This window comes from Dryobates pubescens, chromosome 7, assembly GCF_014839835.1.
Source record: "Dryobates pubescens isolate bDryPub1 chromosome 7, bDryPub1.pri, whole genome shotgun sequence".
NCBI lineage: Eukaryota > Metazoa > Chordata > Aves > Piciformes > Picidae > Dryobates > Dryobates pubescens.
The window spans coordinates 41,627,142-41,910,004 of NC_071618.1; the positions used below are offsets into that span (position 1 = coordinate 41,627,142).

Genomic DNA, 282,863 nt, shown 5'->3' on the forward strand with positions numbered 1-282,863 from the left:
GAGAAAACCCAGGTGGTGCTTCGTAGGGCTTAGCAGAAAATCCCTCTTCTCTGAGAGCAAATACAATGTGTAAAATCAGACTAAAATCAGGCTTGTGTTGTCAGCTAATCTGCAGTGCAGAGCAGCTCCTTGCTATCCCAAAGGCAGTGAGTCTGACGTTTTCAAACACCTACATCCATGCTGAGAGGTCTTCAGCTCTTCTCTGTGTGTACAAAGCAGCTGAAGGCAAAGTTGGGTTACTTCAAATTAGACTTGTGCTTTCAGCCTCTTACTCTTGAGCCATTTTTCCTCTCCCAAAACAGACTTCGTGCCTCAGATTCTTTTTTGTTCAACAAGGAAGGCTTAAAGCAGCACAGCAGAGGGTGCAGAAGTTCTGCTGCTGTCCTTTTGGACCTGGTGGACTTCTGCTGTCTTGAATTCACATCCTCCCCTCAAGGATGAGGGGGGGATAGAATAGGATAGGATAGGATAGGATAGGATAGGATAGGATAGGATAGGATAGGATAGGATAGGATAGGATAGAATAGAATAGAGTAGGATAGGATAGCATAGCATAGAATAGAATAGGATAGGATAGAATAGAATAGAATAGAATAAGATAGCATAGGATAGGATAGAATAGAGTAGGATAGGATAGCATAGCATAGAATAGAATAGCATAGAATAGAATAGAATAGAATAGAATAGGATAGGATAGGATAGGATAGGATAGGATAGGATAGGATAGGATAGGATAGGATAGGATAGGATAGGATAGAATTAACCAGGTTAGAAAAGACCTTTGAGATCATCAAGTCCAACCTATCACCCAACACCATCTAATCAACTAAACCATGGCACCAAGTGCCTCATCCAGTCTCTTCCTAAACACCTCCAGTGATGGTGACTCCACCACCTCCCTGGGCAGCACATTCCAATGGCCAATCTCTCTTTCTGGGAAGAACTTCTTCCTAACATCCAGCCTAAACCTCCCCTGGTACAGCTTGAGACTGTGTCCTCTTGTTCTGGTGCTGGTTGCCTGGGAGAAGAGACCAACCCCCACCTGGCTACAACCACCTTTGAGGTAGTTGTAGAGGGCAATTAGGTCACCCCTGAGCCTCCTCTTCTCCAGGCTAAGCAACCCCAGCTCCCTCAGCCTCTCCTCACAGGGCTGTGCTCCAGACCTCTCCCCAGCCTCATTACCCTTCTCTGGACACATTCAAGTGTCTCAATGTCCTTCTTAAACTGAGGGGCCCAGAACTGGACACAGGACTCAAGGTGTGGCCTAACCAGTGCTGAGTCCAGGGGCATAATGACTTCCCTGCTCCTGCTGGCCACATTGTTCTTGGTGCAGGCCAGGATGCCATTGGCCTTCTTGGCCACCTGGGCACACTGCAGGCTCATCTTCAGCCTACTGTCAACCAGCACCCCCAGGTCCCTTTCTGCCTGGCTGCTCTCCAGCCACTCTGACCCCAGCCTGTCGCTCTTCATGGGGTTGTTGTGACCAAAGTGCAGCACTCAGCACTTGGACTTGTTGAATGCCATCCTGTTGAACTCTGCCCATCTGTCCAGCCTGCCAAGGTCCCTCTGTGGCAGGCCTGTAGCAGGTACCAGGACTTTGTTCTGTGCTTTGTTTTTGTTGCTGTTCTTTGGTTCCTCCTCCTCCAAAATGAGGACCAGCCATCAGCTGCCCATTTTCTGCCACACAGCTGTATCCCTGCTGTCTGCTCCCTGTTCTCCCTGGCCCCATCACAGCCTCCTGCCCTCTCTGAGGATGTGTTGAGCATGGGAATTGCTCAAGAGGGAAGTCCTTGTCAGAGGAGCACAGGCAGCTGCTCGGCGGTCATGCGGTACGTTACACCTCCGTACGTGGGATGTGTGGTTCTGATTAGGGAAGCCTTGATGTGAGCTGGAAGCTGCTTTCCTCTCCTCTGCTTCATCTCTTGGGTTTTTGTTTCCTTTTTTTTTTCCCTCCTTTTTTTTCCTCCTTTTTTTTTTCCTACTCTGAAGCAGCTTCTCAAGGACTCAGTGAAATCCATGCTACAAACTTGAGACAGGGGGCAAGTGGAACTGCTGAGAGTTCCAATTAAGCTTTCCAGTTCAGTGAACCTCTGACTTGCATTGATACACAAACTGAGCTCCTTTTACTGATGCCAAACCATTCCCTCAAACAGTCATTGGAGCCACAACAACCCCATGCAGTGCTACAGGCTGGGGTCAGAGTGGCTGGAGAGCAGCCAGGAGGCAAGGGATCCGGGGGACACAGTCTAAAGCACAGAATCAATAAGCTTGGAAAAGACCTCAGAGATCATCAAGTCCAACCTGTCACCAAACACCTCAGGACTAACTAAACCATGGCTTCAAGTGCCACATCCAATCCCCTCTTGAACACCTCCAAGGACAGTGACTCCACCACCTCCCTGGGCAGCACATTCCAATGGTTAACAACTCTCTCTGTGAAGAACTTTCTCCTCACCTCCAGCCTAAATTTCCCCTGGCACAGCTTGAGACTGTGTCCTCTTGTTCTGGTGCTGGTTGCCTGGGAGAAGAGACCAACTCCCTTCAGGTAGTTATAGAGGGCAAGAAGGTCTCCCCTGAGCCTCCTCTTCTCCAGGCTAAGCAACCCCAGCTCCCTCAGCCTCTCCTCACAGGGCTGTGCTCCAGACCTCTCCCCAGCCTCGTTGCCCTGTCCTGGACATGTTCAAGAGTCTCAATGTCCTTCTTAAACTGAGGGGCCCAAGCTGCACCAGGGGAGGTTTAGGCTGGATGTTAGGAAGAAGTTCTTCCCAGAAAGAGAGATTGGCCATTGGAATGTGCTGCCCAGGGAGGTGGATCAGGAACAGTGTGGCCAGCAGGAGCATGGAAATCATTGTGCCCCTGGACTCAGCACTGGTTAGGCCACACCTTGAGTCCTGTGTCCAGTTCTGGGCCCCTCAGTTAGGAAAGATGTTGAGTTGCTGGAAGGTGTCCAGAGACTGGGGAGGGGTTTGGAGCACAGCCCTGTGAGGAGAGGCTGAGGGAGCTGGGGTTGCTTATCCTGGAGATGAGGAGGCTCAGGGGAGACCTTCTTGATCTCTACAACTCCCTGAAGGGAGGTTGTAGCCAGGTGGGGGTTGGTCTCTTCTCCCAGGCAACCAGCACCAGAACAAGAGGACACAGTCTCAAGCTGTGCCAGGGCAGGTTTAGGCTGGAGGTTAGGAAGAAATGCTTCCCAGAAAGAGAGATTGACCATTGGAATGTGCTGCCCAGGGAGGTGGAGTCACCATCACTGGAGGTGTTTAGGAAGGGACTGGATGATGCACTTGGTGCCATGGTTGAGTTGATTAGATGTTGGGTGATAGGTTGGACTTGATGGTCTCAAAGGTCTCTTCCAAACTGGTCTATTCCATGCCATTCCATTCTATTCCATTCCATTCTATTCCACTCCACTCCACTCCACTCCACTCCACTCCACTCCACTCCACTCCACTCCACTCCACTCCATTCCATTCCATTCTATTCCACTCCACTCCACTCCACTCCACTCCACTCCACTCCACTCCACTCCACTCCACTCCACTCTAAAACCTTCCTTAGGTAAATCTGGGAACTGTCTCTGATCACTTTTCTCAATAGTAATATTTGGGAGCACATCACCAGCCTCCTCTTTTCACCATCCCTACTACTCATCTCTTAGTGCTTCACATTGTGCTACTCCCATTCTACAAATTACCTGCCTCCCTTTTCCCCTGAGGAGAAAACCAGCAGCATGCTTTTTAATCCTCCCCAGGGGCTGTCAGCTGCCTAGCTCAGACACAGGGCTAATTAAACCCAGAACAATTATTCCCTGTGTGCAGTTAGGTTTGAAATTCACTGCTGCTTTTCCTGAGGAGTGTGCATGCCCAAACCCTTATCTGCTTTCCACAGGTATCTCAGCTGGCTGCAGAGAAGCTGTCACACCTCCCTGAAAATCTCTGTGTGTAAACCTTTGGCTCCCACATTGCTGCCACCCCGAGATGCTGCAGATGGGGGAGACAGGAGGGGCAGTGTGCAGCTGGGGCTGGTTTGTAAGCAGCAGAGGTGCAGCACTACCACCTGCTTCACAGAAGATCTTAAATCCTGCTTTGCCAGGCAAGTGGGGGCTGAGCACTGGTTTAAAATCAGTGTTCATCCTTGACTAGCAGCAGTGATCCATGGCTTCAAGTCCTGATGTAGCTCAGCCCCTGCTTCACCTCTTCAGCCCCTGCCTAAGAGGAAACATCTGGCTGACAGCTGGCTGAACATGAGCCAGCAGTGTGCCCAGGGGGCCAAGAAGGCCAATGGCATCCTGGCCTGCATCAGGAACACTGTGGCCAGCAGGAGCAGGGAAGTCATTGTGCCCCTGGACTCAGCACTGGTTAGGCCACAACTTGAGTCCTGTGTCCAGTTCTGGGCCACTCAGTTTAAGAAGGACATTGAGACACTTGAACGTGTCCAGAGAAGGGCAACGAGGCTGGGGAGAGGCCCTGAGCACAGCCCTGTGAGGAGAGGCTGAGGGAGCTGGGGTTGCTTAGCCTGGAGAAGAAGAGGCTCAGGGGAGACCTTCTTGCTGTCTACAACTACCTGAAGGGGGATTGTAGCCAGGAGGGAGTTGGTCTCTTCTCTCTAGCAACCAGCACCAGAACAAGAAGACACAGTCTCAAGCTGCACCAGGGGAGGTTTAGGCTGGATGTTAGGAAGAAGTTCTTCCCAGCAAGAGAGATTGGCCATTGGAATGTGCTGCCCAGGGAGGTGGTGGAGTCACCATCACTGGAGGTGGTTAGGAAGAGACTGGATGGGGTGCTTGGTGCCATGGCTTAGTTGATTAGATGGTGTTGGGGGATAGGTTGGACTTGATGATCTGGAAGGTCTTTTCCAACCTGGTTAATTCTATTCTATTCTACTCCTATTCCTATTCTATTCTATTCCATTCCATTCCATCCCATCCCATCCACATCTTTGTCCCCATGCTGCAGGTGATGGGAAGCCCAGGAGCCTGCTTCTCCAGCCTCGAGCTTGATGGCACTGCTGGTGTGCAGAGCATGACTCACTCAAGCAGGGGCTGTGTGATCTGCCCCTGCTTGTGGAGCTGTTTTCTTCATAGCAAATATTAGCTGCTCAAACAGCCCTCATGTTTCTATTTTGGGTCACTGTTTACCAGTCCAGACTAACAACAGTGAAAGAATGGGAATCTGCCACCAGTCAGCACTCTCCTGGCACTCTGAACAGCAGCTGACAGAAGCCACATTTTGTGAGAGGGTCAGAATGGGCAATTGCTGTAAATATGTGAAACAGATGTCACTAACTGCTGAAGATTTAATGTTTTCTAAGAGGAAGGTTGATCTCTGGCACTTTCTCTAGCAGATGAGAGGAGAAATTACCCAGCCAACATGGATTTAGTAAGGGCAGGTCCTGCTTCACCAACCTGATCTCCTTCTATGAGCAGGTGACTGCCTGGTGGACAGCTTGCACTTGATGATCTTTGAGGTCTTTTCCAACCTTGTTGATTCTATGATTCTATGTGGGGCAGGCTGTGGATGTAGTCTGCCTGGACTCCAGCAAGGCCTTTGACACTGTCCCCCACAGCAAACTCCTGGCCAAGCTGTCAGCCCCTGGCTTGGACAGCAGCTCTCTGAGCTGGGTTAGGACCTGGCTGGAGGCTGAGCCCAGAGAGTGGTGGTGAATGGTGCCACAGCCAGCTGGCAGCCAGGCACTAGTGGTGTCCCCCAGGGATCAGTGCTGGGCCCCATCCTGTTCAAGATCTTTGTCAATGATCTGGGTGAGGGGATTGAGTCCATCATCAGTGAATTTGCAGACAACACCAAGCTGGGGGCAGGAGTTGATCTGTTAGAGGGTAGGAGAGCTCTGCAGAGGGACCTCGACAGGCTGGACAGATGGGCAGAGTCCAAGGGCAGGAGATTGAACACATCTAAGTGCCAGGTTCTGCACATTGGCCACAGCAACCCCATGCAGTGCTACAGGCTGGGGTCAGAGTGGCTGGAGAACAGCCAGGCAGAAAGGGACCTGGGGGTGCTGGTTGAGAGTAGGCTGAAGATGAGCCAGCAGTGTGCCCAGGTGGCCAAGAAGGCCTACATCCTGGCCTACATCAGGAACAGTGTGGCCAGCAGGAGCAGGACAGACATTGTGCCCCTGGACTCAGCACTGGTTAGGCCACACCTTGAGTCCTGTGTCCAGTTCTGGGCCCCTCAGTTTAGGAAAGCTGTTGAGTTGCTGGAAGGTGTCCAGAGAAGGGCAACAAAGCTGGGGAGGGGTTTGGAGCACAGCCCTGTGAGGAGAGGCTGAGGGAGCTGGGGTTGCTTAGCCTGGAGAAGAGGAGGCTCAGGGGAGACCTTCTTGCTGTCTACAACTCCCTGAAGGGAGGTTGTAGCCAGGTGGGGGTTGGTCTCTTCTCCCAGGCAACCAGCACCAGAACAAGAGGACACAGTCTCCAGCTGTGCCAGGGGAGGTTTAGGCTGGAGGTTAGGAGGAAGTTCTACACAGAGAGAGTGATTGGCCATTGGAATGTGCTGCCCAGGGAGGTGGTGGAGTCACCATCATTGGAGGTGTTCAGGAAGAGACTTGATAGGGTGCTTGGTGCCATGGTTTAGTTGATTAGGTGGTATTGGATGATAGGTTGGACTTGATGATCTTGAAGGTCTCTTCCAACCTGGTCTATTCTATTCCATTCCATTCCATTCCACTCTACTCTACTCCACTCTACTCTGGCAGTGAAATACAGGAACAAGTTGCCTAGAGATATGTGTGTGGAGTCATTCAAAGTCAAAGTTGACTGGGCCCTGAGCAACCTGCTCTAGTTAAAGATGTCCCTGCTTAGTGCAGGGAAGATGAGGGTGGACAAGATGACCTCTGAGGGTCCCTACTGACCCAATGCACTCTGATTCTGTGATTCTACAACTGCCCATTAGGCTGTTAGGGAGCTGTTCCTGCCTAGCATAACATACCAGGGGAAAATGAGGGTAAAGCCTATAGCCAGCTTCAAATTATTCCTCTTTCAAGTCCTTCTCAAAAGTGTTAGGATCTTCAGCAGCAGCCAGGAGCCACCAGAGGTGCAGCTGATGCACAGCAGGAGCAGTGAGAGGAGTTAGAAGCTCGGCTGGGGCCAGTGCTGTTCTGTGGGCTTTATCTGAGAGATGGCTGAGTCAGAGTCAGCAATGACAGCAAATCTTTAACAGCAGATTAGTAACACAGAAACAGAGATTTTAAGGTAGGACACACACTGTGGCTCATTTCAGGGTGTTCCTAAAAGGATGATGTTTCATTTGTTCTCCAAGAACTAAGTCAGTCATGTGCCATGCAGGCACAAACCAGATCCACAGGGCAGGGCGAGGCAGGCAGAGGGGGAATACTCTTCCTCAAAGAACAGGGTAGAAAGGCAAGACACTGATCAGTTGCTGAGGGGCTCTGAGCACCAGGCTGAGGAAGAACAGGCTAGGCAAATGCTCTTCTAACAAGAATACTGAAAGGCTCATGTTTTGGGTGATTGGTGTAGCACTGTGCTGTGGGAGAGATGGGAGGGAGTGGGATGTGTGGTTTGGGGGCCTCTGTGTGTGGTGTTTAAGAAGGTGTATGCAAAAGAATATAACATGATAGAACAGAACAGAGTAGAGTAGGATAGGATAGGATAGGATAGGATAGACCAGACCAGGTTGGAAGAGACCTGCAAGATCATCGTGTCCAACCTATCAACCAATCCAACACCACCTAAACAACTAACCCATGGCACCAAGCACCCCATCAAGTCTCCTCCTGAACACCTCCAATGATGGCAACTCCACCACCTCCCTGGGCAGCCCATTCCAATGGGCAATCTCTCTCTCTGAATAGAACTTCTTCCTAACCTCCAGCCTAAACCTCCCCTAGCACAGCCTGAGAGTATGTCCTCTTGTTCTGGTGCTGGTTGCCTGGGAGAAGAGACCAACCCCCACCTGGCTACAACCTCCCTTCCTCCAGGTAGTTGTAGAGAGCAAGAAGGTCTCCCCTGAGCCTCCTCTTCTCCAGGCTAAGCAACCCCAGCTCCCTCAGCCTCTCCTCAGAGGCTGTGCTCCAAACCCCTCTGATGATGAATAACCTCAGAATCATTGCATTTCTTTCTCCCAGCCCTATGTGCTGCTTGCCAGAAGATAAAATGAAACCACCTGAGACTGTCAGGGGTTGGCTGTGGTTCCTGCCCTCCTCACCACCCTCCAGCAACCATGCTCTCATTGTATCTCCTTGTTCACAGTAGATTGATTTGCTTTCCCTCTGTTTGTCTTCTGCTTATTTTCCTCTCACTGACTGAAAACATGTTTGTGTTCTTTCATGTGTAGCACACAATACTCAAATAGAAGGCAAAATGTCTAGCCCTTATTTAACCTCAGCCATCAACAGAAATGGAGTAAAGGGTGATGCAGTTGTAGGTCTGTAACACTTTCCACTCATTCTGGTGGATGTGGGGCAGGCTGTGGATGTAGCCTACCTGGACTCCAGCAAGGCTTTTGACACCATCCCCCACAGCCAACTCCTGGCCAAGCTGGCAGCCCCTGGCTTGGACAGCAGCTCTCTGAGCTGGGTTAGGAACTGGCTGGAGGGCTGAGCCCAGAGAGTGGTGGTGAATGGTGCCACAGCCAGCTGGCAGCCAGGCACTAGTGGTGTGCCCCAGGGATCAGTGCTGGGCCCCAGCCTGTTTAGTATCTTTATTGATGATCTGAAGGAGGGCATTGAGTCCATCATCAGTAGATTTGCAGATGTACAGGGTTCTACATATTGCCCACAAGAACCCCATGCAGTGCTACAAACTGAGGTCAATGTGGCTGGAGAGCAGCCAGGCAGAAAGGGACCTGGGAGCACTGGTTGACAGCTGGCTGAACACGAGCCAGCAGTGTGCCCAGGTGGCCAAGAAGGCCAATGGCATCCTGGCCTACATCAGGAATAGTGTGGCCAGCAGGAGCAGGACAGACATTGTGCCCCTGTACTCAGCACTGGTTAGGCCACACCTTGAGTCCTGTGTCCAGTTCTGGGCCCCTCAGTTTAGGAAAGATGTTGAGTTGCTGGAAGGTGTCCAGAGAAGGGCAACAAAGCTGGGGAGGGGTTTGGAGCACAGCCCTGTGAGGAGAGGCTGAGGGAGCTGGGGTTGCTAAGGCTGGAGAAGAAGAGGCTCAGGGGAGACCTTCTTGCTGTCTGCAACTACCTGCAGGGAGGTTGTAGCCAGGTGGGGGTTGGTCTCTTCTCCCATGCAACCAGCACCAGAACAAGAGGACACAGTCTCAAGCTGCACCAGGGGAGGTTTAGGCTGGAGGTTAGGAAGAAATTCTACAGAGAGTGATTGGCCATTGGAATGTGCTGCCCAGGGAGGTGGTGGAGTCACCATCACTGGAGGTGTTTAAGAAGAGTCTGGATGGGGCACTTGGTGCCATGGGTTAGTTGATTAGATGGTGTTGGGTGATAGGTTGGACTCAATGATCTCGAAGGTCTCTTCCAACCTGGTCTGGTCTGGTCTGGTCTATGCTATGCTATTCTATTCTATGCTATGCTATTCTATTCTATGCTATGCTATTCATTACAGTTTATTCATTTCTGTTTAGCAGGAAAGCTTTTCTTTGTGGTAAAAAGAACATGTTTAGCTTTGGTCCATGGCAGTACTGTCAGCTCATGCAGTGAGGAGACAAACCACTCTTTCATAATCATATTTATGTGATCATTAGCACTGTTTCAGAGAAGTGCCAGCAATTGGCACTTAAGGGGGGAAAAAAGAGAGCTGGCAGTGAAGACCATTAGGTACAAAGGTTTTGGAGGGAACCTGCAGGCAGCTGGCAGCAATAATGAAGCAGACACATCTATGTCTCCAGTTAATTATCTCACTGAGAGCTTGTTGGGAGGCACTGCAGTGGCTGAGCTGTGACCAGATGCAAAGGTGGGATGCAAATACATGTGGTTTGTTTCCTTTCACACAAGCACTTAAATGTGTGGCATTGCAGGGCACCAGAGTCAGTGCTTATGAAGCAGTGGCACCCACAAACTAGATACCTGCATGGTATTCATATACACACGTGGTCTCAACATTGCATTGACCTGCCTATGTTTTCAACCATGGGCAAGTACAGGATGTTGTCAGCCAGTTCTACACATGGACAGAGTGACCCCTATACAACAGGCTGGCTGGCTTCCCAACAAGGGCATCTTGCTTTTCAATAGCATAGAATAGCATAGCATAGAAAGGGAGAGGGGAGAAGGGTGAGGGGAGAGAGGGGAGAGGGGGGAGAGAGGGGAGAGGGGGAGAGGGGAGAGGGGAGAGGGGAGAGGGGAGAGGGGAGAGGGGAGAGGGGAGAGGGGAGAGGGGAGAGGGGAGAGGGGAGAGGGGAGAGGGGAGAGGGGAGAGGGGAGAGGGGAGAGGGGAGAGGGGAGAGGGGAGAGGGGAGAGGGGAGAGGGGAGAGGGGAGAGGGGAGAGGGGAGAGGGGAGAGGGGAGAGGGGAGAGGGGAGAGGGGAGAGGGGAGAGGGGAGAGGGGAGAGGGGAGAGGGGAGAGGGGAGAGGGGAGAGGGGACCTGGTTGAAAAAGACCTTTGAGATCATCAAGTCCAACCTATCACTCAACTCCATCTAATCAACTACACCATGGCACCAAGCACCCCATCCAGTCTCTTCCTAAACACCTCCAGTATGGTGACTCCACCACCTCCCTGGGCAGCACATTCCAATGGCTAACAACTCTCTCTGTGAAGAATTTTCTCCTCACCTCCAGCCTTAACCTCCCCTGGTGCAGCTTGAGACTGTGTCCTCTTGTTCTGGTGCTGGGTGCCTGGGAGAAGAGACCAACCCCCACCTGGCTACAGCCTCCCTTCAGGGAGTTGTAGAGAGCAAGAAGGTCTCCTCTGAGCCTCCTCTAGGCTAAGCAACCCCAGCTCCCTCAGCCTCTCCTCACAGGGCTGTGCTCCAAACCCCTCCCCAGCTTTGTTACCCTTCTCTGGACACCTTCCAGCAACTCAACATCTTTCCTAAACTGAGGGGCCCAGAACTGGACACAGGACTCAAGCTGTGGCCTAACCAGTGCAGAGTCCAGGGGCACAATGACCTCCCTGCTCCTGCTGGCCACACTCTTCCTGATTTAGTTGCCTTCTAGGGTTGTTCTGCTGGTCACTAATATTGTTTTAGCTCAGCTTAGTCACAAAGCCTTCTCCTGGGGTCATTGGAGAGCTCCCTCTGCAAAACAACAGCCCATAATTTATATATCAATTACATACCTTGGCAACTGTGCATTGCTTATGCCTACATAATCATGACAATTTCATTGGCATAAGATCACATTTGCTTAATTAGAACATGAGGGAAATAAATCCCTTGAAAACATTATGATGTTTTTTAGCTTAAGAGAAGGTGCCTTGCTCTTCACCAACTCACAGCCCCACAGAAACATTCAGGTTGGAAAAGACCCTCAGGATCACCAAGCCCAACCAATAACCCTGCTCTACAAAGCTCACCCCTAAACCATGTCCCCAAGCACCACATCCAAACGGCCTTTAAACACATCCAGGCTCAGCCACCTCCCTGGGCAGCACATCCCAATGCCTGCCCACTCTGTCTGTGAAAAACTGCTTCCTAATGGCCAGTCTGAACCTCCCCACCTGTAGCTTGAGGCTGAAAGTCCAGGAGATGAGTGACTGTAGGTACTGCTGAACTTCCAGTACATCACCAGAGACAACTCAAGGGTCAGACAAAAGGTAAAGGAGGGGAGGACTGGAGAGTGAGTACCACTCAGTTTGATGTAACATCTTAGAATCATAGAATCAATAAGGTTGGAAAAGACCTCAGAGATCATCAAGTCCAACCTAGCACCCAACACCTCAGGACTAACTAAACCATGGCTCCAAGTGCCACATCCAATCCTCTCTTGAACACCTCCAGGGATGGGGACTCCACCACCTCCCTGGGCAGCACATTCCAATGGCCAATCACTCTTGATGGGAAGAATTTCTTCCTAGCATCCAGCCTAAACCTCCACTGTCACAGCTTGAGACTGTGTCCTCTTGTTCTGGTGCTGGCTGCCTGGGAGAAGAGACCAACCCCCACCTGGCTACAACCTCCCTTCCTTCAGGTGGTTGTAGAGAGCAAGAAGGTCTCCCCTGAGCCTCCTCTTCTCCAGGCTAAGCAACCCCAGCTCCCTCAGCCTCTCCTCACAGGGCTGTGCTCCAGACCTCTCCCCAGCCTCGTTGCCCTTCTCTGGCCACATTCAAGCGTCTCAGTGCCCTTCTTAAATTGATGGGCCCAGAACTGGTCCCAGGACTCAAGTCCTCTTCTCCTTGTCTACAAGGAAAAGACACTTCAGAAGGCTCAGAGCTCACATTGCCTTTGCAATATGAGTGGGTCAAAAATGTTGCATGCTTAAAAGCCTTTCTTGAGGGATGCTGGTGAAAACAAAAAGATAGCCAATAATTTTTTTTGTGCCAGAGGGACCTTGAGTTAGAGAGATAATGACACTTTTATTGTCACTTTTAATGAAATGGCCTTAAATTGGGTTCAGATCTGGTATCTCTGAGATTCTCTGAGAAGTGTCACCTTCCTTTAATGAAAAGAAGATGTTGAACCTGCATCTTGCAATTCTCTTCCCTTTTATTCCTTCCTTCCTTGATTACCAATTTCTACATTTTTCCTGGTCTGATTCTGTATAAAAAGCAAAAGAAAAAGAGCAAAAAGTAATCTTTGAGCAAACTGAATATTTTGCCCAACTGGTGACTGCCTTCTCTTTGAGTCTTTATTTCATGCTTTAGGACCCTGAGAGGCTAGAGAAGTGGGGGCCAGTGCCAGCTGCCTGAGGTCCAACAAGCACTTGAAGCCATGGATTAGTTATCATGAGGGGTTAGGTATGAGGTAATAGGTGGGAATTGAGGTAATAGGTTGGACTTGATGGTCTCTGAGGTCTTTTCCAACCTGGCTGATTCTATGACATGGTGGAAATCCAAACAAGAGGCCAAGCTGCCTGCAGTCAAACTCGCTGCATGTTATTAATGTGCTGGAAGACATAGTATGGGTGACTCTCTATAGCATCCACAAAAATGTGTGGGTGTAAGCATATAGAGAGTGGGGAGCAGGTGGTGAGCTGTTAGAGGGTAGAAGGGCTCCACAGAGGGACCTTGGCAGGCTGGACAGATGGGCAGAGTCCAACAGGATGGCATTCGACAAGTCCAAGTGCTGGGTGCTGCACTTTTGGCACAACAACCCCATGCAGTGCTACAGGCTGGGGTCAGAGTGGATGGAGAGCTGCCAGGCAGAAAGGGACCTGGGGGGACTGGTTGATAGTAGGCTGAACATGAGCCAGCAGTGTGCCCAGGGGGCCAAGAAGGCCAATGGCATCCTGGCCTGCATCAGAAACAGTGTGGCCAGCAGGAGCAGGGAGGTCATTGTGCCCCTGGACTCTGCACTGGTTAGGCCACACCTTGAGTCCTGTGGCCAGTTCTGGGCCCCTCAGTTTAAGAAAGACATTGAGACACTTGAAGGTGTCCAGAGAAGGGCAACAAAGCTGGGGAGGGGTTTGGAGCACAGCCCTGTGAGGAGAGGCTGAGGGAGCTGGCATTGCTTAGCCTGGAGAAGAGGAGGCTCAGGGGAGACCTTCTTGCTGTCTACAACTCCCTGAAGGAAGGGAGGTTGTAGCCAGGTGGGGGTTGGTCTCTTCTCCCAGGCAACCAGCACCAGAACAAGAGGACACAGTCTCCAGCTGTGCCAGGGGAGGCTGAGGCTGGAGATGAGGAGAAAGTTCTTCACAGAGAGAGTTGTTAGCCATTGGAATGTGCTGCTCAGGGAGGTGGTGGAGTCCCCATCCCTGGAGGTGTTCAAGAGGGGATTGAACATGGCACTTGGTGCCATGGTTTAGTCATGAGGTGTTGGACTTGATGATCTCTGAGGTCTTTCCCAACTTCATTGATTCCATGATCTGCAGCATGATTCCCAGAGTAATAAACTGCTGCAGCAGTTCAGACAGGAAAGGGCTTTCATGGGCTTAATGTGATTGCACAAGATCATAGCCAGGAGCTTCAGTCCTTCTCCTCCTCAGCTGTACCAGATACACACCACTTGAATTGAATTGAATTGAATTAACCAGGTTGGAGAAGACCTCAGAGATCATCGAGTCCAACCTATCATCCAACACCATCTAATCAACTAAACCATGGCACCAAGCACCCCAACCAGTCTCTTCTTAAACACTTCCAGTGATGGTGACTCCACCACCTCCCAGGGCAGCACAATCCAATGGCCAATCTCTCTTTCTAGGAAGAATTTCTTCCTAACCTCCAGCCTAAACCTCCCCTGGCACAGCTTGAGACTGTGTCCTCATGTTCTGATGCTGATTGCCTGGGAAAAGAGACCAACCCCCACCTGGCTACAACCTCCCTTCAGGGAGTTGTAGAGAGCAAGAAGGTCTGCCCTGAGCCTCCTCTTCTGCAGGCTAAGCAACTCCAGCTCCCTCAGCCTCTCCTCACAGGGCTGTGCTCAAGGCCTCTCCCCAGCCTCATTGCCCTTCTCTGGACTTCTCATCACCCACCCCCTGGAAATCAATAAAAGCAGTAGGGTCTGGAAACTCCTTGCTAGCAGAGCAGTGAAATGGAGAAAGAGATGGCTGAGACTCTGTTTCTCTGCCACTCAAAGCAATGATCTTCTCTGCTGTCATGAAACGTTGTTCTTCCTGTGAACATTCCGTGCACACACCATGCCTTGCTTAGAGACTGAGACACAAGCTGGGATCCACCTTCTTCATAGAATTCAGTGCTCACAGTTCAGTGTGATGAGAGCTGATTTGTTTGATCCAGTGCATGAAAACTGTTTGTCATCTGCTGCTTTGCCTGATGTGGAGAGGGAGAAATAGAGCTGTCTAGGTTGTGTTAGCTCATAATACACTAATTATCAAGTGCTCAATTTCATTTCATTTCCACACAGCCAGCTTCACTTCCCCAGGGGGGTTCTCTGCACCAGGAAAATACAGAAAATTACCTTATTCTCATCAAGACCTCCAGTACTGCAAAACCAATATTAGCTTAAGACTTCTTCCTGCCAGGCAGGAAATAAGAAATAGAATAGAATAGAATTAACCAGGTTGGAAAAGACCTTCCAGATCATCAAGTCCAACCTATCACCCAACACCATCTAATCAACTAAACCATGGCACCAAGCACCCCATCCAGTCTCCTCCTAAACACCTCCAGTGATGGTGACTCCACCACCTCCCTGGGCAGCACATTCCCATGGCCAATCTCTCTTTCTAGGAAAAACTTCTTCCTAACATCCAGCCTAAACCTCCCCTGGCACAGCTTGAGACTGTGTCCTCTTGTTCTGGTGCTGGTTGCCCAGGAAAAGAGACCAACCCCCACCTGGCTACAACCTCCCTTCAGTTGGTTGTAGAGAGCAATGAGGTCTCCCCTGAGCCTCCTCTTCTCCAGGCTAAGCAACCCCAGCTCCCTCAGCCTCTCCTCACAGGGCTGTGCTCCAAACCCCTCCCCAGCTTTGTTGACCTTCTCTGGACACCTTCCAGCAACTCAACATCTTTCCTAAACTGAGGGGCCCAGAACTGGACACAGCACTCAAGGTGTGGCCTAACCAGTGCTGAGTCCAGGGCACAATGATCTCCCTGCTCCTGATCCGATGCCATTGGCCTTCTTGACCACCTGAGCACACTGCTGCCTCAAGTTCAGCCCTACTACCAACCAGCACCCCCAGGTCCCTCTCTGCCTGGCTGCTCTCCTGCCACTCTGACCCCAGCCTGTAGCTCTGCATGGGGTTGCTCTGGCCAATGTGCAGAACCTGTCACTTAGATGTGTTCAATCTCCTGCCCTTGGACTCTGCCCACCTGTCCAGCCTGTCAAGGTCCCTCTGCAGAGTTGTTCTACCCTCTAACAAACAAAACCAGTGAGGCTGGGGCAAGGGACTCCTGACATCTTCGAGTTGTTTCATATGTGTTTCTCTATTTGATTTCATCACAAGGGCTCAGGAAAAGAAAGCATGTGGCCTCCAGGCTCCCTGACCAGATCTGCCTGCCCAGGTCTCCTTCCCTTCAGTGGGAACCAGTGAGTCATGAAGCAGTGACCATGTACAGCTTTGAGTGCTGTCAGGTTTCCCCTGCAGAGGATGCAGCTGAGTGGTTGGAGCACTGTCAGACACACTTCACCTTGTCAGCTGGGCCTTTCCTCATAACAACTCCACCTGATTTCTGGGAAGTGTTTTCAGGGACACTTGTCCAATAGTGTCCATCATTGACACCTTGAGTGGGACCACTGCCAGCTTCCAGGAACACACATGCAGCAGGACCTTGCCAGGCTGGACAGATGAGCAGAGTCCAAGGGCATGAGATTGAATACATCCAAGTGCTGGGTTCTGCACATTGGCCACAACAACCCCATGCAGAGCTACAGGCTGGGGTCAGAGTGGCTGGAGAGCAGCCAGGCAGAGAGGGACCTAGGGGTGCTGGTTGATAGTAGGCTGAACATGAGCCAGCAGTGTGCTCAGGTGCCCAAGGAGGTCAATGGCATCCTGGCTTGCATCAGGAATAGTGTGGCCAGCAGGAGCAGGGAAGTCATTGTGCCCCTGGACTCAGCACTGGTTAGGCCACACCTTGAGTCCTGTGTCCAGTTTTGGGCCCCTCAATTTAAGAAGGACATTGAGACACTTGAACGTGTCCAGAGAAGGGCAACAGAGCTGGGGAGGGGTTTGGAGCACAGCCCTGTGAGGAGAGGCTGAGGGAGCTGGGGTTGCTTAGCCTGGAGAAGAGGAGGCTCAGGGCAGACCTCCTTGCTGTCTACAACTAACCTGAAGGAAGGGAGGTTGTAGCCAGGTGGGGGTTGGTCTCTTCTCCCAGGCAACCAGCACCAGAACAAGAGGACACAGTCTCAAGCTGTGCCAGGGGAGGTTGAGGCTGGAGGTGAGGAGAAAGTTCTTCCCAGAAAGAGAGATTGGCCACTGGAATGTGCTGCCCAGGGAGGCGGTGGAGTCCCCATCACTGGAGGTGTTTAAGAAGAGACTGGATGGGGTGCTTGGTGCCATGGTTTAGTTGATTAGATGGTGTTGGGTGATAGGTTGGACTCTATGATCTCAAAGGTCTTTTCAAACCTGGTTAATTCTACTCATCTCCCCTCATCCTTCAGGTGGGAAGTCCATCAGGTCCAAATGGACAGCAGCAGGCCTTCAGCATCTTCTGCTGCGCTGCTTTTCAACCAGCACTGCCAGGCTGCAGTGTTTAAGCCCATTCCTAAAACCAATGAAGAGAAACTGTGTGTGGCTGTTGACAACTGTGGCAGTTTTAGGCTGTGCCTCTGAAATATAGCTGCAGGCTGGCTAAAGTTAATGCTGGGGGAAACTTCAACCCACCACCACAACACTGCAGGCTCTGGATTTAGTTACCTGGAGAGGGGACTGGGTGGGGGAGGAGAGAAAAAGAAACAGAAAGAGGTTTGCAAGTCTGAATGTGACCACCTGTCTCCTCAGACACAACATCTGTTTCCTTGCAAGCGAGAAGAAAATGGGTGACTAACACACGGCTCGGCAGCTGGCCCCCAGATCCTCCTCCGTGGTGCTAAATGTGTCCCTGGCAAAGAGAAAGTTGAGGTTTTAAATGAGGAATTAATGAAAATGTGCTCTTTTCCTGCTTGTTGCCCCTTTAAATTCAGTTTCCATGGGAACAGGTCTGGAGAGGCTGCCTGGAGGGAGCCGGGAGAGATCTCTGCCTGGCTGCCTTCCCCTCCGGGTTGCCAGCTGAGCCACCCGAAATGCCAGGCTTCTGCTGAGGCCTCTTTGCTGTTGCCACTCATGCCTGGAACAGGAGCAGGGGCTCCTTGTGGCTTCTTTCTCTAAGGATTCCCAAAGCACTCAGCTGTGCTGATGCTACCTGTAGCTGAGCTGCTTGCAAGCAGATCTCCCCTCCTAAATTTGCAGATGACAGCAAGCTGGGGGCAGGAGTTGATCTGCTGGAGGGTGGAGAGGCTCTGCAGAGGGACCTCGACAGGCTGGACAGATGGGCAGAGTCCAAGGGCATGAGACTGAACACATCCAAGTGCCAGGTTCTGCACATTGGCCACAGCAACCCCATGCAGTGCTACAGGCTGGGGTCAGAGTGGCTGGAGAGCAGCCAGGTGGAAAGGGACCTGGGGGTACTGTTCGATAGTAGGCTGAAGATGAGCCTGCAGTGTGCCCAGGCAGCCAAGAGGGCCAATGGCATCCTGGCCTACATCAGGAACAGTACGGCCAGCAGGAGCAGGGAGGTCATTCTGCCCCTGTATACTGCACTGGTTAGGCTACACCTTGAGTCCTGTGTCCAGCTCTGGGCCCCTCAGTTTAGGAAAGATGTTGAGTTGCTGGAAGGTGTCCAGAGAAGGGCAACAAAGCTGGGGAGGGGTTTGGAGCACAGCCCTGTGAGGAGAGGCTGAGGGAGCTGGGGTTGCTTAGCCTGGAGAAGAGGAGGCTCAGGGGAGACCTTCTTGCTCTCTACAACTCCCTGAAGGGAGGGTGCAGACAGGCAGAGGTTGGTATCTTCCCCCAGGCAAGCAGCACCAGAACGAGAGGACACAGTCTCAGGCTGTGCCAGGGGAGGTTTAGGCTGGATGTTAGGAAGAAGTTCTACACAGAGAGAGTGATTGCCCATTGGAAAGTGCTGCCCAGGGAGGTGGTGGAGTCACCATCACTGGAGGTGTTTAGGAGGAGACTTGACAGGGTACTTGGTTGCATGGTTTAGTTGATTAGGTGGTGTTGGATGATGGGTTGGACTCGATGATCTTGAATGTCTCTTCCAACCTGGTCTATTCTATCGCTCATCCAGTGGAGCACAGCTTCATCTGAACCCACCGCAATGCCACCTCACTGAAAATGTCCCCCCTGTTAGAAATGTTCATTCCACTGTGATGTGAGCATACAGACTGAGCTGAGAGATGTGGCAGAAGGACAATTTTGTTGTTATGTCAACATTTGTACTAGGGGAAAATCTGGTAGGCCACCTGGAGTACTGCATCTGGCTTTGGGGTCCCTGGCACAAGACAGGTGTGGACCCATTGGAGTAGGTCTAAGGAGAGGGCCACAAAGCTGATCAGAGGGCTGGAATATCTCTGCAGTAAAGAAAGGCTGAGAGAGCTGGGGTTGTTCAGCCTGGAGAAGAGTAAGGAGAGAATCTATTGTACTCTTTCAAAGCTTAGAATCATAGAATCAATAAGGTTGGAAAAGACCTCAGAGATCATCAAGTCCAACCTAGCACCCAGCACCTCAGGACTAACTAAACCATGGCACCAAGCGCCACATCCAGTCCCCTCTTGAACACCTCCAGGGATGGAGACTCCACCACCTCCCTGGGCAGCGCATTCCAATGGCTAACAACTCTCTCTGGGAAGAACTTTCTCCTCACCTCCAGCCTAAACCTCCCCTGGCACAGCTTGAGACTGTGTCCTCTTGTTCTTGTGCTGGTTGCCTGGGAGAAGAGACCAACCCCCACCCGGCTACAATCTCCCTTCAGGGAGTTGTAGACAGCAAGAAGGTCTCTCCTCAGTCTCCTCTTCACCAGGCTAAGCAACCCCAGCTCCCTCAGCCTCTCCTCACAGGGCTGTGCTCAAGGCCTCTCCCCAGCCTTGTTGCCCTTCTCTGGACACCTTCAAGTGTCTCAATGTCCTTCTTAGATTGAGGGGCCCAGAACCGGACACAGGACTCAAGGTGTGGCCTAACCAGTGCAGTGTATAGGGGCAGAATGACCTCCCTGTTCCTGCTGGCCACACTATTCCTAATGCAGGCCAGGATGCCGTTGGCCTTCTTGGCCACCTGGGCACACTGCTGGCTCATGTTCAGCCAGCTGTCAATCAGCACCCCCAGGTCCCTCTCTGTTTGGCAGCTCTGCAGCCTGCTGGGGCTGCTGTCACCATCTCTGCCCACAGCTCCCAACGCTGAGGCCCTGCAACAGACTCGGCTCTCTTTGTGGGAAGGAACAGGACACACAGCACAGCCTCCACCTGTTTCTCTGCCTCCAAGCCATTTATTCACGTGCCCAGGGGGATGACATTTTCTGATTTAGTTGTCAGCAAGGCATACTTTCTATTCTGTTCCTGTCTTTCAGCTTTCTCAGCCAGCAAGGGTACAGTGACCAAGGGTTGTTATGTGTTAGTTTTAAATTGGGTTTTTTTGTACAGTTGAGCTGTTTTCCATAAAGTCAGACCTATTTGTTACCCTCACTAGCCAAGATACCACCCAGAGGAGCTCAGCCCCAGCCAGCACCTGTGGATGATATTGGAGCAGTCATCAATCCTGGCCCTAACAGCCGGGGGGCCAGCAGGCCCCCCGGCCTTTGGAGTCACCACCACCAACACCCAGTGTGCACCAGGGGCACTCACCAGTGAGGAGAGGAGGATCCTCAGCCCAGATGGGCTCAGCTTAGGGCTGCTGCCCTTCCTGACTGGGATTAAATAGGGGAGTGGGTGGGGAGGGCAAAGTGTCCACACCTGGGGTGGGAGGAGACTCCAACAGAGCCCAGGTGCTGTGGGGTTTGAGGGGAAAAGGGTGGGAAATGGGGCAGGTGAGGGACTTCAGGGTGTCAGGTAGTGATAGGACTAGGGGGATTGGAAAGAAAATAGAAATGGGTAGGTTCAGATTGGATGTTAGGAAGAAATTCTTCCCCATTGAGGGTGGTGAGACACTGGCACAGGCTGCCCAGGGAGGTGGTGGAAGCCTCATCCCTGGTGGTTCTTAAGGCCAGGCTGGATGTGGCTCTGAGCAGCCTGATCTAATGTGAGGGGTCCCTGCCCCATGGCAGGGGGGGTTGGAACTGGATGGTCCTTGAGAATAGAATAGAATAGAATAGAATTGAATAGAATAGAATAGAATAGAATAAACCAGGTTGGAAGAGACCTTCAAGATCATCGCGTCCAACCCATCAACCAATCCAACACCACCTAAACAACTAACCCATGGCACCAAGCACCCCATCAAGTCTCCTCCTGAAAACCACCAATGAGGTCCCCTCCAGCCCCAACAATTCTGTGATTCTAAAACAATTTTGCAGTTTAGGCTGGATGATAGGAAGAAATTCTTCCCAGAAAGAGAGATTGGCCATTGGAATGTGCTGCCCAGGGAGGTGGTGGAGTCACCATCCCTGGAGGTGTTCAAGAGGGGATTGGACGTGGTACTTGGTGCCATGGTCTAGTTAGTCCTGAGGTCTGTGGAGACAGGTTGGACTTGATGACCTTTGAGGTCTCTTCCAACCTTATTGATTCTATGACTCTCTGGTTCTGTGACTCGGTGAGAGCCCACAGTCCCGCCTCTCTCCCGCCTCACTCCGCGTTGGCAGGAGGTTTGTCCGCGCTGAGCCACCGTCTGCCAGGGTGCGCTGCCGAGCGGCTCCAGCGGCCGCCGGAGCAGGAAGAGCTGCGGCGTGCTCCGCCTGCTCGCTCCGTGTTCCGCCTCGGCTCCGTCACCGGCCCCATCATGACCGAAAAGGGCGAGCTGGATCTCACCGGGGCCAAGCAGAACACGGGCATGTGGCTGGTGAAGGTGAGGGCCCGGCGGCGCGCACCCAGGCCCGGCCTGGCCCGGCGTGACCTGCGGCGGCCAGGCCTCTCTTTCCCTCCCGGCTCCGCCGTGTCCGGCGTGACGGCGCCTGGCAGGTCCCGCGGAAGAGATGGGGCGGCAGCGCCGAGCGGGGGCCGTGCCGGGGGCGCTGGGGGAGCTGTTTCTCGGCGTGGGGCCGGGGCTGCCCCGAGCAGCCGTTGCCTCGGTTTCCCTTCTCCGGGGCTCGGGGTCTGGGCGAGCAGCGACGCGCGGAGCCCGCCCGCCTAGCTGCGGGGGTAAGCGAAGCAGCACCGGGAGCGCTGGGGTTCCTGGGAGCCGTGCTTGGCTCACGCTGTGTAACAAACGCGGTAGCCCTAACTTGTTTTCCTGAAACTGAGTCGGAAAGTTTGGAGTGCTCCCGAATTCACGCTTTGGTTAAAGAAAACTAGGAAAATAAGCACCTGTGTCTTGCCGCTGCAGCTCGCCTATACAGCTGTGCTGAAGGTGCTGTGGAGAGATAAAGAGACTGTAGTAATCCCATCCAAACACCTGTCCACAGGGTCACGGCTCACGTCTGCAGCTGCTACCTAGGCCACTGCTGCATACTTAGCAGCTCAGTGCTGTGGAGGTTCTTTCTGTCAAGATGGTTTGGCTGCCTTTGCTGGCAAGAGCAAGCATTGGCTCGGGAAAGGGGAGACTCACAGTCTGTGCGGGAATATGAGCCCTAGCCCCCTTCGGTGGATGTGTCCAGAGTTTGCTAGAATTGTATTTGTTCAGACTTGGAAGAAGTGGAAGCCTCCTTTTCTTCCTTCTCTGGAGAGAGAGAGAACAGGCTCAAACCCTATGAGGAGAGGCTGAGGGAGCTGGGGTTGCTTAGCCTGGAGAAGAGGAGGCTCAGGGGAGACCTTCTTGCTCTCTACAACTACCTGCAGGGAGGTTGTAGCCAGGTGGGGGTTGGTCTCTTCTCCCAGGCAACCAGCAGCAGAACAAGAGGACACAGTCTCAAGCTGTGCCAGGGGAGGTTTAGGTTGGATGTTAGGAAGAAGTTCTATACAGAGAGTGTGATTGGCCATTGGAATGTGCTGCCCAGGGAGGTGGTGGAGTCACCATCATTGGAGGTGTTCAGCAGGAGACTTAATGGGGTGCTTGGTGCCATGGTTTAGTTGTTTAGGTGGTGTTGGATTAATTGATAGGTTGGACATGATGATCTTGAAGGTCTCTTCCAGCCTGGTTTATTCTATGTACTCTATGTATTCTAACATCCAGCCTAAACCTCTCCTGGCACAGCTTGAGACTGTGTCCTCTTGTTCTGGTGCTGGTTGCCTGGGAGAAGAGACCAACCCCCACCTGGCTACAACCTCCCTTCAGGAAGCTGCAGACAGCAAGAAGGTCTCCCCTGAGCCTCCTCTTCTCCAGGCTAAGCAACCCCAGCTCCCTCAGCCTCTCCTCACAGGGCTGTGCTCCAAACCCCTCCCCAGCTTTGTTGCCTTTCTCTGGACACCTTCCAGCAACTCAACATCTTTCCTAAACTGAGGGGCCCAGAAGTGGACACAGGACTCAAGGTGTGGCCTAACCAGTGCTGAGTCCAGGGGCACAATGACTTCCCTGCTCCTGCTGGCCACACTCTTCCTGATCCAGGCCAGGATGGCACTGGCCCTCTTGGCTGCCTGGGCACACTGCAGGCTTATGTTCAGTCCACTCTCAACCAGCACCCCCAGGTCCCTCTCTGCCTGGCTGCTCTCCAGCCACTCTGACCCCAGCCTGTAGCACTGCATGGGGTTCTTGTGGCCGATGTGTGGAACCGGCACTTGGATGTGTTCAATCTCCTGCTTTGGACTCTGCCTGTCTGTCCTTGTGTTCAAAAAGGGACTGGACATGGCACTTGAAGCCATGGTTTAGTTAGTCCTGAGGTGTTGGGTGACAGCTTGGACTTGGATTTCTGAGTTCTTTTCCAACCTTATTGATTGTATGGTCTGGTTTTAACTGAAGTGCCTGTCTATAGCTAGCAGTAATCCTTTGGCCATAGTCCTTCAGAAACCTTTTGCTTTCTCTGCATAGCCCTGGACTGCAGTTAGGCCAGCAGCAAGATGATTAATTGCACTCTTCCAGCCTGTTTCCTGTGCAACTGAAAGAAGAGTGATCTGCAACCTCTCAACCTGAATAAATTCCCTCTCTGATTATACTGTGTAGCAAGTCAGTGATTTTAACAGCATGAGAGTCCTTCACTTCTTGTCCACTTGTGCTAAAAGTGCCTCTGCCTTCTTACCTGGCAATATAAATTACACATGGATTAGGTCCAAGCACATAATAATGTTTCTGCTAAGTCAACTGAGGCACATGTAGCATTTAGCCTGGCTTTAGAGAGAAAGCTGTATCTCATCTGGCATGAAATCTGCTGTAGAAAATTACCACTTTGAAAACTGGGGGGGAAAAAACATAGGTATCAGTAGATTGTGCCAATTGAAGGCTTTCTGCTGTGTGTTTGTGCCATTTCTGACCTAGTGTTAGGGTTGAATGGGCTGGCTGAGCAGCTGGAAGACACCTGGATTGTCTAGCTCTTCCACAGTGCTTCATGGGGTGCTGTGGGACTAAAGGAAAGTGCTAAGGACCAGTACTCAGATGCTTTTTTTGGAAGAGCCATGAGAGTGGTGAAGGCCTGGAATGGGCTGTCCAGGGAGGTGGTTGAGGCCCCATCCCTGGAGGTGTTTAAGCCCAGGCTGGATGAGGCTCTGGCCAGGCTGATGTAGTGTGGGGTGTCCCTGCCCATGGCAGAGGGGTTGGAACTAGATGATCCTTGTGCTCCCTTCCAACCCTGACTGATACTATGATAAATACAAATTTAGTGCTGAGTTTGTTTGAGCTTTTAGGAAGTTAGCAGGTTGCTGTTTGTCAGCAAGTTCATGGAACAGCCTCATCTCCTTCTCAGCTGTGCAGGGAAACTTGGTTTAGTTTTCTTCTGTGCAAGACAAAAATGAGACTACCAAGTACCTCTTTGCTGCCTGGAACAACAAAGATGATCTGGATGAGGGCATTGAGTCAGGCATCAGCAAATTTGCAGTTGACACCAAGCTGGGAGCAGGTGTTGATCTGTTAGAGGGCAGAAGGGCTCTGCAGAGGGACCTTGACAGGCTGGACAGATGGGCAGAGTCCAACAGGATGGCGTTCAACAAATCCAAGTGCCAGGTGCTGCACTTTGGCCACAACAACCCCATGCAGAGCTACAGGCTGGGCTCAGAGTGGCTGGAGAGCTGCCAGAGAGGGACCTGGGGGTGCTGATTGACAGTAGGCTGAAGATGAGCCTGCAGTGTGCCCAGGTGGCCAAGAAGGCCAGTGGCATCCTGGCCTGCATTAGGAATAGTGTGGCCAGCAGGAGCAGGGAGGTCATTGTGCCCCTGGACTCAGCACTGGTTAGGCCACACCTTGAGTCCTGTGTCCAGTTCTGGGCCCCTCAATCTAAGAAGGACATTGAGACACTTGAAGGTGTCCAGAGAAGGGCAACAAGGCTGGGGAGAGGCCTTGAGCACAGCCCTGTGAGGAGAGGCTGAGGGAGCTGGGGTTGCTTAGCCTGGAGAAGAGGAGGCTCAGGGGAGACCTTATTGCTCTCTACAACTACCTGAAGGGGGACTGTAGCCAGGTGGAGGTTGGTCTCTTCTCCTGAGCAAGCAGCCTCAGAACAAGAGGACACAGTCTCAAGCTGTGCCAGGGGAGGTTTAGGCTGGAGGTGAGGAGAAAGTTCTTCACTGAGAGAATCATTCGTCACTGGAATGTGCTGCTCAGGAAGGTGGTGGAGTCCCCATCCCTGGAGCTGTTCAAGAGGGGATTGGATGTGGCACCTGGTGCCGTGGTTTAGTCCTGAGGTCTGTGGAGACAGGTTGGACTTGATGATCTTTGAGGTGTCTTCCAACCTTGGTGATGCTGTGATACTGTGGAATGCCACAGGCATAGGTTGGTACATTTCTCTTTCTCACTGGCTGCCTCTCACAGTGTTTCTCTGTGTGGGCACAGATGTTGTCAGTAGCTGTGGACTGTGTGAGCCAGAATAAACTTTACTCTACCCATAAACAACATTGCTGCACAGCTAAAGAATGCAGATTTGTGCTGGTGGATCATGAGCATATTCTCCTGTATGAGAATAGTTTGTTTTCCTGAGTTGGCTCTGGAACAGTAAAAGGTTTTTCCTTTAGCAAGTTATTGTTTCTGTAGACACTGAGACTACTGTAGATCTTTAAGATGATGGTCTCTGAGTGGCTGTTGCACCCTTACTGGAAAGAAAGGGGTTTACAGGAAGTAGTAACTTCTCTTGGATTATTTCCATATCCCTTGAACATCATACAGTTAGTTTTCACAGTATCACAGTAACTAAGGTTGGAAGAGACCCCAAGGATCATCAAGTCCAACCTGTTCCAACAGACCTCACAACTAGACCATGGCACCAAGTGCCACGTCCAATCTCCCCTTGAACACCTCCAGGGACGACGACTCCACCACCTCCCTGGGCAGCACATTCCCATGACAAATGACTCGCTCAGTGAAGAACCTTTTCCTCACTTTGAGTCTAAACCTCCCCTGGCACAGCTTGAGACTGTGTCCCCTTGTTCTGGTGCTGGTTGCCTGGGAGAAGAGACCAACCCCCTCCTGTCTACAACCACCTTTCAGGTAGTTGTAGAGGGCAATGAGGTCACCTCTGATCCTTCTCTTCTCCAGGCTAAGCAACCCCAGCTCCCTCAGCCTCTCCTCACAGGGCTGTGCTCAAGGCCTCTCCCCAGCCTTGTTGCCCTTCTCTGGACACCTTCAAGTGTCTCGATGTCCTTCCTAAACTGAGGGGCCCAGAACTGGACACAGGACTCAAGGTGTGGCCTAACCAATGCAGAGTCCAGGGGCACAATGACCTCCCTGCTCCTGCTGGCCACACTATTCCTAATACAGGTCAGGATGCCATTGGCCTTCTTGGCCACCTGGGCACACTGCTGGCTCATGTTTAGGCGGGTGTCAATCAGCACCCCCAGGTCCCTCTCCATTTGGCAGCTCTCCAGCCACTCTGACCCCAGCCTGTAGCTCTGCATGGGGTTGCCGTGGCCAAAGTGCAGCACCCGGCACTTGGACTTATTAAATGCCATCCCATTGGACTCTGCCCGTCTGTCCAGTCAGTAAAGTTTTAAGGACTCAGATGTGAGATTGTCTTAATTGCCTTGGGTCTGTGTTCCATCTTTTACCATCATAGAATCAATAAGGTTGGAAAAGACCTCAGAGATCATCAAGTCCAACCTGTCACCCAACACCTCAGGGCTGACTAACCATGGCACGAAGTGCCACATCCAATCCCTTTTTGAACACCTTCAGGGACGGCGACTCCAGCACCTCCCTGGGCAGCACATTCCGATGACGAATGACTCTCTCAGTGAAGAACTTTCTCCTCACCTCCAACCTAAACCTCCCCTGGAGCAGCTTGAGACTGTGTCCCCTTGTTCTGGTGCTGGTTGCCTGGGAGAAGAGACCAACCCCCTCCTGTCTACAACCACCTTTCAGGTAGTTGTAGAGAGCAATGAGGTCACTTACCCCTGAGCCTCCTCTTCTCCAGGCTAAGCAACCCCAGCTCCCTCAGCCTCTCCTCACAGGGCTGTGCTCAAGGCCTCTCCCCAGCCTCGTTGCCCTTCTCTGGACATGTTCAAGAGTCTCAATGTCCTTCTTAAACTGAGGGGCCCAGAACTGGACACAGGACTCAAGGTGTGTCCTAACCTTCAAGATCATCGCATCCAACCTATCATCCAACACCATCTAATCAACTAACCCATGGCACCAAGCACCCCATCAAGTCTCCTCCTGAACACCTCCAGTGATGGTGACTCCACCACCTCCCCGGGCAGCCCATTCCAATGGCTAATCTCTCTGTAGAATTTTTTCCTGGCCTCCAGCCTATACCTCCCCTAGCACAGCTTGAGACTGTGTCCTCTTGTTCTGGTGCTGGTTGCCTGGGAGAAGAGACCAACCCCCACCTGGCTGCAACCTCCCTTCAGCTAGTTGTAGAGAGCAAGAAGATCTCCTCTAAGCTTCCTCTTCTCCAGGCTAAGCAACCCCAGCTCCCTCAGCCTCTCCTCTTGACATGGCACAGTAGGTCTAATAGCTTGTGCATAGGGGGGAAATTGCTGCCATCTCACATTTGTTGTACTACTGTGTCATGTTCAGTCTTTATGAAAAAACAGCATAGAAAAGACAGTTGCAGTTGCTGAGCAGAGGGGGGAACCCCTGTCACCTGTAAATCTGCATGATCTGCAAAGCATTGCAGTCTGCAGTGCCTGCCTTTCCCTGCAAGGAGCCCTGAAGAGCTGATTCCATGCAGTCATAGAATCATAGAACCAATAATCATAGAATCAATAAGGTTGGAAGAGACCTCAGAGATCATCAAGCCCAAGCGGAATGGGATGGGATGGAAGGGAAGGGAAGGGAAGGGAATGGAATAGAGTAGAATGGAATGGAATGGAATAGAATTAACCAGGTTGGAAAAGACCTTTGAGATCATGGAGTCCAACCTATCATCCAACACCATCTAATCAACTAAGTTGCTTAGCCTGGAGAAGAGGAAGCTCAGAGGAGACCTTCTTGCTCTCTACAACTAGCTAAAGGGAGGTTGTAGCCAGGTGGGAGTTGGTCTCTTCTCCTGGGTGACCAGCACCAGAACAAGAGGACACAGTCTCAAGCTGTGCCAGGGGAGGTTTAGGCTGGTTGTTAGGAAGAAATTCTTCTTAGAAAGAGTGATTTGCCATTGGAATGTGCTGCCCAGGGAGGTGGTGGAGTCACCATCACTGGAGGTGTTTAGGAAGAGACTGGATGAAGCACTTGGTGCCATGGTTTAGTTGATTAGATGGTGTTGGATAATAGGTTGGACTTGATGATCTCAAAGGTGTTTTCCAACCTGGTTAATTCTGTGTTCTGTAAGGGGGCCCTGCCCATGGCAAAGGGGTTTGAGCTAGATAGTCTTTAAGGTTACTTCCAACCCAAACCTTTCTGTGATTTTCAGCTGCCTACTATATTTAGCTCATTCTGTGTTCAGAAGTGGTCAGGGTGAAAGCATTTCAAGTATACAGAGATAGACAACTTCTGTGTCCTTTAGAACTCTAATTGTCTTGAAATCTCTCTTCTTTCTTCAGGTCCCAAAATACTTGTCACAGCAGTGGAGTAAAGCTTCAGGAAGAGGCGAAGTGGGAAAACTAAGGATTGCTAAGTAAGCCTTTACACTATCAATTCTTAGAAGTCACACACAGTAAAAGAGAATCATAGAATCCAGAAGGTTGGAAAAGACCTGAGAGATCATCAAGTCCAACCTAGCACCCAACACCTCATCACTAACTAAACCATGGCTTCATGCTGGAAGGTGTCCAGAGAAGGGCCACGAGGATGAGCAGAGGGCTGGAGCACCTCTCCTGTGAGGACAGACTGAAGGAGTTGGGGCTGTTCAGTCTGGAGAAGAGAAGGCTCCCAGGTGACCTCATTGTGGCCTTCCAGTATCTGAAGGGGCCTCCAAGAAGGCTGGGGAGGGACTGCTCAGGCTCTCAGGTAGTGATAGGACTAGGGGGAATGGAATGAAGCTGGAGGTGGGGATATTCAGGCTGGAGGTGAGGAGGAAGTTCTTCCCCATGAGTGGTGAAGCCCTGGAATGGGTTGTCCAGGGAGGTGGTTGAGGCCCCATCCCTGGAGGTGTTTAAGCCCAGGCTGGATGAGGCTCTGTCCAGGCTGATGTAGTGTGGGGTGTCCCTGCTCATGGCAGGGGGGTTGGAACGAGATGATCCTTGTGGTCCCTTCCAACCCTGACTGATACTATGATACTAAGTGCCCTGTCCCTCTTGAACATCTCCAGGGATGGTGACTCCACCACCTCCCTGGGCAGCACATTCCAATGGCCAATCTCTCTTTCTGTAAAGAACTTTCTCCTCACCTCCAGCCTAAACCTCCCCGGCACAGCTTGAGACTGTGTCCTCTTGTTCTGGTGCTGGTTGCCTGGGAGAAGAGACCAACCCCCACCTGGCTACAACCTCCCTTCAGGTAGTTGTAGTCAGCAAGAAGGTCTCCCCTGAGCCTCCTCCTCTCCAGGCTAAGCAACCCCAGCTCCCTCAGCCTCTCCTCACAGGGCTGTGCTCCAAACCCCTCCCCAGCTTTGATGCACTGCACATACTGCTGTGATCACTGCTGTGATCCTGGAGTGGTGCTTGCTTGTATAGTAACTGTGAAGCCAAATGACATGAAATGATAGTGGGGAGTGGCTGCATCAAATTACATGATGTTTGATTTCTTAAACCCAAGAAATGTGCCCATCAAGCAGGAGAATGTTCTTTAACTCACATGTGCTGCTTTGCTGCTTCTGTTCTGACCTGCTGACACTTCCCAGTTATTCTTGGGCATCAGCATAACAACAAAAAGCAACAGAATTGAGCAGCCCTGGAGTCAAGATGAGTAACAAAACTGGAATGTGAATTTGCCTTTTTATCAGGGAAGCTAAGCTTGTGCAATTAGATTGTGGAAACTAAAACCTGAAATGTTTTCTTTTGCAGAAATCAAGGAAGAACAGAAGTAAGTAATTACTAAACCCAAGGGCTGTCACATGTGTTCTGCTTTGAATCCTAAACACTCTCTGGGCTGTGCTGGTTTCTAATGCCACATTTTTTGTTACACCTGTCATGAAGCATTAAAGCACAGGCTCAGGAGGGAATTTTGCCTGAAGCTCTGTCCATAGATTTGCTGTGGGGCTTTCATGAGGCCTTTTTGTTCCCCAAGTTCTTTTACCCATCTGTAAGCAGCAGCCTTCTCTTTAAACATTCTGAGATACTACAGGGTAATAAAGCAGAAGAGGTTGCAGAGGCAGCAAGCATAGGAGCAACCTTCTCTTTACACATTTTGAGATACTAAAGGATAATAAAGCAGAAGAGGTTGCAGAAGCAGCAAGCATAGGAGCAATCTTCTCTTTACACATTTTGAGATACTAAAGGGTAATAAAGCAGAAGAGGTTGCAGAGGCAGCAAGCATAGGAGCAACCTTCTCTAGACATTCTGAGATACTAAAGGATAATAAAGCAGAAGAGGTTGCAGAAGCAGCAAGCATAGGAGCACCCTTCTCTTTAGACAGTCTGAGATACTACAGGGTAATAAAACAGAAGAGGTTGCAGAGGCAGCAAGCATAGCAGCAACCTTCTCTTTAGACAGTCTGAGATACTAAAGGATAATAAAGCAGAAGAGGTTGCAGAGGCAGCAAGCATAGGAGCAACCTTCTCTTTAGACAGTCTGAGATACTAAAGGATGATAAAGCAGAAGAGGTTGCAGAGGCAGCAAGCATAGGAGCAACCTCTTTAGACATTCTGAGATACTAAAGGATGATAAAGCAGAAGAGGTTGCAGAAGCAGCAAGCGTAGGAGCAACCTTCTCTTTAGACTTTCTGAGATACTAAAGTGTAATAAAGCAGAAGAGGTTGCAGAGGCAGCAAGCATAGGAGCAACCTCTTTAGACATTCTGAGATACTAAAGGATGATAAAGCAGAAGAGGTTGCAGAGGCAGCAAGCATAGGAGCAACCTTCTCTAGACATTCTGAGATACTAAAGGATCATAAAGCAGAAGAGGTTGCAGAGGCAGCAAGCATAGGAGCAACCTTCTCTAGACATTCTGAGATACTAAAGGATCATAAAGCAGAAGAGGTTGCAGTGTTACAAGTTCAGAAAACACTCTGTCTCCTCTTTGGAATTTCCCCTTGCTAAATATAAAGCAGCTTGAATGTTTGTCTGCATACACAGGTAACTGCTTGTATTAGGAGCCTCAGTGAATGGTAGCAACTTCCTGTCTCTTGTACTGGAGATAAGGGAAGTTGCATTAGATAGAGTCACTTCAGACATCACATAGGTCTGTCACTGAACTGGAAGGTACTGGCAGGGAAGCAAGGTGCATTTATCACTTGATAACATGGCCAAACTCCTTTTAGAATAAGTGGAGAGAGTTCTTCTGGAGGTTTGGATGTTTGGTTGAACTCTGCTAGGCTGGAATGTGAGTCAGCCTATCTGAGTTTGTGAGCCTCACATCAGAATCTTGGTGTTTGTGAGAGCCACATAGCTCATTTTGCAGTCTGTAGATCCAAGCAGGGAGGACCTCCATGAAAATGGATGGCTTGCCCCTGTTGCTGCATGGCAGAATGAGGCCAAGCAGGAAAAGGGTGCAGGGCCAACCTGAAATACCCCTCTCCATATTTCTTACTGTATCCTATGGCTAGGGATTCTCATCACCTAGTCCCCCTAGTACCACCTCAGCTCCTGTATTGAGCATACAGTGTCAACACAGCCATATTTGAACATCTCCTGGGTGGCCTCAATTCAGCAGTCCCTGGGCTCATAGCACATCATGGTGGATTGCCACTTTTTCCTGGATCTCAGCTGGCTGTGTGGAACATTTTCAGCAGTATCTGAAAACCTGCTGTGCCTTAGCTTTTAATAAGCTAAATGAAATTGTTCCCTGATTTCAGCAGGAAGTCATTTAATTTGGTGTTCCTTAAAGATGGTTAAGTTTTATTCAGCCCATGGAAGCTTTGAATTCTGTATTCCAGCAAGAGATCAGTGTAGTAAGGCTCTTACCCCACTCTAATGGTTTGGAGATGGAAAAGTGATACAGTGCTTGTGTGTTCCAGCAAGAGATCAGTGTAGTAAGGCTCTTACCCCACTCTAATGGTTTGGAGATGGAAATGTGATACAGTGCTTGTGTGTTCTCTCTTTTTCTTTCCCCCTGACTCCTGAAGCTGTGTAGCAGTCTGTTTGGTAACACTGTGGTAATTGTGACTATTAGGTGTCATTTACTTTGAATGAAGAGCTTGCCAGCATCAATGATATTGGAGGAAAACCTGCTTCAGTCAGTGCACCAAGGGAACATCCCTTTCTCTTGCAAAGTGTGGGAGGACAGACCTTAACTGTGTTCACAGAAAGTTCAGTAGGTAAGTTCTCTCTTACAGTTCCAGTGTGTCAATGAACTGAATGCTGTGAAGGCCAGAAGACTCACATTTTGGCTCCATTTGGTTGTTACCTGCATACACACAATAGCCAGTTGTGGTTGGTTGTGGCTATCTCTTCATAGTATCATAGTATCAGTCAGGGTTGGAAGGGACTACAAGGATCATCTAGTTCCAACCCCCCTGCCATGGGCAGGGACACCCCACACTAGATCAGGCTGGCCACAGCCTCATCCAGCCTGCTCTTAAACACCTCCAGGGATGGGGCCTCAACCACCTCCCTGGACAACCCATTCCAAGGCTTCACCACTCTCATGGGGAAGAACTTCCTCCTCACCTCCAGCCTCAATCTCCTCACCTCCAGCTTCATTCCATTCCCCCTAGTCCTATCACTGCCTGAGAGCCTGAGAAGTCCCTCCCCAGCCTTCTTGTAGGTCCCCTTCAGATGCTGGAAGGCCACAATGAGGTCACCTGGGAGCCTTCTCTTCTCCAGACTGAACAGCCCCAACTCCTTCAGTCTGTCCTCACAGGAGAGGTGCTCCAGCCCTCTGCTCATCCTCGTGGCCCTTCTCTGGACACTTTCCAGCACCTCCAGATCCCTCTTGGAATAGGGGCTGCAGAACTGGAGGCAGTACTCCAGGTGGGGTCTCCCCAGAGCTGAGCAAAGGGGGAGAATCCCCTCCCTGGCCCTGCTGGCCACACTTCTCTTGCTGCAGCCCAGGCTCTGGTTGGCTTTCCGGGCTGCAAGTGCACACTGAGAGCTCCTGGTGAGCTTCTCCTCCACCAGCACCCCCAAGGCTCTCTTCTCAGGGCTGCTTTCCAGCCACTCACTGCCCAGCCTGGATTTGTGCCTGGGATTGCCTCCACCCAGCTGCAGGACCCTGCCCTTGGTCTTGTTGAACCTCCTGAGGCTGGCTTGTGCCCACCTCTCCAGCCTGTCCAGGTCCCTCTGGATGGCCTCCCTTCCCTCCAGCCTGTCTGCTGCACCACACAGCTTGGTGTCCTCAGCAAACTTGCTGAGGCTGCACTCAATGCCACTGTCCATGGCACCCACAAAGATGTTGAATCATGTTCATATGAAGGAGCAAGTAATTTAACACACAGGGTTATCATGTACCTTTCAGATGTGGGTCTGCTGAAGAGTACAGGGAGCATGGAGTGGAGTGCTGTGCATTGTGTGTTCCCCTTTAGGGTTTCCCCTGCAAAAACTCTGTTCCCAGGTGCTTTTTCACATCAACTAAACATTTTTTTTTGCCTCCTTGAATTGAGGTCTGCTGATTCTTCTCCTGTCCATTTGAACAGGTCCATTTTAGCAATAAACATACCCGCTCATATTTGCTTCAAGTATATGTACAGTTTAAGTGTATTCAAATTCAATAAGATCCTAGTGAAACAGTACAACAGTAAGGACATGAATCATTTTTCTCACTGGATTTCAAATGTTTGGTCTGCCTTAGCTTCAGTTCAATAGCTGTATGAGTGATTAGAATATTCAAGAGAATGGAATGGAATGGAATGGAATGGAATAGAATAGAATAGAATAGAATTAACCAGGTTGGAAGAGACCTTCCTAACTTCACTCAGTTTTGGTGGTGCAGCCCAGGCAACCTAGATGTTGTGAACGAAGCCACGAATAGGATAGAATAGAATAGAATAGAATAGAATAGAATAGAATAGAATAGAATAGAATAGAATAGAAAAGAAATAGACTAGACTAGAATAGAATAGAATTAACCAGGTTGGAAAAGACCTTTGAGATCATCAAGTCCAACCTATCACCCAACACCATCTAATCAACTAAACCATGGCACTAAGTGCCTCATCCAGTCTCTTCCTAAACAATTCCAGTGATGGTGACTCCACCACCTCCCTGGGCAGCACATTCCAATGGCCAATCTCTCTTGCTGGGAAGAACTTCTTCCTAACATCCAGCCTAAAGCTCCCCTGGTGCAGCTTGAGACTGTGTCCTCTTGTTCTGGTGCTGGTTGCCTGGGAGAAGAGACCAATCCTCACCTGGCTACAACCTCCCTTCAGGGAGTTGGAGAGAGCAAGAAGATCTTCCCTGAGCCTCCTCTTCTCCAGGCTGAGCAGCCCCAGCTCCCTCAGCCTCTCCTCACAGGGCTGTGCTCCAGACCTCTCCCCAGCTTTGTTGCCCTTCTCTGGACACTTTCAAGTGTCTCAATATCCTTCTTAAACTGAGGGGTCCAGAACTGGACACAGGACTCAAGGTGTGGCCTAACCAGTGCTGAGTCCAGGGGCAGAATAATTTCCCTCCTCCTGCTGGCTAAACTACTCCTGATGCAGGCCAGGATGCCATTGGCCTTCTTGGCCCCCTGGGCACACTGCTGGCTTGTGTTCAGCCTCCAACACTCATGTAAACACAACAGTGTGGCTGGGAGAACACGGTGTCTGTAACAGATTTGCCTGGAAACTGCAATGTTTGTGTCACATTCATCTCTACAACCAGATAAATTCATGCAAGAGAAAAAATACTCAGGTTTATTTCTTTGTTATGGTGCCAACACCAGCTTTAACACCACAGCAACACATTTTAGCCATTTGCCAATTGAAGTGAGCTTCAGGAAAACTCCCTGACTGCACCTTACCCTTGCTAATCTCAAGCAAACCCAATTTTCTCAGGGTCTGGGCTTGCTTAGTGTTTCATTGCAAACACTTCTCAGTTCACTGACTACCCTTTGCTCCTGATTAATGTAGTGACTTCTACTCAATAGACCCAGGCTCCTTGAAGAGCATTTTCTAGTTGCCAAGAAATACAAAGTGTTTAATTGATTAAATAAAAATGGGACAGCCTCTGAGCACCTAAAGGTTATGAAGCACTGGTGTTACAGATGGCAACATAGAAATTGTAATGATTTTCCTGCTGATGACAAATACTCCACATACAAGCTGAGAAACTGCACTCACTGCACTGTTCCCTATAGCAAACTGCTGGCCAAGCTGTCAGCCCCTGGCTTGGATGGCAGCACACTGCGATGGGTTAGGAACTGGCTGGAGGCTGAGCCCAGAGAGTGGTGGTGAATGGTGCCACAGCCAGCTGGCAGCCAGGCACTAGTGGTGTGCCCCAGGGATCAGTACTGGGCCCCATGCTCTTTAACCTCTTTATTGATGATCTGGACGAGGGCATTGAGTCCATCATCAGTAAGTTTGCTGACGACACCAAGCTGGGGGCAGGAGTTGATCTGCTGGAGAGTAGAGAGGCTCTGCAGAGGGACCTCGACAGGCTGGGCAGATGGGCAGAGTCCAAGGGCATGAGATTTAACACATCCAAGTGCCGGGTTCTGCACATTGGCCACAGCAACCCCTTGCAGAGCTACAGGCTGGGGTCAGAGTGGCTGAGAGCAGCCAGGCAGAGAGGGACCTGGGGGTGCTGGTCGACGGTAGACTGAACATGAGCCTGCAGTGTGCCCAGGCAGCTAAGAGGGCCAATGGCTTCCTGGCCTGCATCAGAAACAGTGTGGCCAGCAGGAGCAGGGAGGTCATTGTGCCCCTGTACACTGCACTGGTTAGGCCACACCTTGAGTCCTGTGTCCAGTTCTGGGCCCCTCAGTTTAGGAAGGAGGTTGACTTGCTGGAGCATGTTCAGAGAAGAGCAACAAAGCTAGTGAGGGGTTTGGAGCACAGCCCTGTGAGGAGAGGCTGAGGGAGCTGGGGTTGCTTAGCCTGGAGAAGAGGAGACTCAGGGGTGACCTTATTACTCTCTACAACTACCTGAAGGGAGGTTGTAGACAGACGGATGTTGGTCTCTTCTCCCAGGCGGCCAGCACCAGAACAAGAGGACACAGTCTCAGGCTGCGCCAGGGGAGGTTCAGGCTGGATGTTAGGAAAAAGTTCTATACAGAGAGAGTGATTGCACATTGGAATGGGCTGCCTGGGGAGGTGGTGGAGTCACCATCACTGGAGGTGTTCAGGAGGAGACTTGATGGGGTGCTTGGTGCCGTGGGTTAGTTGTTTGGGTGGTGTTGGATTGGTTGATGGGTTGGACACAATGATCTTGAAGGTCTCTTCCAACCTGGTTTATTCTATGTATTCTATGTATTAAGTTAACATGAGAGGTTTTTGAAGCACTCTTTTGTCTCCAAAGGTGTCTTGGGAAGCAAAATACCCTGGAATTTGCAGCAAACATGCAAAAGCCACTAAATCTGTAGTCTAAATACATCTTCACACCTGAAGTCTCTCCATTGTGTCCAACATTGAGGTTGAGGCACAAAGCTTTCAACATTTTTAAACACTTGCTCCCAACCTCTTTGACATTTGGCATCTATGAATTCTGGACAGATGGGCAGAGTCCAACAGGGTGGCACTCAACAAGTCCCAGTGCCAGGGGCTGCACTTCAGTCACAACAACCCTATGCAGTGTTACAGGCCGGGGTCAGAGTGGCTGGAGAGTAGACAGGCAGAAAGTGACCTGGGGATACTGGTTGATAGTAGGCTGAACATGAGCCAGCAGTGTGCCCAGGCAGCCAAGAGGGCCAATGGCATCCTGGCCTGCATCAGGAACAGTGTGGCCAGCAGGAGCAGGGAAGTCATTGTGCCCCTGGACTCAGCACTGGTTAGGCCACACCTTGAGTCCTGTGTCCAGTTCTGGGCCCCTCAGGTTAGGAAAGATGTTGAGTTGCTGGAAGGTGTTCAGAGAAGGGCAACGAAGCTGGGGAGGGGTTTGGAGCACAGCCCTGTGAGGAGAGGCTGAGGGAGCTGGGGTTGCTTAGCCTGGAGGAGACTCAGGGGAGACCTTCTTGCTGTCTCCAACTCCCTGAAGGGAGGTTGTAGCCAGGTGGGGATTGGTTTCTTCTCCCAGGCAACCAGCACCAGAACAAGAGGACACAGTCTCAAGCTGCCCCAGGGGAGGTTTAGGTTGGATGTTAGAAAGAAGTTCTACATTTTGTCACCTTGGAAGATGCTACAGGGAGTTTACATATTCTGGATGGTTTGTTGCTTCACACTGACTTGTCAGGTCACCTGGAGCAGCAGAAGACATCAGATAGAATAGAATAGAATAGAATAGAATAGAATAGAATAGAATAGAATAGAATAGAATAGAGTAGAGTAGAGTAGAGTAGAGTAGAATAGAATACAGTAGAATGGAATTGGAATAGCAATAGGTATAGGGATAGGATAGGATAGAATAGAATAGTAGAATAGAATAGAATAGGAATGGAATGGAATAGGATAGCATAGAATAGAATAGAGTAGAATCGAATAGAATGGAATGGAATAGGAATAACAATAGTAATTAGGATAGAATAGAATGGAATAGAATAGTAGAATAGAATAGAATAGGAATAGAATGGAATGGAATAGGAATAACAATAGTAATTAGGATAGAATAGAATGGAATAGAATAGTAGAATAGAATAGAATAGAATAGGAATAGAATGGAATGGAATAGGAATAACAATAGTAATTAGGATAGAATAGAATGGAATAGAATAGTAGAATAGAATAGAATAGGAATAGAATGGAATGGAATAGAATAGAGTAGAATAGAATAGAGTAGAATGGAATAGGAATAGAACAGAATAGAATAGCATAGAATTGAATAGAATAGAATAGAATTGAATTGAATTAAATTGAATTGAATTAACCAGGTTGGAAGAGACCTTTGAGCTCATAAAGTCCAACCTATCATATTTAGCAAATAATTTAATATTTTCAGCTGTGATGTTTAGACTTCTGAATGGATTCAATGTGTGCTTTGTTTTGTCCTGACTGAAGTTGCTTTTTACACCTATTGAAGTTGGAGGAAGCCCTTTAGTTCTGACATTGCTTTTACGAGGTGCCTTTCACTATGTCCATAGTGTAAGGAATTGCAATCTCTTCATCATCTGCAGTGTATATGCTGGATCTGAGCTAATACAAAGCTGGATGCAAATGGATCTCATCCCAGAAACTGTTAAAAGTCTGTCTGTGCTGCCTTTCACACATGATCTGCTTTCTGTTTAGACTGTCTCTGGTGTTTCTCCTCTGAATTTTCTTTTCCTATTCCTGTGGCTTGAAATAGCTCTAATGAATAATACAGAATAGTACAATGCACTTCAAAAGTAGCAGTTGCAAAATATCTCCCTATTTCCTTTGCAAGGTTGCAGGACACATCCCTAAGACCTGCAGTGGCATTGCTGAACATCAGTTTAGGGCAGCTGGAGTTTAGGGAAGTGTGGAACGTGTCCAGAGAAGGGCAACAAAGCTGGGGAGGGGTTTGGAGCACAGCCCTGTGAGGAGAGGCTGAGGGAGCTGGGGTTGCTTAGCCTGGAGCAGAGGAGGCTCAGGGGAGACATCATTGCTCTCTACAACTCCCTGAAGGGAGGTTGTAGCCAGGTGGGGGTTGGTCTCTTCTCCTGGGCAGCCAGCACCATAACAAGAGGACACAGTCTCAAGCTGTGCCAGGGGAAATTTAGGCTAGATGTTAGGAAGAAGTTCTTCCCAGCAAGAGAGATTGGCCATTGGAATGTGCTGCCCAGGGAGGTGGTGGAGTCACCATCACTGGAGGTGTTTAAAATAAGACTGGATGTGGCACTTGGTGCCATGGTTGAGTTGCTTAGATGGTGTTGGGTGATAGGTTGGACCTGGTGATCTCGAAGGTCTTTTCCAACTTGGTCTATTCAATTCATTTCAATTCAATTCAGTTCAGTTCAGTTCTATTCTATTCTATTCTATTCTATTCTATTCTATTCTATTCTATTCTATTCTATTCTATTCTATTCTATTCTATTCTATTCTATTCCATTCCACTCTATTCTATTATATTATATTCTTCTATTTTATTCTATTCTATTCTAATTCTATGATGGCTGCAGATTGCTCTAAGCACAGTCATCTCTTGCTGTCTAGGCCTTTGCTGTCTAGGCTGGTTTCAGTATTATTTCTGCATTAAATATGAACTACATTCTGTTCCATAAACATCACCATATGTACATCAACAGTTGCTATGCAACAATGCTATTTGTGCTTCCAGTCATTTCATCTTATCTTTGTCATCAGCTATCATGGCTGTAATTTTTTGGGGGCAGGAGGAGAAGAGAGAGTTTTGCATACATTTCAATGTGTTGTGTTTAACTAAATTGATCTTTCTTATATGTGAATAGCTAAGAACTATCTTGGGGCAAGCCATGTGTTTGATACCAGGGTTTGGCTAAAACTGGTTGTTTTTTGAGCTTCCTAGTAGCAGACACCCTGGCATAAGGAAGTGCTGTCATTTAGAATAGAATAGAATGGAGTCGAATAGAATGAAGTAGAATAGAATAAAGTAGGATAGGATAGAATAGAATAGAATAGAATAGAATAGAACAGGTTGGAAGAGACCTCCAAGATCATCGCGTCCAACCTATCACCCAACACCATCTAATAAACTAACCCATGGCACCAAGCACCCCATCAAGTCTCCTCCTGAACACCTCTAGTGATGGTGACTCCACCACCTCCCTGGGCAGCACAGTCCAATGGCCAATCACTCTCTCTGTATAGAACTTCTTCCTAACATCCAGCCTAAACCTCCCCTGGTGCAGCTTGAGACTGTGTCCTCTTGTTCTGGTGCTGGTTGCTAGAGAGAAGAGACCAACTCCCACCTGGCTACAACCTCCTTTCAGGGAGTTGGAGAGGGCAAGAAGGTCTCCCCTGAGTCTCCTCCAGGCTAAGCAACCCCAGCTCCCTCAGCCTCTCCTCACAGGGCTGTGCTCCAAACCCCTCCCCAGCTTTGTTGCCCTTCTCTGGACACCTTCCAGCAACTCAACATCTTTCCTAAACTGAGGGGCCCAGAACTGGACACAGGACTCAAGGTGTGGCCTAACCAGTGCTGAGTCCAGGGGCAGAATGACTTCCCTGCTCCTGCTGGCCACACTGTTCCTGATGCAGGCCAGGATGCCATTGGCCTTCTTGGCTGCCTGGGCACACTGCAGGCTCATGTTCAGCCTACTATCCATCAGTACCCCCAGCACTGCCTGGCTGCTCTCCAGCCACTCTGAGCCCCATTTGAGAGTTGCTGTCTTGGTTGAAGGAATGGGAGCCTGCTTTTCATGAGCATTTGAGAGCAAACTTTGCTGATTGTGATTACAAATGAATTCCCTGCCTGCTTTGTTTGCCTGTTGCTTCATTTCTTGTCTGCCAGCGGGACGCTCAGGATTGCTGGCCCTGAATCTGAACAAAAATTGCAGCTCTGTTCCAGATCATGAGAAAAATTTTCCTCCCTGAGCTATTTTTTGGAGAACTGTGCTATTAGTGTGACTTGGGGAAAACACAGACCGTGGCAGACAGTTGCATCTGTAGCTGCAAAGGATGGATGGGTGAAGAGGAAGGTTTTACACTGCAGGCACGAATGAAGTTTAAGATATTTCTGCAGAGGTGGGTGAGATGACTCATTGAAATTTTGAATATGTCTTCAGACCTCCCCCTTCATAAGTGGGATTGCCTTCATGCCTGTTTTGGTGACTTTAAGCTCCTTCATGCTTGCTCCACCTTGCTAAGAGCATGTTGACTTGCTGGAGTGTGTCCAGAGAAGGACCACGAGGCTGGGGAGAGGCCTTGAGCACAAGCCCTGTGAGGAGAGGCTGAGGGAGCTGGGGTTGCTTAGCCTGGAGAAGAGGAGGCTCAGGGGAGACCTTCTTGCTGTCTACAACTACCTTAAGGGAGGTTGTAGCCAGGTGGGGGTTGGTCTCTTCTCCCAGGCAACCAGCAGCAGAACAAGAGGCTGAGGGAGCTGGGATTGTTTAGCCTGGAGAAGAGAAGGCTCAGGGCACAGTCTCAAGCTCTGCCAGGGGAGGTTCAGGCTGGAGGTTAGGAGGAGGTTCTACACAGAGAGAGTGATTGGCCATTGGAATGTGCTGCCCAGGGAGGTGGTGGAGTCACCATCATTGGAGGTGTTCAGGAAGAGACTTGATAGGGTGCTTGGTGCCATGGGTTTAGTTGATTAGATGGTGTTGGGTGCTAGGTTGGACGCGATGATCTTGAAGGTCTCTTCCAACTTGGTTTATTCCATTCCATTCCATTCCATTCCATTCCATTCCATTCCATTCCATTCCATTCCATTCCATTCCATTCCATTCCATTCCATAAGTGAAAAGTGTCTGGAGAATTCCATGGACAGACTGACTATCAGACCTTTGTTTGTGAGCATCATTCATGCATGGATTGTTTCACTGTTTCATGCCTCAACAGGCTGCTGGCTCTTAGCATTGCATTCCTCAGTCCTCTGAGTCTTCTCTTCCTTCAGAATCTCAGTTCATGAAAGCCACTATTCTTGTTTAATTCCTGTTCAGTAATACCCATAGCTGTGCCAATGTGCCTTAGAACAACTCCTTTACTCCCACACCCCTTGAATATTTTCCCCTTGTTTTGGGTTGCATTTTTTCCTCCTTTCTACAGCTTCTCATACATGAAGAGACCTTTGCTGAGTTTGGACATGAATCATGCCTACTAGAGCACTGGCAGCACTGGCAATGCATGATTGTATCCCTATGAAAATGAATATTTTGAGGCTTGTATTCTGGATTTTATGTATTTGTGGTTTGAAATACAAGTTACACCCAGCCATTTAATAAAGGTGAAGGGAAGAAACACTAAGAATTAGAATGGAATGGAATGGAATGGAATGGAATGGAATAGAATAGAATAGAATAGAATAGAATAGAATAGAATAGAATAGAATAGAATAGAATAGAATAGAATAGCATAGCATAGCATAGCATAGCATAGAATGGAATGGAATGGAATAGAATAGACTAGACTAGACTAGACTAGAATAGAATGGAATAGAATAGAACTAACCAGGGTGGAAGAGACCTTTGAGTCCAACCTATCACCCAGCACCACCTAATCAACTAAACCAAGGCACCAAGCACCCCATCCAGTCTCTTCCTAAATACCTCCAGTGATGGTGACTCCACCACCTCCCTGGGCAGCACATTCCAATGGCCAATCTCTCTTTCTGGGAGGAACTTCTTCCTAGCATCCAGCCTAACCCTCCCCTGCTGCAGCTTGAGACTGTGTCCTCTTGTTCTGGTGCTAGTTGCTAGAGAGAACAGACCCACCCCTTCCTGGCTACAACCTCCCTTCAGGTAGTTGTAGACAGCAAGAAGGTCTCCCCTGAGCCTCCTCTTCTCCAGGCTAAGCAACCCCAGCTCCCTCAGCCTCTTCTCACAGGGCTGTGCTCTAAACCCCTCCCCAGCTTTGTTGCCCTTCTCTGGACACCTTCCAGCAACTCAACATCTTTCCTAACCTGAGGGGCCCAGAAGTGGACACAGGACTCAAGGTGTGGCCTAACCAGTGCTGAGTCCAGGGGCACAATGACTTCCCTGCTCCTGCTGGCCACACTGTTCCTGATACAGACCAGGATGCCATTGGCCTTCTTGGCCACCTGGGCACTCTGCTGGCTCATGTTCAGCTGCTGTCAATCAATACCCCCAAGGTCCCTTTCTGCCTGGCTGCTCTCCAGCCACCCTGACCCCAGCCTGTAGCACTGCATGGGGTTGTTATGACCAATGTGTAGAGCCCTGCACTTGGTCTTGTTGAATTCCATCATGTTGCCCATCTGTGTAGCCTGTCAAGGTCCCTCTAGAGAGCCCTTCTACCCTCTAACAGATCAACACCTGTTCCCAACTTAGTGTTGCCTGCCAACTTACTAATGGTGGGCTCAATCCCCTCATCTAGATCATCAGTACAGATACTGAATAGGATTTGGCCCAGCACATGCTCATTCCTTTGGTATAAACCTACTGCTGGTTTGCTGTAAATGTGTAACTTCATTATTGCAGAGATCAATCAGCTGTAATGGAATTCTCTCATGAAAATGTTCAGTTTGGACAGTAAAAGTGATTTTTTCCCCCCCAGATTATTCTTCAGCGAGTAAATACATAAACATTAATCAAGCATCTTTAATAAAACATTAATAATAACATAATAACATCTTCAATAAAAACATTAATAATAACATCTTTATTGATGATCTGGATGAGGGCATTGAGTCCATCATCAGTAGATTTGCTGAAGACACCAAGCTGGGGGCAGGAGTTGATCTGCTGGAGGGTAGAGAGGCTCTGCAGAGGGACCTCGACAGGCTGGACAGATGGGCAGAGTCCAAGGGCAGGAGATTGAACACATCCAAGTGCCATGTTCTGCACATTGGCCACAGCAACCCCATGCAGAGCTACAGGCTGGGGTCAGAGTGGCTGGAGAGCAGCCAGGCAGAGAGGGACCTGGGGGTGCTGATGGATGGTAGGCTGAACATGAGCCTGCAGTGTGCCCAGGCAGCCAAGAGGGCCAATGGCATCCTGGCCTGCATCAGGAACAGTGTGGCCAGCAGGAGTAGTGAGATCATTCTGCCCCTGGACTCATCACTGGTTAGGCCACACCTTGAGTACTGTGTCCAGTTCTGGGCCCCTCAGTTAAGGAAGGAAGTTGACTTGCTGAAATGTGTCCAGAGTTAGCCATTGGAATGTGCTGCCCAGGGAGGTGGTGGAGTCACCATCCCTGGAGGTGTTCAAGAGGGAATTGGATGTGGCACTTGGTGCCATGGTCTAGCCATGAAGTCTGCAGTGACAGGATGGACTTGATGATCTTTGGTGTCTCTTCCAACCTTATTGCTTCTATGATTCTATAATTGTATGAAATTAAACTTCTGCATAGCTTTGCTAATCAGGAATCTGAGTATTTCCCCTACATTTCTCCTTTTTCCACACATTCTAGGGTAGAGACTAACCCCAACATTCTCCCTTACCTGAAACACAATTTAAAATGCTAAAACATATTTGTCCTTGGCTTTCAACCCAGAGATGTCACAGCTATCATTATGCTCTTTACTTACAGGCAAGAGTGAATTACTGCTCTGAGTCAGAGAATGATTTCTGAGTCCAGCTCGTGCGATCATCTCTGCAATTTACAGCCTGAGTATTAACAGAGCTGAAAACATGAAATAGTTTTGCAAACCCTTATTCTTCCCACTGACTCTTCCTGGCTTCCATGGCTGATGGCCTTCTTTCCTCATTCAGAGAGCTGATGCTAACACAAATGGGAAAGGCAGCATCTCACAGATCCTCCTTGCTCTACCAGTGGCTGTCAGTGTTAACAGCTGAAGACATGCGAGGTTCTCAGAGAGAACACATCATCATTAGAATGGAATAGAATAGAATGGAATTAACCAGGCTGGAAAAGACCTTTGAGATCATCAAATCATGATGATCATCATCACCTAGTCATGAGGACTGTGGTGACAGGTTGGACTCGATGATTTTTGAGGTCTCTTCCAGCCTTGGTGATACTGTGTGATACTGTGATAATGTGATACTGTGAAATCCAACCTATCACCCAACACCATCTCATCAACTAAACCATGGCACCAAGTGCCTCATCCAGTCTCTTCTTAAACACCTCCAGTGATGGTGACTCCACCACGTCCCTGGGCAGCACATTCCAATGGCCAATCACTCTTGCTGGGAAAAATTTCTTCCTAACATCCAGCCTAAACCTCCCCTGGCACAGCTTGAGACTGTGTCCTCTTATTCTGGTGCTGGTTGCCTGGGAGAAGAGACCAACCCCCACCTGGCTACAACCTCCCTTCAGGTAGCTGTAGACAGCAAGAAGGTCACCCCTGAGCCTCCTCTTCTCCAGGCTAAACAATCCCAGTTTGCTTTAGAACATAGTTTTTAGAGCTAATTTGAAATAATGATCACAGAAGCATTGCACTTCCGTATTTTCTTTATTCTTCATTTGTGGTTTTTTTTTGTTCCAGAAAGCCAATCAGAAGAAAAATCTGAAAGCAGATTCTGAGCACTACATATTTCACTGGAAATAATTAAACTGCTTTAATGAAAGGAAGATGCTTATTTTCAGGATATCAATGGCATCCTGGCCTGTATCAGTGTGGCCAGCAGGAGCAGGGAGGTCATTGTGCCCCTGGACTCAGCACTGGTTAGGCCACACCTTGAGTCCTGTGTCCAGTTCTGGGCCCCTCTAGTTTAGGAAAGATGTTGAGTTGCTGGAAGGTGTCCAGAGAAGGGCAACGAAGCTGGGGAGGGGTCTGGAGCACAGCCCTGTGAGGAGAGGCTGAGGGAGCTGGGGTTGCTTAGCCTGGAGAAGAGGAGGCTCAGGGGAGACCTTCTTGCTGTTGACAGCTCCCTGAAGGGAGGTTGTAGCCAGGTGGGATTGGTCTCTTCTCCCAGGCAGCCAGCACCAGAACAAGAGGACACAGTCTCAAGCTGTGCCAGGGGAGGTTTAGGCTGGAGGTTAGGAAGAAGTTCTTCCCAGCAAGAGAGATTGGCCATTGGGATGTGCTGCCCAGGGAGGTGGTGGAGTCAGCATCCCTGGAGGTGTCCAGGAGGAGACTTGATGGGGTGCTTGGTTGCATGGTTTAGTTGATTAGATGGTGTTGGGTGATAGGTTGAACTTGATGATCTATGAGGTCTCTTCCAACCTGGTTTATTCCATTCCATTCCATTCCATTCCATTCCATTCCATTCCATTCCATTCCATTCCATTCCATTCCATTCCATTCCATTCCATTCCATTCCATTCCATTCCTTTCCTTTCCTTTCCTTTCCATTCTATTCTAAAATAGTGACTGAGATTATATAATAAATTGCCATTATTTGCTTTTGAACCTACTTTTCAGAGGTGATTTCAACTAACAATCACAGACACATTACACTTCCTTATTTTCTTTCTTCCTCACTTGTGTTTTTTTTTTTTGTTCCAGAAAGCCAAGCAGAAGACAAATCTGAAAGCAGCAGCAGCACTGGTGAGTGTGGACACTTTCTTTGACACACTTAGGAAACTATGACTGCACCTTTTCAGTTCTCCTTTTCAAGAAGTCCATAGATTAAACCCATTGTTTATTATTTTCTATGCCTCTATATATATATTTCAAGGGTAGAATATCATAACATTTAAAAATGGCTTCAGAAACTGATTGCTGTGACTGAAAGTTTAAAGTATTAATATGTTTTAGTTAAATCAAGAGGGAAAATGGTGAGGGAGAGCCTTAGAAAGGTAATGCTCTGTTGGATGTTATTTTAATTGTTTTTAATTAATTTTAATATTATCTTTTCCAAGGTTCATTGTATGTTTAAGTTTGACTGAATAGCATAGCATAGCATAGCATAGCATAGCATAGCATAGCATAGCATAGCATAGCATAGAATTAACCAGGTTGGAAAAGACCTTTGAGATCATCAAGTCCAACCTAGCACCCAACACCATCTAATCAACTAAACCATGGCACCAAGCACCCCATCCAGTCTCTTCTTAAACACCTCCAGTGATGGTGACTCTACCACCTCCCTGGGCAAGGACATTCCAATGGCCAATCTCTCTTTCTGTGAAGAACTTTCTCCTAACATCCAGCCTAAACCTCCCCTGGCACAGCTTGAGACTGTGTCCTCTTGTTCTGGTGCTGGTTGCCTGAGAGAAGAAACCAACCCCCACCTGGCTACAACCTCCTTTCAGATAGTTGCAGAGAGCAACAAGGTCTCCCCTCAGCCTTCTCTTCTCCAGGCTAAGCAACCCCAGCTGGCCACCTGGGCACACTGCTGGCTTATGTTCAGCTTACTATCAACCAGGACTGGCCACAGGACACAAGGTGTGGCCTAACCAGTGCTGAGTCCCGGGGGAGAATGACCTCCCTGCTCCTGCTGGCCACACTGTTTCTGATGCAGGCCAGGATGACCTTCTTGACCACCTGGGCACACTGCAGGCTCATGTTCAGCTTACTATCAACCTGCACCCCCTGGTGCCTCTCTGCCTGGCTGCTCTCCAACCACTCTGACCCCAGCCTGTAGCTCTGCATGGGGTTGTTGTGACCAGTTTGCAGAACCTGGCACTTGGATGTGTTCAAGCTCATGCCCTTGGACTCTGCCCATCTGTCCAGCCTGCCAAGGTCCCTCTGCAGAGCTCTCCTACCCTCTCAGAGATCAACTCCTGCCCCCAGCTTGGTGTCATCTGCAAATTTACTGATGATGGGCTCAGTCCCCTCGTCCAGGTCATCACAGTCTCAAGCTGTGGCAGGGGAAGTTTAGGCTCGAGGTAAAGAGAAAGTACTTCCCAGAGAGAGTTGTTAGGCATTGGAATGTGCTGCCTAGGGAGGTGGTGGAAGCACCATCCCTGGAGTTGTTCAAGAGGGGAATGGATGTGGCACTTGAAGCCATGGTTTAGTTAGTCCTGAGGTATTGGGTGATAGGTTGGACTCTATGATCCCTGAGATCTTTTCCAACCTTATGGATTCTAAGAGTAGGCAGCTGTAAGCTTCACTTACACAGCTCAGAGTAGTGAATAAAATCATTGCCCTTTCCTTTTTTTTCCCCCAAATGGGCAATGTGGTTATATGAAATAGATCCCTATGGATATCTGATATCTTAGAGGTTTAATTCCAGGTCAGAGCTCTTCTCTGTAGGTTGCCTTTGCAGTCACTGAGAGAGGGAGTTGCAGGAAGTCTAACAGGTGTGTGCAAGTGCAATTCCCTTGCAGCTTGAGCAAAGCTCTCCTGAGCCTGTGTGTTCTAGCTTGCTCTCTTCCCTTTTGTCAGAGCCTTGGGGCTTATAGTGCTAAAATTGCCAGGCAGGTACATGGCAGCATGAGAATCTTCAGTGTGAAGATGTATTTTAATGAACATCTCCTTTCCTGCTTTTATTAAAGAGATATTTCAAAAGTGTCCTTAAGAGCTGAGTGCAAGGAAGTGCTGATGGTAGCATGAGCCCCTGCACGTGGAAACGAGGCACAGCTAATGGAAACTATAGGCAGACATCTCACTTTTGTTAGTAGAAGGATTACCTCTGATGCATAACAAAGCTGGGGAGGGGTTTGGAGCACAGCCCTCTGAGGAGAGGCTGAGGCAGCTGGGGTTGCTTAGCCTGGAGATGAGGAGGCTCAGGGGAGACCTTCTTGCTCTCTACAGCTACCTGAAGGGAGGTTGTAGCCAGCTAGGGGTTCGTCTCTTCTCCCAGGCAACCAGCACCAGAACAAGAGGACACAGTCTCAAGCTGTGGGAGATTTAGGCTTAAGGTGAGGAGAAAGTTCTTCTCAGAGTGATTGGCTGTTGGAATGTGCTGCCCAGGGAGGTGGTGGAGTCACCATCACTGGAGGTGTTTAGGAAGAGACTGGATTGATTGTTGAGCTGGCTCAGAATAGAATAGAATAGACCAGGTTGGAAGAGACCTTCGAGATCGAGTCCAACCTATCATCCAACACCACCCAACCAACTAACCCATGGCACCAAGCACCCCATCAAGTCTCCTCCTCAACACCTCCAATGATGGTGACTCCACCACCTCCCTGGGCAGCACATTCCAATGGCAAATCACTCTGTCTGTGGAGAACTTCCTCCTAACCTCCAGCCTGAACCTCCCCTGGCACAGCTTGAGACTGTGTCCTCTTGTTCTGGTGCTGGTTGCCTGGGAGAAGAGACCAACCCCCGCCTGGCTACAGCCTCCCTTCAATTAAACAGAATTTTGCCCCTTAGATTGCATTTCTCTGATGTTCTTGAGTTGTAGGGATGTACCTTTGTTTTTGGCCTGGCTTTTGAATGCCTTTTTCTGTTTGAGTTAGCAATATCAATGATTGAATTGTCTGCTCTTGATGCCTTCTTGTTCTGCCACTCTTGTGCCAACTGGCCACGTGTTTAGTTGCTTGTGTTTTTGTTTTGGCCAGAAGAATGGCTTGCTGTGTGCTGTGGGCTGCTTAAGTATGCTGACAAGATGAGTGCTAAACCCATTTGACAGAATCAAGCTGGTGGTGGATTCAGTTTCTGAGTAATGGTAGTTGGTTACAGTGCAGAATTTAAAGGGACACTGTCAGCCATCGATTGTGCTTGTTGCCTTTTTCACTCTTCTGCTCAAAATTGTCATTTCCAAGCTACCTCTCAAGCATTTCCAGCTCCTGAGTGCTCCATTTTGCTCTTAATCTACTTTATCTTGGCCTACCATAAGTACTTCAGAGGCAAAGATGATGTCCTCTGTGTATTTGTGTAGCATTTTAGCATAACAAGAACCTAATGACTGCAGTGAAAATATGTACATTTCATTTGTAGTCAGAATAAGGAAAGCATGAGACAGATAAGATTAGATAAGATGAGATGAGATTAGAATGAGCTAGATAACAGTCAGAAATCCTTTGTTTTACATCCTTATAAAGTTCCCCCCTCCCATTTTGTGTCCAGTTCTGGGTCCCTCATAGTGTGGCCAGCAGGAGCAGGGAGGTTATTCTGCCCCTGGACTCAGCACTGGTTAGGCCACACCTTGAGTCCTGTGTCCAGTTCTGGGCCTCTCAATTTAAGAAGGATATTGAGACTCTTGAACGTGTCCAGAGAAGGGCAATGAGGCTGGGGAGAGGTCTGGAGCACAGCTCTGTGAGTACCCCATCCAGTCTCTTCCTAAACACCTCCAGGGATGGTGACTCCACCACCTCCCTGGGCAGCACATTCCAATGGCCAATCTCTCTTTCTGGGAAGAATTTCTTCCTAACATCCAGCCTAAACCTCCTCTAGAACAGCTTGAGACTGTGTCCTCTTGTTCTGGTGCTGGTTGCCTGGGAGAAGAGACGAACCCCTAGCTGGCTACAACCTCCCTTCAGGTAGTTGTAGACAGCAAGGTCACCCTTGGGTCTCCTCCAGGCTAAGCAACCCCAGCTCCCTCAGCCTCTCCTCACAGGGCTGTGCTCCAAACCCCTCCCCAGCTTTGTTGCCCTTCTCTGGACACCTTCCAGCAACTCAACCTCTTTCCTAACCTGAGGGGCCCAGAGCTGGACACAGGACTCAAGGTGTGGCCTAACCAGAAGGCAGGTTTGTGTTAAATATGAATGAACACAGCAAACTACACAGCTACAGGAAATGAGAAGGGGCCTAGCTTGTTCCTATATGATGATGAGCAAGTGGTTTAAAGCCTGATATGTGTCTGTAGATCCTGCTTGCTTATGGCGTTGCTTGCACCTACCTGTAAGTGCTGTCAGTGGTGACAGAAGCTGTGTAAACAAAAGCATTTGTGCCAGTTGAAGTGTAACCTGCTCCCCACCCACCCCCAGTCCCCAAGTGAAACACCCAGAAGCTGCTGCCCTGAGCCTGTGGAGTCTGCTGAGAATGACATGGTAAAGAAACAGCATTCTCATGTAAGAGCAAATGAAACTGGCTGCTGTCCTTGTGGAAGTGCCTGATAATGCAAGTCAGATACATAGAATACATAGAATAGAATACATTGAATAAACCAGGTTGGAAGAGACCTTCAAGATCATTGTGTCCAACCCATCAACCAATCCAACACCACCTAAACAACTAACCCACAGCACCAAGCACCCCATCAAGTCTTCTCCTGAAAAGCTCCAGGGTTGGTGACTCCACCACCTCCCCAGGCAGCACATTCCAATGGGCAATCACTCTCTCTGTATAGAACTTTTTCCTAACATCCAGCCTGAACCTCCCCTGGCGCAGCCTGAGACTGTGTCCTCTTGTTCTGGTACTGGCTGCCTGGGAGAAGAGACCAACATCCGTCTGTCTGCAACCTCCCTTCAGGTAGTTGTAGAGAGTAATAAGGTCACCCCTGAGCCTCCTCTGCTCCAGGCTAAGCAACCCCAGCTCCCTCAGCCTCTCCTCACAGGGCTGTGTTCCAAGCCCCTCCCCAGCTTTGTTGCTCTTCTCTGGACTCGCTCCAGCAAGTCAACCTCCTTCCTAAACTGAGGGGCCCAGAACTGGACACAGGACTCAAGGTGTGGCCTAACCAGTGCAGTGTACAGGGGCAGAATGACCTCCCTGCTCCTGCTGGCCACACTGTTTCTGATGCAGGCCAGGATGCCATTGGCCCTCTTAGCTGCCTGGGCACACTGCAGGCTCATGTTCAGTCTACCATCAACCAGCACCCCCAGGTCCCTCTCTGCCTGGCTGCTCTCAGCCACTCTGACCCCAGCCTGTAGCTCTGCATGGGGTTGTTGTGGCCAATGTGCAGAACCCAGCACTTGGATGTGTTCAATCTCCTGCCCTTGGACTCTGCCCATCTGTCCAGCCTGTCGAGGTCCCTCTGCAGAGCCTCTCCACCCTCCAGCAGATCAACTCCTGCCCCCAGCTTGGTGTCGTCAGCAAATTTACTGATGATGGAGTGCCTGAAATGCAAGTCAGATAGGGCTGCAGCTGGTTGCAGTGCAGGTTAAGCTTTGAGACTGTAATTTTGAGAGCAGGGTAGGGGGATGGTGGGGTGGTGGTGGTGCCAGCTCTGCACACAAAACTACAGATGAACCTTTTATTCTTTCAGAATTCATGACCCTTCTTCAGGCCAGTCGAATTCCTCTTGCATCAAAGTTTAATCTCTTAAAGTCTTTGTAGGTTTGGAGCAAATAGCAGCCTCCAGTACTTCACATGCTTCAGGCCAAGGTGTTAGTCATCTCTTTTCCTCAAACCTGTCAATACAAATGCCTTCCAGTGAAGAGAGGGGTACCACTGGGACCATTTCTGATTTGCCTTTTGGTCAAAGGAATAAATTGTCTGAGCTGCTGCAGTCAGTATATTGTGAAGTTGCTATGAAAAGTTTTCCAGTGATGAATGTGCAGGTTTGACTGCAGCCACAAGTGACTGCCCCTGGACTCAGCACTGCTTTGGCCACTGTGTCCAGTTCTGGGCCCTTCAATTTAAGAAGGATATTGAGACACTTCAATGTGTCCAGAGAAGGGCAAGGAGGCTGGGGAGAGGTCTCAGGCACAAGCCCTCTGAGGAGAGGCTGAGGGAGCTGGGGTTGCTTAGCCTGGAGAAGAGGAGGCTCAGGGGAGACCTTCTTGCTGTCTACAGCTCCATGAAGGGAGGTTGCAGCCAGGTGGGGGTTGGTCTCTTCTCCCAGGCAAGCAGCACCAGAACAAGAGGACACAGTCTCAAGTGGTGCCAGGGGAGGTTCAGGCTGGGTGTTAGGAAGAAATTCTTCACAGAAATAGAGACTGGCCATTGGAATGTGCTGCCCAGGGAGGTGGTGGAGTCACCATCCCTGGAGGTGTTCAAGAGGGGACTGGATGTGGCACTTGGTGCCATGGTTTAGTCCTGAGGTCTGTGGTGACAGGTTGGACTTGATGATCTTTGAGGTCTCTTCCAGCCTTGGTGATTCTGTGATTCTGTGGATGAGGCACTTGGTGCCATGGTTTAGTTGATTGGATGGTGCTGGGTGATAGTTTGGACTCGATCTCAAAGGTCTTTTGCAGCCTGGCTCATTCTGTATTCTGTATACTGTATTCTTTATTCTGTATTCCATGTCCAGCTTATCAAAGTATTGCAGTAAGCAGAAGCATAGTTTTGGCTTCTATTGCAGTTCTTGTTCTGACTCTTGAGAAATCTCAGGCATTTCATCTGTGCCTGGCATCACAAATCACAGCTCCACAAATTGTGTTTGTCCTCTGAGAGGGATTTTGCTGATCATTGCAGTTCACTCACCTACCAGTGTGATCACACTTGATGGGTTCAGACCTTTGCAGTATTGCAAATTAGAGCCTTGAGTGATGGATCAAAGGGGCAGGAAGAGATCAAATGCTTACTGCCTTGGCCAGTACAAGATTGGTGTGTAGCAGCTGTAAAGCTAGCAGGAGGCAGTTTCAAAGTAAATAAAAAGAGATGGTTCTGTACTCAGAGTGTAATTGAGCTGTTGAATTCCTTGCCAGAACCTGTGAATGTGAAGATGGTATTTGCTAAAGGCTTACATGACCTTAGAGGAGACCACAGAGATATGTGAAAGAAAATCCATCAAAAGGTACCAAGATTGAGAGGACATCTGATTTAGAACTTAACATGAGCCAGCAGTGTGCCCAGGTGGCCAAGAAGGCCAGTGGCATCCTGGCCTGCATCAGGAACAGTGTGGCCAGCAGGAGCAGGGAAGTCATTGTGCCCCTGGACTCAGCACTGGTTAGGCCACACCTTGAGTCCTGTGTCCAGTTCTGGGCCCCTCAGTTTAAGGATATTGAGACACTTGAATGTGTGCAGAGAAGGGCAACAAGGCTGGGGAGAGGTCTGGAGCACAGCCCTGTGAGGAGAGGCTGAGGGAGCTGGGGTTGCTTAGCCTGGAGGAGGCTCAGGGGAGACCTTCTTGCTGTCTACAACTCACTGAAGGGAGGTTGTAGCCAGGAAGGGGTTTGTCTCTTCTCTCTAGCAACCAGCACCAGAACAAGAGGACACAGTCTCAAGCTGTGCCAGGGGAGGTTTAAGCTCAAGGTGAGGAGAAAGTCCTTCACAGAAAGTGATTGGCCATTGGAATGTGCTGCCCAAGGAGGTGGTGGAGTCACCGTCACTGGAGGTGTTCAAGAGGGGATTGGACATGGCACTTGAAGCCATGGTTTAGTTAGTCCTGAGGTGCTGGGTGATAAGTTGGACTTGATGATCTCTGAGGTCTTTTCCAACCTTATTGATTCCATGGTTCTATGATTTAAGAGACCCCATGCCACAAAAGCCTGGTGGACACTGGGGTGCATACCCAGTAGGAGAAGCACACATGGCTCCTCTGTCTTTAGGCTCCTTAGTAAATGTGCTTTTGGCCCCCTTGCTGGAGTCACAACCCTGGGCAAAGCAGACCTTTAGAATGGAATAGAATAGAATTAACCAGGTTGGAAAAGACCTTTGAGATCATCCAGTCCAACCTATCACCCAACAGCATCTAATCAACTAAACCATGGCACCAAGTGCCTCATACAGTCCCCTCTTGAATACCTCCAGGGGCAGTGACTCCACCACCTCCCTGGGCAGCACATTCCAATGGCCAATCTCTCTTTCTATGAAGAATTTCTTCCTAACCTCCAGCCTAAACCTCCCCTGGTGCAACTTGAGACTGTAGTCTGGTCCTGTACTATTGCTCTCAGGCTCTGGTTTCCAGCCCATTACATCCTTGTGTTCCACCACACCTCCACTCCCCCAGTTAATACAGCTTGCATCAGGGCTAATTGAAGGTTTTTCTTTCTAACCATGGAAGTAACTTTTGAGGGGAAAGGCAATGAAAGCAAAGGCAAGAGCAGCTCTACTAAGGTTTCATGTAGGCATTCACCTCTGCTTTTGCTAACTGTGAGAACGCTGGAGGCTGCAGCACAGACCTTTCTGTGTGGTTGAGTCTGGAAACAGTCTAGCAGAGCTCATTAGATGCTCTTTCTGAGCTATAAGGCTCTTCCAGCTCCCACATCTTGCCAACAGCTGTGGTGATACAGGCTCAGGAACACCATGTAACTGTGCTGCAGCATATTGTCTTACTCATGCAGGTTGTCTTTGGGATCTCTGCACTGTACTCCAGGGAGCAAACCCTGAAATCCTCATCTGTGCATGGCAGAAAAGTCTTGCAGGGTTGGGCTGCTATCATCACATGTGAAGGCATAAACCAGCCTGCATGTTAGATTCCTGCTCTGCTGGAAAAGAGCACTATTTGCTGTTCATTTTAGGAAACAAGTTGGACATATCACCAGACCTGGCAATGGTGCAGACCTCAGACACAGTTAGTATTGATCAGACCCCTAATCTAGCAGTGCCTTTTCCCCTGTTTAGCTGATTCTTGGCAGCCTGGTTTGCAGGACCTTTAATTTGTCCCCCCCCCGAGACTACCAGTTTCAGCAGTGAGAAAATACACTGCTTCATGCCTACCACTTGCCAAAGGCTTTATTTCAGTAGTAGAGAGGCAATAACTGACTGGGTTTGGTGCTCCAGTTGCTTGTTCTGTTTGTGTTTTTTGATGCTTAGCCTGTTGGGTGCGAGTTTGTTTGCTTAATTCTTTCTCCCTAATTGAGAGAGTCTGTACCCACCTCTGACCTGCTCTTTCTCTTCATCTCTTCACTGCAGTACCACATCAAGAGCTTCTGTTTGAGATAACAAGCAGCTTGCCTTGGAGCTGCAGCAGCAGATTTGTAGGTCAAGGTTTTCTGTTAACAAACTCTTGGAAAAAACTGAATCCTTTCCTCTGACCTGCTGCTGCAAAACAAGAAAATTGTCCCTCTGAAACCCTGACAGCTGAAAAGCCAAAATTGCTTTCATTTGGTAATTTCAGGATAATTAGGCATTACTTGCACTGTACAGCCTTGGTGTTGCACTGTGTCGGCGTCTGTGCCTTCTCCATAACTGCAGAGTCCGCAGGGCATGGTCCCTGGCAAAGACCTTCAGCACTCCTCTTCACCTCCTAGTGCTCAGGTGTTGCAGATGGTGCTGGATGATGGCTTGGTCTTGATGATTTCAAAGGTCTCTTCCAACCTGGTTAATTCTATTCTATTCTATTCTATTCTATTCTATTCTATTCTATTCTATTCTATGCTATGCTATGCTATGCTATGCTATGCTATGCTATGCTATGCTATTCTATGCTATTCTATGCTATTCTATCCCATCCCATCCCATCCCATCCCATCCCATCCCATCCCATCCCATCCCATCCCATCCCATCCCATCCCATCCCATCCTATCCTACCCTATCCTAGTCTACGCTATTCCATTCTATGCTATTCCTCTCCTCTCCTCTCCTCTCCTCTCCTCTCCTCTTCTCTCCTCTTCTCTCCTCTCCTCTTCTCTCCTCTTCTCTTCTCTTCTCTTCTCTTCTCTTCTCTTCTCTTCTCTTCTCTTCTCTTCTCTTCTCTTCTCTTCTCTTCTCTTCTCTTCTCTTCTCTTCTCTTCTCTTCTCTTCTCTTCTCTTCTCTTCTCTTCTCTTCTCTTCTCTTCTCTTCTCTTCTCTTCTCTTCTCTTCTCTTCTCTTCTCTTCTCTTCTTTCTCTTCTCTTCTTTCTCTTCTCTTCCTATTCTATTCTATGATTAAGGCAGTAAAATAGGAATAGGAATAGGAATAGGGATAGGAATAGGAATAGGGATAGGATAGAATAGAATAGAATAGAATAGAATAGAATAGAATAGAATAGAATAGAATAGACCAGGTTGGAAAAGAGCTTTGAGATCATCGAGTCCAACTTATCACCCAACACCATCTAATCAACTAGACCATGGCACCAAGTGCCTCATCCAGGCTCTTCCTAAACACCTCCAGGGATGGTGACTCCACCACCTCCCTGGGCAGCACATTCCAATGGCCAGTGTTTCTTTCTGGGAAGAACTTTCTCCTCACCTCCATCCTAAACCTTCCCTGGTGCAGCTTGAGACTGTGTCCTCTTGTTCTGGTGCTGGTTGCCTGGGAGAAGAGACCAACCCCCACCTGGCTACAACCTCCCTTCAGGGAGTTGGAGAGAGCAAGAAGGTCTCCCCTGAGCCTCCTCTTCTCCAGGCTAAGCAACCCCAGCTCCCTCAGCCTCTCCTCACAGGGCTGTGCTCCAAACCCCTCCCCAGCTTTGTTGCCCTTCTCTGGACACCTTTCAGCAACTCAACATCTTCCCTAAACTGAGGGGCCCAGAACTGGACACAGGACTCAAGGTGAACATCTTTACTCCTAAAGCCACAGAACTCTATCATTTTCTCAAGCTGAAGGAGCTCAAACACAGTGTTAAATGATAATGCCCATGCTGTTAAACTGTTCCCAGCAGAGACAGAAAGAGCTTTTTGGGAGGCTGTAGCTTTAGCTGTGTGTGGTACTCCTACAGCAGACATTTTTAGGAGAAGGAGTCAACTGTCTAGTCCTGCAGGAGATTGTGTGACTGCTTTCAGATAGAAAGGCAACTGAGCTTTCTTTTTCTGAGTGCTTGCTCATCCATGTTCCTCAGGTGTCATCATGCATCTCCCTCCTACCTTCCCCAGCCCTTGCCATGCTGCTTCTTTTCTGACATTTTGTTGTGAGCGATGGTGATGATTTGTGTCGGCAGTGTTTGGAGACACCGTTCTGTGTGATGTAGTGCTACATGGGACTTACAGAATGCCAATTTCAGAGGCAATTAAATCCCCTGATGTTAATTTTCTGGTCATGAAATGCCTCCTGCCTTATGGATTGCTTTTCTTTAAGCCTGGGAAATTATGCAAGCTTACCTCTCTAAATGGAAGTACCTTCAGGGGTTTTTCAAGGGGCAGTTGTTTTCCTGTCAGGCTAAGGATTTCTGCCTTGTGTTGCAGGACAGAAGACAGAATTAGGGGTAGGCAATGGTGATCTAGCAAGGATGAAATAATCCTAGCCTAAGAAAATGGTATTTGTTTTGTCATAGACCTAAGTTGCCTTGTCCCCTTCATCCTCGATCCTCATTCATGAGTCAAGAGAATTAGGGCAACACAACACTTTTATGCAGACAAATTTATGGATGAGGCACTGCCATTATTACATTGTAGTGTTTGCTTGCCTCTCCTTCTTCTGCTTGGTCCTTCTTTTGCAGATGACACCCAGCTGGGGGCAGGTGTTGATCTGTTAGAGGGTAGGAGAGCTCTGCAGAGGGACCTTGACAGGCTGGACAGATGGGCACAGTCCAAGTGCCAGGTTCTACACATTGGCCTCAACAAGCCCAAGCAGTGCTACAGGCTGGGGTCAGAGTGGCTGGAGAGCAGCCAGGCAGAAAGGGACCTGGGGGTGCTGGTTGATAGTAGGCTTAGCATGAGCCAGCAGTGTGCCCAGGTGGCCAAGAAGGCCAATGGTATCCTGGCCTGCATCAGGAACAGTGTGGCCAGCAGGAGCAGGGAAGTCATTGTGCCCCTGGACTTAGCACTGGTTAGGCCACACCTTGAGTCCTGTGTCCACTTCTGGGCCCCTCAGTTTAGGGAAGATGTTGAGTTGCTAGAAGGTGTCCAGAGAAGGGCAACAAAGCTGGGGAGGGGTTTGGAGCACAGCCCTGTGAGGAGAGGCTGAGGGGAGACCTTCTTGCTCTCTACAACTGCCTGGAGGAAGGGAGGTTGCAGCGAGGTGGGGGGTTGGTCTCTTCTCCCAGGCAGCCAGCACCAGAACAAGAGGTCACAGTCTCAGGCCATACCAAGGGAGGTCTAGGCTGGGTGTTAGGAAGAAATTCTTCCCAGAGGGAGTGATTGGCCACTGGAATGTGCTGCCCAGGGAGGTGGTGGAGTCACCAGCACTGGAGCTGTTTAGGAAGAGACTTGGTGGGGTGCTTGGTGCCATGGTTTAGTTGATTAGGTGGTGTTGGGAGGGAGGTTGGACTCAATGATCTCAAAGGTCTTTTCCAACTTGGTCTATTCTATTCTATTCTATTCTATTCTATTCTATTCTATTCTATTCTATTCTATTCTATTCTATTCTATTCTATTCTATTCCATTCCATTCCATTCCATTCCATTCCATTCCATTCCATTCCATTCCAATTCTATTCTATTCTATTCTATTCTATTCTATTCTATTCTATTCTATTCTATTCTATTCTATTCCATTCCATTCCATTCCATTCCATTCCATTCCATTCCATTCCATTCCAATTCTATTCTATTCTATTCTATTCTATTCTATTCTATTCTATTCTATTCTATTCTATTCTATTCCATTCCATTCCATTCCATTCCATTCCATTCCATTCCATTCCATTCCAATTCTATTCTATTCTATTCTAATCTTGATAGTAGATGATGCAGTGGATTTGTTCAGTGGAACAGGGAAGAGAATGGTTTTGTCATCCTCCTCTTCCTTCTGTTGCTGCTGTGTGAATCAAGCAGCTGAGTGACATGCCCTTGATCAGGGATGGCATGGAAAGATGTCAAGCCCTGCCACTTACAGGAATGCATGAGTACTCTTGAACATGGCAAAAGATGACCAGACTGAAGTTAGTGTTGCAGTGGATGACTTTTCATGTCTGCCATGGTTGTCAGTGTTATGTACACACAAGTAAAAAATAAATACAGTGGAAAGTGCTTAACCTACCTTGAGTCTGAATTCTTTTTTAAACCCCAAACCACTACTTTAATTTTACTAATGATTAGAGATGTAAATTTTTCACTCTAAAACAGAGTTTCAAATGCTCTTTCTTCAATATAGGTTTACTCTTTCCTAAGAGGGAAGTAGCCAATTTGAAGAGGAGGGTCATGGAAAACCTTACTGCTGTCTACAATGACCTGAAGGGAGGTTGTAGCCAGGTGGGGGTTGGTCTCTTCTCCCAGGCAGCCAGCACCAGAACAAGAGGACACAGTCTCAAGCTGCACCAGGGGAAGTTTAGGCTAGAAGTGAGGAGAAAGTTCTTCACAGAGAGAGTTGTTAGCCACTGGAATGTGCTGCTCAGGTGGAGTCACCATCCCTGGAGGTGTCCAAGAGGGGATTGGATGTGGCACTTGGTGCCATGGTTTAGTTAGTCCTGAGGTGTTGGGTGCTAGGTTGGACTTGATGATCTCTGAGGTCTTTTCCAACCTTATTGCTTCTATGATTCTATGAACCAAAGGCCTGGCAAATAAAAGCTTTCCAGTAAATCTTTAAAGAATAGGTATATTCATATATATATATATATATATATATATATACACACATTCATAGAATAGTTTGGTTTGACTTTTACCTGTGATTATCAGCTTGTGAATAGTTTGTGTTCCAAAAGTATATTCTGTAATAGATGCAAACCCATCAAATTTAAGAAGGACATTGAGACACTTGAATGTGTCCAGAGAAGGGCAACAAGGCTGGGGAGAGTTCTGGAGCACAGCCCTGTGAGGAGAGGCTGAGGGAGCTGGGGTTGCTTAGCCTGGAGAAGAGGAGGCTCAGGGGAGACCTTCTTGCTGTCTGCAACTCCCTGAAGGGAGGTTGTAGGCAGGTGGGGGTTGGTCTCTTCTCCCAGGCAACTAGCACCAGAACAAGAGGACACAGTCTCAAGCTGTGCCAGGGGAGGTTTAGGCTGGATGTTAGGAAGAAATTCTTCAGAGAAAGAGAGATTGGCCATTGGGATGTGCTGCCCAGGGAGGTGGTGGAGTCACCATCACTGGAAGTGTTTAGGAAGAGACTGGATGGGGTGCTTGGTGCCATGGTTTAGTTGATGAGATGGTGTTGGGTGATAGGTTGGACTTGATGATCTCAAAGGTCTTTTCCAACCTGGTTTATTCTATTCTATTCTATTCTATTCTATTCTATTCTATTCTATTCTATTCTATTCTATTCTATTCTATTCTATTCTATTCTATTCTATTCTATTCTATTCCATTCCATTCCATTCCATTCCATTCCATTCCACTCTATTCTGTTCTATTCTACTCCATTCTATATACTGTTTTGTGGTTGTTATGTTTCTTTTAGGCTGCAGTGCCATTTTAAATGTCAGTCCAACTTCTATTACCTGTGGAGTCTTTAAGAGTGTTTCAGTGCAAATGGATGCTTTGACATCCTAGGAGCAACAGCTTGTTCCAGGCTTTGTGCTTCTGCAGGCTGTGGATATGACAGCACCTAGAGCATGCTTCTTCAAAACATGTGGATTTGTTGTGGAGCTTTCTCAGACTGGGTTGTCACTTGCACATTGGGAGATTTGTGGCCACAGAGGGTTTTGCATGGAAGGGTTCTGTGTGATGGTGTTTGCTTGTTCATGTCCTAGAGGATGAGCAGGATTTTGGGGTTCTGTTAGGGGAGGTTTCATGGCTACTTTTCAGAGCAGTCTTACACATGCAAACTCTGAGGAGTTTGTGGAAGGTGCCCATTTGATAATACCTTGTGAAGGAAAGGAGGGAGATTGACCCATATGTAAAGAACTGCATTTTACTATGAGTCCAACCTTGGTGATTCTGTGATTCTGAGTCTTTTGTCTGTAGATAGTTAATGCAATTGGACAAACTCAGAGTGAGTTTTGGGGATATGTGACCAGTTCATCCCCTGCTATGCCTAAAATGTAGAGTGGTCTGATCTCCTGACAGTTCAGTTTGGAAAAGGTCCACTTGGAACCACATAGTATCATAGTATCAGTCAGGGTTGGAAGGCACCACAAGGATCATCTAGTTCCAACCCCCCTGCCATGGGCAGGGACACCCCACACTATATCAGCCTGGCCAGAGCCTCATCCAGCCTGGGCTTAAACACCTCCAGGGACAGGGCCTCAACCACCTCCCTGGACAACCCATTCCAGGGCTCCACCACTCTCATGGGGAAGAACTTCCTCCTCACCTCCAGCCTGAATCTCCCCACCTCCAGCTTTATTCCATTCCCCCTAGTCCTATCACTGCCTGAGAGCCTGAGCAGTCCCTCCCCAGCCTTCTTGTAGGTCCCCTTCAGATTCTGGAAGGCCACAATGAGGTCACCTGGGAGCCTTCTCTTCTCCAGACTGAACAGCCCCAACTCCTTCAGTCTGTCCTCATAGCACATCCTTTATGATCCTAGCTTTTAGAGAGTAGGTTCATTCTGTAGTGCATCTCTGATGCTTCAGTTACTGCTGCCTGCTCTGGACATGCAAAGTCCCTCTCTCAGTGCATCTCTGAGGCTCCTGTTACTGCTGCCTGCTCTGGGGATGCAGAGTCCCTCTCTCAGTGCATCTCTGAGGCTTCTGTTACTGCTGCCTGCTCTGGGGATGCAGAGTCCCTCTCTCAGTGCATCTCTGGTGCTTCAGTTACTGCTGCCTGCTCTGGACATGCAAAGTCCCTCTCTCAGTGCATCTCTGAGGCTTCTGTTACTGCTGCCTGCTCTGGGGATGCAGAGTCCCTCTCTCAGTGCATCTCTGGTGCTTCAGTTACTGCTGCCTGCTCTGGGGATGCAGAGTCCCTCTCTCAGTGCATCTCTGGTGCTTCAGTCACTGCTGCCTGCTCTGGGGATGCAGAGTCCCTCTCTCAGTGCATCTCTGATGCTTCAGTTACTGCTGCCTGCTCTGGGGATGCAGAGTCCCTCTCTCAGTGCATCTCTGAGGCTTCTGTTACTGCTGCCTGCTCTGGGGATGCAGAGTCCCTCTCTCAATGCATGTCTGGTGAGGCACCTGCTTAACACCTATTGTAAGTCACCAGCGAAATAGAAGGGTAAGTGTACCTTGCATTTGCATTCCAAGTGACTATGCATGAGATGGATTTCTTCCTTCTAAAATCCAGGGAAAAAACCTGTTCTCAGCTTGTCTTGTGTTAGCTCTTTTCCTCACTTCTGGTATGGATTGTACTGCATTTTGCTGACACTCCTGTCACTTACATTGTTTTTTCTCTGCAATATGGATGTTTTTGGAGAGTTGAGAAACTACTTGATTGGTTTCTTGTTAGTGGGGTTTGGGATTTATTCCTCCTTGCTAGCATTTTGCTTGAATTTTGGGTATATATGAGCTAAATATATGGTGGTTGGGTTCAATCACAGTATCACAGTATCACCAAGGTTGGAAAAGACCTCAGAAGATCAAGTCCAACCTGTCACCACAGACCTCATGACTAAACCATGGCACCAAGTGCCACATCCAATCCCCTCTTCAACACCTCCAGGGATGGTGACTCCACCACCTCCCTGGGCAGCACATTCCAGTGGTTAACAACTCTCTCAGTGAAGAACTTTCTCCTCACCTCCAGCCTAAACTTCCCCTGGTGCAGCTTGAGACTGTGTCCTCTTGTTCTGGTGCTGGTTGCCTGGGAGAAGAGACCAACCCCCACCTGGCTACAACCACCTTTCAGGTAGTTGTAGAGAGCAATGAGGTCTCCCCTGAGCCTCCTCTTCTCCAGGCTACACAACCCCAGCTCCCTCAGCCTCTCCTCACAGGGCTGTGCTCAAGGCCTCTCCCCAGCCTTGTTGCCCTTCTCTGGACACGTTCAAGTGTCTCAATGTCCTTCTCAAACTGAGGGTCCCAGAAATGGACACAGGACTCAAGGTGTGGCCTAACCAGTGCTGAGTCCAGGAGCACAATGACTTCCCTGCTCCTGCTGGCCACACTATTCCTAATGCAGGCCAGGATGCCATTGGCCTTCTTGGCCACCTGGGCACACCGCTGGCTCATGTTTAGGCAGCTGTCAATCAGCACCCCCAGGTCCCTCTCTGTTTGGCAGCTCTCCAGCCACTCTGACCCCAGCCTGTAGCTCTGCATGGGGTTGCTGTGGCCATGATGGACAAGGCTTAAACTTAAGAGTTAGTACAGTTTCTCTTTGCATTTGATGATGATTTTTCAGTGTGCTTTTGTGAAGTGACTGATCTGCAGTGCTCATGGTTACATTAGTTTCTGTTGTTCCTTGAAGCAATTAAAGGTGTTCAAGAGGGGACTGGACGTGGCACTTGGTGCCATGGTCTAGTAGGCATGAGGTCTTGGATGACAGGTTGGACTTGGTGATCTTTGAGGTCTTTTCCAACCTTGTTGATTCTATGGTTCTATATGATTCTAAAGCTTTAACACATAAATGTGCTGGATGTGAGGAAGAAGTTCTTCCCCATGAGAGTGGTGAAGCCCTGGAACGGGTTGTCCAGGGAGGTGGTTGAGGCCCCGTCCCTTGAGGTGTTTAAGCCCAGGCTGGATGAGGCTGTGGCCAGGCTGATCTAGTGTGGGGTGTCCCTGCCCATGGCAGGGGGGTTGGAACTGGCTGATCCTTGTGGTCCCTTCCAACCCTGGCTGCTACTATGATCCTATGATACTAAGATTTGATAACTAGTGAAGGTGAGGGGGAAGAGGGTATTAGAGTGATGCACCTTAAGTGCCAGCAGGTGTTCTGTTCCAAACCGCTAGTACAAGTTGCTTTTAGTAAGCCACTGTGCATAGTAAAGGCTCTGTTAATTCCCTGTCCTTGCAAGCACAAATGATGAGTAGGAAGTAGTGGCTTTGCCGCTGTGGGATGTCATTACTGGATGCCCTCTTACCCAAAACTCTGTGAAACATTTTTATTAAGCCTTTGCTATGTATCTGCAATTAGAAAATCCAACATTCTGTGCAGAATCAACTCGTTTCCCATAACAAAAGTAACCCCCCCCTCCCCACCCCCCCACCCTTCCCCAGCATTACTGGCTTGGTTTACACATTTTTTGGCAATTGCCATTAATGTAGTAACACAGTTACAGGTTGGGTGTGTGAAGTCAGTTGAGGCATCATTTCGAATCGAGCCGATGTGCCGGGTTTGCCTCCTCCAAATTCAACACAATAGATTGGCATAAACACCGTCACACCGTTCACAGTCATTTATTCCAGGTAAAATCCAGTCTGGAGCTTTTTGTGAGCAAAACACAAAATTCTAAGCTTGCCTGTGAGGAGGAAGTACTCTCCCTGCTGCTCCTCAGAGCAGCGTGGTGTGTGTGTGTGTGTGTGCGCGCACGTTAGTCATACAAGGACGCGACAAAAAAATTCAGCCAGCACGGAGAAAACATCTATCACAAATAGCATCAAAACATTCAACCTGTGGCCTCACAATGCTGAGCAGATCATTTTGGGTTTTTTTGTGATTCAATTCAGGCAATAGAATTTTGTTCCTATTCAGCTTAAGGTAAGCCAGAGCTGGATGTGATGATGAGATTTACATACCATTAGCTCACATCAGTCGGTTGGCAGCCGGGCTCGGTGGTACAAGGCTAGTTTAGGTAACGTGGTGCCAGGAGGCTGCAGGTCAAGGCTTACTGGCTGCATGCTCATTTCCTCTGCCTTCCTGTGATTACTTGATAAAATGCAGCGCATCACTGTGAACAATCGACCCCTTTGAGCAATCCAGGCTGGTCAGCAGCCTAAACCCACACTTTAGAGCCGTCATGATAGCCTCAAACTTCAGAGTTTCCAGGGTGCAGACAAAGGTGTTGTCCTCCTTCAGGACCAGCCGGGTGCCGTTTTCAGACTTTATGAAGTACTTGAACTGGATAATATTTGAGGACACAGAAAACTCCTCTGGAAATCCATCCAGCCTGCTTTTGGACACCAGCACAATCCTGGCTTTTATTTTGGCGATGAAATCGGGCGCGTTACAAAAGATTCTAAGTCCTTGGGAGCGGTCGTGGCTGTCGGTTATCTCCAGGAAAGTGGTCTCTCGAGACGCCAGCTGCTCCTTCTCCCACCTTGATTTCACTGCATCTGAGAGCACCTTGAGCTGGAAAAAATCTGCTTCTTGGGCCAGAAGTTGATTTTCTCGAAACCCTTCTGGTAGAAGAAGTTCTCCATTTCGCAGGAAGTTGAGAATGTGTCTGAACAGGAGTCCGTCTCTGTCTATGAAGTAATGACCGTCTGCATCACATGGGCACATTATTTTGCCATTTATGATCCCTTCCAGAAAGGAATCTGGGTACTTGGTGAGTGTCTGTTTCTGTGTGATGTACAGGTAGCCACCAACGTTCAGAGTAACCAGGGTTGTTTTGTAGTCCTTGTCTTGCTCGGGGCCGTCGGAGTTGCTCTGTTTTTCGTCGCATTCGTTTTCCCTTCTGCTTATTTTTTTCTCCATCATCAAAGCCTAGAAGGAGAGGCCAGCTAGCTTGCTTTGTGCTTGTCAGCTGGCGGAGAGGTCGATTCTGGCTTGGTGGCTGGTTGGTTGGTTGGTTTTAATTTGGGAAAAAGCCCCTCTCTAGAGCTCCAGCGCGGTGCTGGAATGGAAACGCTGCGAGCATTGCTCCGACTGTCGGCTCGGGTTTGCAGTAGGTGGCGTGTCAGCTGTGCATGCAGGGCGATAGCAGGAGTATGACTGTGAAGCAGGATTTGCATTTAACTGTATCAGGGAAGAAGGGCAGAGCAGCTGTTGGTCTTTTTCTTGCGGTGTGAGAAGTTGGCATAGTTCTTGGGGGCTGCTCACAGAAATGCGCCCTGTGACTCCAAGTAGGAGCCTGGTTTTAATGCTTTGGGGCGCGTTTTGTAGCGTCGGCTGGCCAAAGCACGTTCAGTGCTCACGGTGTTAAGCGGGCAGCTTCATCTGTGTTTCAAGAATCTCAATCTTCACAAAGCATCTTTGCACGGGTTTTTTTTGGGGGGGGGTGGGGGTGTCAGTTACAAGCCCCTGATGCATGCAGCAGGACAACACTGAAAGGAAAGGCTCTCCCTGTCTTTGTCTGCGGCGCGTGTGCACGTACCGATGCCTCATCTATCGAACACGTGTGCAGTGGTGAGATGTTTGCACAGAAGATACTCTGGAAGTGATACTGAGGGACTTGTTGATTTGGCTGCCTTTGAGTTTGTGGGGAAAGCTTCCATTTGCAGTCAACGGGAGTATCCACACCGACAGAACGGCTGCAGCCTGATTAGGTTTCACTTTTTTTTTGGCACAGGAAAGAAACTGTTTGAGAGAGAAGATTACTGCTCAAATTGGTGATGCTAAGGCTATCTGGCAGCAGTTTGTTCTTTTCTCTACAGAAACGACTCAGCTGCCCTGCAGAACAAAGGGTTAGTGTGCCTACAGATAGCTTTGAACATCACATAACGTTATAGCTTAGCAACACTTGGATATGGGGAGGGGGGAAACATCGGCAGAGCACACTTGATTCAAATGGCCGTCTTCTCTCCGTGAACCTGTGCTTTCAGGCTTGCTTTCTGTCGCCTCTTAAGAAAAGGTTTCCCCCTCTAAACATTTGCAGCTTGGAGCAGGAAAGGGAAAGCTCTCCACACATCTCTGCGTGTGCTTCCTCGGGGAGCGGGTGGGAGCCGCAGCATGCATTCCCCGGCACTGGCGAGAGCGATTGCTTACCTTGGGCTGGACCTGGAGAGGGAGTCCCATCTTTTCCAAGATGCATTTTGCACTTTCCAGTGAAAAATCTCGCTAGGCATCTCCTGCTTTGCCTGGTTAGCAGTGAAAAGTCAGCTTATTCCTCTGTTGGTTCTTCCACTGCGTGTCTCAGGCTTTTATTCCTACCACTCCCACAGTCTCTGAGGCTGTTTATCGATACTGTAGAGTCATCACTGCAATATTCTTCAACTCAGTCTGCTAGAAAGAAATGCACCCTTATTTTTTTCCACTGGCTGTTCTCCTTGCCAGGGTATACCTAGCAATGACACACTGAGTTTTTCTGCTGCTGGATGTGATATGTTAAGCAGATATTATTCATTAGGTTTGATTTATCAGGAGTTAGTCATGGGTTTAATTTTAACTCTTTGATGCCATGGGTATGTTTAGCACAGAATAGAATAGAACAGAATAAACCAGGTTGGAAGAGAGCTTCACGATCATCAGGTCCAACCTGTCATCCAACACCACCTAATCAACTAAACCATGCAATGAAGCATCCTGGCAAGTCTCCTCCTGAACACCTCCAGTAATGGTGACTCCACCACCATTCCAGTGGGCAATCACTCTCTCTGTAGAGAACTTCTTCCTAACCTCCAGCCTAAACCTCCCCTGGCACAGCTTGAGACTGTGTCCTCTTGTTCTGGTACTGGTTGCCTGGGAGAAGAGACCAACCTCCAGCTGTCTACAGCCTCCCTTCAGGTAGTTGTAGACAGCAAGAAGGTCTCCCCTCAGCCTCCTCCTCTCCAGGCTAAGCAACCCCAGCTCCCTCAGCCTCTCCTCACAGGGCTGTGTTCCAAACCCCTCACCAACTTTGTTGCCCTTCTCTGGACACCTTCCAGGAACTCAACCTCCTTCCTAAACTGAGGGGCCCAGAACTGGACACAGCACTCCAGGTGTGACCTAACCAGTGCAGTGTACAGGGGCAGAATGACCTCCCTGCTCCTGCTGGCCACACTATTTCTGATGCAGGCCAGGATGCCATTGGCCACCTGGGTACATGGCAGACTCATGTTCAGTCTACCATCGACCAGTACCCCCAGGTCCCTCTCTGCCTGGCTGTTCTCCAGCTACTCTGACCCCAGCCTGTAGCACTGCCTGGGGTTGCTGTGGCCAATGTGCAGAACCTGGCACTTGGATGTGTTCAATCTCATGCCGTTGGACTCTGCCCATCTGTCCAGCCTGGCAAGGTCCCTCTGCAGAGCCTCTCCAGCAGATCAACTCCTGCCCCCAGCTTGGTGTTGTCAGCAAATTTACTGCTGATGGACTCGATGCCCTCATCCAGATCATCAATAAAGATGTTAAAGAGCATGGGGCCCAGCACTGATCCTTGGGCTCCAGTCACAAAGATCTCAACCAGTTTCTAATATCTCAACATTTGGACTTCTGTCAAATTTAACTCCTTTCACAATTGTTGAGTGGAGAATTCAGAGAATTTAGGAGGCAATTAGTTTTGAGTATCATTTAGCTTACTGAATGAAAAATTCAGTGAGCATAGCTACAATGCTGAACTAAGTGGCTGTTTAACCCTAAGGAAAAATGATTTCTATGATACTTTCATCTTACACAGTGATCTTGAAGTACTTTGAAGCTGAACGAGCCATGTCCTGGCACAGATCCCTAGGGATTTCCAAGGAGAGCTGAGATATGGCCAGCTAAGGTGTCTACACTTCCAGAGACAGCAGTTACAGAACAGTATCTGCTCACTTAGTCTTTGGTGTTTGTCATCTTTGGTCACAAAAACCCCCATGCAATGCTACAGGCTGGGGACAGAGTGGTTGAAAGGCAGCCAGGCAGAAAGGGACCTGAGGGTACTGGTTGACAGCTGGCTCAACGTGAGCCAGCAGGGTGCCCAGGTGGCCAAGAAGGCCAATGGCATCCTGGCCTGCATCAGGAATAGTGTGGCCAGCAGGAGCAGGGAAGTCATTGTGCCCCTGGACTCAGCACTGGTTAGGCCACACCTTGAGTCCTGTGTCCAGTCTGGGCCCCTCAGTTTAGGAAGGACATTGAGACACTTCAGTGTGTCCAGAAAAGGGCAACAAGGCTGGGGATGGGTTTGGAGCACAGCCCTGTGAGGAGAGGCTGAGGGAGCTGGGGTTGCTTAGCCTGGAGAAGAGGAGGCTCAGGGGAGACCTTCTTGCTGTCTACAACTACCTGAAGGGAGGTTGTAGCCAGGAGGGGGTTGGGCTCTTCTCCCAGGCAATTGGCACCAGAACAAGAGGACACAGTCTCAAGCTGTGCCAGGGGAGGTTTAGGCTGGAGGTGAGGAGAAAGTTCTTCCCAGCAAGAGAGATTGGCCATTGAAATGTGCTGCCCAGGGAGGTGGTGGAGTCATTGTCGCTGGAGGTATTCAAAAAGGGATTGGATGTGGCACTTGGTGCCATGGTTTAGTTAGTCCTGAGGTGCTGGGTGCTAGGTTGGACTTGATGATCTCTGAGGTCTTTTCCAACCTTATTGATTCTATGATTCTGTGCTCAGTGTTCTAGCACTGGCAGTTGAAATTTTCCACTTCTGGTTGAAGCAGTAAGTATTCTCTGAAAGATCATTCACAATTATTTTAGTGGTTTGGATGATAAAATATTCAAGATCAATTTGATGTGGAAAATAGACTCTGTGGAGATCATGAATATTTACATTTAGACCTTTGAAACTTGAAACTTGTAGAAACTACTTTAAAATATTCATCCCCACAAACCCATGCAGCTTTACTTTGCACAGCTGGCAGGCTGTAACACAAGCTTCCAGCCTGGCATGTTGCTGTGAGATTTTCACAGTATCACAGTGTCACCAAGGTTGGAAGAGAGCATAGAATAGAATGGAATGGAATGGAATGGAATGGAATGGAATGGAATGGAATGGAATGGAATGGAATAGAATAGAATAGAATAGAATAGAATAGAATAGAATAGAATAGAATAGAATAGAATAGAATAGAATAGAATAGAATAGAATAGAATTAACCAGGTTGGAAAAGATCTTCAACACCATCCAACACCATCTAATCAACTAAACCATGGCACCAAGTGCCCCATCCAGTCTCCTCCTAAACACCTCTAGGGATGGTGACTCCACCACCTCCCTGGGCAGCACATTCCAATGGCCAATCATTCCGTCTGTGAAGAATTTCTTCCTAACATCCAGCTTCAGGCTCTAGTTCCTGGCCCCTCAGTTTAGGCAAGATGTTGAGTTGCTGGAAGGTGTCCAGAGAAGGGCAACAAAGCTGGGGAGGGGTTTGGAGCACAGCCCTGTGAGGAGAGGCTGAGGGAGCTGGGGTTGCTTAGCCTGGAGAAGAGGAGGCTCAGGGGAGACCTTCTTGCTCTCTACAACTCCCTGAAGGGAGGTTGTAGCCAGGTGGGGGTTGGTCTCTTCTCCCAGGCAGCCAGCACCAGAATAAGAGGACACAGTCTTAAGCTGCACCAGGGGAGGTTTAGGCTGGATGTCAGGAAGAAATTCTTCCCATAAAGAGAGATTGGCCATTGGAATGTGCTGCCCAGGGAGATGGTGGAGTCACCATCACTGGAGGTGTTTAGGAAGAGACTGGATGGGGCTCTTAGTGCCATGGTTTAGTTGATTAGATGGTGTTGGGTGATAGGTTGGACTCGATGATCTCAAAGGTCTTTTCCAACCTGGTCTCTTCTATTCTATTCTATTCTATTCTATTCTATTCTATTCTACTCTACTCTACTCTACTCTACTCTACTCTCTTCTCTACTCTACTCTATTCTGTTCTATTCTATTCTTATTGCATTCTATTCTTATTGTATTCTATTCTAATAATTTTCTTAATTTCCCCTGATCTGGGTTTGGCTTTTAAAGTTCCAGTCACACAAGGCAGTCTGCAGTCTCCAACAATACCACCTTGCAGCTCAGCTACCTTGCTGTCAAAGCTCATCAGTGGTCCAAAATTCAAGGTTTGTGTCCCACTTTTCCTGGACCCTCTAGGGGATTTGAACACATCCAGAGATTCTGGCAGAATACATCTGCAGAGATGCACTCAAATCTCTGGCTGCAAGACTGTAGTAGGGGAACACAGTTTTTACCCCCTTTGCAGCCTAATTAGCCTTCATTCCTCACAGTCAAGTTGAGAGACTTGGGTCTGTTTTCACTTGTTGCAGGACCACAGCTGCAGTATAAACAACCTTCAAGTGCTATATTTCTGCCTTGACATTTCCATAGTCACCAAGGTTGGAAGAGAGCTCAAAGATCATCAAGTCCAACCTGTCACCACAGACCTCATCACATCAGCTTAAGAGGCAAAGGAGGAATAAGGCTTGAATGTGGTAATTCCCTGTTAAAAGTGCCTGCTCAAAATAAAGCAAGCTTAGCCAAGACCAGAGATCAGAAGGGAAAGCAGGCATTATTCCAAGCATCTCACACTCTCAGTTGCCCTCTCTGGGGTGGCAGGTAGAAGCACACTGTGAGTGCAGCTCCACACAGGCTGGTCTGCATAACCCATAGTTTCACCATGAGCTGCCAAATGCATGCTCATGTCAGCCTCCCTGCCTGAATATTCCAGTGCCAGTTTATGAAGGGATTTCAATCACTGACTTCTCAGTGAGATGACAGGGAGATATGCTGGGGAGATACCGATTCCAGCTTCCAGTCCTGCTGACAGTCCCCACCAGATGAACAGAATGGAGTTAAAGTGCTTAAGGCAATGTTAATAAACAGACACTGGGGCAATTTACTGGAATTGTGCAGAAGGTGGTCTGACAGAGGTTAATTGTTGGGGTTTGGGGTTTGGTTTTTCTTGTGAGAGGGAGAGGGATTTGCCTGGGGATTTCAGTGTGTTAAAGTCTGACTGAACCCAGCTCCAATTTCCAGCCACTGAGTCTTGTTAGACCGCTGACTGTGAAGCTGGAGAACCTGCTAGGGAAGCATTGCTGCCCATCCAAGCATTCATGCATGCTCCACCTTTAACAAGTCTAATAGAAATAAATCATGTTTTCTTGACTCTCCCATTAGGTGCATGTTTCAGCTTCTGAATAATTCTTACTGGCCTGAGAAAGTGCAATTCAGGAATGTCTCTCCCGAGACACTGTTTCTCACAGCCAGACCTGACAGCATGTGGGGACAGGGCCCAGAGTTTGCCAGCTCCTGCTCTTTGTGAGTGGTGCCAGGGAAGGAGGAGATGAAGACCAGGGGCCAGGAGGATGAGCAGAGGGCTGGAGCACCTCTCCTGTGAGGACAGACTGAAGGAGTTGGGGCTGTTCAGTCTGCAGAAGAGAAGGCTCCCAGGTGACCTTATTGTGGCCTTCCAGTGTCTGAAGGGGGCCTCCAAGAAGGCTGGGGAGAGACTTCTCAGGATCTCAGGTAGTGATAGGACTGGGGGGAATGGAATCACTCTATTGATTGCATTCTCAGTCCATATCATCTCCAAATTCCATCAGTAGCTATCACCTATGAGGAGAGGCTGAGGGAGCTGGGGTTGCTTAGCCTGGAAAAGAGGAGGCTCAGAGGAGACCTTCTTGCTGTCTAGAACTCCCTGAAGGGAGGTTGTAGCCAGGTGGGGGTTGGTCTCTTCTCCCAGATAACCAGCAGCAGAACAAGAGGACACAGTCTCAAGCTGTGCCAGGGGAGGTTCAGGCTGGATGTCAGGAAGAAATTCTTCCCAGAATGAGTGATTGGCCATTGGAATGTGCTGCCCAGGGAGGTGGTGGAGTCACCATCACTGGAGGTGTTTAGGAAGAGACTGGATGGGGTGCTTGGTGCCATGGTTTAGTTGATGAGATGGTGTTGGGTGATAGGTTGGACTCGATGATGTTGAAGATCTTTTCCAACCTGGTTAATTCTATTCTATCAGGATCACTTCATTCACAGAAACTGCTTAATGACAATGCATTTTACCCATGTGAAGGGCAAATGCACACCTAGGAACAGGGAGTGCAGAGCACATAGGTAAAATGTGTGGCTTAGAAAAGAATCACAATAGGTGTATTAGGGATACAATAGCCAGTCAGCTCTACCAAGCCCCAGGGCTTGATTTTTTGAGAGGCAGTTTGACCTTAAGGCAGTCCTCTCCTCTCCTCTCCTCTCCTCTCCTCTCCTCTCCTCTCCTCTCCTCTCCTCTCCTCTCCTCTCCTCTCCTCTCCTCTCCTCTCCTCTCCGAACCTCTCCGAACCTCTCCGAACCTCTCCGAACCTCTCCTCTCCGAACCTCTCCTCTCCTCTCCTCTCCGAACCTCTCCTCTCCTTTCCTCTCCTCTCCTCTCCTCTCCTCTCCTCTCCTCTCCTCTCCTCTCCTCTCCTCTCCTCTCCTCTCCTCTCCTCTCCTCTCCTCTCCTCTCCGAACCTCTCCTCTCCGAACCTCTCCTCTCCGAACCTCTCCTCTCCTCTCCGAACCTCTCCTCTCTGAACCTCTCCTCTCCTCTCCGAACCTCTCCCAAGCATGACGCAAAGTCATGGGACACAGGCATGCACGCTCCTCAAAACCCAAACCAAATCACAGAGCCTGCCCCCCCAAGGCAGGGAAGGTCACTGAATCCTAAAAGAGGTGGCACCAGTTTGCTTGTGCAAGTCTCCCTTCCTCCCTCTATTCAGCTGAATTCAGAGGTTCTACTGACTAACCCTGATGGATGAAGTAAGGTGAAAGTAATTGAGGCTCATGCATCTGCTGTTTTACCTCCACATATGGTTTTGATAGGGCCAGTAACAGTAAGCATTATGTCTGTTTGCTGGTCTTCGTATTCCTAGAACATCATTGCAAGACTGAGCAAGGAGCAGATAAGAAACATAAAATTGATTGAAGAGTGGCATAAATGTCTTGTGGTGAGGTAATGCCTGAACTGGAATTACTTCTTTATTGAAAAGATGATTGAGAGGTGGCTTTATTACAATGGATAAGTACTTTCAAAGGGAGAAAACACCAGGTACTAAAAGGGTCTTTAGCATAGTATAGAAAGCCATTAGGAGAACCAACTACTGCAAGCTGAAGGCAAATTAATACTAGAAATTAAGCTGCAGTATTAGTACCACTTCAGCCAGAATTAAGTTAGTAGGTTCTGTACAGGAGAAACAGGATAAAATTTAGCTGTCTGTGATGCACAGAGGGTCTGGCAGATTTGGCAGTTTGTCTCACCTGACCATAGAGTCATAGAATGGAATCAGTCAGGGTTGGAAGGGACCACAAGGATCATCTAGTTCCAACCCCCCTGCCATGGGCAGGGACACCCCACACTAGATCAGCCTGGCCAGAGCCTCATCCAGCCTGGGCTTAAACACCTCCAGGGATGGGGCCTCAACCACCTCCCTGGACAACCCGTTCCAGGGCTTCACCACTCTTATAGGGAAGAACTTCTTCCTTACCTCCAGCCTCAATCTCCCCACCTCCAGCTTCATTCCATTCCCCCTAGTCCTATCACTACCTGAGATCCTGACAAGTCCCTCCCCAGCCTTCTTGGAGGCCCCCTTCAGATACTGGAAGGCCACAATGAGGTCACCTGGGAGCCTTCTCTTCTCCAAACTGAACAGCCCCAACTCTTTCAGTCTGTCCTCACAGGAGAGGTGCTCCAGCTCCAGATTGGCCACTGGAGTGTGCTGCCCATGGAGGTGGTGGAGCCACCATCCCTGGAGGTGTTCAAGAAAAGCTTGGATGAGGCACTTGGTGCCATGGTTGAGTTGATTAGATGGTGTTGGGTGGTAGGTTGGACTTGATGATCTTGAAGGTCTTTACTAACCTGGTTAATTCTGTATTCTGTATGTTCCTTGGGTAAGCAGTTATTGTTTTAATTGCAGTAAGATTAAAATAGGCTACTCTCCTTCTGAGGATGGGAATAAAATCTGCTGTCATTTTCATCCTCCACTTATTTTGGGTGCTTTGGTGATTGGATTCTCTTTGCAGGTTATTTTTTTCATGCTCACTGACTGTGTTCAATGCAAGCAGTTCCTAGGTCATCTCAGTGCAACAGTCTGGGGAAAGTAGATCCATGCAGTTACCATCTCTTATTTAATGTTTGGTCTTAGTGGTTAATTCTTGATTATGTAAAACATCTGATGGCAAAAGAAGGAAGCCTAGGGCATGCTAGCTGTGCAAGCTTGTTGTTTCTGCTTATTTCTTTGATGTCATAGAACCATGGAATCAATAAGGTTGGAAAAGACCTCAGAGATCATCAAGTTCAAGCTAGTACCCAACACCTCAGGATTAAACCATGGCTTCAAGTGCCACATCCAATCCCCTCTTGATCACCTCCAGGGATGGTGACTCCACCACCTCCCTGGGCAGCACATTCCAATGGCCAATCTCTCTTTCTGGGAAGGACTTTCGCCTCACTTCCAGCTTAAACTTCCCCTGACACAGCTTGAGACTGTGTCCTCTTGTTCTGTTGGTGGTTGCCTGGGAGAAGAGACCAATCCCCACCTGGCTGCAACCTCCCTTCAGGTAGTTGTAGAGAGCAAGAAGGTCTCCCCTGAGTCTCCTCTTCTCCAGGCTAAACAATCCCAGCTCAGCCTCTCCTCACAGGGTTGTGCTCAAGGCCTCTCCCCAGCCTCTTTGCCCTTCTCTGGACACCTTCCACTGTCTCAATGTCCTTCTTAAACTGAGGGCCCCAGAACTGGACACAGGACTCAAGGAATACTTTGTCTTGCTCCTCAGTTGATCCTCTAAAGCCATGCAGAATGCCATGCAGTCCTGTTTTAACTCTGCTGTAATCAGCACCCCAAGTCCAAGTGACTGTGCTGGTTTGGAGGGAAAATGTGAGCTTCAATGGGATGCTCAGCAGGATTAGCTTACAGGAAGTTGAGCCAGCATAAATGCCAGGTAACCTCAGTAATTTACTGCTCTGCAGAGTGCCTGTGAGGTAAAATAGCCTCTGCTTAGGATGAGTGGAAGCTGTACCAAGCACACCATTTTAGAGGGGGGTTATGTTCTTCACCAAAATTGAGTCACAGTATCACAGTATCACCAAGGTTGGAAGAGACCTCAAAGATCATCAAGTCCAACCTGTCACCACAGACCTCAGGACTAAACCATGGCACCAAGTGCCACATCCAGTCCCCTTTTGAACACCTCCAGCGATGGTGACTCCACCACCTCCCTGGGCAGCACATCCCAATGGCGAACACCTCTCTCAATGAAGAACTTTCTCCTCACCTCCAGCCTAAACTTCCCCTGGTGCAGCTTGAGACTGTGTCCTCTTGTTCTGGTGCTGGTTGCCTGGGAGAAGAGACCAACCCCCACCTGGCTACACCCACCCTTCAGGTCAGAGGAGACCTTCTTGCTGTCTGCAACTACCTGAAGGGAGGTTGTCAGAGTAGCAGAGATTTTGAGAACTCAACTTGAGATTTGCAAACTTATAATTGTGTCCAATTTCCCAAAGGTTTTGTTAGTGAACTATCATTAAAATATTGACCATGTTGGTGAGTTTGAATTTAATCTCCAATTTTGCCCTTTTTCTTGGTGTCTTCTTTCATTCTAGACAAACTCTCCTTGGAAGGAATCGTGGTGCAGCGTGCTGAATGCAGACCTGCAGCTAGTGAGAATTACATGAAACTGAAAAGGTAGGAGTGCTCTGGTACCACTGGATGAGATATCTGACCTTGATGCTTTCATTACTGCTTTCCTAGGGAGGGATGACTGCAGCATCATGATCTTATGTAGGATCATGTGTCACATTCTTATGCAGGGTTTATGGTGGATGGGAACAGTTCTTGCTCTGGGGGTGGATTAGCTGGAGTGAGGGAATGAAGGCTGGTGTGGAGCTTGTACCTCCCTCTGGTATTGTCTGGTGGGATGATGCAGACTTTTGTGTTCCATCATGGGCAAAGCTCTTGCTAGAGCACACATTGTGCCTCTTCATGCCTGAGTGTGTGAATGTCTCGTTGTGTTCAAATGTGATTGAAGCTGAATTTCCTGATGATTTAGAGGTTTATGTTGGTTTACTCAGGACATTATTCCTGAATGTGGTTTTATGGATCAAGAATAGTGTGGCCAGCAGGAGCAGGGAAGTCATTGTGCCCCTGGACTCAGCACTGGTTAGGCCACACCTTGACTCCTGTGTCCAGTTCTGGGCCCCTCAGTTTAGGAAAGAGGTTGAGTTGCTGGAAGGTGTCCAGAGAAGGGCAATGAGGCTGGGGAGAGGTCTGGAGCACAGCCCTGTGAGGAGAGGCTGAGGGAGCTGGGGTTGCTTAGCCTGGAGAAGAGGAGGCTCAGGGGAGACCTTGCTGTGTACAACTCCCTGAAGGGAGGTTGTAGCCAGGTGGGGGTTGGTCTCTTCTAGGCAACCAGCACCAGAACAAGAGGACACAGTCTCAAGCTGTGCTAGGGGAGCTTTAGGCTGGATATTAGGAAGAAGTTCTTCCCAGCAAGAGAGATTGGCCATTGGAATGTGCTGCCCAGGTAGGTGGTGGAGTCACCATCACTGGAGGTGTTTAGGAAGAGACTGGATGGGGTGCTTGGTGCCATGGTTCAGTTGATTAGATGGTGTTGGGTGATAGGTTGGACTTGATGATCTCTGATGTCTTTTCCAACCTGGTTAATTCTATTCTATTCCATTCCATTCTATTCTATTCTATTCTATTCTATTCTATTCTATTCTATTCTATTCTATTCTATTCTATTCTATTCTATTCCATTCCATTCCATTCCGTTCCGTTCCGTTCTATTCAGTTCTATTCTATCCTCTTCTATTCTACTGTAGTAGAGAAGCATTTGTTTGCCCACCATCACTTATTCCTTTTTACATCAAGTTGATGTTAACATTTAGATACTCCTGCCTTTATTGAGTGGGCTGGTACTGTTGCATGTCTCTGTTGTTGTCACTCTGGGCAAGAAGGTGTTCCCATTGGACTGCAAAGTGACTGTGTTGCAGAGGTGAATGTATAGAGAGAGAGCCGTCCCTGGAGGTGTTCAAGAGGGGGCTGGACGTGGCATTTGAAGCCATGGTTTAGTAGTCATGAGGTCTTGGCTGACAAGTTGGACTTGATCTCAGAGGTCTTTTCCAACCTTATTGATTCTATGATTCTTTTGCAACTAACTGGAAAACACTGTGTGGTTTCCAAGGACATGTCCTAATGTCTGTCTTGTGGGAGTGGATCTCATGGTCTCTGGTGAGAGGAAGAAGCATATCCAGCTGCAGGTGGTTTCACTGTGTGGCAGTCACAGAAGATAGTGTCCCTACACAACTCTTCCTGGCTCATGCTTCTCCTCTTGCCCCATGAAGCCTGTTAGATGAACAAGGGTGGTAGCATATGAATTGTTGAAGCAGAGGGTGTGTATCACAGATGGGGTTACATATGGAGCTCACTGTACAGCACACACCTTACTTGGACCAGTCTTGTGCTCCTGCCATCCATGTCACCATAGGTAGGCTGCCTTTTCCTTCTGCCACACTGCCCTAGGCAGGCTCCTCATCCACCCTTGCTAATCCCACCTGAACCAGACTATTTTCTTAGTCTTATGTAGTCAGCTTTCCACCATGAGGGGGCATTATCTGTCCCTTAATTTTGTCTCACTGAGGCTTAAGAGATTTTTATGTCTGTTGCCTTCATTCCATGATCCCAGTGTTTAACTGCCTGAGGATTAATGACTCCCCAAAGAGAGAGTTCCTCCAAGAGGCTTATCTGCACTGGGAAGGACAGGGCCTAGAGAGACAGGAGTGTCCCAAACATTCAGGATCCTCTCACGCTCCAAATGAGGAAGAAGATGAGGATAGGATGGATAGGATGCTCGCATTCTCCGCTAGCGTGCTGGAAGGTGTCCAGAGAAGGGCCACGAAGATGAGCAGAGGGCTGGAGCACCTCTGCTGTGAGGACAGACTGAAGGAGTTGGGGCTGTTCAGTCTGGAGAAGAGAAGGCTCCCAGGTGACCTCATTGTGGCCTTCCAGTAGCTGAAGGGGGCCTCCAAGAAGGCTGGGGAGGGACTGCTCAGGCTCTCAGGTAGTGATAGGACTAGGGGGAATGGAATGAAGTTGGAGGTGGGGAGATTGAGGCTGGAGGTGAGGAGGAAGTTCTTCCCCATGAGAGTGGTGAAGCCCTGGAATGGGTTGTCCAGGGAGGTGGTTGAGGCCCTGTCCCTGGAGGTGTTTAAGCCCAGGCTGGATGAGGCTGTGGCCAGGCTGATGTAGTGTGGGGTGTCCCTGCCCATGGCAGGGGGGTTGGAACTAGCTGATCCTTGTGGTCCCTTCCAACCCTGACTGATACTATGATACTATGATTTTGATACTCCCAAGGGCATTCAGCTATGCACAAAAGAGGGAAAATGAGGGACTGGCATGTACATCATCTCAGATTTTCTCTTCCAAATTACTTCTTTGTAGCCTTGCACTCATTCTCTCACATCTGTTGTGTTTGTCCCCCTGACCATAGCGAACCCTCTTCTTCCCCAATTCTTTCTCAGCTCCCCTTTCCCATTTCTGCTTCCTTCTCTTTCTCCATTTCTTCACAGAAACAGTTTTATTTAAAACAATCATTTGAACACATCAGCATCATATACACTCACACTGCATGCCATCTTGAGGGAAAGTTGAGGAAAAAAACCCCAGTCTCTGAGAGTGACTTCTGCAAAGCTCTGTCACAATCTGACATTGTCAAGTTTAGTGGCTACAGCAAGTTCTTGAAGACAGTTCATAGAATCATAGACTCAATAAGGTTGGAAAAGACCTCAGAGATCACCAAGTCCAACCTAGCACCCAACACCTCACGACTAACTAAACCATGGCACCAAGTGCCACATCCAATCCCCTCTTGAACACCTCCAGGGATGGTGACTCCACCACCTCCCTGGGCAGCACATTCCAATGGCCAGTTACTCTTTCTGTGAAGAACTTTCTCCTCACCTCCAGCCTAAACTTCCCCTGACACAGCTTGAGACTGTGTCCTCTTGTTCTGCTGCTGGTTGTCTGAGAGAAGAGACCAATCCCCACCTGGCTACAACCTCCCTTCAGCGAGTTGTAGACAGCAAGAAGGTCTCCCCTGAGCCTCCTCTTCTGCAGGCTAAGCAACCCCAGCTCCCTCAGCCTCTCCTCACAGGGCTGTGCTCAAGGCCTCTCCCCAGCCTTGTTGCCCTTCTCTGGACACATTCAAGAGTCTCAATGTCCTTCTTAAACTGAGGGGCCCAGAACTGGACACAGGACTCAAGGTGTGGCCTAACCAGTGCTGAGTCTAGGGGCACAATGACTTCCCTGCTTCTGCTGGCCACACTTATTTCTGATGCAGGCCAGGATGCCATTGGAGTCACCATCCCTGGGGGTGTTCAAGAGGGGATTGGATGTGGCACTTGAAGCCATGGTTTAGTCAGTGCTGAGGTGTTGGGTGCTAGGTTGGACTTGATGATCTCTGAGGTCTTTTCCAACCTTGTTGATTCTATGGTTCTATGAAAAATACATCCTTAGGCATCACTACTGAAAATGGCAGTTGCCAACATGGCAGCTTGTAACCGGGCTGTGATCATTTGATTTATCTTCTTGCTTTTTCTTCTAAGGATTTTCTGCAGAGAGCATGATGAAGGTCTGTTAAAAAAACCCCAAAAACAGGCCCCTGGAATAAATATGTGTGTTTGGGATCTGCTCCACATGCTAGAATAATTAATGACCTTGTTTGAAAAGTCACATTTCCTTCTGGAAGCCACCCTGACACTTAGTGGTCTAGGCCAAGCAAACGCGGTATAATTAGTGCAGACAAGTTGCTCATCTACTCAAAAGTACTGTGAGAGTGTTGACTGACTGACAGCTCAGTACATTGCTGGAAATGAGCATTCTGCCAGGCTTTTTCTCCCCCCATTCCAGCAAAAGAAAATGCATAATTTGACCAGCATGCCTCTTCATTTGGATATGCTTAGCTGGCTATGAATTGCCTTTCAGGATAAATATGTATGAATACATTCATGCCTTTCACACAATAGCTGACACGCTGCACAAATGCAGTTCAGTTTCAGTTCATTGGAAGTGGGAGGGCATTTTTTATCACCAAGCTGAGATTGCTGCTGTCTGCCAGCCAATGCTGCCTTGATTTTCCCAGTACCAATGATCAATTTCTTTGTCTCGAGGTAAGATGCAGCATAATATGGAAGGAAGTTCCCTTATTCCCTTGGATGATTTGAGTGACTCCTCATTAAGCACAGCACTTTGCTTTTTTTCCCATGGGCTAAGATCTTTCCTTGTGTTGGAAATATTCCAGTCTTTCCAGGAGAATAATATGCAATTTGTAGGAAATTAGCTAATAATCAGGTTTATAGGGTTAAACTGGACTGTTGAGAGATCTGTATTCTACTTCCAGAACAGAATGGAATGGAATGGAATGGGATAGGACAGGGTAGAATAGAATAGAATAGAATAGAATAGAATAGAATAGAATAGAATAGAATAGAATAGAATAGAATTAGAATAGAATAGAATAGGACAGGATAGAATAGAATAGAATAGAATAGAATAGAATAGGACAGGATAGAATAGAATAGAATAGAATAGAATAGAATTAGAATAGAATAGAATAGGACAGGATAGAATAGAATAGAATAGAATAGAATAGAATAGAATAGAATAGAATAGAATAGAATAGAATAGAATAGAATAGAATAGAATAGAATTAACCAGGTTGGAAAAGACCTCAGAGATCGAGTCCAGCTTATCCCCCAACACTTTCTAATCAAGTAAACCATGGCACCAAGTGTCTCATTCAGTCTCTGGACTGTTGAGAGATTTGTTAAACTGGACTGTTGCGAGATGTGTTTTATACTTCCAGAATGGAATGGAATGGAATGGAATGGAATAGAATAGAATAGAATAGAATAGAAGTAGAATAGAATAGAATAGAACACAATAGAATTAACCAGGTTGGAAAAGACCTTCAAGATCATTGAGTCCAACCTATCAGCCAACACCATCTAATCAACTAAACCATGGCACCAAGCACCCCACCCAGTCTCTTCTTCAACACCTGCAGTGATGGTGACTCCACCACCTCCCTGGGCAGCACATTCCAATGGCAAATCACTCATTCTGGGAAGAGCTTCTTCCTAACATCCAGCCTAACCCTCCCCTGGCACAGCTTGAGACTTGAGACATTCCCTCAGATGATTTGAGTGACTCCTCATTAAGCACACAATTTGTCTTTCCTTCCATGTGCTAAGATCTTTTCAATGTGTTGGAAATATGCCAGTATTTCCTGGAGAATAATAGGCAATTTGTAGAAAATTAGCTAATAATCATATTTACAGGGTTAAACTGGATGTTGAGAGATGTATTGTATACTTCCAGAATGGAATGGAATGGAATGGAATGGAATGGAATGGAATGGAATGGAATGGAATGGAATGGAATGGAATGGAATGGAATAGAATAGAATAGAATAGAATGGAATGGAATGGAATGGAATGGAATGGAATGGAATGGAATAGAATAGAATAGAATAGAATAGAATAGAATAGAATAGAATAGAATAGAATAGAATTAACCAGGTTGGAAAAGACCTCAGAGATCAAGTCCAGCCTATCCCCCAACACTCTCTAATCAACTAAACCATGGCACCAAGCACCCCATCCAGTCTCTTCCTAAACACCTCCAGGGATGGTGACTCCACCACCTCCCTGGGCAGCACATTCCAATGGCCAATCTCTCTTTCTGTGTAGAACTTCTTCCTAACATCCAGCCTAAACCTCCCCTGGCACAGCTTGAGACTTGAGACAGTCCCTCAGATGCTTTGAGTACCTCCTCATTAAGCACAGAGTTTTGTTTTTTTCTCCATGTGCTAAGATCTATTCCATGTGTTGGAAATATTCCAGTGTTTCCAAGAGAATAATATGCAATTTGTAGAAAATTATCCACTAATCATATTTCTAGGGTTAAATTGAACTGTTGAGAGATGTGTTTTACACTCCTCTTACGTTCCTGGCCACGTACCAGTTTTTAGACATCAAGCCAATGCCATTATGCTTGTGAACAATTGAACTGCAAAGTAGCAGGCACACTAGTACTTAAGTTTCTTGGTCCATTTTCCACTTCCTTTCACATGAACTAATGGAGAGAAGCAAGTAAGAAATCTAAGACTATTAAGTGAGATGAGTTCAACAGCACAAAGCCCAGGTGCCGGGTGCTGCACTTTGGCCACAGCAACCCCAGGCAGTGCTACAGGCTGGGGTCGGAGTGGCTGGAGAGCTGCCAGGCAGAGAGGGACCTGGGGGTATTGGTTGATAGCCTGATGAACATGAGCCAGCAGTGTGCCCAGGTGGCCAAGAAGGCCAATGGCATCCTGGCCTGGATCAGGAATAGTGTGGCCAGCAGGAGCAGGGAAGTCATTGTGCCCCTGGACTCAGCACTGGTTAGGCCACACCTTGAGTTCTGTGTCCAGTTTAAGAAGGAGACTGAGACACTTGAACGTGTCCAGAGAAGGGGAACAAGGCTGGGGAGAGGTCTGGAGCACAGCCCTGTGAGGAGAGGCTGAGGGAGCTGGGGTTGCTTAGCCTGGAGAGACCTTCTCCAGAGAGAGGCTCAGGGGAGACCTTCTTGCTGTCTCCAACTCCCGGAAGGGAGGTTGTAGCCAGGTGGGGGTTGGTCTCCTCTCCCAGGCAACCTGCACCAGAACAAGAGGACACTTCTCTACTTCCAAACCAAATCCAAATTATTTCTTGGTAGATTTACCTCCTCCCCTTTTTCCTTTCCTCCCCTTTTCTTTCCCTAATTCCTTGCCATATTTCCATCCCCTCCCCTTTCTTTCCCTTTCCCTTTTTGGTCTATCGGGAAAGCGGAAGGGGGAGCAGGGGCGTTCTCAGTCTTGCCGCCATTTGAGCTCTTCAATTCCAGTAAATACTCAAACCACAACACAGGGCCACCTAGACCCTGCCCAGGACTGTGCCCAGACTCCCCCTGCGTTTCCCTGGAGTTGAAACTGTGTGATGATTGCTTCTGGAATGCTCTCCTGTTCCTCGGCGGTGGGCAGGCCGAGGGTGTTGTGTGCCTTTCAGAGCGGCGCATTGCAGCGAGGAGTCTGCCATGAAGGTCATTTTCAGGAGGAAGAGAGGTGCTTAAGGATGCAGAGAGCAGTGGAGTTTATGGCAAGGATTGCATGGATTTTTCCTTATGCCCTGGGGAAGAAAATCAATAGTTGTAATTGGAAAGTTCTCATTGCCCTGTTTCTTTAACACAGAGTTCAGGAAGCAATGCTCCTCTTCTGCTGCTTGTGCCACTTCTTTCCCTCTGCTATCAGAGGCATTGCATTTAAAATGGATCCAGTTTGCCTTTGTGGTAATTAGCCAGGAAGCATCCATTTCCTTTTTATCTACTGAAAGGGGCAGGGCTAAAAATAGTCACCCTGGAACATGTTCAGGCTTTAGTTGTAGCCAGCTTCTTCAGGCTGGAAAAAAGCCTCATTCAGAACCAGTGCTCAGCACCAGAAGTTCTGGGTGCTTGTGTTTCCAGTAAACCTAAATGTCAGTGGCACAGATTCCTTCTCAGGAAACCCAAGTCTTTGGTGTTGTACGGTGCTGGAGGTCTCCTTACCTTATGGTTGTCAGGGCTACAATAATAGCAAAGTTGTCTCTAATACTGAGATGCTTTCCAGGTTTCAATGAGGGACTTGTTTACTACTTGGGGACATCCTTCCTGTTCCCAGGGCAGCACCAATTCCTTCTTTTCATCTTCTGTTCCATCTGTGGCATGAAAGTCACACTGGAGTGGGTGAAAAACTCACTGAAGCAGAGTGCAGTTTAAGCTGTCATGACTTACCCTGTTTTACTGGGCCACTCAGGTTAGGAAAGATGTTGAGTTGCTGGAAGGTGTCCAGAGAAGGGCAACAAAGCTGGGGAGGGGTTTGGAGCACAGCCCTGTGAGGAGAGGCTGAGGGAGCTGGGGTTGCTTAGCCTGGAGAAGAGGAGGCTCAGGGGTGACCTTATTGCTGTCTACAACTACCTGAAAGGAGGTTGTAGCCAGGTGGGGGTTGGTCTCTTCTCCCAAGCAACCAGCACCAGAACAAGAGGACAGAGTCTCAAGCTGTGCCAGGAGGAGGTTTAGGCTGGAGGTGACGAGGAAGTTCTTCCCAGAAAGAGAGATTGGCCATTGGAATGTGCTGCCCAGGGAGGTGGTGGAGTCACCATCCCTGGAGGTGTTTAGGGAGAGACTGGATGGGGTGCTTGGTGCCATGGTTTAGTTGATTAGATGGTGTTGGCTGATAGGTTGGACTCGATGATCTTGAAGGTCTTTTCCAACCTGGTCAATTCTATCCTATCCTATCCTATCCTATCCTATCCTATCCTATCCTATCCTATCCTATCCTATCCTATTCCATTCCATTCTATTCTATTCTACTCTATCCCATCCCATCCCATTCCATTCCATTCCATTCCATTCCATTCCATTCCATTCCATTCCATTCCATTCCATTCCATTCCATTCCATTCCATCCTTCCTGTTCCCAGGGCAGCACCAGTTCCTTCTTTCCATCTTCTTTTCCATCTGTGGCATGAAAGTCACACTGTAATGGGTGAAAAAACCCACTGCAAGAGAGTGCAGTTTAAGCTGTCATGACTTACCCTGTTTTATTAGTCTTCCTGTTCTTGTGATTTACCATCCTGCTTGCCTTGTCAGGTAAGGTGAGGTAGCTAACTGGTATAAAAAAGCTGTTTCTGCCCCAGTGTCAGAGTTCAGATGTAAATCTTTGTTTCCTTTGTTGCAGAGCAGAGCTCACTGCAGCTCGTGGATCTCATCCCAGCCACCACGCCAGATGCTGTAGTCATCTTGGGTACTGCTGGTGTTCTGGGCTCTGCAAAACTGCTTTGGCAGCTACCAGGCTGACAAGCTCAAATTAACACAATATGTGGAATGTCAGCACCACAGCACATCTTCTATTTTTAAGCAACTTTATTCACATACTACTGATGGTATTTGCCACTTGTGAGGAATCAGTAGACTTGTATTGTCCAACAGTACCCTGCTGCCAAGGAGCTCCAAATACTGTGTGGGATCACTGAGTACTAAAAGTTATTCTTGTGCTAAATCAAAGGTTGCAATCACCAGGTTAAGATAAAGAGCTGGCTTGATGGCTGCACCCAAAGGGTGGCTGTCAATGGGTCCCTGTCCCAGTGGAGGCCAGTGGACAAGTGGAGTCCCTCAGGGATCAGTCCTGGGACCAGGCTTGGTCAGCATCTTTGTGGGTGCCATGGACAGTGGCATTGAGTGCACCCTCAGCAAGTTTGCTGAGGACACCAAGCTGTGTGGTGCAGCAGACAGGCTGGAGGGAAGGGAGGCCATCCAGAGGGACCTGGACAGGCTGGAGAGATGGGCACAAGCCAACCTCAGGAGGTTCAGCAAGACCAAGTGCAGGGTCCTGCAGCTGGGTGGAGGCAATCCCAGGCACAAATCCAGGCTGGGCAGTGAGTGGCTGGAAAGCAGCCCTGAGGAGAGGGACTTGGGGGTGCTGGGGGAGGAGAAGCTCACCAGGAGCTCTCAGTGTGCACTTGCAGCCCAGAAAGCCAACCAGATCCTGGGCTGCAGCAAGAGAAGTGTGGCCAGCAGGGCAAGGGAGGTCATTCTGCCCCTGTACACTGCACTGGTTAGGCCACACCTTGAGTCCTGTGTCCAGTTCTGGGCCCCTCAGTTTAGGAAAGATGTTGAGTTGCTGGAAGGTGTCCAGAGAAGGGCAACAAACCTGGGGAGGGTTTCCTCTGAGCCTCCTCTTCTCCAGGCTAAACAACCCCAGCTCCCTCAGCCTCTTCACACAGGGCTGTGCTCCAGACCTCTCCCCAGCCTCATTGCCCTTCTCTGGACACATTCAAGTGTCTCAATATCCTTCTTAAACTGAGGGGGCCAGAACTGGACACAGTTCATCCTGACAAATCATAAAATCATAGAATGATCTGGGTTGGAAGGGACCTCGGAAGGTCTTCTAGTCATAATATCAGTCAGGCTTGGAAGGGACCACAAGGATCAGCTAGTTCCAACCCCTCTGCCATGGGCAGGGACACCCCACACTACATCAGGCTGGCCAGAGCCTCATCCAGTCTGGGCTTAAACACCTCCAGGGACGGGGCCCCAACCACCTCCCTGGACAACCCATTCCAGGGCTTCACCACTCTCATGGGGAAGAACTTCCTCCTCACCTCCAGCCTCAATCTCCCCACCTCCAGCTTCATTCCATTCCCCCTAGTCCTATCACTACCTGAGATCCTGAGCAGTCCCTCCCCAGCCTTCTTGGAGGCCCCCTTCAGCTACTAGAAGGCCACAATGAGGTCACCTGGGAGCCTTCTCTTCTGCAGACTGAACAGCCCCAACTCCTTCAGTCTGTCCTCACAGGAGAGGTGCTCCAGCCCTCTGCTCATCCTCGTGGCCCTTCTCTGGACCCCTTCCAGCGCCTCCAGATCCCTCTGCCACTAGTCCACCACCCTCTGCAATAAGCAGGGGCATCCTCAACTAGATCAGTCTGCCCAGATGTTGCACAGTATTCATTCTGCTGCAGGTCAGAAATTAACAGTTGCAGCAGTGTCCCACAGGTCCTGGGCACACCAAAGTTAATGCCAGTGAAGTACCTGTCAGGTCTTTAAATGCTTCAATATCTTTGCAGGAATGTCCAGCTAATCCCTTTTTTAAATGGTAGTAGCAGAATGAGGAGGAACTGTACCCTGCCACTTGTAATAACAAATTTGAGTTACTGTCCTGCTGTTCTCTCAGACTGTGTGTGTATGCTTCAGTACTGACTGAGACCTTGCCAAGAAGGAGGCTAAAGAAGACACAGTAATGAATGAGGAAGAGAAACAGCTCACCAAAGAGCGTTCCGGCGCTCCTTCTGCTCTTGGGCTGTATTCAGTTCTGAGGCTTTGCTCATCTGGCCAGGCAGAGCCTCTCCTGCCTCCCACCAGGGCAGATAAAGGAGGCTCACACAAAGGCATTGCAGAAGTGATGGAAAGTTTAAATGGAAAAGCAGGGAGTGTTTTACAGGGAGCTACAAGCACAGTGACAAAAGAGAATAGAATAGAATAGAATAGAATAGAATAGAATAGAATAGAATAGAATAGAATAGAATAGAATAGAATAATGGAATGGAATAGAATAGAATAGAATAGAATAGAATAGAATAGAATAGAATAGAATAGAATAGAATAATGGAATGGAATAGAATAGAATAGCATAGCATAGAATAGAATAGAATAGAATAGAATAGAATAGAATAGAATAGAATAGAATAGAATAGAATAGAATAGAATAGAATAGAATAGAATTAACCAGGTTGGAAGAGACCTTCGAGATCATTGTGTCCAACCTATTATCCAACACCATCTAATCAACTAAACCTTGCAGCCAAGCATCCTATCAAGTATCTTCTTAAACACCTCCAGTGATGGTGACTCCACCACCTCCCTGGGCAGCACATTCCAATGGCCAATCTCTCTCTCTCTGTAGAACTTCTTCCTAACCTCAAGCCTAAACCTCCCCTGGTGCAGCTTGAGACTGTGTCCTCTTGTTCTGGTGCTGGTTGCTGGGAGAAGAGACCAACCCCCACCTGGCTACAACCTCCCTTCAGGTAGTTGTAGAGAGCAAGAAGGTCACCTCTGAGCCTTCTCTTCTCAAGGCTAAACAACCCCAGCTCCTTCAGCCTCTCCTCACAGGGCTGTGCTCAAGGCCTCTCCCCAGCCTTGTTGTCCTTCTCTGGACACGTTCAAGTGTCTCAATGCCCTTCCTAAACTGAGGGGCCCAGAACTGGACACAGGACTCAAGGTGTGGCCTAACCAGTACTGAGTCCAGGGGCACAATGACCTCCCTGCTCCTGCTGGCCACACTATTCCTAATACAGGCCAGGATGCCATTGGCCTTCTTGGCCACCTGGGCACACTGCTGGCTCATGTTTAGGCAGCTGTTAATCAGCACCCCCAGGTCCATCTCTGTTTGGCAGCTCTCCAGCCACTCCGACCCCAGCCTTGATTGGTGGCATATGTTGGAAGGGGAGTTTTCAACAATATCCTTGAAAGACAAGTAGTTTTTCTCTGAAGTAAAATGCAGGGAATAGAAGTACTCCATCCCAAAAGGGTGAAGCTATAATGAAAATGCTTAAAGCCCTAAGAAGCAGCTATATTGCAGGAATGACCTTTCAGCTGAGAAAAGGTTAATTGATCAAAATCATGAGCTTTCAAAATGGGGATGCTTTTGTAGGCTCTCATAAAGCCCAGATGTGGGTACAGCAAATTGGTAATTTCCCTGCCCAGCCTTTCTGGTATCAGAGGCAAAAGATGCATTTTGTAGCTTGACAAAATGTATGACTTCATGAAGTTCATTTCTCTCTATACCAAACTTCCCATCGTGTCAGGATGCTAAACCGACCCAGGTTATGGAACAGGTCATCTTGAGTGCAATCACACAGCACTTACAGGATGGCCAAGGGATCAGGCCCAGCCAGCATGGATTTAGGAAGGGCAGGTCCTGCCTGACCAACCTGATCTCCTTCTATCATCAGGTGACTGCCTGGGGGATGTGGGGCAGGCTGTGGATGTAGTCTGCCTGGACTTCAGCAAGGGGAGGTTCAGACTGGATGTTGGGAGGAAATTCTACACAGAGAGAGTGATTGGCCATTGGAGTGGGCTGCCTGGGGAGGTGGTGGAGTCACCATCACTGGAGGTGTTCAGGAGGGGACTTGATAGGGTGCTTGGTTGCATGGTTTAGTTGATTAGGTGGTGTTGGATGATAGGTTGGGCACGATGATCTTGAAGGTCTCTTCCAACCTGGTCTGGTCTATTCTATTCTATTCTACTCTACTCTACTCTACTCTACTCTACTCTACTCTACTCTACTCCTATTCTATCCTATCCTATCCTATCCTATCCTATCCTATCCTATCCTATCCTATCCTATCCTATCCTATCCTATCCTATCCTATTCTATTCTATTCTAAATTTCCTCCTACAGAGGGTAGGATCCTCTTACTGTACCTAATGCCTTCAGAAAAACACATTTCAGATGTGTTCTTAAGTGTCTACTGGTCTCTGTTATTACCAGCATGATGCAGGAGCAGCATCTGTCTGTGTGAATGCAATTTAGGATAAAATGCAGCTAATTAAATCCCTGAAGGATTTGTATTCATCCATGCTGTGAAACTGAATCATACAAATATGTCCTATTAAATTGTAGCAGAATTAAGGTGTCTGACCTGGCTTCCAGCTGTGTGCACCTAACCCCTTTTTCCCTGGCTTTCTACCACAGATGTAAAGTAATATGAAATACACTTTATTACTGTAGTATTGACCAGGAGAGAATAGAATAGAATAGAATAGAATAGAATAGAATAGAATAGAATAGAATAGAATAGAATAGATTAGAATAGAATAGAATAGGAGTAGAGTAGAGTAGAGTAGAATGGAATGGAATGGAATAGAATAGAATAGAATAGAATAGAATAGAATAGAATAGAATAGAATAGAATAGAGTAGAATAGAGAACAGTGGAATGGAATGGTGTGGAATGGAATGGAATGGAATGGAATGGAATGGAATGGAATGGAATGGAATGGAATGGAATGGAATGGAATGGAATGGAATGGAATGGAATAGAATAGAATTAACCAGGTTGGAAAAGATATTCAGGGTAACTTGGAGAGAAACACCTACAGCATAGTTGTGGAGTAGGAGTAATGATGTAGGTTTTATTAATTGATGCCTGCATCACCCAGTCTTGAGTAAATTATTGAAGCTGAATATATTGCTGCTTCTTTTTTTCAACTCTTTTGAGCTCTTCTTTTATATGAGTAGACAAATAGCCAGTGTGGAGGGGAAGGTGGTTCCCAGGAGCTACACCTTTGCGAGGACAAAGAGCAACCAGAATGGGAGGACACAGTCTCAAGCTGTGCCAGGGGAGGTTCAGGCTGGATGTTAGGAAGAAATTCTTCCCAGAATGAGTGATTGGCCATTGGAATGTGCTGCCCAGGGAGGTGGTGGAGTCACCATCACTGGAGGTGTTTAGGAGGAGACTGGATGGGGTGCTTGGTGCCATGGTTTAGTTGATTAGATGGTGTTGGGTGATAGGTTGGACTTGATGATGTTGAAGATCTTTTCCAACCTGGTTAATTCTATTCTATCAGGATCACTTCATTCACAGAATCTGTTTAAAGACAATGCATTTTACCCATGTGAAGGGCAATTGCACACCTAGGAACAGGGAGTGCAGAGCACATAGGTAAAATGTGTGGCTTAGAAAAGAATCACAATAGGTGTATTAGGGATACAATAGCCAGTCAGCTCTACCAAGCCCCAGGGCTTGATTTTTTGAGAGGCAGTTTGACCTTAAGGCAGTCCTCTTCTCTCTTCTCTTCTCTTCTCTTCTCTTCTCTTCTCTTCTCTTCTCTTCTCTTCTCTTCTCTTCTCTTCTCTTCTCTTCTCTTCTCTTCTCTTCTCTTCTCTTCTCTTCTCTTCTCTTCTCTTCTCTTCTCTTCTCTTCTCTTCTCTTCTCTTCTCCTCTCCTCTCCTCTCCTCTCCTCTCCTCTCCTCTCTTCTCTTCTCTTCTCTTCTCTTCTCTTCTCTTCTCTTCTCTTCTCTTCTCTTCTCTTCTCTTCTCTTCTCTTCTCTTCTCTTCTCTTCTCTTCTCTTCTCTTCTCTTCTCTTCTCTTCTCTTCTCTTCTCTTCTCTTCTCTTCTCTTCTCTTCTCTTCTCTTCTCTTCTCTTCTCCTGTCCTATCCCATCCCATCCCATCCCATCCCATCCCATCCCATCCCATCCCATCCCATCCCATCCCATCCTATCCTATCCTATCCTATCCTATCCTATCCTATCCTATCCTATCCTATCCTATCCTATCCTATCCTATCCTATCCTATCCTATCCTATCCCATCCTATCCTATCCTATCCTGTTCTAGCCTGTCCTATTCTAGTCTAGTCTAGTCTAGCCCATCCTATCCTATCCTATTCTATTCTAATTGATACTGTTTTCCAACAGAAGTTTCAAACTTCAAACAGATAACACCTGCATTTCTTTTAATCTACTTTTTAAAACACAAAACATTATGGAAGGGTTCACAGATAAAGTGTTGCCCCTGTCAGTGATTCTATCTGGTATGTTTTAGGTCTGGATAGAGAAATATGTGTGCCATTTTCACTTGTGGTTTTAGTTCTCTGAAAGGCTCAGTACATTCAAATGAGTTTATACACCTCAGGGACTTGCTGATCTCTTAACATCTGGGTGATGAGGCTGGAACAAGGCCCCTGAAAACAATATCCTGCCTTGTAGAGGAGCACAACCTAATTAAACCTATGTAATTAGTGATGTGTTCCAAGCTGTAGATGGGCAGCTGTGTAATTGGGGCTGTGTAAATATTGCAGTGATAAACATGGGCAATGAAAATCAGGAAGTGCCTAATTGTGCATGAAGTACTTTGGAGTTACAGAGATTATGGGAAGATCACTTTCTGAAACTGATGAGTGAAACACAAATGCCCTGTGCATCATCCAGAGAAGATGAAGAGGATTTCTAAGCATGTTTGACTGACTGTCACATATTGCTGTTATTTTAATGAGAGAATAAGCTCAGAGTTCAAGTCTGGGATTTAGGAGCCCTGGTGAGTGCAAAGTGGAAATCATACATCACAGAGATGTCCAAATTTTGCTAGAAAGCAGGAGCCCAAGGTCTTACTAAGTCCAGAAAGACTTCCCTAAAAGGACTTTTTGGAAGTATGGGAAGCACCTTGTGACACAGTCAGCTGTGATGGTTTAATGGGCCTCTTGGTGTACTTGTGTGTCTGTCTAAGAATCATTGAGTTGATAAGGTTGGAAAAAGCCTCAGAGATCATCAAGTCCACCCAGCACCTCAGGACTAACTAAACCATGCCTTCAAGCGCCACATCCAATCCCCTCTTGAACACCTCCAGGGATGGTGACTCCACCACCTCCCTGGGCAGCACACCCCAATGGCCAATCTCTCTTTCTGTGAAGAATTTCTTCCTAACATCCAGCCTAAACCCCCTCTGGCACAGCTTGAGACTGTGTCCTCTTGTTCTGGTGCTGGTGGTGGTTTGGGAACATCATATTTGGATGTCCAAAACAAAATTGTGAAGGATTTCTGTTCCATGAAAACTTTAGATGTTGGCTTCCCTCCTGATTCAGGTTTTGGAGTTTTGTTAGAATAGAATAGAATAGAATAGAATAGAATAGAATAGAGTAGAGTAGAGTAGAGTAGAGTAGAGTAGAGTAGAGTAGAGTAGAGTAGAATAGAATAGAATTAACCAGGTTAAAAAAGACCTTCAAGATCATCACATCCAACCTATTATCCAACACCACCTAATCAACTAAACCATGCAACCAAGTCTCCTCTGAACACCTCCAATGATGAGGACTCCACCACCTCCCCAGGCAGCCCATTCCAATGGGCAATCACTCTCTCTGTGTAGAACTTCTTCCTCACCTCCAGCCTAAACCTCCCCTGGCACAGCTTGAGGCTGTGTCCTCTTGTTCTGGTGCTGGCTGCCTGGGAGAAGAGACCAACCCCCACCTGGCTACAACCTCCCTTCAGGGAGTTGTAGAGAGCAAGAAGGTCTCCCCTGAGCCTCCTCTTCTCCAGGCTGAACAACCCCAGCTCCCTCAGCCTCTCCTCATAAGGATTGTGCTCTAAACCCCTCCCCAGCTTTGTTGCCCTTCTCTGGACACATTCAAGTGTCTCAATGTCCTTCTTAAATTGAGGAGTCCAGAACTGGACACAGGACTCAAGGTGTGGCCTAACCAGTGCTGTGTCCAGGGGCACAATGACTTCCCTGCTCCTGCTGGCCACACTTGTTTTTTGCCTTCAATCAAGCTCAGTCAGTAGTTTCCATTCAAAGTATCAGACTCTTCCTTACTGTCAAAAAAGAAATAGTATAAATAATGTTTTGCTGTGTTCAGATTGTTTCTAATGTTAAAGAAAAGAAATCCAAAGCTGAAGGTTTGCCAAGATGCAGACTTACTTGCAGTTGATTGCCATGTAAATAAAGAAGGGAAAGGAAAGTCAGGTTTAGAGGATTTGGCCATACAATAGCCAGCTGACAAAAGAATCATCTCGTTCAGACATAGCTTCTGGCTACAGTAGATAGGAGCTTCTTGGAAGCAACTCTGTCAAAGCAGTTGGCTCAAAACAAGCAGCTGGTAGGCAATCTCCAATCAAAATGAAGCTGTAGTAATTTTGTTTTATATATAAACAAGATTGTAAAAAAGAAAAACTTCACTTAGAATCATAGAATCAGTCAGGGTTGGAAGGGACCACAAGGATCATCCAGTTCCAACCCCCCTGCCATGGGCAGGGACACCCCACACTACATCAGCCTGGCCACAGCCTCATCCAGCCTGGGCTTAAACACCTCCAGGGACGAGGCCTCAACCACCTCCCTGGACAACCCATTCCAGGGCTTCACCACTCTCATGGGGAAGAACTTCCTCCTCACCTCCAGCCTGAATCTCCCCACCTCCAGCTTCATTCCATTCCCCCTAGTCCTATCACTACCTGAGATCCTGACAAGTCCCTCCCCAGCCTTCTTGTAGCCCCCTTCAGATACTGGAAGGCCACAATGAGGTCACCTGGGAGCCTTCTCTTCTCCAGACTGAACAGCCCCAACTCCTTCAGTCTGTCCTCACAGGAGAGGTGCTCCAGCCCTCTGATTGTTTGTCATTTCCTATAGAGTGATTGGCCATTGGAATGTGCTGCCCAGGGAGGTGGTGGAGTCCCCATCCATGGAGGTGTTCAAGAGGGGATTGGATGTGGCATTTGCAGCCATGGTTTAGTGCATCCTGAGGTGTTGGGTGCTAAGTTGGACTTGATGATCTCTGAGGTCTTTTCCAACCTCACTGATTTCTGTGATTCTCTGATTCTATATGAGCTATATGAAACACTTTCCCCCTCCAAGAATCTGAGTTCAAAAGCCTTGCTTTTGAAGCAATGCTTAGTCAAACCCAAAAGTTCTCCTTTCAGTTTCTTTTCTCTTAGGCTGAGTTCCAACAATAGGGTTGCAACAATATGTGGGTTTGACTCCTTACATTGGATCCCCTCCTTCTGTTTGGAGGTACCTTTGAGCAGAGTCTAATAAAATCTGCCACACAGTTGGAATGACATTTAAATGATCCCCTCCCCCCCCCCCTTCATCTATTATAGCTGGTTTGACATTTGATTACTGGCCCAGTAATTAACATTTCTCAGGGCTGTCATTTCAAGTGAGTGAGAAGAAATCACAACAATGCCTCATATGTTTTCTCTTTCTGGATTGCAGTTTAATTGAGCTGGAGTGAAGAAATCTTCATGAGTTCCTTACAGAGCTGCATGTAGCTGTGCTGTCATTAGAGGAGAGGCTCTGGCTGCTCACTTGTGGTGTGCCCTGGAAGGCATAGCTTATGCCTTGCACTGCTCAAGGGAAGGGAGGATTGCAGTCCCATCAGTTTGCCTGCATAATCCAGCACATTAGGCTTGGCCTGTGATGCATGCATTGTTGTGCTTGAGGCATATCATATGTCTCATGCCTGAATTTAAGACTGTCACTGCTGAGTCAGAACAGTAACTGTCTCACCACATGTCACAAGAGAGGCCAGGCAGAAAGGGACCTGGGGGTACTGGTTGACAGCTGGTTGAACATGAGCCAGCAGTGTGCCCAGGTGGCCCAGAAGGCCAATGGCATCCTAGCCTGGATCAGGAATAGTGTGGCCAGCAGGAGTAGGGAAGTCATTGTGCCCCTGGACTCAGCACTGGTTAGGCCACACCTTGAGTCCTGTGTCCAGTTCTGGGCCCCTCAGTTTAGGAAAGATGTTGAGTTGCTGGAAGGTGTCCAGAGAAGGGCAACAAAGCTGGGGAGGGGTTTGGAGCACAGCCCTGTGAGGAGAGGCTGAGGGAGCTGGGGTTGCTTAGCCTGGAGAAGAGGAGGCTCAGGGGAGACCTTCTTGCTGTCTCCAACTCCCTGAAGGGAGGTTGTAGCCAGGTGGGGGTTTGTCTCTTCTCCCAGGCAAGCAGCACCAGAACAAGAGGACACAGTCTCAAGCTGTGCCAGGGGAAGTTCAGGCTGGAGGTGAGGAGAAAGTTCATTACAGAGAGTTGTTAGGCATTGGAATGTGCTGCCCAGGGAGGTGGTGGAGTCACCATCCCTGGAGGTGTTCAAGAGGGGATTGGATGTGGCACTTGAAGCTATGGTTTAGTAGTCATAAGGTCTTGGTTGACAGGTTGGACTTGATCTTTGAGGACTTGATCTTTCCCAACCACTTTGATTCTGTGATTCTATAATGGGGCACTTGGTGCCATGGTTTAGTTGATGAGATGGTGTTGGGTCTCCTCCTGAATACCTCCAGTGATGAGGACTCCACCACCTCCCCAGGCTGCCCATTCCAGTGGGCAATCACTCTCACAGTGTAGAACTTCTTCCTCACCTCCAGCCTAAACCTCCCCTGGCACAGCTTGAGATTGTGTCCTCTTGTTCTGGTGCTGGTTGCATGGGAGAAGAGACCAACCCCTACCTGGCTACAATATCCCTCCCTTCAGGGATTTGTAGAGAGCAAGAAGGTCTCCCCTGAGCCTCCTCTTCTCCAGGCTAAGCAACCCCAGCTCCCTCAGCCTCTCCTCACAGGGCTGTGCTCCAAACCCCTCACCAGCTTTGTTGCCCTTCTCTGGACACCTTCCAGCAAGTCTTCTTTCCAACCACCAAACCATCTCGTTTCTTCCAAACACAGAGAGCATGCAATAACAATTGAGATTTCCAGCCAGCTCTCTTCATGCTTTGGTTGGAAGATTAGTTCTCCTTTTTTTTTTCCCCTCCATGTTATTAGTAAGAAACTTCATTACAGCTATGCTTTCTGCATTTGTTTTTTCTCTCATCACTGCAGTGACTTAGTGTCCCAGTGTGCTGCCTGAATGTGCTTTTGTCTGATTTCATTTCATGACTTCACTGCACAGCCTTCAAGGAACCCAACTGCTTTTTTTGTTTACACCCTTGACATTCACAGCTGATGGTGCTCCTCAGTCATCCTGTAGCTGAACTATAGCTATTCATCTCAGAGTCTTCTGACTACAGAGTAAATATGCAGCTATGGAAAACACACCATCTCTAATGTATATTAGCAGAGGCAGATGGCACAATCTGTTCATTGATGGAATTCAGTGTCTAAAACTGAGGTAATCTGCTTGGCAGCAAATACCACTCTGGTGCAGTCTGGCATGGAACATGTGCAAAGGGAGAAGTCCCATGTATTTCAGGTTGGTTGTATTTGTATTGCACTGAGGTGTTTGCTTCATGTGTTACATGGAGTGCTGCACTCCACAACATGTATTGTAAAGGCAGGTGTTTGCAAGGCACAGGACCACGTGCTTTGTTTATGTGGTAGGCTGAACATGAGCCTGCAGTGTGCCCAGGTGGCCAAGAAGGCCAATGGCGTCCTGGCCTGCATCAGGAACAGTGTGGCCAGCAGGAGCAGGGAAGTCATTCTGGCCCTGTACTCAGCAGTGGTTAGGCCACAGCTTAAGTCCTGTGTCCAGTTCTGGGCCCCTCAGTTTAGGAAAGATGTTGAGTTGCTGGAAGGTGTCCAGAGAAGGGCAACAAAGCTGGGGAGGGGTTTGGAGCACAGCCCTGGGAGGAGAGGCTGAGGGAGCTGGGGTTGCTTAGCCTGGAGACTCAGAGGAGACCTTCTTGCTGAAGGGAGGTTGTAGCCAGGTGGGGGTTGGTCTCTTCTCCCAGACAACCAGCACCAGAACAAGAGGACACAGTCTCAAGCTGCACCAGGGGAGGTTTAGGCTGGTGGTTAGGAAGAAGTTCTACACAGAGAGAGTGATTGGCCACTGGAATGTGCTGCCCAGGGAGGTGGTAGAGTCACCATCCCTGGAGGTGTTCAGGAGGAGACTTGATGGGGTGCTTGGTGCCATGGGTTAGTTGATTAGGTGGTGTTGGATGATAGGTTGGACTCGATGATCTTGAAGGTCTCTTCCAGCCTGGTCTGGTCTATTCTATTCTATTCTATTCTATTCTATTCTATTCTATTCTATTCCATTCCATTCCATTCCATTCCATTCCATTCCACTCCATTCCACTCCATTCCATTCCATTCCATTCCATTCCATTCCATTCCATTCCATTCCATTCCACTCCATTCCACTCCATTCCATTCCATTCCATTCCATTCCATTCCATTCCATTCCATTCCATTCCATTCCATTCCACTCCATTCTAATGTGGACTATTTCTAATGAGGGTTTTTTTTGTTTGTTTGCTTGTTTGAAGTGCAGCCTTAGGTCTAATGAAGAAAAACTATGCAGAGCAGGCTTTAAAATGTGATGGTTCTGAAGCTTCATTCAGGTTTGAGGTTTTTTTCCCTGTGGAGGGCTTTCTCAACCAAAGTACACATTCATGGAGTCTGCTTTCACACAGATCTTACAGACAAACTCAATAATCCAGCTTCCTATTAGGGAAGCTAGACAACATTTGTGCTTCAGCCATTAACTGGGTTGGGGATTTATCATGCCAGACGAATCTATAATCAAATCTTTGGGGCTTTTTTTTATTGAATCACAGAATATTATGGCCTCATGAAGTCTGGGTGAGTTTCTTTGTCTTCCCAAGTAACAGGCAGTCTCCTGAAAATCTCTAGGAGGAGAATACTAATGGAGCAGAGCTCAGAAGTGCAGGGAGTTAAGGTTATTTCCTTAACAAATAAGCTCTCTAGGGAGCATCCAAAATACAGTGTTCTAAGCTACCAAGTTTTGTGTTGTTGAGTTTTTCCTCCAAAAGGTAGGCAAAATGAAATCTTGCTTCTTCTGAGCTGAGTTGCCTCAAACCCTAGCTGAATCCTTGTTGTGCATTGTGGTCAGGCTGTTTTTAAAGGAATGGAATGGAATGGAATGGAATGGAATGGAATGGAATGGAATGGAATGGAATGGAATGGAATAGAATGGAATAGAATAGAATTGAACTGAATGGAATGGAATGGAATGGAATGGAATGGAATGGAATGGAATGGAATGGAATTGAATTGAATTGAATTGAATTGAATTGAATTGAATTGAATTAACCAGGTTGGAAAAGATCTTTGAGATCATGGAGTCCAACCTATCACCCAACACCATCTAATCAACTCAACCATGTCACCAAGTGCCTCATCCAGTCCCTCCTTAAACCCCTTCAGTGATGGTGACTCCACCACCTCCCTGGGCAGCCCACTCCAATGAAACATATTTTGAAATAGCTTTGTGAGCTGTTGGCTTAAAGTTGTATCAGAGCTCAAAGCTGATCTTGAGCCACAGCCACCAGATCCTGAAGGTGTTTTCAAAATACTGAGTGAGAGCTCCTATCCAGGGATATAACAGGGGTACAAATCTGTGGCTGTCAGGAGCAACACACACCCTGAAGATGGAGAACAGATGCCAAGCAAGGCTCTTCAAGAAAGTAACACTGATGTTTGTCCTCTGTTTTCAAAGAGAAGGGTAACTCAAGCCAGGCAGAATAGAATAGAATAGAATAGGATAGGATAGGATAGGATAGGATAGGATAGGATAGGATAGGATAGGATAGGATAGGATAGGATAGGATAGGATAGGATAGACTTAACCAGGTTGGAAGAGACCTTTGAGATCATCAAGTCCAACCTATCACCCAACACCATCTAATCAACTAACCCATGGCACCAAGCACCCCACCCAGTCTCTTCCTAAACACCTCCAGTGATGGTGACTCCACCACCTCCCTGGGCAGCACATTCCAATGGCCAATCACTCTTCCTGTCAAGAATGTCTTCCTAACATCCAGCCTGAACCTCCCCTGGGGCAGCTCAAGACTGTGTCCTCTTGTTCTGGTGCTGGTTGCCTGGGAGAAGAGACCAACCCCCACCTGGCTACAACCTCCCTTCAGGGAGTTGTAGAGAGCTGTAAGGTCTGCCCTGAGCCTCCTCTTCTCCAGGAATGATGCAGGGCTGGCATAAAACCATCTTTCATGCATCCTGGCAAGCAGAAGCGGAGGTCTGTGGCAGATGGCCCCGTGGTGTCTCTTCTCTCCCTGTTGCCATCACCTCCTGGCTGCAGTGCAGCCCAAGAGCTCCTGCTCCTGTTGCTGCTCACTGGGCTTCCTCTGCATATGTGGTTTCCCATCTGGCTTTGCTCCCCAGTCTCTGCTTGTGAGAGCACATCCCCCCCTCAACAGCCGAGGAGGGATGTTGTAGCAGCAGTTCTCAGGTGCAGATGGGCAGGAATGTAATGTACCAGCAGAGAGAGCTGGGGAAGCCCTTGCCTGACAAAACCTGTGATTAAAATCTTTGAGCAAATACAGCAGAGCTGCATTGCTACACAATTGGCAGAGGAAATACACTTGGCTGATGGAGTAGTGATCAAACTTCAGACAAAAATACCTGCTTTCTGTCTGCAGTGATACATTTGTCAGTCTGCAGCTTGCTGGGCCACATTTCTGGGTTTGTTTTACTCTGCACATTCCAGTTGGAGGATAAGCAAGACTGCTTTTTCACCTGGCCTAAGGAGAAAAGGTTTCTTTTCCTCTCTGTGTCTGCTCATAGCACAGGGTTCCTAGGGTTGCTAAAGCCTACACAGCTTTTCTTTTGAAGTCAGAGCTGCTTCTGTTTGGCTTAAGCGTGATGTTCAGAGTTCTGTTAACAACAGTTTGGTTCTCTTTCATGCCATCATGGAATTGTTTAGGTAGGAAAAGACTTTGAGGATCATTGACTCATAGCATCATAGAATCAATAAGGTTGGTAAAGACCTCAGAGATCAGCAAGTCCAACCTAGACCCAACACCAACACCTCAGGACTAACTAAACCATGGCACCAAGTGCCACATCCAGTCCCCTCTTAAACACCTCCAGGGACGATGCCTCCACCACCTCCCTGGGCAGCACATTCCAATGGCCAATCTCTCTTTCTGTGACAACTTTCTCCTCACCTCCAGCCTAAACCTCCCCTGGCACAGCTTGAGACTGTGTCCTCTTGTTCTGGTGCTGCTTGCCTGGGAGAAGAGACCAACCCCCACCTGGCTACAACCTCCCTTCAGGGAGTTGTAGAGAGCAAGAAGGTCTCCCCTGAGCCTCCTCTTCTCCAAGCTAAGCAACCCCAGCTCCCTCAGCCTCTCCTCACAGGGCTGTGCTCCAAACCCCTCCCCAGCTTTGTTGCCCTTCTCTGGACACCTTCCAGCAGCTCAACATCTTCCTTAAACTGAGGGGCCCTTGCTAAAGATAAAGCCTCCTTTCTTGCTTCCATTTCCAAAGATGCAGTTGCCATTCTGGATCCCATTTTCCTCAGTCTCAACCACTAATTACTTCTGAAAGTAAAATAAACAGACTTGTCTGGGAGTCACATCATCTTTCTTTTCCTGCCAAAGCTAATCTGCAGTGATGTTGCTGTTTTGAAACCAATGGTATAAAAAAATGGGGCCTTGTAAGTCTGGCAACACAAAGCCAAACACTTCTTGTGGCTGTCTGCAGATCCAGAAGTGGTGTAACATTTTGCTAATGAGGACAAGAAAGAATAATGTTGGGAAGAAGCCTGTTAGACAGGAAAGCTACATCTTTACCATACCCTGAGAGGTCTTGAATTATGGCAAAAAGGTGGATAATTTACAAACTCACTCAATTAATACACTCTGCAGTGAAACAGCTTACAGCTAGAGGAGCTGAAGAGAAAGGAACAGACTGTGGGCTACAAGTCCTCAACTGAAACACAAATCCCTTCAGAATCTCTGCTAGTTCTCAGCCTGCACCTGCTGCACCCTCCAGCAACTCAACATCTTTCCTAACCTGAGGGGCCCAGAACTGGACACAGGACTCAAGGTGTGGCCTAACCAGTGCTGAGTCCAGGGGCACAATGACCTCCCTGCTCCTGCTGGCCACACTGTTCCTGATGCAGGGCCAGGATGCCATTATATCTTCAAGAAGTCTGACCCCACCCTCAAACCTTTCAGTCTTCATTTTGTTTTCCAGCTTACCTTCTAAACTATCTAGGTGCAAAATGGTGAAAGAAGTGATGCTGTAGAGTTAGTTGTCTCCTAAAGAATGTTTTCTGACAGAATCAAGTGGAATGAGTGTCCATTTGCACTTAAAATTGTACATGATCTGTTTGAAAGGAATACATCTGGCCTTAATTCAAGGAGGTAATCTCCATGTTAAAATTAGAGGGGCTGAGCTTTTTCTCTCCTGATTAAGCTGCTAATGAGTCACTTCTCCCACAATTCCAATCTTTGCTTTCTGTAGTATTAGTAATGGCTTTGTGAGATTCCTGGTGCTTCCCCCAAAGCAAGGAACTGCTTTTGCTGGCTGGCTGTTCCCACTAATATTTGAGACACAGACATCTCCTGTGTCTTGTGCGAAGTGCTGTACAGCCAGTGTCAAATGGTTAGCCCAGAGGTCTGTAGCTCTTTGCATCCATGTCTCAGCTGAACAAAGCCAAAGGATTTTCAGCTCCTTTTTCCCCTTCTTCTTGGTGTCCTGGTCTGTCTGCTGGACTCATAGAATCATAGAATCAATAAGGTTGGACGAGACCTCAAAGATCATTAAGTCCAACCTGTCAGCCAGCACCTCATGACTGCTAAACCATGGCACCCAGTGCTATGTCAAATCCCCTCTTGAACACCTCCAGGGATGGTGACTCCACCACCTCCCTGGGCAGCACATTCCAATGGCCAGTCTCTCTTTCTGGGAAGAACTTCCTAACATCCAACCTAAACTTCCCCTGGCACAGCTTGAGACTGTGTCCTCTTATTCTGGTGCTGGTTGCCTGGGAGAAGAGACCAACCCCCACCTGGCTACAACATTCCTTCAGAGAGTTGTAGACAGCAAGAAGGTCTCCCCTGAGCCTCCTCTTCTCCAGGCTAAGCAACCCCAGCTCCCTCAGCCTCTCCTCATATGCTTGACTCCTCTTTATGCAGCCACTCTCATTGTTTCATTCTTTTCTTTCAGCCTCTGTGTCAGTTCCCTCTTTTTCCATGTGGGACCAATGTATGTCATGTACATCTGTATGAGTCTTCAGAGCTCCTCCTGTAATATCAGCTACATTCCCATTTCTTCTAACATGCTGTCCCTAATTTCTTCTGCTTGGCATGGTCTTACTCCTCATCTCATGCCTGTGCTCGGGGTGTCCCACATTCTCCAGACAACACAAAAGGACATCCACATTTTACTTCAACCTAATTTTAGACCTTTCTGTCCCTGGAATAAACCATAAGTAGATGCACTCTGTTATATAAAAAAAATACAGTGTCCTGCAGTTTTATCCTAGTATCAGTCAGGGTTGGAAGGGAGCACAAGGATCATCTGGTTCCAACCCCCCTGCCATGAGCAGGGACACCTCACACTACATCAGCCTGGCCAGAGCCTCATCCAGCCTGCTCTTAAACACCTCCAGGGATGGGGCCTCAACCACCTCCCTGCACAACCCATTCCAGGGCTTCACCACTCTCCTGGGGAAGAACTTCCTCCTCACCTCCAACCTGAATCTCCCCACCTCCAGCTTCATTCCATTCCCCCTAGTCCTATCACTACCTGAGATCCTGAGCAGTCCCTCCCCAGCCTTCTTGTAGCCCCCTTCAGCTACTGGAAGGCCACAATGAGGTCACCTGGGAGCCTTCTCTTCTCCAGACTGAGCAGCCCCAACTCCTTCAGTCTGTCCTCACAGGAGAGGTGCTCCAGCCCTCTGCTCATCCTTGTGGCCCTTCTCTGGACACCTTTCAGCACCTCCAGATCCCTCTTGGAATAGGGGCTCCAGAACTGGAGGCAGGACTCCAGGTGGGGTCTCAGCAGAGCTGAGCAGAGGGGGAGAATCCCCTCCCTTGCCCTGCTGGCCACACTTCTCTTGCTGCAGCCCAGGATCTGATTGGCTTTCCGGGCTGCAAGTGCACTCTGAGAGCTCCTGGTGAGCTTCTCCTCCCCCAGCACCCCCAAGGCTCTCTCCTCAGGGCTGCTTTCCAGCCACTCACTGCCAAACCTGGATTTGTGCCTGGGGTTGCCTGCACCCAGCTGCAGGACCCTGCCCTTGCTCTTGTTGAACCTCATGGAAATTAAGCTTAGGTGCCCCACGTAGAGATACAGCAAACCCAGCACGGCACACGTGCATTTGCATGCTGACATAGTCCTTGGCAGAGACTGTCTCCTCTAGGTCTGCTTTTGTTTGTTCTGAAGCTTGATCTTACCACTTGTATTGTGCTGAAAAATGGGCATACATCTGTGATGTATGTATTAAAAGGAAAATGTTGAATTAGTGCCTTCTGGGCACTAACTGATTGAATTTCATGACCACAGGATGGGAAGGACTGCAAAATCCTGACATTTGCAACTGCAGAGCTGCAGACTTCTCTGCTTTTCCAGAGTACATGAATGGTAATAAAGAAATGTTCATTTCTTTGCAGTAAGTGATAGAGCAAGAGGAAATGACCTGAAGTTGCACTAGGGAAGGTTTCAGTTGGGTATTAGGGAAAATTTCTTCACTGAAAGGGTTATTAAATATTGGAACAGGCTGCCAAGAGCAGCCAGGCAGAAAGGGACCTGGGGGTACTGGTTGATGGTAGGCTGAACAGGAGCCACCAGTGTGCCCAGGTGGCCAAGAAGGCCAATGGCATCCTGGCCTGGATCAGGAAGAGTGTGGCCAGCAGGAGCAGGGAAGTCATTGTGCCCCTGGACTCAGCACTGGTTAGGCCACACCTTGAGTCCTGTGTCCAGTTCTGGGCCCCTAAGTTTAGGAAAGATGTTGAGTTGCTGGAAGGTGTCCAGAGAAGGGCAACAAAGCTGGGGAGGGGTTTGGAGCACAGCCCTGTGAGGAGAGGCTGAGGGAGCTGGCGTTGCTTAGCCTAGAGAGAAAGAGGCGGCAGGGAGACCTTCTTGCTCTCTACAACTCCCTGAAGCGAGGTTGTAGCCAGGTGGGGGTTGGTCTCTTCTCCCAGGCAAGCAGCACCAGAACAAGAGGACACAGTCTCAAGCTGTGCCAGGGGAGGTTCAAGCTGGATGTTAGGCAGAAATTCTTCCCAGCAAGAGAAATTGTCCATTGGAATGTGCTGCCCAGGGAGGTGGTGGAGTCACCATCCCTGGAGGTGTTTAGGAAGAGACTGGATGGGGTGCTTGGTGCCATGGTTGAGTTGATTAGATGGTGTTGGGTGATAGGTTGGACTTAATGATCTCAAAGGTCTGTTACAACCTGGATAATTCCCTTCCCTTCCCTTCCCTTCCCTTCCCTTCCCTTCCCTTCCCTTCCCTTCCCTTCCCTTCCCTTCCCTTCCCTTCCCTTCCCTTCCCTTCCCTTCCCTTCCCTTCCCTTCCCTTCCCTTCCCTTCCCTTCCCTTCCCTTCCCTTCCCTTCCCTTCCCTTCCCTTCCCTTCCCTTCCCTTCCCTTCCCTTCCCTTCCCTTCCCTTCCCTTCCCTTCCCTTCCCTTCCCTTCCCTTCCCTTCCCTTCCCTTCCCTTCCCTTCCCTTCCCTTCCCTTCCCTAAGTCCCGTTTCTACAATAATTTCATCAGAAGTACCAAGAACTCAAGGCCTAGAAGTGTTTGTGTTTAATCCTTGCTTCTAAGCTTTGAAACATTTGTTTTGTTCTAAAGCTTTCCTTTTTATTGCTGGGAGATACATGTATTTAAAAGCCAGGGAGCATCTTCCTCTAGGAATCTACATATTGCCTTCATTTGTCTCCCTTTATGAGCCTGCTGCTTGTTGACAAGTCCTATAGAATTTCTTTCCAGCCTGCTGGAAGGTTTTTTCCCCCCCTTGTTCAACTGCAGGCACAATGAGAAATCAAGAGCTGCAGCAGAAAATACATTTTGCTGGGAAATGACTGTGGTGGATTCAATGCTGTGCTGGTTACTTGATGTATTTCAAGGCAGAAGAGCTATATTTGATCCTGGGGGTGGCAGTGAAAGCTACAGTGTGCAGGCTGCTGGCTGCTCTGTCACTAATTTATTGGCAGTTTCAGGAGGAAAAGAATAAATCTGCCATTATCAGGTGTTTTTTTTCTTTCCAGTGCAGGTATTAGAATGAATTATGGCACTAGCTATTCCCACCAGCATCCAGGGGAAATTTTGACTCCTTGGAGAGTTATGTGAAGTTCTGAGCCATAACTAAAGCGTTCAGCTGTCACGCTCCTGCAAATGGTAATAAAAACTAGTAGGTTAAAAAGCCACTGCTCCTTTAAATCAGTCTCACCACTGACTCAGAGTAGCTATTGATTTTTTTTCATTCTGTATTCCTACCAACAGTTTCAATTAAGATTCAGCACATCCACTCTGAGAAAGCCCTGTGCAAAATGCTTCGGGAAATTGGTGTTGGGTGATAGGTTGGACACGATCTCGAAGGTCTTTTCCAACCTGGTTAATTTCTCTTCCCTCCTCTCCTCTCCTCTCCTCTCCTCTCCTCTCCTCTCCTCTCCTCTCCTCTCCTCTCCTCTCCTCTCCTCTCCTCTCCTCTCCTCTCCTCTCCTCTCCTCTCCTCTCCTCTCCGAACCTCTCCTCTCCGAACCTCTCCTCTCCGAACCTCTCCTCTCCTCTCCTCTCCTCTCCTCTCCTCTCCTCCCCTCTCCTCTCCTCTCCTCTCCTCTCCTCTCCTCTCCTCTCCTCTCCTCTCCTCTCCGAACCTCTCCTCTCCTCTCCTCTCCTCTCCTCTCCTCTCCTCTCCTCTCCTCTCCTCTCCGAACCTCTCCTCTCCTCTCCGAACCTCTCCTCTCCTCTCCGAACCTCTCCTCTCCTCTCCTCTCCTCTCCTCTCCGAACCTCTCCTCTCCGAACCTCTCCTCTCCGAACCTCTCCTCTCCTCTCCTCTCCGAACCTCTCCGAACCTCTCCGAACCTCTCCTCTTCTCTTCTCTTACCTTCCCAAACCTTCCCTTCCCAAACCTTCCCTTCCCAAACCTTCCCAAACCTTCCCAAACCTTCCCTTCCCCATTCCATTCTCCATTCTATTCTATTCCATTCCATTCCATTCCAATCCATTCCATTCCATTCCATTCCATTCCATTCCATTCCATTCCATTCCATTCCATTCCACATCAACTTTTTTCAAGCAACAGGTATACAAATTTTAAAAGTGAATTATCTAGAATCATAGAATCAATAAGGTTGGAAAAGACCTCAGAGATCATCAAGTCCAGCCTAGCACCCAGCACCTCAGGACTAACTAAACCATGGCTTCAAGTGCCTCGTCCAGTCCCCTCTTGAACACCTCCAGTGACGGTAACTCCACCACCTCCCTGGGCAGCACATTCCAATGGCCAATCTCTCTTTCTGGGAAGAACTTCTTCCTAACATCCAGCCTAAACTTCCCCTGGTGCAGCTTGAGACTGTGTCCTCTTGTTCTGGTGCTGCTTGCCTGGGAGAAGAGACCAACCCCCACCTGGCTACAACCTCCCTTCAGGGAGTTGTAGAGAGCAAGAAGGTCTCCCCTGAGCCTCCTCTTCTCCAGGCTAAACAACCCCAGCTCCCTCAGCCTCTCCTCAGAGGGCTTGTGCTTGAGACCTCTCTCCAGCTTCATCATCCTTCTCTGGACACAGAATCACAGCATCACCAAAGTTGGAAGAGATCTCAAAGATCATCACGTCCAACCTGTCAGCACAGACCTCATGACTAAACCACAGCATCTCAATATCCTTCTTAAACTGAGGGGCCCAGAACTGGACACAGGACTCAAGGTGTGGCCTAATCAGTGCTGTGTCCAGGGGCACAATGACTTCCCTGCTCCTGCTGGCCACACTCTTTCTGATGCAGCATATAAGCAGTATGAACCCAGGCATACTACTTTCTGTACATGGAGGAATTACAGCATGGTTTTCCAACCCCCACCCCTCAGCACCATATTTCTCTTGCAGATAGTGTCTGTATCAACACATTTGTCTGGACAAAATGATTATAGGCTATTTGTCCTTCTGTTTTGTAGTGCACTCAGCAAATTCCAGTGCTTGAACTCTTTGCTAATTTGGGGTTTATAGCACATTTTATCAGGCCATTTACCTGTGTCTATGCCTGTTGGGGAGGTTAACTCCAGATGTCCAGCAGCTGCCCGTAGCAAGACGTGTCTGCATGTGGCGTGCCCTGTGCAAGGCAGGCAACCTGAAGCTCTGTTGTTTTCCAGGAGATCTTGAAAGCTGCAGAAAAAAAAATAGGAGAAGGGTGGCCATCAGGGAGAAGAGCAGGATGCATGTGTAGAATAAATAGATATTAATAAAAAGGTTTGCCTCCTGAGTCACCATGCTTCCCACTTAGGTTTCCATACTGGCATGTGGCAACTCCTGTAATTGCTTGCATTAGAATGTGGCACTGAGAATGTAAAATAACTTTAGTTCTTGCTATTAGGCTGGGTGTTAGGGTGAGATTCTTCTGAAGGGAGGTTGTAGCCAGGTGGGAGTTGGTCTCTTCTCCCAGGCAACCAGCACCAGAACAAGAGGACACAGTCTCAAGCTGTGCCAGGGGAGGTTTAGGCAGGAGGTTAGGAAGAAATTCTTCCCAGAAAGAGAGATTGGCCATTGGAATGTGCTGCCCAGGGAGGTGGTGGAGTTACCATCCCTGGAGGTGTTCAGAAGACTGGATGGGGTGCTTGGTGCCATGGTTTAGTTGATTAGATGGTGTTGGGTGATAGGTTGGACTCAGTGATCTTGAAGTTCTCTTCCAACCTGGTCTATTCTATTCTATTCTATTCTATTCTATTCTATTCTATTCTATTCTATTCTATTCTATTCTATTCTATTCTATTTCCATTCCCTTCCCTTCCCTTCTATTCCATTCCATTCCATTCCATTCCATTCCATTCCATTCCATTCCATTCCATTCCATTCCATTCCATTCCATTCCATCCTATTCTATTCTATTCTATTCTATTCTATTCTATTCTATTCTATTCTATTCCATTCCATTCCATTCCATCCCATCCCATCCTATCCTATCCTATCCTATCCTATCCTATCCTATCCTATCCTATTCTATTCTATTCTATTCTATTCTATTCTATTCTATTCTATTCTATTCTATTCTATTCTATTCTATTCTATTCTATTCCATTCCATTCCATTCCATTCCATTCCATTCCATCCTATTCTATTCTATTCTATTCTATTCTATCCTATTCTATCCTATTCTACTCTATTCTATTCTGTTCTATAAGCTTTAAGTTAGATAGGGAGGAGCTTGACAAAATGTGCTCAACCTCTGACCATCTCAGAGTCTATCCCAAAGAGGACTGAAGGTCATCTGTTCTTAACTGTATGATTGAGGCCTGATTGTACATTGGCTTGACCCTGGGTGGTGTTCTCTGTCTTCATGCCTTGAAGAGTGCTCATAAAACAGTTATTTGTGCTCTGTTGCTGCACTGTAATGCCACAGGAAAGGTCACAGACATTTATATTTCTCCATTAAAACACCTAAGGGAAGGTCATGAATTGTGATTCTTGCTGTGCTGTGGGAGTCAGCAGAGATGGATCAGAAGCCTTTTCAGCCCTCAGCTTAGGAAGCCAGGCGGTTCTGGGTTCATTTGGGTTACATTTGGTCTTTTCATTTTAAGAGCAAGGGCTTTTCCTCCACCTGAGTGTCAGACTTTCGTAGTAAAGTCGTGTTCAGACATGGATTTCAGTACCCTCCCTTCACAGTTGCTTGGTTTTCAGTATTTCAGTATCTTCTGTAGCATGGAGTGTCCTAATAATTCACAGTGTCCTCAAACACCACTAGAATGGGAACATTTTAATGCACATGAGGGCATCTCAGTATATGTATGATTTGTTTGGAGCTGACCTCTGATAAAGGATCATAGTAGTATCATAGTATCAGTCAGGGTTGGAAGGGAGCACAAGGATCATCCAGTTCCAACCCCCCTGCCATGGGCAGGGACACCCCACACTACATCAGGCTGGGCAGAGCTTCATCCAGCCTGGGCTTAAACACCTCCAGGGATGGGGCCCCAACCACCTCCCTGGACAACCCATTCCAGGGCTGCACCACTCTCATGGGCAAGAACTTCCTCCTCACCTCCAGCCTCAATCTCCCCACCTCCAGCTTCATTCCATTCCCCCTAGTCCTATCACTACCTGAGATCCTGAGCAGTCCCTCCCCAGCCTTCTTGGAGGCCCCCTTCAGATACTGGAAGGCCACAATGAGGTCACCTGGGAGCCTTCTCTTCTCCAGACTGAACAGCCCCAACTCCTTCAGTCTGTCCTCACAGGAGAGGTGCTCCAGCCCTCTGCTCATCCTCCTGGCCCTTCTCTGGACCCCTTCCAGCACCTCCAGATCCCTCTTGGAATAAGGGCTCCAGAACTGGAGGCAGTACTCCAGGTGGGGTCTCCCCAGAGCTGAGCAGAGGGGGAGAATCCCCTCCCTTTCCCTGCTGGCCACACTTCTCTTGCTGCAGCCCAGGCTCTGATTGGCTTTCTGGGCTGCAAGTGCACACTGAGAGCTCCTGGTGAGCTTCTCCTCCCCCAGGACCCCCAAGCCTCTCTCCTCAGGGCTGCTTTCCAGCCAGTCCCTGCCCAGCCTGCATTTGTGCCTGGGATTGCCTCCACCCAGCTGCAGGACCCTGCCCTTGCTCTTGTTGAACCTCAACAAGATGGGTCATACTTGCAGATTTTTTTGCATTGATTTTGAGTGTGTCCTTGTCTGAATTTGTATTCATGTCCTTTATCATTTCCTTTGCAGATTACAGATAGAAGAATCCTCTAAACCTGTAAGGCTATCCCAGCAGCTGGACAAAGCTGTAACCACGAACTATAAACCAGTGGCTAATCATCAGTACAATGTAAGTAGCTTCAGTGGTTTTCCTCCTCCTTTTCAGGAAGTCTGGCTCAGGATTCCAAGATTGCTCTCCTGCTCTTCTTCATCTCTTTCACCTGCAGTTTGCCATTGTCTTGGGAATTGCATCATGTTACCTGTTTGTCCCCTGCCTTTGTCTTCTGGGAGTCTTCTTTCTGTGTCAAGACCAGTGTGCCCAGGTGGCCAAGAATGGCAATGGCATCCCAGCCTGGATCAGGAATAGTGTGGCCAGCAGGAGCAGGGAGGTCATTGTGCCTTGTGCTCAGCCCTGGTTAGGCCACCCCTTGAGTCCTGTGTCCGGTTCTGGGCCCCTCAGTTTAGGAAAGATGTTGAGCTGCTGGAAGGTGTCCAGAGAGGGGTTTGGGCACAGCCCTGGGAGGAGAGGCTGAGGGAGCTGGGGTTGCTTAGCCTGCAGAAGAGGAGGCTCAGGGGAGACCTTCTTGCTCTCTACAGCTCCCTGAAGGGAGGTTGCAGCCAGGTGGGGGTTGGTCTCTTCTCCCAGGCAACCAGCACTAGAACAAGAGGACACAGTCTCAAGCTGCGCCAGGGGAAGTTTAGGCTGGAGGTGAGGAGAAAGTTCTTCATGGAGAGAGTTGTTAGCCATTGGAATGTGCTGCCCAGGGAGGTGGTGGAGTCACTGTCCCTGGAGGTGTTCAAGAGGGGACTGGACGTGGCACTTGGTGCCATGGTCTAGTTAGTCCTGAGGTGTTGGGTGACAGGTTGGACTTGATGATCTCAAAGTTCTTTTCCAACCTGTTCTGTTCCGTTCTATTCTATTCTACTCTATCCCATCCCATCCCATCCTATTCTATTCTATTCCATCCCATCCTATTCTATTCTATTCTATTCTATTCTATTCTATTCTATTCTATTCTATTCTATTCTATTCTATTCTATTCTATCCTATCCCATCCCATCCTATACCATCCCATCCCATCCCATCCCATCCCATCCCATCCCATCCCATCCTATAGTATCCTATCCTATCCTATCCTATGCCATGCTATTATATTCTACTCTATTCTACTCTATTCTATTCTATTCTATTCTATTCTATTCTATTCTATTCTATTCCATCACCCCTAGGGCTAAGGTCTGCCAGTGCTACATCTCTGCCATTACCTGATGGAGTGCCTATCACCTTTACCCAAGCCCTTCCTAGCAGCTTTATCACATTCTTCCTTTAGCCTTTTTATTGAAATGTAGTGTTGAAGCGTGGGGATAAAAGGCCATTCTGAGTTGGTGCTATGAGATGTGCAGGCACTCCTGTGAGCCAAATAAAATATCACATGGGGGTGGGCAAAAGACGTGATGAGCATCATTAGTTCCCAGGCCTTTGTGGGAGCTGACAGCGAGTAGAGAAGAATGAGCGGTCGGTAGTGCTTCCACCCTTCCATACCTTCATTCCAACCTGGTCTGGTCTAGTCTATTCTATTCTATTCTATTCTATTCTATTCTATTCTATTCTATTCTATTCTATTCTATTCTATTCTATTCTATTCTATCCTATCCCATCCCATCCTATCCCATGCTATCCTATCCCATGCTATCCTATCCTACCCTATCCTAATCTATCCTACCCTATCCCATCCTATTCTATTCTATTCTATTCTATTCTATTCTATTCTATTCTATTCTATTCTATTCTATTCTATTCTATTCTATTCTATTCTATTCTATTCTATCTATACTATTTCTATTCTATTCTATTACTATTCTATTCTATTCTATACTATTCTATACTATTTCTATTCTATTCTATTCTATTCTATTCTATTCTATTCTATTCTATTCTATTCCTATTCTATCTATTCTATCTATACTATTTCTATTCTATTCTATTCTATTCTATTCTATTCTATTCTATTCTATTCTATACTATTCTATACTAATTCTATTCTATTCTATTCTATTCTATTCTATTCTATTCTATTCTATTCTATTCTATTCTATTCCTAGTCTATTCTATTGTATTCTATACTATTTCTATTCTATTCTATTTCTATTCTAATTCTATTCTATTCTATTCTATTCTATTCTATTCTATTCTATTCCTTTTCTATTCTGTTCTATTCTATTCTATTCTATTCTGTTCTGTTCTGTTCTGTTCTGTTCTGTTCTGTTCATACTATGTGTAGGCCAATGGCATCCTGGCCTGGCTCAAGAATAGTGTGGCCAGCAGGAGCAGGGAAGTCATTGTGCCCCTGGACTCTGCACTGGTTAGGCCACACCTTGAGTCCTTTGCCCAGTTCTGGGCCCCTTAGTTTAAGAAGGATATTGAGACTCCTGAAGGTGTCCAGAGAAGGGCAACGAGACTGGGGAGAGGCCTTGAACACAGCCCTGTGAGGAGAGGCTGAGGGAGCTGGGGTTGCTTAGCCTGGAGAAGAGGAGGCTCAGGGGAGACCTTCTTGCTGTCTACAACTCCCTGAAGGGAGGTTGTAGCCAGGTGGGGGTTGGTCTCTTCTCCCAGGCAACCAGCACCAGAAGAAGAGGACACAGTCTCAAGCTGCACCAGGGGAGGTTTAGGCTGGAGGTGAGGAGAAAGTTCTTCCCAGTAAGAGACATTGGCCTTTGGAATGTGCTGCCCAGGGAGGTGGTGGAGTCACCATCCCTGGAGGTATTCAAGAGGGGCCTGGACGTGGCACTTGGTGGCATGGTTTAGTCATGAGGTCTGCGGTGACAGCTTGGACTGGATGATCTTTGAGGTCTCTTCCAACCTTGGTGATACTGTGTGATACTGCTATGTGCATCACTGGCTTCATCACTATTGCCCCAACTCTGCAGTTCCAGCTCAGTGGATGTGCATGCAGACTCCAATGTCCTGTTCTCTTAAAGATCCCCTTTGAGTAATTGGTGTGCCTGCATATGTGGTTGCTGCTGCTGTCGAATGCGAGAAGCCTCAAGTCATGCTGCAGATGAGTCACCCTGTTCATCAGTTCAACTCTCAGACTTTTTAATTCACATTTTATTTACATAAAACAAGTGACAATATGCTGGATGATAGGTGGGCCTTACTCTGAAAGGCAGCCTCTTTCCACTGGGCCAAAAATAAGGGTTGCTCTCTCATGGGACTGTTTTGTAGTAGCTGCTGTTCCGAGTCTGATCTATAGATAGATGATCATGCCAAAGGAACTATTTTGGCTTGGGGAATGACATTTAACCAAAATAGTCACACTGGTGTGTCCTGCTCTGCAAATGCAGTTTGATATATAAATGAGTGCATGGCTTTGTGGTGCAACTTTTATTCTTCTTCAGTTCTGGAATAAGCTGCAGTGAGGTACAGGGGAGCAAAGGGCAACAAAGCTGGGGAGGAGTTTGGAGCACAGCCCTGTGAGGAGAGGCTGAGGGAGCTGGGGTTGCTTAGCCTGGAGAAGAGGAGGCTCAGGGGAGACCTTCTTGCTCTCTACAACTACCTGAAGGGAGGTTGTAGCCAGGTGGGGGTTGGTCTCTTCTCCCAGGCACCCAGCACCAGAACAAGAGGACACAGTCTCAAGCTGCACCAGGGGAGGTTTAGGCTGCATGTTAGGAGGAAGTTCTTCCCAGAAAGAGAGATTGTCCATTGGAATGTGCTGCCCAGGGAGGTGGTGGAGTCACCATCACTGGAGGTGTTTAGGAAGGGACTGGATGAGGCAGTTGGTGCCATGGTTTAGTTGATAGATGTTGTTGGCTGACAGGTTGCACTTGATGATCTCGAAGGTCTTTTCCAACCTGGTTAATTCTCTTCTCTTCTCTTCTCTTCTCTTCTCTTCTCTTCTCTTCTCTTCTCTTCTCTTCTCTTCTCTTCTCTTCTCTTCTCTTCTCTTCTCTTCTCTTCTCTTCTCTTCTCTTCTCTTCTCTTCTCTTCTCTTCTCTTCTCTTCTCTTCTCTTCTCTTCATTTATTCTTAGGGGGATTCTGTGCCAATGTTCTGACACTATCAGAATGGCCTCAGTCTTTATTCCAGTTGCAAACTGCTGTTGTCATGTTGTTAGAGAAGTGCAAACTTGATGTGAGATTCAGGGGCTATAACCAGGACATAACCATAGTTGATTCTATAGTTATTCTATACTTATTAAAAGCTCTGATGCTGATGTGTACAAAATTGGAATGCTTTTTCTTGGTTCCATAACTGTCCATGCTAATGGAAATCCATTGGCAGTGTGTTTACTTTTCATGCCTTCCTTGAAGGTGTTCTGCTGGGGAAAATCTCGTAGGACATACTTGTACTTGAGGCACTCTCAGCCTTGCCTTGGCTCTAAAGGCCCAGCAAAAAATACTTTCTTCAACATCTTCCTTTTCATTAAGTCTTTCATTAAGAATCATTGAATCATAGAATCAATAAGGTTGAAAAAGACCTCAGAGATCATCAAGTCCAACCTAGCACCCAGCACCTCAGGACTAACTAAACCATGGCACCAAGTGCCACATCCAATCTCCTTTTGAATACCTTCAGGGGCAATGACTCCACCACCTCCCTGGGCAGCACATTCCAATGGCCAATCACTCTTTCTGGGAAGAACTTCTTCCTAACATCCAGCCTGAACTTCCTCTGGCACAGCTTAAGACTGTGCCCTCTTGTTCTGTTGGTGGTTGGCTGGGAGAATAGACCAACCCCCACCTGGCTGCAACCTCCCTGTTGGCCTGTGGTGTGGCTCAGTTGGTAGCACATAAGACCCTTAATGGGAAGCTTGTGAGTTCAAGCCTGCAGTGGGCACTATTGTCCTCCCTACTCTAGTCATGGGGTCTGTGGTGACAGGTTGGACTCGATGATCTTTGAGGTCTCTTCCAACCTTGGTGATACTGAATACTGAATACTCCCTTCAGGTAGTTGGAGACAGCAAGAAGGTCTCCCCTGAGCCTCCTCTTCTCCAGGCTAAGCAACCCCAGCTCCCTCAGCCTCTCCTCACAGGGCTGTGCTCCAGAACTCTCACCAGCCTTGTTGCCCTTCAGCTTAGATGGCTGAAGGGAGTACAACTGGGAGAACAAGTGCTTGGACTTTACCAGCCTCTTGGTTACCTTGTTCTGCTGTTTACAAGCAGCAGATGCCAGCCACGCTGCCTGTAATTATGTGCCAGGCCTGTTAGGGACAAGACTTGTCACAAGAAAGAAAAGAATGTACAAATGACTGTACATGCTGATACATTCAGTCATCTTCTGGGGAGTTTCTGTGGAAAGAATATTTACTAAAGGAGAAAGAAATGGTTTAGCATTTCTTATATGGAAGAGAAGACAGACTATGAAATGTGGCTTAAATGTGGGCGCTTCACATTCCCACAGATGAGTGTGGAACAAGAAGGAGGAGGGAAATACATTACATGAGGATGGGAAGCAGCAATAGCTTGGCTGAATACAAGAATGGGACAAGTGATGTTTTTCTCAAGAAACCATGTTAAGCCTACCTTTTTATTAGAAGAAATTGCAATTCCATTACAATATATGCCAGGACCGTGACTTAGGTTCTCTTCTTAGAATCACAGAATCAGTCAGGGTTGGAAGGGACCACAAGGATCATCTACTTCCAACCCCCTTGCCATGGGCAGGAACACCCCACACTAGACCAGCCTGGCCAGAGCCTCATCCAGCCTGGGCTTAAACACCTCCAGGGATGGGGCCCCAACCACCTCCCTGGACAATCCATTCCAGGGCTTCACCACTCTCATGGGGAAGAACTTCCTCCTCACCTCCAGCCTCAATCTCCCCACCCCCAGCTTCATTCCATTCCTCCTAGTCCTATCACTACCTGACATCCTGAGCAGTCCCTCCCCAGCCTTCTTGGAGGCCCGCTTCAGACACTGGAAGGCCACAATGAGGTCACCTGGGAGCCTTCTCTTCTCCAGACTGAACAGCCCCAACTCCTTCAGTCTGTCCTCACAGGAGAGGTGCTCCAGCCCTCTGCTCATCCTTGTGGCCCTGCTCTGGACACCTTCCAGCACCTCCAGATCCCTCTTGGAATAGGGGCTCCAGAACTGGAGGCAGTACTCCAGGTGGGGTCTCCCCAGAGCTGAGCAGAGGGGGAGAATCCCCTCCCTTGCCCTGCTGGCCACACTTCTCTTGCTGCAGCCCAGGCTCTGGTTGGCTTTCCGGGCTGCAAGTGCACACTGAGAGCTCCTGGTGAGCTTCTCCTCCCCCAGCACCCCCAAGGCTCTCTCCTCAGGGCTGCTTTCCAGCCAGTCCCTGCCCAGCCTGCATTTGTGCCTGGGATTGCCTCCACCCAGCTGCAGGACCCTGCACTTGGTCTTGTTGAACCTCCTGAGGTTGGCTTGTGCCCACCTCTCCAGCCTGTCCAGGTCCCTCTGGATGGCCTCCCTTCCCTCCAGCCTGTCTGCTGCACCACACAGCTTGGTGTCCTCAGCAAGCTTGCTGAGGGTGCACTCAATGCCACTGTCCATGGCACCCACAAAGATGTTGACCAAGCCTGGTCCCAGGACTGATCCCTGAGGGACTCTGCTTGTCCCTGGCCTCCACTGGGACATGGACCCATGGACAGCCACTCTTTGGGTGCCGTCATCAAGCCAGTTCTGTATCCATCTAGTGGTCCACTTTAGGAAAGTGACCTTCATTTTCTGTGGATCTGTTAATATTCTGTGTTTACAAGGCTGCAGTGTTGATATCCTTGCAATTGCAAGGTTTCTGTGACATAATTATTTTTCATAGTACAGCAGAAAAGTTCTCTAATGGTCCTGGTTACCCTTTGGAGACTTCTTTGTGGTCTCCCCTCTTCCCACTCTCCCATGCTTTAGAGGTTGGTACCTGTGCTCCAGGGGATGGGAAAACCTTAGAGAATTATTTCAGGCATCTTCAGATGAAACTTTAGGTTTAGTCTCACTTCTCTGTCACCTTGGTATTAGCTGTCTACCAAAGCAGTGCAAACATCAGCTTCAGAAGGTTAATCCTAGAATCATAGAATACATAGAATATATACATAGAATAAACCAGGTTGGAAGAGACCTTCAAGATCATCATGTCCAACCCATCAACCAATCCAACACCACCCAAACAACTAACCCACGGCACCAAGCAGCCCATCAAGTCTCCTGAACACCTCCAGGGATGGTGACTCCACCACCTCCCTGGGCAGCCCATTCCAATGTGCAATCACTCTTTCTGTATAGAACTTCTTCCTAACATCCAGCCTGAACCTCCCCTGGCACAGCCTGAGACTGTGTCCTCTTGTTCTGGTACTAGCTGCCTGGGAGAAGAGACCAACATCTGTCTGTCTACAACCTCCCTTCAGGTAGTTGTAGAGAGTAATAAGGTCACCCCTGAGCCTCCTCTTCTCCAGGCTAAGCAACCCCAGCTCCCTCAGCCTCTCCTCGTAGGGCTTGTGTTCCAAACCCCTCACCAACTTTGTTGCTCATTCCAGCAAGTCAACCTCCTTCCTAAACTGAGGGGCCCAGAACTGGACTCAGGACTCAAGGTGTGGCCTAACCAGTGCAGTGTACAGGGGCAGAATGACCTCCCTGCTCCTGCTGGCCACACTGTTCCTGATGCAGGCCAGGATGCCATTGGCCTTCTTGGGGTTGGAAGAGACCTCAGAGATCATCAAGTCCAATCTATCACCAAACACCTCAGAATGAACTAAACCATAGCACCAAGTGCCACGTCCAGTCCCCTCTTGAACACCTCCAGGGATGGTGACTCCACCACCTCCCTGGGCAGCACATTCCAATGGCCAATCTCTCTTTCTGTGAAGAACTTTATCCTCACCTTGAGCCTAAACTTCCCCTGGTGCAACTTGAGACTGTGTCCTCTTGTTCTGGTGCTGGCTGCCTGGGAGAAGAGACCAACCTGGCTACAACCTCCCTTCAGGGAGTTGTAGAGAGCACGAAGGTCTCCCCTGCTGAGACATGTTTCCATAGTGTTTCTTTGTTCCTTGTGCAGGAGCCATCACTTTTACAGTAAGCAGTTTGTTTCTCATCATGGAGAGAGTTGCAGTTAGTTGCTGGCTAGGCACATTTTCACTCTGTGTCCTTTGAAGAAGTGAAAACAGTACCATGGATTTTCTTTGTTGTTACACTTCTCAGAGATTGCCTTGAGAATCCCAGTAGCTTTCTCTATTACATCCATGTCCCTTACCCATTGTTCCCATTGCTCAGCTACATGCAGAAGGAATAACCTCAGTGCTTTGCTCTTGTTCCCTGATGCTTCAAAAACCCCAAAGCCCAGAGAAGTAGATCAATTTCTTCCATCACTTCAGCTTGACCTTCCACCTGAGCAGACTGCAGCTTGTTTATGTTTCTCATTCCTTTTAGTTTTGTTGTCTGGGGAAGCCGAAGACTGCAGAAGGGTTGTTAAGAGCAGGCTGCTGCTGTGGCAGGGTGCTGCGGTGTGTAACTGGCTGTCCTTGTCTTTCACACTGCATCTTGCAGCTCCTGTATTTTCTGAGACAGAGACATGTTGCAAACTTAAATGTCTTTGCACTGAAAAGTGACCCCAGATGCATGTTGGAACTAAATGACCTTTAACATCCCTTCCAACTCAAGCTATTCTGTGAAGTCAGGCAAGCATTGCCTAGAGTGATGCCTTCATCTCTCCTACCGTCTTCTGAGCTTGACCTCCCAAGTGTTGGATGCTATTCTGGCAACAAATTACAGCTGGGTAATCCATCTCCTCCTCATGTGAAATGCTAATGTGTGCATATATTCAAAACAGTTTTAATTGCCAGTCCTCATGCCCCTTAAGCTGCTGTCTCAGATGTAAGAGGGCTTTGCTGAAAGTTCAGCAGAGTATTGTTTACTGCTGTCAGACCTGAGCAGCAACTGGAGATTGATTCTGTGAATCCCTAAGTCAAAAAAGGCAGAATGGAATGGAATGGAATGGAATGGAATGGAATGGAATGGAATGGAATGGAATGGAATGGAATGGAATGGAATGGAATGGAATGGAATGGAAAGGAATGGAATGGAATGGAATGGAATGGAATGGAATGGAATAGGATAGGATAGGATAGCATAGCATAGCATAGCATAGCATAGCATAGCATAGCATAGCATAGCATAGCATAGCATAGCATAGAATAGAATGGAATGGAATAGAATGGAATAGAATAGAATTAACCAGGTTGGAAAACACCTTCCACACCATCAAGTCCAGCCTGTCACCCAACACCATCTAATCAACTAAACCATGGCACCAAGTGCCTCATCCAGGCTCTTCCTAAACACCTCCAGGGATGGTGACTTCACCACCTCCCTGGGCAGCTCATTCCAATGGCCAATCTCTCTTTCTGTGAAGAATGTCTTCCTAACATCCAGCCTAAACCTCCCCTGGTGCAGCTTGAGACTGTGTCCTCTTGTTCTGGTGCTGGTTGCCTGGGAGAAGAGACCAACCCTCACCTGACTACAACCTCCCTGCAGGTAGTTGTAGAGAGCAAGAACGTCTCCCCTGAGCCTCCTCTTCTGCAGGCTAAGCAACCCCAGCTCCCTCAGCCTCTCCTCACAGGGCTGTGCTCCAAACCCCTCCCCAGCTTTGTTGCCCTTCTCTGGACACCTTCCAGCAACTCAACATCTTTCCTAACCTGAGGAGCCCAGAACTGGACACAGGACTCAAGGTGTGGCCTAACCAGGGCTGCATCCAGGGGCAGAATGACTTCCCTTCTCCTGCTGGCCACACTATTCCTGATACAGGCCAGGATGCCTTTGGCCTTCTTGGCCGCCTGGGCACACTACTGGCTCATGTTCACCCTACCATCAACCAGTACCCCCAGGTCCCTCTCTGCCTGGCTGCTCTCCAGCCACTCTGGCCCCATCCTGTAGCACTGCATGGGGCTGCTGTGGCCAGTGTGTAGAACCTGGCAGTTAGATGTGTTCAATCTCATCTCAGTCATTTGTTTGCTTGAAGCACTGTCAGTCTCATTCTGTATGTGACAGAGGGTTTTCCCTTTGGCTTTCTCCAGCTTACAAAGCAAAGTAGTTTTTAAATGCAAATTATATTAGAAGCTGGAGACTAAAATTGTTTCTTGTCGATGGAAATGAGCCTTCCAAAATACACAGTGCAAGAGGGAGCCTGATCACAGCAAGTGTTTTTCAGTGATAGCTTGAAGTGTCAGCTTGAGAGTGAGATGTGACATGTTTGTGCATTTTTTAAGGCTGAAGGGACAGCTTTCCTACTAGGAATAAAACATTAGCTGCATGTCTTAGACCCTGCATGCTTCATTGTCCTCAGGATGCACCCATGTCCTTGCAGCAGGTCCCTACACCATAGTGCTGACTTGGAACATGACTTTGTATCACAGTATCACAGTACATTACAGGTTGGAAGGGACCTCCAGAGATCATTGAGTCCAACCCCCCTGCCCAAGCAGGAGCACCCAGGGTAGTCTGCACAGGAAGGAATGCACCCAGAGGGGTTTTGAATGTGTCCAGAGAAGGAGGCTCCACAACCCCTCTGGGCAGCCTGTTCCAGTGCTCCATCACCCACACTGTAAAGAAGTTTCTCCTCATGTTGAGGTGAAACCTTCTGTGTTCAAGTTTGAACCTGTTGTTGCTTGGCTTATTACTGCACACCACTGAAAAGAGCTTGGCCCCCTCCACTTGACACCCAGCCCTCAGATATTTACAGATATTGATCAGATCTCCTCTCAGTCTTCTCAAGACTAAACAGTCCCAGGTCTCTCAGACTCTCTTCATAAGGGAGGTGCTTAAGCTCTCTAATCATCCTTGTAACCTGCTCTCCTTTTTCCCCTACTAAAGTGAGAAGTCTGTGAAACCAGTTTACAAGTGAGCAGTGAGAGCCTCTCCTCTTGCTGTGAGGAGACCCAGAGACACATTAGGTGAACAGAGGAACCTCCTGCTGAACTGAATGGGCAGCCAGCAAATGGCAGTTCCCGCTCCGTACTCTCAACCTTCTCAGCCAAAGTCTTTAGCTGCTATTTAATCATTGAAATTGTATTGCTAATTGCTAATCTGAGTTGGCAGATTGACTGCTCCAAGGCTGTGCTTGCTGCTGACAGACTGCAGTGGTAGATGATTGCTCTGAGAGGAAAAATGTGAACTGCTCATCCTACACCTTAGTAAATTCTGATTTAAGCCAGGTGTGAAGAAAAAAAAACACCTTTTTTTTATGCTGAACTCTACCTTGTATTAGATAAGTTTAAGATCAAATGCAAAAGCTTTTGGGGCAGTCAAACAGCTGATGTAGTGGATTGCTTATAGAATAGAATTAACCAGGTTGGAAAAGATCTTTGAGATCATGGAGTCCAACCTATCACCCAGCACCATCTCATCAACTAAACCATGGCACCAAGCACCCCATCCAGTCTATTCCTAAACACCTCCAGGGATGGTGACTCCACCACCTCCCTGGGCAGCACATTCCAATGGCCAATCTCTCTTTCTGGGAAGAACTTCCTCCTAACATCCAGCCTGAACTTCCCCTGGCACAGATTGAGACTGTGTCCTCTTGTTCTGGTGCTGGTTGCCTGGGAAAAGAGACCAACCCCCACCTGGCTACAACCTCCCTTCAGGGAGTTGGAGAGAGCAAGAAGGTCTCCCCTGAGCCTCCTCTTCTCCAGGCTAAGCAACCCCAGCTCCCTCAGCCTCTCCTCAGCATTATTGCCCTTTGTTGCCCTTCTCTGGACACCTTCCAGCACCTCAACATCTTTCCTAAACTGAGGGGCCCAGACCTGGACACAGTTAATCTTAGAGGTAGCACTTTCACATATCTCATACTTCACTCCCACTTCCCACTGTTGGTATCATTTCTCTAGGTGCTTCCTGCAGAAACCTTCAGTCGAATACCAGAACATGGGAAGGGCTGGAGGTCATAGTAGACATTCAGATACATTTGGAATGGAATGGAATGGAATGGAATGGAATGGAATGGAATGGAATAGAATAGAATAGAATTGAATTGAATTGAATTGAATTGAATTGAATTAGAATTAACCTGGTTGGATGAGACCTTTGAGATCATTGAGTCCAACCATGGCACCAAGCACCCCACCAAGTCTCTTAGATTTGTCCAGCTTCTCTAATGCCTGTATGACAATGTGAACATACCCAGAGAACTGGACAGCTGCTTTGTTGGTGGAGTTGTGGCCAACAGAGGCAGGGAACACCTCAGTGCACCCTGGCCATGCTGCTTGGTAAAGAATTTGGCTTATGTCATAGAATCATAGAATGGTATGGTTTGGAAGGGACCAGGAGCAGGAGCAGGGAGGTTATTCTGCCCCTGTATTCAGCACTGGTTAGGCCACAACTTGAGTCCTTTGCCCAGTTCTGGGCCACTCAATTTAAGGAGGATATTGAGACATTTGAATGTATGCAGAGAAGGGCAATGAGGCTGGGGAGAGGTCTGGAGCACAGCCCTGTGAGGAGAGGCTGAGGGAGCTGGGGTTGCTTAGCCTGGAGAAGAGGAGGCTCAGGGGAGACCTTATTGCTCTCTACAACTACCTGAAGGGAGGTTGTATCCAGGTGGGGGTTTGGTCTCTTCTCCCAGGCAACCAGCACCAGAACAAGAGGACACAGTCTCAAGCTGTGCCAGGGGAGGTTTAGGCTGGAGGTGACGAGGAAGTTCTTGCCAGAAAGAGAGATTTGCCATTGGAATGTGCTGCCCAAGGAGGTGGTGGAGTCACCATCCCTGGAGGTGTTCAAGAGGGGATTGGATGTGGCACTTGAAGCCATGGTTTAGTTAGTCCTGAGGTGTTGGATGCTAGGTTGGACTTGATGATCTCTGAGGTCTTTTCCAACCTTATTGATTCTATGAAGTTTTAGGTTGCCCAAGCCTATCTTAGGCTTTAAGCAGAAGCAACAGACTTAAAGCTACAGGTGGGGAACAATTGCTCTGCATTGAATTTAATGATCATAGTATCAGTCAGGGTTGGAAGGGAGCACAAGGATCATCTAGTTCCAACCCCCCTGCCATGGGCAGGGACACCCCACACTAGATCAGGCTGCCCAGAGCCTCATCCAGCCTGGTCTTTAACACCTTCTGAGTCAGATGATGTACATCTGTTGCAGGATTTGAAAAGAAGTTAGCTGGCCAGAGAGTTGTGAACAAGGGTAAAGGTGGTAATAGTGTTTAGGCACTTTGGGACAGATGCCAAGAGACAGACTATTTTCACTCAGGGAGTAGGAGGGAGTTAGCTGTCAGGAAAACATATGAAAAATCAAATGGTGCCATAAAAGTAATCTCTCTCCTTAAACCCAAGAGCTTTAGGATCCAGTAGAACTGTGAATCTTCATTTCTAGACTTCTTTTCTGAAGGTCTTCCTTTTGAGGGTCAGGTATGAGACATCAGAGGCAGAACAACTCCCATACAAAATTACCCCCCTGGCAGCCAGGCGTGAGTCTCTTTTTCAGCTCGTGGATCTCTTCTGCTGTACGTTGTGCCACTTCAGCTCTACCCACACAGTTTGCCTGAAATCACTTGATGATTACATGAATTATGTTACCTTCTGGGTCACCTGTGTTGTTTCCAAGTAGCTTGATGATTTTTCTGTTACTAAGGGTTGTCCTGGGGGTGGACGAGGTGATATGCTGGTAGAAGTGGATGCTGCTAAGGTTCCAGCCTGGAGAAGAAGAGGCTCAGGGGAGACCTTCTTGCTCTCTGCAGCTACCTGAAGGGAGGTTGTAGACAGGAGGGGGTTGGTCTCTTCTCCCAGGCAACCACCAACAGAACAAGAGGACACAGTCTCAAGCTGCACCAGGGGAGGTTTAGGCTGGAGGTGAGGAGAGAGTTCTTCCCAGAGAGAGAGACTGGCCATTGGAATGTGCTGCCCTGGGAGGTGGTGGAGTCACCATCACTGGAGGTGTTCAAGTGGGGATTGGATGTGGCAGTTGAAGCCATGGTTTAGTTAGTCATGAGGTGTTGGGTGCTAGGTTGGACTTGATGATCTCTGAAGTCTTTTCCAACCTTATTGATTCTATGATATACATAGAATACATAGAATAAACCAGGTTGGAAGAGACCTTCAAGATCATCACGTCCAACCCATCAAGCAATCCAACACCACCTAAACAACTAACTAATATGTTGTGGTTGGTGCTCTGCAGTGACTGGGATTTGTTAGGGGTGTTCCTGCCTGTGCAAATCTTGATTCTATGATTCTGTGCTGGTCTTTGGCTTTTCCCAAGTATGGGCAGCTTGTAGGTTGTTTGATATTTATCATTGTACTTCAGAAGCTGATACCAGCAGAGGTGGAGCGAAAATACCATCTCCATTTGGATTCCTATGCTAATATGAATTCTCTCTCCAGGTTTGGGCACACCATGCAGCCTCTGTTTCTGGGTTTGTTTTTTTACTGGCTGAGACAGAGATAGCTATCTGAAAAGCTTATTGTGCTGAGGACCAATGCTTGGTTTGTGTTCCTAAAAGGACATTTGAGTGCTGAAAAGAAAATCTTCCAGAGGAAAAAGCTCTGAGTCATTGAGCAATGTTTTGTTAAAGGGAAGAGGGGTTTTATGTCTTACTGTTCAGCACTGAGAATTATAGAATAGAATAGAATAGAATAGAATGGAATGGAATAGAATAGAATAGACCAGGTTGGAAGAGACCTTCAAGATCATCGTGTCCAACCCATCAACCAATCCAACACCACCTAAACAACTAACCCATGGCATCAAGCACCCCATCAAGTCTCCTCCTGAACACCTCCAGTGATGGTGACTCCACCACCTCCCTGGGCAGCACATTCCAATGAGCAATCACTCTCTCTGTATAGAACTTCTTCCTAACATCCAGCCTAAACCTCCCCGGGTGCAGCCTGAGACTGTGTCCTCTTGTTCTGGTGCTGGTTGCCTGGGAGAAGAGACCATCATCCACCTGTCTACAACCTCCTTTAAGGTAGTTGTAGAGAGCAAGGAGGTCTCCCCTGAGCCTCCTCTTCTCCAGGCTAAGCAACCCCAGCTCCCTCAGCCTCTCCTCACAGGGCTGTGCTCCAAACCCCTCACCAACTTCATTGCCCTTCTCTGGACTCGTTCCAGCAAGTCAACCTCCTTCCTAAACTGAGGGGCCCAGAACTGGACACAGCACTCCAGGTGTGACCTAACCAGTGCAGTGTACAGGGGCAGAATGACCTCCCTGCTCCTGCTGGCCACACTGTTCCTGATGCAGGCCAGGATGCCATTGGCCCTCTTGGCTGCCTGGGCGCACTGCAGGCTCATGTTCAGCCTACCATCGACCAGTACCCCCAGGTCCCTCTCTGCCTGGCTGCTCTCAGCCACCCTGACCCCAGCCTGTAGCACTGCATGGGGTTGCTGTGGCCAATGTGCAGAACCTGGCACTTGGATGTGTTCAATCTCCTGCCCTTGGCCTCTGCCCATCTGTCCAGCCTGTCGAGGTCCCTCTGCAGAGCCTCTCTATCCTCCAGCAGATCAACTCCTGCCCCCAGCCTGGTGTTATCTGCAAATTTACTGATGATGGACTCAATGCCCTCATCCAGATCATCAGTAAAGATACTGAACAGGATGGGGCCCAGCACTGATCCCTGGGGCACACCACTGGTGCCTGGCTGCCAGCTGGATGCGGCACCATTCACCACCACTCTCTGGGCTCGGCCCTCCAGCCAGTTCCTAACCCAGTGCAGTGTGCTCCCATCCAAGCCATGGGCTGACAGCTTGGCCAGGAGTTCGCTGGAGTATGCAGCATTCCTTCCTAATGCCTTGAAAATATGTTTTGTCTCTGATAGATTGAATACGAGAGGAAGAAGAAGGAAGATGGGAAGCGGGCTCGAGCCGATAAGCAGCAAGTGTTGGACATGCTGTTCTCAGCCTTTGAGAAGCATCAGTATTACAACATTAAAGACCTGGTGGACATAACCAAGCAGCCAGTGGTATGTACAAGCAGTCTTGTAGTACAATCACTTTCAGTAGTTGTGTATGTTTTCCCTGCAATGTTTGCTATATGCCTTTGAAAGAGCTCTTCAAGTGTGTTTTACAGCAAAGAGAAATCATCAGGGCTGGTTTAGGGTGGTGGAGGAGGCCAAGCATTGCAATGAGTGTGGTTTTTTCCCTGACAGAGGTGCTTGAAGTAACTTAAATGGTCTCTTTCTTATCTAGGTGGGCTATAAATTATCAACAAAATTCTGTAGTGCTCTGCCATCTCCTGTGCTGCTCCTGTCCTCTCTGAAGTAACAGCCTAGTTTGGTTGCTGTTGGCAGTACTCTAGCAGAATGGAATGGAATGGAATGGAATGGAATGGAATGGAATGGAATGGAATGGAATAGGAATAGAATAGAATAGAATAGATATAGAATAGGAATAGACTAGACTAGACTAGACTAGACTAGACTAGACTAGAATAGAATAAACCAGGTTGGAAAAGACCTTTGAGATCATCAAGTCCAACCTATCACCCAACACCATCTCATCAACTAAACCATGGCACCAAGTGCCACATCCAGTCCCTTCCTAAACACTTCCAGTGATGGGGACTCCACCACCTCCCTGGGCAGCACATTCCAATGGCCAACAACTCTCTCTGTGAAGAACTTTCTCCTCACCTCAAGCCTAAACCTCCCCTGGCTCAGCTTGAGACTGTGTCCTCTTGTTCTGGTGCTGGTTGCCTGGGAGGTGTGACCAACCCCCACCTGGCTACAACCTCCCTTCAGGGAGCTGGAGAGAGTAAGAAGGTCTCCCCTGAGCCTTCTCTTCTCCAGGCTAAGCAACCCCAGCTCCCTCAGCCTCTCCTCACAGGGCTGTGCTCAAGGCCTCTCCCCAGCTTTGTTGCCCTTCTCTGGATGCCTTCCAGCAACTCAACATCCTTCCTAACCTGAGGGGCCCAGAGCTGGACACAGGACTCAAGGTGTGGCTTAACCAGTGCTGACTATCCCTGGAGATATCCAAGGTCAGGCTCAACAAGGCTCTGAACAACCTGATCTAGTGAAGGATGTCCATGCTCACTGCAGGGTTGTTGGACTAGATGACCTTTGGAGGTCCCTTCCAACCCAAATTATTCTATGATCTGTGATTGTTACTTGAGTCTCTCTCCACTGATGGCTAAAATTCTGTAGGGCTCCTGAGATTCAATCAAACTATGAAACCCTTTTCCCTTGAGTGAGCTGCTGTGGTCTCAGCTTTGAGCTGTGTGCCACGAGCCTCATGTTTTTTCCCAGCCAGGGTTTTGCCTTCACTGTTGCTTCCTGGATATCCTGAAAACATAAATGCCCAAAATCTTCCTCCTGATACCTTTCTTCATTTACTAGGCAAGCCAGCATGGTGATGAATTCAAAACTGTCTTTCAGTATGTCATCTACCTCTCATCTAAAGCCATCCTAATTTCCCACCTGACTTCCCATCATAAGCCCCTGCAGGAGTTGCTAACAGTATCCATTTCCACTCAAAACCACTATCCCCTGCTTCCTGCTGTTCAGCCAGTGTTTACTCCCTGTGTGAGCATCCCCAGTGCTGCAGACTTCAATCCCTGATCTGCAGCTTTTGCCTTTTTTGCCCCCTTCCCTGAAACTAAAGTATGCCCACTGTGACTTTGCTGTTCACAGAGCAGCTCGACCTGACAAGAGAAAGTCAAGTGCCAACAGGTGGAGAGGTGTGCTCTCCCCAGGCTGTACAGAGGTTGAATGCTAATGAATCTCTGCTGGGTGCTCACTGCTTTATTTTCTGTCATAGTGTCTCAGATTGCCTGGGTATGTAATTTCTCCCCTCCAGTTTCTAAATGTTGAGGTTATTTTCAGACACGAGGGAAAATGTGCTGCTGCTGCTGCTGTCTCCTCGGCTCATGTTGAAAGGAAGTTCTAGGTGCTTGTAGCACTGGCTGACACTCTTCAGAACATGCTTGCCTAAGGGAATTAGCATCTTTGTTAGTGAGATAACAAATAAATAAGGGTGTTAAGAGAAGAGAAGAGAAGAGAAGAGAAGAGAAGAGAAGAGAAGAGAAGAGAAGAGAAGAGAAGAGAAGAGAAGAGAAGAGAAGAGAAGAGAAGAGAAGAGAAGAGAAGAGAAGAGGAAGAGAAAAGGAGGAGAAAAGGAGTAGAGAAGAGAGGAGAAGGGAAGGGGATCAACCAGGTTGGAAAAGACCTTCGAGATCATCGAGTCCAACCTATCACCCAACACCATCTCATCAACTAAACCATGGCACCCAGTGCCTCATCCAGTCTCTTCATAAACACCTCCAGTGATGGTGACTCCACCACCTCCCTGGGCAGCACATTCCAAAGGCAAATAACTCTTTCTGGAAAGAATTTCTTCCTAACATCCAGCCTAAACCTCCCCTGGCACAGCTTGAGACTGTGTCCTCTTGTTCTGGTTCTGGTTGCCTGGGAGAAGAGACCAACCCCACTTGCCTACAACCTCCCTTCAGGTAGTTGTGGAGAGCAAGAAGGTCTCCCCTGAGCCTCCTCTTCTGCAGGCTAAGCAACCCCAGCTCCCTCAGCCTCTCCTCCCAGGGCTGTGCTCCAAACCCCTCCCCAGCTTTGTTGCCCTTCTCTGGACACCTTCCAGCGCCTCAACATCTTTCCTAACCTGAGGGGCCCAGAACTGGACACAGGACTCAAGCTGTGGCCTAACCAGTGCTGAGTCCAGGGGCACAAAATGTAAATAGTGAATTAATTTCAACTACCTGAAGGGAGGTTGTAGACAGACGGATGTTGGTCTCTTCTCCCAGGCAAGCAGTACCAGAACAAGAGGACACAGTCTCAGGCTGCGCCAGGGGAGATACAGGCTGGATGTTAGAAAAAAGTTCTATACAGAAAGAGTGATTGCACATTGGAATGGGCTGCCTGGGGAGGTGGTGGAGTCACCATCACTGGAGGTTTTTAGGAGAAGACTTGACGGGGTGCTTGGTGCTGTGGGTTAGTTGCTTGGGCGGAGTTGGATTGGTTGATGGGTTGGACGCGATGATCTTGAAGGTCTCTTCCAACCTGGTTTATTCTATGTATGTATTCTATGTATGTATTCCTTAAACCCTTGCTATGGGATATGGAGGGAAACTGGTGCCATCTTTATTCTGCCATTGTGAAATCACAAAGCAAGTCCTGTTCTGAAAGCAAACTGCTGTGATGTTATGGAAAGCTAGGCTGATTTGTTTTCCTTTTTAATGACAAACAAGAATTTGCAGCAGCAGACATATCCATGGCCACCTACCTGATGTAAATACTGAGTGCTCTCTGGAAATGCTGCAGGAATTCTAGATTTGAGCTTCATGGCTGGAAACATCATAAGCTTTTTATGTGAACAACCAAATATTTGTGGAAGCATGGAACCAGTGCTCCATATGAAGGGAGGTTGTAGCCAGGTGGAGAAAAGGAGACTCAGGGGTGACCTTCTTGCTCTCTACAACTACCTGAAGGGAGGTTGTAGACAGGCAGAGGTTGGTCTCTTCTCCCAGGCAACCAGTACCAGAACAAGAGGACACAGTCTCAGGCTGTGTCAGGGGAGGTTTAGGCTGGAGGTTAGGAGGAAGTTTTACACACAGAGAGTGATTGCCCATTGGAATGGGCTGCCTGAGGAGGTGGTGGGCTCGCCATCACTGGGGGTGTTCAGGGCGAGGCTTGATGGGATGCTTGGTTGCATGGTTTAGTTGATTAGGTGGTGTTGGATGATAGGTTGGACATGATGATCTTGAAGGTCTCTTCCAACCTGGTCTATTCTATTCTATTCTCCTGAACTCATCTCATCAAGCCACTTGCTCTCAGATGTGGTACACTACAGGAGACTTATTCCCTGATTTGCAGTTGTCTAAAAACTCCCAACAGCTCAGTGCTGTCTGTGCACACAGATTGATTTGGGGGAGTTAATGTTCTCAGCTGCCCTCCCTCAAAGCACTGCTGCCTGTTTCCCCTTGCAGTGGAGAGGGCAAATGGGAATATGTTGCAGATCCTCAGTTGCTGCAGTTGAAAGTCCCAGCCTGAGGTGTCCTTACTATGGCACAGACATTACCTCGGGCTCAGGGTGGTTTGGTTCTGTTTTGTTTGGTCATGCTGCTGAATACAAACTCTTGGAAGCAGAACTGCCTGGGGAATTGAGTCTGAAAACTGGAAGAAATTAAAAGTATTCAGTGTGTGACTGGGGGGGTAGTGAGAACTGCCTTGTGCAAGATGTCACCCAGAGATGCTGCCAGCGCGGAGCAGCGAGCCGCGGGGAGCTGTGGACCATCCAGCCATAGCAGTTGTGTTCTGCCAGAGCCCTGCAGCACTGTCACGCCTTGTGACCTGGCTTCCCAGGCACAGAGAGAATCAGAGAATCAGTAAGGTTGGAAAAGAACTCAGAGATCACCCAGCCCAACCTAGGACCCAACACCTCAGGACTAACTAAACCATGGCTTCAAGTGCCACCTCCAATCCCTTTTTGAACACCTCCAGGGACAGTGACTCCACCACCTCCCTGGGCAGCACATTCCAATGGCCAATCTCTCTTGCTGGGAGGAACTTTCTCCTCACCTTGAGCCTAAACCTCCCCTGGTGCAGCTTGAGACTGTGTCCTCTTGTTCTGGTGCTGGTTGCCTGGGAGAAGAGACCAACCCCCACCTGGCTGCAACCTCCCTTCAGGTAGTTGTAGACACCAAAACGGTCTCCCCTGAGCCTCCTCTTCTGCAGGCTAAGCAACCCCAGCTCCCTCAGCCTCTCCTCACAGGGCTGTGCTCCAAACCCCTCCCCAGCTTTGTTGCCCTTCTCTGGACATGTTCAAGTGTCTCAATATCCTTTTTAAACTGAGGGCCCCAGAACTGGACACAGGACTCAAGGTGTGGCCTCACCAGTGCTGAGTCCAGGGGCACAATGACTTCCTTGCTTCTGCTGGCCACATTATTCCTGATACAGGCCAGGATGCCATTGGCCTTCTTGTCCACCTGGGCACACTGCTGGCTCATCTTCAGCTACTACCAACCAGCACCCCCAGGTCCCTTTCTGCCTGGCTGCTCTCCAGCCACTCTGACCCCAGCCTGTAGCACTGCATGGGGTTGTTGTGACCAAAGTGCAGCAGCCAGCTCTTGGTGCCATCATGTTGGACTCTGCCCATCTGTCCTGCCTGGCAAGGTCCCTCTGCAGAGCTCTCCTACCCTCTAACAGATCAACATCTGCTCCCAACTTGATGTCATCTGCAAATTTACTGATGCTGGACTCAGTCCCCTCATCCAGATCATCAGTAAAGCTATTGAACAGGCTGGGGCCCAGCACTGATCCCTGGGGCACACCACTAGTGCCTGGCTGCCAGCTGGGCACGCCACCGTTCACCACCACTCTCTGGGCTCAGCCGGATGAGGTCTCTCAGCCCGGGAACTGCCTGTGGATGTGCTTTGTGCAACTAAGTGCAGTTGTGTTTTATTTCCTTTCCAATTCTCATTAATCTGTCCCTGTGGTGGAGAGCAGAATTTAACCTTGAGTCTGAGTGTTTCTGCCACCCACGCTGCCGTCTTCTGGAGTGCCTGACAGTGACACTACTGCAGGCTGCCCGGCATGAGTGCACCGGGATTGCCAAGCAAGCCGTGGCTGTGCAGGTGCAAACAGCTACACCTGCCCCTGTGCAAACTGCCCTCTCACCTGCCCTCACCACCTCTGCAAACACACATTGTGCAGCAGCAGCAGCAGGGTTCTCAGACTAATTGCTGTTAGGATAGGATAGGATAGGATAGGATAGGATAGGATAGGATAGGATAGGATAGGATAGGATAGGATAGGATAGGATAGGATAGAGTAGAATAGAATAGGAATAGAATAGAATAGGAATAGAATAGAATAGGCTAGAATAGAATAGAATAGAATAGAATAGAATAGGGATAGAGTAGAATAGAATAGGAATAGAATAGAATAGGATAGGATAGCATAGAATAGGAATAGAGTAGAATAGAATAGAATAGGCTAGAATAGAATGGAATAGGGATAGAGTAGAATAGAATAGGAAGAGAAGAGAAGAGAAGAGAAGAGAAGAGAAGAGAAGAGAAGAGAAGAGAAGAGAAGAGAAGAGAAGAGAAGAGAAGAGAAGAGAAGAGAAGAGAAGAGAAGAGAAGAGAAGAGAAGAGAAGAGAAGAGAAGAGAAGAGAAGAGAATTAACCAGGTTGGAAGAGACCTTTGAGATCATCAAGTCCAACCTATCACCCAACACCATCTAATCAACTAAACCATGGCACCAAGTGCCTCATCCAGTCTCTTTCTAAGCACCTGTTTTGGGCCACTCAGTGTAGGAAAGATGTTGAGCTGCTGGAACATGTCCAGAGAAGGGCAACAAAGCTGGGGAGGGGTTTGGAGCACAGCCCTGTGAGGAGAGGCTGAGGGAGCTGGGGTTGCTTCGCCTGGAGAAGAGGAGGCTCAGGGGAGACCTTCTTGCTCTCTCCAACTCCCTGAAGGGAGGTTGTAGCCAGGTGGGGGTTGGTCTCTTCTCCCAGGCAACCAGCAGCAGAACAAGAGGACACAGTCTCAGGCTGTGCCAGGGAAGGTTTAGGCTGGAGGTGACGAGGAAGTTCTTGCCAGAAAGAGAGATTGGCCATTGGAATGTGCTGCCCAGGGAGGTGGTGGAGTCACCATCACTGGAAGTGTCCAAAAAGGGATTGGACATGGCACTTGAAGCCATGGTTTAGTTAGTCCTGAGGTGTTGGATGCTAGGTTGGACTTGATGATCTGTGAGGTCTTTTCCAACCTTATTGGTTCTATGATTCACATTTCTCTCCCATTCCTATTCCTCTTCTCTTTCCATCTGACCTTGGCTATTCTGCTTTACCTGGGAGGAGATAAGGTTTCTGGCTGGCCTGGAGATCAGGCTAACACTGTTTTCTCCCAGCTTCTCTCTCTCTCTCTTGGTAGAAGTAGGGGGAAGTTTTGGGGGGAGAGGGGCCAGGGGGCAGTGAAGCAGCTTCCCTGGTCTTTTGGACCAGGGGTCTTTCCTTGTTATTTGCTTATTGTAAATGCCTGTATCATGTTGCAAATCCTGTCTGTTTTGTACACATTCATTGCCTGCCATTGCAGAGTGTAGTTTTTTGCTTGTAACTGCAGCTTCATTTGCTTCTGAGTTAGTCTGGCTAAAGTTAATGCTGGGGGGAAATGACAACCCACCACAGCTATCTGACTCGGCAATAATGACAGCATGACTGCAACAGAGGAAGGAGATGTGGAAAGGTGTGCCCAGAGATGTATATTGATCTCCTGCTGCCACCTGCTGGGGTTTGCATCGTGCACCCTGGAAGAGCCATTCCCACTGTGTAAAATGGACCTCAAAGAAAAGACCCTAAGAAACAAGCTTGGGCATGCAATCTGTTACTTGGTGCTCTTTCTTGCTTGCTGGACAAACACCCCTCAGTGCTTGGAGACAGGCTTTAAGAGTAATCTTGCTACAGAAGGCCAAATCTTAGGCTGGATGTTAGGAAGAAGTTCTTTACGGAGAGATTGGCCATTGGAATGTGCTACCCAGGGAGGTGGTGGAGTCACCAGCACTGGAGGTGTTTAGGAAGAGACTGGATGGGGTGCTTGGTGCCTTGGTTTAGTTGATTAGATGGTGTTGGGTGATGGACTTTTACAACCTGGTTAATTTCTCCTCTTCTCTTCTCTTCTCTTCTCTTCTCTTCTCTTCTCTTCTCTTCTCTTCTCTTCTCTTCTCTTCTCTTCTCTTCTCTTCTCTTCTCTTCTCTTCTCTTCTCTTCTCTTCTCTTCTCTTCTCTTCTCTTCTCTTCTCTTCTCTTCTCTTCTCTTCCCTTCCCTCTTCCCTCTTCCCTCTTCCCTCTTCCCTCTTCCCTCTTCCCTCTTCCCTTTTCCCTCTTCCCTCTTCCCCCTTCCCCCTTCCCTCTTCCCCCTTCCCCCTTCCCTTCCCTTCCCTTCCCTTCCCTTCCCTTCCCTTCCCTTCCCTTCCCTTCCCTTCCCTTCCCTTCCCTTCCCTTCCCTTCCCTTCCCTTCCCTTCCCTTCCCTTCCCTTCCCTTCCCTTCCCTTCCCTTCCCTTCCCTTCCCTTCCCTTCCCTTCCCTTCCCTTCCCTTCCCTTCCCTTCCCTTCCCTTCCCTTCCCTTCCCTTCCCTTCCCCTCCCCTCTACTTCTGTTCTGTTCTGTTCTGTTCTGTTCTGTTCTGTTCTGTTCTGTTCTGTTCTGTTCTGTTCTATTCTCCCCTTGTTTGAACCTTCCTTGATCAGGCCAGGCAGGAGCAGGGGGAGACAGTGGCACATGGCAGATCCCTGCTGCTGCTGTTTCTTTGCTCTGTAAGAGAGACAGTTTTTTACAGACTGGGAACACACTTTTTAGTTACTTTTCAACTTTTCCACTTAGCAGCAAAACTGGGGAGAGTGAAAGGAAGGGACAGGGAAGTTAGCTTTTCTTCTTTTCCCATCATCTCAACCAGTAAGAGGTTTGCACTTAGTGGAACTACAGATAACAGCAAACCCAAGGGCTCCAGTAACCCTGGTGTTCCAGTTTAATCTGTGCACTCAGGAAGGATTAAATTGCTCAGGCTAAACTGATATGAATTTAATGTGGGGATCCTTAAGCTGTGGTCTGCTGTTGCCATGGCAATCCTCTTGGAGTCAGCCCTGATTAGTATTTAAACAAGCAAGCAGGCAAATGGCTCTTTAAAAACATGAGACAAATGACTGCAGCTTGTTTTAAAGGGTAAAAGAGGGTGGTAGGAGTGAGCTGACTTGTGTCAAAGGTCATCCTGCTGGTGTCATAGCTTGCTGGGTTTTTTCATTTCTCTTCCTCACCTTACTGTTTAATTGGAGTAGAAAATTCCCTGGCACCTCTTCAGTTCTCCTCTGAAACTTAAGGCCCTGATGGAATGCCCAAAAAGCATTGCAAAATGGCATGAAAACCAACAGCTTTGGCCTTTGGTAGTGTCAGACAGGGAGTTTCAAAAGCATCCCAGGCCAAGCAAGATGAAAAGCCCAAGAGCTTTTAGCTCAGGTGGAGGAATTCCAGCAGGAGGAAGATGTGTGCTATAACCTCAGCATCATTGTGATAGGGTAGGATAGGATAGGATAGGATAGGATAGGATAGGATAGGATAGGATAGGATAGGATAGGATAGGATAGGAATAGGATAGGATAGGATAGGAATAGAATAGGATAGGATGGGATGGGATAGGATAGGGTAGGGTAGGATAGGATAGGATAGGATAGGATAGGATAGGATAGGATAGGATAGGATAGGATAGGATAGGGTAGGATAGGATAGGATAGGATAGGATAGGAAAGGACAAGGATGGGATAGGATAGGCTAGGCTAGGCTAGGCTAGGCTAGGCTAGGCTAAGGATAGGAATAGCATAGAATAGCATAGCATAGCATAGCATAGAATAGAATAGAATAGAATAAAATAGAATAGAATAGAATAGAATAGAATAGAATAGAATAGAATAGAATAGAATAGAATAGAATAGAATAGAATGGAATAGAATAGAATAGAATGGAATGGAATGGAATAGAATAGAATAGAATTAACCAGGTTGGAAAAGACCTTTGAGATCATCAAGTCCAACCCATAACCCAACACCATCTAATCAACTAAACCATGGCACCAAGTGCCTCATCCAGTCTCTTCCTAAACATTGTCTAGTCATGAGGTCTGTGGTGACAGGTTGGACTTGATGATCTTTGAGGTCTCTTCCAACCTTGGTGATACTGTGATACCTCCAGGGATGGTGACTCCACCACCTCCCTGGGCAGCACATTCCAATGGCCAATCTCTCTTTCTGGGAAGAACTTCCTCCTAACACCCAGCCTAAACCTCCCTTGGTGCAGCTTGAGAGGTTCTGGTAGCTTTGTTTTGGCATGGAGCATCTGTGTAGCCAGTACCTGCCCCTCCACACTCCAGCAGGGCTGGGGCTCGAGGTGCTGCCTGCTGCATCCCTGGGACTTGCTTGCACTGGGCATTACACCCAGGTTTCTCTAACCCCTGTGGTGCCTGGGGGTTGGAGTTTGTGAGAGCCATTACTGCGCAGATTAGTGCCAATCAACCAACCCTGCTGCCCACACCAAGTGATTTTCCTGCAGCAGGTCGCTGTGCTTGAGCAGAGGATGTGGTGTCCTGCAGGAGCTGACGGTGGCCTGCCTGTGTGATTTGAATTCTTGTTTCCTTTCAGATATACTTGAAAGAAATCTTGAGAGAAATAGGCATTTACAACGTGAAGGGGACCCACAAGAACACATGGGAGCTGAAGCCAGAATACAGACACTACCAAGGAGAAGAGAAGAGTGATTAACAAAGGTGTTTCTGAGGAGAGAAGTAGTGATTGGACTGAGAGAACTGGGGTGAGTTTACAAACAGGACTGAGTGCCACACAGTTCTGCCAGGTTCAAGTGACAGCAGCTGATCCTTTGCAATCTTCCATAGCTGCTTCTTGTTTCCACCCCCACCCCCCCAAGGAATATTTCTTGTATGTTTCTCTAAGTGTTTTTTGTCTTTTAACAGGAGAAAAGATCAAACCTATTTATAGAATGAGCTTGTGTTAGATTGGCCTGGATTAGGAACCTTTCTTGAGTTAGGACCTTACTTCTTCTTGATAGCTTTGTGGCTTTTCCAAGCCTTAGTGACTTTGAAGGAGAGCATGTCCTGGAGGAACCTGCAGCTTTGTGGCTTTGCAGCCCAGCAGAGCTGCTTTAATACCCCCAGTTCTGCTGGGATCTGTCAAGGCTTTCAAAGTTGAAAAGATGCCCAGCTCTTGGTGCAGAGTTCTGGTGGAATGGACATGATGCTTTTTTTGGGGTCAGGCTTCGGGAAACACAGCCACAAATGGTGCTCACCAGTCCTGAGGCTTCATGGGAACAAATCAATAAGTTAAACCCCCCCCCCTCAAGCAAGGCCTGTTTGCTTCACAGGTCAGTGGGAAGATGACAATCCCTTCCAGGTAATCACTGAGGGGGAGGGGGGGGGGGAAAAAAAAGATGAAATGTCTGTCTATTGGGTAAAACAAGGAAGGGATTTCTCTTCTGGGTTTTTGTTTGGCTTGGGGTGGTCTGGTTGGCTTTTTTATGATGATACCTATGGATTAAGTGCATCAATAAACCCCTTCTTTTCATTTGTACCACCCAATGTCCTGCATCCTTGACTGAACACAGGCTGTGATTTAGCTGGCACAAGGAACAAGCAGTTTTGCAAACCAGGTGTTTATTGTTGGCATTGCCACTGGGTTTCCATGTGGGGTGTGTTCTGGGGAAGATTCTTTCATCCATGTCTCTGTTCCCTGTGTCTCTGTTCTGGGGAAGATTCTTTCATCCATGTCTCTGTTCCCTGTGTCTCTGTTCTGGGGAAGATTGTTTCATCCATGTCTCTGTTCCCTGTGTCTCTGTTTAGGGGAAGATTGTTTCATCCATGTCTCTGTTCCCCATGTCTCAGTTTAGGGGAAGATTATTTATCCGTAGAATCATGGAATCAGAGAATCAATAAGGTTGGAAAAGACCTCAGAGATCATCAAGTCCAACCTAGCACCCAACACCTCAGGACTAACTAAACCATGGCTTCAGGTGCCACATCCAGTCCTCTTTTGAGCACCTCCAGGTGTCTCTGTTTCCTGTGTCTCTGTTTTTAGGGAAAATGGTTTCATCCATGTCTCTGTTCCCCATGTCTCTGTTCTGGGGGAAGATTGTTTCATCCATGTCTCTGTTCCCCATGTCTCTGTTCTGGGGAAGATTGTTTTATCCATGTCTCTGTTCCCTATGTCTCTGTTTTGGAGAAAATTGCATCCTGGCCTGCATCAGGAATAGTGTGGCCAGCAGGAGCAGGGAAGTCATTGTGCCCCTGGACTCAGCACTGGTTAGGCCACACCTTGAGTCCTGTGTCCAGGTCTGGGCCCCTCAGTTTAGGAAAGATGTTGAGTTGCTGGAAGGTGTCCAGAGAAGGGCAACAAAGCTGGGGAGGGGTCTGGAGCACAGCCCTGTGAGGAGAGGCTGAGGGAGCTGGGGTTGCTTAGCCTGGAGAAGAGGAGGCTCAGGGGAGACCTTCTTGCTCTCTCCAGCTCCCTGAAGGGAGGTTGTAGGCAGGTGGGGGTTGGTCACACCTCCCAGGCAACCAGCACCAGAACAAGAGGACACAGTCTCAAGCTGAGCCAGGGGAGGTTTAGGCTTGAGGTGAGGAGAAAGTTCTTCACAGAGAGAGTTGTTGGCCATTGGAATGTGCTGCCCAGGGAGGTGGTGGAGTCACCATCACTGGAGGTGTTCAAGAGGGGATTGGATGTGGCACTTGAAGCCATGGTTTAGTAGTCCTGAGGTGTTAGGTGCTAGGTTGGACTTGATGATCTCTGAGGTCTTTTCCAACCTTACTGATTGTATAATCCATGCTTTTCTTCCTCATGTCTCTGTCCTAGGGGAAGATTGTTTCATCCCTCTCTCTGCTCCCTATGCCTCTGTTTGGGGGGAAGATTGTTCTGTCCATCTCTCTGCTCCCTTTGCCTCTGTTTGGGGAAGATTGTTCTGTCCATCTCTCTGCTCCCTATGCCTCTGTTTGGGGAAGATTGTTCTGTCCATCTCTCTGCTCCCTTTGCCTCTGTTTGGGGAAGATTGTTCTGTCCATCTCTCTGCTCCCTATGCCTCTGTTTGGGGAAGATTGTTCTGTCCATCTCTCTGCTCCCTATGCCTCTGTTTGGGGGGAAGATTGTTCATCCAATGTCTGTTCCACTGTGCATTTCTGAAATGCATGGTGCAAGAGTTGTCTCTTCAGCATCCTTTTGTGGGGGCAGCAGGGGAGGAAAATGCGAGGACAATTCAATTTGTGCTCTCAAAGCATTTATGTTAACCCAAGAGCAAAGAAAACAGTGGTGGGGGGAAGGGGGGGAGAAATCCTTGGCATATTTGTAAATAAAGCAGAAGCTGAGGTTTTATTGCACAACTTTCACATGCCCTCAGGTCCTTCAGATGTCTGCATCACTTCTGCAAACAGCATAATGTAATGGGAGTGCAGGGAAACCAAACATTCCACTTAGAAGCAACAAAGGGGTTGGTGGGGGGGGGGGGGGAGGTATCCAATGCCTTGGGAGGTTTGACAAACAATTCTGACCCCTTATGCATAAGCCACACGTCCTGATTTTGTTCAGATCCTTTCTGCTAGAGCTGTTTCAAGTCTCTCTCTACAGATGGGCTTCCTGATGGTGCTCAGCTTTCCACAGCATGGAGTGTCCAGTTCCTGAAAGGTGGAGTGCTGAGGCTGTCTGAAAAGCCAAGTTGTGTTCCAGGGACACGTGCTCTCATTAATACCACCACTGACTCCTGCCTCTTCAGGCTCTGCCAGCAGGACCCAGCTTGTGGACAGCTGCAGGAGATAGCTGAGGATGCTGACAGGAAACCAGGAAGTCAGCCTTCATGTCTTGCCATGGTACATTATGTGCTCCCCCAAACCAGCCAGACCCTGCACACATGCTGTTCAAGTCCTCTGGAGACTTGCATCCACAAGTGTGTAGGATGACAGCTATTGCTTTTCAGGAGCTGGGCTCCTCTGCTGCATTCTGGGGAGTTTGGGCAGCTAAGGGACCTGGAAAGTTTAGGTCAACTTCTGCTTTCATAGAATCATAGAGTCAATAAGGTTGGAAAAGACCTCAGAGATCATCAAGTCCAACCTAGCACCCAGCACCTCAGGACTACTAAACCATGGCACCAAGTGCCACATCCAATCCCCTCTTGAGCACCTCCAGGGATGGTGACTCCATCACCTCCCTGGGCAGCACATTCCAATGGCCAATCTCTCTTTCTGGGAAGAACTTTCTCCTCACCTCCAGTCTAAACTTCCCCTGGCACAGCCTGAGACTGTGTCCTCTTGTTCTGGTGCTGGTTGCCTGGGAGAAGAGACCAACCCCCACCTGGCTACAACCTCTCTTCAGGTAGTTGTAGAGGGCAAGAAGGTCTCCCCTGAGCCTCCTCTTCTGCAGGCTAAGCAACCCCAGCTCCCTCAGCCTCTCCTCACAGGGCTGTGCTCAAGACCTCTCCCCAGCCTCTTTGCCCTTCTCTGGACACCTTCCACTGTCTCAATGTCCTTCTTAAACTGAGGGCCCCAGAACTGGACACAGTACTCAAGGAATACTTTGTCTTGCTCCTCAGTTGATCCTCTAAAGCCATGCAGAATGCCATGCAGTCCTGGTTTAACTCTGCTGTAATCAGCACCCCAAGTCCAAGTGACTGTGCTGGTTTGGAGGGAAATTGTTAGCTTCAATGGGATGCTCAGCAGGATTAGCTTACAGGAAGGTGTTTGGGATCTGCTTCTGCTTTTGGTGTCACTTGAGTGTGCTGCTTCACAGTTTGTCTTAAGTTGAGCCAGCATAAATGCCAGGTAACCTCAGTAATTTACTGCTCTGCAGAGTGCCTGTGAGGTAAAATAGCCTCTGCTTAGGATGAGTGGAAGCTGTACCAAGCACACCATTTTAGAGGGGGGTTATGTTCTTCACCAAAAATTGGGTCAGAGGAGACCTTCTTGCTGTCTCCAACTCCCTGAAGGGAGGTTGTAGCCAGGTGGGGGTTGCTCTCTTCTCCCAGGCAACCAGCACCAGAACAAGAGGACACAGTCTCAAGCTGCGCCAGGGGAGAGTTAGGCTGGATGTTAGGAAGAAGTTCTTCATAGAGAGAGTGATTGGCCATTGGAATGTGCTGCCCAGGGAGCTGGTGGAGTCACCATCCCTGGAGGAGTTTAGGAAGAGACTGGATGGGGTGCTTGGTGCCATGGTTTAGTTGATTAGATGGTGTTGGGTGATAGGTTGGACTTGATCTCAAAGTTCTTTTCCAACCTGATCAATTCCATTCCATTCCTGTGGTAGGAGAGCTGACAGCACTGAGGGAGGGAAATGAGACCAACCTGCCCTGGCCTTCACACATCTAATTTAAGGTGGGGTGTTTTTTATTCCAGAGAGGCTCACATAAACCCAGCATAAATTCCTGCAAAGCCTTCCTCCCCCCAGCCAAGCCCAGCCTTATGAAGAGGTTATTTATACCCCAGTGATGGGAGAGGCTGCAAGCAGCAAGGGCTGCATTTGTGCAGGGTCCACCAGACCAGGCACCCCAGCTGTGAGGTTTTCCTCCTTTCCAAAGCTTCCTAGTCCACAGTAAGCAAGGTGGCCATGAAGATGAAACCCTTGAACCTGTGGACAGCTGCTCTCTTACCATTTGGCTTAACAATCAGGTGGATTTACAGAGGTCAAAGCACTCTTGGCCCCACCATGAGTGAACACGTTGCCAGGAGGTGGCTGCCAGGCCGGGGCAGATGAAGCTGGTGGGTGAAGGGCTGTGCTGATGCCCTCAAATGCCATTTTGCTGGCAGCTTTACCAAGCAGCAGCAGCAGCTGAAGGCAATTTTATGGCTGCAGGCTGCAGCCCTGCTTTGATTGGAGAGGCTGAGGGTGCCTGACTCAGGTGCAGACCAAAGCTGGGGAGGGGTTTGGAGCACAGCCCTGTGAGGAGAGGCTGAGGGAGCTGGGGTTGCTTAGCCTGGAGAAGAGGAGGCTCAGGGGAGACCTTCTTGCTCTCTACAACTACCTGAAGGGAGGTTGTAGCCAGGTGGGGGGTGGTCTCCTCTCCCAGGCAACCAGCACTAGAACAAGAGGACACAGTCTCAAGCTGCACCAGGGGAGGTTTAGGCTGGAGGTGAGGAGAAAGTTCTTCAGAGAGAGAGCTGTTCACCATTGGAATGTGCTGCCCAGGGAGGTGGTGGAGTCCCCATCCCTGGAGGTGTTCAAGAGGGGTTTGGATGTGGCACTTGGTGCCATGGTCTAGTCATGAGGTCTGTGGTGACAGGCTGGACTTGATGATCTTTGAGGTCTCTTCCAATGTTGGTGATTCTGTGGTTTAGTTGATCAGATGGTGTTGGGGGATAGGTTGGACTTGATGATCTCAGAGGTCTTTTCCAGTCTGGTCTGGTCTGGTCTGGTCTGGTCTGGTCTGGTCTGGTCTGGTCTACTCTACTCTACTCTACTCTACTCTACTCTACTCTACTCTATTCAGACAGAGCTGTAGGTAAGGATGAACCCCAGCCCCTGAGCCAGACCATGCAGTGGGGTTTTGCTAGCTGAGCATCCACAGTGAACAGGGAGGGAGCACCCAGCTTTACATGGCCTTTTCTTGACTACTCTACTGCAAAGACTTTGGGAGGCTCATCCTGGAATCCTAATCTCATTTTTTGGACAGTCCCCATAAAGATCAAGCAGCTGCATTGCTTTGGCAGGGCTCCCAGCATGCCCACTCCCTGCTGAGGATCACAGGGACAGGGGGCTGCTCTGTGATATGCTAGCAATGCTTCCTTCCACTGCTGCTGGGCACAGAGAGGGAGGAGAATCCCAGCTGTTGGCTTCCAGGAGAACAGGAGGGCTGCAGAGAAACAATAGCTCATCCTTTTCCTCACCACATTCAGCCTCATGGGCAGGGTTGGTATCACACACCAAAATAGTCTAAAAGGGCCTCCTAGGGTGTTTGGCTTCTTTCTGCCAGAAGTGGAAGGTTACAAATGCAGCTCTGATGCCTCAAACACACATCAACATCCTGCCACACTCCTGCAGAATGCACTTCAGGGCTGCCAGCATTTGCTAGCACTCAAAAAAAGCTTCCTCCAGGTTCCCAGTCCTGACCACAGCTACTTGGCTGTGATCTTTGCAGCTGGAAGCTCTTGTGCAGCTTCATCCAAAAGGCAGCCAAGGCACAGAGACCACAAACCACAATGTTTGCACCCCCAGCAATGGCTCTGGGGCTGGTTATGGCAAAGACTGTCAGGCTTGGGTAGGTTTTTCCTCTTACTGAGGCATTCATATCCAAGCTAAGTGAACACGGCATTTAACTGCTAGTCTCCCACTGCAGGCTAGTAGCAAGATGTTTACTTGTTGGCTGGTGGAGGGTAGAACAGCCCAGTTTACACCAGCTTCATGCAGGGGAAGTGGCTGCAGAGCAGCAGTGCAGCTGGTGATCCACAGGAGCAGAGGGAGGCTGCACCTGAGAAAGCAGAGCTATCCTCATAAAGACACCAGTGCTGTTCCCTAAAACCATCCTCCCTATGTAGCTGCCCCTGAAACCTGCCAGGGCTGCATGAGATTGAACACAGCCAAGTGCCAGGTTCTGCACACTGGCCACAGCAACCCCATGCAGTGCTACAGGCTGGGGTCAGAGTGGCTGAGAGCAGCCAGGCAGAGAGGGACCTGGGGGTACTGGTTGATAGTAGGCTGAACATGAGCCTGCAGTGTGCCCAGGTAGCCAAGAAGGCCAATGGCATCCTGGCCTGCATCAGGAATAGGGTGGCCAGCAGGAGCAGAGAGGTCATTGTGCCCCTGGACTCAGCACTGGTTAGGCCACACCTTGAGTCCTGTGTCCAGTTCTGGGCCCCTCAGTTTAGGAAAGAGGTTGAGCTGCTGGAAGGTGTCCAGAGAAGGGCAACAAAGCTGGGGAGGGGTTTGGAGCACAGCCCTGTGAGGAGAGGCTGAGGGAGCTGGGGTTGCTCAGCCTGGAGGAGGCTCAGGGGAGACCTTCTTGCTCTCTACAACTCCCTGAAGAGAGGTTGTAGCCAGGTGGGAGTTGGTCTCTTCTCCCAGGCAAGCAGCACCAGAACAAGAGGACACAGTCTCAAGCTGTGCCAGGGGAAGTTCAGGCTCGAGGTGAGGAGAAAGTTCTTCACAGAGAGAGTTGTTAGCCACTGGAATGTGCTGCCCAGGGAGGTGGTGGAGTCACCATCCCTGGAGGTGTTCAAGAGGGGATTGGTTGTGGCACTTGGTGCCATGGTTAGTAGTCATGAGGTCTGTGGTGACAGGTTGGACTTGATGATCTTTGAGGTCTCTTCCAACCTTGGTGATACTGTCAGCCATTCAACCCCCAGCAAGGATGTGTTCATCATCACAGAATGATAGAGGCTGGCAGGTACCTCCAGAGATCAAGTCCACTCCCCCTGCCAAAAGCAGGATCACCCAGGGCAGTCTGCACAGGAATGCAGCCAGGTGGGTTTTGAAAGTCTCCAGAGAAGGAGACTCCACAGCACCCCCAGGCAGCCTGTTCCAGGGCTCTGTCACCCTCACTGTGAAGAAGTTTCTCTTGATGTGGAGGTGAAACCTTCTGTGTTCAAGTTTGTATCCATTGTTCCTTGTCTTATGGTTTAGTTGATGAGATGGTGTTGGGTGACAGGTTGGACTTGATGATCTCAAAGGTCTTTTCCAACCTGGTTAATTCTGTTCTGATGCCTGTGCACCACCAAAGAGATTGGCCCCATCCACTTGACACCCACCCCTGGGGATATTTATGGCCATGCTCTCAAGCACCTCCTTTTCAAAGCAGCACCTCGTCTGTAGGCAGCTGCCACACAGCAATGTGCTCCAGGCTTGTGCCCAGCAGTGCCAGCCCCAGGCTCAGGAGCCAGGCAGGGGGAGGAGCTGTCCTCACTCCCACACCTGCTCTGATCAGTTTTAAACACTGACTCACTGCAAGTGGGAGGCTGGGGTATTGGGGGGGGGGGCACATGGCCATATCAGCAACTCTGAAAGCAAGTGCTCTGCCCTTCTTTGAGGGCTGCCAGGTTTGAAGTGACCACAGGAAGGGTGAAACAACAGCCTCACGTGGCCCCAATCAAACCAACCCTCTGCAAGGAAAGCAGACTTGGCTCCCAGGGAAGGCTGAGGAGCCTTAATTTGCATTGCTGAGATTACATCCAAGTTGTAGCTCATCCAGCAGCACAGCTGGCACAAGAGTCCTCAGTGGGAAAGCTGAGGAAGTTATGTAAATGAAGAGCCCACAGAACTAAAATAGGGTGTGTTTAGACCAGACAGGAACCTCTGAGATAACTGGAGCACGCTGTGCTCCCACCTCCACAGACACTATCTCACTCCTCCCAGCCTGCTGCAGCATCTCTCTCCGCCCCACAGACACCTACCTCCACCTCAGGCCTTCAGCACTGGGGCCAAAAACGACAGCAAGGATGCCAAAACCTTGTTGGAGGCCCAAGGCCTGACAGATCACCAAGTGGGTCACACCCTCCCCTTTCAGGCACCTGAGCCCCCTATAGCTCTGCCCTCACCACGGTAGGAGCCAGGTTAATGATTTGCAGTCCAAGGCAACACAGTTACACACAATCACGTTGGCAGCAGCAAGAGCTGGGGCTGTGTTTGTGTTCCTTCATTCAATCCAGACTGCCACAAGGTCAGGCAGGCAGAAAGCGCGAGGAACCTGTTACTGTTGCATCTCAGCAAGAACCCAGGCAGCAAAGGCCGTTTGCTCCAGGGCTGTCAACCAGATGCCTTTCCTCACCACACAGAGGCAACAGAAATCTCACCCCTAGACACATACCTGCTTTGTCAATAAGCCTCAGACAGGGTGAGGCCATTCTGGCACTTTCTCTCCAAGCACAGAAAACCTCCAAATCCAGCAGCTTCAGCAAGCTCTCACCTCCTGAGGAGCTGTCAAAGGAGCTAGTGCCACAGCCAGGCTGTGTGGGAATCATACAATCAACAAGGCTGGAAAAGACCTCAGAGATCATTTAAGTCCAACCTAGCACCCAACACCTCAGGACTAACTAAACCATGGCTGCAAATGCCACATCCAGTCCCCTCCTGAACACCTCCAGGGATGGTGACTCCACCACCTCCCTGGGCAGCACATTCCAATGGCCAATCTCTCTTGCTGGGAAGAACTTTCTCCTCACCCCCAGCCTAACATCCCCTGGCACAGCTTGAGACTGTGTCCTCTTGTTCTGGTGCTGGTTGCCTGGGAGCAAAGACCAACCCCCAGCTGGCTACAACCTCCCTTCAGGGAGTTGTAGACAGCAAGAAAGTCTCCCTTGAGCCTCCTCTTCTCCAGGCTAAGCAACCCCAGCTCCCTCAGCCTCTCCTCATAGGGCTTGTGCTCAACTCCTCAGCCTCATTGCCTTTCTTTGGACACATTCAGGTATCTCAATGTCCTTCTTAAACTGAGGGGCCCAGAAAGCCTAGTCACTTCACCCTCCCCACAATCCTCCCAGTAGCCAGGGGCTCACAGTGATGATGTTCCAGCACTCAAGTACCACACACTGCAAGTTGTGTGGATTTGGTATCTCTTCCAAAGAGAAGTTGAGTCTGGTCAATCACAGGGGATGAAGGTGGCCCACTCCCTTCTGACAACATTTCTGGGGCTTTGCCTTACTGACCTCAGCCTGCTTTTGTGCTCCATGGCTACAGGTGGAACCTGCATGACCTATCTGGAGGTAGTCAAGTTGCAGGGTGCTAGGATCAGGCTATGCCACTGACACTTACACCCAAACCTTGGACAAACCTTGCCGCAGCCTCTCCTGCAAGCCACCCGAAGGAAACACACCGGACCAAAAGGCATCTCCTAGAATGGGTTTAAATGAGTTTTTATTTTAGACAACCTACATGACAGATGGGTGGTTTGGTTTTTTTTTTTTTCCTTTCAAATAATGCCTCCACTCCAAATCAGGGTCAAAAAGAAGTGAATAAAGCTCAAGATGACATCAGTCCAGTTGTTAAACGTTGCCGATTCCTGGTGGTGTGCCGATGAAGAAGAAACAGCAGCCAGCTATGAAGACAAGGGATCCAAAACCATAGTGCTTGATTTGTTACTGAAACAAGAGGAAGCAAGTGTTAGTTCAAGGGCAGGACACTCACAGCACATCCCCCCCCATACCTTATCTGTGTATTCCCCAATTCAATCTGAGCTGCCACAGGCAGAGGCAGGCAGAAAGCGCAAGGAAGTTTACTGTCGCATCGTAGTGCAAACCAGAGAGCAACAGGAAGAGTGCCCTTGGTCTATCAGAGGATGCTGACCACTTTTACCCTGCAGAGCAACTGCCACCAGCTGCTGAGCAAGCCAGGCAGGGTACTCAGACTCTGTTTTGGTCACTACACCACACTTCCTATTCCTCCTCAAATAAAAGCTTGTCCTAAACCAGGTACTAAAGCTTACAACAAGGTACAGGCTGTCTCTCCTTAAAGCTGGAACATTTGTCCTGCTCTTCTTTTACTCCACTCTGAAGCAGCTGTAGTTACCCAAGTTACACAGCAAAAAGGTCACTCAAGTAGGGGTGCACACAAGCTCCTGCTCTGAAGAGGGAACTTCCAGCTGAGTGCCTGTTCCAGGGCCCATGGCAGACAGCACCCTGCAGTCAAGCTGCAGGAGGTGCCTGGAGGAGGCTCAGGGGAGACCTTGCTGCGCTCTACAACTCCCTGAAGGGAGGTTGTAGCCAGGTGGGGGTTGGTCTCTTCTCCCAGGCAACCAGCACCAGAACAAGAGGACACCATCTCAAGCTGTGCCAGGGGAGGTTCAGGATGGAGGTGAGGAAGAAGTTCTTCCCAGCAAGAGATTGGCCATTGGAATGTGCTGCCCAGGGAGGTGGTGGAGTCACCATCCCTGGAGGTGTTTAGGGAGAGACTGGATGGTGCCACGGTTTAGTTGATTAGATGGTGCTGGGTGATAGGTTGGACTTGATCTCAAAGGTCTTTTCCAACCTGGTTAATTCAATTCTATTCAACACAAGTGTTCCTTTTGTTGGGCTACTGCTCCACACCAGAACTTGGTTCATCTTTACATGACTGGCATAGGAGAAAGCCTGTAAGAGGCTTTACAGATAAATTTAGATGTCTAAAAGCAGGATTGGTAAGTCCAGTGACAGGGCAGAGCAAACTAGTGATCCCATGCTGCTCATCTGCAGTGAATTCCACAGCTCTCCAAAGAATTCAAGTGCTGGGATTCAAATACTGCTTCCTTGCAATCTAATTCCAACAGAGCACCAAACAAAGCAGACCACAGGAGTTGCCTGAGCTCAGGCAGCTGGAAATGCCAGGCAGCATGAGGTTCAGCACTGTCAAGTATTCCTGTGTTCACAGATTTAGGGCAGTATTTAAACATTAAAATCATGGCCAGGAGGATCTGCAGAGGGCTGGAGCACCTCTCCTGTGAGGACAGACTGAAGGAGTTGGGGCTGTTCAGTCTGGAGAAGAGAAGGCTCCCAGGTGACCGCATTGTGGCCTTCCAGTGTCTGAAGGGGGCCTCCAGGAAGGCTGGGGAGGGACTGCTCAGGATGTCAGGTAGTGATAGGACTAGGGGGAATGGAATGAAGCTGGAGGTGGGGAGATTCAGGCTGGAGGTGAGGAGGAAGTTCTTCCCCATGAGAGTGGTGAAGCCCTGGAGTGGGTTGTCCAGGGAGGTGGTTGAGGCCCCATCCCTGCAGGTGTTTAAGCCCAGGCTGGATGAGGCTGGGCCCATGGCAGGGGGGTTGGAACTAGCTGATCCTTGTGGTCCCTTCCAACCCTGACTGATGCCATGATTAAAACAAAGACAACAGAACGTGGCTGTGTAAGGGAATTCAGAATCAACCCCCACAAGAGGCATGGCAAAGAGGAAGTGCTCCATTGCAGTGGACATGGCCTTTCATCTAGTAGTTCAGAAGCATTACCAACTACAGAGGCCTCACCAAAGCCATTCTGCCTGCATTTCTCAGCCATGAAGTCACCATGAATCACTGCAGTGCAATGCCATCCCCTTTTGGGGTGAGCATTATGCACGGGCAGCCTCGGCCACTCTGTGCAACAGAAAGCAGCACTCAGGCTGCACTTACATCAACTTTTGAGTTTTCCAACTGATAGCTGTTTTCAACTTGTAAGAAGGACAGGCCAGAACAAGTGATGCAGAGGAAGTGCTGTGGCATAGCTGGTGCTATCACCTGGTTTGGGTCAGTACTTACACATTTCTCGATTTCCAAGCCGTCCTTAAAGAAAATCATATAGGGAGTGACACCATCCTCACGGAAATCCAGGAGAGCCACCATCCCATCTGGATTCATGTTCTCTCCTACAAAGAACTTGAGACACATGTGACAGACATTTAATGAGCAGAAGAATCAACAAGGTTAGAAAAGACCTCAGATTATCAAGTCCAACCTAGCACCCAACACCTCAGGACTAACTAAACCGCGGCTTCAAGTGTCTCTTCCCATCCCCTCTTGAGCACCTCCAGGGATGGGGACTCCACCACCTCCCTGCGCAGCACACTCTAATGGCCCATCTCTCTGGGGAGAATTTCTTCCTAACATCCAGCCTAAACCTCCCCTGGCACAGCTTGAGACAGTGTCCTCTTGCTCTGGTGCTGATTGCCTGGGAGAAGAGACCAACCCCCACCTGGCTACAACCTCCCCTCAGGGAGTTGTAGACAGCAAGAAGGTCTCCCCTGAGCCTCCTCTTCTGCAGGCTAAACAACCCCAGCTCCCTCAGCCTCTCCTCACAGGGCTTGTGCTTTAAATAGAAAGTGCCTTTCTATTTAAAAAAGCAAAAACATCTTCAACTTCCATTTGAAAAGTCTCCCTGACCAGTTGCCAGGATTTTGCTTTCTGCAACTTGTCTATTTTAGTACCATATAACTTCACCACACTGCTGCTAACGGTAGAGTAAGGCACAACAGAGGCCAGAGTGAGCCACCTTTTGAGTCCTAAACTCCATGGCTCCTGAACAGTGATACCTTCAAACTAAGTCAACTACAAGACCCACAAGCTGAAGTGCAATCCCTGGACACTGAAGAGTATTTTTCTCCTCCCTGACTCTCAGAGCCTGCAATACCCTGAGAGGAGAAGTTAAATGCCCTCACAAACAGAGCCCTCCAAATTGAACCCACTGCAGCTTGTACCACTGCAACACTGCTCTAAGGTGATGGGAGTGTCATTACCTGGTAGTTTTTGAAGTTAGCAAGGATGTGTTTGATTTGTTCTGCAGCCCCTGTCATGAAAGGCTTTACTCTCTCTGGCTTGTGTTCCTCAAGTCGTGCTTTGATTCTGGAAGGAGAAAAACCACTCTCAAAACACATTCTGGTTTAGTAGCTTCACTATACAGCATCATACTATGGCTGGGAGTTACTTGCAAGCTCTTGGATTTTGCTGCCTTCCCCTCCCCTCCAAGCTCCCAGACTTTTAACTTCATTCTCTTAATGAATTAACACACCAGCACCTGGCACTCAAATTCATTTTAGGTACAGGCTAGTGGTGGACAAAAGTTGGCCAGCCACCTTCACAGCACTGAAGGTGCTCTCTCTCTCTCTCAGCATGACAAAGTCTTTTCACCTTTAGTGCTAGCTGAATTGTTAGCAACAGAAATGATACCTTGAACTAGCAACAAAGAAAAATCCATTCACACACATTAACTGTCAAGTTAGAGGAGCTTCCAGCTCCTCACCCCCTTCCACAGGAAGGTTTGGCACAGAGGAAGAGAAAAGAAAACCACAAGGTTACATATAGTTATCTGCAGCACATGATCAGGTTCTACCCCTCAGCCAAGATAAACTTCAGCTATTCCAGTACCCATTCTTTACAGGTCCAGTTCTGCCAAGTGTTAAGGCATTACAGCAGTTCACAGCCAGTTTGGCACCTGCAGCAGAACTAACACTTATCAGAACCAAAGTTCAACACTGCTTTCAGAGTGCCAGTGACCTAAACCTTTTGCAGGCCCCACTTAGAGAAGAAAGCCTCCCAGCACTTACGCCTTCATGTAGTCCTTGATGTACTTCTTGTAGGACTCTTTTGTAAAGCTGGTTTCTTGGAGGTGGTGGTTTATTACTATATCAACACCAGTTATGACCGTGGCTTCTGTTCCATCTCCCTCAGGACCTTCAGCAGAGGCATTGCCACCAATTAGAGAGTCATCAATTTGACCCTCTGTCCTGGTGACCATCTAGATTTAGAGACATCAAAAAACTTAACGGCTCTGCAAAAAACCTTGATGCTAACGCTCTCACACATCTATGACCTGACAGCAGGGCACGACTTCAGAGCCACCGTTTAAGTGCAAGGAACCTGACTGCAGGCCAAACACAGGTTTCTTAAGCCAAGTTCCTCTCCTGGTGCCTGACCAAAGCTTCGTTTACAACGTCGGCACTCCAGCTTGGCTGCCCCGGGCCCTCTCATGTCCTACTTAGCAGCGGCCGGCCCTGCCACAGCCATAGGCCGCGGAGGGTCCTTTCCTCTCGGGCCCCTCGCAGAGAAGCCAGCCCCCCTCTCCCCAAGCCCCGTCCGCTCCGCCACCGACCCGGCATGCCGGCTCCACGCAGCGGCCGCGCTCTGAGTCACAGCTGCGGGGCCTGCCTCCCCCCGCCCTCCCTCGGGGCAAGCGCGCCACTCACCTTCCCCTCCACTTCCAGGCACAGGCCGTTCGCCACCTCCCGGATCTTGTAGATGTCCGAGAACATCTCGTCCTCTGCGGGGGAACAGACACACACACACGGGCGGTCGCCGCCGCGTTAGCCTGCGCCTCCCCGCGTCCAGGCCCGCCGGCGGCCCGCATCCCCTCATCGCCCTTCTCGGCTCCGCTCCGCCTTCCCGTCGGCCCTACCTCCGGGCCCAGCGCTCCGGAGCGGGGCCCGCAGGCTGGGCCCGGGCACTGCGGTCCTCGCCCGTTCCCCTCTGCCCCCCCGCACCCGGCCCTGCCACCAGCACTGCACATGCGCGACAGGGCCAGGCCCAGCAGCAGGGCCCAGGCCGCAGCCAGCCGCTTTCCCCCACCCTACCGACCCGGCAGCCGCCCTCCCAGCCTTCTCTCCCCCTCCTCCGCGTCGCCCCGCCACCCTTACGGCTAATGCAGTCCCGGTAGATGATCATGGCGGCGGCGGGGGAGCGGCGGCGGCGCGGCTCTCTGCGCAGCGACCCAGGAGCGGACGGGAGCGAGGCGGAAAAGGCCGAGTCAGCGCCCGCCCGAGCTCATATAGCGGGCACGTCCCGGCGCGTCATCGCGCACGCGCGCCCTCCCCTCCCCCGCCCCGCCCCCTGCGGCGCCCCCGCGCGGCCGCCGGGCGGGAGGCGGCGAGGAGCCGCCCGAGGGGAGGCGCTGGGGGCCGCCCGCTGAGGCGAGAGGGGTTCGGCGGCGCAAGCCGCTGCCCCGCACGGCCCTGTCGGCGGGAGGGCGGCTGAGCGCCGCTTCCCCCTGCGCCGGTAAGGCAAAGGGAGGCGGCAGTCGAAGGCCAGCCCTCTCTGCCCTCAGCTGAGGGCCGGAGGGGGCTGCGACCGTGGCGGGCGTTGCTATGCCGCGGCTGGCGGATCGCCCAGCGGCTTGCGGTGTTCCCTCTCCTGATGTTTTTTGTGCGCCGATATGGGCGTGAGCCTCACTCTTGCGCTCTGGCACAACATCCGTTTGTAAGGGGAAGCGCGCCCGGCCGTTGGCAGGCGGCTGCGGGCCGCGCCGCTCCGCGCCTCGCCCCGCGGCGGGGGCTGCCGGCGTGTCGTGTGCTGCGCTCCCCCCGGTAGCAGCTGCTCCGGTGGGCATCGGCTTGGCCTGGCCGCCCCCAGCCGCGGCCAACGGCTCGCTGCGACCGCCGCCTCTGTAAGGACTGCGGCCGCGGCGGCTGCCGAGCCGCTCCTCGCACCTTGTGAGGGCTGTGACACGCGTTGGCTGCCCCGGGTGCTGTGCCTTCGCCTCAGAAAGGATTTTCCCCGTTGTTACTTATTTTTATTATAGCGGAGAAACTGTTACGAAGCTGATAGCCTCTCTTGTTATAAATCCCTCGGAGAACAGAATTAACCAGGTTGGAAAAGACCTTCGAGATCATGGAGTCCAACCTGTCACCCAACACCATCTAATCGACTAACCCACGGCACCAAGCACCCCATCCAGTCTCCTCCTAAACACCTCCAGCGATGGTGACTCCACCACCTCCCTGGGCAGCACATTCCAGTGCCCAATCACTCTTTCTGTCAAGAACTTCACACAGCCTTTAGTTTCTTTCGTTAAGCTACGTTTATGTTGACTCAGGACTCCAGCGATGGCGACTCCGCCACCTCCCTGGGCAGAGACTTGAGTTATGTTCAGAGAAACTACTTCTGTGCTCGCAAAAGGACTATTTGGGGCAGGTGTGCTTTTCTTATTTCTTTTCACAGACAGTGAGATAAAGCCCAGCAGTCAGGGTCGAGATGAAAGGCAGAAGGAGGGTGACACCCGGCTTTCTTTTCCTCCTTGGCACGTACTTTTCTTCAGCAGCCTCCTCGCAGTTGAAATAATAGCTGACTTCCCTTGAACCCTGGTTCTTAAGGGACATTGACAAAAGGCTTTCAAAAGACCTCACGGGATCCTAAAACGCTTAACGCTGCTAACGATCCCGGTCTTGACAGAGCCATCAGGGCACAGGATACAATTACCTGTCCCTCACCCTCCTCAGGCAGTAAATTACTCATTACTTTCTTTGTGTGTGCCAAAGGAGCTCCCGTTTTATCTCCTCCTCCCCTGCTATCCCTTCCTTTCCTGCAGATATTCAGCTATTCCTGCTGCCTACATAATCTAATCACATTTATAAATCATCTGCTGGTTTTCACCTTCAAGATTACTGCTGCTATTTCAAGCCTGAAGAAGGGGCTTCTGCCCAAAACCTTATCTGTTGGTTTTTTTTGTCTCAGGGGCAGCAGACCTGACAAAAGCCTCTCTTTTTTACCGACTGCAGGAGAAGAAGAGCAACTTACATCCTCAGCAGTGGGCTGAGTGAGGAGAGAACATTTGGCTCCTGCTCCGTACTGTAATCTGCAGCTAAAAACATCCAGTTAGTAGGTGTGCTTCCATTTGGGTTTACTGTGAAGAGATTGTTCTAGAAAAGTGAGTATTTCTGTGGCACTACTGAAAGCTCTGACAAATTCACCTATGGACTTGATTTACTGGTGTCAGGGCAGAGGGATCAGTGCTGGGGCCCATCCTGTTCAATATCTTTATTGATGATCTGGGGGAGGGGATTGAGTCCATCAGCAGTAAATGTGCAGATGACACCAAGCTGGGGCCAGGAGTTGATCTGTTAGAGGGTAGGAGAGATCTGCAGAGGGACCTTGACAGGCTGGGCAGATGGGCAGAGTCCAAGGGTATGAGATTGAACACATCCAAGTGCCAGGTTCTACACATTGGCCACAACAACCCCATGCAGTGCTACAGGCTGGGGTCAGAGTGGCTGCAGAGCAGCCAGGCAGAAAGGGACCTGGGGGTAATGGTTGACAGTAGGCTGAACATGAGCCAGCAGTGTGCCCAGGGGGGCAAGAAGGCCAATGGCATCCTGGCCTGGATCAGGAATAGTGTGGCCAGCAGGAGTAGGGAAGTCATTGTGCCTCTGGACTCAGCACTGGTTAGGTCACACCTTGAGTCCTGTGTCCAGTTCTGGGCCCCTCAGGTTAGGAAAGATGTTGAGTTGCTGGAAGGTGTCCAGAGAAGGGCAACAAAGCTGGGGAGGGGTTTGGAGCAGAGCCCTGTGAGGAGAGGCTGAGGGAGCTGGGGTTGCTCAGCCTGGAGAAGAGGAGGCTCAGGGGAGACCTTATTGCTGCCTCCAACTCCCTGAAGGGAGGTTGTAGCCAGGAGGGGGTTGGTCTCTTCTCCTAGGCAGTCTCAAGCTGTGCCAGGGGAGGTTTAGGCTGGAGGTTAGGAAGAAGTTCTTCCCAGAGAGATTGGCCATTGGAATGTGCTGCCCAGGGAGGTGGTGGAGTTACCATCTCTGCAGGTGTTTAGGAAGGGACTGGATGAGGCACTTGGTGCCATGGTTTAGTTGATCAGATGGTGTTGGGTGATAGGTTGGACTTGATGATCTCAAAGGTCTTTTCCAACCTGGTTTATTCTATTCTATTCTATTCTATTCTATTCTATTCTATTCTATTCTATTCTATTCTATTCTATTCCATTCCATTCCATTCCATTCCATTCCATTCCATTCCAAACCCTTTCACACAGCTGCTGAGGTAGATTGGCCTTCAGATTACTTTGCCTGTAGGTCTGCATCCAGAGTTGCAGCTGTGAAATGGGAGGTATTTTAAAATGCATCAGTCAAGGCTCCTGTGTGAACATCAATCTGATGTGAAGCTAAGCCAGATCAATATCAAGCTGAAAAAGATTTAAATGAGGCCAGGAGTGTTGACATGACAAGGTTTTACATCCTTTTAACTTGAGCTGCTTTAAAAACTGATTTAAACCCAGACCATACTGCATAATTCCCAGGACTAAGTTAGTGATGTTTTAATTGGTGTAGGTTTTGCAAGAAGCACTTCATAGAGTCACAGAGTCAATAAGGTTGGGAAAGACCTCTGAGATCATCAAGTCCAAGCTGTCACCCAACGCCTCAGGACTAACTAAACCATGGCACCAAGTGCCATGTCCAATCCCCTCTTCAACACCTCCAGGGATGGTGACTCCACCACCTCCCTGAGCAGCACATAGAATCATAGAATCAGTAAGGTGGGAAAAGACCTCAGAGATCATGAAGTCCAACCTGTCACCCAACACCTCCTGACAACTGAAGCATGGCTCCAAGTGCCACATCCAATCCCCTCTTGAACACCTCCAGGGATGGTGACTCCACCACCTCCCTGGGCAGCACATTCCCATGGCCAATCTCTCTTTCTGGGAAGAACTTTCTCCTCAACTTGAGTCTAAACTTCCCCTGGCACAGCTTGAGACTGTGTCCTCTTGTTCTGGTGCTGGTTGCCTGGGAGAAGAGACCAACCCCCACCTGGCTACAACCTCCCTTTAAGGAGTTGTAGGTAGCAATGAGGTCTCCCCTGAGCCTCCTCTTCTCCAGGCTAAGCAACCCCAGCTCCCTCAGCCTCTCCTCACAGGGCTGTGCTCCAAACCCCTCCCCAGCTTTGTTGCCCTTCTCTGGACACATTCAAGAGTCTCAATGTCCTTCTTAAATTGAGGGGCCCAGAACTGGACACAGGACTCAAGGTGTGGCCTAACCAGTGCTGAGTCCAGGGTGCCAAGGTGCCAGTGCTGAAAATTTCCTGCAATGCCATATGAAAAGATGATGATGTCATCTGAGGGTACTTTGTGATGAACTAGACTTGAGAATTACTCTTTTTTCCCCCCTTTTCTTTTTCCCTCCTCAGAAACCAGCATTGTTTGACAAAAGCCTTAGTGTGCCTCACCTTAGTGCACCTCTGAAGCACCTCACATCCACCCAGGCTTAATACATTCCAGAGTGACAGGTTATAAAGGTGGTCCCTCTACAGCAGAGTCTTTTTAGGGGCCAGCTGCCACCTCAAATCATGTGAGTGGTTTTCCTGAGAGGGCACCTGATCTCTGGGGATGTGTTTTTATGGATGAGGGGTTTCATGCCATTGGAGGAGGATTTTCTGAGCAGGTTTCTGCAGAGCCTCTCAAGAAGCCTTCCTCAAAGAAGGTGCAGCTACTAGTTGTGAATTACTGCAGTGTTACTCACTTCCATCAACTATTGCCATCTGGGTAGGGCTGTGCCAGGGTAATTGTTTGTGTCTTGGACTGAAATGGCAGTTGACAGCTGGTCCTTCACCTTTCTAAATAAACAGTCCATTTTCAGCCCATTCTGGCAGCTCCCCCTGAGCTGTACAGAAAGGGAGGAGATCCTGCCTGCAGCTATGAGGTGAAATCAGTGCAATCAGGAAATAAATAGGAGGTGGGGCTGGAGGGAGAGGCCTGAGGATGGATGTAGGAGGTGGCATCCACACCTTCCTCCAACCTTTGTGAAAGGCTGTGAAAGTCATATAGTAGTGGTGGTCTTTGACACTGCTGGATGCAGGGGAGAGTGTCCTAGAAACTGGGAAACTGGAAACGACAGGACTGGCCACAGCAACCCCAGGCAGTGCTACAGGATGGGGTCAGAGAGGCTGAGAGCAGCCAAACAGAAAGGGACCTGGGGGTGCTGATTGACAGCTGGCTGAACATGAGCAAGCAGTGTGCCCAGGGGGCCAAGAAGGCCAATGGCATCCTGGCCTGCATCAGGGATAGTGTGGCCAGCAGGAGCAGGGGAGCGGGGATGTCATTGTACCCCTGGACTCAGCACTGGTTAGGCCACACCTTGAGTCCTGTGTCCAGTTCTGGGCTCCTCGGTTTAAGAAGGACATTGAGACACTTGAAGGTGTCCAGAGAAGGGCAACGAGGCTGGGGAGGGGTCTGGAGCACAGCCCTGTGAGGAGAGGCTGAGGGAGCTGGGGTTGCTTAGCCTGGAGAAGAGGAGGCTCAGGGGAGACCTTCTTGCTGTCTCCAACTCCCTGAAGGGAGGTTGTAGCCAGGTGGGGGTTGGTCTCTTCTCCCAGGCAACCAGCACCAGAACAAGAGGACACAGTCTCAAGCTGTGCCAGGGGAAACTAGGCTTGAGGTGAGGAGAAAGTTCTTCACTGAGAGAGTTGTTGGCCATTGGGATATGCTGCCCAGGGAGGTGGTGGAGTCACTGTTCCTGGAGGTGTTCAAGAGGATGTGGCACTCGGTGCCATGAGGTGTTGGGTGACAGGTTGGACTTGATGATCTTTGAGGTCTCTTCCAACCTTATTGATTGTATGATTCTGTGAGCACGACCTGGTGCTGCAGAGAAGCCTGGCAAGGCAGTCTGTGTCCAGTCCTCCCTTCCCCAGCATGTCTCTTGGCACAAGGGCTCTTGGACTGGGAGAGAGGATGCCTGCCAAGCCTGTTAGCTTCCAAGCCTTCCTAACTCTAGATGGAATTCAGCGGTGAAAAGGGAGCTGTGACTTTGTAACCCCTCATTACCCCCACCCAGGTGGAAACTGTATCTCTGACTGGTTTTGTTCACTTTTCTCCAGGGAGCCTCAAAGCAGCAAAGATTTGCTCTCTAGGTGTTAAACCTTCTTATTAACTGGTGATTGACCTCAGAAAGCCAGGCCATCAGCTTGACTCTTAAGCAATAAAGGCAGCCTTTCAGGCCCTGGCAATCCTTGGAGCCTTTTGGATCTTGAGCCAACATGTGTAGTTTAGACCAACATTGTCAGTGTGCTAAGCCAGAATCCCAGATCCCCAAGGGGAGGTGAGGAGAAAGTTCTTCACTGAGTGAGTCATTCGTCATTGGAATGTGCTGCCCAGGGAGGTGGTGGAGTCGCTGTCTCTGGAGGTGTTCAAGAGGAGATTGGTCTAGTCGTGAGGTCTGTGGAGGCAGGTTGGACTAGATGATCCTTGGGGTCTCTTCCAACCTTAGTTATACTGTGAGACTGTGATACAGGGGACACAGTCTCAAGATGTGCCAGGGGAGGTTTAGACTCGAGGTGAGGAGAAAGTTCTTCACCGAGCGAGTCGTTCGCCATTGGGATGTGCTGCCCAGGGAGGTGGTGGAGCTGCCGTCCCTGGAGGTGTTCAAGAGGGGATTGGACATGGCACTTAGTCTAGTCATGAGGTCTGTGGAGGCAGGTTGGACTTGATGATCCTTGGGGTCTCTTCCAACCTCGGTTATACTGTGATACTGTGATACTGTGATGCTGTGGCTTTCCCCTCCTGCGTGCGCCGGTGCTATGCGGCGCCAGGCCGCCAGGTGGCGCGGCAGGAGCCGCCGCAGGGCTCAGCTCCCGCGGTAGGACGCCAGAGCTTTTGGCGCTGGGGTCGTTCCCGCACCACCCGCAATGCCCCCGGGGACCGGCACGGGAAAAGACATCGATCTTGGGCCTGTGACTGATGCAATCCCTCTGGGCTCCTGGCCACTTGGATGCTGCACACAAATACCATTCTCTCCAGATAATTAGCACTGCCATGTGATGAGCTGGGGGCTAGGGAGTTTTTAACCGTTAGAGGGACTAATCTTGGTGCACTGAACTCGCTCCAGCAGGCTTACCATAGAATCAACAGGGTTGGAAAAGGCCTCAGAGATCATCAAGTCCAACCTGGCACCCAACACCTCAGGACTGACTAAACTATGGATGCAAGTGCCACGTCCAATTCCTTCTTGGACATCTCCAGGGATGGTGACTCCACCACCTCCCCTGGGCAGCACATTCCAATGGCCAATCTCTCTTTCTGTGCAGAACTTTCTCCTTACCTCCAGCCTAAACTTCCCCTGGTGCAGCTTGAGACTGTGTCCTCTTTTTCTGTTGGTGGTTGTAGCCAGGAGGGAGTTGGTCTCTTATCTCAAGCAACCAGCAGCAGAACAAGAGGACACAGTCTCAAGCTGCACCAGGGGAGGTTTAGGCTGGATGGTAGGAAGAAGTCTACAGAGAGAGAGAAATTGCCCATTGGAATGTGCTGCCCAGGGAGGTGGTGGAGTCACCTTCACTGGAGGTGTTCAGGAGGAGAGTTGATGGGGTGCTTGGTGCCATGGGCTAGTTGTTTAGGTGGTGGTGGATTGGTTGTTAGGTTGGACATGATGATCTTGAAGGTCTCTTCCAACCTGGTCTATTCTATTCTATTCTATTCTATTCTATTCTATTCTATTCTATTCTATTCCATGCTATTCTATGCTATTCTATTCCATTCCATTCCATTCCATTCCATTCCATTCCATTCCATTCCATTCCATTCCATTCTATAATAAGGAAGGAACACACTGAGTTGCATTTATAGAGCCAGCCTTGCTGCAGGTGCTATAGGAGAATGGCAGGAGTAAAGGGGACATTATAAGCAAATGGGTAGATCAAACTTTTGGTCTCCCAGTTGGGCAAAGCATCACTTCAAAATACTGTAGAGGAAAGCAGGCAGCAAGACTCAAAGACTGAATTTTGGCAAACTGCTTCCTAAATGGCAGTCCAGTGACTGGAGCTCATCACAGCTGTCAGATACAGACATGAACCTGCTGTTATTTTCTAAGACCCCAGGAAAATTTTGTCATTGTTTTCTGATGAGATTTTTGTGCCTAATACATTTGCCTGCAAGGCACTTGAGCTGCTAAGTATCAGTATCATAGTGTCCTACTATCAGTCAGGGTTGGAAGGGACCACAAGGATCATCCAGTTCCAACCCCTCTGCCATGGGCAGGGACACCCCACACTACATCAGCCTGGCCACAGCCTCATCCAGCCTGGGCTTAAACACCTCCAGGGATGGGGCCTCAACCACCTCCCTGGACAGCCCATTCCAGGGCTTCACCACTCTCCTGGGGAAGAACTTCCTCCTCACCTCCAGCCTGAATCTCCCCACCTCCAGCTTCGTTCCAGTCCCTCCCCAGCCTTCTTGGAGCCCCCTTCAAATCCTGGAAGGCCACAATTAGGTCACCTGGGAGCCTTCTCTTCTCCAGACTGAACAGCCACAAAGGATATATTAGAGGGTTAGGAGGTATCACCCTGCTTCTGGTGATTTTGAATTAGAATGGGATGGAATGGGATGGAATGGAATGGAATGGGATGGAATGGGATGGAATGGAATGGGATGGAATGGGATGGAATGGAATGGAATGGAATAGAATAGAATAGAATAGAATAGAATAGAATAGAATAGAATAGAATAGAATAGAATAGGCCAGGTTGGAAAAGACTTTTGAGATCACTGAGTCCGATCTATAACCCAACACCATCTAATCAACTAAACCATGGCACCAAGCACCCCATCCAGGCTCTTCCTAAACACCTCCAGGGATGGTGACTCCACCACCTCCCTGGGCAGCACATTCCAATGGCCAATCTCTCTGGGAAGAATTTCTTCCTAACATCTAGCCTAAACTTTCCCTGGCACAGCTTGAGGCTGTGGCCTCTTGTTCTGGTGCTGGTTGCCTGGGAGAAGAGACCAACCCCCACCTGGCTACAACCTCCCTTCAGGGAGTTGTAGAGAGCAAGAAGGTCTCCCCTGAGCCTCCTCTTCTCCAGGCTAAGCAACCCCAGCTCCCTCAGCCTCTCCTCCCAGGGCTGTGCTCCAGACCCCTCCCCAGCCTTGTTGCCCTTCTCTGGACACGTTCTGCTCTGGTTTATATTGTTTTATCAGGGTACAGCAGTAGTGCAGGAGCCATTAGGTAACAGGTAGTTTTAATGCAAGGATGGGAGAAGCAGCTCTTTGCAAGCTGTGCCCCACAAATGTGCTCTGAGCAAAATAAGGTCTTATCTGTGAGATGGCTGATAATCTTAGGGACTTTAAGACCAGGGTAGGAAAGGACCTTGAGAAGTCCATCAGCCAATCTTCTTGCCTCAGGGGGATTAGTTAGACTTGTTTCACTCTGGGGAGATGTTTATCTACCTTGTTTTTCAGATCTCCTTGTGCTGGAGATTTCCATTCTCTGCAGAACAAACATTTACTGAACAAGGAGCTGGGGGGCTGGGCTCTCCTGTTCCCCTTTGAGGGGGGTGCACCATAACCTGTACAAAACTCCATGTAGGGGTCCCTGTGGCTCAGCTGCTTATGGAGCTCAGTGTGCCTCATTCTACATGGCCACTTGGCTGCACAGGTATCATGTTTATCCCCCCCAAATTCAGTATCAGCTAGCAGCACTTTCACACAGGATGAAGCAGAATGTTCCTCACAGGTTAGCTGCTTCTCTGGGCTGGTGGGCACAGGGAAGGCTGGCTGCAGGGCTGCACTGCTGTAGGTGGAGAGGAGAAATGTGGGAACCAGCCAGGCCATCTCATGCATTTTTATTACCAAGAAGCTTTAAATGTAAGACCTTTATGTCTTACCTAATGAATGCAGTGCAGGGCAGAGTTGCCTGCAGTGAGGATAGATACTTCTGTGAAAAACATGAGAGCAGTTCTCAGTGCTGATCAGAAGGCTAAACTGTTAATGAGATTTTAAGGAAGGAATAGACAGTATCATAGTATCAGTCAGGGTTGGAAGGGAGCACAAGGATCAGCCAGTTCCAACCCCCCTGCCATGGGCAGGGACACCCCACACTACATCAGGCTGGCCACAGCCTCATCCAGCCTGGGCTTAAACACCTCCAGGGATGGGGCCCCAACCACCTCCCTGGACAACCCATTCCAGGGCTTCACCACTCTCATGGGGAAGAACTTCCTCCTCACCTCCAGCCTCAATCTCCCCACCTCCAGCTTCATTCCATTCCCCCTAGTCCTATCACTACCTGACAGCCTGAGAAGTCCCTCCCCAGCCTTCTTGGAGGCCCCCTGCAGATACTGGAAGGCCACAATGAGGTCACCTGGGAGCCTTCTCTTCTCCAGACTGAGCAGCCCCAACTCCTTCAGTCTGTCCTCACAGGAGAGGTGCTCCAGCCCTCTGCTCATCCTCCTGGCCCTTCTCTGGACACCTTCCAGCACCTCCAGATCCCTCTTGGAATAGGGGCTCCAGAACTGGAGGCAGTACACCAGGTGGGGTCTCAGCAGAGCTGAGCAGAGGGGGAGAATCCCCTCCCTTGCCCTGCTGGCCACACTTCTCTTGCTGCAGCCCAGGATCTGATTGGCTTTCCGGGCTGCAAGTGCACACTGAGAGCTCCTGGTGAGCTTCTCCTCCACCAGCATCCCCAAGGCTCTCTCCTCAGGGCTGCTTTCCAGCCAGCCCCTGCCCAGCCTGGATTTGTGCCTGGGATTGCCTCCACCCTTGTTGCACCTCCTGAGGCTGGCTTGTGCCCACCTCTCCAGCCTGTCCAGGTCCCTCTGGATGGATCCCTTCCCTCCAGCCTGTCTGCTGCACCACACAGCTTGGTGTCCTCAGCAAACTTGCTGAGGGTGCACTCAATGCCACTGTCCATGGCACCCACAAAGATGTTGACCAAGCCTGGTCCCAGGACTGATCCCTGAGGGTCTCCACTTGTCCACTGGCCTCCACTGGGACATGGACCCATTGACAGCCACATCCCTGCCATATATAGGCCTGTATGCACACAGAGAGAGTGAATACATATATGTGTGTACACACACACACATTTTATATAGAACTGCTGTGTGCTCAAATGTTAAATGCCATAAGCAGTTCTGGCCTCTCAGTGGCTAAAGGGTATGATAAAAGTAGTAACAGTACCAAGAAGAGAGGCAAGGAGCAAGATAATAAGCTGGAATAGGGCTCACCAGCTGCTTTGATCTGGGGTGGTGGCTATGATGGTGGTCTTTGGAATTAATAGCAACACTGAGAGCATGAAAAAGCACATTAATTATTCACTGCCTCTCAGTGTACAAGAACTATGGGGACAGCAAGAAGATGATGAGTTGACAGGTTCAGGAAAGAATGGAATGGAATGGAATGGAATGGAATGGAATGGAATGGAATGGAATGGAATGGAATGGGATAGAATGGAATGGAATGGAATGGAATGGAATGGAATGGAATAGAATAGAATGGAATGGAATGGAATGGAATAGAATAGAATAGAATAGAATAGAATAGAATGGAATGGAATGGAATGGAATGGAATGGAATGGAATGGAATAGAATAGAATAGAATAGAATAGAATAGAATAGAATAGAATAGAATGGAATGGAATGGATGGAATGGAATGGAATGGAATGGAATGGAATGGAATATAACAGAATAGAATAGACTGAATAGACTAGAATAGACTAGACTAGACTAGAATAGAATAGAATAGAACAGAATAGAACTGAACTGAACTGAACTGAATTGAATTGACCAGGTTGGAAAAGACCTTCGAGATCATCGAGTCCAACCTCTCACCCAACACCATCTCATCAACCAAACCATGGCACCAAGCACCCCATCCAGGCTCTTCCTAAACACCTCCAGGGATGGTGACTCCACCACCTCCCTGGGCAGCACATTCCAATGGCCAATCTCTCTTTCTGGGAAGAATTTCTTCCTCACCTCTGTCCTAAACCTCCCCTGGCTCAGCTTGAGACTGTGTCCTCTTGTTCTGGTGCTGCTTGCCTGGGAGAAGAGACCAACCCCCACCTGGCTACAACCTCCCTTCAGGTAGCAGTAGAGAGCAAGAAGGTCTCCCCTTAGCCTCCTCTTCTCCAGGCTAAGCAACCCCAGCTCCCTCAGCCTCTCCTCACAGGGCTGTGCTCCAGACCCCTCCCCAGCTTTGCTGCCCTTCTCTGGACACCTTCCAGCATCTCAGCATCTTTCCTACACAGAGACCAAAGAAAGCTCCTTTTAACACCCTCTGTATGGCTACACTGTGGTAGTTATTACTGCTCAAGGCTGCTGTGGGTGCCAGGAGTTTAGGTTATTGTAAAAGCCATTAGGAGGAGTCATGGAAAAAATGCAGGGAGGGCTGTTAAGCACTTCTGGCTCAGGAAGAAGCCCTTTGGCCAAGAGCTGCTGGAGGCTGGGAAATTTCACACCAAAATGCTGCTTTCCTCTGCATATGTTTGCAGGTTTTGTGGTAGAAAGGGTTTGGCAGAGATCTCCTGTGTCCTTGAATCCCCTTTGTTCACTCATTAATCCTGCTCAGATTCGGGGTGGGACGTTTCCAGGAAGGAAGAAGGAGCAAGAAGGTTACAAGGGGGCTCAGGCAGTCATCTCTGGCAGTTTCTCTGGCCTGAAATAACCCTTGGCAAGCTGTGGGGGCATGCTGAGGTGAGGGATGATCACTGCCCACTCTGCCTCACCAGCTCCCTGCTATGCTAATTGCATTAGCTGATGCCTTGAGGATTTTTCCTCCTCTGATTTTGCTGTCTCAGTTCTGACCTGGTTCTGACATTTGAAAGAGCAAGTAAACCTCTGACATGTGTCAGATGGTTTAGCTGCCATCAGATTCCTTACTGTTTAATGACTCTGCCCAAATGGCCAGCCAAGGTGGCATTCAATATCCCTGAGTAAGGGAAGGATTACAGAGGTGCTGTGAGGTCAGGCTGCTGTGCTTCAGCCAGGCCAAGGAATCACAGTCCACCCTCTGCTGTCTCTTGAGCAGTCACAGGCCCCTTCTAGCTCCTTTATGTATGAGCTGTTCTGGAATGTGGTCTAGTCCTGTATAGAATAGAATAGAATAGAATAGAATAGAATAGAATAGAATAGAATAGAATAGAATAGAATAGAATAGAATAGAATAGTATTCCTCTACCTGTGACTCACTGGGACTTAAATGACAGAAGACATCCCACCTGGGACATCCTGGCATCTCTGCACACCTCAACCCACTTTTACATGTGCACAAGCAAGCAAAGAATGGGGTCAGAGTGGCTGGAGAGCAGCCAGGCAGAAAGGGACCTGGGGGTACTGGTTGAGAGTAGGCTGAACATGAGCCAGCAGTGTGCCCAGGTGGCCAAGAAGGCCAATGGCATCCTGGCCTGCATCAGGAATAGTGTGGCCAGCAGGAGCAGGGAAGTCATTGTGCCCCTGGACTCAGCACTGGTTAGGCCACACCTTGAGTCCTGGGTCCAGTTCTGGGCCCCTCAGTTTAGAATCATAGAATCATAGAATCAGTCAGGGTTGGAAGGGACCACAAAGATGTTGAGCTGCTGGAAGGTGTCCAGAGAAGGACAACAAAGCTGGGGAGGGGTTTGGAGCACAGCCCTGTGAGGAGAGGCTGAGGGAGCTGGGGTTGCTTAGCCTGGAGAAGAGGAGGCTCAGGGGAGACCTTCTTGCTCTCTCCAACTCCCTGAAGGGAGGTTGTAGCCAGGTGGGGGTTGGTCTCTTCTCCCAGGCAACCAGCAGCAGAACAAGAGGACACAGTCTCAAGCTGTGCCAGGGGAGGTTTAGGCTGGATGTTAGGAAGAATTTCTTCCCAGGAAGAGAGATTGGCCTTTGGAATGTGCTGCCCAGGGAGGTGGTGGAGTCACCATCCCTGGAAGTGTTAGGAAGAGACTGGATGGGGTGCTTGGTGTCATGGTTTAGTTGATTAGATGGTGTTGGGTGATAGGTTGGACTTGATGATCTTGAAGGTCTTTTCCAAGCTGGTTAATTGTATTGTATTGTATTCTGTTCTATTCTATTCCATTCTATTCTATTCTATTCTATTCTATTCTATGCTATTCTATTCTATTCTATTCTATTCCATTCCATTCCATTCCATTCCATTCCATTCCATTCCATTCCATTCCATTCCATTCCATTCCATAAAGTCCCTCAGGAGATAGAAAAGGCATACATGCACATGCAAAGCTGAGCATGCATGGTTTTCTGTTGTAAATGAAAATCCCTGTGGCCAGGATGCACACAGTGCCTGACAGCTTTGGGGTTTGTTAGTGGTTTTTCTGTAAAGGTTATGCTGTGCCTCGGGTTTGAAAAGCTCAGCAGCGTGGGCAGGAGCACAGTGTGCACTTAGGAGGCAACAGAGGAATTGCTGTGTGCCAAAACTGGTGTTTAAAGCCACTCTTCCCTGTGACAGCAGGCAGTGCAGAGCTCTCTTGTCTCATACTCTCCATGCATTAAATGAGGCTAGTAATGTTTCTCCACCTACTGTGAGGGTTGAAAGGACAAATCATTATTACTCTGTGGGGACAGGAAACCAGGAACAAATCCCATTGAAGTAATTGGTATATACAGGAGCAGTGTGCCCAGGTGGCCAGGAAGGCAAATGGCATCCTGGCCTGCATCAGGAACAGTGTGGCCAGCAGGAGCAGGGAGGTCATTGTGCCCCTGGACTCAGCACTGGTTAGGCCACACCTTGAGTCCTGTGTCCAGTTCTGGGCCCCTCAGGTTAGGAAAGATGTTGAGTTGCTGGAAGGTGTCCAGAGAAGGGCAACAAAGCTGTGGAGGGGTTTGGAGCACAGCCCTGTGAGGAGAGGCTGAGGGAGCTGGGGTTGTTTGGCCTGGAGAAGAGAAGGATCAGAGGTGACCTCATTGCTCTCTACAACTCCCTGAAGGGAGGTTGTAGCCAGGTGGGGGTTGGTCTCTTCTCCCAGGCAACCAGCACCAGAACAAGAGCACACAGTCTCAAGCTGTGTTCAGGGGAGGTTTAGGCTGGATGTTAGGAAGAAATTCTTCCCAGGAAGAGAGATTGGCCATTGGAATGTGCTGCCCAGGGAGGTGGTGGAGTCACCATCCCTGGAAGTGTTCAAGAAGGGACTGCACGTGGCACTTGAAGCCATGGTTTAGTTAGTCCTGAGGTGTTGGGTGCTAGGTTGGACTTGATGATCTCTGAGGTCTTTTGATTCTATGATTCCATTCTGAAAGCAGAGAAAAGAAGGAGGCTTGGGGGTGTGTGCTCTTATAGCAAAAAAAAAACCAGCCCCCCACAAGTTATTCTCCACTGGGAATAGCCTGAATATGGAAATCATGCAACAGATGCACTGTGCTGAGCATCAGAGATATGGAGATTGCTCTACTTGTCTGTTTGCTGTGTTCCCTCCCCATTCATGAATGGCTTTGTGCTGAACATCTGACAGATAAGCTGAGGAGCTGGGTGCTGTGGGTGTTGCAGGCACATGGTGAGAGCGTGCAGGGCATGGTGTGCTGCTGCTGCTGCTGCCCACAGCCATGCTCAGCCCCTCAAGAGCAGGGCAGGAATTGGCCTCTGCTGCCAAACTCCTCTGCAGCAAGGCCAATGGAGTGAATCCCAGCCAGGCACTTAAGAGATATGTCACAGAAATGGGGACAGGTTTGCCTTCTTTCTGTTAATCTGAGTTTATTATGCTCCCCTTTGGATTTCTGCTGTCAGCTATTGGCTGTTACCCAAGCCCAGCACTCAGTGCTTCATCTAACAATACAGACAGGGAAAAAAGGCAAATGCTCTATTGGTTCCTTGACAGCTCTGGTGCTGCTGAGCACCAAAAGCACTGTTTCACCTGCTGCATGCAGTCCTGATGTAGAATCATAGAATCAATAAGGTTGGAAAGGACCACAGAGATCATCAAGTCCAACCTAGCACCCAGCACCTCAGGACTAACTAAACCATGGCTTCAAGTGCCACATCCAGTCCCCTCTTGAACATCTCCAGTGATGGTGACTCCAGCACCTCCCTGTGCAGCACATTCCAATGGCCAATCTCTCTTGCTGGGAAGAACTTTAATCTCCAGCCCAAACTTCTCCTGGCACAGCTTGAGACTGTGTCTTCTTGTTCTGGTGCTGGTTGCCTGGGAGAAGAGACCAACCCCCACCTGGCTACAACCTCCCTTCAGGGAGCTGGAGACAGCAAGAAGGTCTCCCCTGAGCCTCCTCTTCTCCAGGCTCAGCAACCCCAGCTCCCTCAGCCTCTCCTCACAGGGCTGTGCTCCAAACCCCTCCCCAGCTTTGTTGCCCTTCTCTGGACACCTTCCAGCAGCTCAACATCTTTCCTAAACTGAGGGGCCCAGAACTGGACACAGGACTCAAGGTGTGGCCTAACCAGTGCTGAGTCCAGGAGCACAATGACTTCCCTGCTCCTGCTGACCACCCTGTTCCTGATGCAGGCCAGGATGCCATTGGCCTTCCTGGCCACCTGGGCACACTGCTGGCTCATGTTCAGCCTACTCTCAACCAGCACCCCCAGGTCCCTCTCTGCCTGGCTGCTCTCCAGCCACTCTGACCCCAGCCTGTAGCTCTGCATGGGGTTGTTGTGGCCACTGTGTAGAACCCTGCACTTGGATGTGTTCAATCTCATGCCCTTGGACTCTGCCCTTCTGTCCAGCCTGGCAAGGTCAATCTTCAGAGCTCATACATGGCATGAGATCCTTTTAAAGCTTCAAGGAAGAAGGCTGAGCATTACAAAGCTTGTAAGAATTAACCCCCCCCATGCTCAATCCCAGTTGCAGAGACTCCCAAGGGCTCTAGAGAGGCTCCAACAGTCAATATAGAGGCTCCATAGGCCTCTGCAGAGGCTCCAATGGTCAATCTAGAGGTTCCTTAGGCCTCCATAGAGACTCCCAAGGGCTTTAGAGAGGCTCCAACAGTCAATATAGAGGCTCCATAGGCCTCTGCAGAGGCTCCAATGGTCAATCTAGAGGTTCCTAAGGCCTCCATAGAGACTCCCAAGGACTCTAGAGAGGCTCCAACAGTCAATATAGAGGCTCCACAGGCCTCTGCAGAGGCTCCAATGGTCAATCTAGAGGTTCCTTAGGCCTCCATAGAGACTCCCAAGGACTCTAGAGAGGCTCCAACAGTCAATATAGAGGCTCCACAGGCCTCTATAGAGGCTCCAATGGTCAATCTAGAGGTTCCTTAGGCCTCCATAGAGACTCCCAAGGGCTCTACAGAGGCTCCAACAGTCAATATAGAGGCTCCATAGGCCTCTATAGAGGCTCCCATGGGCTCTATAGACACTCCCATTGGCTCAATATGGGCTCCATAGGCTACTATAGAGGCACCCAAGGTCTATGTAGAGGCTCCCATGGTTTATATAGAGGCTCCATAGGCCTCTAGAGAGGCCCCCACAGGTCTATAGAGTCTCCATAAAGCTCTTTAGAGGCACCATAGGCAGGGGGGTTGGAACTAGAGGATCCTTGTGGTCCCTTCCAACCCTGACTGGTTCTATGATAAGATCTGCAAACTTTATGCACACTTCTTTCATGGTTTGCCACTTCTTTCCCAGTCCTTGCTCTGGAAGGAATTGCATCTTGAGTGATTTTAAACTAAGAAAGGGGGGCAGACAGGATTATTACAGTGTATGAACACAGTTGGCATAATATTTTAGCTGCTGCATCATCATTGCTGCCACTGATCTTATTAATTAGCATGCTGAATGTCTTGAATGCATTAAGGCATGGGAAGTTTGTGTTCTGCAGGCAAGATTCATGTTGACAAATGTCTGTGATTCATTTACACTTGGCAAAACACAGCCCTGGGTTACTGAAAGCCATGGTGCCTTTGCCACAGGAGCTTATGCACTCTCTAGAATTGCATAAGCAGCTGCAATATGCACTGCTCTGCTTAGTTCTCCTCTGACTGCACACTTACTTTGCAAGTGTTGTGTTTAGAATCACAGAATTGTCAGGGTTGGAAGGGACCTCAAGGATCAGCCAGTTCCAACCCCCCTGCCATAGGCAGGGACACCTCACACTACAGCAGGGTGCTCACAGCCACATCCAGCCTGGCCTTCAAAACCTCCAGGGATGAGGCTTCCACCACCTCCCTGGGCAACCTGTGCCAGTGTCTCACCACCCTCATGGGGAAGAACTTCTTCCTCACCTCCAGCCTCAGTCTCCCCACCTCCAGCTTCATTCCATTCCCCCTAGTCCTATCACTACCTGAGAGCCTGAGCAGTCCCTCCCCAGCCTTCTTGTAGCCCCCTTCTGATACTGGAAGGCCACAATGAGGTCACCTGGGAGCCTTCTCTTCTCCAGCCTGAACAGCCCCAACTCCTTCAGTCTGTCCTCACAGGAGAGCTGCTCCAGCCCTCTGCTCATCCTCCTGGCCCTTCTCTGGACACCTTCCAGCACCTCCAGATCCCTCTTGGAATAGGGGCTCCAGAACTGGAGGCAGGACTCCAGGTGGGGTCTCAGCAGAGCTGAGCAGAGGGGGAGAATCCCCTCCCTTGCCCTGCTGGCCACACTTCTCTTGCTGCAGCCCAGGATCTGGTTGGCTTTCTGGGCTGCAAGTGCACACTGAGAGCTCCTGGTGAGCTTCTCCTCCCCCAGCACCCCCAAGTCTCTCTCCTCAGGGCTGCTTTCCAGCCAGTCCCTGCCCAGCCTGGATTTGTGCCTGGGATTGCCTCCACCCAGCTGCAGGACCCTGCCCTTGGTCTTGTTGAACCTCCTGAGGTTGGCTTGGGCCGACCTCTCCAGCCTCTTTGTGTTGCTCACAGTAACTCAGACATGAAACCATTAATACAATCATAGAATAGAATAGAGTAGAGTAGAGTAGAGTAGAGTAGAGTAGAGTAGAATAGAATAGAATAGAATAGAATAGAATAGAATAGAATAGAATAGAATAGGACCAGGTTGGAAGAGACCTTCAAGATTATTGTGTCCAACCTATTATCCAACACCATCTAATCAACTAAACCATGCAACCAAGCACCTTATCAAGTCTCCAGAATAGAATAGAATAGAGAAGAGAAGAGAAGAGAAGAGAAGAGAAGAGAAGAGAAGAGAAGAGAAGAGAAGAGAAGAGAAGAGAAGAGAAGAGAAGAGAAGAGAAGAGAAGAGAAGAGAAGAGAAGAGAAGAGAAGAGAAGAGAAGAGAAGAGAAGAGAAGAGAAGAGGAGAGGTTCAGAGAGGAGAGGTTCAGAGAGGAGAGGTTTGGAGAGGAGAGGAGAGGTTCAGAGAGGAGAGGAGAGGAGAGGTGAGGAGAGGTTCAGAGAGGAGAGGAGAGGTTCAGAGAGGAGAGGTTCAGAGAGGAGAGGAGAGGAGGGGTTCAGAGAGGAGAGGAGAGGAGAGGAGAGGTGAGGAGAGGTTCAGAGAGGAGAGGAGAGGAGAGGTTCAGAGAGGAGAGGAGAGGTTCAGAGAGGAGAGGAGAGGTTCAGAGAGGAGAGGAGAGGAGAGGAGAGGAGAGGAGAGGAGAGGAGAGGAGAGGAGAGGAGAGGAGAGGAGAGGAGAGGAGAGGAGAGGAGAGGAGAGGAGAGGAGAGGAGAGGAGAGGAGAGGAGAGGAGAGGAGAGGAGAGGAGAGGAGAGGAGAGGAGAGGAGAGGAGAGGAGAGGAGAGGAGAGGAGTGACGAGGTTGGAAAAGACCTTCAAGATCATCGAGTCCAACCTATCACCCAACACCATCTAATCAACTAAACCATGGCACCAAGTGCCCCATCCAGTCTCTAAAGTGTAAAGCAGAAAGCAAAAGACTTGCTTGCTCATACCCCAGCACAGAATGACCCCACAGTAAGGTCACACTGCTTGCCCTGGCTCCTGTCCATGGTTAGAAGAGGTCCCTGGGAGCTGGATTTGGAAGCTGGCACAAGCTCGCTCTGTCATGTGCTCCTCAGGGAAAAGTTCAGACATTTCAATCTGGGCTCAAAAAAAGAGGCAGCAAAGCTGAGATGCAGTTCTGAGAAAGGAGATTTATTAGGTAGCTTTACAGATCCCATGGAGCTCCTGTCTGTCCCTGTGGCTGTACCTTTTCGAGCTCAGGTTTGCAAGCACCTCCTCTTCAAGGATCAGGACAGGCTGGGAGTGGGGTGGAGAATGTCTGTGGCTGGGGGTGTGCTGTTGCAGTCATGGCAAACATTTCAGTCTGTGTTTGGTAGGAGTTTACAACTGAGACATGCAGGAGCAAATCCATAAGTGTGAGTAAAGTGAGCCAGGCTCCATCAAAAATTCAAAGTCACTACTACGGTGCCTTGACAATTGTGACTCCCTCACCCTGACAGCTACAATCAGCTAGAATCAGCAGAGCAAGGCATCTATGAGCCCAGGGCAATGTTTGAACAGAGGTTTCTGTATCTGCAATACAATACTTAATATTGGCCCTCAGTTTAAGAAGGATATTGAGACACTTGAACGTGTCCAGAGAAGGACAGCGAGGCTGGGGAGAGGCCTGGAGCACAGCCCTGTGAGGAGAGGGAGCTGGGGTTGTTTAACCTGGGGAAGAGGAGGCTCAGGGGACATCCCATCTTGCTGATGGGAAGTCTCTCTTAAGCCTGTTGTAGCCTGAGAGTCAGTTCAGAGGCTCTTGGGATGCAGGATTTTTCCCCCTGGAAGTGTTTTTTTGCTTCTGGCTGCACTGTGCTTCCCCAAAATGCATTGCTGCCTCCAGTGTCTAAGGGGAAAGGAGAAGTCTTGCTGCTCTGTAGCATCAAGCCAGGTGTCAGGGAGAGGCTGAGGGAGCTGGGGTTGCTTAGCCTGGAGAAGAGAAGGCTCAGGGGAGACCTTCTTGCTGTCTCCAACTCCCTGAAGGGAGGTTGTAGCCAGGTGGGGGTTGGTCTCTTCTCCCAGGCAACCAGCACCAGAATAAAAGGACACAGTCTCAAGCTGTGCCAGGAGAGGTTTAGGCTGGAGGTGAGGAGGAAGTTCTTCCCAGAAAGAGAGATTGGCCATTGGAATGTGCTGCCCAGGGAGGTGCTGGAGTAATTTTCTCTGGAAGTGTTCAAAAAGGGACTGGATGTGGCACTTGAAGCCATGGTTTAGTCCTGAGGTGTTGTGTGCTAGATTGGACTTGATGATCTCTGAGGTCTTTTCCAACCTTGTTGATTCTATGATTTCTGTTACTGTAGACCTACTTCAACTGCAATTCTGCCTTCACAGGATAGCTAAGTGCAAATATGTATTTCCTCCAGCAGATGCTTCCTACTGTCCCTGGATATTGAGTACTGCCAAGGGGTGTACTTAAAGTGACAGAAAATGTACCATATGGACCATGCTCTTTGGAGCCCTACTGTCCTCTTGATCCTTCATTCAACACTGAATCACCTCCTCTGGTGGAAAAGGTTAGGCCATAGCTCACACCATAGTATCATAGTATCAGTCAGGGTTGGAAAGGAGCACAAGGATCATCCTGTTCCAACCCCCCTGCCATGGGCAGGGACACCCCACACTAGATCAGGCTGGCCACAGCCTCATCCAGCCTGGGCTTAAACATCTCCAGGGATGAGGCCTCAACCACCTCCCTGGACAACCCATTCCAGGGCTTCACCACTCTCATGGGGAAGAACTTCCTCCCCACCTCCAGCTTCATTCCATTCCCCCTAGTCCTATCACTCCCTGAGATCCTGAGCAGTCCCTCCCCAGCCTTCTTGTAGCCTCCTTCAGATCCTGGAAGGCCACAAGGAGGTCACCTGGGAGCCTTCTCTTCTCCAGACTGAACAGCCCCAACTCCTTCAGTCTGTCCTCACAGGAGAGGTGCTCCAGCCCTCTGCTCATCCTCATGGCCCTTCTCTGGACACCTTCCAGCACCTCCAGATCCCTCTTGGAATAGGGGCTCCAGAACTGGAGGCAGTGCTCCAGGTGGGGTCTCAGCAGAGCTGAGCAGAGGGGGAGAATCCCCTCCCTTGCCCTGCTGGCCACACTTCTCTTGCTGCAGCCCAGGCTCTGGTTGGCTTTCCGGGCTGCAAGTGCACACCGAGAGCTCCTGCTGAGCTTCTCCTCCCCCAGCACCTCCAAGGCTCTCTCCTCAGGGCTGCTTTCCAGCCACTCACTGCCCAGCCTGGATTTGTGCCTGGGATTGCCTCCACCCAGCTGCAGGACCCTGCCCTTGGTCTAGTTGCACCTCCTGAGGGTGGCTTGTGCCCACCTCTCCAGCTGCCAGGCTTTCAGCAGGGGATGGAAACGTGTTTGCTCTTCTTTATCTTGCATCTAGTAGTGCTCAAATTGGCATAATTTCTCCCAGCTGCTGCTTATTAAGCTGCAGTGCCATGCTGGACAAAAGCCCCTGTGAAGCAATTGTGACTGCTCTTTATTTGGCAAGCAATCAGAGGACAAGGACCTAGTACTCAGAATGCCTCTAGAGGTTGGAAGGTATTGTGCAGTAGTGAAAAGCCTTCTGGAGTGCTTTGCTCTCTGAGAATCTTTAACAGCCCTTCATTTTGCTCATTCAAATGACATCAAATCTCTACACAGGGTTTGGTAGCTCGGCAGGAAGGCTCAGAAATGAAGACAAATCAATTTCCCAGGACCTGCTGAAAGACTGCAAGGCTTTCAGAAAATTATGTCTGGATTGCAGGTTGACTCAAATTACCTTGCTGGGAACTCTCTCATCCACTCATAGCCCAGAGCTGTCCTCTGCTCCTTCACCCTTTAGGCATGAAGAGCAAATATCATGGTCCTTTTATAGCCACACAACTAGGACTCAGTGAAGAACTTTTTTGCCCAGGGAGGTGGTGGAGTCACCATCACTGGAGGTGTTGAAGATGAGACTGGATGGGGTGCTTGGTGCCATGGTTTAGTTGATTAGATGGTGCTGGGTGATAGGTTGGACTTGATGATCTCAAAGCTCTTTTCCAGCCTGGTTAATGCTATTCTATTCTATTCTATTCTATTCTATTCTATTCTATTCTATTCTATCCTAGTCTAGTCTATCCTATCCTATCCTATTCCATTCCATTCCATTCCATTCCATTCCATCCTATCCTATCCTATCCTATCCTATCCTATCCTATCCTATCCTATCCTATCCTATCCTATCCTATCCTATCCCATTCCATTCCATTCCATTCCATTCTATTGTATTCTATTCTACCCTATCCTACCCTATCCTCCCCTATCCTATCCTAGTCTAGTCTAGTCTATCCTATCCTATTCCATTCTATTCTATCCTATCCTATTCCATTCTATTCTATTCTATCCTACCCTACCCTATCCTATCCTATCCTATCCTATCCTATCCTATCCTATCCTATCCTATCCTAAGAGAAAAGGGAAGAATTGTTATGGTACAGTTCCTCTTATTGCAGATATTTACCCATTGGATTTGCTTAGCATAACCTTTTGTTTTCCTTTTTAAACCCAGTAGTGATTTTCTTCTTTCTACTTTTCTGCTCAAAATATGTAACTGAATTTTAAAGGCATAGCCTAAAACTACCACAAGTACATACACAGAAGATCATAGAATCATAGAATCAATAAGGTTGGAAAAGACCTCAGAGATCATCAAGTCCAACCTAGCACCCAACACCCCAGGACTAACTAAACCATGGCTTCAAGTGCCACATCCAGTCCTTTTTTGAACACCTCCCTGGGCAGCACATTCCAATGGCCAATCTCTCTTTCTGGGAAGAACTTCTTCCTAACATCCAGCCTAAACCTCCCCTGGCACAGCTTGAGACTGTGTCCTCTTGTTCTGGTGCTGGTTGCCTGGCAGAAAAGACCAACCCCCACCTGGCTACAACCTCCCTTCAGGGAGTTTGAGACAGCAAGAAGGTCTCCCCTGAGCCTCCTCTTCTCCAGGCTAAGCAACCCCAGCTCCCTCAGCCTCTCCTCACAGGGCTGTGCTCCAGACCTCTCCCCAGCCTTGTTGCCCTTCTCTGGACACGTTCAAGTGTCTCAATGTCTTTCCTAAACTGAGGGGCCCAGAACTGGACACAGGACTCAAGGTGTGGCCTAACCAGTGCAGTTTACAGGTGCAGAATGACCTCCCTGCTCCTGCTGGCCACACTACCTCTGATGCAGGCCAGGATGCCATTGGCCTTCTTGGCCACCTGGGTACACTGCTGGCTCATGTTCAGCTGGCTGAGAAGGCTGTGCCAGGGCAGGGAGCAGCTGACTCTGTGTGCCAGACTTGCTTTCGTCACGCATTGAGTTGGACCTGAGCAAAGCAAATGAATGACGTGGCTAATCATTATGAAAGCTTCCAAGGGGCATTGGAAAGTCACCAATAGCTACAACTAGTGAGAGATGACAATGTGGTTTGAATAGCCATCTGGGTTAACTGTTCATTTGAGCAGTAGGACACCAGGCAGAAGTGGTGTGGTCGTCTTAGGCTGTGCCTAGAAAGTTTACCACAGGTCTTGAACAGAAAGTGATGGAATGGAATGGAATGGAATGGAATGGAATGGAATGGAATGGAATGGAATGGAATGGAATAGAATAGAATAGAATAGAATAGAATAGAATAGAATAGAATAGAATAGAATAGAATTAGCCAGGTTGGAAAAGACCTTCAAGATCATCAGGTCCAACCTATCACCCAACACCATCTAATCAACTAAACCATGGCACCAAGCACCCCATCCAGTCTCTTTCTAAACACCTCCAGGGATGGTGACTCCACCACCTCCCTGGGCAGCACATTCCAATGGCCAATCTCTCTTTCTGGGAAGAACTTCTTCCTAGCATCCAGCCTAAACCTCCCCTGGCACAGCTTGAGACTGTGTCCTCTTGTTCTGCTGCTGGTTGCCTGGGAGAAGAGACCAACCCCCACCTGGCTACAACCTCCCTTCAGGGAGTTGTAGACAGCAAGAAGGTTTCCTCTGAGCCTCCTCTTCTGCAGGCTAAGCAGCCCCAGCTCCCTCAGCCTCTCCTCATAAGGCTTTTATGTTGGGGGGGTAATTTCAGCCCACCACAAGGTTCTTCACTACTTTGGAGACCAGCAGAGAAACAATTTTCCTTTGTCAGTAGCAGTGAAAACAGTGAAACAGGAATGAATGCACAAAGAGCAGAGCTCTGTCTGAGGGTGACACTCTGTTGTTTTAAAAAGAGACACAAAAAATGCCTGAGGAGAGTCAGGAGCAGGAAGGTTAAGGGTCTGGGAACTAATCAATTCAACTGTAGCACTGCACAGCCAGCTGGCTTTTGGACAGAGCTGTTGTAAGACTGTGCAACTGCTAGCTAGCACACCAGGAGCACATGAAACATCCAGTGAGCACCAAAGTCAACTGCTGCTTCAGCACTGATGTCAGGCTCAGGGCAGCTTGCCAGCAGCAGTCCATTGGCTATGGATAAAAGCTTTGATTATCTCATGCTGGGTCTGGTCCCCTTCAACATCCTCATCAATGACAGTGATGAGGGGACAGAGTGTCTGCTCAGCAAGTGTGCTGATGACACCAAACTGGGAGGCTTGGCTGAGACACCTGAAGGCTGTGAAGCCATGCAGTGAGACCTGGGCAGACTGGAGAGCTGGGCAGAGAGGAACTTCCCATCAGGAAGAAGGATAAGTGCAGAGTCCTGCAGCTGGGAAGGAATAATAAACTGCACCAGCACAGCTTAGGAGCTGATCTAATAGAGAGCAGCCCTGTGGAGAAGGACCTGGGAGTCCTGGTGGACAACAAGTTCTCCAGGGGTCAGCAGTGGGCCCTTGTGGGCAAGAATGCCAATGGGATCCTGGAGTGCATTAAGAGGTGGCTCTGTTGAAGGCCAGCAGCATCCTGGCCTGTCTCAGGACTAGTGTGACCTGCAGAACCAGGGCAGGGATTGTCCTCCTCTACTGGACACTGGAGAGACCACACCTTCAATAAAGGGTCCAGTTTTGGGGCCCTCACTAGAAGGACACTGAGCTGCTGAACAGGGAAGGGCAATGAAGCTGGTGAAGGGTCTGGAAAACAGATCTGGTGAGGAGCAGCAGAGGGAACTGGGCTTGTTTAGCCTGGAGAAAAGGAGGTTGAGAAGAGTGGTCATTACATAGAATACATAGAATAAACCAGGTTGGAAGAGACCTTCAAGATCATCGTGTCCAACCCATCAACCAATCCAACACCACCCAAGCAACTAACCCACAGCACCAAGCACCCCATCAAGTCTCCTCCTGAACACCTCCAGTGATGGTGACTCCACCACCTCCCCAGGCAGCCCATTCCAATGGCCAATCACTCTCTCTGTATAGAACTTTTTCCTAACATCCAGCCTGAACCTCCCCTGGCGCAGCTTGAGACTGTGTCCTCTTGTTCTGGTACTGGCTGCCTGGGAGAAGAGACCAACATCCGTCTGTCTACAACCTCCCTTCAGGTAGTTGTAGAGAGTAATAAGGTCACCCCTGAGTCTCCTCCTCTCCAGGCTAAGCAACCCCAGCTCCCTCAGCCTCTCCTCGTAGGGCTTATGTTCCAAACCCCTCACCAACTTTGTTGCTCTTCTCTGGACTCGTTCCAGCAAGTCAACCTCCTTCCTAAACTGAGGGGCCCAGAACTGGACACAGGACTCAAGGTGTGGCCTAACCAGTGCAGTGTACAGGGGCAGAATGACCTCCCTGCTCCTGCTGGCCACACTGTTCCTGATGCAGGCCAGGATGCCATTGGCCCTCTTAGCTGCCTGGGCACACTGCAGGCTCATGTTCAGTCTACCATCCACCAGCACCCCCAGGTCCCTCTCTGCCTGGCTGCTCTCCAGCCACTCTGACCCCAGCCTGTAGCTCTGCATGGGGTTGCTGTGGCCAATGTGCAGAACCTGGCACTTGGATGTGTTAAATCTCCTGCCCTTGGACTCTGCCCATCTGTCCAGCCTGTCGAGGTCCCTCTGCAGAGCCTCTCTACCCTCCAGCAGATCAACTCCTTACTCATTACTCTCCACAACTGCCTGAAAGGAGGTTGGAGCCAGGTGGGAGTCAGTCTCTTTTCCCAAGGGACAAGTGACAGGTTGGACTTGATGATCTTTGAGGTCTCTTCCAACCTTGGTGATTCTGTGAATGTGTCCAGCAGATGGAGGGAGGTTTCTCTCCCCCTCTACTCTGCCCTCATGAGACCTCACCTGGAATATTGCATCCAGTTTTGGGCTCCCCATTCAAGAGGGACAGGGATCTGCTGGAGAGAGTCCAACTGAGAGCTATGAGGATGATAAAGGGACTGGAGCATGTGCCCTGTGAGGAGAGGCTGAGAGCCCTGGGGCTTTTTAGTCTGGAGAAGAGAAGGCTGAGAGGGGACTTAATAAATGTTTGTAAACATCTGAGGGCTGGGGGTCAAGAGGGAGGGGACAGGCTCTGCTCAGTTGCACCCTGGGATAGGACAAGGGGTAATGGATATAGACTACAGCACAGGAGGTTCCACCTCAAGGTGAGGAGGAACTTCTTCACTGTGAAGGGCAGAGAGCACTGGAACAGGCTCCCCAGAGGGGTTGTGGAGTCTCCTTCTCTGGGGACTTTCAAGCCCCATCTGGATGCATTCCTGTGCCACCTGTGCTGGATTCTATGGTCCTGCTCTGGCAGGGGGGTTTGGAGTCACTGTCCCTGGAGGTGTTCAAGCGGGGATTGGATGTGGCACTTGGTGCCATGGTCTAGCCATGAGGTCTGTGGTGACAGATTGGACTCGATGATCTTTGAGGTCTCTTCCAACCTTGGTGATTCTGTGACTCAATGATCTCCTGAGATCCCTCCCAACCCCTAACATCCTGTGATCCTCTGATCTTGTAGTAGGATTTGGGATTAAAATGCAACAAAAGAGGTCACAAGTAACAAAAGGTAGCCCAAAGTCCATTCAGAAGGCCATGGCTGAGTCCTAACAGGTGCTTGAACGTGGTCAAGTTCGAGCTGTAATGTTGCAGCCAGAACTGGTTTGCATGGGAGATAAAATCTGGCTGCCTGTGGAAGGAGCTGGCTGAACTCCAGGAACAAGTCAAGGTCAAAGTGGAAGTACAGTCATTGAAAGGAGACAGAAATTTGGGAAGCTGGGAAACAGAAGTGCCTTGCCCTGCCAAACCACCCAGCACCTGAATCACTTCACATGATCTCTTCACAACAGGAAAGAAAGGAGCCATGCAAAGCTTACCTCAGAGGAGATCCTTCCCCCTGCAGATGTAAAACCTGGGAAGTGCTAGACAGCTACTAGGAGTTTCAGGATGGGATCTGAGCAGGAGTGCCAATTCTGAGTAGCTGCCTTCCCAGAGGCCTATCTGCAAAGACAACTTTGCAACACTGCCACTGGATCATGACCTCTGTGGGCTGCACATGCTGTAACTGGCATGTAAAACTTCTGGGAGGCCTGAGATGGGCTTGCTTGTGGCAAACTATTTGCAGTGCAGGAAGCTTTTGCAGCACACTCAGAGCCACATGTTTAATCCTTTAAATTGTATTGCCAGGTTCATGGCATCCTGGCCTGCCTCATGAACAGTGTGGCCAGCAGGACTACAGCTGGAATCATCTCTCTGTACTCAGCACTGAGGAAGCTGCACCTCGAATACTGGGCTCAGTTTTGAGCCCTTCCCTCCATGAAGGACATTGAGAGGCTGGAGCAGGGCCAGAGAAGGGCAGTGAAGCTGGGGAAGGGTCTGGAGAGCAGGGCTGGGGAGGAGCAGCTGAGGGAGCTGGGGGGGTTTAGCCTGGATGCTGAGGGGAGACCACCTCCCAGGCAACCAGCAGCAGAACAAGAGGACACAGTCTCAAGCTGTGCCAGGGGAGGTTCAGGCTGGAGGTGAGGAAGAAATTCTTCCCAGAGAGAGAGATTGGCCCTTGGGATGTGCTGCCCAGGGAGGTGGTGGAGTCCCCATCACTGGAGGTGTTTAGAAGGAGCCTGGCTGAGGCACTTGGAGCCAGGGTTGAGTTGATCAGATGGTGCTGGGTGATAGGTTGGACTGGATGACCTCTAAGGTCTTTTCCACCCTGGCTGATTCTGTTCTGTTCTGTTCTGTTCTTAAGGAGAGCTGAACAGGCATTATCCCCTACCTCCACCAGCCAGTAAGCTTAAATAGTCTCTCAGCTGCCAGCCTTGCCTGAGATTACTGAGAGGAGTGATACCAGAGGGTGCTTTGGCCTTTCAGGGGTAAGGAGTGCCACGCACTTGAGAGGCAGCAGAGTGACAGCAGCAGCAGGGCTGTACCACAGGGGTACATCCTGCAAGCACATGGGAGCAGACCCTACAAAGAAAGTCTGGCAGCTCCTCAGTCAGGAAGTGCTGAGTTATCAGAACTGCCCTGGAACAAGGAATGGACTGACCATTGCCTCCTGCATAGTGGCTGATACCTGCCCTTTTGGATAGGCCTTGTGTTCCAGTTCTGGGCCCCTCAATTGAAGAAGGATGTTGAGACACTTGAGCATGTCCAGAGAAGGGCAACGAGGCTGGGGAGAGGCCTTGAGCACAGCCCTGTGAGGAGAGGCTGAGGGAGCTGGGGTTGCTTAGCCTGGAGAAGAGGAGGCTCAGGGCAGACCTTCTTGTCTACAGCTACCTGAAGGGAGGTTGTAGCCAGGTGGGAGTTGGTCTCTTCTCCCAGGCAACCAGCACCAGAACAAGAGGACACAGTCTCAAGCTGTGCCAGGGGAAGTTTAGGCTTGAGGTGAGGAGAAAGTTCTTCCCAGCAAGAGAGATTGGCCATTGGAATGTGCTGCCCTGGGAGGTGGTAGAGTCACTGTCCCTGGAGGTGTCTGAAAAGGGATTGGACATGGCACTTGAAGCCATGGTTTAGTTAGCCCTGAGGTGCTGGGTGACAGGTTGGAAGTGATGATCTCTGAGGTGTTTTCCAGCCTTATTGATTCTACAATTCCTCCTCTGACCAGGCAGCGTTGTGGTGGCCACAGCTGCTGTCCTGTACAGCACACTGTGACTCTTTCTGGAAGGGCACTGGATGCACATTTACAAAGCAAGGTAAAGCTTACACAGGGAGTGGGAGATTTCGGGGTGGGCAATGCCAATGAAACGTAGTTAGCACTGCACAAAACCGGGTTACAGGGACAAACCACCTGAGGAGCTTCAACGTTTGTCAATTTCAAGGAGCAAAGCAGCTATTTAAGCCCACCCTGCCCCGTTCAGTTCCTCCACACAGAAGGTATCTAAGGTTCTTTCAATGTGTTAAGGAGGCTCAAGCCAGGTACCGGTGCCATGTTGCCAGGCGGCAGAGGTGGCTGTGAACCGAGGGACAAAATCCATCTGCTTGTAGTTAATGATGAGTAGAAAGCCTGAGGGGTGAGTGACCTGTTCATTAACCCAGGAGGCCTGAAATAACTGGCATACCAGTTCCCAGGCTTCTGGGGGTGGGGGGATTGCTCAGTGCAAAACACCACCCTGCCCAGCCAGGGGCAGAAGTCTGCCAAGGCCAGCGGTGGAGGAAGACTTCTGCCTAGGAGAATGGGGTGGTCAATTTTACCCCCTTGGTACATTGCAGGCTGGCTTCAGGTCTCACTTGACCTAAACATGCCATCCTGTCTGAGAGCTCAGCAGGAGCTGTCAGTGTGCACTTGCAGTCCAGAAAGCCAATCAGATCCTGGGCTGCAGCAAGAGAAGTGTGGCCAGCAGGGCAAGGGAGGGGATTCTCCCCCTCTGCTCAGCTCTGGGGAGACCCCACCTGGAGTCCTGCCTCCAGTTCTGGAGCCCCTATTCCAAGAGGGATCTGGAGGTGCTGGAAGGTGTCCAGAGAAGGGCCACGAGGATGAGCAGAGGGCTGGAGCACCTCTCCTGTGAGGACAGACTGAAGGAGTTGGGGCTGTTCAGTCTGGAGAAGAGAAGGCTCCCAGGTGACCTCATTGTGGCCTTCCAGTATCTGAAGGGGGCTACAAGAAGGCTGGGGAGGGACTGCTCAGGATCTCAGGGAGTGATAGGACTGGGGGGAATGGAATGAAGCTGGAGGTGGGGAGATTGAGGCTGGAGGTGAGGAGGAAGTTCTTCCCCATGAGAGTGGTGAAGCCCTGGAATGGGTTGTGCAGGGAGGTGGTTGAGGCCCCATCCCTGGAGGTGTTTAAGCCCAGGCTGGATGAGGCTCTGGCCAGCCTGATGTAGTGTGGGGTGTCCCTGCCCATGGCAGGGGGGTTGGAACTGGATGATCCTTGTGGTCCCTTCCAACCCTGACTGATACTATGATATTTAATTGGTGTGTGCAAACATGCCCAACTAGTGGGTTACATGCTCCTATCAGTCTTGTATGCTTTTCTGCATGGCAGGGCTTCTGATGGGAAGTCTCCCTCAAGCCTGTTGTAGCATCAGTGTCAGTTCAAAGGCTCTTGAGGTGCAGGATTTTTTTCCCCTAGAAGTGCTTTTTTTGCTTCTGGCTGCACTGTGCATCCCCAAAATGCATTACTGCCTCCAGTGTCTTAGGGGAAAGAAGTCTTGCAGCTCTGTAGCGTCAAGCCAGGTGTCAGGGAGAGGCTGAGGGAGCTGGGGTTGCTTAGCCTGGAGAAGAGGAGGCTCAGGGGAGACCTTCTTGCTGTCTCCAACTCCCTGAAGGGAGGTTGTAGCCAGGTGGGGGTTGGTATCTTCTCCCAGGCAACCAGAATAAGAGGGCACAGTTCCAAGCTGTGCCAGGGGAGGTTTAGGCTGGAGGTGAGGAGAAAGTTCTTCATAGAAAGAGAGATTGGCCATTGGAATGTGCTGCCCAGGGAGGTGGTGGAGTCACCATCCCAGGAGGTGTTCAAGAGGGGATTGGACGTGGCACTTGAAGCCATGGTTTAGTTAGTCCTGAGGTGTTGGGTGCTAGGTTGGACTTGATGATCTCTGAGGTCTTTTCCTACCTTACTGATTCTATGATTCAATGAAACCTCCCCTCGCAGCCGCGGCTCCTTTAACTCCACAGCCACCGCAGTCCTCACCGGCTCGTCCTCTCAAGCGAGCCAGCCAGCCTGCCTGCGCCCCCCCCGGCCCTCTCCCCGCCTCTCTCTTCCTTCCCTCCTCTCCCCTCCCCCTCTTTCCTCTCCTCCTCCCCCCCCCTCTCTCCCCTCCCCTCTCTGTCCCCTCCCCTCTTTCCCCTTCTCTCCCTCCCCCCCCCCGCCTCCCCCCGCCCCGCCTTCCGCAGCTGCTGGGGCCAGGCCTTCATAAGCGGCTGGCCGGCGCCGGTCCTGCCAGCCCGTCGGCGGTGGTGGTGGCCGGCGTGGTGGGGTGTAAGCATCGTGGAGGTGAGTGTCCGTGGGGGTGGCAGGTGGAGACTCCTCAGGTCGCGGGGAGGGGTATGAGGTGGGTCGTGGGGGTCGTCTCTTGCTCTGGCGGCTGCAAATGTTTCTGTTGTGACTTCAGCGAGGGCTGCTGTGCGGAAGGGGGATGCCGGTGCTGGCTCTTTAACGGGCGTAGCTGTGTCGTTGCTCCAAGCTGCTTAGCTAGAGGGATGCTGCTGGGGCGAGGGCTGCCGCGGGGAACCCCCTTCGTATCGCGGGGGCAGGACTCTCACCGACGTTTATCCTTGCAAGGCAGCTGGGGGCGTTTGGCAAGAGCTCGCCGCGGTGGCTGTTGGCCACACCTTGAGTCCTGTGGCCAGTTCTGGGCCCCTCCGTTTAGGAAGGATGTTGAGTTGCTGGAAGGTGTCCAGAGAAGGGCAACAGAGCTGGGGAGGGGTTTGGAGCACAGCCCTGTGAGGAGAGGCTGAGGGAGCTGGGGTTGCTTAGCCTGGAGAAGAGGAGGCTCAGGGGAGACCTTCTTGCTGCATACAACTCCCTGAAGGGAGGTTGTAGCCAGGAGGAGGTTGATCTCTTCTCCCAGGCAAGCAGCAGCAGAACAAGAGGACACAGTCTCAAGCTGCACCAAGGGAGGTTTAGGCTCGAGGTGAGGAAGAAATGCTTCCCAGAAAGAGTGATTGGCCGTTGGAATGTGCTGCCCAGGGAGGTGGTGGAGTCACTGTCCCTGGAGGTATCTGAAAAGTGACTGGATGTGGCACTTGGTGCCATGGTTTAGTTAGTCCTGAGGTGCTGGGTGCTAGGTTGGACTTGATAATCTCTGAGGTCTTTTCCAACCTTATTGATTCTATGATTCCTCCTTTGACCAGGCAGCATTATGGTGGTCACAGGGAGGTGTTTAGGAAGAGACTTGATGGGGTGCTTTGTGCCATTCTTCCCAGAAAGAGAGATTGGCCATTGGAATGTGCTGCCCAGGGAGGTGGTGGAGTCACCAGCACTGGAGGTGTTTAGGAAGAGACTGGATGGGGTGCTTGGTGCCATGGCTTAATTGATTAGATGGTGTTGGGGAAAAGACCTCAGAGATCATCAAATCCAACCTAGCACCCAACACCTCAGGACTAACTAAACCGTGGCTCCGAGTGCCACATCCAATCCCTTTTTGAACACCTCCAGGGACAGTGACTCCACCACCTCCCTGGGCAGCACATGTGACTTTAAAGTCACTTCTCAAACTGCAAACTACCTAAATATTGATTTTAAGTGATGCTTTCTTTGATGGGACCTGGGCTTTTATTTCAGTCACTGTCAATTATAAACTGAACTTGCTTCTGATTTGTGTGAGGAGCATGTGGAGAACCTCTCTCAGTCTGCTGGATGCACTCTCCTTAATGCACCTTAGGATCCCATTGGCATTCTTGGCCATGTGGGCACACTGCTGTCCCATGGAGATCTTGTTATCCACCAGGACTCCCAGGTCCTTCTCCACAGGGCTGCTCTCCACCAGATCACCTTCTAACCTGTACTGGTGCAATTTATTCTTCCTTCCCAGGTGCAGGACTCTGCATTTATCCTTGTTGAACCTCATGAGGTTCCTCTCTGCCCAGCTCTCCAGTGTGTCCAAGTCTCACTGAAGGGTCACAGAGCCTTCAGGTGCATCAGCTAAGCCTCCCAGTTTGGTATCCTCAGAGACAGAAACCCTGTTAGTGCTATGTGAAGCCTTCACTTTGGGATGTGTCAAAGGAACAGTGTGCTATAAAACTTCTGCATGAGGGTATCCTACCCAGGATCAACACTTCAGCTGGTATTAGTGGATGTGTACCAACTGAAAACTCTGTGTATTTGTGCTTGCATGCCTCTGCATTGTTCCAGAGTCACAGAACTACACAGGAAAAACTGAGGAGCCTTCATTGCCTTGGCAGAGTGAAGTGCAAAACCAAAGGACAAATACACTTTCATCAGTGTGATGGTTCCTGTAACAGCTGAAAACTTGGTTTAGTGTGTTGAGAGGGGGAGGAAGTTAACTCCTTTCAACTCAAACACATTTCTCAAAGGCAGGGATTGTGTCTTAGTGGGGAAAGATGGTTTTGTCTGCATTAATTAAATGACCTGCTGTTAACCATGGCAGGAAAGAAATATGAGGAACTTGGAGCTGGAAGTGGGCTCCTTCTGGTCCAACACCACACTCATGTGGCTCTGCTGCTTTCATATTGAAGAGCTGGCATAGTCTATGCCTGTGGTTCCTGGTTTCTCTACTGCAGTATTTGGCAATACAGTGGATGCCTTTACCTGCCTTTTCTTTGTGGGGGTGGTGGTGGTGGTGTCTTGGTCCAGAGAGGGAAAGAAACTCAAGTTCTTTTGAACTGTTATGAAATTAGAGGCAGAAACGAGGCCAAAACATCAACAGTGAGGCTCTTTATTAACAGAATAAAGTGGATGGATCAGAAGGAGAGAAAATAGAGAAGAGGGAGAGAGAAGAAGAAAGGAGTTACTACCACACCCCTCACCCCCCAAGACAGTTTGGGTCTGTGGAGGAAGGCTGCTGCAGCTTTGGCATGCAGGAGATGTTATCCTTGTTGGCTGTGCTGTCCTCCACTGGAGGAGGGGAGGGAGAGATCCCCAAGTCCTTCTCTGAGCAGCCTCTTCAGCTTCATGAGTTGCAGCAGGCAGAACTTAGAACACAGAGAGAGGGTTCCTCCTGGTCTGCTGCCTCCAGGCTACATGGTGATGTCTCTGTCCTTTTCTCTCCTGGTATTTCCTCTGTTTTTCTTCAGAGCAGCATTGCCCAGGGCTTTTCACAGTATCACTAAGATTGGAAGAGACCTCAAAGATCGAGTCCAACCTTTCACCACAGACCTCATGACTAGACCATGGCACCAAGTGCCACGTCCAGTCCCCTCTTGAACAGCTCCAGGGATGGTGACTCCACCACCTCCCTGGGCAGCACATTCCAATGGCTAACAACTCTCTCCATGAAGAACTTTCTCTCCACCTTGAGCCTAAACCTCCCATGGTGCAGCTTGAGACTGTGTCCTCTTGTTCTGGTGCAGGTTGCCTGGCAGAAAAGACCAACCTCACCTGGCTACAACCACTTTTAAGGCAGTTGTAGAGAGCAATGTGGTCTCCCCTGAGCCTCCTCTTCTCCAGGCTACACAGCCCCAGCTCCCTCAGCCTCTCCTCACAGGGTTGTGCTCAAAGCCTCTCCCCAGCCTTGTTGCCATTCTCTGGACACATGCAAGTGTCTCAATGTCCTTCTTAAACAGAGAGGCCCAGAACTGGACACAGTACTCAAGGTGTGACCTAACCAATGCTGAGTCCAGGGGCACAATGACTTCCCTGCTTCCTCTTTTCCTTCCCTCATGTTTTCCTTCTCCTGAGCCAGTAGTTGCTCAGATCTTTCATACAGTTTTTGAGGTATGCATATTCCAGAGAGCATAGATAGCAGTGGCCTCTGTCCAATATTTCCAGGGCAGCTGCAGTCTGCTGAGCAATCTTTATCCTTGCACATTCCAGAGAGTGCTTATCCAGTGGCATGTGCCCAGTACAGTTCAGCTATTGTCTGGGCAAGCAGCAAAGGTGATTCTATCTTTGAGTCACATCAAGAGAGACAAGATTTAGTCTCTCACATGTGGGGTTGCTTATTGTTGGGGTGTTTTTTGTTGCCTTTTGGTTGGTGGTTGTAAAGAGCAAGATGGATTTCTGTGGGTTTGGCTGTTGAGTGTTTCAAATCCTGAGCTCCTAGGGGGTTTTATTTTAGTGAGTGCTGCGCCAGGGGAAGTTTAGGCTGGAGGTGAGGAGAAAGCTCTTCACTGAGAGAGTTGTTGGCCATTGGAATGTGCTGCCCAGGGACGTGGTGGAGTCACCATCCCTGGAGGTGTTCAAGAGGGGATTGGACGTGGCACTTGGTGCCATGCTTTATTCATGAGGTCTGTGGTGACAGGTTGGATGATCCCTGAGGTCTCTTCCAACCTTGGTGATTCTGTGAAGACTGAAGACCCAGGTGACTCCTTGTGAAATAGAGTTAACAAAAGGAGAAGTAGGGCTGCAGTAACTACTTCTGCATCTTCAGTGTCTGCAGCCATTGCTAACTTCATTTGGACAGTGGATCATTGGTATCATAGTATCAGTCAGGGTTGGAAGGGAGCACAAGGATCATCTAGTTCCAACCCCCTGCCATGGGCAGGGACACCCCACACTAGATCAGGCTGGCCACAGCCTCATCCAGCCTGCTCTTAAACACCTCCAGGGATGGGGCCTCAACCACCTCCCTGGACAACCCATTCCAGGGCTTCACCACTCTCATGGGGAAGAACTTCCTCCTCACCTCCAGCCTCAATCTCCCCACCTCCAGCTTCATTCCATTCCCCCTAGTCCTATCACTACCTGAGAGCCTGAGCAGTCCCTCCCCAGCCTTCTTGTAGCCCCCTTCAGATACTGGAAGGCCACAATGAGGTCACCTGGGAGCCTTCTCTTCTCCAGACTGAACAGCCCCAACTCTTTCATGTGCTCAGTTTTTGTTACTGATGAACTCCAATGGAGTCACCATCACTGCAAGTGTACAAAAAGGGTTGGATGTAGCACTTGAAGCCATGGTGTAGTTAGTCATGAGGTGTTGGGTGAAAGGTTTGACTTGATCTCTAAGGTTTTCTCCAACCTTATTGATTCTATGATTCATTTTGGTAAGAGTCATTGGCGACTACTTACTGCTGTGCTCCTTAGGCAACCAGCACCAGAACAAGAGGACACAGTCTCAAGCTGTGCCAGGGGAGATTTAGGCTGGGGGTTAGGATGAAGTTCCTCATAGAAAGAGAGATTTGCCATTGGAATGTGCTGCCCAGGGAGGTGGTGGAGTCACCATCACTGGAGGTGTTGAGGAAGAGATTTGATGGGGTGCTTGGTGCCATGGTTTAGTTGATCAGATGGTGTTGGGTGATAGGTTGGACTCGATGATCTCAAAGGTCTTTCCAACCTGGTCTATTCTATTCCATTCTCCTCTTTCAAGCCAGGGAGACAAATTAATTTATCCTTTCACAGTGAGGACAGTGGTGGCCCAAACAGAGTCATTGGTTTGAACCCAGGTGCCTTTGTGCAGGGTTACTTTCTTCTGACTGTCCAAAGTATTGAATGTTTTTGCCTTCAGTGTGTTAAGGTGATCCATCTCAAATGGACAAGGCACACAATTTTAAGTGTTACTATATATAATGAGCACTTACAGAATCATTAAATCATTGTCTTATTTTACAGAAGGAAGGATCCATCATGTCAGCCCTAAACTGGAAGCCCTTTATCTATGGAGGTTTAGCATCAATCACTGCAGAATGTGGTAAGCTTCCCCCTTTAACTGTTTACATGACTTCATATGCTTTGATAATCCCTTTTAAAACAAGGTTGGTTCCATGCTGTCAGTGCCAAAAGTATATGGTGGCCTAGAGCACAGGAGTTCTTCTGTAATGCTGTCTGAAGAGTTTCTCAGAACTTGTTTACAGTGTATAGGAAAGATGTTGAGTTGCTGGAAGGTGTTCAGAGAAGGGCAACAAAGCTGGGGAGGGGTTTGGAGCACAGCCCTGTGAGGAGAGGCTGAGGGAGCTGGGGTTGCTTAGCCTGGAGAAGAGGAGGCTCAGAGGAGACCTTCGTGCTGTCTACAACTCCCTGAAGGGAGGTTGTAGCCAGGTGGGGGTTGGTCTCTTCTCCCAGGCAAGCAGCACCAGAACAAGAGGACACAGTCTCAAGCTGTGCCAGAGGAGGTTGAGGCTGGATGTTAGGAAGAAGATCTTGACAGAAAGAGTGATTGGCCATTGGGAATGTGCTGCCCAGGGAGGTGTTGAAGTCACCAACTGTGGAGGTGTTCAAGAGGGGATTGGATGTGGCACTTGAAGCCATGGCTTAGTTAGTCATGAGGTTTTGGGTGACAGGTTCGATTCCATGATCTCTGAGGTCTTTTCCAACCTTATTGATTCCATGATTCTATTCTATGGATGAGGCACTTGGTGCCAGGGTTTAGTTGATCAGATGTTGTTGGGGGATAGGTTGGACTCGATGATCTCAAAGGTCTTTTTCAACCTGGTTAATTCTATTCTAGTTCTTCTCTTTACTTTAGGGAAGTATTTGACTGATCTTCTCTGGTTTGTCTTCAAGGTACTTTCCCCATTGATCTGACCAAAACACGCCTGCAGGTTCAAGGTCAAGTTAATGATGCCAAGTACAAAGAGATCCGGTACCGGGGGATGGTGCATGCACTGGTCAGAATATGCAGAGAAGAAGGATTGAAAGCCTTATACTCTGGGTAAAGCTAATTGACTTGCAGTAACAATTCATGAACAGTATGTTGATAAATCTGTCACAGTATCACCAAGGTTGGAAGAGACCTCAAAGATCATCAAGTCCAACCTGTCACCACAGACCTCAGGACTAAACCAGGGCACCACGTGTGAGAATTCTTGTGTTTCAGATTTACAGGGTTAGCCTCAATTCATCTGGAAGTTGAAAGCCCAAGCTTTGATGGCTTCAGTCTTTGCAGTCTGCAATAGCAATTAATGTCTGAAAAAAGCCCCACCTACCTTGAAAACAAAACATTTAAGCAAAGAGATGAGCCAACAGTGTGCCCAGGTGGCCAAGAAGGCCAATGGTATCCTGGCCTGCATCAGGAGCAGGGAGGTCATTGTGCCCCTGGACTCGGCACTGGTTAGGCCACACCTTGAGTCCTGTGTCCAGTTCTGGGCCCCTCAGTTTAGGAAAGAGGTTGAGTTGCTGGAAGGTGTCCAGAGAAGGGCAGCAAAGCTGGGGAGGGGTTTGGAGCACAGCCCTGTGAGGAGAGGCTGAGGGAGCTGGGGTTGCTTAGCCTGGAGGAGGCTCAGGGGAGACCTTGCTGTGTACAACTCCCTGAAGGGAGGTTGTAGCCATGTGGGGGTTGGTCTCTTCTCCCAGCCAACCAGCACCAGAACAAGAGGACACAGTCTCAAGCTGTGCCAGGGGAGGTTTAGGCTCGAGGTGAGGAAGAAAGGCTTCCCAGAAAGAGATTGGCCATTGGAATGTGCTGCCCAAGGAGGTGGTGGAGTCACCATCCCTGGAGGTGTTTAGGAAGAGCCTGGATGGGGTGCTTGGTGCCGTGGTTTAGTTGATTAGATGGTGTTGGGTGATAGGTTGGACTTGATGATATCAAAGGTGTTTTCCAACTTGGTTAACTCTATTCTATTCTAATCAGTCCTTTGCAACTTTGAGCACAAATATTATGACTGTGTGTTTTCACAGGATTGCTCCTGCGATGCTCCGTCAAGCTTCCTATGGAACAATAAAAATAGGCACTTACCAGAGCTTAAAAAGAATGTTTGTTGAGCACCCAGAAGGTGAGTGTTGTGGGGTTTTTAAACTTAATTGAGGACTCTTTTGCTTGAAGATGGTTGTTTCCATTTGAATCATTGAATCAATAAGGTTGGAAAAGACCTCAGAGATCTTCTTGTCCAACCTATCACCCAGCACCATCTAATCAACTCAAACATGGCACCAAGTGCCTCATCCAGTCTCTCCCTAAACACTTCCAGTGATGGTGACTCCACCACCTCCCTGGGCAGCACATTCCAATGGCCAATCACTCTTCCTGGGAAGAATTTCTTCCTAACATCCAGCCCAAACCTCCCCTGGTGCAGCTTGAGACTGTGTCCTCTTGTTCTGGTGCTGCTTGCCTGGGAGAAGAGACCAACCCCCACCTGGCTACAACCTCCCTTCAGGGAGTTGGTGAGAGCAGTGAGGTGTCCCCTGAGCCTCTTCTTCTCCAGGCTAACCAATCCCAGCTCCCTCAGCCTCTCCTCACAGTGCTGTGCTCGAGGCCTCTCCCCAGCCTTGTTGCCCTTCTCTGGACATGCTCAAGTGTCTCAATGCCCTTCCCAAACTGAGGGTCCCAGAACTGGACACAGGACTCAAGGTGTTGCCTAACCAGTGCAAAGTACAGGGGCAAAATGACTTCCCTGCTCCTGCTGGCCACACTATTCCTGATGCAGGCCAGGATTTGGTATCTTACTGCAGTGATTTGAAGAAGTCTATTGAGAAGACATTCGCTGTACCAATTACAGCTAAGTGAGTCAGCAAGGGAAACTTGTCAGAGCAGTTTTTATAGCTTCTGTAATTGTCACTCTCTCTGGTTAAAGGAGGGGTTGCATCATCATTAGGAGGAAGTTCTTCATGGAGTGATTGGCCATTGGAATGTGCTGCCCAGGGAGGTGGTGGAGTCACCATCCCTGGAGGTGTTTAGGAAGAGACTGGATGGGGTGCTTGGTGCCATGGTTTAGTTGATTAGATGGTGTTGGGTGATAGGTTGGACTTGATCTCAAAGGTCTTTTCCAACCTGGTTCATTCTATTCTATCCTGTTGTTACACATTTCAAGCTTTGTACACCTGCAGCTAAACTCTCTCTTTCATGGAGCAGATGAGACTCTGATGGTAAATGTGCTCTGTGGCATTCTTTCGGGAGTCATCTCTTCATCTATTGCCAACCCGACAGATGTCTTGAAGGTAATTGTGCTACGTAGCTTGTCCCTAGTTTTTGCCCTTGATTACATGGGGAATCTCCTGAGCAGTATAGCATTTGTTGGATTGTAACCTTATCTCATCTCAGCTGTTAAAAATCTGTGTCATCTGAACCTTGGGACTTCCTTCTAGTCCCTGCTAATTATTTGGAAGGACCAGGAAACTGGTGGCTGGGGAGGTAGAACTTTCTCTGGGGTTGGGGAGGGAATAACTTGACTCACTTTTATGCTATAGTGCTTGTGTGGAAGCCACACTATGTATTTTATCCATGCTTTTTAGTAATACAGTATCACAGTATAACCAAGGTTGGAAGAGACCCCAAGGATCATCAAGTCCAACCTGTTATATATATGCTGTATAACCTGTATATATATACTGTTATATTAGGATGCCTCTAGGGCTAAAAATAGGTGGAGACCAATTCAGAGGCAAGAGTATCAGTGCTACTTCTGCTATATGGTGGCTTAACCCTATAGAATCAATAAGGTTGGAAAAGGCCTCAGAGATCATCAAGTCCAACCTGTCACCCAAGACCTCATGACTACTAAACTATGGCTTCAAGTGCCATGTCCAGTCCCTTTGCAGATACCTCCAGGGATGGTGACTCCACCACTTCCCTGGGCAGCACATTCCAATGGCTAACAACTCTCTCTGTGAAGAACTTTCTCCTTGCCTTGAACCTAAACCTCCCCTGGCACAGCTTGAGACTGTGTCCTCTTGTTCTGGTGCTGCTTGCCTGGGAGAAGAGACCAACCCCTACCTGGCTACAACCTCCCTTCAGGTAGAGAGCAAGGAGGTCTCCCCTGAGCCTCCTCTTCTCCAGGCTAAGCAACCCCAGCTCCCTCAGCCTCTCCTCACAGGGCTGTGCTCCAAACCCCTCCCCAGCTTTGTTGCCCTTCTCTGGACACGTTCAAGAGTCTCAATGACCTTCTTACATTGAGGGGTCCAGAACTGGACACAGTACTCAAGGTAGAGAAGCTTTGCAATCCAGTTTTCATAGAAACAGTGTTCCAGCATGAGCCTTTTAAAATGAACTGCTGACATGATCACCTCTTCAAGAATCTGTTAGCTTAATGACAGTCAGTGATCCATTTTTATCTTCCTTGGAAGTGTTGATGGTATTTAAATTACAAACCTGTAGCATCTGACTTAGAATCAATAAGGTTGGAAAAGACCTCAGAGATCAAGTCCAACCTGTCACCCAACACCTCAGGACTATTAACCATGGCACCAAGTGCCACCTCCAATCCCCTCTTGAACACCTCCAGGGACGGTGACTTCACCACCTCCCCGGGGCAGCGCGTTCCAAGGGCTAACAACTCTCTCTGGGAAGAACTTTCTCCTCAGCTTGACTTAAATGGCTGCCTTTAATGGAAAAAAATCCAGAACACTGTGTTCATATAATACTCCTGGAAAACTTAATCCTTCCCAGGGCTGGTGTGGCTGTGTAGAGGCTTTACAAACAAACCTCTCTTTGAAGTGTGGCTTCCATCGGTTAGTTCCCAAAGTGACGTCGCCGGATTTGTAGTTGATAGTTAGCATGGCAAGCTCCCAAGGCCATTCTAACAAATCCACAGGGTCAAAGATCATTTCTTCTCCCTAGCTGAAACCTTGGTCTTTTGAAGGCTTTATTTTGCCATGTGCCTGTGACCACTGTAAAGGACATCCTGCCGAATCCATCTGTCAGTCTAATCTAAATGGAGCCCTGTACAAGTACAGGAATAGACGTGACTTAATGCAGTTAATAACTGCACCCCCACATGTGCTGGTTCAAAATTAGCAGCTGCCTTTGGATAGCTAAAGGCACTTCAAGAGATTGCATTATAGTTATGGCAACATCACAGTATCACCAAGGTTGGGAGAGACCTCAAAGATGGAGGCCAACTTGTCACCACAGACCTCATGACTAAACCATGGCACCAAGTGCTACGTCCAGTCCCCTCTTGAACACCTCCAGGGACGGTGACTCAACCCCCTCCCTGGGCAGCTCTATCTGAAGGGGGCCTACAAGAAGGCTGGGGAGGGACTTGTCAGGATCTCAGGGAGTGATAGGACTAGGGGGAATGGAATAAAGCTGGAGGTGGGGAGATTGAGGCTGGAGGTGAGGAGGAAGTTCTTCCCCATGAGAGTGGTGAAGCCCTGGAATGGGTTGTCCAGGGAGGTGGTTGGGGCCCCATCCCTGGAGGTGTTCAAGACCAGGCTGGATGAGGCTCTGGCCAGCCTGATGTAGTGTGGGGTGTCCCTGCCCATGGCAGGGGGGTTGGATCCTTGTGGTCCCTTCCAACCCTGACTGATACTATGATACTCTTCATTTCATATCAGCTATTAATTTGTGTTCAAAGAGGAGCTGACTTCACCACTTACTGTATCTTACTGGAGTTTTATTAATGCTTTAAGCTGCTGGTGGTTGTGTGTTTGAAAAGTATTTGCTTCCTAACTGTCTCCTCAAATTAATCTCAGATCAGAATGCAAGCCCAAGGTAGAGTGATTCAAGGAGGAATGATGGGCAACTTCATACAGATCTACCAAAATGAAGGCACTAAAGGCTTATGGAAGGCAAGTTTTTTTCTGTGCTGTATCTTGCACTTGAAGTACACTCTCTTGCTCAGCTGAATTTCATGTGCTTCTGCAATATCCTCAGACAAAACATGGAGAAGTCAGTAGCTGGTATGTCTCTCATTGCTCATGACTGCTTCACTGCTGGCATCTTGGTGCATTTTGATGAAGGGTTACTGCCAGTCTTGAGTCCAAGGATTAGCCACTTTATTAATAGAGGGGAGACAAATGGCTTTAAGGTGGCTGGCTGTAGGACTAATTCAACCTCCCTTTGCAAGACACCTCTCAAACTGTGTGCTCTGCTCATGTACTAAAGACTATTTGGAAGTAAAGCTACTAATGAGCATCACTTGTAGCTCAAATTAGACTAGAACAGAATTAACCAGGTTGGAAAAGACCTTTGAGATCATTGAGTCCAACCTATCACCCAACACCATCTAATCAACTAAACCATGGCACCAAGCACCCCATCCTGTGTCTTCCTGAGCACCTCCAGTGATGGTGACTCCACCACCTCCCTGGGCAGCACATTCCAATGGCCAACAACTCCCTCTGTGAAGAAGTTTCTCCTCACCTCCAGCCTAAACCTCCCCTGGCGCAGCTTGAGACTGTGTCCTCTTGTTCTGGTGCTGATTGCCTGGGAGAAGAGACCTACCCCCACCCAAGCCAAACTCTTCTATGATAATTAGCCTTATTTGAGTTCACCATGTTCTTAGAATAGAATTAACCAGGTTGGAAAAGACCTTGGAGATCGAGTCCAACCTATCACCCAACACCATCTAATCAACTAAACCATGGCACCAAGCACCCCATCCAGTCTCTTCCTAAACCCCTCCAGTGATGGTGACTCTACCACCTCCATGGGCAGCCCATTCTAATGGCTTTGTTACTCTAAAAGCTAGGCACAGAAGTCAGCTTCAAATCTCAGCTCTGTTGTTGTGGTTCTTTGTGGACAGGGAGTCTCACTGACAGCACAGAGAGCTGCCGTCGTTGTTGGAGTGGAGCTGCCGGTGTACGACATGACGAAGAAGCACATCATTCTGTCTGGATTTATGGGAGACACAGTATATACCCACTTCCTGTGAGTTGAGCAAACTGCTTGCATGACTCAGCCGCATGGAGAAGGAATCTGGAAGTTGTCTGTCAGCAATCTAGGTGTGCCCAGGTGGCCGAAAAAGGCCAATGGCATCCTGGCCTGAATCAGGAACAGTGTGGCCAGCAGGAGCAGGGAGGTCATTGTGCCCCTGGATTCAGCACTGGTTAGGCCACACCTTGAGTCTTGTGTCCAGTTCTGGGCCCCTCAGTTTAGGAAAGATGTTGAGTTGCTGGAAGGTGTCCAGAGAAGGGCAACGAGGCTGGGGAGGGGTTTGGAGCACAGCCCTGTGAGGAGAGGCTGAGGGAGCTGGGGTTGCTTAGCCTGGAGAAGGGAAGGCTCAGGGGAGACCTTCTTGCTGTCTCCAACTCCCTGAAGGGAGGTTGTAGCCAGGTTGGGGTTGGTCTCTTCTCCCAGGCAAGCAGCACCAGAACAAGAGGACACAGTCTCAAGCTGCACCAGGGGAGGTTTGGGTTGGGTGTTAGGAAGAAGTTCTTCCCAGGCAGAGTGATTGGCCACTGGAATGTGCTGCCCAGGGAAGTGGTGGAGTCACCCTCACTGGAGGTGTTTAGGAAGAGACTGGATGAGGCACTTGGTGCCATGGTTTAGTTGATCAGATGGTGTTGGGTGATAGGTTGGACTTGATGATCTCAAAGGTCTTTTCCAACCTGGTTAATTCTATTCTGTTCTATACTCCTGATGTGTCTGCACTTTCTTGTGCATCACAAATGACAGCAAGTAGCATGGAAGCTAATTTTATTTAGGGTTTGCATCTAAATTTCTTGTGAATATAGAATTTTATTGAGATGATCTGAATCACTCAGCTTTGCAAATTGAGGCTAAAGGAAAGTTTCAATTGAATATTTGGTGCTATGATCTAGTTGTGAGGTCTGTTGGAACAGGTTGGACTTGATGATCCTTGGGGTCTCTTCCAACCTTAGTTACTGTGATACTGTGATACTGTGATATTTGCTGCTCTCAGAGGCACAAACATCTATTCAAGTGTACAGAAACCTTGTGAGGGCTGTATATCAAATCTTCAAAGTGATCATAGAATCAATAGGTTTGGAAAAGACCTCAGCAATTATCAAGTCCAGTTATCACCCAACACCTCATGAGTAACTAAACCATGGCTCCAGGTGCCACATCCAGTCCCTTTTTGAACACCTCCAGTGATGGTGACTCCACCACCTCCCTGGGCAGCACATTCCAATGGCCAATCTCTTTTTCTGGGAAGAAGTCTCTCCTCACCTCTAGCCTAGACTTTCCCTGGCACAGCTTGAGACTGTGTCCTCTTGTTCTGGTGCTGGTTGCCTGGGAGAAGAGACCAACCCCCACCTGGCTACAACCTCCCTTCAGGTAGTTGTAGACAGCAAGAGGGTTTCCCCTGAGCCTCCTCTTCTCCGGGCTAAGCAACCCCAGCTCCCTCAGCCTCTCCTCACAGGGCTGTGATCAAGGCCTACCCCCCAGCCTCATTGCCCTTCTTTGGACACATTCAAGTGTCTCAATTTCCTTCTTTATATTGAGTGGCCCAGAACTGGACACAAAGCACTGGTTTGGCCACACCTTATGATCCATCCAGAATAGCTTCCCATACCTTATCTGATGTCATTTTTAACTGCAAGCATTAACCTTGTCCTCACTATGTGTTACTGGGAAGGGAGGATTCTTGTGCATCTCTAATGGAATGTGACTCTAATCCATCTCTAATGGAATTTGACTCTTCTTCCACCAGCTCAAGTTTCACCTGTGGGTTAGCTGGAGCCCTTGCATCCAACCCCATTGATGTTGTGAGAACACGCATGATGAATCAGAGAAGCCACCAACATGGAGGACACTCCAACTATAAGGGTACCTTGGATTGCCTGTTACAAGTAAGCTGTTCATGTCCCAACATAAGCAGAAACTGCTGCTGTCAAGCAATAGTTTTGGTGTAGAACTTGAAGTTGGTTTAAGCTTCTTTAGTAATTAAGTCATTGTTTTGGCTGCTTTTCTTCCATCCCTCCATTGGATGGCATTTTACACAGAGAATAGTGTGTGAGAAGGTTTTCAGTGTCCAAACAGAGTGAGCAATCCAGTCTAACAGTCCAGGTCACAATGTCCAGAGCCATTTGTGAAATCAAATGCAATGTGGACCAATCTGAGATAAGCATTAAGTGACCTGGACTCCATCTTTACCTGCCAGGTAATGCTGCAGGCATTACTCATCTTGCTTTGATCTAGGGAAATGTTTCTTTGCCTCATTTCCCTGCCTCATCATGCTGCATTTGAAACATGGTTACAGCACCAAGCAATCTCCTTCAGTGGTATAGAAGGTTAGCTGAGATGCTCTTCATAGAATCAATAAGGTTGGAAAAGACCTCAGAGATCATCCAGTCCAACCTGTCACCCAACACCTCAGGACTAACTAAGCCATGGCTTCAAGTGCCACATCCAATCCCCTTTTGAACAAGGGACAGGGACTCCACCACCTCCCTGGGCAGCACATTCCAATGGTCCTCAACCCTCTCTGTGAGGAACTTTCTCCTCACCACATTTAACACTAAAAGAATTGTTGTGTGTTCTTGCTATGTTTGTGGGTTGTTTTGTTTGTTTGTTTCCAGACATGGAAGAATGAAGGCTTCATTGCTCTTTATAAAGGATTTTGGCCCAACTGGTTAAGGCTTGGTCCTTGGAATATCATTGTATCCTTTTCAAAGGTGTGCAAACCTCCTAAGCTAGCTGTAGAACAGCACATTGATACTATCATGGAGTGCTCAGTCTAGGAGGTGTCATGTCAGCACAAGTATTCCCTTGTTTATGGATGGAAAGCTGTGTAGCTGACCATTTTTTGCACTCACCTGCTGCTGGTGGAAGTGAATTTGTGGTGCTCTCAGTGAATGTTGGAATGTGATCTTGAGAAACACTGGTTTTCCAATGCCATACTTGTCCATCTGCTGAGTTTGGAGCCTAGTGTGAAATACAATTGGCCAGCTGAGTTAGGAATGGGGGTTATGTCTAGAACTGGGGGACATGTTGGCAGTGAGCAAGGAAATGTTGTTGTATTTATCTTAGTCTCACACAACTGGGTGTTTGGTTCCAGAGCCAGCTGATTGGAACCCTGGGGAGTGGCTTGGCAGTAACATTTGTGGGTTTGCCATGAGCAAACCTACTCCAGTGCATCAAAGCTGCATCAAAGTAAAGTCTGAGGGGGTTTGGAGTGGTTTTACTGCTCTCTACTGCTCTCTACTGCTCTCTACTGCTCTCTACTGCTCTCTACTGCTCTCTACTGCTCTCTACTGCTCTCTACTGCTCTCTACTGCTCTCTACTGCTCTCTACTGCTCTCTACTGCTCTCTACTGCTCTCTACTGCTCTCTACTGCTCTCTACTGCTCTCTACTGCTCTCTACTGCTCTCTACTGCTCTCTACTGCTCTCTACTGCTCTCTACTGCTCTCTACTGCTCTCTACTGCTCTCTACTGCTCTCTACTGCTCTCTACTGCTCTCTACTGCTCTCTACTGCTCTCTACTGCTCTCTACTGCTCTCTACTGCTCTCTACTGCTCTCTACTGCTCTCTACTGCTCTCTACTGCTCTCTACTGCTCTCTACTGCTCTCTACTGCTCTCTACTGCTCTCTACTGCTCTCTACTGCTCTCTACTGCTCTCTACTGCTCTCTACTGCTCTCTACTGCTCTCTACTGCTCTCTACTGCTCTCCACTGCTCTCCACTGCTCTCCACTGCTCTCCACTGCTCTCCACTGCTCTCCACTGCTCTCCACTGCTCTCCACTGCTCTCCACTGCTCTCCACTGCTCTCCACTGCTCTCCACATGCTGAGGAGCAGGGATGGGAAAGCAGTTGGCTTCACCAGCCTTCACGCTTTTCATGTATGGGAGTGCCCTGAAATAATGGTTCTGCATAACAAAAATGGTCAACCAGCACTGTTAGAAGGAGAGCACCAAGAGAAGAGCAAAGTTTCACATACATGCTGCTGTTCTTCAGTAGTGAAGTGACCATTTTCTACTACATGAAGAGGAAACTCTTTTCCTTAATCAGCCCTTCCAGTTCTTTCTGACATATGAACAGCTGAAGAAATTAGACTTGTGACAGGCTGAGCTCTGTGCTGAATTCTGTTCATGTACTGTGAGTTTAGAGCAACCTCTTAAGTTATCCTGAGTGCCTGCTCTTTATTGCCTGAGGTACTGACCAAAGGAAGAGGTGATTACAAGGCCCTTGTGAATGAGAACAGCCTGGAAGTGACTTCTGGGCTAACTGGCTGCTGTGGCAGTGGCTTGCTGGTGTGATTCCGTGGATGATGTGCACTGTTTCCTGGCCTGAACCAAATGAGGTGGAATACCTTCAGTCAACTTTAAGTGTTGTTAATGTGAAGATGGGTAATGCAATGTTGTTGAGGCTTAGATGCACAGTGTAAGAGACAAAGAACAATCTTTCTCTAGAGGAAGATAGGTGGTACCAAGGAGCTGGGCTTCTCTTGGTTTCAGAAGTGTGCAATTGGACTGCACTAGCTTAGAGTTCCTCCTTACCTGGAAGTCACCAGGAGGCATCTATGCAAGCTTTCAATTCAGCAAAACAACCTTCTGCAACACAAAATCTGCTCCTGGCTTTGGAGCTTTCCTGTGTTCTGAGCCCTCAGATGCCTGCATGCAGAACTTGCTGGGAGTTATCCAGCTTCATTTGCAAGTGTGGCTGCTGCACTTGTCAGCTTTGCATATCTCCAGGAAAGGGGGGGCTGTCCCCCACACATCCCTGATGTATCATTCAGCATGAGTGGTTCATCAGCATATTCATGTGCCCAAACAAGCCCATGCTCATCTGCCTATCTTGCAGAGAAACTTGACATTCTTCTTCTGTTGCTGGGAAGAGCTACTTGTAATGGCTGCTGGCTGTTGTGTTATGCAAGTTTCAGGCTGAGCAGTTGAGGCTGTGTGGTGTAGGTGTCTGTGTGAAAAGAACCAAACCCTTCCACAGGTACCTGTACTATGAAGGCTGCTTTTCTTGTTCTCAAAGGCACTCACACCAAAAACTACTGAGCACTTTCGTACAGCAAGCAGGCCCAGGTTGTCATTACACACCAGTCAGAACAACTATGAGCTCAAATGTTACCCTTGCTTGGCTTAAATGTGTATCAAAACCTCAAGGCCATTACTAACTACACAATTATGCCAAAGTTCTTACAAATGCTGCTGCTGTTCAATACCAGGAAAGGAGCCCTGTGAGATGCAAGTCATACAGGGGTCCTTCAGTGCTCAAAGCAGGATGCATAGCTTCACCATTCTTGTGGCATTGTGTTGGTCTCTTAACCATTTTTGTTCAGTCCTTAGAATAGAATTAACCAGGTTGGAAAAGACCTTTGAGATCATTGTGTCCAACCTATCACCCAACACCATCTAATCAACCAAACCATGGCACCAAGTGCCCCATCCAGTCTCTACTTAAACACTTCCAGTGTTGGTGGGGATGGTAGGTTGAAGATGTTGTGGCTCAGTTGGTAGCACATAAGACCCTTAATGGGAAGCTTGTGAGTTCAAGCCTGCAGTGGGCCCTAGTGTCCTCCCTACTCCAGTCATGGGGTCTGTGGTGACAGGTTGGACTCGATGATCTTTGAGGTCTCTTCCAACCTTGGTGATACTGAATACTGAATGTAACTCCACCACCTCCCTGGGCAGCACATTCCAATGGCCAATCACTCTTTCTGGGAAGAATTTCTTCCTCACCTCCAGCCTAAACCTCCTCTGGTGCAGCTTGAGACTGTGTCCTCTTGTTCTGGTTGCCTGGGAGAGGAGACCAACCCCCACCTGCCTACAACCTCCCTTCAGGTAGTAGCAGACAGCAAGAAGGTCTCCCCTGAGCCTCCTCTTCTGCAGGCTAAGCAACCCCAGCTGCCTCAGCCTCATTCCACTTAAATTTCATAGAGATGAAGTGACTGATTTTGAGCTCACAAATGGCTTTTTAAATGCACAAGGCACTTTCTTTCCTAAGGGACAATGGTTTTTATACCCATATCTATATCTGGGTTATGCTTCTGTGCAGTGTTGTGTTTTTTTCCTTACAGCAGTTTCTGTGCTTTGATAGAACTATTTGTAAGTGGGGTGGGGTTTTTTTTGTACACTACACAAAGGAAGTGTGTGCTTTAAATATGTGAACTGAGTAAAAGTTTTGAAACCATTATGTAATGCCTCTGAACTGCTTTTGATGTGGAAGCTTGAGAGGGGAGGTGGGTGGGCATTCAAATGCTTCAAGGTGATTAACAGAGGGAAAACTGTTGCTGGCATTGAACTGGATTGTGTTACTGGTTACTTAGCCAAGCCAGGCTAAAGTTGCTGTAGTTAAGTTTATGCCCCTGTAATTTATTGGCTGAATAAGATGAATTAACCATGTCTTAGAATAGAATTAACCAGGGTGGAAAAGACCTTCGAGATCGAGTCCAACCTATCACCCAACACCAGCTAATCAACTAAACCATGGCACCAAGCACCCCATCCAGTCTCTTCCTAAACACCTCCAGGGATGGGGACTCCACCACCTCCCTGGGCAGCACCTTCCAATGGCCAATCTCTCTTTCTGGGAAGAATTTCTTCCTAACATCCAGCCTAAACCTCCCCTAGCACAGCTTGGGACTGTGTCCTCTTGTTCTGGTGCTGCTTGCCTGGGAGAAGAGACCAACCCCCACCTGGCTACAACCTCCCTTCAGGGAGTTGTAGAGAGCAAGAAGGTCTCCCCTGAGCCTCCTCTTCTCTAGGCTAAGCAACCCCAGCTCTCTCCTCAGGAGTCTCAGTCCTTCTTAAACTGAGGGGCCCAGAACTGGACACAGGACTCAAGGTGTGGCCCTGACCAGTGCTGAGTCCAGGGGCACAATGACTTCCCTGCTCCTGCTGGCCACACTATTTCTGATCCAGGCCAGGATGCCATTGGCCTTCTTGGCCACCTGGGCACACTGTTGCCTCATGTTCAGCCTACTATCCACCAGTAGCTCCAGGTCCCTTTCTTCCTGGCTGCTTTCCAGCCACTCTGACCCCAGCCTGTAGCACTGCATGGGGTTGCTGTGGCCAAAGTGCAGAAGCCAGCACTTAGTTGTGTTCAATCTCATGCCCTTGGACTCTGCCCATCTGTCCAGCCTGGCAAGGCCTCTCTGCAGAGGTCTCCTACCCTCTAACAGATCAATACCTGTCCCCAGCTTGGTGTAATCTGCAAATTTACTGATGATGGACTCAATCCCCTCCTCCAGATCATCAATAAAGATATTGAACAGGATGAGGCCCAGCACTGATCCCTGGGGCACACCACTAGTGCCTGGCTGCCAGCTGGCTGTGGCACCATTCACCACCACTCTCTGGGCTCAGCCTCCAGCCAGTTCCTAACCCAGCTCAGAGTGCTGCTGTCCAAGCCAGGGGCTGACAGCTTGGCCAGGAGTTTGCTGTGGGGGATGGTGTCAAAGGCCTTGCTGGAGTCCAGGCAGATTACATCCACAGCCTGCCCCACACCCACCAGGCAGTCACCTGCTCATAGAAGGAGATCAGGTTGGTCAGGCAGGACCTGCCCTTCCTAAACCCATGCTGGCTGGGCCTGATCCCTTGGCCATCCTCTAAGTGCTGTGTGATTGCACTCAAGATGCCCTGTTCCATAATCTTGCCCTGCACTGAGGTCAGGCTGACAGGCCTGGAATTCCCTGGCTCATCCAACCGGCCCTTCTTGTGGATGGGCATCACGTTGGCAGCTTCCAGTCCTCTGGGATGTCTCCAGTGAGCCAGGTCTGCTGAAAAATGATGGAGAGCAGCTTGGCCAGCTCCTCTGCCAGCTCTCTCAGCACCCTAGGATGGATCCCAACCGGTCCCATGGACTTGTGGGCATCTAAGGGGCTGAGCAGGTCTCTAACTACTTCTTCCTGGATTCCAGGGGAACTATACTGCTGGAATGCAGCATTTCATTCTTTGGCATATCTTAAACTATGAGGCCATTTCATACTCTATGAGAGCTGGTCTGGAATGGCTCAATCAGCTCTGTGTAGCAGTGGAATGCTGATGACACTTGCAATCAGTGGGCTTCTGGAGTTCATATGTGGTAGCACAAAGCTGACAGATGCAGCTCTGAGGGGGTTGATGAATCTGCCAGTCTGGAGTAAGGGGAATGTGCTGCCCCAGAAGGACTCATGGACAAGATGGACTGTAAAATCAACTGCTAGAGACAAAAGACATCAAAACAGTGGAATGGAAGGTCAGGGTCTGGGCTGCAGTGAACACTCAGAGCTGTTTTCAAGCTCCTTCGTTCAGAAATGCCTCAACTGAGATACAGTTCAATGTGGAATGACAACAGCTAGGTGTGCAAAGCTGAACAGCAAAACAAAGATAATAAAGAGTATTTTGGAAGTTCAAGAATGATCCTCTGCAGCAGGCTCTGAGCCATGGTGGCAAAAGGCAGCTGTGCTCAAGGGGTGATGCTGCAGAGAAAGGAAAACCAGTGCAGAAGTGAGGAAGTTAGATGGTGATGTGAAATAGAATAGAATGAAGCAGGCTGGAAAAGACCTTCCAGATCATCCAGTCCAACCTATCACCCAACACCATCTGATCAACTAAACCATGGCACCAAGTGCCTCATCCAGGCTCTTCCTAAACACCTCCAGGGATGGTGACTCCACCACCTCCCTGGGCAGCACATCCCAATGGCCAATCTCTCTTGCTGGGAAGTATTTCTTCCTGACATCCAGCCTAAACCTCCCCTGGTGCAGCTTGAGACTGTGTCCTCTTGTTCTGGTGCTGGTTGCCTGGGAGAAGAGACCAACCCCCACCTGGCTACAACCTCCCTTCAGGGAGTTGTAGACAGCAATGAGGTCTCCCCTGAGCCTCCTCTTCTCCAGGCTAAGCAACCCCAGAAATGACACACACTGTCACCATGGAGGGCTGCTTCTCACCGGTTGTCAGGGCTGCCCTGGCCCTTGGGGGAGAACCAAAGGGTTAATAGAAAAAGGAGTGATGGGTGCCTGGCCCAGCCTGCTTCAGAGGTAAGTGCTCACCAAGGGGTAGGTGGGGAGACAGGAGCCTTTTCCAGGGGCAGGCACTGGTTTCACAGTGCACAACAGTTTGCTGTCTACAACTCCCTGAAGGGAGGTTGCAGCCAGGTTGGGGTTGGTCTCTTTTCCCAGGCAACCAGCACCAGAACAAGAGGACACAGTCTCAAGCTGTGCCAGGGGAGGTTTAGGCTGGATGTTAGGAAGAAATTCTTCCCAGCAAGAGAGATTTGCCATTGGAATGTGCTGCCCAGGGAGGTGGTGGAGTCACCATCCCTGGAGGTGTTTAGGAAGTGACTGGATGAGGCACTTGGTGCCATGGTTTAGTTGATTAGATGGTGTTGGGTGATAGGTTGGACTCGATGATCTCAAAGGTCTTTTCCAACCTGGTTCATTCCATGCCATGCCATGCCATGCCATTCCATTCCATTCCTTCACTCGTCCATTTAAGGAGAACTTTACCTGTCCTCTTAATCTAGATCAAAAGCCCTGCTGCAAGAGCAAATCTTGGTTATAACTCTCAGATGTTTGGATAGAACTCCCTCAACCGACTCCGGGGCAGAGCAATGGGCTCCAGCAGCCTGGCTGGCGGCGGTGGGAGGGTGTCCCGCCGCAAGGTACTCTCATCGGGGATGTCCTGCGGGCTCCCTCTCGGGAGAACACACGCTAGGGAGCGCAGGGACGAGTCAGGTGCCGGCCCTGCTCTTCCTCGGTGCTGCTCGGCGGTGTCCCCCGCGGACCCGCACGGTCACGGACGCCCCGCGAGGGAGCGCGGCGGGGTCGGCTCACGCCGCAGACGCCTCCGCTCCTCCTCGCCGGCAGGGGGCGCCATGGCGTCCGGCCGCCGCTCTGTCGCTCTCTCCCCTCCCTTCCTCCCCTGTCTGACGCACTTCTCCTCGCGCATGACGCTGCTGCCACGCGACGCGGAGCCGGGTGCGCTGTGCGTGCCCCGGAAGCGCCGCCGCGCTCCCCAGCGTCCCGCTCCGCTCCTCGGCCCGGCCCGGCCGCTGCGCTCCACCGCTGCCGCCAGCATGGCGGAGCCGCCGCCTGCGGAGCCAGCGGGCAGGGAGGTGCGGGACCGCCTGAGCCTGTGGGACCGCCGCCCGCAGCCCTCCGCGCCGCTCAGCGACCGCCAGACGGACTCGGTGCTGGAGCTGAAGGCGGCAGCCGAGAACCTACCGGTACCGCCTGAGGTGAGGTGGCAGCGATGCCCGGTTCGGTGGGAGGGAGGGAGGGAGGGAGAGAGGGAGGGAGGAAGAGAGGGCGGGCGGGCGGGCGGGCGGCTCCGCGGTGCCACGTCGCCAGGCGGCCGGGGTTGGTGGTCTGGCTGCTTAAGGCCTGTGGGGCCGCCACTCTCCCCCGGTTTCTTAACGGGGCTCAGCAGCGTTTTGCTTTCTGGTGGGGCTTCGGGCCGGCGGGACCCTGAGCCCGCCGCGCTGCGCCCGCAACCTCTGCCCTAGTCCGTCGCCCGGGTTTGCCTCCCTCGAGAGGGCTCTTCCCTCAGCTTCGCCCAGGCACCCCACGCCGCGGTGCTACCTGCCCGCCCTGCCTTGCTCGGAGGCAGCGCAGTGACAGGCAGAGAGGGACCTGGGGGTACTGGTTGATAGTATGCTGAACATGAGCCTGCAGTGTGCCCAGGCGGCCAAGAGGGCCAATGGCATCCTGGCCTGCATCAGGAAGAGTGTGGCCAGCAGGAGCAGGGAGGTCATTGTGCCCCTGGACTCAGCACTGGTCATGCCACACCTTGAGTCCTGTGTCCAGTTCTGGGCCCCTCAGTTTAGGAAGGATGTTGACTTGCTTGACGTGTCCAGAGAAGGGCAACAAAGATGGTGGGGGGGGCACAAGCCCTATGAGGAGAGACTGAGGGAGCTGGGGTTGCTTAGCCTGGAGAAGAGGAGGCTCAGGGGAGACCTCCTTCCTCTCTACCTGAAGGGAGGTTGTAGCCAGGTGGGTGTTGATCTCTTCTCCGAGGCACCCAGCACCAGAACAAGAGGACACAGTCTCAAGCTGCACCAGGGGAGGTTTAGGCTGGATGTTAGGAAGAAATTCTTCAGAGAGAGTGACTGGCCATTGGAATGTGCTGCCCAGGAAGGTGGTGGAGTCCCCATCACTGGAGGTGTTTAGGGAGAGACTGGATGAGGCACTTGGTGCCATGGTTTAGTTGATTAGATGGTGTTGGATGGTAGGTTGAACTCAATGATCTTGAAGGTCTCTTCTCACCTGGTCTATTCTATTCTATTCTATTCTATTCTATTCTATTCTATTCTATTCTATTCTATTCTATTCTATTCTTCTATTATCTTAAAATCCATGGAGGCTTCTCTTGCTGCTTCCCTCGTCCATCAGTTTGTCCTCTTGACACTGAGAGCTTTATTCACGGAGTTCTGGTCCTCTGCGATCCCGATCCACACCTAGCTTCTGGCAGCAATGTTTCTCCAGGTACCATTTACAGATGGCTCAGCGAGCCATATGAAGCTAGGAATGATCTTTGAGGTCTCTTCCAACCTTAGTGATACTGTGTACAGTGGTAAAAAGCTTCATGACACACTCTTCCACTCAGTTGTTAAACTCTGATAAGGCAGTTACTTAGGACTGCTCCCTTGTCTACCAAAGGAAGGGGAATGAGCTGTTTGCATTCCTTACCTGCACTTCCCATGAGAGGTTTTGTGTTTGAAGAGGATAATAGCACAAGATACAGTGCTATAGAATCAATAAAGTTGGCTCCCTGCAAGCATCTGAAAGGTCAAAATAACAAAGGGGAGAAGGCAAATCAATTCCTTCCTGAAATGCACCTGTTGCATTCAGTGCTTCCTGGTTTCTTGTCTAAGCTGGATGCAACCCTACTAAAGTAAATATTGGCAGGCAGCACTGGTTAGGCCACACCTTGAGTCCTGTGTCCAGTCCTGGGCCTCTCAGTTTAGGAAGGATGCTGAGGTGCTGGAAGGTGTCCAGAGAAGGGCAACAAAGCTGGGGAGGGGTTTGGAGCACAGCCCTGTGAGGAGAGGCTGAGGGAGCTGGGGTTGCTTAGCCTGGAGGAGAGGAGGCTCAGGGGAGACCTTCTTGCTCTCTACAAGTCCGTGAAGGGAGGTTGTAGCCAGGTGGGGGTTGGTCTCTTCTCCCAGGCAACCAGCACCAGAACAAGAAGACACAGTCTCAAGCTGTGCCAGGGGAGCTTTAGGCTGGAGGTGAGGAGAAAGTTCTTCCCAGAAGGAGTGACTGGCCATTGGAATGTGCTGCCCAGGGAGGTGGTGGAGTCACCATCACTGGAGGTGTTCAGGAAGAGACTGGATGGGGTGCTTGGTGCCATGGTTTAATTGATTAGATGGTGTTGGGTGATAGGTTGGGCTTGATGATCTCAAAGCTCTTTTCCAACCTGGTTAATTCTGTTCTGTTCTATAAAGAACAGCTCTGCTGAAGGGGGATTGTCTTCTGCAAAAGCCTTTCTTTTTTTAGCTTGACTTCTTCACTGTAAAGCATTTGAAAGGATATGAACCACTGTCTCCTGAGCAGATTATGGCAGTGTTTAAGTCTTGAATTGTGTCTGAATATGTGACAACAATCTGACAGTTCCTGTGGTACTGTGTTGCCTTGTGGCATGGATATAGAATTTAATGTGGTTTCAGTATGTGTTCTGAATTCTTGCTCTCTTTCTTGTCCATTTTCCTGGGTATAGAGCCAGTTAAATAGGAAGGGAAAGTATAGCTCATCAGTGTGTTGGAATAGAATTGACCAGGCTAGAAATGACCTTCGAGATCATCGAGTCCGATCTATCCCCCAACACCATCTAATCAACTAAACCATGGCACCAAGTGCCTCATCCAGTCTCCTCTTAAACACTTCTGGTGATGGTGACTCCACCACCTCCCTGGGCAGCACATTCCAATGGCCAATCTCTCTTGCTGGGAAGAACTTCTTCCTAACATCCAGCCTAAACCTCCCCTGGCACAGCCTGAGACTTTGTCCTCTTGTTTTGGTTGCCTGGGAGAAGAGACCAACCCCCATCTGGCTACAACCTCCCTTCAGGGAGTTGTAGAGAGCAAGAAGGTCTCTCCTGAGCCTCCTCTTCTCCAGGCTAAGCAACCCCAGCTCCCTCAGCCTCTCCTCATAGGGCTGTGCTCCAGACCTCTCCCCAGCTTTGTTGCCCTTCTCTGGACACGTTCAAATGTCTCAATGTCCTTCTTAAACTGAGGGGCCCAGAGCTGGACACAGGACTCAAGGTGTGGCCTAACCAGTGCTGAGCACAGGGGCACAATGACCTCCCTGCTCCTGATGGCCACACTATTCCTGTTTGAGGCCAGGATGCCATTGGCCCTCTTGGCCACCTGGGCACACTGCAGGCTCATGTTCAGCCTACTCTCAACCACTACCCCCAGGTCCCTCTCTGCCTGGCTGCTCTCAGCCACTCTGACCCCAGCCTGTAGCACTGCTTGGGGTGGTTGTGGCCAATGTATAGAACCCGGCACTTAGTTGTGTTAAATCTCATGCCCTTGGACTCTGCCTGTACATTCAGGTTCTGTTCTTACACAAATGGTGTGCTTCCATAAAATACTGTGTAATGTTTTTGTAACAGCAAAATTTAAGCATTTTTAGGTGTTTCTGAGTGCATAAATCTGGTGGCTGTTGGTGTATTACTGTAGAGGGAAAACATCCATTGCAGTGGTTTCTTCAGGAGTAGATGCATGTAATTTCCTCAGGTTGATCACTGCATTGTGGTACTGTCATGAAGGCAAATGTGCTGTTTCTTGGTGAATTTTCTGACTGAAGTTTGTGGTGCTCTGTGAGCAGCTTCCCATTGAAGATCTGTGCAGCCTAACATCCCAGTCGCTATCCGTGACGCTGACAGCTGCGGTGCCAGACTCCACAGAGGACGTCCTCCTGAAAGGCTTTTCCATACTGGGGATGGAGGGTGAAAGAATTGAGACAGCACAGCAGGTAAGTGAGGCTGAGTAACCCCTAAGATGTTAAAATCTGCTCCAGGGAATTCCCTGAGTTCATGTGGCTCTTGCTGCCTTAAACCCCAAAAGGGTTTAGGAAATCCTTTTGGTGGCTTTCTTAATTTTGGAGGGAAAAATAGAATAGACTAGGCTAGGTTGAATAGACTAGGCTAGGTTGAATAGACTAGGCTAGGTTGAATAGACTAGGCTAGGTTGAATAGACTAGGCTAGGTTGAATAGACTAGACTAGACTGGACTAGGTTGAATAGACTAGGTTGAATAGGCTGGACTGGACTAGGTTGAATAGATTGGACTGGACTAGGTTGAATAGACTAGGTTGAATAGACTGGACTGGACTAGGTTGAATAGACTGGACTGGACTAGGTTGAATAGACTAGGTTGAATAGGCTGGACTGGACTAGGTTGACTAGATTGGACTGGACTAGGTTGAATAGACTAGGTTGAATAGACTGGACTGGACTAGGTTGAATAGACTAGGTTGAATAGGCTGGACTGGACTAGGTTGACTAGATTGGACTGGACTAGGTTGACTAGATTGGACTGGACTAAGTTGAATAGACTGGACTGGGCTGGACTAGGTTGAATAGACTGGGCTGGACTAGGTTGAATAGACTGGACTGGACTAGGTTGAATGGACTGGACTAGGTTGAATGGACTGGACTGGACTAGGTTGAATAGACTACACTAGGTAGACTAGACTAGGTTGAATTGAATAGACTAGACTAGGTTGAATTGAATAGACTAGACTGGACTGGACTAGGTTGAATTGAATAGACTAGACTAGGTTGAATTGAATAGACTAGACTAGGTTGAATTGAATAGACTAGACTGGACTGTACTAGGTTGAATAGACTAGACTAGGTTGGAAAAGACCTTTGAGATCATCAAGTCCAACCTATCACCCAACACCATCTAATCAACTAAACCATGGCACCAAGCACCCCATCCAGTCTCTTCCTAAACACCTCCAGTGATGGTGACTCCACCACCTCCCTGGGCAGCACATTCCAATGGCTAATAGTTAAAGTCTTTGCCCTTAATTGACAGATACTTCTCCCATGTTGAGTGGAGTCTTATGGGAGACTGAGGCACCTTCACCGAGTTGGTGTTGCTCATCATACATGAAAACATTGTGCCTCATCCCCCTCTTTTCTAAGGTGGCACCCTGGATTTTGCAGAACTAAAACCAGATGAAGTTGCAGCTTCACCATTTTAATTTAGTGGAGTAATAGAATATTTCAGCTGGGAGGGACCTACAGTGAGGAGTCTGTGATTTGTTTCCTTGATTCATGGTTACCTCCTGAAACAGCTCTGTTTTCAACAAGAGCTCATCTTAATGTCCTAGTGTGGTGGTTTGAGCCTTAATTGGGGTTTAAGAGCTCAGGTGGGGGCCAAGGCTGAGAATCCCTCCCCTGCTCCCCTCCTCCTCTTTCCTGATCGAGAGGAAAAAAAAGGAAAGGGAAGGAGCAAATCTACCAAGAAATAATTTGGAGTCAGTTTGGAAGTAGAGAGGTAAAAAATTTCTTTAACCAATATATATAGAGAGAGAACAATAACAGGAAGGGTTCACAAGGGTAAGGAACAAGGTTGGATGGGGAAAATATGTATATCAAACCAGTCCTTTGGAGAGACATGGATGTAGCAGGGAGGAGGAGGACCAGGCCCGACCACGTGGCAGAGAAGCAGGAAGCCAGCAGCAGTCCTCCCATCCAGGCAAGGCAGAAGCCTGGAGAGTGCAAATGGCTGCAGTGTCTTCCTTTTTATAGCCTTGCTGGACAGGGAGGGGGAGCGGAACAGACTGACTCAGTTTCCCAGGGGGAAAATGCCCTCCAGGGGGAGCAAGGCTCTCCCAAGCCCTGCCCACCCCGCTTTCAGGATGAGTGTAACCCATCACACATAGCTCTGGTTATTTTTTTACATTGATTGTATGTGATACCTGTCTTGTTCACACTGTAAAATCTCTTGTAGTTCTTCTCCTGGTTTGCTCAGGTACAAACACAGATGGATCAAGATGAAGGTGCCAAGTACAGGTACGTGTTCTTTCTCAGTTTCTTTCACTGTGAGCATTTTGAGCCTTGCAGGACTTTGTCTTGTCCACAGAATAGAACAGAATAGAATTAACCAGGTTGGAAAAGATCTTTGAGATCATTGAGTCCAACCTATCACCCAACACCATCTAATCAACTAAACCATGGCACCAAGTGCCTCATCCAGGCTCTTCCTAAACACCTCCAGTGATGGTGACTCCACCACCTCCCTGGGCAGCACATTCCAATGGCCAATCTCTCTTGCTGGGAGGAATTTCTTCCTAACATCCAGCCTAAACCTCCCCTGGTGCAGCTTGAGACTGTGTCTTCTTGTTCTGGTGCTGCTTGCCTGGGAGAAGAGACCAACCCCCACCTGGCTACAACCTCCCTTCAGGGAGTTGTAGAGAGCAAGAAGGTCTCCCCTGAGGCTCCTCTTCTCCAGGCTAAGCAACCCCAGCTCCCTCAGCCTCTCCTCACAGGGCTGTGCTCCAAACCCCTCCCCAGCTTTGTTGCCCTTCTCTGGAGACCTTCCAGCAACTCAGCATCTTTCCTAAACTGAGGGGCCCAGGACTGGACACAGGACTCAAGGTGTGGCCTAACCAGTGCTGAGTCCAGGGGCACAGTGACCTCCCAAATGTCAACTGCTTTAGCCTAGTGGAAGTAATTTCCAAATGGGAACTGAAAATAGTGCAGAAGAAGAGCCCCCCCAGGTAAACAGCCCTGTTGGGGAGGTAGAATTTGGCTGCTTGCAGCAGCCCCTCTGTGCTGTGCATTCAGACAGGATCTCTGTGCTCTAGGCTTGCTGTGTCACAGTATCACAGTAACTAAGGTTGGAAGAGACCCTAAGGATCATCAAGTCCAACCTGTTCCAACTGACCTGTGGTGCATGCTGCTGCTTTCTGGGTAGGAGTGTCAGGGAAGTGGAGTTACTGCAGTGGCCACTCCAAGCCCTATAGCTCTGTTATTTCTGTGGGTCACAAAAGATCTGCTCATTGTGCACTCTTGCTTGGTGCAAGCGGTCTGTTATTCCTCGTGAGGGAAAAGTAGAGGCAGTGTCCCTGCAGGCAGCTGGGTTTGCAAATACAGAAAGCAAAATTTTACTTCTGTTGATTCTCTTTTTCTAGACAGATGAGGGATTACTTGTCTGGCTTTCAGGAGCAGTGTGATGCTATCTTGGATGACGTGAACAGTGCCCTGCAGCACCTGGAGTCGCTGCAAAAGCAGTACCTTTTTGTGTCCACGAAGACAGGAACGCTGCACGAGGCCTGCGAACAACTTCTGAGAGAGCAGGTAATCTCTGCTGGGAGGCTTCCTGGCAACTCCTATCCTACCACAAATGAAGGGTTCATTTTCTTCTCATCTGCAAACTTGCTGCTGATGGACTCAATCCCCTCATCCAGATCATCGATAAAGATATTAAAGAGTGTGGGGCCCAGCACTGATCCCTGGGGGACACCAAGCTGGGGGCAGGTGTGCATCTGTTAGAGGGTAGGAGAGCTCTACAGAGGGACCTTGCCAGGCTGGACAGATGGGCAGAGTCCAAGGGCATGAGATTGAACACAACTAAGTGCAGGGCTCTACACACTGGCCACAACAACCCCGTGCAGTGCTACTGGCTGGGGTCAGAGTGGCTGGAGGGCAGCCAGGCAGAAAGGGACCTGGGGGTAGTGGTTGATAGTAGGCTGAAGGTGGTGCCCAGGTGGCCAATGACATCCTGGCTTGCATCAGGAACAGTGTGGCCAGCAGGAGCAGGGAAATCATTCTGCCCCTGGACTCTGCACTGGTTGGGCCACACCTTGAGTCCTTTGTCCAGTTCTGAGCCCCTCAGTTTAGGAAAGATGTTATCATAATGTCATAGTATCAGTCAGGGTTGGAAGGGACCACAAGGATCATCTAGTTCCACCCCGCCCTGCCATGGGCAGGGACACCCCACACTAGATCAGGCTGGCCACAGCCTCATCCAGCCTGGGCTTAAACACCTCCAGGGACAGTGCCCCTACCACCTCCCTGGACAACCCATTCCAGGGCTTCACCACTCTCATGCTGAAGAACTTCCACCTCACCTCCAGTCTAAATCTCCCCACCTCCAGCTTCATTCCATTCCCCCTAGTCCTATCACTAATTGAGTAGTGATGTTGAGTTGAGAGAAGGGCAACAAAGCTGGGGAGGGGTTTGGAGCACAGCCCTGTGAGGAGAGGCTGAGGGAGCTGGGGTTGCTTAGCCTGGAGAAGAGGAGGCTCAGGGGAAACCTTGCTGTCTCCAACTCCCTGAGAGGAGGTTGTAGCCAGGTGGGGGTTGGTCACTTCTCCCAGGCAACCAGAACAAGAGGACACAGTCTCACATACACCAGGGGAGGTTTAGGCTGGATGTTAGGAAGAAATTCTTCACAGGCCTAGGGGAGACCTTCTTGCTGTCTACAACTCCCTGAAGGGAGGTTGTAGCCAGGTGGAATATATATATATATATATATATATATATATATATATATCCATCTCCATCCTTCTGTCTATCCATCCTTCTGTCTATCCATCCTTCTACCTATCCATCCTTCTACCTATCCATCCTTCTACCTATCCATATATTATTTATTCTATTCTATATAATTATTCATATATATATTTAAGAATATATTAGTCAAGCTGAATGCTTGAATTGTGTTAGTGATTATTTAGTGTTTGTATTGTCTGTTAGACAGACCTGAATTTGTTTCATTTGAGGACCTTGTGATCCTTTTTTAATGTATGTACTCATACTTTTATACATGCAAACAAATATATATGATATATTTATATACACATAAATATATATACACATATATATATATATATATAAATATATACACATTATATATTTAAAGTGCTTGAAAGGTTGCTGATTTTTTTTCCTCTATGTTCTTTTTCACTGCAGTCAGAACTTGTTGACCTGGCTGAAAACATCCAGCAGAAGCTCTCTTACTTTAATGAGCTGGAAAACATCAACACAGTGAGTATCACCATCTCTGCTAATAGTTGCAGGGAGCAAAAGTGTGCTGATGTCTTCAGCTTTGCCACCCACCCTGAGTTGCTTGGGCTCCTCACAGTGTTGCTTTTGTCTTGTTTCCCCAAGAAACTGAATTCCCCGACGCTGTCCGTGAACAGTGAAGGATTTGTTCCCATGCTGGCTAAGCTTGATGATTGTATTGCATATATTTCATCCCATGTAAGTACTTCTGCATTGATTTTTAGTCAGACTCTTAATGATTTCAAAACTACATCCTCATCTTAATTTGTGATTTGTTTTGGTTGGTTGGGTTGGTTTTTTCCACACCCCCACCCCCCTCCATCATGTGGTGGGTTGAATTTTCCCCCAGCATCTAACTCAGTTAGAACCAACTGAAGCTGTGTTTACAAGCAGAAACTACACTCTGCAGTGGGGATGCAGTGAATGTGGACAAAATAAACAGGGTTTACAATATTACACAGATATTTACAAGTAGCAAACAACATGAAAATCCCCCTGGTCAAAAAGAGACCAGGGAGGCTGCTCCAGTGCTCACCCACCTCTCTCCACCCCCTACCCCCAAACCTCCCTGTACCAAGAGAGAGAGAGAGGAGCTGAGAGAAAGCAGTGTTAGCCTTATCTCAAGGCCAGCCAGAAGCACTGTTATCTCCCAGGCAAAGCAGAACAGCCAAGATCAGAGGAGGAGAGAAAAGGAATGGAAGTGAAATGATGAAGAATTGTTCTGATGCAGCTCCTCTTATCCCAGCCATTTCTCCAATGAATTTGGTTAGAACAATCTTTTGTTGTCCTTTTCACACCCAAGAGTGATTTATTTATGGTGTTCTACTTTTCTGCTTGAAACCTGCAGCTAAATGTTAAAGGCATAGCCTAAAACTACCACACCTGAAAGTGTTCTCCCTGCCAAATACAGCAAGGAAGCAAAGATGACATTTATTAACTCAAGGCTTTTTTTACTGGAAATGCTTAATATTCTCTTTAATTTCTATAAACCCCTGCTCTGAGTTTGTACCAACTAGCATTTCTAGCTAGTAAAAGAGCATTTTAAGTTTTGACTCTCTTCTTGATCATATTTACAATATTGGTGGTTTGTTTTCCCCCCCCCCCCCCCCCCCCCCCCCCCAAATTTCTTTCAGCCAAACTTTAAAGACTATCCTGTATATCTGATGAAGTTTAAACAATGCCTTTCTAAAGCTATGCACCTTATCAAGACATACACTGTGAATACACTACAGAACCTCACAAGCCAGCTAATGAAAAGGGTAAGGTGAATCAGTAAGTTGTACTGAAATCTCTGCTGTAGCACTGTGCAGTTTTCTCCTCTTTCTGGGGGGGGGGAAGGGTGGGGTGTGGGAGGTGTCAGCAACCTTGTATGACTATTGGTCAGTTCTACACTGCAGTGATTCATAGAATCATAGAATCAGTAGGGTTGGAAAAGACCACAGATAATCAAGTCCAACCCAGCACCCAATACCTCATGACTAAATAAACCATGGCTTCAAGTGCCATGTCCAATCCCCTTTTGAACACCTCCAGGGATGGTGACTCCACCACCTTCCTGGGCAGCACATTCCAATGGCCAATCATTCTGTGATGAACTTTCTCCTCACCTCCAGCCTAAACCTCCCCTGGTGCAGCTTGAGACTGTGTCCTCTTGTTCTGGTGCTGGTTGCCTGGGAGAAGAGACCAACCCCCACCTGGCTACAACCTCCATTCAGGGAGTTGTAGAGAGCAAGGTGGTCTCCCCTGAGCCTTCTCTTCTCCAGGCTAAGCAACCCCAGCTCCCTCAGCCTCTCCTCACAGGGCTGTGCTCCAAACCCCTCCCCAGCTTTGTTGCCCTTCTCTGGACACCTTCCAGCAACTCAACATCTTTCCTAACCTGAGGGGCCCAGGACTGGACAGAGGACTCAAGCTGTGGCCTAACCAGTGCTGAGTCCAGGGGCACAATGACTTCCCTGCTCCTGCTGCTTGTACTGGATGTGGACCAGTGGTCTTTAGATGGAATCAATCATTGGGATTTCCTATTGCAACACAACAATAGGTCTTGTCAGGACTGAAAAAGTACTGATGAGATCTAGATGTTCTTTGTTACTCTTGAAGTGAATGTTTGGGGATTTTGATCTCTTTTTGTAGAAAGATGGTGAGGTAGCTCACAGAGGTGAAAGTAGTCCTCCCCTTTCCCTGGGACTGGCAGGTAAAAAGGAAATTTTGTTCCTGTTTTGTTCCATAACCTGTACTACAGGTTATGGAACAGTAATCAGTACTACTGTGGCAGGTCTCTGGGGAGAATTGTAGTAAGGAGGACACTGAGAGACTTGAACGTGTCCAGAGAAGGGCAGGAAGGCTGGGGAGAGGTCTGGAGCACAGCCCTGTGAGGAGAGGCTGAGGGAGCTGGGGTTGCTTAGCCTGGAGAAGAGGAGGCTCAGGGGAGACCCTCTTGCTGTCTACAACTACCTGAAGGGAGGTTGTGCCAGGTGGGGGTTGGTGTCTTCTCCCAGGCAACCAGCACCAGAACAAGAGGACACAGTCTCAAGCTGCACCAGGGGAGGTTTAGGCTGGATGTTAGGAAGTTCTTCCCAGCAAGAGAGATTGGCCATTGGAATGTGCTGCCCAGGGAGGTGGTGGAGTCACCATCCCTGGAGGTGTTCAAGAGGGGATTGGCCATGGAACTTGAAGCCATGATTTAGTAGTCATGAGGTGTTAGGTGCTAGGTTGGACTTGATGATCTCTGAGGTCTTTTCCAACCTTATTGATTCTATGATTCTATAATTACTGAAAATGTAACTTTTGCTGTAGGGACTGTTGGCTGAAACTCTATAGTTTGGGATTTTTGTCTTCCCTCTGGCTTTATCTGCATTCTGAAAGCAGCGTGCCTTTTAAGGTGGCAAGTGGCAGAGATCTGTTCCAATGGCATTATAAGTGTGAAGCATAAATACCCTGGTTTAGAGCCTAATTTTCTGAGCCACTAAATACTGGGAGCCAAATATATCCTTTTCCCTTTTAACCAATTCTTCATCCCTGCTTTCAGGATCCTTCATCTGTGCCAAATACTGACAATGCCTTCACGCTGTTTTATGTAAAATTCAGAGCAGCTGCTCCCAAAGTCAGAGTAAGTAGGCTGCTAACTAACTGTAAACCTCCATTTTCATGGCTTCTGCATTGAATTCAGTAGTAATGTGAATGCCAGGACTGCATATTGTGCAGGTGTGAAGGTCCAAAGTTTCCATATTGTGTCCATGGGAAAATACTGCAAACTATTGCAAACTAAACTGCTGTCTGCAACTACCTGAAGGGAGGTTGTAGCCAGGTGGGGGTTGGTCTCTTCTCCCAGGCAACCAGCACCAGAACAAGAGGACACAGTCTCAAGCTGTGTCAGGGGAGGTTTAGGCTGGAGGTTAGGACGAAGCTCTTCATAGAAAGAGTGACTGGGCATTGGAATGTGCTGCCCAGGGAGGTGGTGGAGTCACCATCCCTGGAGGTGTTTAGGAAGAGACTGGATGGGGTGCTTGGTGCCATGGTTTAGTTGATTAGATGGTGTTGGGTGATAGGTTGGACTCAATGATCTCAAAGGTCTTTTCGAACCTGGTTAATTCTCTTTCTCTGCCCCTCCTTTCTCTGCCCCTCCTTTCTCTGCCCCTCCTTTCTCTGCCCCTCCTTTCTCTGCCCCTCCTTTCTCTGCCCCTCCTTTCTCTGCCCCTCCTTTCTCTGCCCCTCCTTTCTCTGCCCCTCCTTTCTCTGCCCCTCCTTTCTCTGCCCCTCCTTTCTCTGCCCCTCCTTTCTCTGCCCCTCCTTTCTCTGCCCCTCCTTTCTCTGCCCCTCCTTTCTCTGCCCCTCCTTTCTCTGCCCCTCCTTTCTCTGCCCCTCCTTTCTCTGCCCCTCCTTTCTCTGCCCCTCCTTTCTCTGCCCCTCCTTTCTCTGCCCCTCCTTTCTCTGCCCCTCCTTTCTCTGCCCCTCCTTTCTCTGCCCCTCCTTTCTCTGCCCCTCCTTTCTCTTTCTCTGCCCCTCCTCTTGTTACTAGAAAGAAAAGCATTTACTGATACTTCTTTTTTCTTTTCATTGAGTAGACTCTTATTGAGCAAGTAGAGCAGAGGTCTGAAAAAATGCCAGAGTAAGTATGCCTACATAGTTTATTTTCAGTAATTTTAACTGTTGAATGTCTTTACTTTTGCCTAAGTACTGTTCAGCATGGTATGAAGCCTAGGTTTTAAGAAGGGAAATTAGGTAGAGCCTCAAGAGGGCGTTAGAATCAATGTTGTTTACCTGTGTTGGGTTGAAGTTTCCCTCAGCATTAATTTTACACCAGACTAACTCGGTTAGAAGCAGCTGAAGCTGTATTTACAAGCAAAAACTACACTCTACAATGGATGTGTACAACGTGGACAGGATTTGCAATATTATACAGGGATTTACAGTTAGTAAATAACAAGGAAACCCCCACCCTGGTCCAAAAGACCAGGGTAGCTGCTCCCCTGCCCCCTCAAACCTCCCAAACCCTCCTTGTACCAAGAGAGACATAGAGAAGCTGGGAGAAAGCAGTGTTAGTCTTATCTCAAGGCCACCCAGAAGCATCATCTTCTCCCAGGCAAAGCAGACCAGCCTAGATCAGAGGAGAAGAGAAAAGGAATGGGAATGGAAGTGAAATGTGTAGAATTGTTATGATGCAGCTTCTCTTCTCCCAGACTTTCATCCCATGAATCTGTTTAGAGCAATCTTTTGTTCCCCTGTTTACACCCAATTTATTGTATCTATTTATGTATTTTTATCTCTTTATTTGTTTATATTTTTCTACTTCTCTGCTCCAAATCCGGAGCTAAACTTTCAAGGCGTAGCCTAGAACTCCCACAACCTGAGAATGATCTTCAGGGTTGCAGTTACTGTTTCTACTTTCTTGGCCAGGTATCAACAAGTTCTCAGTGAAATCCACCAGTGCTACCTTGACCAGAGGGAGCTTTTGCTTGGCCCAAGCATCGCTAGCACTGTCACAGAATTAACCAGTCAGAACAACAGAGATCATTGTGCTCTGGTAGGTAAAGTGGTCACCTGCTGTGGGGTTGCTGTGGGGTTTCAATCCTCCTTCCCCCCAGTGTGCTTCCTTAATTGGTTAAGTGCAGACTTGTCACTTTTGTTATGACTATAACTGTGACTGTAACTATGACTATAACATTTTGTTATGACTATAACAAAAGTGATGAGGGACGAGGCTCTGGCCAGCCTGATCTAGTGTGGGGTGTCCCTGCCTATGGCAGGGGGGTTGGAACTGGCTGATCCTTGAGGTCCCTTCCAACCCTGACAATTCTGTGATTCTAAACACAACACTTGCAAAGTAAGTGTGCAATCAGAGGAGAACTAAGCAGAGCAGTGCATATTGCAGCTGCTTATGCAATTCTAGAGAGTGCATAAGCTCCTGTGGCAAAGGCACCATGGCTTTCAGTAACCCAGGGCTGTGTTTTGCCAAGTGTAAATGAATCACAGACATTTGTCAACATGAATCTTGCCTGCAGAACACAAACTTCCCATGCCTTAATGCTATAGAGTCTCCATATGTCTATAGAGTCTCCATAAGGCTCTATAGAGGCTCCATAGGCAAGGCTGTCCCTGCCCATGGCAGGGGGATTGGAACTAGATGATCCTTGTGCTCCCTTCCAACCCTGACTGATACTATGATACTAATATTTTCAAGTAATGCCTGGTTTATGTAAGATTAGTCCTGAGGTGTTGGCTGGCAGGTTAGGCTTGATGATCTCTGAGGTCTTTTCCAACCTTACTGATCCTATGGTTACTCTGTAAAGTCCCTGCTCCAAACCACACAGAGGACTGTTTGCAAAAGCAGGAAATGTGGTTGCTTAAATTTCATCAGGAGCAAACAGGTAGAGGAGTTGCACCCCAAGGGCTTTTATGTAGCCAGTGGCATCTTTTCAGTCCTTAGTTCTGCAGCTGGTCTCAATAACTTAATTTCACCCAGCTTCAATTTGATCAGAGCTGCAGTGATCATCACACAATCACAGGAGCATTCAGGCTGGCAAAGACCCTCAGGATCACCAAGTCCAACCGATAACCCCACTCTGCAAAGCTCGCCCTTAAACCCTATCCCCAAGCACCACATCTCCAAACATTCTTGGAAGGTTTTCTGTCTCACTTCATCTCAGGCACTAGGTGTGTGTTTGTTCACTTATTTACCTTGATCCCTCAGCTGGCCAGTGAGATTGTTTGTGCAAGCTGCTGGGTGCTTGGCGGGCAGCTCCCCTGAGGCCTGCAGCAAACTCGGGCAGGATCAGTGCTGCAGCCTGAGTCCCAGCAGAGCAAAAAGTTCCTAAGTCAGATGGAAAAACCTGTTTAGGGTGAGGAAACTGTCTTGGTAACCTTTGCTTTAGCAGCTCAAGGTCACCAAGCTTTGGGCATCCCTACCAGTTTCATGATGCTTGTAGTAAGTATGCAGGCTCTGAGCACCAAGCGAAATATCTGCCCTGGGGTTCAGTGCCACAAACACCATCGCACCGTGACTGTTGCCACTTGGTGTCACCCAGTGTCACAGACCTGCTGCCTTCCTGTGCCCCAGGGCATTCTCAGATGCTCTGTCCTCTTTTCAGCATCACCCTGACCCCAGCACCTCCAAAACAGCCACTTGACTCGTTCTTGAGCTTGGCCCTCTGAGCGCAGGACCGAGCTCCTGGCCCTGGGCCAGAGCCACACTGGCTGAGGGGCAGCCTGCCCATCCCCTGCACCACAGTCCCCTGAGACAATGACACATGCCCCTGTAGCACTACTAACACCATTTATAATACAGTGATGTAATCCTCTCTGTAATATCTCCTGTGGTACTAATGTAAGGAAAAGAATGCAGTAAACAAGCATTTGTGTTTCTGTGGCTGCAGGTACGAAGTGGCTGTGCCTTTATGGTCCATGTGTGCCAGGATGAACACCAGCTGTACAATGAGTTCTTCACAAAACCAACACCAAAACTGGAGTAGGTGGTACATGCTGGTTTGGTTTTACTGCATGTTGTCTTTACTATGCTGTGATGTAGCAGATAGGTTTGGTAAGAATTGACAAGATAAACTCCCTCTCCTCCCCCCCCCCCAACTGAAGTGATTTATGCATCAGAATTTGATGATGTTCTGTGCTTTTTTCCTTAAGCAAAAGTAAATGATCTCAGTAATGTATCACAGTATCACCAAGGTTGGAAGAAACCTCAAAGATCATCGAGTCCAACCTGTCACCACAGACCTCATGACTAAACCATGGCACCGAGTGCCACGTCCAGTCCCCTCTTGAACACCTTCAGGGGTGGTGACTCCACCACCTCCCTGGGCAGCACATTCCAATGGCTTGAAAGGTTCTGCACATTGGCTACAGCACCCCCATGCAGAGCTACAGGCTGGGGTCAGAGTGGCTGGAGAGCAGCCAGGCAGAGAGGGACCTGGGGATGCTGGTTGATGGTAGGCTGAACATGAGCCTGCAGTGTGCCCAGGCAGCCAAGAGGGCCAATGGCATCCTGGCCTGCATCAGGAACAGTGTGGCCAGCAGGAGCAGGGAGGTCATTGTGCCCCTGTACACTGCACTGGTTAGGACACACCTTGAGTCCTGTGTCCAGTTCTGGGCCCCTCAGTTTAGGAAAGATGTTGAGTTGCTGGAAGGTGTCCAGAGAAGGGCAACAAAGCTGGGGAGGCGTTTGGAGCACAGCCCTGTGAGGAGAGGCTGAGGGAGCTGGGGTTGCTTAGCCTGGAGAAGAGGAGGCTCAGGGGAGACCTTCTTGCTCTCTACAACTACCTGAAGGGAGGTTGTAGACAGGCAGCCAGCACCAGAACAAGAGGACACAGTCTTGGGCTGCGCCAGGGGAGGTTTAGATTGGATGTTAGGAAGAAGTTCTATACAGAAAGAGTGATTGGCCATTGGAATGTGCTGCCCAGGGAGGTGGTGGAGTTACCATCACTGGAGGTGTTCAGGAGGAGACTTGATAGGGTGCTTGGTGCCATGGGTTAGTTGTTTAGGTGGTGTTGGATTGGATGATAGGTTGGACTTGATGATCTTGAAGGTCTCTTCCAACCTGGTGTATTCTATGTATGTATGTATTCTATGAAGACACAGGTGCTTTAGAAATAGGTTTAGGCTGGATGCTAGGAAGAAGTTCTTCCCAGCAAGAGAGATTGGCCATTGGAATGTGCTGCCCAGGGAGGTGATGGAGTCACCATCACTGGAGGTGTTTAGGAATAGACTGGATGAGGCACTTGGTGCCATGGTTTAGTTGATTAGATGGTGTTGGATGGGAGGTTGGACTGCATGATCTTGCAGGTCTCTTCCAACATGGTTAATTCTGTTCTATTCTACCTATAGATGTTTAAAATGCCACAGCTCTTAGGCAGTTCTGTAGTGCCTTTGTGCCAACAGCTTGCAGTCAAGTGCAGATGTGCTTTTCAGTCATCTCAGCATAAAATCAAGCCAATGAACTCTAGCTATTTTTAATCAAGGATTTAGTGGTTGTGAGCTCCCCTTACTGTCAAGGAATATTTGCATGTGCCTGTGTGTGGGCTGAAAGTACCCTGTACTCAGCACTGGTTAGGCCACACCTTGAGTGCTGTGTCCTGTTCTGGGCCCCTCAATTTAAGAGGGATATTGAAACACTTGAATGTGTCCAGAGAAGGTCAGTGAGGTTGGGGAGAAGCCTTGAGCATAAGCCCTATGGGGAGAGGCTGAGGGAGCTGGGACACCCCACACTAGATCAGGCTGGCCAGAGCCTCATCCAGCCTGGGCTTAAACACCTCCAGGGATGGGGCCTCAACCACCTCCCTGGACAGCCCATTCCAGGGCTTCACCACTCTCCTGGGGAAGAACTTCCTCCTCACCTCCAGCCTGAATCTCCCCACCTCCAGCTTCATTCCATTCCCCCTAGTCCTATCACTACCTGAGAGCCTGAGCAGTCCCTCCCCAGCCTTCTTGGAGCCCCCTTCAGATACTGGAAGGCCACAGTTAGGTCACCTTGGAGCCTTCTCTCCTCTCCCCCTCTCCTCTCCCCCTCTCCTCTCCCCCTCTCCTCTCCCCCTCTCCTCTCCCCCTCTCCTCTCCCCCTCTCCTCTCCCCCTCTCCTCTCCCCCTCTCCTCTCCCCCTCTCCTCTCCCCCTCTCCTCTCCCCCTCTCCTCTCCCCCTCTCCTCTCCCCCTCTCCTCTCCCCCTCTCCTCTCCCCCTCTCCTCTCCCCCTCTCCTCTCCCCCTCTCCTCTCCCCCTCTCCTCTCCCCCTCTCCTCTCCCCCTCTCCTCTCCCCCTCTCCTCTCCCCCTCTCCTCTCCCCCTCTCCTCTCCCCCTCTCCTCTCCCCCTCTCCTCTCCCCCTCTCCTCTCCCCCTCTCCTCTCCCCCTCTCCTCTCCCCCTCTCCTCTCCCCCTCTCCTCTCCCCCTCTCCTCTCCCCCTCTCCTCTCCCCCTCTCCTCTCCCCCTCTCCTCTCCCCCTCTCCTCTCCCCCTCTCCTCTCCCCCTCTCCTCTCCCCCTCTCCTCTCCCCTCTCCTCTCCCCCTCTCCTCTCCCCCTCTCCTCTCCCCCTCTCCTCTCCCCCTCTCCTCTCCCCTCTCCTCTCCCCCTCTCTCTCCCCTCTCCTCTCCCCCTCTCCTCTCCCCCTCTCCTCTCCCCCTCTCCTCTCCCCCTCTCCTCTCCCCCTCTCCTCTCCCCCTCTCCTCTCCCCCTCTCCTCTCCCCCTCTCCTCTCCCCCTCTCCTCTCCCCTCTCCTCACCCCTCTCCTCCTCTCCCCCCTCTCCTCACCCCCTCTCCTCTCCCCCTCTCCTCTCCCCCTCTCCTCTCCCCCTCTCCTCTCCCCCTCTCCTCTCCCCCTCTCCCAGCTGGTACCTTACCTCTCCTAAAAATCTTTGTAGCAGACCAGGGGTTCATGTTTTAAGTAGTCCTTTCATAAATCCTCTGTCGTAGCACCCTGCATTGTTTTCTTCTCCTCCTTTTAAAGACTTCTGCCATCAAGCAAGCTGTGTTTATGTTAGAATTTCATTTGACATTGCAGGGAGCCTCAAAGTGTTTGGCTTTGGTTTGTCTCTCTGTTTCTTCCCAGTGAACTCTTGGAGAAGTTGTGCCTCTCGTTGTATGATGTCCTCAGGCCAATGATCATCCATGTCATTCACTTGGAGACCCTCTCTGAGCTCTGCGGGATCCTCAAGAACGAGATGCTGGAAGATCACGTCCACAACAATGGTAACTCAGAGCTGGCACCTCGTGCTGTGAGCCCTCTCCTGAACAGGTCAAACTGTTAAGTTGCAGAGGCAATAAAAAAAGGGTAACAGCAGCACTCTGAGCTGGGTTAGGAACTGACTGCAGGGCTGAGCCCAGAGTGGTGGTGAATGGTGCCACAGCCAGCTGGCAGCCAGGCACCAGTGGTGTGCCCCAGGGATCAGTGCTGGGCCCCAGACTGTTCAATATCTTTATTGATGATCTGGGTGAGGAGATTGAGTCCACCATTAGTAAGTTTGCAGGCAACACCAATTTGGGGGCAGGAGTTGATCTGTTAGAGGGTAGGAGACCTCTGCAGAGGGACCTTGACCAACTGGACAGACAGAGTCCAACAGGATGGCATTTAACAAGTCCAAGTGCTGGGTGCTGCACTTTGGCCACAACAACCCCATGCAGTGCTACAGGCTGGGGACAGAGTGGCTGGAGAGCAGCCAGGCAGAAAGGGACCTGGGGGGACTGGTTGATAGTAGGCTGAGCATGGGCCAGCAGTGTGCCCAGGTGGCCAACGAGGCCAGTAGCTTCCTGGCCTGCATCAGGAATAGTGTGGCCAGCAGCAGCAGGGAAGTCATTGTGCCCCTGTAGTCAGCACTGGTTAGGCCACACCTTGAGTCCTGTGTCCAGTTCTGTGCCCCTCAGTTAAAGAAGGATATTGAGACACTTGAATGTGTCCAGAGAAGGGCAATGAGGCTGGGGAGGGGTTTGGAGCACAGCCCTGTGAGGAGGGGCTGAGGGAGCTGGGGTTGCTTAGCCTGGAGAAGAGGAGGCTCAGGGGAGACCTTCTTGCTGTCTACAACTACCCTAAAGGAGAATAGAATAGAGTACAATTAACCAGGTTGGAAAAGACCTCAGAGATCATCAAGTCCAACCTATCACCCAACACCATCTGATCAACTAAACCATGGCACCAAGTGCCTCATCCAGTCTCTTCCTAAACACCTCCAAGGATGGTGACTCCACCACCTCCCTGGGCAGCACATTCCAATGGCCAATCACTCCTTCTGGGAAGAATTTCTTCCTAACATCCAGCCTAAGCCTCCCCTGGCACAGCTTGAGACTGTGTCCTCTTGTTCTGGTGCTGGCTGCCTGGGAGAAGAGACCAACCCCCATCTGGCTACAACCTCCCTTCAGGGAGTTGTAGAGAGCAAGAAGGTCTCCCCTGAGCCTCCTCTTCTGCAGGCTAAGCAACCCCAGCTCCCTCAGCCTCTCCTCACAGGGCTGTGCTCCAAACCCCTCCCCAGCTTTGTTGCCCTTCTCTGGAGACCTTCCAGCAACTCAACATCTTTCCTAAACTGAGGAGCCCAGAAATGGACACAGGACTCAAGGTGTGGCCTAACCAGTGCTGAGTATCCCTGGAGATATCCAAGGTCAGGCTCAAGAAGGCTCTGAACAACCTGATCCAGTGAAGGATGACACCTTCCAGCAACTCAGCATCTTGCATAAACTGAGGGGCCCTGTAGCCAGGTGTGGTTTGTCTCTTCTCCCAGGCAACCAGTGGCAGAACAAGAGGACACAGTCTCAACCTGCACCAGGGGAAGTTTAGACTGCATGTTGGAGAGAAATTCTTCCCAGAAAGAGTTGTTGGCCATTGGAATGTGCTGCCCAGGGAGGTGGTGGAGTCACTGTTCCCTGGAAGTGTTTAAGAGCCTGGATGAGGCACTTGGTGCCATGGTTTAGTGGATTAGATGGTGTTGGGTGGTGGGTTGGACTTTCCCATCGTGGTTAATGTTGTGATAAGTGTGTTTCACAGCTGAACTCCTAACTTTGTGCCTTCTTCTTGCCTCTCTCAGCTGAACAGCTGGGTGCATTTGCAGCTGGTGTCAAGCAGATGCTGGAAGACGTACAAGAACGCCTTGTCTATAGGACCCACATTTACATTCAGACTGATATCACAGGCTACAAGCCTGCTCCAGGTGATCTTGCCTATCCTGACAAGCTGGAAATGATGGAGGTACAGAGCATCAGCACTCTTCCTGTCCTTGATTGGTTTTCTGTTTGTATGCAGTATATACCCTTGTGCAGCATGGTGCTTTTTAGGTGGTTGGTTCTTTTCGGTTCTTGGCACCTAGTGGTTAAACTTTGACCCTACACTAGATGTCAGAGAACACTTTATGTCAAACTCAGTAAAACTGGTGACAGTTCTCAAACTTCTAAACTTGAAGCTTCTAAGTTTTCCCTCCACAGTCATGTGGGAGAGAAAAAAGGGAGCTGGGATTGTGTAGCCTGGAGAAGAGGAGGCTCAGGGGAGACCTTCTTGCTGTCTACAGCTACCTGAAGTGAGGTTGTAGCCAGGTGGGGGTTGGTCTCATCTCCCAGGCAACCTGCACCAGAACAAGAGGACACAGTCTCAAGCTGTGCCAGGGGAGGTTTAGGCTTGAGGTGAGGAGAAAGTTCTTCACAGAAAGAGTTGTTAGCCATTGGAATGTGCTGCCCAGGGAGGTGATGGAGTCACCATCAGTGGAGGTGCTCAGGAGGAGATTGGATGTGGCACTTGGTGCCATAGTTTAGTCATGAGGCCTGTGGTGACAGGTTGGGCTTGGTGATCTTTGAGGTCTCTTCCAACCTTGGTGATACTGTGACTCTGTGTTTTTATTTAGTTTAACAGGTAGTAGAGTACATAGAATAGAATACATAGAATAAACCAGGTTGGAAGAGACCTTCAAGATCATTGTGTCCAACCCATCAACCAATCCAACACCACCCAAACAACTAACCCACGGCACCAAGCACCCTATCAAGTCTCCTCCTGAACACCTCCAATGATGGTGACTCCACCACCTCCCCAGGCAGCCCATTCCAATGGGCAATCACTCTCTCTGTGTAGAACTTTTTCCTAACATCCAACCTAAACCTCCCCTGGTGCATGTTGAGACTGTGTCCTCTTGTCCTGGTGCTGGCTGCCTGGGAGAAGAGACCAACATCCATCTGTCTACAACCTCCCTTCAGGTAGTTGTAGAGAGCAAGAAGGTCTCCCCTGAGCCTCCTCTTCTCCAGGCTAAGCAACCCCAGCTCCCTCAGCCTCTCCTCATAGGGCTGTGTTCCAAACCCCTCACCAACTTTGTTGCCCTTCTCTGGACTCGTTCCAGCAAGTCAACCTCCTTCCTAAACTGAGGGGCCCAGAACTGGACACAGTAGGTATTGCATTGTGTTATCTGCTTGAGCTGGAGTTGAAGTGGAGCTTTGGACAGGCCCAGTTAGCTTCAAGTTTGTTTTCAGATCAAGTAGTGTTTGGTACATGTGTGTGCACTATGCTAAGACTTGCTTGTACCTTATATTGCCATGTCAGCAATAGTTTTCAGTAGCCTTTTTCAAGTCCCTACAGCATTAGCCACTTTTGTGGTCACTACAAGCCTTTTGAGTCCATGTTTGTGTTGAATGAGATTAACTCTACTTGCTCTAAAAGGTTGCTATTATGTTGATGAAAGCTTTCAGAATAGAATCATAGAATCAGTCAGGGTTGGAAGGGACCACAAGGATCATCTAGTTCCAACCCCCTGCCATGGGCAGGGACACCCCACACAACATCAGCCTGGCCAGAGCCTCATCCAGCCTGGGCTTAAACACCTCCAGGGATGGAGCCTCAACCACCTCCCTGGACAACCCATTCCAGGGCTTCACCACTCTCATGGGGAAGAACTTCCTCCTCACCTCCAGCCTCAATCTCCCCACCTCCAGCTTCATTCCAATAGAATTCCAGCTCTTCACAGAAATAAAACCATGGCCAAGTCATTTTTGACTAGAGCAAAGTGCATTTGGAGTCACCACCCCTGGAGGTGTTCAAGAGGGGATTGGATGTAGCACTTGGTGCTGTGGTTTAGTAGTCATGAGGTCTTAGGTGTCAGGCTGGACTTGATGATCTTTGAGGTGTTTTCCAACCTTCCTGGTTCTGTGAGTCTATGATTCTGTGTGCAACTGAAAGGCAGCATTGCATGGAAGGGATTAGGCATCATAAAGGTCCCATCAAATAACTGTGACCATTCAGTTTATCATGATGGGCCCAAGCTCTCAAAGGACAGGGCTGACTGCAAGCAGCAATTCCAGCTTGGACTGGCAAGATGCACATTTTGTTGTTCTGTCAGGCTTTCCATCGATCTGCCACGATAGCTGGTGGTGCTTAAAACAGTGTAAGGCTTACCAGGTGGTGGAGAAGCTGCTGTTTGACTTCACACCTGGGGCACACATCAATCACAGAAGCTTTATTGCTATGTAGATCTCTCTCTTTCCCCCCTCTCTCTCTTTCCCCCCTCTCTCTCTTTCCCCCCTCTCTCTCTTTCCCCCCCTCTCTCTCTTTCCCCCCTCTCTCTCTTTCCCCCCTCTCTCTCTTTCCCCCCTCTCTCTCTTTCCCCCCCTCTCTCTCTTTCCCCCCCCTCTCTCTCTTTCCCCCCCTCTCTCTCTTTCCCCCCCCTCTCTCTTTCCCCCCCCTCTCTCTTTCCCCCCCTCTCTCTCTTTCCCCCTCCTCTCTCTCTCTTCCCCCCTCTCTCTCTTCCCCCCTCTCTCTCTTTCCCCCCCTCTCTCTCTTCCTTTCCCCCCCTCTCTCTCTTTCCCCCCCTCTCTCTCTTTCCCCCCTCTCTCTCTTTCCCCCCCTCTCTCTCTTTCCCCCCCTCTCTCTCTTTCCCCCCCTCTCTCTCTTTCCCCCCCTCTCTCTCTTTCCCCCCCTCTCTCTCTTTCCCCCCTCTCTCTCTGTCCCCCCCCTCTCTCTCTTTCCCCCCCCTCTCTCTCTGTCCCCCCCCTCTCTCTCTTCCCCCCCCTCTCTCTCTTTCCCCCCCCTCTCTCTCTGTCCCCCCCCTCTCTCTCTGTCCCCCCCCCTCTCTCTCTGTCCCCCCCCCTCTCTCTCTGTCCCCCCCCTCTCTCTCTGTCCCCCCCCCTCTCTCTCTGTCCCCCCCCTCTCTCTCTGTCCCCCCTCTCTCTGTCCCCCCCCCTCTCTCTCTGTCCCCCCCCTCTCTCTCTGTCCCCCCCCTCTCTCTCTGTCCCCCCCTCTCTCTCTGTCCCCCCCCTCTCTCTCTGTCCCCCCCCTCTCTCTCTGTCCCCCCCCTCTCTCTCTGTCCCCCCCCTCTCTCTCTGTCCCCCCCCCTCTGTCCCCCCCCCCCCTCTGTCCCCCCCCCCCTCTGTCCCCCCCCCCCCTCTGTCCCCCCCCCCCTCTGTCCCCCCCCCCCCTCTGTCCCCCCCCCCCCCCTCTGTCCCCCCCCCCCCCTCTGTCCCCCCCCCCCCTCTGTCCCCCCCCCCCTCTCTGTCCCCCCCCCCCTCTGTCCCCCCCCCTCTCTCTGTCCCCCCCCCCTCTCTCTGTCCCCCCCCCTCTCTCTGTCCCCCCCCCTCTCTCTGTCCCCCCCCCCTCTCTCTGTCCCCCCCCCTCTCTCTGTCCCCCCCCCCTCTCTCTGTCCCCCCCCCCCTCTCTGTCCCCCCCCCTCTCTCTCTGTCCCCCCCCTCTCTCTCTGTCCCCCCCCTCTCTCTCTGTCCCCCCCCTCTCTCTCTGTCCCCCCCCCCCCTCTCTGTCCCCCCCCCTCTCTGTCCCCCCCCCCCTCTCTGTCCCCCCCCCCTCTCTGTCCCCCCCCCCCCTCTGTCCCCCCCCCCCCTCTCTCTGTCCCCCCCCCTCTCTCTGTCCCCCCCCCCTCTCTCTCTGTCCCCCCCCCTCTCTCTCTGTCCCCCCCCCCTCTCTCTCTGTCCCCCCTCTCTCTTTAGGTAGTTGTAGACAGCAATAAGGTCTCCCCTGAGCCTCCTCTTCTGCAGGCTAAGCAACCCCAGCTCCCTCAGCCTCTCCTCACAGGGCTGTGCTCCAGACCCCTCCCCAGCTTTGTTGCCCTTCTCTGGACACGCTCCAGCAAGTCAACCTCCTTCCTAAACTGAGGGGCCCAGAACTGGATACAGGACTCAAGCTGTGGCCTAACCAGTGCTGAGTCCAGGGGCACAATGACCTCCCTGTTCCTGCTGGCCACACTCTTCCTGATGCAGGCCAGGATGCCATTGGCCCTCCTGGCTGCCTGGGCACACTGCAGGCTCATGTTCAGCCTACCATCTACCAGCACCCCCAGGTCCCTCTCTGCCTGGCTGCTCTCCAGCCAGTTATTGATGTTCCCTGTAACTAATAAGCAAGCAATGCAGATACTCAGACTGCACAAGGCATTATATTCAACCTAGGGTCCTATGGCAAACCAGGAAGAAGAGCTTTACTGATCATTCTAGATGGAGAAATTACACTGCTCTTCATGTGTCCTTGCAAGACTCCCTTTTATTGCCTGTTTTTGAGATTCATTTTGCTCCTTGCTTGCTTTCAAACCTCCAAACCTTGCTGTTTGGAGGGAGGTTGTCAGAGTTAAATGAATTATTCAGATATTAAAAGCACAGGGCAGAACTGTTTCTCCTGCTGTCCTGCTCAAATATTAATGCAGTTCATTGCTTGTTCTTGCTGCCTTTCAGTGCTCTGCAGTGGGAAAGGTTCAAGGGTGGAGGTGTGGAGCAATGCTAGGGCAAAGCTTTTTTGTTGAACTCCTTCAGGGACTAAAGCAGAGGGTACTTGGAGGCCACCTGCACATATTCATGGGGATAAAGCCATCCAGAATTGATCTGTGTGAAAGCCACATGAATGTTGAACTGGGTTTCCCTGTTTTGAGCTGCTTTCTTCTGGGAGGTTTCACTAGTTGCTATTCAGAGGCCAGCAGGAGCAAGGAAAGTGGAAAGAATAGTGCTTTACACAGATCACAGGATCACACAGCACCACGTTTCTGACTCTTCATTTGGTATGGAAATCTTTCTGCTGCTGTTGCAGAAACATTTGTCTGTTGATGGGTGGAGCACTAGATGGATAAAGAGCTGGCTTGATGGCTGCACACAAAGAGTGGCTGTCCATGGCTCCATGTCCCAGTGGAGGCCAGGGACAAGCAGAGTCCCTCAGGGATCAGTCTTGGGACCAGGCTTGGTCAACATCTTTGTGGGTGCCAGGGACAGTGGCATTGAGTGCACCCTCAGCAAGTTTGCTGAGGACACCAAGCTGTGTGGGGCAGCAGACAGGCTGGAGGGAAGGGAGGCCATCCAGAGGGACCTGGACAGGCTGGAGAGGTGGGCACAAGCCAACCTCAGGAGGTTCAACAAGAACAAGTGCAGGGTCCTGCAGCTGGGTGGAGGCAATCCCAGGCACAAATCCAGGCTGGGCAGGGACTGGCTGGAAAGCAGCCCTGAGGAGAGAGCCTTGGGGGTGCTGGTGGAGGAGAAGCTCACCAGGAGCTCTCAGTGTGCACTTGCAGCCCAGAAAGCCAATCAGATCCTGGGCTGCAGCAAGAGAAGTGTGGCCAGCAGGGCAAGGGAGGGGATTCTTCCCCTCTGCTCAGCTCTGCTGAGACCCCTCCTGGAGTCCTGCCTCCAGTTCTGGAGCCCCTATTGCAAGAGGGATCTGGAGGTGCTGGAAGGTGTCCAGAGAAGGGCCAGGAGGATGAGCAGAGGGCTGGAGCACCTCTCCTGTGAGGACAGACTGAAGGAGTTGGGGCTGTTCAGTCTGGAGAAGAGAAGGCTCCCAGGTGACCTCATTGTGGCCTTCCAGGATCTGAAGGGGGCTCCAAGAAGGCTGGGGAGGGACTGCTCAGGCTGTCAGGTAGTGATAGGACTAGGGGGAATGGAATGAAGCTGGAGGTGGGGAGATTGAGGCTGGAGGTGAGGAGGAAGTTCTTCCCCAGGAGAGTGGTGAAGCCCTGGAATGGGTTGTGCAGGGAGGTGGTTGGGGCCCCATCCCTGGAGGTGTTTAAGCCCAGGCTGGATGAGGCTGTGGCCAGGCTGATGTAGTGTGGGGTGTCCCTGCCCATGGCAGGGGGGTTGGAACTGGATGATCCTTGTGCTCCCTTCCAGCCCTGACTGATTCTATGGTTTTTAATGCCTTTGACACACTGAGGAGCTGGAAGTAGCTGCCTCCTTTTGCGGTTCAGCATGCTTTGCTCTGTGGTAACCAAAGCACTGCAGTGCTGCTGAAGTTCAGGAGGGAAAAATAATGTTGTGGCATGTCTTCCTCTGCAGCAAATTGCCCAGAGTTTAAAAGAGGAGCAGAAGAAGCTGCCATCTGAAGCTTCATTTTCAGATGTCCGACTGGAAGATCCTGAGTCCTGCAGCATAGTGAAATCTGGTATGGAATACATCTCATGGTGTCCAGCTAATGCATAAAGGTCATGGAGAGCAAGCATGAGCTTGAACCATTAGTGAGAAACTTGAATGTGTCTCAAAGGGTTATGTTTCCTAGGGAAATTGATAAGCTAGGTTGAGACCTGAGCTTTGTCTCAGGGTTCTTAATAACTTTCTTGGGGTTTTTTAATGGAATCTTGTTCCTTGGGTGGCATTTCTGTGTGCTTCCAGTGCAGTCCACTCAGTGAAACACCTGCTTGTATAGCTGACAGCATCTGTAGGACTTTGTATGAAGCTGAGCTTCTGTGTTCTCCACTGCAAAGTATCACAGTATCACCAAGGTTGGAAGAGACCCCAAGGATCATCAAGTCCAACCTGTCCCAACAGACCTCACAACTAGACCATGGCACCAAGTGCTATGTCCAATCTCACCCTTGAACACCTCCAGGGATGGTGACTCCACCACCTCCCTGAGCAGCACATCCCAATGACGAATGACTCGCTCAGTGAAGAACTTTCTCCTCACCTCGAGTCTAAACCTCCCCTGGCACAGCTTGAGACTGTGTCCCCTTGTTCTGGTGCTGGTTGCCTGGGAGAAGAGACCAACCCCCTCCTGTCTACAACCACCTTTCAGGTAGTTGTAGAGGGCAATGAGGTCACCTCTGATCCTTCTCTTCTGCAGGCTAAGCAACCCCAGCTCCCTCAGCCTCTCCTCACAGGGCTGTGCTCAAGGCCTCTCCCCAGCCTTGTTGCCCTTCTCTGGACACCTTCAAGTGTTTCAATGTCCTTCTTAAACTGAGGGGCCCAGAACTGGACACAGTACTCAAGGTGTGGCCTAACCAATGCAGAGTCCAGGGGCACAATGACCTCCCTGCTCCTGCTGGCCACACCATTCCTAATACAGGCCAGGATGCCATTGGCCTTTTTGACCACCTGGGCACACTGCTGGCTCATGTTTAGGCGGGTGTCAATCAGCACCCCCAGGTCCCTCTCTGTTTGGCAGCTCTCAGCCACTCTGCCCCCAGCCTGTAGCTCTGCATGGGGTTGCTGTGGCCAAACTGCAGCACCTGGCACTTGGACTTATTAAATGCCATCCCATTGGAAGTGTCCCTGCCAACAAGATTAGAGACACTTCTGCAAGCTCAGTATCTTTACTGATGATCTGGAGGAGGGGATTGAGTCCACCATTAGTAAGTCTGCAGATGACACCAAGCTGGGGGCAGGAGTTGATCTGTTAGAGGGGTGAAGGGCTCTGCAGAGGGACCTTGACAGGCTGGACAGATGGGCAGAGTCCAACATGGAATGGGAATGGAAAGGAAATGGAAAGGGAATGGGAAGGGAATGGGAATGAAATGGAATGGAAATGGAAATGGAAATGGAATGGGAATGGAAATGAATGGGATGGGAATGGAATGGAAATGGGAATGGGAATGGAAGTGGAATGGGAATGGAATGGAATAAACCAGGTTGGAAGAGACTGTCAAGATCATCGAGTCCAACCCATCGTCCAACACCACCTAATCAACTAAACCATGCATGATGGCATTTAACAAGTCCAAGTGCTGGGTGCTGCACTTTGGTCACAACAACCCCATGCAGTGCTACAGGCTGGGGTCAGAGTGGCTGGAGAGCAGTCAGGCAGAAAGGGACCTGGGGGTAGTGGTTGAGAGTAGGCTGAACAGGAGCCAGCAGTGTGCCAGGTGACCAAGAAGGCCAATGGCATCCTGGCCTGCATCAGGAAGAGTGTGGTCAGCAGGAGCAGGGAGGTCATTCTGCCCCTCGGCTCAGCACTGGTTAGGCCACAGCTTGAGTCCTGTGTCCAGTTCTGGGCCTCTCAGTTTAAGAAGGACATTGAGACACTTGAATGTGTCCAGAGAAGGGCAAAGAGGCTGGGGAGGGGTCTGGAGCACTGCCCTGTGAGGAGAGGCTGAGGGAGCTGGGGTTGCTTAGCCTGGAGAAGAGGAGGCTCAGGGGAGACCTTCTTGCTGTCTACAACTCTCTGCAGGGAGGTTGTAGCCTGGTGGGGGTTGGTCTCTACTCCTGGGCAGCCAGCAGCAGAACAAGAGGACACTGTCTCAAGCTGTGCCAGGGGAGGTTTAGGCTGGATGTTGGGAAGAAATTCTTCATGTAGAGATTTGCCATTGGAATGTGCTGCCCAGGGAGGTGGTGGAGTCACCATCACTGGAGGTGTTAAGGAAGAGCCTGGGTGAGGCACTTGGTGCCATGGTTTAGTTGATTAGATGGTGTTGGGTGATAGGTTGGACTTGATGATCTCAAAGGTCTTTTCCAGCCTGGTCTGGTCTGGTCCCTTCTCTCCCCTTCTCTCCCCTTCTCTCCCCTTCTCTCCCCTTCTCTCCCCTTCTCTCCCCTTCTCTCCCCTTCTCTCCCCTTCTCTCCCCTTCTCTCCCCTTCTCTCCCCTTCTCTCCCCTTCTCTCCCCTTCTCTCCCCTTCTCTCCCCTTCTCTCCCCTTCTCTCCCCTTCTCTCCCCTTCTCTCCCCTTCTCTCCCCTTCTCTCCCCTTCTCTCCCCTTCTCTCCCCTTCTCTCCCCTTCTCTCCCCTTCTCTCCCCTTCTCTCCCCTTCTCTCCCCTTCTCTCCCCTTCTCTCCCCTTCTCTCCCCTTCTCTCCCCTTCTCTCCCCTTCTCTCCCCTTCTCTCCCCTTCTCTCCCCTTCTCTCCCCTTCTCTCCCCTTCTCTCCCCTTCTCTCCCCTTCTCTCCCCTTCTCTCCCCTTCTCTCCCCTTCTCTCCCCTTCTCTCCCCTTCTCTCCCCTTCTCTCCCCTTCTCTCCCCTTCTCTCCCCTTCTCTCCCCTTCTCTCCCCTTCTCTCCCCTTCTCTCCCCTTCTCTCCCCTTCTCTCCCCTTCTCTCCCCTTCTCTCCCCTTCTCTCCCCTTCTCTCCCCTTCTCTCCCCTTCTCTCCCCTTCTCTCCCCTTCTCTCCCCTTCTCTCCCCTTCTCTCCCCTTCTCTCCCCTTCTCTCCCCTTCTCTCCCCTTCTCTCCCCTTCTCTCCCCTTCTCTCCCCTTCTCTCCCCTTCTCTCCCCTTCTCTCCCCTTCTCTCCCCTTCTCTCCCCTTCTCTCCCCTTCTCTCCCCTTCTCTCCCCTTCTCTCCCCTTCTCCCCCCCTTCAGTGACTATACATTTATTGTTGCCAAAGGTACCAAGGTGCTGCTGTGTTATTTTAGGCAGTTCCCACACTGATCACCAACCCTTCACAAATGCTTTTGCCATCAATGGGTAAATATGTACAAATGTTTCCTTTTTTGAATGCTTGCTAACTGGCATTGGAGCTCTGATGCTATTGATTCCCCTGCTTCCCAGGATTTAAGGTCAAAATGAAAGTGATACAGGACTTCATGTCTGCCAGGTGTGGTGCAAATCCATTTTGAGTCTCCAGAATGATTACAGAGGTTACCCAGGAGGAGCTCTTCCTTCTGTTTGCAGCTGCCTCATGACACAATTGATTTTGCCATTATTACTGTTTAAACCCTGTGCTTTCTGCAACCATTTAATCCATCTAGGATCATCCCCAGCAGAAGCATCAAGAAGTAAAATGGATGGAGTATTGTTTTCCCTTTGCTGCTCCTGTAGTTCTGTGATCACAAGTCATTTCTTTTCCCCTTTTCTCCTGCAGTTCTTTTTTTGCCTGTGGTTGTTTGACCCTTCCCAAGCTAACAGGGGAGGAGGGGCTATCATTTGAGACATGCCCATAAAACTAACTTCTTGTCAAAGGTTGAGCCTGGACCATCCCTGAAAGTGTGTTCATGTCTATCCCAGCCCTGTGCTCTATACACAGCAGAAATCTAGTACTGCCCTGCTCAGAGGGAGCAAAACCCAAGCCTGTCTGGGTGCCACAAAATGCCTTCTCTTCTGTGGAGCTGCTGTGAGGTGCAGTTGATGTTGTTGAAAGGGCAGCTGAACATGTTTGTGATGTCTGTATTTTACTTCTCACCAGGTTCAGCAGAATCCCTTAATCCCAGGCACCAGGCCACGATTTCACCAGCAGATCTGCATGGAATGTGGTATCCTACTGTCAGAAGGACTCTAGTCTGCCTCTCCAAACTGTACAGATGTATAGATGTATGTAGAAACTCCTTTACTTTCCTTTTGAAGTGCAGCTGTGAAGTGTGTAGCACCACCTCCAAATACCTTGATGTCACTTACAAGTGGACAGTTACTGGCTCCTGTTATCTCTTAGCCCTTGCATGAACAGCTGAAGTGACAAGTGTAGGTCATTGTTTACAAGCTGATTATAGAATCATAGAATCAGTAAGGTTGGAAAAGACCTCAGAGATCATCAAGTCCAACCTAGCACCCAACACCTCCTGACTAACTAAACCATGGCTCCAAGTGCCACATCCAATCCTTTTTTGAACACCTTCAGGGATGGGGACTCCACCACCTCCCTGGGCAGCACATTCCAATGCCTGACCACTCTTGCCCTGAATAAAGCTTTCCTATTGTCCAGTCTAAACCTCCCCAGTGGCAGCTTGAGGCCATTCCCTCTTGTTCTGTCACTAATTACCTGTGAGAAGAGACCAGCACCAACCTCTCCACAACCTCCTTTCAGGGAGCTGTAGAGAGCCAGGAGCTCTCCCCTCACCCTCCTGTTTCATAGCATAGCATAGAATCATAGCATCAATAAGGTTGGAAAAGGCCTCAGAGATCATCAAGTCCAACCTGTCACCCAACAACCCATGACTAATTAAACCATGGCACCAAGTGCCACATCCAATCCCCTTTTGAACACCTCCAGGGATGGTGACTCCACCACCTCCCTGGGCAGCTCATTCCAATGGCCAAGTACTCTTTCTGGGAAGAACTTTCTCCTCACCTCCATCCCCAGCTCCTTCAGTCACTCTTCATCAGATTTATTCTCCAGGCCCTTCCCAGCTTCCTTGCCCTGCTCTGCCCTGGCTCCAGCACCTCCACATCTCTCTTGGATTGAGGTGCCCCAAACTGGACACAGCACTCGAGGTGTGGGCTCCCCAGAGCTGAGTCCCAGGGGACAATCCCCTCCCTGCTCCTGCTGGACACAGCTTTTCTAATCCAGGCCAGGATACCACTGGCTTCCTTGGCCAATGACCTGGGCATTGCTCAGGCTCTGATGCCTCTCATACTGCTAATGCAGAAGACCTCATGTAAGACCAATGTTAGCATGTTGGATGTCAGTCTTCACTTCAAGTAAGAGATGTTCAGAACAAGACTTTTCTGCACAGCTACTCTTCCACAGAGGGAAGTTATTCAGTCTCACTGCACCTGACCATGGAGATACTCAGACCATACTGTCTATTTGTGGAATTAGAACTCCTTTGCTGTGACAGGGACACTGCAGTATCTGATGCTCAAGCTCCTTGTTGCACTGGATTTGAGGAGTAACTAGAACAAGGAGGATCAGCAAGTTCTGTGTCAGTTATAGAGCACAGTCACAGAATTGTTTGGGTTGGAAGGGACCTATAGGATCATCAAGTTCCAACCATGAACCCAGCACTGCCAGGTCACCACTAAACCAAGTCCCTCAGCACCACATCCACACAGCTTTTCAATCTCTCCAGGGATGGGGGAGCCCACCACTGCCCTGGGCAGCCTGTCCCAGGGCTTGGCAGGCCTTTTGGGGAAGGAATTGTTCCTCGTGCTCAAGATCAATCTCCCCTGGTGCAAGTTTGAAGCCATTTTCTCTTGAACTGTTGCTTGTAACTTGGAAGAAGAGACTGACACTCACCTCACTCTTTGAGGTCTCTTCCAACCTTGGTGATTCTGTGATTCCTTTAAGGGAGTTACAGAGAGTGAGAAGATCTCCCCTCAGCCTCCACTTCTCCAGACTGAACAGCCCCAGTTCCTTCAGCTGCTCCTCACCACCCCCCTTCTCCAAACCTTTCACCAGCTTCACTGCCCTTCTCTGGACATATTCCAGTACTTCAATGTCCTTCTCTGTTGGTGATATTGCCAAGGCCACCCCTTGAATCCTGTGTCCAGTTCTGGGCCCCTCAGTTTAGGAAAGATGTTGAGATGCTGGAAGGTGTCCAGAGAAGGGCAACAAAGCTGGGGAGGGGTTTGGAGCACAGCCCTGTGAGGAGAGGCTGAGGGAGCTGGGGTTGCTTAGCCTGCAGAAGAGGAGGCTCAGAGGAGACCTTCTTGCTGTCTCCAACTCCCTGAAGGGAGGTTGTAGCCAGGTGGGGGTTGGTCTCTTCTCCCAGGCAAGCAGCACCAGAACAAGAGGACACAGTCTCAAGCTGTGCCAGGGGAGGTTTAGGCTGGATATTGGGAAGAAATTCTACATGTACAGAGAGATTGGCCATTGGAATGTGCTGCCCAGGGAGGTGGTGGAGTCACCACCACAGAGAATGAGATGATCTCCCCTCAGCCTCCACTTCTCCAGACTGAGCAACCCCAGTTCCCTCAGCTGCTCTTCACCAGCCCCCTTCTCCAAACCCTTCACCAGCTTCACTGCCCTTCCCTGGACATATTCCAGTCCTCCAATGTCCTTCTCATAGTGAGGGGTCCAAAAAAACCAACCCCCTTTATTTTTTTGCTGAAAAAAGAGGCACAACAGCTGCTAACAAGCCCTGAACCACTTCCCACCCTGTCAGGGTAGATCTCTGTGCTGCAGGGATGAGGATGCCTGATGCTCTGTTGGTGATGTTACTGTGTCAGGGTTTTTCTTGCTCTGTGCTTTGAAGCACATCAGATGTTTTTGCCCTTAAAAATGATGACTCTGCTGCTTCTGCATTTTGGAAATGTTCTCAAAATATTTCTGTGGCACATCTTCTCACTTTCTCAAATGTAGGAGACCTTTGCAGAGCTTAAAACAGTAGGAATCTTCATGTCACAGAATCACAGAATCACCAAGGTTGGAAGAGACCTCAAAGATCATCCAAGTCCAACCTTTCACCACAGACCTCATGACTAAACCATGGCCCCAAGTGCCACATCCAGTCTCCTCCTGAACACCTCCAGGGATGGTGACTCCACCACCTCCCTGGGCAGCACATTCCAATGATGAACAACTCTCTCAGTGAAGAACTCTCTCCTCACCTCCAGCCTAAACTTCCCCTGGCACAGCTTGAGACTGTGTCCTCTTGTTCTGGTGCTGGTTGCCTGGGAGAAGAGACCAACTCCCACCTGCCTACAACCTCCCTTTAGGGAGTTGTAGAGAGCAATGAGGTCTCCCCTGAGCCTCCTCTTCTCCAGGCTAAGCAATCCCAGCTCCCTCAGCCTCTCCTCACAGGGCTGTGCTCAAGGCCTCTCCCCAGCCTCATTGCCCTGCTCTGGACACATTCAAGTCTCTCAATGTCCTTCTTAAACTGAGAGGCCCAGAACTGGACACAGGACTCCAGGTGTGGCCTAACCAGTGCTGAGTCCAGGGGCACAATGAATTCCCTGCTCCTGCTGGTCACACTGTTCCTGATGTAGGCCAGGATGCCATTGGCCTTCTTGGCCACCTGGGCACACTGCTGGCTCATGTTTAGGCAGCTGTCAATCAGCACCCCCAGGTCCCTCTCTGGGAGCTCTGCAGCCACTCTGACCCCAGCCTGTAGCTCTGCATGGGGTTGTTGTGACCAAAGTGCAGCCCCTGGCACTTGGACTTGTTGAATGCCATCCTGTTGGACTCTGCCCATCTGTCCAGTCAGTCAAGGTCCCTCTGCAGAGCTCTCCTACCCTCTAACAGATCAACTCCTGCTCCCAACTTGGTGTCATCTGCAAATTTGCTGATGACTGTCTCAATCCCCTCATCCAGATCATCAATGAAGATATTGAACAGGATGGGGCCCAGCACTGATCCCTGGGGCACACCACTGGTGCCTGGCTGCCAGCTGGCTGTGGCACCATTCACCACCACTCTCTGGGCTCAGCCCTCCAGCCAGTTCCTAACCCAGCCCTGAGTGCTGCTGCCCAAGCCAGGGGCTGACAGCTTGGCCAGGAGTTTGCTGTGGGGGATGGTGTCAAAGGCCTTGGTGAAGTCCAGGTAGACTACATCCACAGCCTGCCCCACATCCATCACCTGATGGATGTCCAACAGAAACAAAGCAGTGGTTGCTTCTCAAGCATTTGTAGACTTGCCCTTCAGAATCTGGTTTATGTCTGTTGCCCAGCCTAGCATAACATGCTAGCAGTTATGTCTCTGAGAGATACAATGTGAGAGTTTCTTGGCTTTTCTGTGCCTGTTGTGTCTTTATTAGATAGATAAAAAAATATCATTGATCAGTGTTATGTGGAATTGAAGCCAGGATGCTATTTGCTTAAAAAGAAGCTGGAAAGTACTCATACTTTATTGCTTACTGTATCAATCTCATTAAAGATAAATGAGTTATTTGCCCTTGTTCTCAGGCTAGACCTTTAGGAGATGAGATGGTTTCTGTGTGCTTTGCAAGGCTCATTTCATAGTGTGTCTGCAGAGTGATTGATTTCTTCACTGTGATACTCCAGCAGAAGGAGTGAGCCTTGCCTGCACCCTGTAGATAGGAGAAGACATGACTGAAGTGGCACTGGCAGCTCTTGGGGCACTCAGGGTTGTCATGCACTATGGTGTAGTGCTGTGTCCCTGTGGTTAGCTCAGCTGGATGATCTAGTTGCTGCAGCTGGCTGAGTTGCTTCATGTCACTTGGGCCGTGGCAGCTGTCGTGTTTGTTTACTAACCTGACACAAACGTGAGGTAATTTGAGTTTGCTTGAGGTTAAACTCCCTTGAATGAGCTCACATCTCTTGCAAGTATAAATTGCAGGCAGAGCTTGTTACCCTGACATCAAGTGTCTAGGCAGGTTGCCCAGCAGGCATCATTCATGCTGTTAGCTGTGAACATATTAGGTGTCACTGACCGTGCCACTGCCTGAGTGCAGATTCAGAGCTGGCTTGACCAGGGTGTGCTGGGGGGTGTAGCTGTATCCAGGCACACAAAATGCCATGTATCAGTGCTCCATCCTGGCTTAACTGCATTTAGACCAGGTGTTTGTAGCTTGACTTTTATGTGCCTCTCTCAAACTGCAGCTTTGAAGCGGTGCTTCAGCTTTGCTAACACGTTGTGTTTGGCTCTGATTTCTCTCTTCCCCGCAGAGGGCAGTGTTTCAGGGATTGTCACAGGAGGCCTTATCTGCCTGCATCCATTCTCTGCTGGGAGCTGCTGATGCCATCAGCAAAAACAAGGTCAGAGTTTGTGCTGTGGGTGTGATTTCTTCATCCTCCTTTTTCTTCTGTGTGTCTCTGAAGCCATGGTGCAGTTGTCCAGAATTCTTACTGAAATAGCAGTGAAAACATGTTGCTGTGCCCCCACGATGGAATGGAATAGGAATAGAATAGGAATAGGAATAGAATAGGAATAGGAATAGAAATAGGAATAGAAATAGAATGGGAATGGGAATAGAATGGGAATAGAATGGAATAGAATAGGAATGGGAATAGAATGGGAATAGAATAGGTATAGAATAGAAATAGGAATAGAATGGGAATAGAATAGAATGGGAATAGAATGGAATGGGAATGGAATGGGAATGGGATAGGAAAAGGAATAGGAATGGGATAGGAAAAGGAATAGGAATGGGATAGGAATAGGAATGGGATAGGAATGGGATAGGAAAAGGAATAGGAATAGGAATGGGATAGGAATAGGAATGGAATAGGAATGGGATAGGAATAGGAATGGGATAGGAAAAGGAATAGGAATAGGATAGGAATAGGAATGGAATAGGAATGGAATAGGAAAAGGAATAGGAATGGGATAGGAATAGGAATGGAATAGGAAAAGGAATAGGAATAGGAATGGAATAGGAAAAGGAATAGGAATGGGATAGGAATAGGAATGGAATAGGAAAAGGAATAGGAATGGAATAGGAAAAGGAATAGGAATAGGAATGGGATAGGAATAGGAATGGAATAGGAATGGAATAGGAATGGGATAGGAATAGGAATGGAATAGGAAAAGGAATAGGAATGGAATAGGAAAAGGAATAGGAATAGGAATGGGATAGGAATAGGAATGGAATAGGAATGGAATAGGAATGGGATAGGAATAGGAATGGAATAGGAATGGAATAGGAATGGAATAGGAAAAGGAATAGGAATGGGATAGGAATAGGAATGGAATAGGAAAGGGAATGGAATAGGAAAAGGAATGGGAATGGAATAGGAATAGGAATGGAATAGGAATAGAATAGAATGGACCAGACCAAGTTGGAAAAGACCTTTCAGCCCATCAAGTCCAACCTATCACCCAACACCATCTAATCAACTAAACCATGGCACCAAGGGCCCCATCCAGTCTCTTCCTAAACACCTCCAGTGATGGGTTTGCTTTTAGTTTGGGTTAATGTATTGTAAAGCAAAGATAATGATTCTCATGGTAGTCTGTCTGAACAGGTGGAGTACAAATCCTAGCAATCACATTTGCAGGCTGCTGCAACTCATGTGAATTCAGTCAAGTGATACCTGAAGAAAAATTCCTGCTCAGCTCCCTGTATTTGTTCTCCCTGCTTGATCCTCTTTCCCCCTCATTGTTTGAATGTTCAAAAACATTGAAGTGTTAAGCTCCCTGGGAAGATTTGTTGTGTGCTCTCTGCTCAGAACTGCCTGTTACCAAAAGGCTTGATCTGATGTGTGGCTCAGAGTTCAGTGCAGTGTCATCAAGTCAATTTGACTTTATGTGTTACAGTAATTGAGGTGAGCCTTCTGTTTTTCTGCCATAGCTCCTCGAATACAGATACTGTAGTGACTTCCTAATAACCAGGAAGTGAATTTGGGAGGGGAAAAAGAATAAGAGGAGAGGCAAAAATGTAAATATTTAGTAATGCAAAAAGTTGTAGTGGCTGTTAGAGACTGTTAAGTCTGTTAGAAATTTGGAATTGCTTCTTTTTAGTGTCCTGTGAAAAAGGTCTTTTCCAACCTGGTGTTTTTCTATACTATTCCCATCCCTTTCCCATTTCCATCCCTTTCCCATTTCCATCCCTTTCCCATCCCTTTCCCTTTCCCATCCCTTTCCCTTTCCCCATCCTATTCCTTTCCCCATCCTATTCCTTTCCCCATCCTATTCCTTTCCCCTTCCCTTTCCCCCTTCCCTTTCCCCCTTCCCTTTCCCCCTTCCCTTTCCCCCTTCCCTTTCCCCCTTCCCTTTCCCCCTTCCCTTTCCCCCTTCCCTTTCCCCCTTCCCTTTCCCCCTTCCCTTTCCCCCTTCCCTTTCCCCCTTCCCTTTCCCCCTTCCCTTTCCCCCTTCCCTTTCCCCCTTCCCTTTCCCCCTTCCCTTTCCCCCTTCCCTTTCCCCCTTCCCCTTCCTTTCCTATTCCTTTGCCTTTTCCTATTCCTATTCTTTTCTAAATGCCTTGTCAGACCTTTGCACAAGTAGCACAGTCAATCCCAGGGTGTTACAGATCCATTAACTGCCTTATCATAATGATTAAAAACTAATACTTTAGAACCTCATGTGTTTTCAGACAAAAATGCAGTGATTTACAGGGAATAATTCCTGGCTCTTAGGAAGAAGTCCCTTTGCGTCTTTCAGATAATGGGTACCTGTGCTTAATGTGGACATTTAGTACTAGAATCATAGAATCAACAAGGCTGGAAAAGACCTCAGAGATCATCAAGTCCAACCTGTCACCCAACACCTCAGCACCAACACTCAGCTTCAAGTGCCACCTCCAATCCCATTCTGAGCACCTCCAGGGATGGTGACTCCACCACCTCCCTGGGCAGCACATTCCGATGGCCAATTGCTCTTTCTGTGAGGAGCTCTCTCCTCAACATGGTTGTGTATCACAGTATCACAGTATAACCAAGGTTGGAAGAGACCCCAAGGATCATCCAGTCCAGCCTGTCCCAACAGACCTCACGACTAGACCATGGCACCAAGTGCCACGTGCAATCTCCCCTTGAACACCTCCAGGGATGGTGACTCCACCACCTCCCTGGGCAGCACATTCCAATGATGAACAACTCGCTCAGTGAAGAACTTTTTCCTCACTTTGAGTCTAAACCTCCCCTGGCACAGCTTGAGACTGTGTCCCCTTGTTCTGGTGCTGGTTGCCTGGGAGAAGAGACCAACCCCTTCCTGTCTACAACCTCCCTGCAGGGAGCTGTAGAGAGCAATGAGATCACCCCTGATCCTTCTCTTCTCCAGGCTAAGCAACCCCAGCTCCCTCAGCCTCTCCTCACAGGGCTGTGCTCAAGGCCTCTCCCCAGCCTTGTTGCCCTTCTCTGGACACGTTCAAGTGTCTCAATGTCCTTCTTAAACTGAGGGGCCCAGAACTGGACACAGTACTCAAGGTGTGGCCTAACCAATGCAGAGTCCAGGGGCACAATGACTTCCCTACTCCTGCTGGCCACACTATTCCTAATACAGGCCAGGATGCCATTGGCCTTCTTGGCCACCTGGGCACACTGCTGGCTCATGTTTAGGCGGGTGTCAATCAGCACCCCCAGGTCCCTCTCTGTTTGGCAGCTCTCAGCCACTCTGACCCCAGCCTGTAGCTCTGCATGGGGTTGCTGTGGCCAAAGTGCAGCACCCGGCACTTGGACTTGTTAAATGCCATCCCATTGGACTCTGCCCATCTGTCCAGCCAGTCAAGGTCCCTCTGCAATTCCAATTCTTTAAGGAATGAAGTCTGCTCCTGTGGAGCAATCTGTTGGGAACAACAGAAGGGGGAATTTGTTGACCCCAGAGTTTAGTTCATGGCCCTGCAAACCAATCCCGGCAGCTCGTTCCTAAGGCTGCTCGTGCTGATTTTGGCACAGGATGTAACTCATGAAAAATTGGAGGTGTTGACACTTTGCTCTTCATTTCATTGTGCTTGCTTGGTTGGTTGTTTTTGTTTTAACACACAATGCATGTTCTTTCTCTTCTTGTGCTCTAGACCCAGGTTGATGGACAGCTGTTCTTAATAAAGCACCTCTTGATTCTCCGTGAACAAATCGCTCCTTTCCACACTGATTTCACCATTAAGGAAATTTCCCTGGACCTCAAGAAAACTAGAGGTACTGAACAGCTGCTGGCTACAGAAGGGGATGGCCTTGGCCTCCCTTAATGTTCCAGCAGATAGTTCTGGGTTTATTTTATGTTCACTTGCAATGACCTTGTTCTAACCTCTTGCTTTGTTCCTACCTCCTCTGAAAAACAAAAGGAAATCCTTCTCTTACTCAGAGCAATTCAAGGTGTAGCTAACACATATCTCTAGTTCTGCATGAAATGTGGTTCACTGCATTTTGCTGCTAACCTAACCTATTTATCCAATCCTTTTTTAAGAACAGCTAGGTTAATCCTGTAGTCTATATTCTATTCTGTACTCTTCATTTCTATTGCACAGAGATCTTTTTTCCCCTTTTCTGGCCCTTTAAAAGGAACATCTTTGGTTACTGCTGTTCAGCAGGTGGATTTAACAGCACACATTTGACTTGCCTAGAACAAATCAAGATTCCTTATCCCTTTCTTTAGCATTGGAAAGGATTCCTTGTATTGCAAGTTCAGTAAACAGCATTGTTGAGTAGCACCCATGCCTGCTGCAGGAATGGAAAGTAGAATTTAAAGGAGTGTCATTGGTTACTGCTGTTCAGCAGGTGGATTTAACAACACACATTTGACTTGCCTAGAACAAATCAAGATTCCTTATCCCTTTCCTTAGCTTTGGAAAGGATTTCTTGTGTTGCAAGTTCAGTAAACAGCATTGTTGAGTGGTTTTATGTAGCACCCATGTCTGCTGTAGGAATGGAAAATAGAGTTTAAAGGAGTGTCTTTGGTTACTGCTGTTCAGCAGGTGGATTTAACAACACACATTTGACTTGCCTAGAACAAATCAAGATTCCTTATCCCTTTCCTTAGCTTTGGAAAGGATTCCTTGTGTTGCAAGTTCAGTAAACAGCATTGTTGAGTGGTTTTATGTAGCACCCATGTCTGCTGTAGGAATGGAAAATAGAGTTTTAAGGAGTATCTTTGGTTACTGCTGTTCAGCAGGTGGATTTAACAACACACATTTGACTTGCCTAGAACACATCAAGATTCCTTATCCCTTTCCTTAGCTTTGGAAAGGATTCCTTGTATTGCAAGTTCAGTAAACAGCATTGTTGAGTGGTTTTATGTAGCACCCATGCCTGCTGCAGGAATGGAAAATAGAGTTTAAAGGAGTGTCTTTGGTTACTGCTGTTCAGCAGGTGGATTTAACAACACACATTTGACTTGCCTAGAACAAATCAAGATTCCTTATCCCTTTCTTTAGCTTTGGAAAGGATTTCTTGTGTTGCAAGTTCAGTAAACAGCATTGTTGAGTGGTTTTATGTAGCACCCATGTCTGCTGTAGGAATGGAAAGTAGAGTGGTTTATAGTCACACTATCATAGTATCAGTCAGGGTTGGAAGGGAGCACAAGGATCATCTAGTTCCAACCCCCCTGCCATGGGCAGGGACACCCCACACTAGATCAGCCTGGCCAGAGCCTCATCCAGCCTGCTCTTAAACACCTTCAGGGATGGGGCCTCAACCATCTCCCTGAACAACCCATCCCAGGGCTTCATCACTCTCATGGTGAAGAACTTCTTCCTCTCTTCCAGTCTGAATCTCCCCACCTCCAGCTTCATTCCATGCTATGGTTCCTGAATTCATGCTATGGTTCCTATATAAAATGCTGAAGAAAACCTCTCTCAATACTGTCATGCACTTGTCCAGTTTACAGAGACAATGGGAAAAGTAACTTGAAGCATGCCAAGTTTCTGTCCTTCCACTCCAGAAGAGAAAGCTGAAGAAAGGACTCTTCTTTCCTGCCATCTAATGTGCTGCTGTTTTAACACTGAAGCAAGCAACTCTCACACTAACCCTTTCCCCTGTTGCATTTGAACATCAATAAAACCACCTACCTGTTGAGTAGCTTCTAGTTGACTGGAGGCTAAAGGGCAAATACATCCTTTTGGTGTCTTGTCCTGGCTGACACACAAGTTTGTTCTCCATCTTCACTTAACTGAATAAATTTTTGTGCCAGCCAGTGCTTTCCACATGGTAGTGGTAAGTAATGGGAAACACTTTCTTCATAGTGGGTGGTGGCAGTGGTGCTGAAAAGGTGTACATTATGCTTAATTCCTCATGTGGAGTAGCATGGGCAGGTAGTGCTTTGGTGTTTGGGATGAGTTACAGAAGGAAAATAACACTGCTAATAGAGGTTTTACTGTGTGCTTTCTGCACAGGGGATGGAAAACTTCATTTGGGTTTGCCAGACAAAGGGACACTGCTTAATGTAAAGATCATCCTTCTGCCCAGTTTGGGGGGGCTGTTTGAAGTAGTGTAATGAGAGGGCTCATGGGGCTGAAGCATACAGTGGCTCACCCTGTGACTACCTCATAGGCTTTTCATCAAGATCTTGGTCTCTTTTTGGAGTCAGTGACTTTTCTAGGAAGTCCATGAAGAGAGCAAAAGGGATCATTTTCTGTGGTCTTCTTAACTGCATAGGAGTGCAAGTTCTTAGCACAGTGCAAATCCTGCATGCTTACATACAGAGTGTTCCTTGTGTTTAATGCCTGTGACAGCACTTTAACTCTTGCATCTTAATTCCCTTCTGTTTTACACAGCAAGAGGGGGGCAGAAATGCTTTTGTAGTGCAAACAATGCATGGATATGTAGGATGATAAATCATAGAATCAACAAGGTTGGAAAAGACCTCAGAGACCATCAAGTCCAACCTAGCACCCAGCACCTCAGGGCTAACTAAACCATGGCTCCAAGCACCCCATCCAGTCTCTTCCTAAACACCTCCAGTGATGGTGACTCCACCACCTCCCTGGGCAGCACATTCCAGTGGCCAATCTCTCTTTCTGGGAAGAACTTCTTCCTAACCTCCAGCCTAAACCTCCCCTGGCACAACTTGAGACTGTGTCCTCTTGTTCTGCTGCTGGTTGCCTGGGAGAAGAGACCAACCCCCACCTGCCTACAACCTCCCTGCAGGGAGCTGTAGAGAGCAAGAAGGTCTCCCCTGAGCCTCCTCTTCTCCAGGCTAAGCAACCCCAGCTCCCTCAGCCTCATTGCCAGGGCTGTGCTCAAGGCCTCTCCCCAGCCTCATTGCCCTTCTCTGGACATGTTCAAGTGTCTCAATGTCCTTCCTAAACTGAGGGGCCCAGAACTGGACACAGGACTCAAGGTGTGACCTAGCCAGTGCTGAGTCCAGGGGCACAATGACTTCCCTGCTCCTGCTGGCCACACTATTCCTAATGCAGGCCAGGATGCCATTGGCCCTCTTGGCTGCCTGGGCCCACTGCAGGCTCATGTTCAGCCTACTATCAACCAGTACCCCCAGGTCCCTCTCTGCCTGGCTGCTCTCCTGCCACTGTGACCCCAGCCTGTAGCTCTGCATGGGGTTGCTGTGGCCAAAGTACAGCACCTGGCACTTGGACTTGTTAAATGCCATCCTGTTGGACTCTGCCCATCTGTCCAGCCAGTCAAGGTCCCTCTGCAGAGCCCTTCTACCCTCTAACTACAGAAGGAGAAGAGCTTGCAGAATTTGTGTGCTGAAACACTGCAGCAAGTAGCAGTCATTTGGTAAGTCATTGGTTTATCCATTTAGGCTGCACAACTGTTAGATTTAAGAAGGACATTGAGACACTTGAACACATCCAGAGAAGGGCAACAAGGCTGGGGAGAGGTCTGGAGCACAGCCCTGTGAGGAGAGGCTGAGGGAGCTGGGGTTGCTTAGCCTGGAGAAGAGGAATAGAATAGAATAAACCGGGTTGGAAGAGACCTTCGAGATCATCAAGTCCAGCCTATCATCCAACACCATCTAATCAACTAACCATGCAACCATGTACCCTCTTCAGGGGAGACCTTCTTGCTGCCTACAACTACCTTAAGGGAGGTTGTAGCCAGCTGGGGTTGATCTCTTCTCCCAGGCAACCAGCACCAGCACAAGAGGACACAGTCTCAAGTTGTGCCAGGGGAAGTTTAGGCTGGAGGTGAGGAGAAAGCTCTTCACAGAGAGAGCTGTTGGCCATTGGAATGTGCTGCCCAGGGAGGTGGTGGAGTCACCATCCCTGGAGGTGTTCAAAAAGGGATTGGATGTGGCATTTGGTGTCATGGTTTAGTTAGTGCTGAGGTGTTGGGTGACAGGTTGGACTTGATGACTTGGTGGAGTCACCATCATTGGAGGTTTTCAGGAGGAGACTTGATGGGGTGCTTGGTGCCATGGGTTAGTTGTTTGGGTGGTGTTGGATTGGTTGATGGGTTGGACATGATGATCTTGAAGGTCTCTTCCAACCTGGTTTATTCTATGTATTCTATGATCTCTGAGGTCTTTTCCAACCTTATTGATTCCATGATTCAAGTTACCCATAGGTGCAGTTGCAAAGCAGTTTGCCAAGCTTTGTGTGCTCCTGTGCCTGTGCACTCGTGAATCCACACCCGGCCCCAGTGCGAGCATTAACGTTGCAGTCCTAACCGTGCTGGGCCATTTTTCATTAGTGGTGAAGAGCCTATTAGTGTGTTTTATGAGTTGTTTCCAATTCCTGGAGCTGCCTCCCCCTGCCTTACAGCCTGAGTGACTTTCCTGTTTCACAGATGCAGCCTTTAAAATCCTCAACCCCAAGGCGGTTTCGAGATTTTTCCGGCTCAACAGCAACAACGCCTTGATACAGTTCTTGCTGGAGGTAAGATGGAGCCTTACTGCATTGGGGAGAAGTGGGCCATTTGGAAGTGGGGTGGTGATCTCTGGCAAAGCAAAAGGAGAGAATTGTTGGCCTTCTGTTCTAGGGCACTCCAGAAATCAGGGAGCACTACATCGACTCTAAGAAAGACGTGGATCGTCACCTGAAAGCAGCCTGTGAGCAGTTCATCCAGCAGCAAACCAAACAGTTCACAGAGCAGCTGGAGGAGTTCATGACCAAGGTAAAGGAGCATGCTGTGTGTTTGTTAACCTGACTGAAATACTGCTAGGGCCCAGGGACTTGCCACTGAGGTTGGGTATAGGAGAAGCTGCTAGTTCTGTCTGATTCGCTGGAGGTGATGGCGTTCCTCATTCTAAGGTCAGGCTTCCCTTTGAGCTCCACCAACAATTATTCAAGCCCTTTGGAGATTAATGTAGTGAAGGAACACCAAGGAGCTTGTTTGAGAAAGCAACCCTTATGCTTTTTGTGATCCAGAAGCTTTAATGTTTCAGTGAGTTAACAGAGGTCAGTGGAAGTTGGCAGGGACGCTTCTGTTGGCAGGAAAACTCCTACCTTAACTGAGCTTGTAAGCCTTCCAAACCAATCTTGGGTCATGCATGCTCCTGAGGGTGGCCTTGGAGTATGGCTGGGAAGTGTTAGCATTTTTAGCTCTTGGTATATTTGATACCAGTGAGCTGCTTGCTGAGCAGGGCTTGCCTTGCAAGTCCTGTTCGTGACAGAGCATCCTAACACAAGTTGGTCTGAAAGGTCATAGGGAATAAGGGGAGGTGGGGAAATCAAACAAGCCCCCTCAGGAAAGAAGCCTTGTCACAGTACACTTCTTTCTGGAACCTGCTTGAGGGCTCAGCATCTCCAGCCATCCTGAGCAAACTACACAGCAGCATCTGTTCCTCCTGAAGCAAGAAAAGTCTGTCCTGGCTCTTCCTGTGCTGAGAATAAGTGACATGACATCTCAGAAGCCTGGGCTGCAGCACTGCATGGACATCCTGAATGTCCCAGCTGCTGTGTTTGGGGAGCTTAGAATATGCCAGGATTGAATTTGCTGCTGTGTTGTTGTACAGGAGTCCAACCACCCTGAGCACAGCTTCCAGGGCAAGATGTAAGCAGGCAAAGATGTTTGTTACATTACACAGCAGGGATATATAGCCTGCCAGAAGGCACATGTGTCACATCTCCATTGGGCTTTCTCCACTGGCATGTGTGGAATTGAGGCATACAATAGGCTAAAACAACCAACCAATATTTGTACCACATCCAAGCCAATTCTGCCCAGTTTCTTCTCCTCAGTCACAAGATGCTTACATTCTTTTCCAAGTCAGAGACTAAACAACCTTCCAAAGCTGTCTGAAAACAGCCTGCTCCTACAGTGAGCTGCTTGCTGAGCAGGGCTTGCCTTGCAAGTCCTGTTTGTGACGGAACATCCTAACATAAGTTGGCCTGAAAGGTTATAGGGAATAGGAGGGGGAAAACCAAACAAGCCCCCCCCAAAAAGAAGCCTTGTTACAGTACACTTCTTTCTGGAGCCTGCTTGAGGGCTCAGAGTCTCCAGCCATCCTGAGCAAACTACACAGCAGCATCTGTTCCTCCTGAAGCAAGAAAAGTGTGTCCTGGCTCTTCCTGTGCTGAGAATAAGTGACATGACATCTCAGAAGCCTGGGCTGCAGCACTGCATGGACATCCTGAATGTCCCAGCTGCTGTGTTTGGGGAGCTTAGAATATGCCAGGATTGAATTTGCTGCTGTGTTGTTGTACAGGTGTCCAACCACCCTGAGCACAGCTTCCAGGGCAAGATGTAAGCAGGCAAAGATGTTTGTTACATTACACAGCAGGGATATATAGCCTGCCAGAAGGCACATGTGTCACATCTCCATTGGGCTTTCTCCACTGGCATGTGTGGAATTGAGGCATACAATAGGCTAAAACAACCAACCAATATTTGTACCACATCCAAGCCAATTCTGCCCAGTTTCTTCTCCTCAGTCACAAGATGCTTACATTCTTTTCCAAGTCAGAGACTAAACAACCTTCCAAAGCTGTCTGAAAACAGCCTGCTCCAACAGTGAGCTGCTTGCTGAGCAGGGCTTGCCTTGCAAGTCCTGTTTGTGACAGAACATCCTAACACAAGTTGGCCTGAAAGTTATAGGGAATAGGAGGGGGAAAACCAAACAAGCCCCCCCCAAAAAGAAGCCTTGTCACAGTACACTTCTTTCTGGAGCCTGCTTGAGGGCTCAGAGTCTCCAGCCATCCTGAGCAAACTACACAGCAGCATCTGTTCCTCCTGAAGCAAGAAAAGTGTGTCCTGGCTCTTCCTGTGCTGAGAATAAGTGACATGACATCTCAGAAGCCTGGGCTGCAGCACTGCATGGACATCCTGAATGTCCCAGCTGCTGTGTTTGGGGAGCTTAGAATATGCCAGGATTGAATTTGCTGGTGGGGTGAGGGCCAGTGGCATCCCCTCAGATGCCTCCATAGATGAGTGACTGGCAAGGCTGGTCGATGACCCAAGTGATCCAGATGATTCCTTGGGAAAGCTGGGTAGTTTGCCTGGCCTGCTGGAGTACAAACCTCTTTTGAGGCTTTGCATCCTTATGTGCCTAAGCCTCTTGGCAAGTTTAATCCCATTTTGAATCGTGGTTGTGATTTTGCATTGCATGGATCTCAAGCTGCTTCCTCTGTGTGTTGTTAAGTGAGGGCACAGAAGAGAGAGAGAGAGAGAGAAGGGGAGATTCTCTTTGCTGCAGTGTCTAAGAGACTTGTGCCATTGTTACTTGGTCACTTGGTGGTGGATTCAGCTGAAGGAAAAATCACTTTGTTGATTGTGCTTGTTGCAGGTAGCTGCTTTAAAAACAATGGCCACTCAAGGAGGTCCCAGGTACAGCCTTTCACAGCAGCCTTGGGCACAGCCAGGTACTTGCTTCCTTTTATGTCCATCTTACCTCTGAGGTGCTTGGTAAAGCCATGATCATTTTAGTCATGAGGTCTGTGGTGACAGGTTGGGCTTGATGATCTTTGGGGGGTCTCATCCAACCTTGGTGATTCTGTGATCATTTACTACTCTGAGACTTCTGAAAACTATAAAGTGGAGCAAAAAGGCCCTGAACTGGACACAGGACTCAAGGTGTGGCCTAACCAGTGCTGAGTCCAGGGGCACAATGACTTCCCTGCTCCTGCTGGCCACACTATTCCTAATACAGGTCAGGATGCCATTGGCCTTCTTGGCCACCTGGGCACACTGCTGGCTCATGCTCAACCAGTCCCCCCAGGTCCCTTTGTGCCTGGCTGCTCTCAGCCTCTCTGCCCCCAGCCTGCAGCACTGCATGGGGTTGTGCTGCTCCCTCCTGAGAGATGTGGCATGTGGTCAGCCAGGGGAGTTTCTGATGGGCTGGTCTCTTCACTAGCACTGTGTATTTCCCAGCAGTTCCTTTTCTAGGCAAGTTTTCTAGGGGTAGCCTGATTCCCAGGATCACAGGCTGCTAGGGGCCAGAAGGCACCTCTGAAGATCGAGTCCAGCCCCCTGCCAGAGCAGGAGCATGGAAGCTAGCTCAGGTTGTGCAGCTTTGTAGCTGCTGGGAGTCTGTTACTTTGGGAAACTCAGGAGGATGGGGTAGCTTGCATAAATGGCTTGGATGCACTTTCTGCAGGGAAAGTGAGGCTTTTGTCTTCAGCAGGTCTGAAAAGTGGCCATGATGGGCTGATACTGCACAGCACAGGCCCTGCCCTCTTTCTTTCACCTGCTCTCCAGCTGCCCAGGTGGCCGAGAAGGCCAATGGCATCCTGGCCTGCATCCGGAACAGTGTGGCCAGCAGGAGCAGGGAGGACATTCTGCCCCTGGACTCAGCAGTGGTTAGGCCACACCTTGAGTCCTGTGTCCAGTTCTGGGCCCCTCAGTTTAAGAAGGACATTGAGAGACTTGAAGGTGTCCTGAGAAGGACAACGAGGCTGGGGAGAGGCCTTGAGCACAGCCCTGTGAGGAGAGGCTGAGGGAGCTGGGGTTGCTTAGCCTGGAGAAGAGGAGGCTCAGGGGAGACCTTCTTGCTCTCTGCAACTACCTGAAGGGAGGTTGTAGCCAGGTGGGGGTTGGTCTCTTTTCCCAGGCAACCAGCACCAGAACAAGAGGACACAGTCTCAAGCTGTGCCAGGGGAAGTTTAGGCTGGATGTTAGGAAGAAGTTCTTCCCAGAAAGAGAGATTGGCCATTGGAATGTGCTGCCCAGGGAGGTGGTGGAGTCCCCATCCCTAGAGGTGTTTAAGAGGAGATTGGATGTGGCACTTGGTGCCATGGTTGAGTTAGTGCTGAGGTGCTGGGTGCTAGGTTGGACTTGATGATCTCTGAGGTCTTTTCCAACCTTATTGATTCAACGATTGTGGTTATGATCGGCCCCAGTAAAGTGGAGGAATACATAGAATACATAGAATAAACCAGGTTGGAAGAGACCTTCAAGATCATCGCGTCCAACCCATCAACCAATCCAACTCCGCCCAAGCAACTAACCCACAGCACCAAGTACCCCGTCAAGTCTTCTCCTAAAAACCTCCAGTGATGGTGACTCCACCACCTCCCCAGGCAGCCCATTCCAATGTGCAATCACTCTTTCTGTATAGAACTTTTTTCTAACATCCAGCCTGTATCTCCCCTGGCGCAGCCTGAGACTGTGTCCTCTTGTTCTGGTACTGCTTGCCTGGGAGAAGAGACCAACATCCGTCTGTCTACAACCTCCCTTCAGGTAGTTGTAGAGAGTAATAAGGTCACCCCTGAGTCTCCTCTTCTCCAGGCTAAGCAACCCCAGCTCCCTCAGCCTCTCCTCGTAGGGCTTATGTTCCAAACCCCTCACCAACTTTGTTGCTCTTCTCTGGACTCGTTCCAGCAAGTCAACCTCCTTCCTAAACTGAGGGGCCCAGAACTGGACACAGTACTCAAGGTGCGGCCTAACCAGTGCAGTGTACAGGGGCAGAATGACCTCCCTGCTCCTGCTGGCCACACTGTTCCTGATGCAGGCCAGGATGCCATTGGCCCTCTTAGCTGCCTGGGCACACTGCAGGCTCATGTTCAGTCTACCGTCGACCAGCACCCCCAGGTCCCTCTCAGCCTGACTGCTCTCCAGCCACTCTGACCCCAGCCTGTAGCTCTGCATGGGGTTGCTGTGGCCAATGTGCAGAACCCGGCACTTGGATGTGTTAAATCTCATGCCGTTGGACTCTGCCCATCTGCCCAGCCTGTCGAGGTCCCTCTGCAGAGCCTCTCTACCCTCCAGCAGATCAACTCCTGCCCCCAGCTTGGTGTCGTCAGCAAACTTACTGATGATGGACTCGATGCCCTCGTCCAGATCATCAATAAAGATGTTAAAGAGCATGGGGCCCAGTACTGATCCCTGGGGCACACCACTGGTGACTGGCTGCCAGCTGGATGTGGCACCATTCACTACCACTCTCTGGGCTCGGCCCTCCAGCCAGTTCCTAACCCATCTCAGTGTGCTCCCATCCAAGCCATGGGCTGACAGCTTGGCCAGGAGTTTGCTATGGGGAACGGTGTCAAAGGCCTTGCTGAGGTCCAGGTAGACTACATCCACAGGCCTCCCCACATCCACCAGGCGGGTCACCTGATCATAGAAGGAGATCAGGTTGGTCAGGCAGGACCTGCCCTTCCTAAACCCATGCTGGCTGGGCCTGATCCCTTGGCCATCCTCTAAGTGTTGCGTGATTGCACTCAGGATGACCTGCTCCATAATCTTTCCTGGCACTGAGGTCAGGAGTTCCTCTGGAGTGTGGATGTCAGCTAGCAGAGCTCCACCTCAGCCTGCTGCAGATGTTTTCTTTTCCTTTCAGCAAAGCTCAATGATCTGGTCTCCTCTGCTTACAAGACAATCAAGACAAAGCTGCCATCCACGCTGCGAAGCATGTCCTTGTACCTGTCCAACAAAGATACTGAACTCATCTTGTTCAAGCCAGTTAGGGTGAGTGCTGCTAGGTGGCCTTCAGCACATTGTTGTGCGGTGCTGGGCCTTCCTTGGCTCAAAGACTTCAAACAGCTGCTGTGCTATTGCTCACCTGTTGTGTTTCTGTGTTTGTGTGGTAGCGTTTGTGATGTATCTCTGTAACTGTGGATGCTTGTATTTGTGAGTGTGTCTGTGCAGGCATGCTTCACACACACCCCTCTGTTGGAGTGAGTCCAGAGGAGAGCCACAGAGGTGATCCAAGGGCTGCAACACCTCTGTTGTGAGGATAGGCAGTTCTGGGACCCTCAATTGAAGAAGGACATTGAGACATTTGAACGTGTCCAGAGAAGGGCAATGAGGCTGGGGAGGGGTCTGCAGCACAGCCCTGTGAGGGGAGGCTGAGGGAGCTGGGGTTGCTTAGCCTGGAGAAGAGGAGGCTCAGGGCAGACCTTCTTGCTCTCTACAACTACCTGAAGGGAGGTTGTAGCCAGGTGGGGCTTGGTCTCTTCTCCCAGGCAACCAGCACAAGAGGACACAGTGTCAAGCTGCACCAGGGGAAGTTTAGGCTCCAGGTGAGGAGAAAGTTCTTCACAGAGAGAGAGTTATTGGCCATTGGAATGTGCTGCCCAGGGAGGTGGTGGAGTCACCATCCCTGGAGGTGTTCAAAAAGGGATTGGAGGTGGCACTTGAAGCCATGGTTTAGTTAGTCCTGAGGTGTTGGGTGACAGGTTGGACTTGATGACCTCTGAGGTCTTTTCCAACCTTAATGATTCTATGATAGATTCTATGGACCTTGACAGGCTGGAGAGGTGGGCACAAGCCAACCACATGAGGTTCAACAAGAGCAAGGGCAGGGTGCTGCATCTGGGTGGAGGCAATCCCAGGCACAAATCCAGGCTGGGCAGGGACTGGCTGGAAAGCAGCCCTGAGGAGAGAGACTTGGGGGTGCTGGGGGAGGAGAAGCTCACCAGGAGCTCTCAGTGTGCACTTGCAGCCTGGAAAGCCAACCAAATCCTGGGCTGCAGCAAGAGAAGTGTGGCCAGCAGGGCAAGGGAGGGGATTCTCCCCCTCTGCTCAGCTCTGCTGAGACCCCACCTGGAGTCCTGCCTCCAGTTCTGGAGCCCCTATTCCAAGAGGGATCTGGAGGTGCTGGAAGGTGTCCAGAGAAGGGCCAGGGGGATGAGCAGAGGGCTGGAGCACCTCTCCTGTGAGGACAGACTGAAGGAGTTGGGGCTGTTCAGTCTGGAGAAGAGAAGGCTCCCAGGTGACCTCATTGTGGCCTTCCAGGATCTGAAGGGGGCTACAAGAAGGCTGGGGAGGGACTGCTCAGGATCTCAGGTAGTGATAGGACTAGGGGGAATGGAATGAAGCTGGAGGTGAGGAGATTGAGGCTGGAGGTGAGGAGGAAGTTCTTCCCCATGAGAGTGGTGAAGCCCTGGAATGGGTTGTCCAGGGAGGTGGTTGAGGCTCCATCCCTGGAGGTGTTTAAGCCCAGGCTGGATGAGGCTCTGGCCAGCCTGATCTAAAGTGGGGTGTCCCTGCCCATGGCAGGGGGGTTGGAACTGGATGATCCTTGTGGTCCCTTCCAACCCTGACTGATACTATGATTCTATGAAGATCTTAGCTGAAGTTTGTATCTTGCAGCCTGTGTGGATCCCTCATGGCTGTCTGGGGGCTTGCCCTGAAAATCACTCTCCCTCCCTGGTCACTTCAGTAGCTATTCCCTGCACCTATTGCTTATTCATGTTGGAGATGAGTGTTGTGTTTCTTTACCACTGAGGTTTTTTTTCCCCCTTTCTTTCCTTTTAAAAGAATAACATTCAGCAGATGTTCCAGAAGCTCCATGCTGTGTTAAAGGAAGAGTTTAGTGATGAAGATATCCAGATCATAGCTTGTCCTTCAATGGAACAGGTATGAACTGTAGCTTCCTGCTTCCTCAGGTGTTGTTTCATGTGACTGGCTGTTTAAAACTCTGTTTCCTCCCCTCCCCCCCCCCCCCATTTTTATTGTTTTCAGGGTTCAGAATATTTCACTTACTATTCTGCTTCATTCTGGGGCTTTAGCTGAACTCTAGGCTCCCAGCTGAGAGGGGCTCTTTTCCTTGTGCTCTGTAGTGAATATCCAGTGGAGGTTTCAAGCTGAAGGTGGTCATGCATGTGGCTGAGGTTTAGTACAATGCCATGGCAGAGTCTTGCCCAGTACTGGGCATTGTGTTTTCAGGGAGGTATCAAAGCCAGTGCCATGGTTTAGTTGATTAGATGGTGTTGAGTGATAGGTTGGACTCAATGACCTCAAAGGTCTTTTCCAGTCTGGTCTTGTCCCTTCTCCTTCTCCTCCTTCTCCTCCTTCTCCTCCTTCTTCTCCTTCTTCTCCTTCTCCTCCTTCTCCTCCTCCTTCTCCTCCTTCTCCTCCTTCTCCTCCTCCTTCTCCTCCTTCTCCTCCTCCTTCTCCTCCTTCTCCTCCTTCTCCTCCTCCTTCTCCTCCTTCTCCTCCTTCTCCTCCTTCTCCTCCTTCTCCTCCTTCTCCTCCTTCTCCTCCTTCTCCTCCTTCTCCTCCTTCTCCTCCTTCTCCTCCTTCTCCTCCTTCTCCTCCTTCTCCTCCTTCTCCTCCTTCTCCTCCTTCTCCTCCTTCTCCTCCTTCTCCTCCCTCTCCTCCCTCTCCTCCCTCTCCTCCCTCTCCTCCTTCTCCTTCTCCTCTCCTCCTTCTCCTCCTTCTCCTCCTTCTCCTTCTCCTCTCCTCCTTCTCCTTCTCCTCTCCACCTTCTCCTCTCCTGAATAGGCTTTTAAAAAGCCTCTGTGCATGAAGCTTCCATTTGCTTCCAGCTGAGCTGGTCTGGCAAAGTTAATGTTGGGGGGGGTGACATTTCAACCCACCACATTAAGTCTTGCTTTTGACAACTAAAGCAGCAGCTTTTACTTTTACAAGTATGAGAAAGAATTACCAAGGTTCCTTTGAAGCACATTGCATTGGGGAAAATGTGCAGATGTTTGTGGAAATGTAGCCCTGCATGATAAGGTCTTTAATCTCAGAGATGATTGAGGTTAAGAGTTCTCTGTATTAGGATGCTCTGACAGAATACAGAATTAACCAGGGGGGAAAAGGCCTTCGAGATCATCCAGCCCAACCTGTCACCCAACACCATCTGATCAACTAAACCATGGCACCAAGCACCCCAGCCAGGCTCTTCCTAAACACCTCCAGGGATGGTGACTCCACCACCTCCCTGGGCAGCACATCCCAATGGCCAATCTCTCTTGCTGGGAAGAATTTCTTCCTAACATCCAGCCTAAGCCTCCCCTGGTGCAGCTTGAGACTGTGTCCTCTTGTTCTGGTGCTGCTTGCCTGGGAGAAGAGACCAAGCCCCACCTGGCTACAACCTCCCTTCAGGGACTTGTAAACAGCAATGAGGTCTCCCCTGAGCCTCCTCTTCTCCAGGCTAAGCAACCCCAGCTCCCTCAGCCTCTCCTCACAGGGCTGTGCTCCAGACCCCTCCCCAGCTTTGTTGCCCTTCTCTGGACACCTTCCAGCAACTCAACATCTTTCCTAAACTGAGGGGCCCAGAACTGGACACAGGACTCAAGGTGTGGCCTAACCAGTGCTGAGTCCAGGGGCACAACGACTTCCCTGCTCCTGCTGGCCACACTCTTCCTGATGCAGGCCAGGATGCCCTTGGCCTTCTTGGCCACCTGGGCACACTGCTGGCTGTTGTTCAGCCTGCTATCAACCAGTCCCCCCAGGTCCCTTTCTGCCTGGCTGCTCTCCAGCCACTCTGACCCCAGCCTGTAGCACTGCATGGGGTTGTTGTGGCCAGTGTGCAGAACCCTTTTCCAACCTGGTTAATTCTATGCTATGCTACTCCACTCCACTCCACTCCACTCCACTCCACTCCACTCCACTCCACTCCACTCCACTCCACTCCACTCCACTCCACTCCACTCCACTCCACTCCACTCCACTCCACTCCACTCCACTCCACTCCACTCCACTCCACTCCACTCCACTCCACTCCACCATAGTCTACTCTACCATAGTCTACTCTACCATAGTCTACTCTACCATAGTCTACTCTACAACTCTATTCTGTACTCTCTATACTCTACTACTCTACTCTATTCTACTCTACAAGTTTATTCTATACTCTCTATACTCTACTACTCTACTCTTCAACTGCCTTTTAGCAAGCCTGTGAGTAGGCACTTGACTGGAAATTCTGGCCCCTTGCTTTGTAGCTGTCTCCTCCTGATTTGCCCAAGACTCCTTGGGCCTTCCTGGAGTACTGTTTAAAGGGTACAGTGTAGTACATCAGTTATAACCTTTGCTGCTGTGTCTAATGGAGGCTTTCCTTTTGTCTTTCAGGTCAACTTGCTCTTATCCATGTCAAAATAGCCCAACAGTGAAGCTGCTTGGAAATAGGCTTCAGCTGAATGCCAGACAGTGAAGGGAATGCAAAGACATTTGGTTGAAGTAAATGAAGGATGTAACTGTGCAGTCCAGTTGGCATCAACACTCCCCAGTCTGCTTATAACCATGTTTTAGGAAGGAAAAAAACCCCCAACCACCACCAAAAAAAACCCACCCAACAAACACTTTTGGTTAAAGGTCTTTCCCATTCATTGGCTTGAGATGTGGAGGGGATAGAAACCAAACCCAAGAAGCTCTTGGCTGATCACTCTTAGGGAAGCTCAGTTGCTGCCTTAGCCCAGGTGCTTTTGAAGCTGAAATTGTGGAGCCTTCCCCACATCCAAATCTTGCTTTCCTTTTTCCCAGGTTGCTGTGCAAAGCCACACTTTCCTAGACAAAGCTGGAAAGAAAGCACAGGTATTGGTGTCTGCAGGGCTTGGAGATAAGCACATTGGTGTGACTGCCCCCCTCCCAGAATCCTGATAATCCACCATGTGCTTCCACATGATCCAGGAATTCTTAGTTGGGAGAACTTTTACTGCACACAAAGCTTTTCTTGAGACACTGGATGTGCTGTTGTGCCTGGGAGCTGTGAGGTCAGACCTGAGGTTCCAAGCTCTAACCTCACTCCACATAAAGGACCTCAGTTCCTTGGGATTTGCAATGGAAAGCCTGGGAGCTGTGAGGGTCAGACCTGAGGTTCCAAGCTCTAACCTCTCTCCACATAAAGGACCTCAGTTCCTTGGGATTTGCAATTGAAAGCCTGGGAGCTGTGAGGGTCAGACCTGAGGTTCCAAGCTCTAACCTCTCTCCACATGAAGGATCTCAGTTCCTTGGGATTTGCAATGGAAAGCCTGGGAGCTGTGAGGGTCAGACCTGAGGTTTCAAGCTCTAACCTCTCTCCACATGAAGGATCTCAGTTCCTTGGGATTTGCAATGGAAAGCTGTGCAGTAGGATTTCTGTTGTTTCTGAGGGAACTGCTTGTTCCCAGAGGCTTCCCAGCAGAACTGAGCATTGAGATTCCCAGGTTAATGTGAGGTGGGGGGTGTTTTTTTTGGCCCTACCCAAGGTCAGATGGTGGTGTTGCCTTGCTTCAGGTGGGGAAAGGGGCTGAAGTTTGTACAGCTTTGTGTGCTGGAGTAAGTGCTGGTAAGGGGGTGTGGGGATAGCAGAACGTGCCAGCCTGTCAAATCAGCAGTGTAAACAGAAGATAAGCACTTGGTAACTGGTAAGCAGTGCACACTGCTAACTGGTAAACAGTGCACACTGCTCAGGAGGCATGAATTGGCCATTGTATCGAAGAGCTGAATGCTAACCACTTGGCCATTACTGGAATGAAAGGCTCCAGGCAGCTTTGGGCTGTCTCAGTGTGTGAGGCTTCATCGGGCAGCGCTGCAGAAGGAGCCAGCGGTGAAGTTAACGTGGCAGACCGTTCACTTCTTCTGTAGCAGAATGCTCTGTGCTTTCCAGCCTGCAGCAATTTCCCTGCACATCAGTGGTGTGTTGATGTAGTGAGTTCTTCTGTTGTAAATCACCCAGCTGGAGACTTGAGCTGGGGGGGAGGGTGGTTGAGGCCACCATGGGAAAAGCGGTGCAGCAGCGGTGCTGAGGTCCGTGCGCGGTACTGGTGGGACGATACATGACTCCTTCACCATCGACTAAAGGAACTAACCAGGAAGAGAACTTGCCCTTTCCTTTTGCTCCTGGAGGGACACAGGCTGTAAAATACTGCACCAGTGCATTGTACTATATGTATATTTGGGGTTTTCTATGAAGTTTTACAGGAGGACTGCGTGGTGGCTGTAGCAGGGGCAGGACTGACTTCGCACAGCCCTGGTACAGGCGGGAAGCGAAGGGCGAACCTTCATAGCAGTGGGCGCTGCTGTGCTTGGGGTCTTCTCCTCCATGAGAGTAAGCAGCCAGACAGCTCTGGGGCAGCTGGTTCTTCTCCATGAGAGGAAGCAGCCAGACAGCTCTAGGGCAGCTGGTTTGAGAGATGAGAGGAGCAAGCAGCTCCACACAGCCCCTTTGCTAACCGAAGCTTTGTTTAAACCTGTACAGTTTTGGAGACTGTAGCTTTCCAAGTGCTGTAAATACTCTCAGAGGATTAATTTAAGATGCTTTCTATGATCTGACTTAGAAACTTGCTGGTTTTTAAGGTTTGGGTTTGTTTTTTTTAAACACATCAAGGTTGCCTCCTCTCTTTGGCCCAAGAGTAAAGCTTTATCCTTGTACCCTGAGGCTTTCTCTGCCGAGACGACCGGCAGGCAGAGGGCGGCGAACGAGCCAGCAGCGTGCTGCTGAGGGCAGCTCCTCCTTCAGCAGCCAAAGGATGGACTTTTCTTTGGCACAGCTGTATTCCTGGGTGCTGAATGGCCAGCTGCTTGTTGGGGTAATGCCTCTTTTCTGGTTGTAATAAAAGGACATTTGTATTTCCTTTGCTGACAAACAATGCGGCGTGGCGGCGCCTTCGCTCGGCCTGGCGGTTCTGCCGGAGGGAAGAAGCCGCAGCTGTAAGGCTGGCTCATCTGAAGGGGGGCTACAAGAAAGCTGGGGAGGGACTTCTAAGGGTCTCAGGGAGTGATGGGACTAAGGGGAATGGAAACAAAAAACCTGGAAATGGGTCGATTCAGATGGGATGTCAGGGAGAAGTTCTTCCCCATGAGGGTGGTGAGACAATGGCACAGGTTGCCCAGGGAGGTGGTGGAAGCTTCATCCCTGGAGGTTTTGAAGGCCAGGCTGGATGTGGCTCTGGGCAAGCTGCTGTAGTGTGAGGAGTCCCTGCCCATGGCAGTAGGGTTGGAACTGGGTGAGCCTTGAGGTCCCTTTATACCCTGACAATTCTATGATTCTATCTATTATCACCAAGGTGATTTTGACACAGAATTGGAATGGAAGGGAAGGAAAGGGAATGGAAGGGAAGGGAATGGAAGGGAATGGAATGGAAGGGAAGGGAAGAGAATGGGATGGAAGGGAATGGAATGGGATGGAAGGGAAGGGAAGGGAATGGAAGGGAATGGAATAGAATAGAATAGAATTAACCAGGTTGGAAGAGACCTTCAAGATCATCGCATCCAACCTATCACCCAACACCATCTAATCAACTAAACCATGCAAGCAAGCACCACAGCTTGAGACTGTGTCCTCTTGTTCTGGTGCTGGTTGCCTGGGAGAAGACATCAACCCCCACCTATCTACAACTTTCAGGTAGTTGTAGAGGGAAGAAGGTCTCCCCTGAGCCTCCTCTTCTCCAGGCTAAACAACCCCAGCTCCCTCAGCCTCTCCTCACAGGGCTGTGCTCCAGACCTCTCCCCAGCCTCATTGCCCTTCTCTGGACACATTCAAGTGTCTCAATGTCCTTCTTAAATTGAGGGGTCCAGTAGAGCATCTATAGGCTTGTGGTTTGTCCCTTGCAGTGCCAGGTTGGAGCTTCCCTTTGGCTTTGACAATGTACTTTGAATGAATTAACTCAAGGAAAAATGCTCCTTGTAGAATTCAGCATCTGGCTGGCTGGCATGGGGCAGCAGTGTGTGACCATTGCTGCCTAACAGCTTGGAGCCTCTCAAAGAGGTTTGGCCCTTTGGTTTGTATCTCTTGTAAATGAAGTGAATACCAAAGCAGCTGACCAGGCATTTGCACTTCTTTTCTGTCCACCACCAGTGATGCCCACAGCATGGCTTATGCTGTGCCAGGGGTTTTGCAGCAGAGCCTCTAGTCCCTTCCTCAAGCTGTGTCAACACCAACCATGCAGTGTGGGCAGGAAAAGGGGAAGGTCTATGCTTCTGAAGCAGCTTGTGTGCTGGCTGCAGGCAGATTGAACCCAAGTGTCCACAAGCCCTGCTTTTGCCTGCCCTCATGTGTTTGTCCTTTTAATCTTCGTTGAGCCCCAAAACCAAACCAACACAAGTGGAGCAAGTCAGATCTTTGGTATAAAGGCCTCTGAATAGAACAAATCAAGCAAGCAAAATCCTTTGGTCCCTCTTAGTGGGGACCCACTAAGCTGTGAGTTTGCCCTCTGCCCACAGCTGGAGCCATGAAGGGCCAGAAACACATTATCTGCCTTCTCCTGGAAAGAGTTACTGACAGAAAGAGTGATTGCCCATGGAATGTGCTGCCCAGGGAGCTGGTGGAGTCACCATCACTGGAGGTGTTCAAGAGGGGACTGGATGCAGCACTTAGAATCATAGAATCAACAAGGTTGGAAAAGACTTCAGAGATTATCAAGTCCAACCTGTCACCCAGCACCTCAGGGCTACTAAACCATGGCTTCAAATGCCACATCCAATCCCCTCTTGAACACTTGGTGTCATCTGCAAATGTACTGATGATGGACTCAATCCCCTCATCCAGATCATCAATAAAGATATTGAACAGGATGGGGCCCAGCACTGATCCCTGGGGGACACCACTGGTGCCTGGCAGCCAGCTGGCTGTGGCACCATTCACCACCACTCTCTGGGCTCAGCCTCCAGCCAGTTCCTAACCCAGCTCAGAGTGCTGCTGTCCAAGCCAGGGGCTGACAGCTTGGCCAGGAGTTTGCTGTGGGGGACAGTGTCAAAGGCCTTGCTGAAGTCCAGGCAGATTACATCCACAGCCTGCCCCACATCCACCAGGTGGGACACCTGATCATGGAAGGAGGATCAGGTTGGTGAGGCAGGACCTGCCCTTCCTAAATCTATGTTGGCTAGGCCTGATCCCTTGGCCCTCTTGCAGCCATGGTTTAGTTAAGTGATGAGGTGTTAGATGCTAGGTTGGACTTGATGATCTCTGAGGTCTTTTCCAACCTTGCTGATTCTATGATTCTATTCCTGGTCACTGTCCAAGCTGCTGTTCTCCATCCCCCCTCCACCAGCCCAGGTGTCAGGCTGAGAGCCAAAGCAGACTTGCCAGTCACACTTGATACCCAAGTTCACCTAGTCCTGTTCATCAGCTGTGGGAAGAAAGCTGTCCCCTTCAAAGTGCTGCACAGTTGGTGTATAACCACACAGATTATGCTGTGATCCATCAAAGTGCTTTCAGCTGAGATGAACTTGGCTTTACAAGGACTTGATGTACAGGAAGATGGGCAAAAGCTGTATTTCCATGACAAAGTGACTCTTATCACCTTGAAGGAAAAGTTGATCAGAAATGCTGATGTAACTGCTTGCTGTGAGGCTCAGTGTCTTCACTGCAGTCTTTCATGCAGCTGGAGGATGAAACCCAAGAAGTGATGTCACTGAGAGGGGTTGCCAAAAGCATTACACCACTGCACTTCGGCCAGCAGGGTCCTGAGCTGGATCTTCTTCAGCTGAAGGAAGCACTCTTCACTTTGTGTCCTCTTAAGTAGATGACTCATCTCTGGCTCTTTTAGCTGCAAAGAGAGCCTGTGCAAAGTGAAGAGTGAAGAGTGTTAATGCTGAGGAGAGGAGAGGGGAGAGGAGGGGAGGGGAGGGGAGGGGAGGAGAGGAGAGGAGAGGGAAGGGGAGAAGAGGGAAGGGAAGGGAAGGGAAGGGAAGGGAAGGGAAGGGAAGGGAAGGGAAGGGAAGGGAAGGGAAGGGAAGGGAAGGGAAGGGAAGGGAAGGGAAGGGAAGGGAAGGGAAGGGAAGGGAAGGGAAGGGAAGGGAAGGGAAGGGGGGAAGGGAAGGGAAGGGAAGGGAAGGGAAGGGAAGGGAAGGGAAGGGAAGGGAAGGGAAGGGAAGGGAAGGGAAGGGAAGGGAAGGGAAGGGAAGGGAAGGGAAGGGAAGGGAAGGGAAGGGAAGGGAAGGGAAGGGAAGGGAAGGGAGGAGAGGAGAGGTTCGGAGAGGAGAGGTTCGGAGAGGAGAAGAGAGGAGAGGAGAGGAGAGGAGAGGAAGAGGGGAGGGGGAAGAGGAGGAGGAAGAGGAGGAGGAAGAGGAAGAGACCAAACCAGGTTGAAAAAGACCTCAGAGATCATAGAGTCCAACCTATCATCCAACACCATCTAATCAACTAAACCATGGCACCAAGCACCCCATCCAGTCTCTTCCTAAACACCTCCAGTGATGGTGACTCCACCACCTCCCTGGGCAGCACATTCCAAAGGCCAATCTCTCTTTCTGGGAAGAGCTTCTTCCTAACCTCCAGCCTAAACCTCCCTTGGTGCAGCTTGAGGCTGTGTCCTCTTGTTCTGCTGCTGGTTGCCTGGGAGAAGAGACCACCCCCCACCTTTCTACAAGCTCCCCTCAGGTAGTGGCAGAGAGCAAAGCTCAGGGTTGCCCTGTCCCAGTCCTTGCTCTCCCCACACTGATACCAACCCCAGAGCACTGCCAGCACTCTGTGCTTTCAGTGTTGTTTTGGGGCTTTTTGTGTGTGTTTGATTGTTTGTTTGCTTACTTTTTAATTCAGCCCTTTTAAGTTCCTGAGGAAAACTGATCTTTCATTCCTGTGCTTTCACATTTCATCTACAAAGCTCAGCTCCTCTTACTTTTATGTTCTCAGCCCTTCTCTGATGACACAACTTGCCAAGGGCCCTCTTGCAATCAGACACAGCAGTAATTTATCCTGCAACACGGCAACAAGAGAAATGGAAACATTTCTTTGCTGAGGGCTTGACTCCCAGCATTACAAAGGAGCTGGGCTTAATGCTTTCTACTTGGGATAAGTAGCATTACTCTCTGTTTCTCCAGGAGGGACAGAGAGCAGCCCTAGTTTCCACCACCCCCAGCCCTAGAGGGGGGAAGCATGGAGACCTTTTGTGTTCCTTTTTAACATAGAATCACAGAATCAAAAAGGTTGGAAAAAGACCTCGGAGATCATCAGGTCCAATCTAGCACCCAGCACCTCAGGACTAGCTAAACCGTGGCACCAAGTGCCACATCCAGTCCCCTCTTGAACACCTCCAGGGATGGTGACTCCACCACCTCCCTGGGCAGCACATTCCAATGGCCAATCTCTCTTTCTGGGAAGAACTTCTTCCTAACCACCAGCCTAAACCTCCCCTGGCACGGCTTGAGACTGTGTCCTCTTGTTCTGGTGCTGCTTGCCTGGGAGAAGAGACCAAGCCCCACCTGGCTACAACCTCCCTTCAGGGAGTTGTGGAGAGCAATTAAGTCACCCCTGAGCCTCCTCTTCTCCAGGCTAAGCAACCCCAGCTCCCTCAGCCTCTCCTCACAGGGCTGTGCTCCAGACCCCTCCCCAGCTTTGTTGCCCTTCTCTGGACACCTTCCAGCAACTCAACATCTTTCCTAACCTGAGGGGCCCAGAACTGGACACAGGACTCAGGGTATGACCTAACCAGTGCTGAGTGTAGGGCAGAATGACTTCCCTGCTCCTGCTGGCCACACTGTTCCTGATCCAGGCCAGGATGGCATTGATCTTCTTGGTCATGTGGCACACTGCAGGCTCATGTTCAGCCTACTCTCAACCACTACCCCCAGGTCCCTCTCTGCCTGGCTGCTCTCCAGTCACTCTGTCCCCAGCCTGTAGCACTGCATGGGGTTGTTGTGGCCAAAGTGCAGCACCCAGCACTTGGACTTGTTGAATACCATCCTGTTGGACTCTGCCCAGCCTGCCAAGGTCCCTCTGCAGAGCTCTCCTACCCTCTAACAGACCAACTCCTGCCCCCAGCTTGGTGTCATCTGCAAACATACTGATGGTGGACTCAATCCCCTCATCCAGATCATCGATAAAGATACTGAACAGGACTGGGCCCAACACTGACCCCATCACCACAATCAGCAGCTGATTCTCATGTGCAGGAAGGGGCCATGCTTGGGGGTGCTTTTTCTGTTGTGGAGGCCTGAGGGCCTCAGCAGCAGCAGATCCCAGGTGGAGGCATTCCATGCACATGTACTGGCTGACTCCAGCCCTAGCTGTGGCACTAATTTATCACCCAAAGGGGCACATTTTGGCTCTGCAGAATAGCTAAGAATTACTTCCTGGTTGTAAGGGATGGAAGGGAAGGGGGGAAAAAAAACCACAAACCAAACCATTTTGTCCCTGCTTTTATTTTTCCAGGGTTTTATGAGGCTAAAAAGACAGATGGTCCCAGGCAGGAGGGTTTGCTAGCCCTGTATTTCAGGAGGGGAGAGTGCTTCTATGTAGAAAATAAAAGAGCCAACAAAAATCACTGATTGGGTGATAAATCACAGGTAATCTTCTTGCATGCCTGCAGAAACTGTAATGCTTTCTCCTCAGGATGGGAGGGAAGAGGCAGGAGAGGGAAATGAAAAGCCATGCTGCAGGGTGCTGAGCTGGAGAGGGGGATTCATCCAGCCCCCAGCTGATCATAGAATCAGTCAGGGTTGGAAGGGAGCACAAGGATCAGCCAGTTCCAACCCCCCTGCCATGGGCAGGGACACCCCACACTAGATCAGCCTGGCCACAGCCTCATCCAGCCTGAGCTTAAACACCTCAACCACCTCCCTAGACAACCCATTCCAGGGCTTCACCACTCTCATGGGGAAGAACTTCCTCCTCACCTCCAGCCTGAATCCCCCCACCTCCAGCTTCATTCCATTCCCCCTAGTCCTATCACTGCCTGAGATCCTGAGCAGTCCCTCCCCAGCCTTCTTGGAGCCCCCTTCAGATACTGGAAGGCCACAATTAGGTCACCTGGGAGCCTTCTCTTCCCCAGACTGAACAGCCCCAACTCCTTCAGTCTGTCCTCACAGGAGAGGTGCTCCAGCCCTCTGCTCATCCTCATGGCCCTTCTCTGGACACCTTCCAGCACCTCCAGATCCCTCTTGGAACAGGGGCTCCAGAACTGGAGGCAGGACTCCAGGTGGGGTCTCACCAGAGCTGAGCAGAGGGGAAGAATCCCCTCCCTTGCCCTGCTGGCCACACTTCTCTTGCTGCAGCCCAGGAGCTGATTGGGGCAGGCCACCAGCCTTTGCTTGCTCTCCCAGGGGGCTGGGACAATAGACCTTGGGAAGCCACTTCTTGTGGCATCTGGGGTACAGGGGACACCCTAGGACACCGTGGGACAGCACATTCCTCACTGGGCATAGTGAATGCTGATGAGTTCAAGGCTGCCTGGACCCCACACAGCTTTATGTTCCTGCTCTTAAATTGTTGGACTAGGGCTGAGCCTGGGACTGGGAGCACTCCCCCAAGTGAATTCTGAGTCAGTACTGCTAGGCAGTTTGGATAAGGCAGCTTGATTTGGAGGGTAGAAAGGATGAACAGTATGGAAGTGAGGAGACCAAGGTCTAAGGCTTCATTTAGTGTGGAGGTTACTGACTGCTGTTCAGCCTTCAAGTCCATCCACTGATACATAGGAAGGCTCTGCAGAGGGACCTTGACAGGCTGGACAGATGGGCAGAGTCCATCTTGGGGGGGACCATGTGGCTCAGTTGGTAGCACATAAGCCTATTCCATTCTATTCTATTCTATTCCATTCCATTCCATTCCATTCTATTCCATTCTATTCTATTCTTTCTATTCTATTCTATTCTATTCTATTCTATTCCATTCCATTCCATTCCATTCCATTCCATTCCATTCCATTCCATTCTATATTCTATTCTATGAGATTGAACACATCTAAGTGCCAGGTTCTACACAGTGGCCACAACAACCCCATGCAGTGCTACAGCCTGGGGTCAGAGTGGCTGGAAAGCAGCCAGGCAGAAAGGGACCTGGGGGTAGTGGTTGAGAGTAGGCTGAACATGAGCCAGCAGTGTGCCCAGGTGGCCAAGAAGGCCAATGGCATCCTGGCCTGCATCAGGAAGAGTGTGGCCAGCAGGAGCAGGGAGGTCATTGTGCCCCTGGACTCAGCACTGGTCAGGCCACACCTTGAGTCCTGTGTCCAGTTCTGGACCCCTCAATTTAAGAAGGATGTTGAGACTCTTGAACTTGTCTCAAGAGAAGGGTAATGAGGCTGGGGAGGGGTTTGGAGCACAGCCCTGTGAGGAGAGGCTGAGGGAGCTGGGGTTGCTTAGCCTGGAGAAGAGGAGGCTCAGGGGAGACCTTCTTGCTGTCTGCAACTCCCTGAAGGGAGGTTGTAGCCAGGTGGGGGTTGGTCTCTTCTCCCAGGCAACCAGCCCCAGAACAAGAGGACACAGTCTCAAGCTGTGCCAGGGGAGCTTTAGGTGGATGTTAGGAAGAAGTTCTTCCCAGCAAGAGAGATTGGCCATTGGAATGTGCTGCCCAGGGAGGTGGTGGAGTCACCATCCCTGGAGGTGTTTAGGAGGAGACTGGATGAGGCACTTGGTGCCATGGTTTAGTTGATTAGGTGGTGTTGGGTCATAGGTAGGACTCTATGATCTCAAAGTTCTCTTCCAACCTGGTCTATTCTATTCTATTCTATTCTATTCTATTCTATTCTATTCTATTCTATTCCATTCCATTCCATTCCATTCCATTCCATTCCTGATGATCTCAAAGGTCTTTCCAATCTGGCTAACTCTATCCCATCCCATCCCATCTTATTCTATTCTGTTCTACTCTATCCTATCCTATCCTATCCTATCCTATCCTATCCTATCCTATCCTATCCCATTCTATCCTCATTCTATCCCATTCTATTCTAATTCTATCCTCATTCTATCCCATTCTATTCTAATTCTATCCTCATTCTATCCCATTCTATTCTAATTCTATCCCATTCTATCCTCATTCTATCCCATTCTATTCTATCCTATCCCAAGAGCTTTGATGTCTATATTTCTTCCCTCTCCTTGGGCCGTGGCACTTCACATTTGAGAGGGAGAGCTGCTGGATTAGCCTGAGCACTGTCCCCTGCTTTTGCAAGGTCCATAAATAACCTCAAGACAGCAGTGAGCAGGGAGAGGAGTTTGCTGATGATATTGAGGGTGGTTAAGGCTGACTGGGAAGAGCTGCAGGCAGACCCTCATGGCTCTGAAGAAAAGGGTAATAAAGTCCCAGATGAACTCTGATGTAGATCAGTGTAAAGTGATGCACATGGGGGAAGCCTGTCCCAGCTTTGCATACAAAATAATGGGCTCTGAGCTGGCTATTGCCACTTGGGGTAGAAAGCTTCAGCTTGTAATGGATAGCTCTATGCAGATGTCAGCTCAGCACTCAGCAGCTATCAACAAAAAGCCCAAACTGGAAGCTAGGAATTATTAGGAGAGGAGGAAAGAGTGAAACAGAGGCAATCAGTTTGCTGCTGTATGAATCCGTGGGCTCCCTGCTCTGGCACAGTCCTGATTCACCAATGTGATGCAGAAGGAACAGAGAAGTTAGAGAGGAAGGCAATTGAAGATGATCAAAGGCACAAAAGGGCCTCCATTCAGGGGATGGCTGAATGGATCAGGCTGCTTCATCTTGGAAGGGGAAAACGACTGGAGAAGAAATACGACCGGGTTTTGTGACGGGCAGAGCGGCGTGGCTGGGGAGCAGCTGCTCACATTGTTCAGCGCACTCCAAAGGGAGAGAGAGGAGCATCCAAGCCAGCTAGCACTTGACAAGTTCAGCATAAATCAAAGAGGTTTTTCAGCTCTGGCACTCCTTGCCAAAGGCTGCAGTAGGTGTTTAAAGTTTGTGTTGGTGCCGCGGGATGTCGGCGGGTGGCTGGAGGGAGAATCCAGCTGCAGGCTGGGGTCAGAGTGGCTGGAGAGCTGCCAGGCAGAGAGGGACCTGGGGGGGACTGGTTGGTAGTAGGCTGAACATGAGCCAGCAGGGTGCCAAGGTGGCCAAGAAGGCCAATGGCGTCCTGGCCTGCATCAGGAACAGTGTGGCCAGCAGGAGCAGGGAAGTCATTGTGCCCCTGGACTCAGCACTGGTTAGGCCACAGCTTGAGTCCTGTGTCCAGTTCTGGGCCCCTCAGGTTGGGAAAGATGTTGAGTTGCTGGAAGGTGTCCAGAGAAGGGCAACAAAGCTGGGGAGGGGTTTGGAGCACAGCCCTGTGAGGAGAGGCTGAGGGAGCTGGGGTTGCTTAGCCTGGAGAAGAGGAGGCTCAGGGGAGACCTTCTTGCTGTCTACAACTCCCTGAAGGGAGGTTGTAGGCAGGTGGGGGTTGGTCTCTTCTCCCAGGCAACCAGCAGCAGAACAAGAGGACACAGTCTCAAGCTGTGCCAGGGGAGGTTTAGGCTGGATGTTAGGAAGAAGATCTTCCCAGCAAGAGAGATTGGCCATTGGAATGTGCTGCCCAGGGAGGTGGTGAAGTCACCATCCCTGGAGGTGTTTAAGAAGAGCCTGGCTGGGGTGCTTGGTGCCATGGTTTAGTTGATCAGATGGTGATTGGTGGGAGGTTGGACTCGATGATCTCTGAGGTCTTTTCCAACCTGGTTAAATCTATTCTATTCTGTCCCATTCCATTCCATTCCATTCCATTCCATTCCATTCCATTCCATTCTATTCTATTCTATTCTATTCTATTCTATTCTATTCTATTCTATTCTATTCTATTCTATTCTATTCTATTCCATTCCATTCCATTCCATTCCATTCCATTCCATTCCACTCCATTCCACTCCATTCCACTCCATTCCATTCTATTCTTTGGACCCAGCCACCTCCAGCATTGCCTGGATGCCAACTGGCTCACTCATGTCTCATGCTTTGATGCAGTGATGACATATAACTGGTACTGATAGCAAAGGCTAATCCACTCTGCCCCATAATGTCCCCAGTCCATCATGCTACATTCTGTTATTGGAAAAACTCATTTTTGCCCCTCCAGTGGTAATCAGTGTATGCCCCACAGCACAAGGCTTGATAGCCTGTGTAATTTGCAACCTAGCTAAGTGTAGCTGCAGATGTTAATCCTATTTATACAAATGCCTGACAAGCAGAAGGAGAGATGGAGGGACAAGCTGCAGGGGGGGAGAAGGCCTAGAGCTGTGTTCCCAGGAATTCTCTTGCTGCAGGTTTCAAGCAGCTGCCCCCTGTGATGGGAGAGTGGAGAGCTTTGGGCAAAGGGAGGCAGCACAGGCAGTGACCCTGCAGTTGTGCCTCTCACAGAAATCACAGAGACATTCAGGTTGGAAAAGACCCTCAGGATCACCAAGTGCAATCATTAACCCTACTCTGCAAGGGTCACCCCTGAACCATATCCCTAAGCACCACATCCAAACAACCAAGAAGAAGAGGACACAGTCTCAAGCTGCACCAGGGGAGGTTTAGGCTGGATGTTAGGAAGAAGTTCTTCCCAGCAAGAGAGATTGGCCATTGGAATGTGCTGCCCAGGGAGGTGGTGGAGTCACCATCACTGGAGGTGTTTAGGAAGAGACTGGATGGTGCCATGGTTGAGCTGATTAGATGGTAATTGGTGGGAGGTTGGACTGGATGATCTCTGAGGTCTTTTCCAACCTGGTCAATTCAATTCAATTCAATTCAATTCAATTCAATTCAATTCAATTCAATTCAATTCAATTCTATTCTATTCCATTCCATTCCATTCCATTCCATTCCATTCCATTCCATTCCATTCCATTTGATCCTATCTGATCCTACCTGATCCTATTCTATTCTATTCTAACCTTTAAACACATCCAGGGCAGGTGACTCAACCACCTTCCTGGGCAGCACATCCCAATGCCTGACCACACTGGCTGTGAAATTTTTTTCCCTAATCACAGAATCACCAAGGTTGGAAGAGACCTCAAACATCATCAGGTCCAGCCTGTCACCACAGACCTCATGACTAAACCATGGTTTCAAGTGCCACATCCAATCCCCTCTTGAACACCTCCAGTGCTGGTGACTCCACCACCTCCCTGGGCAGCACATTCCAATGGCCAATCTCTCTTGCTGGGAAGAACTTCTTCCTAACATCCAGCCTAAACCTCCCCTGGCACAGCTTGAGACTGTGTCCTCTTGTTCTGGTGCTGCTTGCTGGGAGAAGAGACCAACCCCCACCTGGCTACAACCTCCCTTCAGGGAGTTGGAGACAGCAAGAAGGTCTCCCCTGAGCATCCTCTTCTCCAGGCTAAGCAACCCCAGCTCCCTCAGCCTCTCCTCACAGGGCTGTGCTCCCAACCCCTCCCCAGCTTTGTTGCCCTTCTCTGGACACTTTCCAGCAGGTCAGCATCTTTAGTTTCCCTGAGCAGGGGATGTTCTCCACGGCAAGGTCTGCTCCAGCCTTTCCCAGAACAGATACCTAGAGACCTGGAGGTCTTTAGACAACTGCCTTCTGCAGGAGAAGGGAGGTGGTTGTCCCCTTGGACCCCGCTGGCGCTGGAGCACTGTGTCCTGTGGCACTGCAGGGGGTTGTTGTGGCCACTGTCTCTGAAACAAACACCAGAACCCCCTCCTCCTCAAAACAAGGAAAACAGAGCTCCTTGGCTGTGTAATGACTACAGCTGTAAAACACAGTTATAGCCTGCAATGAATTTGTTGTGCTTTGTTTCCCCTCTATTCATCTCTAGAGATGTCTTCCGCTCAGGCGAGAGGCATCAGACGTGCTAGGAGCACACACTTGTGGCTGCACACAGGGCTTCACCACTGCATCCTCTCTGCCTCAGTCTTGTTTGCTTTTTAGGACAAGGCTGTGCCCTGTTGCACATTTCCAAAGGTGCAGGAGGTCAGACTGAGGCCAAGAGCCTCCACTTGCTGTCGGGCACAAGCCCTGTGAGGAGAGGCTGAGGGAGCTGGGGTTGCTTAGCCTGGAGAGGAGGAGGCTCAGGGGAGACCTTCTTGCTCTCTCCAACTCCCTGAAGGGAGGTTGTAGCCAGCTGGGGGTTGGTCTCTTCTCTCAGGCAAGCAGCACCAGAACAAGAGGACACAGCCTCAAGCTGCACCAGGGGAGGTTTAGGCTGGAGGTGAGGAGAAAGTTCTTCCCAGAAAGAGTGATGCTGCCCAGGGAGGTGGTGGAGTCACTGTCCCTGGAGGTGTGCAAAAAGGGATTGGATGTGGCACCTGAAGCCATGGTTTAGTTAGTCCTGAGTACTGTTGGGTGACAGGTTGGACTTGATGATCTCTGAGGTCTTTTCCACCCTCATTGATTCTATGATCCCAGCTGCAGGGTGTAAGGAGATCAGTGAGGGTGGGCTGGCAGGGGAGGGTAATGTCTCCAAGTTTATCCATCAATATAGTTGGAAAAGAGCAGATGAGCATTTGGAGACATTTGCTGCCTTCATTCAGCCCTGTGAAAGGTAGAGCCAAGCATACATCCCCCCCCCCCCCCCCCCCAACTGCATGCTACAACTGGTCTAATAAAAATGTATTTCATTTGCCTACAAAAATCACTCGTCTGGGCACTTTACCACCATAAAGCATGCTGCTTTCTATTCCTGGCTTGCTTTTAGAGGCCAGGTCTGGCTGCTTAGATTAGTGAATGCCCCAGACACGCAGCACAGCCAAGTGAGCACTGCTGTAGGAGTCCTCCCATTAGAGTTTTCTAGGCTTGATCCTCCGTGCACTTAAATTGATTTTACACTCATGGTACTCCTGGGACACGCAGGCAGCTGCTTCAGGGCTCCACCAGTGTGAGGAAGGTTAGTACCAGGCCCAAGAGCTTGTGTGCCTTGCAACAGCCTGCGTGGTGCAGGCATTTTTACCTCAGTGAGCTCATACCTGCGTCCTCCAGAGGACAAAGAGCAAGAGTGGGACCCACAGCAAAGATGAGCACAGAGCTGAGGGTTAACTGTGGGAAGGGACAAGCAAATTCAGATTAAATCACGCAAAACATCTTGGTTCATTGCCTTCAGTTAACCTTTTTTTTTGTGGTAGAATGAATAGAGTAGAGTAGAATAGAATAGAATAGAATAGAATAGAATAGAATAGAATAGAATAGAATAGAATAGAATAGAATTAGAATAGAATAGAGTAGAATAGAATAGAGTAGAATAGAATAGAATAGAATAGAATTAGAATTGAATAGAGTAGAGTAGAGTAGAGTAGAGTAGAGTAGAATAGAATAGAATAGAATAGAATAGAATAGAATAGAATAGAATAGAATAGAATAGAATAGACCAAGTTGGAAGAGAACTTTGAGATCATAGAGTCCTACCTATGACCCAACACCACCTAATCAATAGAATTAACCAGGTTGGAAAAGACCTGCAAGATATCATCAAGTCCAACCTATCACCCAACACCTTCTAATCAACTAAACCATGGCACCAAGCACCCCATCCAGTCTCTTCCTAAACACCTCCAGGGATGGTGACTCCATCACCTCCCCAGACAGCACATTCCAATGGCCAATCACTCTTCCTATGAAGAACTTCCTCCTAACCTCCAGCCTAAACCTCCCCTGGCACAGCTTGATACTGTGTCCTCTTGTTCTGGTGTTGGCTGCCTGGAAGAAGAGACCAACCCCCACCTGGCTACAACCTCCCTTCAGGCAGCTGGAGAGAGCAAGAAGGTCTCCCCTGAGCCTCCTCTTCTCCAGGCTAAGCAACCCCAGCTCCCTCAGCCTCTCCTCACAGGGCAGTGCTCCAGACCTCTCCCCAGCTTTGTTGCTGTGGTTCAGGTTCTTGTGGCTGTAGTTGAGGTTCAGGGCAGAGGAACTGGGGTTAATAGGAGGAAAGATGAGGAACTGGTTATCTTTACTGTGAAATGAATGCTTGATTGCCATGCTAGATTGCTGATTGAATTTTCAGAAGACTCCAGGGGAGCCTTACAGCTGCCTTCCAGTACCTGAAGGGGTCCTACAGGGAGTCTGGAGGGGGATTTGTCTTGCAGGTGTCTTATGGACAAAGGGGAATGGTTTTAAGCTGAGGAAGAGGAGCTTCAGACTGGAGTTTTTCCGTATGAGGGTGGTGAAACTCTGCTATAGGCTGCCCAGGGAGGCTGTGGATGAAGGTGTTCAGTGCCAGGCTAGATGAGTTCTTTAGAAGGCAATTAGAGAGGCTTTCCTGCCCATGGCAGAAGGGGTGGAGTAGATGATCTCCAAGGTCTCTTCCAACCTAAGCCATTCTATGATCCTCTATCAGCTATGAAAACTTGTTTAGGATCTTGGTTGTGGAGCACACCTCCTCCAATAGCATGTGCCCTGGTGGCCAAGATGGCCAATGGCATCCTGGCCTCAAACAGGAATAGTGTAGCCAGCAGGAGCAGGGAGGTCATTGTGCCCCTGCACTCAGCACTGGTTAGGTCACACCTTGAGTCCTGTGCCCAGTTCTGGGCCCCTCAGTTTAAGAAGGACATTGAGACACTTGAATGTGTCCAGAGAAGGGCAACAAAGCTGGGGAGGGGTTTGGAGCACAGCCCTGTGAGGAGAGGCTGAGGGAGCTGGGGTTGCTTAGCCTGGAGAGGAGGAGGCTCAGGGGAGACCTTCTTGCTGTCTACAACTCCCTGAAGGGAGGTTGTAGCCAGGTGGGGGTTGGTCTCTTCTGCCAGGCAACCAGCACCAGAACAAGAGGACACAGTCTCAAGCTGTGCCAGGGGAGGTTTAGGCTGGAGGTGAGGAGAAAGTTCTTCCCAGCAAGAGAGATTGGCCATTGGAATGTGCTGCCCAGGGAGGTGGTGGAGTCACCATCACTGGAGGTGTTCAAGAGGGGATTGGATGTGACACTTGGTGCCATGGTTTAGTTAGTCCTGAGGTGTTGGGAGCTAGGTTGGACTTGGTGATCTTTGAGGTCTATTCCAACCTTATTGATTCTATGATTCTATGGTGCTTTTGTCATCTCTGAGACCTTGTGCAGAGGATGGTTTGCTTGAAAAAGGTGAATTAAACCCAGAATCCTAAGGCTGTTCACCTTGGTTCTCTGTGGGCTTAAGGCTGCTCCTGCCTCCCCCCTGGGTCTCTGAGCTCTTCTTCTGCCCTATTACCAAAACAGGCTAAACATCATGTTTTAGTTATAAAGTGAGTTTAGTGGGTGGAAGGGTGGGAGGGGAAGGGGGATTAAATTTACTGCTCCAGTGACTACAGATGTGAAATAAATCTCCTCTTCAATGATAGATCAATAATCCCAAGATTGGCTTTCAATTATTAATAAACTATGAGGAACGAGGGTAATTATTCTGTGAGTCACAGCTCTCTAATGCACTGCACATGTTTTTTTTACCCTGAGACATCTGCACTGGAGCACAAACCTGCTTATCTGTTGGCAGAGAGCTGCAGCCGAGGAGCTAATGCTTGTTGCTACGCTGGCTAAGCGTTTCACGGAGCCGCGTGGGCAAAGGCGTCCGAGCGGCGATGCTGTGCTTCTCTGACAGAGAAACCCCCAGGCCGGCAGCCCCTGAAAGGCAGGAGGTGGCTAAGGTGCCCCTGAAAAGCAGTGTGAACCAGAATGGCAGCATCATAGAATCATGGAATCAAAAAGGTTGGATAAGACCTCAGAGATCATCAAGTCCAACCTAGCAGCCAGCACCTCAGGGCTAACTAAACCATGGCTCCAAGCACCCCATCCAGTCTCTTCCTAAACACCTCCAGGGATGGGGACTCCACCACCTCCCTGGGCAGCACATTCCAATGGCTAACAACTCTCTCTCCTCACCTCCAGCCTAAACCTCCCCTGGCACAGCTGGAGACTGTGTCCTCTTGTTCTGGTGCCAGTTGCCCGGGGAGAAGAGACCAACCCCCGCCTGGCTACAACCTCCCAGACAGAGCCACCGGTGTATTAATAGCAGAGGCAGAGGAGTGGCTGCCAGGCTGTGGGTGTTTGAGGCACACAGTGGATCTCCAGCTGGGAGGTGCTCCTGCTGCTCCCCCCCTGATGGCAGCAGGAGATCCTAACGGGAGTGAAATGCACAGCAAAGCATCGCCAATCACTCTCCTTACTCGGATTCCCTGGGCCGAATCTGTCGCTGGGGCTGGAGGAGCAGAGACAAAGCTTCCTTCAACTAAATACAGAAATAAAGCCTCTTCTTTTTGTGTGGAGCAGCAGGATGTTGGGGGCTCTTTTCTTTCCCCCCCCTTGCCTTGAGATTTCTTGCCCTTTCATTATGTTGTGTTTGAGATGAAACCTTCCCTCCTTAACGAGGAACATTTTCCCCCCATCGATTTTAATGGCACAATAAATCGTGGGAGAGCAAAGAGAAAGCTCCCCAAAATGAGCCATAAAAAAATAATAACAGGTTTAGCTCCAGAGACTGAGGGCAGGCTGTGCAGAAGAAGAGACAAGAGTTACAAGCTAATTCACTTTGCCGTTCCATTCGGGTTTCATCAGGTCCTGCCTGACCAACCTGATCTCCTCCTATGCCCAGGTGACTGCCTGGGGGATGTGGGGCAGGCTGTGGATGGAGTCTGCCTGCACTTCAGCAAGGCCTTTGACACCGTCCCCCACAGCAAACTCCTGGCCAAGCTGTCAGCCCCTGCCTTGGGCAGCAGCTCTCTGAGCTGGGTTAGGAACTGGCTGGGGGCTGAGCCCAGAGGGTGGTGGTGAATGGTGCCACAGCCAGCTGGCAGCCAGGCACCAGTGGTGTCCCCCAGGGATCAGTGCTGGGTCCCATCCTCTGCAGTATCTTTATTGATGATCTGGATGAGGGGACTGAGTCCATCATCAGTAAATTTGCAGATGACACCAAGCAGGGGACAGGAGTTGATCTGTTAGAGGGTAGAAGAGCTCTGCAGAGGGACCCTGACAGGCTGGGCAGATGGGCAGAGGCCAGAACTGGACACAGGACTCAAGGTGTGGCCTAACCAGTGCTGAGTCCAGGGGCACAATGACTTCCCTGCTCCTGCTGGCCACACTATTCCTGTTCCAGACCAGCATGCCCTTGGCCTTCTTGGCCACCTGGGCACACTGCTGGCTCATGCTCAGCTGGCCACAGGCTGCACATTTTCCTTTGTGTGCAGGGCTCAGCAGCCTTGGGGTCTGTGGCAGCCCCCATCTACCAGGTTACCTGTACATCTCAGACCAGTTCAAATGCTTTTCCAGATAGACCAGTACTTAAGCAACCTGTCTCAGTGGGGTGTCAAGTGGTGTTATTTGGAGCACAGCCCTGTGAGGAGAGGCTGAGGGAGCTGGGGTTGCTTAGCCTGGAGAAGAGGAGGCTCAGAGGAGACCTCCTTGCTCTCTACAACTCCCTGAAGGGAGGTTGTAGCCAGGTGGGGGTTGGTCTCTTTTCCCAGGCAACCAGCACCAGAACAAGAGGACACAGTCTCAAGCTGTGCCAGGGGAAGTTTAGTCTGCATATTAGGAAGAAGTTCTTCCCAGAAAGAGAGCTTGGCCATTGGAATGTGCTGCCCAGGGAGGTGGTGGAGTCACCATCACTGGAGAGGTTTAAGAGGAGACTGGATGGGGAACTTGAAGCCATGGTTTAGTTGATCAGATGGTGTTGGGTGATAGGCTGGACTCGATGATCTGGAAGGTCTTTTCCAACCTGGTATATTCTATTCTATTCCATTCCATTCCATTCCATTCCATTCCATTCCATTCCATTTGGAAAACAACCAGAGGGGTCAGAGGGAGAGATTTGGGACAGGTATATGCAGAAGGTGGTGGGAGAGAGGAGAGGCACCCTTGAGCTCCTGGAGGTCTGTGGAAAGAGCATGGACATGGAGGCATGGTGGGAAGGCAGCAGAGTGCAGAGGAGATGGTGGAAGAGTATCACAGCATCACAATATAATTAAAATTGGAAGAGACCCCAAGGATCATTGAGTCCAATCTGTCTCCACAGACCTCACGACTAGACCATGGCACCAAGTGCCATGTCCAATCCCCTCTTGAACACCTCCAGGGATGGGGACTCCACCACCTCCCTGGGCAGCACATTCCAATGACGAACGACTCGCTCAGTGGGGAACTTTCTCCTCACCTTGAGTCTAAACCTCCCCTGGCACAGCTTGAGACTGTGTCCTCTTGTTCTGGTGCTGGTTGCCTGGGAGAAGACACCAACCCTTTCCTGGCCACAACCACCTTTCAGGTAGTTGTAGAGGGCAATGAGGTCACCTCTGAGCCTCCTCTTCTCCAGGCTAAGCAACCCCAGCTCCCTCAGCCTCTCCTCATAGGGCTGTGCTCAAGGCCTCTCAGTAAATGTAGAAGAGTAAATGTAAATGTAGAAGAGGAAAAGACACAGAAATAAGAGAGGTATGGCTGTGACAGAGAAGCAGAAAAAGCATTGGAATGCAGATTGCTGCTCAGATCACACAACCCACTCATATGAAAACAAACCACAATGAGAAGAGATTGAGAAAGGCTTTCAGCTAGACCCATGGATGGCTACTGTGCAGTTCCTTGAGGACACAGTGACTGTTCACTCTAAGTCCCTACTGGGTCATTCCCATACTTGATTCTGTGTGGTAAATCAGCTGCTGTCCACATGCAAGCCCTCCACTGAAACAAGCTGAAAGAAATGCCATATTTCATCTGAATTTGAAACGTTGATGGGGAACTCCAACAGGCAATTGCCTGGAATAGCACTGAGAGCTTTCTGCACGGGTTTGCTTCCAGGCACTCGTGGCTGGCTCAGCCCCCTCAGCCTCTTGTGGGGGCAGACTTGTCCTTAGGGATGCAGCTCACGTGTGTGCCTGCCAAGAGCACTTGATTTCCAGGCAGAAAGCTCCTCAGAAGTGGAACTTATGTGTGCAAAGAGTCGATTGCCCTGTTCTTGGGAGGGGGAGAATTTGCATTGAGAAAAATGCTAAAGTGAGCAGAAAATGCTTCTGTTGGCCAGCCCCCAAGGAGGACCCATGCATGAATCCTCCAGGAAATAGGTAACCCTTTGCTTCAAGGATTAGCCTGGCTCTTTCCTGCTGGCTGTGCCTGTCTGGCTGTGCCAAGGCAGGCTGTGGCAAGGCAAGCTGTGCTAGAGGCTCTTCTATAGCAGGTGGAATACACACTCGTAGCGTGCTCCAAGAGGACATGTGGAGAGTCCAATAGTTCAGCTAACCCCCTGATTTATACTTAGAATCATAGAATCATAGATCAATAAGGTTGGAATAGACCTCAGAGATCATCAAGTCCAAGCTGTCACCCAACACCTCAGGACTAACTAAACCATGGTTTCAAGTGCCACATCCAATCCCCTCTTGAACACCTCCAGGGGTGGTGACTCCACCACCTCCCTGGGCAGCACATCCCAATGGCCAATCTCTCTTGCTGGGAAGAACTTTCTCCTCACCTCCAGCCTAAACCTCCCCTGGCACAG

The 282,863-nt window shown here is 49.6% G+C and overlaps 5 protein-coding genes and 2 non-coding genes across 7 annotated transcripts; 3 read left to right on the forward strand and 4 right to left on the reverse strand.

Annotated features, from left to right (window-relative positions):
- Nucleotides 1-21,322: 21,322 nt before the first annotated feature.
- Nucleotides 21,323-136,530, forward strand: GTF2F2 (general transcription factor IIF subunit 2). The gene is made up of 9 exons (XM_054163104.1): nucleotides 21,323-21,467; nucleotides 28,610-28,683; nucleotides 30,008-30,026; nucleotides 32,273-32,417; nucleotides 46,129-46,170; nucleotides 76,201-76,282; nucleotides 110,248-110,347; nucleotides 125,968-126,111; nucleotides 136,277-136,530. The coding sequence occupies exons 1-9, from the start codon at nucleotides 21,402-21,404 to the stop codon at nucleotides 136,394-136,396; spliced, it is 792 nt and encodes a 263-aa protein (XP_054019079.1). The 5' UTR covers nucleotides 21,323-21,401; the 3' UTR covers nucleotides 136,397-136,530.
- On the reverse strand, nucleotides 64,539-65,868 carry KCTD4 (potassium channel tetramerization domain containing 4). Its single transcript, XM_009907701.2, has one exon. It carries the CDS (start codon nucleotides 65,523-65,525, stop codon nucleotides 64,749-64,751), a length of 777 nt encoding a protein of 258 aa, XP_009906003.1. The 5' UTR covers nucleotides 65,526-65,868; the 3' UTR covers nucleotides 64,539-64,748.
- Nucleotides 136,531-145,235: 8,705 nt separating the features above from the next.
- LOC128897357 (small nucleolar RNA SNORA31) lies at nucleotides 145,236-145,371 on the reverse strand. Its single transcript, XR_008462351.1, has one exon. It is a non-coding gene; the product is annotated as a small nucleolar RNA SNORA31 (small nucleolar RNA).
- Nucleotides 145,372-146,463: 1,092 nt separating this feature from the next.
- On the reverse strand, nucleotides 146,464-151,808 carry TPT1 (tumor protein, translationally-controlled 1). The gene is made up of 6 exons (XM_054163136.1): nucleotides 151,674-151,808; nucleotides 151,227-151,300; nucleotides 150,588-150,778; nucleotides 149,781-149,886; nucleotides 148,807-148,923; nucleotides 146,464-146,685 (listed from the first exon to the last, which is right to left on the reverse strand). Exons 1-6 carry the CDS (start codon nucleotides 151,699-151,701, stop codon nucleotides 146,683-146,685), a joined length of 519 nt encoding a protein of 172 aa, XP_054019111.1. The 5' UTR covers nucleotides 151,702-151,808; the 3' UTR covers nucleotides 146,464-146,682.
- Nucleotides 146,756-146,888, reverse strand: LOC128897356 (small nucleolar RNA SNORA31). The gene has a single exon (XR_008462350.1). It is a non-coding gene; the product is annotated as a small nucleolar RNA SNORA31 (small nucleolar RNA).
- A 37,018-nt stretch (nucleotides 151,809-188,826) lies between the features above and the next one.
- On the forward strand, nucleotides 188,827-201,177 carry SLC25A30 (solute carrier family 25 member 30). The gene is made up of 9 exons (XM_009907705.2): nucleotides 188,827-188,901; nucleotides 189,714-189,861; nucleotides 190,827-190,921; nucleotides 191,998-192,083; nucleotides 194,559-194,654; nucleotides 195,611-195,735; nucleotides 197,483-197,621; nucleotides 198,351-198,431; nucleotides 199,792-201,177. The coding sequence occupies exons 1-9, from the start codon at nucleotides 188,838-188,840 to the stop codon at nucleotides 199,831-199,833; spliced, it is 876 nt and encodes a 291-aa protein (XP_009906007.1). The 5' UTR covers nucleotides 188,827-188,837; the 3' UTR covers nucleotides 199,834-201,177.
- Nucleotides 201,178-205,760: 4,583 nt separating this feature from the next.
- Nucleotides 205,761-261,552, forward strand: COG3 (component of oligomeric golgi complex 3). Its single transcript, XM_054163106.1, has 23 exons — nucleotides 205,761-205,941; nucleotides 209,534-209,680; nucleotides 211,672-211,733; nucleotides 212,855-213,020; nucleotides 214,638-214,712; nucleotides 214,836-214,928; nucleotides 215,864-215,989; nucleotides 217,756-217,836; nucleotides 218,792-218,835; nucleotides 219,624-219,750; nucleotides 221,600-221,691; nucleotides 224,772-224,911; nucleotides 226,735-226,895; nucleotides 232,940-233,045; nucleotides 236,991-237,115; nucleotides 242,087-242,176; nucleotides 245,872-245,992; nucleotides 250,541-250,629; nucleotides 250,733-250,867; nucleotides 253,479-253,554; nucleotides 256,470-256,597; nucleotides 258,392-258,490; nucleotides 260,936-261,552. Exons 1-23 carry the CDS (start codon nucleotides 205,780-205,782, stop codon nucleotides 260,963-260,965), a joined length of 2,475 nt encoding a protein of 824 aa, XP_054019081.1. The 5' UTR covers nucleotides 205,761-205,779; the 3' UTR covers nucleotides 260,966-261,552.
- Nucleotides 261,553-282,863: the final 21,311 nt, after the last annotated feature.

Excerpts from the sequence above, each read along its gene's own strand:
- COG3 (XM_054163106.1), top strand. The coding sequence starts at position 205,780 with ATGGCGGAGCCGCCGCCTGCGGAGCCAGCGGGCAGGGAGGTGCGGGAC. Across the intron at positions 226,896-232,939 it reads ACAAGCTGGAAATGATGGAG|CAAATTGCCCAGAGTTTAAA; the intron begins GTACAGAGCATC and ends CTTCCTCTGCAG. Across the intron at positions 250,630-250,732 it reads TGATACAGTTCTTGCTGGAG|GGCACTCCAGAAATCAGGGA; the intron begins GTAAGATGGAGC and ends CTTCTGTTCTAG.
- GTF2F2 (XM_054163104.1), top strand. The coding sequence starts at position 21,402 with ATGACCGAAAAGGGCGAGCTGGATCTCACCGGGGCCAAGCAGAACACG. Across the intron at positions 46,171-76,200 it reads TGAAAGCAGCAGCAGCACTG|ACAAACTCTCCTTGGAAGGA; the intron begins GTGAGTGTGGAC and ends CTTTCATTCTAG. Across the intron at positions 126,112-136,276 it reads ACATAACCAAGCAGCCAGTG|ATATACTTGAAAGAAATCTT; the intron begins GTATGTACAAGC and ends GTTTCCTTTCAG.
- KCTD4 (XM_009907701.2), bottom strand. The coding sequence starts at position 65,525 with ATGATGGAGAAAAAAATAAGCAGAAGGGAAAACGAATGCGACGAAAAA.
- SLC25A30 (XM_009907705.2), top strand. The coding sequence starts at position 188,838 with ATGTCAGCCCTAAACTGGAAGCCCTTTATCTATGGAGGTTTAGCATCA. Across the intron at positions 192,084-194,558 it reads ACCCGACAGATGTCTTGAAG|ATCAGAATGCAAGCCCAAGG; the intron begins GTAATTGTGCTA and ends AATTAATCTCAG. Across the intron at positions 198,432-199,791 it reads TTGGTCCTTGGAATATCATT|TTCTTTCTGACATATGAACA; the intron begins GTATCCTTTTCA and ends CAGCCCTTCCAG.
- TPT1 (XM_054163136.1), bottom strand. The coding sequence starts at position 151,701 with ATGATCATCTACCGGGACTGCATTAGCC. Across the intron at positions 151,301-151,673 it reads CTACCGGGACTGCATTAGCC|AGGACGAGATGTTCTCGGAC; the intron begins GTAAGGGTGGCG and ends GTTCCCCCGCAG. Across the intron at positions 149,887-150,587 it reads ATCAAGGACTACATGAAGGC|AATCAAAGCACGACTTGAGG; the intron begins GTAAGTGCTGGG and ends TTCTCCTTCCAG.